The sequence below is a fragment of the Podarcis melisellensis genome (assembly GCF_964234715.1).
Source record: "Podarcis melisellensis genome assembly, chromosome: 1".
In the NCBI taxonomy this organism is placed as follows: domain Eukaryota; kingdom Metazoa; phylum Chordata; class Lepidosauria; order Squamata; family Lacertidae; genus Podarcis; species Podarcis melisellensis.
The window spans coordinates 21,621,199-21,871,069 of NC_138528.1; the positions used below are offsets into that span (position 1 = coordinate 21,621,199).

Genomic DNA, 249,871 nt, shown 5'->3' on the forward strand with positions numbered 1-249,871 from the left:
CAGATATCTATACTCACATTGAGCAAATAATGGAGATAAAACGGCTCTTGCTGAAACATTTACATTATAAAACTACTTTCTGTATTAGCAAATACTGAGAATTTTCTACTTGGTAAATTGGTGTTGGTTTCTGGGTTTATTACTGTGGTTTGGATGTTGGTTTTAATGTTTGATGGCTGTTTTATTGGATAGAGCAATGTACATAATAGAATGAACATTGAATTACTATGTTTTAATTGCTGAGCGCTGCTGGGAGGAAAATGCAGTGAGTGCCATAATTTCCTAACAGCAACTAATTGTCAGTTCACATGCATTTTAAAGCAAAACTGAGAGCGGCTCGCTCTGTCTCTTTCCCCTCTCACACACAGCCTTCATATTTGACATATAGCACATGTTGCATTTTTGTTCCCATATATGGAAAATTAGTTTCTGAAGAACTGGCATAACAACTTACACTGAACTGGAAGTAAAAAAAAAAATACATGAAAAAGGGCTCATTTTCTTTTAGTCATGTGTGTGAACGAAGCCCTGTTTTATTGAGTGCAACATTATTTAAGGAAAAAGCACAATATCTTAAATGCGAGTTTATGATCATTCCAAACTTTACACATTATAACAAAGGAAAAGTCTGTTTTCACTGATCCTCCTCCTGAGGGAAGCTTGAAGATAAAAGTGGGGTGCACAGTGAAATAAGGTTTCAAATAGGTTTTCTCCACAAAAACTTCAGGAGTGTAGAAATTCTGCATTATAAGGCAAATATGAAGAATGTCATCCTCGAGTCTCAAAGAAAGCTCAGTTATTCCACCAAATAGAATGCACCTATACTCAAAGTCAACTTATTCAAAAAATAGGTTGATGCTCTATTCAGTAGTTAACGTGGAGAAAAAGAATTTCACATTCCATTTGTATGCAGCCAAGATCCTTCAGGTTATCTAAAAGTGTTCATCGGGAAACGCAGATGGGTTTAAGTGTCAATCAGTTGCAATCTGCTAATTTGGTTGGAGGCCTTCGCAAATGTTTGGTGACGATTGCAAACGACAGCCAGGCAAATCGGAATAATACAGTAGCCCACCGTTTTGGGATCAGCTCTTGTACAGGAATAAAGGAACAGGAACATTTGCAAATAAGGGATCAAGAAGATAATAGTCCACAGCCAAAAGGGTACGGACAGCAGCCGTGTTTTTAAGGAGTGCATCCAGGTGGTTTCTTCTCTCAGTTTTTCAGGAGGTTGCTGGATGTGCTCCAGTGCTAGTCTGTTGTAAGTCTCATTGATTTCAAAGACATAGTAAAATGCTGCCGCACTTGCTATTAAGTATAATCCCACACCAATCCATCCCATCCTCTGACGGAAGTTCATCATTCTCCATGCTCTGAACCTTAAAAAAAGGAAAGAGATAATCAAAGCACTTAAAGAAATATCAGCTTGTCATGTTACAGGATATGATTTTCTAAGTGTAGCTGAAGTGTTACTGGCCAAATGCTGTTTCTCCTCCCCCCCCCCAAAAAAAATCTCCCAGTAGATGTCAGTAGGAAATGCAATGTGCAAAATGCTAAAGACAGGGTGTTAAATTTTCAGCAGAAGTGAAAGAGATGATGAGATGGTTGGTTTTGAAGACTGATCCCAAGTGGATGTAAGCTTCAATCTTCAAAGATTTATTCTACAGTGCAGCCAATTTAATTTTACTTATTAATCAGGTTTTTATCCCGCCATGTTAGGCTACATTATTCCCCAACATTCCAGTTTAATCAAGGGGGGTGGGTGTGCGAGATGGTAAGTGGGTGGTGTCCCCCTCCCTCAATAGATAAAGCCAGGGTTTAGAGGAGACAGGTTAGGGAGGGTAATGTGGCAGAGAAGCAAAGCAGCAAGCTGGAAAGCTAGAGAGGCAGAGCAATGGTTGGCTTCTGTTCAAAACCAGAGCTGCAGCTATGGGAGAAGAAAGACCCTTCTGGGGTGCTGATGCTGCATACACCTCCATTGTAGGCTCAGGCTGTGTATACGTGTACATAGACCACATATCATGAAGACAACACAGTCTCCACTGTGCCTCATTTCCAAAAGGAAACACAAACCCCAGGTAAGTGCCTGAAAACGATGGAATCTTGCACCACTCAGATTGGGGTGGCATGCAAAAATATGAAGCACTGTTGGCATTGGCCAGCAGTGGTTCTCCAGGATTTCAGGAAGAAACTTCTCCAAGCCCTACCTAGAAATGCTGGAACTGAACCTGGAACCGACTGCAGACAATTAACACAAGTGGGGAGGAGCTAGGAGAGATGTGAAAACCAAGGAGGAAAGCCATGCCCCCACCCCACTCCCATTTCCCCCCATTTTTCCTCTGGGAACTTGGAGCCTAAACTTATGCATCTTGTTCTGATGGAGCAGGGAGGATAATACCATGTACGAGAGTGTGTGCTCCCTTTTGAAGAGTACCATAGACACAGCAGCTGTATTCCTTAACTGTCACTTTATGAGAGTTGCATAAATCACAAAGTTGTATAAATATCACTTATGGGATTTAAAACGGGGTTACATGGCTTTCAGTAAACATCTGCAGTCAAGAGCATGTACCCCTCCAAAAAAGATCCATGTACATCAGGGATGGGGAACCACATGCCCCTTAGGGCCTTATTATCTGGCCCCTGGGTCACATATACCCTCTGTATTCCTAAGCCACACCCTCCTCAAGTGTTTGGCATGGTTGGAATGTGTCTTCCTACTGCTTCTTGTTTCTCTGGATAGAGGAGGGGCGTGTGTGCAAGGACAAAGGAACTGGCTTACCACTCAAGAGTTAAGATTTACATTTTTTTGTTCTGCTCACTTTTACTTTTGGCTTTGCCCACCACTGGCATGTGGCCCTTGAAAGGTTGCCCAGAAGGAAATGTGGTCCTTGGGCTGCAAGAGTTTCCCTGACACTGATGGACATGCTTACACGTGAATGAAGAAGATCTCCAGTTGTTTTTGGACTACAATTCCTGCCATCCCTGACCACTGGCCCTGCTGGCATTAATACACTAACAACGTCATCAACAGTTTTTTAAATTCAGGGCAATACTTGTTCCTATCCAGCCAACATGGCTCCATGGAGCTCCTCAGGGCAAATCTTTCATCACTTCATTGAATCATTGCAATCAAAAAAACCACAGCAACTCTATCTTTGTAGCATGTGGTTCTCACCAGTCTTTCCACACCCATGTGCCCGATCCCATATTGTGGCTGCTCGCATGTAGAAGAAACAGACTACTGGGTTAGTGCTTTGAACCTTAATGGTTTTAGGCTGGTAGTTACGCAGAAAAATCTGTTTTCTTGGCTAAGTACAGTACTGTTAAGAAGGAAGTTTAAAACTGTTCTCCATTCTGCTGTGTGCTTCCTCTTGCTTTCTGATTCTCAAAATACCACACTAGACTTCCAAGTTTATCCAGTCTTCTGCAAAAATGACAGACCAATGAAGTTTGATGCCTGTGATAAGAACAGTCTACCAATTACCTCCTTCCCCAAGAAGAACAAGTTGCAACTTTTCCTTTCTCATTTTTGACTCAAAGAGGAACAAGTAGCAGGGAGACATGCTGGCTGGTCCCCTAAGCCTGCAACAAAAGCAGGATTTATTGTAGCTAGAAGATATCCCTTGTGCAAGGTTATCTCATTTAATTTCATCTTCTGACCTATACACAAAGAACTGGACTGCATCGGACAAGAAAATCAAAATGCCCACTGTAACATGTGCTTGAAATAGTCACTGGTTGAGGGGGCAGAGAAGGAAAGAGGAAGAGGAAACCATCCATTATGATCAGTTGTTTGATGACTGGAAGTTTCTTCTGACCTTTCTTGGGCGCGAGGGGGGAATGACACGCCTGTCTGAGAAGCAGGGAAACTATTTGTGTAAAGTCCCAATTTGGACATGTGGTGGTATTCAACTTATTTTTACTCACTGAAATCAAATGACCCAACTTAGTGGTGTTCATTAATTCCAGTGAATCTACCTGGGGTAAAACTTAGTTGAAGACCCCTTGTGGTCTCTTCCAACTCTATGATTCTATTCTATGATTCTATAGGAGTGCTCTGATGGTGTTTCCTGCTTGGCAGGGGGTTGGACTCGATGGCCCTTGTGGTCTCTTCCAACTCTATGATTCTATTCTATTCTATTCTATTCTATTCTATTCTATTCTATTCTATTCTATGAATACCACCCAGAAAGAGCCATGAGCTTTGCTAAAACTGAAGCACATTTGGCATCCAGTCTGCTGAATTTTTATTACACTTAAAACTTCTATGCCTTTGAGGCCAACACCTTTCTCAAAGCAGTTTACATGAAGTGAAACCATGATCATAATAAAACACAATTAGAAAACACAAACATGGAAGATAACAGTCCACAACACAGAACCGCATCTAAGGAAATGCAGCAAAAAACCTGCAGGTATACAAAGGTATTCATCGACCAATGGAAGGGGACAAAAGGGGGGGCTGGCTGAACCTCCAGAGCAGGCAAGACATTCCATAATGTAGCTGGGGACACAAAAATATTAACACACACCCCACAGAAAATTATTAGAACTTAACTCCCTACCTGTCAAACACATTATAAGGGGGAAATATTTAATACATCATAAAATAACTTGTTGATTAAAACAAGAATAGCAAAACGATAATATTTGTCAACTAACATGAATAACAAAAACTCCCTAAGTCTCCATCCAAAATGAAACTACTGTAAATCCAAAATGAAACTACAGTGGTACCTCAGGTTAAGTACTTAATTCGTTCCGGAGGTCCGTTCTTAACCTGAAACTGTTCTTAACCTGAAGCACCACTTTAGCTAATGGGGCCTCCTGCTGCCGCCGCGCCGTCGGAGCATAATTTCTGTTCTCAATCTGAAGCAAAGTTCTTAACCCGAGGTACTATTTCTGGGTTAGCAGAGTCTGTAACCTGAAGCGTATGTAATCCGAGGTACCACTGTACTGTAAACTCTGTAGTGCAGCTCACTTCTTGCTCTTCAGTATAATGGCAATCCTGAAACAAGATTAGCAGCTTTGTTGCCAGTCCTGTTTACGAACGATTCAGTTTACGAACCCTGCAAAACCTGAAGTAGTGTCCCGGTTTGCAAACTTTACCTCAGTCTAATAATGGAATCCAAACAGTGGAAGGGCACTGGCGGCGGGAGGCCTCATTAGGGAAAGTGCGTCTCGGTTTAAGAATGGTTTCAGTTTAACTCCAGAACGGATTAAGTTCGTAAACTGAGGTACCACTGTATTTGTAAATGTGCATATCACAAAGGCCCCATAGATCTTCAGTGCTCCATCTTATCAAAGGTAAACTAAAGTCCAGGGGCAGAGTTATACAGTTATGACCACTCAGGAAAGTAGAGAACATTAAGTAACAGAGTTTTTCAACTTATCTGCACTTGAAATGAAGAAATATCTTTTAACATTTGTAAGCTGCAGAACTTGTTTTACCAATAATCTACACCACTTATTCCCTCTCACCACAAAAGTGACATACAACTGCCAGCTAATAATCATGTGACTGTCATTATCATTCACTGCTGCCTGATCGTGAGATCTACAAGCACATTTTAGTCAGAAAAATAATATGTAGAACCAACCTTCCCCTCAATCACTGGCCATCCCCAAATCTTTAGGAATAAGCAACAGGATTGAGCAACTACCAACACGCTAAAGGTTGCCTGTTGCCTACAGTATAAAGTCAATTCACATATTTGAGAATTCCCTGCCAGATTTTTGTAAATGTCAAAACCAAAAGTCTTTTTAGAACCTTGTTTTTCAAACCATGACCACGGATGGTTTTCAAACCATGGAGCCACGAATATGCAGCCAGCTTTTTGCAACTAAATGTTTTTGAACTCTTCCTTTTTAAAGAGTTAAAGATAGTGTGTGGGCAATAATCAAAGCAGGCCTGGTAGCATTTTGGAAGATATGTTTTAATTGTTTTAGTTCTGGATTTCTTGGGAGGGCAGATCTATCAACGGCTATTAGCAACAATAGCTGTGACGCCACTATAAGAGGCAGTATATGAATGCTAAATGGAATTGGCGGGGGAGGGGTGTGTGTGACCAAGACAGCAGATCCACCACCACCCCTTGTTTTGAGCTCCCAAAGACATCTAGCCAGCAACTTTTGGAAATGGAATGTTGGGCAAGATTAATCTTAGCATGACTAACAGCTCAATTCCTATCTTCCCATATGTCTATTTATTTAGACCTACAACAAGCTGCTGCGAAAGAATCTCATTACCAAAGTGGACACTGTTAACACAAGATGATCCAGTGAAAGTTCACTTTGGCCATCCTTGCTCTACAGTCACCACCCCAGGACACAACACATTATGAAACCTGCTCATCAGCCTCTTTCAGTTACCGGTATGCTTGCATAGCTGCAAAGACCATTTACAATTTTGCAAAAAATGTTGTTTCAAGGGCAATTCTGAAGCACAACTACTTAAAGAAATATACTGGGAACTCAGGCACTCTGATAAGTTGCAGTGCAGGTCATGCCAGTTTTATCTGCGTAGCAATTCTAGGCATACATCTTTCAGTTGCAAAGGTTGCTATAGGAATGAGAAACGCATTCAAAAGGCAGCATTTCAGATACAGTAGGTCACAATGAGAAATTCATTTATGTGCATGATGCTATTTAGTGCGACCTGTGGCAACTTGTTTATCACAGTGTGGAAATGGTATACTGCAGCAGCCGAATTTGGAAACTCAACTTAGCCACACTGACTAGAGCTGAAGTGAGCAGGATTCAGTCCTTGCATGGTACACTTTTCTTTCTCTACTAGAAACTTTGTCTTGCTAGTATTGTTATTATTAATCTCTTTCCATGCATGTCCCAAGATAATGTACAATAGGTAACAAAACAGTTACAGAACAGTTGCAAAAGTAACAGATGAGTTCTAAAAAATACATAAGGACACCTATGGCTGAGACCTATCCATTCAGCTGTGTTTCACTGAAGTGTTCCACTGTGTTCCACTGTAGTGAGTACATACTCAGGATCACTCATCAGTTAAGGTGTGACAAATGTATTAAGTGATCTGAACTATGCACTCATCCTTAAGATTGTAAGTACTTTGTTGGATCAGACCCAAGAACCCTAACAACCATGAGCAGCAGGAAGTTGACTGAAAATTGGCCAGCTGTCCACAAATGGAAAATTGTCTTCTCCCCACTTCTGTACTGGGGGAAAGGGTCAGTGTCAGGCCTGCAACTACTGGCACGTTTACAGTATCATAAATAGATAGCATAATCTTACAACTCGAGCTGTTTCGAATGGAAAGCAAATGCTTAGGAGGCAGCACACTGCTCATTTCACCAGCACAACACAACACAAAGCAAACATGTTAGGCCAGCACTGCAGGGACTTTACAGGATATCTGTCCCTTGAGCAGTTAGTCCCTGGGCAATACCATTGGGATGCTCACCTTTTTAACAAACCCCTGCCCCAATTGGGTTCACCTACAGATCATTTTGTCTCCAAAAGTGGGCTAATGAGAATATTGTTCAAGTTATAACACTGGTATCATCAACACCAGACGTCAAAGGAATTTTAGAATGCAGAAAAGAAAGGCAAGAAGAAACATCATGACATTCTTAATTATCCTGGTTTTACTTTCGTTGTTCTGCAGCTGACACTACCCTAACCAATACCATCTATTCATGAGAATCAGTTATGGGTCCTTGGCGGTCCTTTACTTTTATTACACGTGCACCTGCATTCTTTCAATAAAGCTTAAAGCCTCACGTAACAGGCAAAAGTAAGAGACTGAGCCGTCTATGCTAAAAAGTTTGATTTTCACCTTGTCCACTGACACTAGAACAATAAAACGTACCACTTTACCATATTATGTGCCCCCTCTGCCCATCAGGTCAACTGCATTCTGTAATAGTGCCATAGCAGCCACATTCTTCAACCTACCTATTTTGAAGTAGCCTTTCCATATGAATGCTCACTGAAGAAGACGAATACGTATCTAAAGAACTAGAGCTATATTTGATATAGTAGCATCTTTATCTTATCTGTCAGACAGCTTCTCAAGTCTGTCAAAGTTTTTTCAGTTTAACCCAAGCAAATGATTCCACTTCCTAAAGTGAGATAGTAATCTCCCCTCACTTTCCTCAATGTAACCTAACTGCCTAAAATTATTCATATCCCACACCCATTTCTACTGCATAGAAAGCTCATGGGTATCACTCATTCAATACCCGAATTACAATAGGTTTTTAAAAAAAATTTAAAAATCGCTAACCACAAACACAATGCAACCCAAGCATTAAGAGGAGGAACGGTCTGCACAGCACTATTCCTCCTCCAACCCTAGAGAGTTACTTCTCCCAATTTTCAGTTACAGATAGGTAGCCGTGTTGGTCTGCCATAGTCAAAACAAAAAAAATTCCTTCCAGTAGCACCTTAAAGACCAACTAAGTTAGTTCTTGGTATGAGCTTTCGTGTGCATGCACGGTAACTGAAGAAGTGTGCATGCACACGAAAGCTCATACCAAGAACTAACTTAGTTGGTCTTTAAGGTGCTACTGGAAGGAATTTTCTCCCAATTTTGCCTTCCTCAAAAGGCTGACAGTACCTCATCCCCATACTTCCTTCTAAACCTTTCCCAAGGGCTCCCTTCCTCTTCCCCATAACTCCTCAAAACTTAAATCTGACCTAAAACCCAGCACGGATATGGACTGAGATATAAATAAGAGTGCCTCTGGGCACGTACAATGCAACCTTTTGGATGTTTTTTATTGTTTAGCTGCTTGTGCGTTCACTACCCTGGGCTCCTATGGGAGAAAGTCAGGATGGGAATATAATTACTCAAGCAAAACTGCTTCTAAACAGAGGGAGGGTGTGCAAGTGTCGTCGTCCTCGGACCCCCCCCCCCCAATTTGCAATGGGGGTAAAGAGCTTCCAGGAGGGAACTTCAAAGCAAATGTAAGCAACGTGGCCTCTTTCTCTCTCAGGAATGGGATTTTTATTAGGAAGTGGGGGGCAGGCTTTTGTTGTGGAGGGAGGGGAACAGAACCTCAGACTTGTATTGATTTTTGTACAGGGGGGAGGAATGTGCCCCCTTGGCTACGCCCCTGCTCTCAGACTGAATTCGAGACAGGGCTGCGCTCCGTCTTCCTCGTCAGGCTGAACACAGAATCGTGGGATAGGAAGGGGTCATCTAGCTCAACCTCCTGGCAATGCCCTTTTGCCCGACGTGGGGCTCGAACTCGCGAGCCTGAGGTTCGGAGCCTCACGCTCTACGGACCGAGCTGCCCCGCCAGCGGCTGCGAGCGTGTCCCTGAGCCGGTGCAAAGCGCGCCGGGGAGGGACAGAGCAGCAGCCTAGAGCCCCGGCCCCTCTCCGGCGCTCCCCGCCTCAGCCTCCCTCGCCCTTACCTTCCTCCGCCGGAAAACACGGGAACGAACAGCCAGGAGGAGAGAGCGCGGGCGGCCCGACCCTCCTCACCCCGCCGCCTCTCCTGTCGAGCCGCTCTCAGAGCCCACCCCTTCCGCCGCCCTTCCAGGGCCCGCCTCCTCCGAGCTCTGCTTCCGGTGCCGCGCGACATGGCTGCAGTCACGTGAGGAGGGTCGAATTGCCTTAGCCGACGATTCCCGCTTTTACGGGCTGCGGAGGCGCCGCCAAAGGGGCGCGGCTCCTTTGGTCTGCGCACCGTGTCTTCCGGGATGTTTTCGACACCCTTGCCCCCCTCCCCCCTCAGGTGTGTTAGCTTCGTATTGCAGAGGCGGCAGCTGCTGGGAGGCAATGGAAAACAAATCCAGGCGCTTTGAAGATGCCGCCTCGGGGTCCCCCCCCCGCCCTTTTGTCAACCACCCAAGGGGAAAGTCTGGAAAGAGTGGGTGAGGGGAAATAATTTGTATTTTTGTTTTGTTCTTAGCATTCCCCCCTCCCATAGCAATTGAGGCTGCTGCAGGCAAAGAGCAGGACCGTTGCTCGCTAAGGCGTGCAGATAAATAAACAGAATAAAATGTCTTAAGTCCACCCCACCCCATTCTCCCATCCCAGGAATGGAAAAGGGGTAAAGAGTTAGTAATGCAGAGCTCCATTTCCGGGTTCTGTTTGAATGCTGCCATTTGCGGAGTAGGAGCGGAAGGCTGGAAGAGAAAGCAGCCGTAGCCTCACTTCACTGTAATGCATCAGTTTGAGAGAAGAAAAGTGTCGTTAGTGCTTCATTGAGGCAGACTCGCTCTTTATCCAAGCACACATACATACACATACGCGTTCCTGAGCAAGATCAGTAACCACGGGCTTAAGTCACTCTCTACCACCCCATCCCATAATGTAGAAGAAAAAGTACGGTAGCTTCGGTTTTTATACAATAGTGAATAGGAGGGTGGGAGACCATTCAGTTTTAAATACCTACCGAGCTGGTTCACAACAGCGCCAAGCCGCCAAGTTACGATCAGGCCACAAAGAAAAAATGCAAGAGAGAGACATTACACATAACTTATGTAAATCAAGAAAATCTTTAATAAAAATACAAGAACAAAAGTTTGCCTGCTTGCAACAACATGTGCTCGGCGCCTTGAATAGATTTTTTTAAAAAAATCCTGATTCAGCAACACTTACTCTCACAATGCAAAAACAGCAAGCAACACTTGACCCAAAACTCAGCACCTGAACCACATACCAAGCAAGCCCAGCCCAGCTCAGATATCACAATTTGAGCAACTGGCTTGAAAAATTACCAACCAAAGGACTGCAACATCACACACAATTTTATTGTTTTATCTTTTGTGCAAAGTGTTTGAGGTGGTTTTAAAAAAAGAAAAGAAAATCAAGCTGTGCATTAAACTTTATGAAATACATAAGCAACCAAAACTCCTTGCCAATTTCCCACTGCAGGGGAACTTCCAGCCTAATTAAGCTTACAGACCTCATTATGTCAGCCTAACTACACCTGCAGGTTTCCCCATTTGACGCACAATGCGGCTTAACCCAATCGCTCCCACCTGTCTGTCAACTGCTGTCAGGTGGCATGGCAACAGAAAAAGGTGCCAAATTTTAAAAGTGTTGAAGGCAAGCAGCAAAGGAAGAGATAGTGTGTGCTCTTGGGTCTTTCATTGCAGCCACAGGCTTAAATTTGAATTGTCTTATCTCATATAATACCACACCACCCACCCAAGGAGAGTGGGCCAGTTCTGAAACTGGCCCTCTTGACTGGATCTAGCTCCTTGTCTCTGCTTTCCCCACCCCCCAAGTACATAAGAAAAGCATTTCTTCTTATTGTTATAAGTTTGCGGGCACTTAATGCCTGGGTTTAGTAAACGTTAGGATTTAATTAGAGTTTGTGTGTTAAAACGGGATGCCAGACCTGTGTATTAGACCGTTTTAAACCCTCTGAAATTAGCATGTGTTAAGGGCTAATTAGGCCAAGATGGTGCTAATTAAATCAGTCTAATTACCTTGGAGGGACGCAGGTGGTGCTGTGAGTTAAACCACAGAGCCTAGGGCTTGCTGATCAGAAGGTTGGCGGTTCAAATCCCCGCAACAGGGTGAGCTCCCGTTGCTCAGTCCCTGCTCCTGCCAGCCTAGCAGTTCGAAAGCACATCAAAGTGCAAGTAGATAAATAGGTACCACTCAGGAGGGAAGGTAAACAGCGTTTCTGTGCGCTGCTGTGGTTCGCCAGAAGCGGCTTAGTCATGCTGTCTACATGACCCGGAAGCTGTACGCCTGCTCCCTCGGCCAATAAAGTGAGATGAGTGCCACAACCCCAGATTCGGCCACGACTGGACCTAATGGTCAGGTGTCCCTTTACCTTTAATTACCTTGGAGGGGTTAGCCTGTGGGGTAGGCCGCCCTGGGTGTCATCAATGGAGGGGGTGACAAAATGGCCAGCCAGCCATTTTGGGAGGCGGGTGCGCCGCTTCCCCGGTGCCGGCGCTTGGCTCTGAGCGCGCTGCACACCCGCCTCCCAACACTAGCATCCTGAACAGCGGCTGGGAGGCATGGGGAGGGGGGTGAAGCCTGACTCCATCCCACTGGTTTTGTGGGGTGGGGGCCAAGTGGAACTTGGAAGTGGAACTTTCCACAGGAAAACACAACACGCACAAACAGCAGCGAGTGTCTTTCAAAACACAAGCAAAGCTAAGTGACTTTCATTTACGCCGCGTCCCCACACCGAGCAGCCTTGCAAGGCTGGGATCTGGGGAGCGAGGTGCCAGAAGGGCGCAACAGCCTCCGCTCGGGGCTGGGGTCGCCCCAGTGGAAGTGGGGGTTGGCTGCGCAATGCCTTTGTTCTCTGCCCCTTGCGCCCAGAGTGTGTTGGAGTCATGTGTGGCTCCTGAGAGAGGAGTGAAAGGGAGGGAGGAGTGGGGGAAAGGAGCAAGGCTTGAGAATAATGCTTGGGTCTGCTTAAGCAATGGAAGAAGCCAGAACCTCTCAGGCTAAGAATGCTGTGGACCCCTCCATATTAGGCTCAGCTTGTAAATATATGTGTAAATAAACCATATAGGATAAAGAAAACGATAGCCTCCGCTGCGCCTCATTGCATCCTTAAATTTCCATGCTTAACAAAAACAACACCAGAGGCAATGCTGGAAAATAAAGTCCCTAGTATTTCAAAATCTGTTGAGGGGCCCTCACCCCCCCAACACACACCATAATAACAAAAAGGCCTTCTCCTATGAAACTGAGGTGACACGGTCTTTCTGCATGCCACATTATGTGAGAGCTAGAGAAATCTGCTGTGCTCACTGAAACCCATTCAGGCAGCAAAGGCACCAACCGCCTCCCTGAAGGTTTCTCCTCCTGTTCTCCCAGTTCCGCTGAAACTCCACTAGATGGCGCACATTACCTTTATGAGAGTCAAGGTTCATTAACGAGGCCTAAAGAGCTTGTGGCATCTTTAAAAGATTTGTGATACAACCTTAGAGTTGAGGCTTCTGGTCTGGCCTTTTCTCTAAGTTTAGTGGAATAATGTTCCAAATCCAGGGTCAAGACATTTTGACACCTGACGCCAACCATAAAACAAACCATATAAAGCGTCCCAGGCTCTGCATTCATCATTTGAGGCCCTTTTTGTGTGTTCTTCCTCCATATAACATCTGAAGGGTGATAACATGAGACCAGGAAATCTCTGTAGTGGCTCCTCATTTGTGGAATGACCCCCTAGGGTGGTTCGCCTGGCGCTTTTGTTATATATATTTTAGGCGCTTGGCAAAAATGTTCCTCTTCAAACAGACCTTTGGCTGATAAATATGATACAGCCTTTTAAATGTGACTGTGGCAAGGCGGTATTGTTTTGCTGTTTTGTTTTACTTATTTCCATTTTTTATCCTGTGTTTTTATTCTGCATTCTGTCATAATGTGCATTGTATTGTTTCTCGGTTTGAGTAGTTTATGCATATAGATACAGTCGTATCTTGGTTCTCAAATGGAATCCATTCCGGAAGTCCGTTCGGCTTCTGAAAACCTTCGGAAACTAAGGCGCAACTTCCGATTTGCTGCAGGAGCTTCCTGCACTCAATCAGAAGCCGTGCCAGACGTCTGGCTTCCGAAAAACTTTCACAAACTGGAACCCTGACTTCCGGGTTTGCGGCATCCGGGAGCCAAAACATTCAAGTCGCAAGGCATTCGAGAACCAAGGTATGGCTGTATTGCCTTTCCACCTAGCTGCAGATGCCTGCTTTAATTTTATTTCAGTGATTGATAAACCAGCATATGGAGTTAGGGACATGTGGGTGCAAACACAGCTACTTCCCATGCCTCATGGGTTTTGCTGATATGGGGAAAAGGCCCATACGGAGCTTGATGGAGATGTTGACCCAAGGTGCAGTTAAGCTGCGAAAGGGGCAAATTCCATGCTAGGAGTCATTAGGGAAGGAACTGAAAAGTAAAACTGCTGATATCATAAAGCGGTTATATACAAATCTATGGCGCAACCACACTTGGGACACTGTGTACAGCTCTGGTCGCCTCACCTAGGAAAGGATGCCGCAGAGCTGGAAGAGGTTCAGAAAAGGGCAACTGAAATGATCAGCGAGCAATTCTCCTATGAGGAAAGGCTGCAGTACTGGGAGCTTCTTAAAAGCAAGTAAGAGGAGACATGGTAGAGATGTATAAAATTCTGCATGGTGCAGGGAAAGTGGACTGAGATAGGTTTTTCTCCCTCTAATAATACTAGAAATTGTGGACATTCAATGATGCTGAATGTTGGAAGGTTCAGGAAATAAAGTACTTGTTCACACGGCGCATGGACTATGGAATTTGCTAGAAGAAGAAGAAGTTATAATGGCTTCAAAAGAGATTTTGACAGATTCATTGAGGATAAGGCTACCAAGAGCTAATAAATTTTAATTTAATTTAATTTAATTTATATACTGCCCTACACCCAGAGGTCTCAGGGTGGTTCACAGAAAGCATCCCAATATATAAAAATAAAAACAATAACCCAATAACACACCCACACACCCCAAAAAAGAGCCACATTTTTAAAGGGTGTCAATCAGGTCAAGAAAAGGCCTGGTTAAAAAGGGAAGAAGAAGGAGGAGGAGGAGGAGTTTGGATTTGATATCCCACTTTGTCACTACCCTAAGGAGTCTCAAAGCAGCTTACATTCTCCTTTCCCTTCCTCCCCCACAACAAACACTCTGTGAGGTGAGTGGGGCTGAGAGACTTCAGAGAAGTGTGACTGGCCCAAGGTCACCCAGCAGCTGCATGTGGAGGAGTGGAGACGCAAACCCAGTTACCCAGATTATGAATCTACCACTCTTTGCCTGCTGCCTGTCAGGAGGAAGTATGTCTCTGAATAGCAGTTGCTGGAAAGCACAGGTGGGCAGTGATGTTCTCAGGTCCATGGCATCTCGGTCACTCTGAGAACACACCCTCCAACATTTCTCCGATGAAAGTAGGAATGTCCTATTCTTCTATTATTATTATTATTATTATTATTATTATTATTATTATTATTATTATTATTATTATTATTATTACCTACCCTACCCATCTGACAGGGTTGCCCCAGCCACTCGGGGTGACTTCCAACATAGATGAACACATAATAAAACATTAATCAATTAAAAAAACAAATATACAGGGCTGCCTTCAGGTGTCTTCTAAAGGTTGTATAGTTACTTATCTCCTTGACTCGGGGGTTGCATAACTGTTGTGTGAAACCTTCGAGCAAGACCTGAGCACAACAGCACTCTCCCCTCCCAGTTTTTAGCAACCGAAGTCATAAGATTTCTCTGTTAAAAGTGTTGGTTTTTTAAAAAAGTTGGATGCAGGAAAAGGAATCTGGGAACCTCAAATAGGAAAACTATGCATCTCCCCCTGCCACACACACCTGCTTTTATTATCGCTACACATCACAGAAGGATGATATTGTTTATTTCAGATTGTTTCCCTCTGCTTAGTCCTGGCCCCAAACCTCTGATTTTTCTCAGAATTAATCCATAGTCATTAAACTGTACAATTTTCTTTCTGGGGTGGGGTGGGGAAGAGAGGTTTTGTTAGATGATCCTCAGGCATTATGCAATAGAAATCAGCCTGCTGCCATCTTAATAGGCCTCTTTTCATGTCCCAAAGTGGAAAATTACACGGAATTTCTTCAGCCACATCCTGCACCCTTACATCATATCAGTTACTCATGCACAGTTAAAGAAACCACAGTTAATCCAATATATTTGCTTTGGTGTTTCTTCTTTGCTTAGAATGAACTGATCTCTGTTGAACGAAGTCTGAGAGGAAAGCCAGGAACCCGCCATTCTTCTTCCCTCAGTCCTGAGAGCAATTTAGATGTCCAAGATTACCTTTAGTAATGTCCCTGCCCAGCCAGTAGTTCTAATGATTGTAGAAGGCCTGGGCTAACAAATATGTTTTTAACACAACTGGGGACTCCAATTTGTTCTGTGAGGCTATTTCCCCTCAATTATTTCCCCATTGTCAATCAGGTGAACAGGGAACAGCTGCCTGCTGGCAAAGCAGCAGGATTTAACCCCTCTATTCATCAGGTAGTCTCATTGCAGACAGGCCTAAACGAAAGAAGGCATTTGCCGGGTGTGATAGTTTAGGGTTGTATATATGGCTTTACAGACTAACAACAAAACGTTAAAGTTAGTTTGGTAGCAACCTAGCAGCCAGTACAGTTCCCCCTGTGGGAGAGCTATGTGCTTTAAAAGACCACGAACCATTAAGCCTTCTAACGTGTTCCTTTTTCAGAGACTATATTGGCATGCCATTTATTTGATAACATTGTTTTCCTTGTAAGGTTAGTGCAAACAACAGGTTCCAATACAGAGAGCTCCTGATAAACCAGCAGTACAGTTAGGGTGTGTCTAAACTGCCACTCTCTTTTATTTTTCAGTTCAGCTTTATTTTTCAGTTGTCCTGGGGCAACCTCTCCCTGTCTGGCTCCTCTGGGGATTAGGTGGAACAAAACTCGCGAGGGGTTAAGGTGAACGCATTTCCTTTAGCTGAAACCATAACTATACAAAACAATTCAGCCCCCCAAAGAGCTGAAGGCATAAGCCACATGAACGGCCTCTCTTGAGTCCACAGAGAAAATTAGACAATTCTTGCTTGCAGACTTTGCGGTCAGCCACTCCAAGCATTGCTCTAATTCAGCAAGGGGCCACTTCCTTGTTTGCAAACAGCTTGAGTCCCATTGCAGCAGATCAGGCGTAGCTAGTGGCAGGTTTAGGATCTGCAGCTTGAAGGCTGTAGCTGCTAGGCAATTCTCATAGCTGCTAGAGGAGAGGAAGAGGTTAGAGGAGGAACTGTGGGTAGATGGGTATCTCTTCCTCATCAAACCTGTACCTGTAATTTATTGTGGACAATGCAGCTGACTGCTGAATGGGACGCAGCTGTGTGTAGCTTGATGGTGCATTATCCACTTGCCTATAAAAAGCAAGCCTGGATTGAACAACTAGGGTGATGTCAGCAGTTTCCAGAAAGCCTCCTCTTTGTGCAATGTTTGTGGGAGAGCTGTGAGCTTGCTTGGGGCTCCGAGTTGAGTCCTGGTTGCAAGCTGAATAGGGAGGTGTGTCAGAAGGAGAAGGAGTTGATATTGGTTGATAGGTCCTCCCCCACAGCTGAGACAGCCCGGGTGCTCTTGCCACACATGTGCGGAGCATCGGGACTCCTTATCTGTTTGCTGCGGGGAATGGCAACTGCGCTCCCCTCAGCTGAGCAGTTTCACAGAGCCCCCACTACGCCACCGGCTTGTGGGAGCCAGTGTCAGGCTAAAGGTAAAGGTAAAGGTACCCCCTGACCATTAGGTCCAGTTGTGGATGACTCTGGGGTTGCGCGCTCATCTCGCTCTATAGGCTCTGCACATGTGGCTAGCATGACTAAGCCGCTTCTGGCGAACCAGAGCAGCACACAGAAACGCTGTTTATCTTCCCTCCGAAGCGGTACCTACTTATCTACTTGCACTTGACGTGCTTTTGAACTGCTAGGTGGGCAGGAGCTGGGACTGAGCAATAGGAGCTCACCCTGTCGTGGGGATTTGAACCGCCAACCTTCCTATCGGCAAGCCCTAGGCTCTGTGGTTTAGACCACAGCGCCACCCATGTCTCAGTGCCAGGCTAGGGGCTCCTTTAACTGCTCAACTGAGGTAAGGGCAACAACCGCACACTCCTCAGTCAAGCAGTTCAAAGATGGAGAGGGAGGAACAAGCTGTATTGGCACCTCACCAATACAGCTTGTTTCTCCCTCTCCTGAAACCACCACCGCTCCTGAGTCCCTCTGCTAGTAGCGCCCACTGGAGGAAGGAACTGAGTGAAACCAGCATCATAGTCTGCTCCTTCTATCGCCCAGGCCTAGTATTCATTTAATATTTTTCTGTGTAACTGTTTTTTCTAATATTGGGTGGATTGTTCTAGTTGTCTATTGTTGCTTTAGTTTTCCGTACACCACTTTTATCCATTAAGTGGCACTTTATAGAAATCTTCCAAATAAATAAAACAAGACATTTATACCAAATAAAACCAGACACACAAGAATGGTTCCCCGTTCCCTTTCCAGCTAACCATACACAGAGCTTTTCTTTCAGCCGGGACTCAGCTCTGACAACTCTCAGGTGGGTGCCATTGGCATTCTAAGAAAGCGAGGGAGGTGTTCAAGGTGAGTTCCAGCACCTCTTTTTCTAGAAAAATAGCACTGACATATACATGAATTTAATTTGTGTTATACAGGGTAACAAGAGCCCAGAAATACAGTAGCAGGCCGAAGAACAAACTCCATCTCCTTCCTCTAGGATCTCAATTGACTCTTCCCTACCGAGCACCTTCATGGCTGTTACACTGACACAGATCACTGGTGTCTTTCGCAGATTCAAGTATTTGTTCTTTGCAGAATTGCAAGTGTGGTTCCCTTAAACATTATGTTGTTTACCTGGTTTCACCTGCACCTCCATACATTATCTGATGCATTTAAGACAGCTCCATATAAAAGGGTGTGGGGAAAGGGACGGTTAAGTCACCGGGTTGAGATTTTTGCTAAAAGGGAATGGATGCAGAGGTCAAAGAGGTTGCATGGCATGTACACAATGGGACTTTGAGACAAGTTCCAGCAATGGAAAGAGAAGAATGGCTAGGAAGGTGGGGTGACTTCTGTCCGGACAAACTGCAAGGAGGTTTCTGTCTCATTACGTACAAGTTTTCACATGGGAGAGAGAAAATGTCTAGGAAATGGTGTACTGAAAAATGAGAATCGCGGTCACAGGATGTGGTGCAGACCTCATCATCACAATATCAGTAGCAGATCTTGTAGAAAAACTACTTGCCAGACTGGACGCATATGCCTGGACACATGCTGTTGTTGCTTTAGAATCATAGAATCCTAGAGTTGGAAGGGACCCGAGTCATCTAGTCCAGCTAAAGCAGCTAAAGCATCCATGACAGATGGCCATCCAGCTTCTGCTTAAAAACATCCAAGGAAGGAGAGTCCACCATCTCTCATGGGAGTCTGTTCCACTGCCAAACAGCTATGACGGTCAGACAGATTTTCCAAATGTTTAGTCGGAATCTCCTTTCTTGTAACTTGAAGCCATTGCCTTGAGTCCTACCCTCAAGAGCAGGAGAAAACAAGCATGCTCCTTCTTCCATGTGACAGCCCTTAAGATATTTGAAGATGCCTAGCATATCTCCTCTCAGTCTCCTCTTTTCCAGGCTAAACATACCCAGTTCCTTCAACCATTACTCATAAGGTTTGGTTTCCAGACTATTGGTCATCTTGGTCACCCTCCTCTGCACATGTTCCAGATTGTCAATGTCCTTCTTAAACTGCAGTGCTCAGAACTGGACACAGTATTTCAGTATTCTAACAGCCTTGCTACGAGGTAGTGTGTGGTGTCTGCCTCAAATGTCACAGTGTGCCCGTTGCCTCTTAAGCTAGCTTAGTGTAGTGGACAAGTTGTGGTGTCATCAGCATTGAAGTCAGCAACAGGGAACAGAGTTCTTGTCCTTCGCCTCAGGCAGAAAAAGATATTTAGCTGGCGCTGGTCATCAGCGGCAGCAGCCGTATACATTATGAGGTAGGCTGCATAAGTTCGCCAGCTCAGGAGCAGAATTTACTTATTTATTTCTTTTCACAAAATGTATGTACTGTTTGATTGTAACGGAAACCTCTAAAGCGGTTTGCAAGAAGAATGAAACAACGAAATCTTCAGTTAAGAAAGAAGTTAAAAACGACCATTCAAAACCTTAAAGAAAAAAAAATCAACGATAAACTGAAAACCAGATTAAAACACTTGTCGACCTTCAACATAGGCTTGCCTACACAGGTTTTTAGCAAGTGCCTTGAAGAGTACAGCAAAGGCACCTGCCTGACGTCAACAGTCGGGTGTACCAGATTGTGGGTGCTGCCCCAGTAACAGATCATTTTATTAAAAATGCTGAACAGGTATTATGAGGCGTCTGCAACAGTGCCAGTTTGGCAGATTAGAACAGTCAAGTGGGCATATATGGGTAAGATTTTGAGTGCTGTTAAAAGGCAGTGAATTGTCCATAAATTAGTGTTATATTTTTTAATGTTTTTAAAATATTGCAATATTTATGGGTAAGGGAGATGAACTTTGGATTTTATGCCTCAGGGTATCATTATCATTATCAACCACCACCACCACCACAACAACAACAACTTATATGCCTTCCATCTGACTGGGTTGTACCAGCCACTCTGGGCAGCTTTCAACAAATTATAAAACCACAGTAAAACATTAAAAACTTCCCTATACAGAGCTGCCTTCAGACATCTTCTAAAAGTCAGATGGTTGCTTCTTTCCTTGACATCTAATCAGATATTATAGACCTCTTCTGGAGAAGACTGTGTTCACTCAGAGGAGGATGGCTGATTTGGTGGTGTTTTCTAATGCAGCCTTCACCATGCTAATGCCCTCCACATGCGTTGGGACTACAACTCCCATCAGCTCTCTAGTTTGATGAAGGTTGTTCTAAGGACTCTCCAACTCCTCAATTCCCACCTTCCAATAAATCCAGCCTATTCATTCTACCAGAAAAAATGTAAGAGTACAAACTCTTGAAACCAGGCTCTTTAGTCTCCTTGGATGATATCCAAGTAATACTGTTTAAAGCGGTTGCTTTAAACAGCCATGACTTCCCCCAAAGAATTATGGGAGCAGTGGTTTGTTAAGGATGCTGAGCGGTGCCGGCTCACCCACAAGGCAAGGTGCAGCCAACGCTTCAGGCGACAGGAGGCACAGGGGCAGCAGATCCAGATGCAGATTTTTATTCCTGCCTTGTCCATGATGTAGATTTTCACTTGCCCCTTCTTCCCTGGCAGGGAGAGGAGCACCATTTTGTGGTTCACCTCAAGTGCCAAAATGTCTTGAGCCAGCCCTGGTGCTGAGAGTTACAGTGGTACTTCGGGTTAAGAACTTAATTCGTTCTGGAGGTCTGTTCTTAACCTGAAACTGTTCTTAACCTGAAGCACCACTTTAGCTAATGGGGCCTCCTGCTGCCGCCACTGCACGATTTCTTTTCTCATACTGAAGCAAAGTTCTTAACCCAAGGTAATATTTCTGGGTTAGCGGAGTCTGTAACCTGAAGCGTATGTAACCTGAAGCGTATGTAACTCGAGGTACCACTGTATTTGGAGAACCCCTTTCCAGAGTGGTTTAACAATCAATCTCTCTTCACAGGGAATTCTTGAGAAGTGTAGCTCTGCGAGGGGAACATGGCGGGAAGCCATGACCGTTCGAAGTGTTTTATTATAGTGCTTGAAAGGTATGGTGCGAACGTGGCCTAAATTGCATTGATTTCAATGTGTCTCCTCTTGAGGGGGACTTAGTTGGATGCAGCCTGGCCACCAAGCAGCAGGTGTAGAAAAAGCACAATGGCATTTTCACACTCCTGACTAGGGAAGCTCTGTGTGAACGGCTGCCACTCGTGTCCCGTATTCCATAGAAAAGTTGGGCCTTGACTTTCCCGTTAATGCACATCACCTCCAGGGCTTCTTCCACATGCATGAGGCTTATCGCAATGTTCCATCACCTGCCTCCCACCAACTTTCCCCATTCGTACCCTTTCATTCCTGGAAGAAATGGAGCCAGAGACTGTCAGCTTAGTACTGTTAGTGAGTCACACCCAGTTTTGTGACTCAGCAGCACCTAACTCAGCATCTTTGGATCTGTTTCCTGCTAGGGGACTGCGGGGCACCGGAAGTGTAATGGAAGGCTGCAGGAGGAAATGAGAGGAGCACATGCTCAGCTATGGAGAAATCTATCCATTTCAATTTCACTCTGTTTCTCCTTCTCCCAGTCTACGTCCGCCACATTCCTGCATCAGTTTGCACATCTTGTTTACAGAAGATCCTCATGAAAATTTGTTAGCATTTTAGCATTCTTTGTATTATACTGTACATGTTTTTTTGCTAATGTGTACATTTTTTGCAAACAATGTTCCCTAATTTTATGCATGTATGCCAGGGGTGGCTTGAATGATGCTCAAGGCTGCCACGGGCAACACTGGATCATTTCCTTCCCTCCCTCCTCTGATGCCTTCTCGCATCTCTGCCTCCAAAAGGCTTGCGTGGCTGTTTGTTGCAGCAGCCCTGGCTACAAGCTCCCCAGGCAAATGGTGCCTCTGGGGCTGGCCAGAGGAGAGGAGAGGGGGCTGAGCACACACTTTACAAGGGACGGTGTTTGAGAAGAGGCAAGGGGCTGCCAGCTTTGCATGCAAGGGGTGACATAACTGGGCTTCTGAGGCTTCCGGAACACATTTCCCCCCAAGGGAGCTGCAGAAAGAATGTACTTGGTCAAAGGAGCCACAAGACTCAAAAACCTCTGATATATGCTATTCTCACCAGTATTTGTATCTGCTGTTTGATAGAAAAGGAAATCTCCAAGGCGTTTACATGAAATACAAGGAGAAAAATTAATTCAAATTAAAAATAAAGCAAGAACATTCAGGTTGTTGTTTTTTTAAAAGCAAAATAAAAACAGAATATAGCATTTCCCTTTATTTCTCATCTTTATTTATTTAGCAAAATCTATATACCGCTTGACTATATAAAATAAAACCATGAAAATTATTGATAAAAAACCAAGTCAAAAATATGTGTTACAGCATTATTAAAATTAGCAGTAACTAAAATAAGATTAAAACATGCAAACGTCTACGTGTCTGCTTAGGCTTGCCTATCAGAGTGGCTGCGGAAACCCAGCCAGATGGCAGATGGGCGGGGTATAAAAAACATAATAATAATATAATAAAAAAACATTTAAAGCAGGCACTGAAAAGAGTACAGTGAAGGCACCTGTCTGATATCAATAGGCAGGGAGTTCCAAAGTGTAGGGTACTGCCACACAAACAGACTGTTTTCTATAAGTGTGGAAGGAGTATTACGTGGCACCTGTAAATAATCCTGTAAGTTAACTGATCTTAAGCTGTTGAGGGCTTTACATACTAATAGTTACACCTAGGCATTGGCTATAATTTTAAGACTGAATGGGGTAATAAAAGTAACTCTGCACCTGATCAAAGACATTTCCCCGCCTTACTTCACATCATGTTTCAGGAGGTGTTGAAAACCTCTCCCCCGCCCCTTTCCCCATCATTTCATTTATTAATTGCTTCCTATGAGGCATTTACAATATAATAAAATATTGTTACGGTTTGGCGGTGTTAAGCTTGGGGGCCATGATCCCTTCAAATCCTGGATCCAGTAAATGTTAAACTATAAGCCAGGCTAGCTTTCATGAAGAGGGTTAAAGGGGCTCGGTGCAATACAAAAAAATGAGCTTGGCCCCCTCCCTCAACAGACAATGCCAGAGTTTGGAGTAGAATTTTTGGGATGTGATGTGGAGAGAGAATTTTACAAAGGTGAAATTCGCATTCATTGCCCAAATTTGCCTCTGGCGTTATGGTGTCTGCAAAGAATGTGAACTGAAAAAAAGTTACCATACATGCCTGATTCGGATGCTACTTTTAAAGGGGGGTGTGTGTGTGTCCCCGTTGCCACACTCCTTCTGCATCTCAGCCCAATCCTTGGAGAAAGAGCAAATTATTATTATTATTTCTTTCTTTATTTATTTAATTTATATACCATCCTTTCTCTAAAGATCCCAGGACGGTGCCCAACATTGAGAACATAATTTACACAGCATAAGAATAAAACCACAATAATAAAATAATTAAAAAGAAGAACAGGTTCTGCCCCCTACACTGAACAGGTCATAGAATGGCTGAAGGCCTGGGTAAAGAGGAATGTTTTCTCCTGACGCCTACAGACACGTAATGATGGCAGCAGGCGAGCCTCTCGGGGAAGAGCATTCCATCGATGGGGAGCCACCAGAGAAAAGGCCTGTTCTCATGTTGCTACCCTCTGAACCTCTCGGGGAGAGGGGAAATAGAGAAGGGCCTCCGATGACAATTGCAGGCCCTAGGGCTGGGGCTGGACACATCAAAGAAGCGTTTCAGTTAAACGCGTTGCTAACTTTGTATGAGAAATTGGGTAAGCAAAACATGGAACTCCACAGCGCCACCTGGTGCCGCAGTGTTAGAATGCATAAACAATACATATAAAGCGTTTTTTCTTTGCCAATGTAGCTGAGTCCCAGGTCACTTTGTATGGGGAGAAGTGGTCCTTAAGGTATTGAGGTCCTGAGTTGTGTAAGGCTTGATAGTTCAGCACCAGCGTTTTGAACTGGGCCCGGAAACTGACAGCCAGTGCAATTAGTGGGTGGGAGCAGGTTGCCCTCATTCCACTGCACTCCCCCTCTAGATTAGGCAAGCAGGCAGCAGTGGTAAAAGGACTGGTGCGCCCCTCCAATTGCTGATGTGTAGGGCTTGGCACATGCTTGAGGATGCTGACGTCTGGCACTGACTCTGCACTCTGCACATGCTTAGAAGCAGCTGCTGTCAGTGTGGAACTGGTGTGTGTATGTGTGTGCTTGGACCTCTTAATGAACCTCCTCAGCATCAAATCCTAGGGGCCAAGTTCTCTTTGGACCCCAATAATAATAATATTTATATGCCACCCATCTGACTGGGTTTCCCCAGCCACTCTGGGCGGCTCCCAGCAAAATACTAAAAACGCAGTAAAACATCAAACATTAAAAACTTCCCTGAACAGGGCTGCCATCAGATGTCTTCTAAAAGCTAAATAGTTGTTTATCTGTTTGACATCTGATGGTGATACCTGGGTGTCATGACCTGGGACTCAGGTGAATGTCCTGGGCCAGGAAGTATGTCAGAATTTCCAGCACACACACAGCTATCTGTCCCAGATCATGTTTCCAAGACACAACTGACCTTAGCCTGCTCTTTCCACGACACTGCATTTATTTATTTGGCTAAAAAGGACCAGCATTATTTCCAGACCTCCTTTATAGGGTAACAATGGGAGGGAGTTCCACAGGGCGGGCGCCACCACCAAGAAGGCCCTCTGCCAGCTTCCCTGTAGCTTTTCCCTGTAAAATATTTGAGGCCGTTCCCTCCCCTCAAGTTGATCGACATTGCCATTCAAATGGGGTGTGTGTGAATATGTGGGGCAGGGTTTACCTGGGATCCCCAATATTTTTGTCAAGTTGGCACCCTGCCCCCCAGTTACTCTTTCCACGAGGCATGGTTTGTCTATAATTGGGGGGAGTCAATGGTACACATGTATTTTATTAAGAGGAGACACCTCAAAGAATCATAGAAGGGACCATGAGGATCATCTTGTCCAAGCTGCTACAATGCAGGAATCTTTTTGCCTACATGGGACTTGAATCCACGACCTTGGTCATAGCCAGAATTTTTGTTGGAGGGGGAGACTTTTGTTAGGGGGTGCAGTTGCCCCCCTGGCTATGCCCATGCCCCGAGATCAAGAGTCTCATGCTCCACACATGGTTTGTCTAAAATTGGGGTGAGTCAATGGTACTTCACGACCCTCAGGGCGAGTGTGTGTGTATGTAATCTATCTGGACTTGCTTCCTGTCACATGGGCACAGCGGGGTGGGGGTTGGGGAACAGCGGTCCCCCAAATCAAGTAAATTAATGAAAACACTTGATTACTGACCAATTGCATTGCAGATAACAGACCCTCCAAGTGTTCCTATTTTCCAGGGACAGCCCCTGATTTACAGAAGCCGTCCCAGTTTCTGATTTGATCCCAAAATGTCCCCCTAGTTTTATAGAAGAAATGTTGGAGGGTATGGAGCTATCCGACCCACAAGCTGTCTGAAGGCAGCCCTGTATAGGGAAGTGTTGTTGTTTTTTTAAAAAACAATTGTTTAATGTTTTGATATGTTTTGGACGCTGCCCAGAGTGGCTGGGCAAGCCAGTCAGATGGGTGGGGTATAAATAATAAAATTATGATTGAATGGGACGTCCCAATTTTCATCGGAGAAATGTGGGAGCGTATGAGATAACTCGCTTCGGCCCCCCAACATAAAGCCTGCCCCCACCCCATAAAATAAATCCTGGCCGTGCCCATGTGCTGCCACAGTGGGAGAAGAAGAGCCGCTCTGCACGAGCTCAGAGGCACCCTCGCCACCCGGGGGGGGGGGGAGCAAAGCAGAACACAGGAACCCTCCGCAGAGGCGGCGAGGGGAAGCACCAGGCTCTCTTTTAAAAGTCTCCCCGTGGCGGGCGAGCAGCCCCCGGTGACCTCCGCGGGGGTTTCATCCGAGGAAGCGGCACGCCGCTGTCCGCGCAGCGCTGCCCCCTGCCGGCGCCGCCGATTCCCGGGCCCCGTTTCCTTCCTTCCCCTTCTCCTTCCCTCTTTGGCTCCGGCGACGTCGATCCGAAGCGAGGCGCGCTGGTTTCCCCTTGCGGAGGCCGGCCGCGTCCCCGGGCTCTCCGGCCCCGCTGAGCCCCCGCTTGAGGGCGTGTCCTCCCGGCGCCCCCCAACCTTTCGCTGCTGGCCGGGGGCGGCGAGAGGAGGAGACCGGCGTCGCGGGAGGAAGTGGAAGCGGCGGCGGCGGCGGCGGCGAATAGCGGGCAGGCGGCGAAGGCTTTGCAAGCAGCCGCGCACCAAGGAGGATCCGGAGGCTCGCCAGCTTCGCCCGGGTCTTTCCCGTCCAGGCTCCGGGTTCCCGCCGCCTCGGGCCATCGCGGCTCCTGGGAGGCGGGAGGCGGCGGCAAGCAAGCAAGCGAGCAAGCAGCAGCTAGCCTCCGCCTCCGCCTCGGCGCCTGCTCCATTATAAAACGGGCAGGGGAGGAAGGAGAAGCCGGAGAGGCTCTTCCCGTCGCCTCGGAGCCTTCCGGGATTCGCCTCGCCGCCGAGGGGCCTGCAGAAAAGGGTTGCACCCAACTTGCTGCTGCTGCTGGAGGATCTGAGCCCTGCAAGAAGCCCTTTGGCGGGGCGAAGTTTCCGGATGGCTGCTGAGAGATTTCCCTCCCTGGCCATCCCCGCCTCCCTCTCCAGGGGTCCTGCTGCTTAAAAGGAGCGAAATCCCAAATAGATGTGAAGCAGGAAGCTTAGAGACCTGCCCTCCCCCTCCCCCTCCAGAGTGCCCAGGCACCCCTGAATGGGTGTCCTGTAGAGACAGACACGCGCGTGCATATAGAGAGATATATGCAGATTTCCAAGTGAGTGCCTGCATCTTTTTGCATACGGGGTGCCTTTCCCGACGCGCAGGCACCCTCCTGCTCCTCCTCTTCTTTTTTTTCAAAAGAATAACTTGCTCCAGGGTGCAAGTGGAAGGGAAGATGCAGACGTTTCTGAAAGGGAAAAGGGTTGGCTATTGGCTGAGCGAGAAGAAAATCAAGAAGCTGAATTTCCAGGCGTTCGCAGAGCTTTGCAGGTAAGGAGCGAGGATCGGCGGTTTATTATGCTGTGTGTGTGTGTTTGTGACAAAAGAGCCTTCCTTTCCCTTTTCTCTGGGACTCTTCTTTAACTTGGCACTTGAGCATCCCTCCCTTCTCCCGAGGATGTGGATGTGACGGGCCTCTTGCTCCTTAATCATCATAGTCTGGTGAGCAAATTGAAGGAGCAGTTGCACAGTGCAGCTTGGCTTAGAACCTCGGTAATTGCCAGTTGGGAAATCCAGCCTTACAAATCATAACAACACCCTGATCAAGGTGGGGGAAAAAGGAAAAGTGCCCAAAGCCATGATGATGATGTGAAAAGCTTATAATTTGTTTGGCTTCCTCTCCACCCCCCCCTCTCCTGATTCACCAAAAACAGATGGGTTATAATGTGCGGCTTTGGGGATTATGTAGACATGTGCAAGGTTCCCGAATAACATATTGAGGAAAGTTGCAGCCACGCTTGTTGTTGCTTGCGAATTTCCTGCGGCGTAAAGGCTCTCGTAGGCAAACTAGTCCACCGAGGCAGTTTCCTAAACACTGGAATAGGCAAAAATGACAGATTGTTGGTAAGCTCTCTAATAGAGCGAGCCTCTGAATACATCTGAATAACTAACACACTGCTGCCTCTCTCAGTTTTGCCTTCCTGGACCAAGCATCTTTTTGCAATGACAGCCTCATCCCCCTTCTCCCTTGGAAATTGACGCCCTGGAAAGGGTTCTCTCCCAAGCCAAGAGCAAGAGCCTTTTTGCAAGAGCCTTTTTGCAGAAACCTAAAGAATGTGAAAGGCACTCAAGGATCTTTCTTTGCTTTGCTGTTTGGGAGTTCGATTAAACCTACATTTGCATGCTCCTGTTCAAAGACTTCTAGGACTTATTAATGGGGAAAGCAAGACAGACTTTGCTTTGGGTTGAGAACCAAAATGGTAACATAATGGTTCGTGCTACTAAGAACTGAAGAAATGAATGAGCTTATTGTCTTGGTATATAACACAAGGTTGAGTTATATAGTGGTCTCGCTGAAGACAGTGGGGGGTTTCATACGGCTATTTGGGAGACTTCTTGAATGGTTAAACACTATTTTATTTTTTGCCAGCTGTAAGAAGTTGTTTTTCAAAGGTGGCCGTTTTCCATGACTTCTGTTATGTGTGGCTGCAGCTCTATTCAGCCACTGTTCTGTGCTGCTTATTACCCTTGTCTTGACCTGAATTCCCCAAATCAAATATTCCAGATAATATTTTAAGTTAAAAGCAAGCGAGAACAATCAAGTCTTTATTCTTAAACACCCAGACAACATTCTGACCGTGTTGCTAATCCAAGGGTACTTTCTTTGCTCCTTTAACAAAAAAGAAAGAAAAAGGGAGAGATTTCATCTGTTTGACTATACTGTCTAAGCAGTATCTCCAAGTCTTTTTGTCTCAAAATGCAATGCATGAACTTCCTCAGTGCTTTCTGCAAGGCCCTAGCAAAATTCTGGGGGTAGTCGCCGTTGTTCCCCCTCCTGCTGCATCGCAAGTTTATGGAGGGGAAGATATTCAACTAGATGTGAGCATCTGGGAACCTGAGCAGATCCTAGCTGTGTGAGCAGAGTGCCCTATGAGGATATGCCAAAGGAATTTTATGTCCTCCCAAGTCGAAGGAAAGCCTTTTGGGTTACTTACGCAACTCGATGTGTCCTAGAACATAGAAATACTTGCCTTGTGCTGAATGAGACCATTGGTCCATCTAGTTTGGTACTGTCTACGCTAGCCTGCACCAACCCAGTGTTCTGCATGTTTTGGATTGCAACCCTTGTCAGCCCCAACCAGAATGGGCAGTGTCAAGGATGTTTGCGATTTGTAGTTTAAGACAGCCGGAGGACACCAGATTGGGAAGGCTGTGGGCTCTCTGGGATTTCAGACAGAGCCCTTTCCTTTCTTTTTATTTGTTTTAAGTGTGAACATTTAATGATGTGGACTTAAAAACACCGGAAACTGCCTTATATCAAGGCAGACTCTTGGTCCACCTAGCATCTGGTTCTTTCATCTCTTTGAGGCTGGTGCTTGTATTAGTGCTTAGCCTTTTTAGCAAGTGCAACACGAGACAAGTTTGAATAGTATATACAGTATATATCCAGCCCCATTGGCCTGTAGCGATGGCGAGCAGACTGGGGAAAAGTCGTCCCTTTCCGGATATAGCAAAGCCCGTGGGTCCGGCTACTTTGCAAGGAGTGCTGCAAACTCCCATGTGTTTAGCCCCCGTAACATGGGAAAGCAATTAAAACCCAGTTGCATCTAATAAACAGTAGCAAGGGGCAGGCATGACAACAAGGCAGTGGTAGAGTGGAATTTAAAATTTGTACTCAAAGTAACAGGAATCCTGCACTTAATAAGATAGGCAGGGTGCGTATATTTTGTTACTGAGAAAATAATTTACTAGTTCAAACATTGCTGGAGCACCCCTGCACCCCTGGCTGCTAGTTAATGGTAGATTTGATGCAAAGTTGCATTGTTGCCTCCTGAATTCTTCCACGATTCCCATCTGATTTTTAGCTGGAGGAGATAGCAAACCTCCTCTAGTCCCATCCCCTTGCTGAATATATTATGAGTTGAGTTTGACCATTTATTAGAATTTGTCCAGTATGTTTCTATGTCCTGTATCAAAGCATACAATCTCCTCAAGGTGTAGGTAGGGTTTTCTCCAGTCTCTGAGCAGTTCTCATGTAACTTACATTGAGAGTGATTGCACGAGCCCCTTATTTTGTTCAGCTGAGATGTCACAGTCCCTAATTTCCAAACTATGGTTTGGTGATCAGGGAGCAGCACACTGTGGGTTCCTGTGCACCCTCTTATGAATGATTCCCCCCCCCCCTCTTCCATAGTTTACTGTAACAGTAGCTTAGTCTTACATATATATTATGGCTAAATATGGCTTGATTTAACCAGGATTGCCCCAAACCACGGTTTGGAGATCCATGTCAAAACCTTGGTTCCAAATCATGGTTTGAAAGCCCAGCCTAATGCCAATCAACACAGTTCTTTTAGGGTCACAAGTACAGTATGTTACTAGCTATAATGGCTGTGCTCTGTATCCACCTTCAGAGACAGCCATGTTTCTTACTGCAAGTTGACCAATGCACCCAACAGCTGCATCTTCAGCATGATGGCTGATTCCATTGCATCTTACTTCCCCAAAGCTGATTTCTTATGGTCCCTTATTCCCTGTAGCTTCCGCCACCACCAGCTCCTCTTCCCAGGCTGCTTTTGGTTCCAGCTTGTTATGGAGGAGAAGCAGGGCAGGTTAATAATAATAATAATAATAATAATAATAATAATATAATTTTTTATTTATACCCCGCCCATCTGGCTGGGTTTCCCCAGTCACTCTGGGTGGCTTCCAACCCAATACTAAAAACACAGTAAAACATCAACCATTAAAAGCTTCCCTAAACAGGACTGCCTTCAGATGTCATCGAAAAGTCTGGTAGTTGTTGTTCTCTTTGACATCTGGTGGGAGGGCATTCCACAGGGTGAGTGCCACTACCGAGAAGGCCCTCTGCCTGGTTCCCTGTAACTTGGCTTCTCGCAGTGAGGGAACCGCCAGAAGGCCTTCGGCGCTGGACCTCAGTGGTAGAACGATGGGGTGGAGACATTCCTTCATTGGGTTGTGAAGGAACGATCGATCTGCATCTGCAGAGCATTTTCAGGTATGATGTCACAAGTGCTTTTGAGCCTTGCTCGTTTCTGTAAACAGGTGCGATAGAAAATCTAAGAAAGGTATGTTAGCATTGGATATATACCTCCTCACTTGGTTGGAGGCCCAGCCTGAAATTCCTACTGAAGTCACGAAATTCTCAGGAACAAGCAGGCCGCTTTGTCAGTCTCTTTATCTCTTAAGTAGGGAAGATCAGAGATAAGAACTGTAAAGTCAAGTTCTTCATACCAGGAAGTGTTATGTAAGTAAAACATTACTGACAACTCTGGTGTTTCCCCCGCAAGCACCTGAAAATTTAGGGACAGAGAGAAAGCTCAACATGGAAATACGATAGCAGCCTCACTAGCTTAAACATACCGTGGAAAAGTTACCCGAGAAGGCTCTTTAAAAAATAATAATGGAGGCAATTTTGATACACAGTTGGGGAAACTTTTCAACGAGGTCATATGAACCTCTTTGATTAATACTCTACTCTTTGCAAATCTTTGCAGAAGTATAACATGCACATGTCTACACTGATTTTTTTATTTATTACAAATGTGTTTTGGTAGATAATCTCTGCAAAACTGCATCATAGCCAACTGTTGCATTCCCAAGTGCAAGCTCGCAGTGTCTTTGACATGCACAAATCATGACTTGTCGTCATGGCAATCAATCTGGGTGAACTGGATGAGAGGAGAAATCGAGGGGATTGGGGGAGCAGCCAACCATATGGAGGAGGATCATGTGTTTTGGCCCTCTTCTCGCAGAAAAGGAGGGACAGACAGTAGGAATATTTTTTGCAACCTGTCGATTGCAGCTTCCGGTCCTGAATCGTAGAGTTGGAAGGGATCCTGGGGGTCATCTAGTCCAGCCCCCTTGCAGTGCAGGAATCCTGCCCACAGCTGTCTCTGGTTGGGCTTGAACCAGCAGTCTTCTGGTAAACAGCCAGATGCACTGACTGATTGCTCCATGAGGATGATGGCTGTACTTTTGGAGTGTTGTTATGTTTTGTTATATAGAGAGATTCAGTTTTCTTTTGTCAATTGTGCATAAGGAACCGAAGCTGAACTTCTGGTCCCCCCCCCCCCCCAAGCATCCGTATCCCACTCTTCAGCTGGAAAAATTTCCACCGTGGCTTTTTAATAGGCTACCCTCTATTTTTATTTATTTCTTTGCCAAGCTTTTTTAGAGAATTGATCTGATTCAGTGTTGGTCATTTGTTCTGTATATTATTGATTACCCAGTAGGGATTCATCGGGCACCATTTGTTTTAACTTTTAAACCTTTGCTAAAAACTTTTCTATGCTGCCAGGTTTATGCAGACAATTAAGAGAGCATCTTCTGTAAAAAAAAAAAAAAATTGGCTGATGATTTTTTGATATTTTGTATGTGGCTTTTATTGTATGTTTGCATGGTTATAAACATGTTGGATTTTTTTTTTAATGTTGTGGTATACAAGTCTTCTTTATAAATAAACATTATAAGTTTAAGATTTTAAAGTTCTATGATTTCACTACATACCACCTTGACGTTGCATTTTATAAATAGTCTTATAAATAAATAAAAATAATTAGTAATTAAACATTGAATCTTGTATATGATATAAACTGGATTAGAAACTATTGTACATTGTGTGCCGAACACTAGGGACAAGATGCCAAGCATTAGAAATTAGACTAATTACAATCTGCAGCATTAATCAGCGTTTTTATAGCTATGAAGTATATTGCATATCCTCCCAGGAATTCTCATTAACTTTCCCTTTCCATCCTGAACTTGCAGAGACTAGATAGTTGTTTTTTTTCTCTGTCAGGTGCTTGCCACGTGCCAGTTAAGAGTTTATTTTTGATTCCAAAGTAAAAATTAAGCCCACTTAAGAACAGTTTAAGAACAGCGGCTCTTGTTCCCTAGGATGCTTTTTAATAATCGAGTATGAGCTGTAGATTGGATTAATGTATTTGCCTTAACCAGGTTTTAAGAACTGTGAGGTTTCTTGTGCTAGCTGTTAATTTGATTTTTGCAAGTTTTATATTAAAAGGTAGGGATGAAATGGTGCTACTAAATGTTTTGGTATGCTGCTGCGCTAAGATTTGCTGATAATGCCGACATCATAATACTAAGAGTTTAATGCTTGGTGTTAGTGCCTCCTGAGCTCAAATTATCCAGAAGGGAGAGCCAGTAGGTAGAGAATTGGAAATGGATTTTGGAGAGTTGGGTTCCAGGACGAGTGGTTAGCATGGAATTGTCATGCTTTGCTCATGTTTTACAGGGCAACCGTGTGACAACACCATCACCCTGTCATTATTCTCATCTCATCTGTGGTTCGTTGTTTTTCCCCACACTGCAGAAAATTATGACTTCCCCCCCCCCCCCGAAGAATGGAAGAGCATTACAAATATATCTCATTTTATCATATACCGCCATGTGAGGGCTGTGCAGCCTATATATAAGCCTATATATATTTTTTGGGGGGTATCCAATGAAGTAGTTCCGCTATCCCAACAACTTTTGGCTGTGTGAGCGAAACTTTCCCTTCCTCTCTTCTCCCTGCACCTCCCATCTATTCTGGGTCCTCCCCCCAAACTCTCGGGAAGAGATTTGGGGAGGGCATGAGGAGAGGGAGAAGTTATGTTGTGCAAGCAGAAACTCCTGTGCTAGCAGAAGCACTTTGTTAAACACTGCCCCTTTCAAAATAATGTTACTTTTTAAAAAATAATATCCTTTCTAATCGCCAGCCCTTAAACATATTACTGAAGTCTTTTATCTGCTGTATACAGAACAGGTCTATGCTTATGCAACAATTACATTTGCCACTGGTATGCTAGTGTTATATCAGTGTTTCCAGAAGCAAACAAGGAGAATATAAATAACAGACACTTAAATATGCAAATCTCTCTGAAACTTCATTTTTTGAGTTTAGTGCAGCCTGCCCCTAAGTTTGCTTTAAGAGATCAGTGAAAACCGTCTTTTATTGGCTTCATGTAATCTGTTGATTCGGTCCCTGCTCCTGCCAACCTAGCAGTTCGAAAGTGCGTCAAAGTGCAAGTAGATAAATAGGTACTGCTCTGGCGGGAAGGTAAATGGCGTTTCCGTACGCTGCTCTGGTTCACCAGAAGCGGCTTAGTCATGCTGGCAACATGACCCGGAAGCTGTGCACCGGCTCCCTTGGCCAATAAAGCGAGATGAGTGCTGCAACCCCAGAGTCGGCCACGACTGAACCTAATGGCCAGGGGTCCATTTACCTTTACCTTTAATCTGTCGATTGTATACAATTTTGAAATCATTAGCTTTTCACCTCAGCCTTACCGGTGTGACTTCAGATGTGAGCTATGCTGAAATCACTTTCTATCTCTTAGCCCAGTGATCTTCAACTCTGGGTGCACAGATGGTTTTTTTGGACTGCAACTCCCATCATTCCTTGCCAGCTTGGCCAATGGCCAGGGATGATGGGAGTTGTAGTCCAACAAACGTCTGGAGACCCAAGGTTGAAGAACGCTGCCTTAGCCTAATCTACTACACAGGGCTGTGTGGATAAAGTATCGTGCCACCTTTAGTTCCTTGTGTATAATTTTTTAATTTTATTTTTTTAAAGGCACTGTGGTGGCTGTTCTGAACACCCTCGCCTCTGCAAAATGGTTGGGACTTGTGTATTGTCTGCTAGGGAATTGATGTTGGGTGTGTATTGTTACCATGTGGTTAGTTAGGGATTAGTTATGCTGAGTCTAAGGGGGGACGACCCCCCAGAATACCCGTGGAGGCAATACTCTGTCCCAAACATTTCAAAGACATAACTTTTGATTTATTTATTTTTTAAAAAAGAGGGGGTAAGGGGGATCATTTTGAGGAAGAGCGCCGCAATATACTATACTCCGCATGGATTAATTTCCCTCTGTAGGGAGTTCTTTTGAATTGTGACAAAGCGAGATCTCTGCAGCAGAGATGATGACTCTTTGAAACCTATTACGTTACAGTCTAATTTGGGAGCTGAGGTACAATAGGTTTAATATGGAGACAGCTCTTTCCTCACCTCTCTAAGGAAAGCTTTCAAATGGGCAGGCCGAAGCCTTTCAACATTTGCTTCACAAGAGCGCTCACCCCTCCTGCAGTTTCCAACAGCTGATATTCAGAAGCATTGCTGCCTCCTCCTATGAGGCAGAGCATTGCCATCACGGCTTAGCAGCATGTTGATGGGAGGGAGGGCGGAACACCAGCAGTTAGGGCTGGGTGGTATCAAGTTTTCAACATGGTGATATATCACCAGCTAAACATCGTGATATACTGATACATCACGATGTCTGAAATAAGGATGGAACTACTGTAGAGGCATTGACTGGCTTCACGGTTTTTCCTGCATTGCGATTTTTTCATAGCACCCCCCCTCAATAATTCACAATATATTTCAAGATCAAAAATTATGAAACCAATACCACGATATGGACTTCAAACCCGCTTTAGACAACATATCACCCTGCCTTAACGCACACCATGACTCGTGGTGATGATGATAATTTATTATGTATACCCCGCCTATCTGGCTGGGTTTCCCCAGCCACTCTGGGCAGCTCCCAACAGAATATTAAAAATGTGATAAAACACCAGACATTAAAAACTTCCCTAAACAGGGCCACCTTCAGATGTCTTCTAAAAGTCAGATAGTTGTTTATTTCCTTGACATCTGATATATTGCCAGGACAAAAATTATGAAATCGATATCACAATAAGGATTTCAAACAGGTTTTGGATAGTATATTGATATATTGCCCAGCCCTACCAGTAGAATGGAATAAGTGGAGCATGCGTTTTCTCATCAAGTGCTATAAGGGTGTTTGAATTCCAGGCGGAAAAACGATCTACAGTTGTGATGTGGTTGAATGAGGAGGGTGGGCCACAGCTCAGCGGTAGAGTATCTGCTTTGTAAGTAGAAGGTCCTAGGTTCAGCCCCCAGGTAGGGTTGAGAGAGGCCCCTTGGTGAAATCCTGGAGGGCCGTTGCCAGTCAGTGTAGAATAGGCAATACTGGTATAAGCCAGCTTCCCATGGCTGGTATCTGAACTGAATGTGAAGCCAGTCCACTGCAGGGCACAGTCCATTTCTCTTCTTCCCCTCCTCTCTTGCCTAGGTTAGCCAGATCACCTCAGGTGGATGTGGGTGAAAGTTACAGACTGATGTCATGCTTGTGCCGAGAGTGAGAGGGAAACTGCAAGGAAAAAAACCCTTGAGTCTCTGTTCCTCTCTCCTCTTGAAATCAGCCATTATGTGCTTAGTCGGAACGGAACGTTTTCTCTGTAGTCTTTATGAGAGCATAGGGTCAGCTGGCCAGATTTGAGACACAGGACCTCAGTTGCTGACGGCTCCATTAGCATAAACATCTGCCATAGCTTGGTGGTAGGGCACATGCTTTGCACATGAAACCTAGGAACCGGTCTTGCACCAAATCAGACCACTGATCCCTCTAACTTGGTATTGTCAACACCGACTTGCACAATTTCTTCAAGGTCTTCCCTAGTCCTGCCTGAAGATGTCAGGGATTGAACCCAGATCCATTTGCATGCAAAGCTATACACTCTGCTGCTGAACGATAAGTACAGTGGTACCTCCGGTTACATACGCTTCAGGTTACAGACTCCCCTAACCCAGAAATAGTACCTCGGGTTAAGAACTTCGCTTCAGGATGAGAACAGAAATCGCGTGGTGGCGGTGTGGCAGCAGCGGGAGGCCCCATTAGCTAAAGTGGTTATTCAGGTTAAGATCAGTTTCAGGTTAAGAATGGACCTCCGGAACGAATTAAGTACGTAACCAGAGGTACCACTGTATATGCAGCCGTTTTATTCAAGTGTAAGATTCTAGGTTCAGTTCCCTGGCGTCTCAAATAGGACTGAGAAAGACCCCCCTCCTCTGAAATCTTGATGCTGTACTAAGGAAACTGTGCTAAGCTAGATGAACCTATGGTCTGATGCCTGAATAAGGTAGCTTCCGAGGTTCCTTTCTATATTGTTAAATATTGTCGTTGCTTCATATAAGACCACATTGTATAAATGAACTGGCTTAACTTGGCCACAGAACAGGTTTGTCCATAAAGTCAAAGAAATAGGTTGGAATATTTTAGATTTGCCCTTTTCTCCCCATAAAAGTCCGCAAATAGCTTTTATATGCCATGAGTATATAATGTTCCTCATCCCTTTTGTTTCTCTTTTGGAGGAAGGAGCATATTGCATTACACCCTGCAACAACCAGGCAGTGAGCTGTTGGCGTTATGCAATGCCAAGAACTAAGTGTGTGCTGTTGAATATGAAATTCTAAAAATTCTGTGACAAAGGATAGGTGAGAGAGCTAACAGTGTCTGCATTATTCTAGCTTCTTGCATCCAGTAGGAATATACACCATGGCTAGTAAACTTGCATTGCAGAGTATTTTTCCCAAATGCTGAATTTACCGTAATTGCTTTCTCGTAGTGTGTCATGGCCTGTGCCTTTGTGGAGAATCCCAGTTACCTTATGGAGCTGCCCATTTACATATTTACTTATTGCATTTTTACCCCACCTTTTCTTCAAGGAGCCCCAGGTTCTCCTCCTTTTTTAATTCCCACAACAACCCTTTGAGGTAGGTTAGGCTGAGAGGCAGTGACTGGCTTAAGATCACCCAATGAGCATCATGTCTAAGTGGGGATTTGAATCCTGGTGTCTCGGGTTCTTGTCTGATACAGGAATCTACAAATGCTGTCCCATCTTCATCTACTTTTGACCTGTAGTCCTACCTCTCTGAAATCTAAATCTTAACACCCATGTGGTTGGTGTAAGGTTGGTGTAAGGTTGGCGTGTTTGTTGTTGAAATCCAGGCCATCTGCCAGTTTAGCCTCATCTGCAGGAAATGACTCACAATAAAGAGTTCCTGCCTTCCTCCTAAAATTCAGGTTTGTCTAGTATGTAGGGGAAAGTGGTTCCATAGCTTTGGGGGAAAGGTAAGAGAAGTATAGAATTCTATACACTATGTACATCATGGTGCATTTTGCATGTAACATTACCTCAGACTATGGCTTGGCACATGTGAATAAGCGTTGGTGTGTACAGAGCGAAAATTGCAGCTGTTTCATTCTCCTCTTGGTCCTGCTGTTTCCATTCTCCTTGGAGCTAAGTGTTGCATGTGAGCCTGGGCTTATACAGTGGTACCTCGGGTTACATACCCTTCAGGTTACATACGCTTCAGGTTACAGACTCCACTAACCCAGAAATAGTACCTTGGGTTAAGAACTTTGCTTCAGGATGAGAACAGAACTCGTGGCGCGGCGGCAGCGGGAGGCCCCGTTAGCTAAAGTGGTGCTTCAGGTTAAGAACAGTTTCAGGTTAAGAATGGACCTCCGGAACGAATTAAGTACATAACCAGGGGTACCACTGTAGTTTGTTTCACTTGAAACAAACCATTAGCAATAAGTCAAGAACAAACCTTGGCTATACTCATGGCAAGTTTGGAGCAAGGCATATAATGAGTCTTGGTTTGCACATAATGGTAAGCCAAACCATGGCTTAGCTCTGGGTAGCAGGACTGGGGGAGGAGTCTAGCAGCTGTGATTTTTGCTCTGTGTACCCACTGGTTTACTCATTCACGCTAAGCCGCAGTTTGGCTTAGTGGTATGTGCAAACCAGGGCAATGTTTATGTGTTTGTAAGTTCCCTCCTTCTCTTTCCTGCATGGATTCCTCACCACTGTTCCATCAGTATTGCCCCTGCATCAAAGTTAATGTCAACCATGGTTAGCTTTAAGCAGAGTTTGAAATCCTGGGGTGAATCTGGCTTGCAGATTGGGTTTTCTTCTTTAGGTAACAGTTGTTAGGTTTTACTTGGCATGAATGCCATGCTACACCATGGTTAGCAGATGTCTATAAGAAATAGGAAGGGTGATTCCACCCCCAGATCCTTTGTCTATTGCATGGTTAAGGGATTGCGTGAAATATAGTAAGTCTCCATGAGGCTTTTGTTTCTTTGAAATCTGGCATTGTAGAAAAAGTCCCATGGAGATCAGAAGCAACCACCCTCTGGGACCTGTCCGTTGAGAATGAGCAAAATCACCCGAGTGATCCTGCAATCATTTAGCTGTTCCTGCAGCTGTAACACAGACATTCAGATCATTACTCAAACTGAAGGTTTGCAGTTCCTGAACACTTAAGGTTTTGAAATACAGTGTTTTGTACTTCATTCATATAGTGTGCAAAAAATGGTAACTGGTCCTTCCGTGTTAGGATAAAGTAACTGCAGGAATCCTCTTAAAATATATGAGTAGCTGCTACTTACTAGTTTAAAGATGCTAATCTTTTCCATGTATGTGGGTAAAAAAATTTCATTGCACAACCGGATAAGGCAGTGCAACTTTGGTTTCCTTAGAGTTCAGTATAGTTCATCAGGGTTAATGAAGTTCTTGTACTTGAATAGCATGTAATACAGGACTATATTTTATCTAATCTTGACATTATCACCATGCTGGGAATTAAGGACATGATAAGAGCCCTGATGAACCAAACTGGAGGCCAGCAGTCTCTTCTCACAGTGGCCAACCAGGGGAAGCTATTGGAAGCTTGCAAGCAAGATGGAACAATTCAGATTTGGTGGTGATTCCGCCAGTGAAAAAGGAACCCTCCGGACTAGGAACATAGGAAGAGCTCTGTTGGATCTTGTCCAAAATCCTGGTATTTCCATTAGGCAATCAGATGTCTCTAGGAAGCCTACAACCAGGACCTGAGTAAATCAGTCACATGGGGCTGTATCTAGTGGATCCCCTGAAATGAAAAGACACGACTGGTTTAGGCCTGTCAATTTCAGTGGGTCTACTTTGAGTATAACTTAGTTGGCATTTAGTTTTCTGGACTTTTTCTTAATGTAGGCAATGCAAGGGTGGGTTTGGAGTGGACAGGAACTGCCTTGTGTACCACAAGCTAATTCTGACTGCCTAGAAACTCCAAAATTGCCATGGTAGTAAAGAGAAGGAGCAACTCTGGAAGTTCCTGCTGGGTTTTTGTTTTCAGTCAAAGGCTCATGGCTCCCCTGGTCAGGTGAGAGCTCTGAACTTTTTGGTGAAACAGAGCACACTGGCTGCTGTATAAGTTACTCATTTCCCCCCACTGCCAGTCCATTAACCACTTCTGCCCCTAGTGGTGAGGAGGAATAGTAGCAGCCATTGCAGCTGCTCATCCCCCCTCTTCTTTTGGGTTATTGTTCTCCTAAAAGGGCTTGCATCTTCCACTTATGGATTTCAAAGGGGTTGAATGTGCCTAATATTGTGTAGGATCAGACTTTAAATGTGTTGAAGCTTATCAAGCAAGTTCCATTGGCAAGAATTGTGTTTTAGAAAAGCCTTTGTTGAGTGAGTGATTCTGTCTCAAACCATATATGTGTCTATCAACCTGCTGTAAGAGAGGCTTTGTTACAGTTTATTGGGTTAGCTTTAGGCATAGGCCTGGTTTGCATGTAACACTAACCCATGGTTCATAATTATGCTTTACTGATTAATCATCTGAATCTGGGCCAGTGGAATAACTGTGGTTTATTAACCATGAACAAACAGCTTTGCAAGTCATGGTTTGTTGTTGCTTTATAAACTGTAAATAATACTTAGCACTGTTTTGTGCAGTGTTAGAAATTAGCCAGGCACGATTCTCACATTGAGATTTGTTCTTTAAATATATAGTAGTATAGAAATGAAATAATAATAATGTAAATACAAATAATAGTGAAAAATAAATTCCACTAGGGAAAGAAACAGTGCCTCGACATTCCACTGTGGAGACCATATTCTAGGTTTAGAATACCTGAGCCGTTACCTGAGTTTCTAACATGGGTGTTGTTGTTTTTTGCTACCCTGAGGGTCACTTTACTGAGTCATTAAGCTAGAATCTTCCTTTAATAAAAAATGTTGGAACTTATAAATTTCAACTCTGCCCTGTCTTCAAATGAGGATAGTTGTGCCTCTTAACAAGTGAAGGAAAACACTATCAAAACCAAAATAGATAGTTGTATGCATTTAATTAATGGTATTAGATAAATAATAAAAAAGATAGTTGTATGCATTTAATAAATCGGTGTTAGGTAATACTTTGCTATTAGGCAAAGAAGTGCAGTTCTAATTTCTCTGTACCAGGAGTGGTCAACATGGCACCCCCCCAGAAGTTGTTGGACTCCAAATCCCATCAGCCCCAGCCAGCAAGGCCAAAGGTCAAGTGTGTTGAGAGTTGTCGCCCAGCACTATCTAGAGGGTACAACATTGGCAACATCTGCTCTTTTGAGCATCAACACAACAATCTTTTGAGCATTAACACAACAAGGAGTTGTGGGATAGAAGGCTCTAGTGGAATTGCACCAATTATTTTCATTGCTTTTTTCCTTACTCTGAAGCGCTTGTTTCCTTATTAGCCTGTCCCCTTGTATGTACACATTTGCACAATGGACATTGTTTAGTGGGAGAGAGTTGGCACAGGAACCTTTTCCTGTAATATATTTTTCTTTTCTACCTTGCAGTTGAAAAGTAACAGCCAACATTACTCCACGTTTGCTTGGCCAACTCCCACCATGATGTCTGTTGCTGACATGATAATTAAACATATTCTTCATTTTCATCACCCCTGGTTGGTATATTTGGCAGGATTCTGTTTCACTTGGTTCCAAGTTGAAATCCCTTCTGTGTGCACCTCTGGCATCTACAGGAGAGTGGTAAAGTAACATTTAAACAGGAAAATGTGCAGGGCAAGGAGGCAGGAATGTAAAGTTCAGATCTAGGCTGTTGGTTTATTTACATCTCTTTTCCAAGGATGCTCCTTAACTTTCATGTCTGCCGTCTCAAATGTGAAATAGGTGATGCAGCAGCAACAAGAACTACTGCTATTTTAGGCTGCATCAATGGAAGTATAGTGCCCAGATCAAGGGGGGTAATCATACTACTCTAGTCTGCCTTGGTCAGACCATACCTGGAATTGTTGTTGTTTAGTCGTTTAGTCATGTCCGACTCTTCGTGACCCCATGGACCAGAGCACCCCAGGCACTTCTGTCTTCCGCTGCCTCCCGCAGTTTGGTCAAACTCATGCTGGTAGCTTCAAGAACACTATCCAACCATCTCGTCCTCTGTCGTCCCCTTCTCTTTGTGCCCTCAATCTTTCCAAACATCAGGGTCTTTTCCAGGGAGTTTTCTCTTCTCATGAGGTGGCCAGAGTATTGGAGCCTCAGCTACACGATCTGTCCTTCCAGTGAGCACTCAGGGTTGATTTCCTTAAGAATGGAGAGGTTTGATCTTCTTGCAGTCCATGGGACTCTCAAGAGTCTCCTCCAGCACCAACACCTGGAATACTATCTTCAATTCTGGGTACCACAATTTAAGAAGCACATTTACAAACTGGAACGTGTGCAGAGGAGGGCGACCAAGATGATCAAGGGTCTGGAAACCAAGCCTTATGAGGAGCTGGTTTCAATGCTGGTGACACCACAACTTGTCCACTACACTACGGGCAGACTATGCCGTTTGAGGCAGACACCACACACTACCTCATAGTAAGGCTGTTAGAATACTGAAATACTGTGTCCAGTTCTGAGCACCGCAGTTTAAGAAGGATATTGACAAGCTGGAACATGTGCAGAGGATGGCGACCAAGATGATCAAGGGTCTGGAAACCAAGCCTTATGAGGAGCACTTGAAGGAGCTGGGTATGTTCAGCCTGGAAAAGAGGAGACTGAGAGGAGAGATGATAGCCATCTTCAAATATCTGAAGGGCTGTCACATGGGAGATGGAGCAAGCTTGTTTTCTCCTGCTCTGGAAGCTAGGACTCGAACCAGTGGCTTCAAGTTACAAGAAAGGAGATTTCGGCTAAACATCAGGAAGACCTTTCTGACAGTAATAGCCCAACAGCAAATAGTCAAAGGTCAGTTTGCTGCAGCCATGCAAGCAGAGACCTGTTGGGAGCTATCCAGTTATTTGTCTGATGTTCCCTTCTAACTTTTGATCAAAACCGAAGCCTGGTTTTCTTCCCAGAGCCAATAGACAGTTTCCTCCACAAGTATATAAATCTTTAAAACAAAATGCTTAAAACTCTCTTTTCTTTTTTCTCTCCTCCATACTCACTCCCTGCCTGTTGCAATTAAATGAAAAGTACGTTAAATAAAGTATATGCTGGATAATGTGTTTATGGAGGTTCTCTTTATTTAATCAAAGTTGCATTCTAGTTTTTGTTTGGTGCATCGAATATTGGGTAAAAGCACTTCAAATGTTTGATTTGCAAAAACAAACAGCTTTTGCACTCACTGCATTCTGTGATTTAATGCAAACACTTGCTTTCAGTTTAGAGGTCCCTAATCTGTTCCTAAGAATGCAACCAGTGCGTTTATAGAACCCATAAGAATAATTAAATTGCAGTCATGGGTGGAGGGATGCTTCGTCCCCCCCCCCAAACGAAACCAAAGAATGGTATTAATGTGTTGCACTGGGAGATATTTTCAGTTAACTGCATGTTATTCATTCCTGAAGAATCTGAAGCAATGTCTCTGTGTGGGTGTCTCTAGAGTCAGGGTGACAGCAGTATCCTGCAGGAGATAATTATTTGAGTATTTATGATGCAACAGTGATGATGGTGCTCTTGGGTTAGCCTGAGCTACATCTTTCCCATTGCTCCCCTCCCACCCTTTGAACTGAGCAAACTTATTGAGTTCAGTTGATTAAATCTGGTAACTGTGTTATAAACTTTTTTTAAAAAAAATAAATCAAATTTATTGCTGCTAACCTATGTTAGAAAAGTTCCAGAAAGGCATCTGGAAACTCGAATTGGCATTTTAAAAATTTGCGGTTTAGGTGTTTCATTTCAAGTTCCCCCATTTTCCTCACTAGGCAGTTAAAAAAAAAATGCTTGCCCTATGATGAGTTTATAAATAGATGATCAAACTGACTTAAATAACGCAAATTACTTGGGAGTGTCACCCATTTCATTTGAACAGAAGAGTTAGTAATTTAAATGCACAAAAATTGAACCTTTTTTTTTATACTGCTGCTGTTACTGTGTTGTCTTCTGTCCATCTCCCTGGCAGACAAAGGTTCAATGTCTTGGAGAAGCTAAAATATTTCTTCCTGACCCATCACCCAGAGAATTGTGATTGATATTTGAAGTAACTCTTCCCATGATGGAAACATTTTAAATAATAATAATAATAATAATAATAATAATAATAATAATAGGAGTTATTCAAGTTACTAGATAGGGTAGAAAGAATACAGATCTTGATTAAGGAAGCCATCGTAAAATGTATTCTAGCCCTCTGCAAAATATCTGGTAGTCCATACATACCAGATGTGTGTTAGTCACATTGGTGCTGAAGATGGAACAACAGAGCCAAGGCTGATGGTGCAATTACTGGTAGGTAGAGGAAGCAGTGGTGGCATTTGGCTTAAGTACTAGGGCACAGAGTCTCCCCCCACCCCTAGTCTTTCCATGCCATCTTCCCCTCTTTCGAACTCAGAGCAGCATTTTATTCCCACCAGAACCCTGTGAGCTTCACCCAGTTTGCGTCCCAGCTGATGAGGGCTTATGGTCATCCAAGTCCAAAATGAGGACATTGGCCTCATTCACACATGACAGTAAACCATAGTTAATGGTATACCGTGATTGCGTCCTTTTGGCCTGTTTCACTTCTTCCCACCAGCACATGGAGGATGCAAACAACAATTCCTGGCTTAGATATGTGTCCCTTAAGCCTAAGGCACTGCTTGAAATCTTATGTTCCAGCTCGATCACTGATATTATCTGCAGGAGCATTGCAGCAATTTCCTGAGTTGATGTTCCTCGTTTGACAACAGCAAGAAACTGAGTCTTTAGTGTCATCAGTCCAGTCCTGTGGAATACTCCGTCAACAGAGATTTGTGCAAGAATACATCTTTCCACGATAGTTACCTGATTTCCAATTTTAACTCTGCCCCCTCCTATGGTTTTTATTGTACAGTCGTAGCTTGGACCGTGCGCCTTGCGAGTCGAACGTTTTGGCTCCCGAATGCTGCAAACCTGGAAGTGAGTTTTCCAGTTTGCGAACATTCTTTGGAACCCAAACCTCTGACGCAGCTTCCAATTGGCTGCAGGAGCTTCCTGCGGCCAACTGGAAGCTGTGCCTTGGTTTCCAAACATTTTGGAAGTCGAAAATACTTCCGGAAAGGATTCTGTATTGTTTTTATATACAAATTTTGCAAATCTGTCTGATTTTTAAAAAATGGATTAGTGGTATATAAGTTCTTAAAATAAAATAAATGAATAAAATGAATGACATATCTGATTACCATTTGCTAGGGAACAAGAATAGAAGAGGGCTACGGTCTTGCTTTGTGGGCTTACCATATTCATTTAGTGGGCCACTGTGTGGATGCCCTTAGGTTCATCGTTTTGTGCTCCTCCTCCTCTCCTAACCTTAATTTCCACCAGACTTGAAACCAGCTTCAATTCTAGTTAAAAGCAAAAACCTGTTGATAAAAGCTGTTGGGGTGAATTCACACTTGAGAGGGGAAGGACCATATGATTCAAGGCTGACATTCTACTTTTCTAAACTTGTGTTTCTGAGGCAGAGCTCTTTTTTCACTGCAATCTTCCAGGAGGTTCCTGTTAGTCATAGAGTAACTATGACTAAGTTTCTCATTTACTGGCCACATCAATAATTTTTTCATATAGTTGCCACAGCACTGTAAATCACCACCAGTCTTCCCTTTATCTAGAAGCAAAGCGTCACTATACCGGAATGTCTCTGGCTGATTGTTCTGATAAGGTTCAAGAATGAGATTTTTGAATGACGGTGTCTTAAATGAAAGGAAGTTTAGTCAATCCCTCTCTGATATTCAGGTGAAATGAAAATGAATAAGATAAGGGTTTGTGCTACAATAACTTCCAGCAGTTCTGCTATTATTAGGAAGGCGCAATGGTTTTGTGCCAGCTAAGATTCTTCAGATGGAGTGAGTTTAGGACTGTTGACCACTAATACGTTATCTTTTGGATGCTTTTGAATCTGCTGTTTTCATGGGCCCTAGTGCCAATAGGCTAGATTATTGAGGCCTCCAACTGCACCTTCATTCATTCATTTCATTCACATTTGCTCTTGCACAGGGGAGCTACCTTCTGTTCACCTTGGTATAAATGGGTTGCCAGATACCCCTGGGAAATTAAAGGTGGTCAGACACCTTGTGGATCTTAAGCGTGTCTGCAGTTGCACACATCTTATGCTCCCGATGGTGTGTGAGGTCGATTTTGACCGTGACTGTTAGACTCTTGCTGAAGATTTAGTCACCACAAGTTAATGATCTTCTGGGGTCATAAAACAACAATGAACTTTGCATCTTCACTAACAGCTGAGGACCTAAGAGGCTTTTAGCTACTCAAAAGAAATGTGAGTAGTAACAGCAGTTTCTCCAGATACAGTGTTGAGCCAGGAATTCAGAAATTGATGGTGGTAGTGGGGGGGGGGACACTGCCCCCCATCCCGGCCCCAAGTGTGTTAAGTCAGTAAGAGGTGATCAAAGCAACTGCATTGAAAGTTTTGTTTTAGAGCTGGAAATTAATGAGCCTCCTCGCTATGTGTTGTATTGAATAGGTACAAAAACTGATCTCTCTCTCTCTCTCTCTCTCTCTCTCTCTCTCTCTCTCTCTCTCTCTCTCTCTGGCTTCTTCAATGCTTATAAAAGTGACCTGAAGCCATTTTTTGGTGGCACGGAGCTGCAATCCCCCCCCCCCTGACTTTATCTCGCTAGCTGTAAATGCAAAAGTCGAAAATTGCTGTGTGGTAGTGGAAAAAAATACATTTAATAGTGTTGAGTTTCAAGGTAGTGGCTGTGTCGAGATTTAAAGATAGCCCAAGTGAATGTGTACTTCATTCCCTATCAGATTCTTAATCCTCTCAAACTTAAGATATTTATAATACTTGATTGGGGTTGTTTACAGATCTAGTAAGGAATCCAGGGACAAGGTGGTCCTGGGTAAATAATCTGTTTTAGAGACCTCTAGTCCTACATCTGCTGTATTCGAAACCTCAACTGGGTCACTAACTCTCATTAATGTTTATGTTTCAAACAACATTGGTGCCAAAAGGGACAGTTTGTCTACACACAGAGATATCTCTTGATCAACCGTGGAACAGGTCCCGACAGAATTCCACAAGAATTGTTCTGGCCCAGTGCTGAATTATTTGCTGCAAGGCACTCTTTCAGAAGCATAAACAAGATTATTCTGAATAATTCAGTAACAGGAAGAAGTTCATAGAATTACATAAGACTCTTTGGGAGTTTTTCCCCCCTCCCAAAATATTGAAAGATCTGTAACTTGCAATTTACGCATGGAAACTTTGCAACCATCAAGGTATGTTCAAATATGGCTTTCCAAAACCCAACCCTGCACCAGCTTTTCATACATGCCACATCTCATGTGCTTTTGTCAAGTTTGGGAAGAGAAGCTATGCTTGAACTGGACAGCTCACAGCTGTGAGCTTATGAGTAATTCTGTTAAATTCATAGAATTACTTAAGAGTCTGTGGGAGATTCCACCGAGGGATTCTTCAGCTTGCAATTGGCATGTTGAAACTTCACAACCATCAAGATACTGAGACATGTTCAAATATGGCCTTCTACAATCTCCCCCACCCTATTCCTCAGCCCCCAGATCATCAGTTTCGGACATATGTCACATTTCTGGCCAGCTCACAACTATGGTCTTGTGACTAATTTGGCCACAATTTGCTATAAGTGTATCCTTTTCCCATAAGCCAAAGGCTGCATTTCGACATAACGAGAACGAGTGTTGGCCTTGTGTGCTTGGTATGGCTATGAGGAGTGTATGGCTACGAGGAGAATGGAAATGGCTACCTCTGTTTTGTCTAAAATGCAGCTTGTCGTTTTCATCCTGAATTGCAGTTAATTTTAACTATGGTTAGTCATGGGTGTAGCCAGGATTTTTGTTGGGGGGGCAGGCCTTTTGTGGGGGGGGGGCAGAACCTCAATTTGCTATTTATTTTAATTTTAATGGGGGGACAGCTGCCCCCCCGCCCTCCCTTGGCTAAGCCCATTTGGCTAAGCCCAGCTTCATAAACTCTGACTGGAAGTTGACTTGCTTCAACAAACCATAAGGTTAACCCTGTTTTGTTTGGGTTTGGATGACACAGCTAGAACTGGAAGGCCAGGGGGGGGCTATTGGGGGGGGAGCAGAAGTCCTCTCACACAAGTGGACATCCTTGTGCTGATGGTATGGTGGCTTAGTGCTACGCTGGAAACAAGGCATAATAATTTTCAGAATACATGACATTTTTCTTTACTCTAATGTTAGTGGCTTCTTCTGGTTTTTAAAATTGATCCTTATGAACTGGCAAAACCAGAGGCTACAGGTCCCTTGGTGTTCACTAGCTTGTATCTCTATTTGTAACAACAAAATTAAAATATATGATGATGATGATGATGATGAATACACCGCCCTACACCTGCAGGTCTCAGGGCAGTTCACAGGACGAAATCAGAGTATAAAACCACAAAGTACATAATCAAAATAAAAACAACAATCACCCAATAGCCCCCCCTCCAGCACATTTTAAAAGCACATAGGATGTCAATCAAATCATCCAAAGGCCTGATTAAAGAGGAACTTTTTGCCTGGCACCTAAAGGTGTATAACGAAGTGACTCGATCCATAAAGGGTGAGATTTTTATTTTTATTTTTTCTTTGAAGTATGACACATTTTTCAATTTCTCCTCAAATTTCTGCCCCCCCCCCGAAAACCTCTCAAGGGAAAAACCCCATCTTTTCCCATAGCTTCAGAATTTCTGGAATTTTTATATCTTTAGACACAGTAAGCTGTGACTGACCTAAAATGAAAGCAAAGGTTCCCAAACTCCGTGTGGCCGTGTCAGAAGCTTGTTATCGTAATGCTAACCTTAATCCTCTTTTGAAATATCTGCTGTTCCCTTTTTTTAAAAAAATAAATAAATCCCACAACAAATGGATGTTTAACACATTCTGTTTTGTCTTGAACATCGGATAAAGTATTATTTAATATAGCAAAACCTCTCTGGGTCGGACTGTTCCAACAAGTATCTCAGTTAATTATTTTCTGAAGAAAGGAAGTATCTAAGTATCTAAGTATTCTGGGACAGCACCACATCGCTTACCCCTGTCCTAGGGTCTAAGCACCATTAAGTGCTCTGTAATTTATATTTTTATTTTTTGGCTTTGATTTGGCAGCTCAACGTATGCCGGCACCAAATGCTCAGCAAAATGACGTTTGGATCGCAGGAAGTTCTGAATCCACGTTTCTGATACTTTTTAGGGGGCAGCAAAGATGTTTTATGACTTGTACAGTGGAATGCTGCACACAGTTTAAGGCCCTTGTTTTGGACAATCTGCGCTTCTTTGGCTGTCTTTATAGGGCACCGTGATTCATATTAAATTGGTTTGCCAATGCCTCTCCTTGTAATAATGGAAAATTTCAACTGAGGACACTCTGTCTTCACTGCAGCTGTGTCCGTGGTGGCCCTTCCAAGCTCTTTCACTTCTAACGCTTGGAACAAGAGTCGTTTGACCTGTTGGAGCTTGAGCATTTGGTGTTTGTAGTACACAGTGAATCATCCACCTTTTTGTTTCCCCTTGGGACTCTATGGGAAAGTTAGCCACAGACTGATTAGAGAACCAGTATATACCTTAAAAAAAAAAAAAAGATACCTAGGATTACGGTTAGTCTGGAATGTATTACTGATGTGTCTGCCCTCCCTGCTTTTAATCTTTGCTTCGATGTTTCATACCTGTTTTCTGTGATGATTTTGCTTTATGCTTGGTTTTGCGTTACAAACACCCATGGCTTCCACTCCTTCAGCCTCATATACTTCCACTCCTCAGCCTCATATACTGTATATGAAACAGAGGTTATCTTGATGCAAATGGGCTAGATGACCTTCAGGATCACTTCCAACTCTACAATTCTATGAAATCCCACAAGTTTTTGTGCTGACGAATGACAGAGATTAAGAGCCACTGGAGACAAAGTTCTGTTTAATCAAACATGATCAAGTTAATAGCTTGTTCTTGTTCAACTTAACATGTAATGTTGTTGTCAGAATTAGATTTTGGTTCACCCAGCTTTAGGGTGTGTTTTGACTTCTTTTAGCTTAGGATACCACGATTCACTTTCGTTTTTGTTTTAGGTGAGTGCTCAGGAGTCTTAAAGGCGCCTGTGGTTTGCAAACATGTCATTTTTCATTATGTTCCTTAAAACGGTCTGGACCCTGTACTTTGCTGTGCTAATGGCAGATCAGCATTTCTTTCGTCTTCCCCTTTCAAACATATGTGTACTATATATTAGCAGACTTCGTGGAAATTCAGCTTATTATACTGATATGTTTATACAGTCGTTAGTGTGCTAGATTAAGACCTGGGAGACCAGGGTTCAAACCCCTATGCAGCCATGAAATTCACTGAGTGACCTTGGAACTGTCACTCACTCTCAGCCTAACCTACCTCAAAGGCTTGTTGTGGGGATTAAGTGGGGAGGAGCAGAACTATGCATGCCACCTTGAGCTTCTTGGAGGGAAAGTGGGATATAAATGCAAAAATAAAATATAAAATCAACATGGGATGTGTCTTCTTCATTGGAGGTTTTTAAGCAGAGGTTGGATGGCCATCTATCATGGATGCTTTAGTTGAGATTCCTGCATTGCTGAGGGTTGGACTATATCAGGCATAGGCAAACTCGGCTCACCAAATGTTTTGGGACTACAACTCCCATCATCCCTGACCACTGGTCCTGTTAGCTAGGGGTGATTGGAGTTGTAGTCCCAAAACATCTGGAGGGCCGAGTTTGCCTATGCCTGGATTATATGGTCCCTTCCAGTTCTGCAATTCTATGATTCTATAATTTGTGGAATGGATAATAAAACAAGTGTGAATTGCGGCCAAATCACCTAACTGTGGGATGAATCTTAGCTGAATGAAGAAATTGCCTTAGGTGGTTTGGCTGCTTCAGCCTATGGAGGCTAATCCTATATCACAGGATCAGCAGGGTTGATTTGTGAATTAAAATTTGCGCATTCTGAGTATGAAGCCGAAACATGAAGGAAAAGACTCAGTGCTGGATTGAGAAGGTGTAGACCCCCTTGGCCACATCCATTTTGGTAGTTTGGGCAATCCTCAATTGATGCCCTTCCAAAAGGAGCTCAGCTTCCTCAACAACCACTGTGTAGCTCCTCACACAAGACTAGCTCCTTAGTCCTGCCCAAATTGATGAAGATTGGGTTTGTCTCTTTTATTCAGTAACAAGGGAGAGACCTTTCTCAGCAGTGGCACCCCAAATATGGAATGCCCTCCCTAAACCGTCTCATGTGATGCCTACAAAAACAACCCTGGGATGGCTCTGTTGACATGAGACTCTTGATCTGAGGGTCCGAGTTTGAGACCCACGTTGGGCAAAAGATTCCTGTATTGCAGGGGCTTGGACTAGATGACTCTTGTGGTCGCTTCCAACTCTATAATTCTATGATTCTGTAGCCTAGTGATCCTCCTGCAGTAGGAGAAAGAAGAACAAAGCTGGCAGATGGCAAGAGGCACAACTTGGAGCCTTCAATCTGCTCTTTTTATATAAGCACCTAAACTCCACTAAATAATCACAGGCTGTTGGACAGAACATTTTGTGGGTGGGGGGACAGGAACAGGGTCAGACCTTTAAGAAAATACACACATGGATAAGCCCTAAGGCACAGTAGGATTTTCTACATACTGTGTTTACTATATTTGGTTCACTTCAGGCAGTTGTACCTACAGTCCTCTGGGATGGAAGGTCAGGTTAGGTGGAAGTAAAAAAACATTGCATGGATGTCAAGAACCAGCCCTTAACACTGTTTATTGTTTGAGTAAGATTTGCAGTACATAGATGCTTGGGGAATTGCTATTCTTATTTGAAACTTTCTTGCAGACAAATTCATTTTGTTAAGACTTCTTGCAAGGTAAGTGTGTCTGGGTTGAGTCTCTAGAGACCTACGCAGGCACACATCAGCAGTTCCGGAAAGTGTCAAAGGGTATATAAAGAAGCTCGTTCCAATTTCCCACCAAGGAAATTCATTCAGTTGCATGGCGCTAATCTGACCCGGGATCTTCCTTTTGACCGCAATCTGCAACATGGGACCTAGTTTTAATTTAATTCTCTCTCTGTGTGTGTGTGTGTGTGTATGTGAGAGAGAGCCAGACAGACTCTGTTTAAAGTTGTTTGTTCTCCCTAGGAAACCCTGGGGAATTGCATTCCTGTGTGTTTGGAATGGAGGGAATAGAGAAAGCCAACAACATAAATCTTAGAGTCTGCGCCAAACTACAATTCCCAAGACTTCGAAGAAAAGCCGTAAAACTAGTGTAGAACCGGGATAAACCTGCTACCCCTAGTCTGTCTTCCCTTTTCTGTTTTTCAACATCTTCTTTTGAAAAGTCACATGTTTTGTGTCTTGGCTGCAACTTACTACAGTGGTACCTCGTGTTATGTACTTAATCCGTTCCAGAGGTTTGTTCATAACACGAAACTGCTCGTAACATGAGGCGTGCTTCCTCTAATGGCGCCTGCCGCGCCGCCAGAGCGCAACGTCCACTCGCATCCCGGGGCAAAGGTAGCAACAAGGGGCATCTACTTCCAGGTTAGCGGAGCACGTAACCTGCGCCATTCGTAAGGGGGACAGTACGTAACACGAGGTACCACTGTATAGGAACTGACTAAACCATTTGGAAACGAATAGTATATTTCCTGTTGTTGCTCTCCACCTAAAGAGAATTTTGTTGGACGAGTTGCATTGTGTAGCTAAAATGAGCTTAGTTTAATGTAGCCGTCCCATAGACATCCGGCTGGCAATTTTGGGGACAAAATGCTAGATTTAGATGGGCCTTTGGTCTGATCTGCTACTATTCTCCTCACGCTCTTGTGTGCGTAGCAGTTAGTGGGCATGTTTGGAGACTGCTGTGATGCCATTTAGAAGTCATTTCCTGTGTATAGATTTAAAAGCAGTCTGCTGCGTTGGTGGGATGAAAAGTTAAAACCTATAAAAGCAACTCCCCCCCCCCCAAAGTGCTTGACAGAGGCAATGTTTGAAGCAATGTTTTCAACTTATACCCTGGTTCTCCTGTCCTTATCCTTCCCTTTTTCTTTTAAAAAAATAGTTAATATTAGCATATGCAAATTTATTTATTTAGAAAATTAATATACAGTGCTGCTGAGCATTTTTGGCAAAAATGGCTATAAAATCAAAAAGCAATAAAATACAAATAAAGATCAGAATGCAATGAATATGCTTAAAACCTATCAATTAAAACGATGCCCTTGGGTAAAGAAGATTTTAGGAAATATTTGAGGCATCCAACAATTTCATTTACCTACATAGCAATCCCTCTGTGGCTTAATTTAGGTTTAGGTGACCCTACAGGTAGTTCACCTGTAATTTTCATGAAAAGTCTATTGGAATGAGATGAGCCAGAATCTATTTTTCTGAATCTAAAACAGTAATGCTTATTTAAGTTTGGTGGGTCTACCTACCCACCCCCAGAACTACATTGAGCAGCAGCAGACACAAGCTACTTCTACTCTAGAAGAGTTGATTTCTTTTATACTGTGTATTTTGGGATAGCTCCTTACAGAGCAGTTTACAAAATTTAAATGCAATCCACACAATACAAGATCAGTAAAACCAATACAATCACAAACTAATATTAAAATAGTATAGTTTTTAAAGTCTTATTGCCAGCACATCCAGATTAAAAATGAAGCTCCTGCTTCTTTTGTGTCCAGTGTAAACACAAAAGAAAAGCTTATGTTTCCTGTTCTATTGTCACCCAAGTTATAGAGGAACTGTTGATGTACAGTATTGCATTAACATGTCGGTTATATTACGTGCATCTTTATCTGTTTTAAGCAAGCCCTTCAACTGGCTGTTGAATGTGCAACTAATAAAAATATCCAGTGAAGTATTGGTCGAATATATTTTTAGCAATATCCATTGAGGTTCAGGCAGACTTCCACTCATGCATTGGGACTTTTCTTTCCTCCCCTCTGCTTCAGAAGTTCCCCCAACCATCCAGAGCAGTTTTTGGGGGCATGCAAGGGACTGTGGAAGCCAGGAGTAGAAGACAACACACCACTTAGATGTCACCCAGGCCTCTTGTTCCAACTGTTTGTTGCATTTCAATAATGTGCTTTTTGTTTTGTTTTCGGAATTACACTATGCCTTTGTCGATCCTTCAGCATGTAAGGATATTGGGTATGCCCACCAGTGCCATTGCAGTTGTATATTCAATACCTTCAAAAGCACATTGGCTGTGCTTGTGTGTGGCTATAGTTAGCTGGTATATCTGCAGCAATGCTGTTATCTTCCTGTCTGGCGATGACTATCATGACAAAAATGAGGTTCTGCATGGACAGTTTATTGCTCCAGTGTCCCAAGAATTCCAGCGCTGAAAAACATGGACAGTCATTCAGAGATTGTTTCTTTCTCCATCTCTGTGATTCACCTATAACAAGTTATTGTGGCGTTTCATTTTCAGGGAACAATCTCTGGTATGTAAGGAAGGGTGATAAATGCTTTCTCAACAGCTGATTCCTAGCCAGCTGGGGCAGTGGCCCAGGAGTCTTACAACGTTAATCCCCAGTGTCAAGAATGGTGACTCAGCTCTTCCCGGTATGAACATTACAGGTCTTTTCTACGATCCTGTCGCCTTGATTATAGTTGACTCCACCCCACCAGCCCCATGCATGTCAGAAACCTTTTAAAATTGAATGCTGAGGTTTTTGTAGCGGTTTTTTCTCTAAAAAAAAAACAAGGCCTTGTAACTTACGTAAGCGTTTCAAAGGGGCAGCCCTTGTGCTGCTGACTCTATACTGTCAAAGCCCTCTAATCTAATCCAAAACAGGAAGACTGCAAGTAACATAAGTTCAAGAGGAAAAGGATTATAATGCCTCTGTACGTGAGAGGCCTAGTGCTCTATTGTGGCTTAGGAAATTCTGACCAAGTCAGGGTCAAACCATCTATCAATATCTTCTGAGGGAGATGCCTAGGAGAACGCCTGGGGCCTCTTCTCGTGCTGCTTTTTATATGCACGTGTCTCTTAAAAGCACTACTCGGTGTTTTTGAATAAATCTAATGTGTTCTAAAGAAACTTTATTGATTTAAATCTTGCTGATAAAAAAAATATCTAGGAAAACACCAAAGGAGGCGGCATTGCACTGCACAAGACAACTTGGCCCATCTGGACCAGTATTTATTGACACTGGCTGGCAGCAGCTTTCGGAAGCTTGGGGAAAAGTTCATTTCCCCCACACCTAATTCTTTAGCCAGGGATGAAAACTGACGCCGCATGCAAGGGATGTTTGCTATCACCGAGTTATGGCTCCTGACACAGCGATCTGAAATTTCCCCTCCTCATAATTCCATTTCTCTCTCTGTATATTTTGATACACCTGTGACACAGTCCCCTCATAAGAAAGCAAGATCCATTCCTAGTTCCCTCCCTCCCTCCCTCAACTTTTTGTCCTCACTACTTCACAAATTATAGAGCCTTCTCCTCAAAAGAGAGCCATTTCCCTGCTTGTCACACCACCCCGGTTTTCTTCTCATGTGCCTTTTTATTCATGGGTGTCCAGAGGCATTTTTTCCAGGGTGTGTGTGGTGGGGGAGGGATGTGAAATAAAACAGTGTTGGGGAGAGTAAGCTAGTTACTCACAAAAATAAAAATAAAATAAGTGCCTGCACATTTTGACTTATACTTCAGGTTCTACAAATGTTAGAAACGTAACTCTTTTTTTTTAAAGGAAAGGTGGGAATCTGGGGGTTATGGTTCATGGGGGGGGGGAGGCAGCATTTGTTTCCATGTCCACCCATGCTTTCCTTGCATCTTTTGGGGCAGCCCTCCCAAATCCATTCCCAGAGTTCTTCCAAGTTCTCTCTTGCTTTATTTGTCCCTGTCTTGCTTAATTTATCTACATTCCCTCCCAATATTTTTCTAGAGGCATTGTTTTTCTCTCCCCTGTCGCCCCCTTTAATCTTTGCCTCATTTCTGTTTCATTGCACTTATAAGATACCCCCTGACCTTCCCTCAGCCACTTACACCCCATTTGGTTTGCATCTCAGTCTCTGAACAGCCCATAATATAAATAAAAGTGAATTTCCAAAAAATTTTAAGGAGGCAGTTTCCTGCTTACACACGTGTGCCCTTCACGCTTGATGAGGTGTGTATGTGTTTAGTATTCAGGATAGGCATATACAAGAACAAACTAGTAAAATGAGAATCTGCCTTTAGGCTTGGAATATCTTGAATTCCTTTCCAACCCCCATGACAGCATATCTGGTAGTCATACGACAACCGCAACTACTGTCGTTTTCTGCTTAAGTCATTTTGTAGCCATAACATGCAGCGTACGAAACCATGTTTGTTCTGTGTGTCACGTTTCCCTTTTTTTTGAGGAAAATATGATTCTCCTGTTGACATTTGCTCTTCCCCAGTCGCTTCTGCATCCAGTGCGATGGCAGGGCATGTTAACATTATGCACGGTTTTCTTTCTGAGAATGTGGAGTCAAAGCTTTCATATTCCCTTTTGAGTCACGAGGGGTAAGGAGGCAGGGTTAGGAACTCAGATATATAAGTTAATGGCTCCTTAAACCTAGATTAGGGCCGCCACAACGGTATGTCTAGATTCCATTCCCTGCCCAGTGGAGATGATGATGATGATGAATTTCATTTCTATAGCACTTTATATTTTAAAGAAAAAACCTCAGAACGGTTTGCAACACATTAAAACATCAAATAAAACAATTCAGAATAAAACAAATTCAAGCTTCAAGCAAAATATTTCAGATCCTCCTCTAAGTGACATTTTGCTTTCCCCATATTTATTCAGTGTTGGGCTAGGACCTGGGAGATCAGGGTTCAAATCCCCACTCAGTTATGAAGCTCACTGGGTGATCTTGGGCCTCTTAACCCACCTCACAGGGTTATTGTAGGAATTAGCTGAGGGTGGGTGAACCCTGTACTCATTGGAAGAAAAGGTGGGATTTAGATGCAATAAATAAGCTTTTCTATTTACTAGCTTAAGAAAGCTGGAGGGGCCAGCCAGATGGAGATATCAGTCACTAGCCTGGCATCCAGAAATCTCCACATCGTCGCAGTTGGACCCATGCCAGGAGCAAAACGCACCTGGCGCCTGGCTAATTTCTAACACTTGGAGGGAAGGAGATCATGCCTGAAAGACAAGGCAGAGATATCACTGCCCTAGAGCTATAAATCAGGGGTAGGGAACCTGCAGCCTTCCAGATATTGGATTCCAACTTACATTTCCCCTGACTGTTGCCCATGCAGACTGGAATTGGTGAGAGTTGGGGCCCAAGAACAGCTAGAGTCCCCATCCCTGCTAAAATTAATTCAACAGCAGATTTTTCTTTTAACAAAGAAAGCCGATTAGGGTTTTTTTTCCTCCTTTGGTTTTCAAAGGTGAAATTTGTGTATTTCAATTAGAAGAAGGTTACATCAGAATTATAAAGCATCTGTGAATAATTTAGAAACCAAATCAAAATAGTTGTCCTTCACAGTGATCACATTTTCTTACTGTTTGGTGTAAGAAATTAGTGGACGTAAGCAGCCAAGAATGCGCCTGCCTTTTTCATTTGAACTTTGATTTTTTATTTTGCACTGGAATATGCACTAGTAAATCAGTGATCACATTTTGTTCATTGGCACTATAAAGAACTTTCAAAAACACCTTAAGTGTATCGACCATCAGTTTGTTGCTATTTGCTCCATTTGAAAGCATAATAAAAATATGTGATGTGGGTGGTTAGGGACATGTGTCACTCTTCAAAAATGACTTCATGGTTGGTGATTTCTACCCTCATCTTGTTGCCAGCTTGCTTATTATAAACATCTAATAGCCTGACATGCTTCAGATAATATAGAAATAAGAATAATGTATACCACGGTTGCATGTTTATACTGATTGATTGATTTGATAGCAAATACTGGGTGATATTCAGCTATGTTTTAGTCAGAGTGGAACCCTTGAAATGAATGGACCTAACCCTGCTCATTAATTCCAGTGTGTTTGATAAAGCCTAGCAGAATACCTCTCGCTGTCTTTCAGTATTGAGATTTGCAGTTATTATTTTATAGATTTCTAGTATGTATTTTAATGATTAGTTGTCATCCTAAGAAGCCAATGTTAAGATTCCAATATTTAAAATAGCGGCAAAAACAATTAACAACAATAAAATAATCTAGAATAAAATGGTTCTTTAAAATGACAGTCATAAAACCATCTGAATGTAGACTAAAATAATAATAAAAAATATTTGGAGCTTTACGAAAGGACAGTCTGATGGGGGGATATGAATTTTCTTGGAGATTGCAGCAGACCTTTCAATGATGATGATGGTGATGATAAATAATTTATTATTTATACCCGGCCCATCTAGCTGGGTTTCCCCAGCCACTCTGGGCGGCTTCCAACAAAGATTAAAAATACATTATAACATCAGTTATTAAAAACTTCCCTAAAGAGAGCTGCCTTCAGATGTCTTCCAAATGTCAGATAGTTGTTTATCTCTTTGACATCTGATGTGAGGGCGTTCCACAGGGCGGGCGCCACTACCGAGAAGGCCCTCTGCCTGGTTCCCTGTAACTTGGCTTCTTACGGTGAGGGAACTGCCAGAAGGCCCTCAGAGCTGGATCTCAGTGTCCAGGCTGAACGATGGTGGTGGAGACGCTCCTTCAGGTATACTGGGCCAAGGCCATTTAGGGCTTTAAAGCTGACCATAGGATGTCCTCCTTTTTTTGAACTTGGAGTAGAAACATTCAAGTCTGCAAAAGTTCCATTCATTGGGTTGGCCATGCTCCTAAAAATCTGCCGTTCGTGTCTAGAAAGTTTAGAATGACATTATTCTCCTGCATCTGTGTGTAATATCAGGTCGTAGACAGTTCAGTTTCCCCCAGCCTGGAATATGCTGTTTCTTAAAAAAGAAACTAAGGCAATAGCTGAATTTAATTTTTTAATAAATAACTGTATTTTTCTACTTTTTCTTTTTCAGGAAAAGAGGAATAGAAGTTATACAGGTGAGTACAATTGTTTTCCCATCCCCCAATTCTTTAAAGGGGTTTTCTTTCTAAATCTCTTTATCTATATTTGGTATCACTGCTTTTCAAGTTTTCCTTGCTTTGCAGTGACAGACTTGTACTTCTAATGCTGGATTGCAGATAGGTTTCATTATGCCATAGTATTGCAATTATGGGGTGCAAGCAGGCATTGCAAAAAAAAACAAAAAACAACACATGGTTTCCAGAGCACACTGCATTGCTTTTGGCACTCAAATTATGAGAACAAACGTAGGGAGCTCATAGCGCAATTCTCAGTATCTCCTTCTGGCTCCACCTATTTGTAGTCAAATCATGCCCTCCATGAGGGTCTAAGAGGGCAGCCTCCCTCTGCCCCCCCCTGTAATCCAGGTACTATGGTTATTTCCCCTGTCCTGCCTTGCCTTTCCCTTGTAATGTGATGAAACACACAACGGGTTGTGTGTCTTATTACTACGTGTGATGGGGAGAAGAGGAGATATTAGGCAGAACATCGCAGGAGAAACCATCTGTTGTTGGCAGTGCCTTATCTACACCCAAAGGGTGATATTCATTGTTAGTCATACTCCGAGCATGTCAGCATCGCCCTTGAGCCAGTGCCACTAACTGGACTCATCCACTTCAACCCCGACTGGGCTAGGCGAGCTGGGTAGCACTTCCAGAGACCACCTTCTGCACAGGAACAGGTCAAAGTGCTGTGGACTCACAGCTTAGTGTTGTGAGCACCGGATTCACTCCCACAAGAAGACAGTCGTTACACAGCAGAGTATAGCAGAGTATAGCAGAGCATAAACGACTCGAAGAGCAGCTCTGTAGAATATCTTCTTTATTCTATCTACAACTATAATACAACTATATACAGAGCTAAATGAGGTCTAAGCATAAATGAATGCTGAACTGCACTGAGTGTCTGCAGCTGCTCTTAGCAGCAACCTTATCTAAACACACAATCTCTAACACTCAGTCTCTCTCTCTCCGACACACTGACTGACTGACACTTTGATGTGGTGTTGGAGCGGAATAAGTAGAGAGGAGAAAACCACCCCTCCTCTCTAGAGAATCACCAGACTCATCAGCAGATTCTTGGATATGGGAGGGGTGAAATCTCCTCAGAGCAAAGGCATCGAAATCAGTGGATTTAAGGTGTTGAAGTCCATTGACTTCCATGAATCTACTCTAAGTATGATTGATGTTGGAGATCACCCAAAGACTATAAGGGAAGGGGGAAAACTTCCTATTATGAATGAATGCACAAAATGTGCCAGTGGAAAGAACAGAAAACGAAACACTCAACAATACGCTGTTATAAATGTCTTCAAGCATCTGGACTTGGCTAATGTCAGAAGGTCTACAGTGCTTTATAACCCGTTGCCCTGACTCAGTAGGAGTCACCCGGTGAAGTTTGCTTTAATTAAAAATTGTAATCCTTGGCTCCAGTCATCCATCTAATTCTTGGAGCTCAAAAATAGGGCAGCAGTGTCTCACTGAATGAAGAATCCAGATCCATGACTAATATTGATCAGCTGGAGATGGTGTACAATGACTGGAGTCGGTTCTTTTTCTTCTGTGTTCCAGTGACATTAGTGCAAAGCAAAGGTTTTGCTGTAAAGGGATGGAGTATATTTTTTTCAGTGCCTCGTAGTAAAAAAAAACTTCAGTTATTGCTAGTGAATCCTGTTTGAAGATTATTATTCCGGAACAAAATTTTGTACTTCAGAATAAGTGTAATACAGTCGTACCTCAGGTTAAGAACTTAATTCGTTCTGGAGGTCCATTCTTAACCTGAAACTGTTCTTAACCTGAGGTACCACTTTAGCTAATGGGGCTTCCTGCTGCCGCTGCGCCACCAGAACACGATTTCTGTTCTCATCCTGAAGCAAAGTTCTTAACCCGAGGTACTACTTCCAGGTTAGCAGAGTCTGTAACCTGAAGCGTCTGTAACCTGAGGTACCACTGTAGTTACAAAAGCATAGGAAGGAGATGCTTACAGTTGCTTGCGGAACTGGAGATGCTACTTGGATAAAATCACCAGAAGAAATGGCTAAAGCTTTTCTTGCTTTCAATTCAGAGGGGCTAGTTTTATGAGAATCTACATACATTGTGTTTTCATGGAAGAACATCCTTCCCACTCTGCAAACGGGGCCCTATGCACCTTGCCAGCTTCTTGGTGCTCATTCACTCAAAAGACATCTCAGGGTTAGTCTCAGGTGTGTCATACTGGAGCTTGATTTTCCTCTCTTCCCAAAATGGATAGCAAAACCTCAGATTATTATTGCATAAGGATAAATGAATTGCTTTTGTCAAATTGCTCATAACCTGTTGCAACATTTCATGGCAGAACAATTTTATGTGTTCAGAGAGGCGGTACTGGTGCCTTATCACTGCAGATCACTGTTCCTCTTGAACAGGAATTTATGAAATCTCAAAACTAGGAGCAGAAGCGGCAAGTGCTTTTCCACCTTTCAGTTTGGATTGGCGTTTCTGTGTAAATTCACATACCAAGCATACATTTTGAGGAGCTTGCTGAAAATGCTGAGAAATCAAAATAGGACGGATTCAAATTGAAACTTGCAACTCAGCTTGAAGTTGTAACAGGAATATATTAATAGATACTCTTCTTAAAGATTTATCTGTTTTTACTTAACATGCTGTGCTTCCATCAGAAATATGGCCCATCGGAACATATAGGAGTCAGAGTATTTGTCTATCTAACCTCAAAATGCTCTGAACACAGATTGGCAGGTTCTCTGTAGAGTTTCAGATGGGTGTTTTCCAGTCCTAGTAGAGATGGCAGGGGTTAAAAAGGGGACCTTTTAAGCAGCCCTTTCCCAAGCTGATGCCCTCTAGATAATGTCCTACTGCAGCTCCCACCAGCCCTCACCCGCATGGCCAACAGCTGGGATTATGGGAGTTTTATTCCAACAATATCCAGAGGGCACCAGTTTGGGGAAGGCTTATGTAAAGCATGTGTTCTACCCCTGAGCTATGGCTTCTCCTCAAGGCAGCTTACAAAATTCATATATAACTCAGGCAAACTAAAAACATCACAGAGGCATGTAAAAGTGCAGAGGATCAGTCTAAATAGCCTTCTCTGCTAATAAAGAAAAATTAACTGGCCAGTCCAAAGAGGGAGATTCTTATCAAGCAGGTGCTGTTAAGACAGCTCTTGCACATAAAAATAGTCTTGCTTTTGGTGATGAATTGGAACAACTTTTTTTTTTTTTGGCCACAGTTGTAGTCTTAATTTGGGATTCCTGCCCTGCTAAATTAGCAGATGTGCCCTTTTAAATGGTGTTCCAGTTCTAGCTTGATCTAATAGTGTCCTCCACAATGTGTCAACTCTGTACTGCACGTCCTTCCGTCATAAGAACAGCCCTGCTCCGATCAGGCCAGAAGTCCATCTAAGTCCAACATCCTGTTCTCTCCATGGCCAACTGGATGCCTATGGGATTCCGAACCTGAGTACCAGAATGCTATCCCCAGTTGTTACTGGTATTCAAAGACACAAGGCCTCCAACAGTGGACACAAAACTTAGACATTGTGGCTAGTAGCCATTGATAGTCATTTCCTCCATTAAATTGGTCTCAACTTCTAAAACCATCCAAGTTGGAAGCAATGACTACTACTTGTAGAAACGAATTCCAGAGGTTAACTACGCGCTGGATGAAGAAGTGCATTCTTTTGTCTGTCCTGAGTCTTCCAACATTCAGCTTCATTGGATAACTTCTTTGTGAACAGCCCCCCACCCCACCCCGCCATTTTGTGCAGCATTGGCCAATGAAAGCTTTCTGTTATCTTTAAATGCAAAATAGGTTATAGTTCAGTAGCAGCCCATGAGACAGGAGAAAAAAACTTGGCCAACGCTCTGCAGTATTGAATATACTATGCCTGCTTGGGTTGTGCAAATATTTGTTCTCATGATACGGCACCACTTCATAAATCTCTACTAAGCTTGTGACACAAAATTGCTGGTCACAATTGGAAGACGTCGCTTCTCTGCTGCGGAACCGTTCTGCATGCTGTGGGTGGAAATGCTGGAGGTTGCTGTACAGCACACCGGAAGGATTTAATGGGGTATTTTCACACCAGTTACTTCTGAAAATGGTCAATTCTTTAACTGTGGTTCATGTACCCTGTCACGTACCCTGGCTCTAGATTACGATATCCCGGTCTTAGTGAAGTGGTAGGGGTGCGTTTGTGTTAAGCAGTAGGCTTGCATTTGTTCCAGGATTATATCCTCCTGATCTATGCTCAGGAGAAGCCGGCTGTGGTGGCTGCTGACTACAGTTCCGTATGTCTGCAGTCCTCTATTCTATGTAGCCTGCTAATACTGTATGCAGGTTTACTTAGAAAAACTCCCTGTTTAAAAAAACAAAACACTGAGGGTGTGATGTGCTTGTACTGGCATCATACCACCCATATACAGAAGCGGTGTTGGCACCCAGGTTGTGGAACACCCTCCTCGTAGATGCATGATTTGCACTGGCACTACAATCCTTTCAGTGCCAGATTAAAACTTCTATTTGTGTGTGTTTGCCTGGACGTTTTTAAGCATTGGTTATGCCGTCCAAGTGGCTGCTTCTGTTTCTTTATCTGTTTAGAAATGGTATAACTAGTTTAGTTATGCCCATTTCACATCGCTGTGCCATCCATGTAGGGGTGAATATCAGTTTATAAAAGTATTAGTTACAAATTTAAAATAAAAAGATTAAAATAATGCTACATAGAGCATTGTCCCCCCCCCCCAAAAAAACCTTTGCATACACATCACCATCACCTTCATTGAATTGATATCTGAATCACCCTCCACAAATATGTCCCAAGGCGATTTATGGACATACTCCTAAAAACAGTGCTCCCAATTTACTGTTGCTGGGTTGTTGGGGTGTTTTTTTTTAAAAAAAACACAGTTAAAATCTCCATCCTTTTAAAACAGCTGGATTCACCAGAAAGCTTCGAAGAAGCGAGTTTATCTTTAGCCAAAGTCAAGATACCGATGAAAACAGTTTGCACTAATTGTTGCCAGGCAACGGTTATTTTTGTGAAATGTTGAGGGCTTTACTTTTGTGTGAAACATTAGTAGAATAAGCAAAGAACAGCAGAATATATCCAAGGAAAGGGAGCTTATAAAATACATATCGTATACATAGAGACTCGTCTGGAAGCCCTCCAAGCCAAGCACAGTTTGAAGGATGTTGGTGAACTGTCTCCCTAGGATCAGGGAAATGGTATTTACTTTTCTTTGCCTGCGTGCCAGTGGCTTACGAGAAAAAAGCACTTTTTCCTAGGATCGTTGAACTCTGGCTTCAGTGCCTAATGATGATGATGATGATGTTAACAGCATTTATATTCTGCCCTTTATGCAAAAAGGCTCTTAGAGTGACTTACAAAACTCCATTCTAAGACAGTCCCTGCAGGGCATACAAGGAAATAAGACTGGGAGGGAAGAGGAGAAAGCAAGCTCAGACACACATTTTAAAGTTATAACCATTGCCAGTGGTCATTCTTGGTGGGTTGTCCTTGAATAGAGAGCAGCCTATCTCCAGAAACAACCCACCATCAGATCCGAGAGTGGAGCTGGTGACCACATCCAGGTCAGGAGAACAGATAAGCTCCTGCCAGAGTCCTTCTCTCAGAAAGCTGTCTCAATGGCAGTTAGAATCCTCACAGAAGGGGGTTGATGACATTAACTCTTCCTTTCATGCCATTGGCAAACATATTGGGGGTATCCAGGCGGCAACCATTTTGTGCTGGGGTTCCATTCCTGGCCCCCTTGCCCGACCCTGTTCTGCCCTCGGTGGCTGTGCATCGGTTGGACACACACAAAATGGTCGCCACCTGTAGACGGTATATGTGCCCCAGAAAGCTTGACTTTAACAAATGAATAGGCTTCTCAACTTTGTGTAAGGTTGCTGCAACCATTTTTCACTCTCTTGTGCCACCTCTCATCCATCTTCCCAAAGACAAAAGCCCACAGGGTTGTGTTATATCCCACAACCTTCAGCATGAATGCTGTAGTGGCAGTTAACAAGAAGATGAAAAAGAATGCAAGCATGCCATAAATTGGCAGAAGGCAACAAATAAACCAATAACTCCTCATTTGCTTATTTATCAGAATTTGAGAACAGTTGCTCTAGGGATACGTGGCAAATTACTGTGTGTGTGTGTTTGTGTGTGTGTGTGTTTTTAAAAGGGCTATCCAAGGAGCTTTGTGTGTTGTGGTTCTTTAGGAGTATAGAATGTGGTGGTGCCTCAGTCTGGATTCTTAACTTTGTTTTAAAGTTTCTTAAAATAGCATTTTAGGATTGTGTGGATATATTGGAAAGTGTGTGTGTTATCATCTTCAATCTAAGAAACAGAGTGGTAGCAAAACAAAATTTACTGTGGTTAGAAATTAAATTGCATAATAAAAATTAAGCAAAAGAGCCAAAATTTTGGGATGAAGTGTTCAAAATATACTCATGTATGCGGGTTGCAGAGTATCGTTTTCTTTGGTGCAGAATGAGTTGCCTGGGAGCAGAATTTTATTTTTTTAACACAGAATGCTTACAGCTCCTTCTCTCCCATAGTCTCTGTACAAGCAGAAGATGGTAAAATGGTCCTTGAATTTTTCAGATGTTGCTACAGCCACAAGGCATGGAGAGTGAAAAATGAAAATGGTGCACACCATTCTTTTCTTCATACAAGTTCTCAGAAGCTCCAAAGTGTGATCTGCCCTTCGCTATAAACAGCACTGAAACATCTGATCTGCAGTAGCTAAGGGGAACATTCAGATGGACCCAAAAGACCTCATGCTTAAAAACAGGAATGCTGTCATTGGAACAGATGCCTCTTTCTCCAATGTTTGACCCACCCTAAAAGTTCTCAGTAGCAAATAGATGAAGAAATAATAAAGGGTAAATGCCATTGTGGTTGTAAAATGGGAAATCACCTTGGTGACTGACTGATCCAGGGGGCAATGCTGCACAGTTAAACTATCAATATTTTTTCAAACAATCCATTAGTTTGCATGTATGTGCTGCAAATTGAATGGTTCCAAATTGGTTAGAACTTAGTGGTACTGCTTGTGCAACCTGCTCCTGCTTTCCTTATCTTCCTCATCCCCAAGGCGGAAGTTATCACGGAGTTAGGATAACTTTCAGTTCAAACACAACAGATTCATTCACCCCATAATGGAAATTCTTAGGCCATTCTTCCAGTATGCCAAAGAGTCATTACTTCAGTTGTTAGCAGAGACTCCCAATTCTTGCCCCTAGGATATAGGATCATATTATAAGGAAAACCAAAAAGAAGAACGTTGACTGGTTGTGCAAATAAAGGAAAGCTTTTAAGTCTTGTTGACAGAAGCATGGAGCCTTGTGGTTTAAATGCATGCAAAATAGTAAGCTGCTATAAAAACATTTTATAGAAAACTCTTAATGTACCCAGTAGGTGTTGCCTTGCAAGGGGAAGGGCCATCACGCTACTAGAACCCAAATCTAATGAAACTGAATGTTGGAAGAGTTAGGACAGACCCTGCAAGATGTAATGATGATCACCAACATGGATGGATTTGCATAAGACAGTGTGCTAGACATCTCCCCGGAGGCTGTATTGGTAGCAGCATCAAGATCAGTGTGACAATTTTGTCCTCAAAGTGCCTAGCAAACTTATCACAGCAGGCCTTTGATGGTTACAGTGCCCCACAAAGTAAGGCAGGTAGTACAGTGGTACCTCGGGTTAAGTACTTAATTCGTTCCGGAGGTCCATTCTTAACCTGAAACTGTTCTTAACCTGAAGCACCACTTTAGCTAATGGGGCCTCCTGCTGCTGCTGCGCCACCGGAGCACGATTTCTGTTCTCATCCTGAAGCAAAGTTCTTAACCCGAGGTAATATTTCTGGGTTAGCAGAGTCTGTAACCTGAAGCGTATGTAACCTGAAGTGTATGTAACCTGAGGTGCCACTGTACCAGGTTTCCTACCACCCAAAAGAGCTCCGCTGGGTGGCTTCTTGAGGACACAGTGGAAACAGCAACATGGACCTTTTTTGGTGCAAGCATCACTATCTGATAGTTTCGGCTGTGCTTTTTAATGACTGTTCGGTCAGCTTCACACTGAGTTTTGCGCCACTTCCTCTCTAACTGTAGCCTGTCCTGCTTCCTTGCTAAAACTTTGGGTTGTGCAGAAGGAATGGTGTTAATTGGCTAGAGCCTTCCGGACAATGCTGGTGCATAAGAAGTTTTAAAAAACTGTTTAGCATTTGAGTCAGTTTATCAAGCAGTGCGCCCTTGGTGTGCTCCATTTAAAGAACAGTGCTGTAAAAGTTACATAAGGATGATAGTCACGTGAACACTTCTGATCTCAGTATCTTCTGGATTGGTTCTCATTTGTGATCTCTGCAAACAGGAGGGCTATCAAGTCAAGTGCTATTTATGAGGGGTTATGCTAAGGCTTTTCATTTTGATTAAAACCAATATTGAACATAGTAGGTTGTAAATGTTAATTTCCCTTGTCTCCCAGTGGATTGAGGTTTCGGCGCCTTTCTTTATTGGAGCTCTCAAGGTTATGTAGGGCCTTGTGTGCATGCATTTCCAAATGGTGACATAGCAACCGGGTATGCTGCAATGATGGACAACCTGGCAAGAGCAAGGGTGGATGGTGAAAGCCTGACACTTAAAAAGAAACATCTCCATTTAGGTAACAGAAGTAAAAATTCACTTGAAGTAAAAGTAAAAAAATGCTTGACTTGGGTTTTAAAAGTTGTGCATTTGGTATTCCTCAAATGTCATTGAAACATAACTTCTTATAGTCTGCTTATTATTTTCCCTGTCTCTTCACTACAATTTTTCAAGTTTTTCGTCGCAGTGTGTAAACACTGGGCGATAGTAGCTGGAGCTTGTATACAACCTCAAGGAGGCCTTGCTTTGATCGTCAGGGTTTTAACTAAATCCAGCATGACATACTAGGCAGACATTGAGCCAAAGCAGATCATTCAACAAGCCAGCTCTTATAGGAACCCATGGGGTGGGTTGATGAGTGTGTGTGTGTGTGTGTGAAGGATCCTTTGTAAATTGGTGTTTGTATGTTTTGTTTTGTTTTTAGATGAGCCTTACTAATATTACTAAGGGACGCAGGTGGCGCTGTGGTTTAAACCACAGAGCCTAGGGCTTGCCGATCAGAAGGTCGGCGGTTCAAATCCCCGCAACGGGGTGAGCTCCCGTTGTTCGGTCCCTGCTCCTGCCAACCTAGCAGTTTGAAAGCACGTCAGAGTGCAAGTAGATAAATAGGTACCGCTCTGGCAGGAAGGTAAACGGTGTTTCTGTGCGCTGCTCTGGTTTGCCAGAAGTAGCTTAGTCATGCTGGCCACATGACCCGGAAGCTGTATGCCGACTCCCTCGGCCAATAAAGCGAGATGAGCACCGCAGCCCCAGAGTCGGTCATGACTGGACCTAATGCTCAGGGGTCCCTTTACCTTTACCTTACTAATATTACTAAGGCAAAATGTTTGGTCAAATGAAGGGTTGATCACCAGACATGTGGATAAGTAGGTTAGAAAAACCTGTTTCAAGCCATGATTTCCCTAATATTGAGTCCAGAAGGCTGCTCCAAGTGTTGCATGAGTTGAAGTTCCACATGCCTGACAGGACTTTCCCCTTTTTCTCCTAACCATTAGTTCGTTTGTATATGCACAGCATAGCATAGATGAACAAAAACACAATTCAGCCAAAATGAAACACTTTCTTTTGTTGGAAACCTATGGATTGCAAGTTTTAAGCAGTTCATTTAATCTCTCCTATTGAATGTGCTAAGCTTCGTTGGATTGCTCCCAAAGACTTTTGTTTACAATTAATAAAAAGTCTCCAAGGGCATGCTGATCTAGTTCTTCTCATTGCTCCAGCACAACAAGGTTTTCCAAAGAGGATCTAAAAATAAAATAAAATCCAATGGTAGATTTATTATAATAGATTTATTGTAAACAATACCCTTTGCTTTCTTGATCTTAATCCTGATTGTCCACCTGTGGGAGCCATTTGGGGGCTCTGGCTACCATTTTCAGATAGAGATTAGCTTTGTTATTTGTGATTGCCCTGGTTTTCTTGTTTTTTGTTTTGGATAGAACATTTTAAAGGAGCCTCTATTTTGGCAGCTGTTGCTATGTTTTTAAATATCTATCTATCATCTATCTATCTATCTATCTATCCCCATTCTAGTGTATATGTATCACTTGGGGCAGCTTACAACATATCGAAATTAAAAACAACATAGAATATTACAAAAGACAGAGGGCAACAGGTAGAAAATTATTAAAGTCTTATAAAATAGAAGCCTGTTGGAATACAAAGCTATTAAATTGCTGGCAAAGGACACCGAGAGAGGGTGCCAGCTGCATTTCACGTGGCAAGGTTTTCCATAATCTGGGTGCAGCCACTGAGAAGGTTCTTTCTCATTTTGTGTCGTAATAGTTGGGGGTCATTCCCCCCCAAAAAAAATTATGGGTGGAAACCATGGTAACAATTTTTTCTGTTACCTCATGATGACGAGCAGAAGTAGTGCCACCATCCTTCCTGTTCAGTATTTGTGCACTTTGCTATAATGGATTGCATTCTCACCCTGAGTGCTGTTTCTCATCCCTTGAAAATGCCAGAAGAACCAAAGCTAGGGAAATCTCTCTCTCTCTCTCTCTCTCTCTCTCTCTCTCTCTCTCTCTCTCTCTGTGTGTGTGTGTGTGTGTCTGCGTCTGAAGTTGGCTTGAAGCTGCTCCTTGGTGTAGAGGCCACCTGGGCGTCCTGTGACGAAGTTGGATCCAGGAGTTTCCCCAAGCTATGCACTTGCTCATTCCAGGGGAGTGCAGCTCCTTCCAAAACAGGCCATCCCCCTGTGATGAGAAGATGAGAATTTGGGAGTCATTGGGGGTGTGTGGAACCACTGAAGTACAGTGTCTTGAACCCACACCTCCCTTAACCACTCCAGAAAGATGTTGTGGTCAAGTGCATTGAAAGGTCAAGGAGAAAAAGCAGGGTTGCGTTCCTTTCATATCTCTCTCAACAAATCAGTCAGGCTGACCAAGGCAGTTTCAGTGCCATAGCTGAGCCTGAAGCTGGACTGAAATGGATCCAGACATACCTGAATCTGTGCCGCCACAACCCTCTCAAGGACCTTGCTCAGAAAGGGGGTATTTGCCACTGGGTGAGTTGTTTAATATTCTGGGTCCCCTTTTAAGGAAGGGATGCACAATTACCTCCTTTGAGGAGATGGTTTCTCCTCCTCTCTCCTCCAAGGAGCCAATTATGACATTTGCCATGTCCTTCAGACTTGGCCGTGTACTTCAGACTTCCTTTGTCTGCCTTCACTGTTGCAAGGTTTTGTATATAGCCAGTAGTGTACGTCTATCAATGGTAGCAATTTTTCTGTGACGGATGATTGCTGGAGCTTTCAGGGCTGAAACCTGGGAGCTACCAGCTCTTACATTTCTTTGCTTCCATTAATGCAAATGTGAGGGTGACAATCTTTCTTTCAGAATACCTTGCCTACCGGGTTAAATTCTTGCTCTGACACAAAACGAGAACTGGACCACCCTGATAGAATTGCTAACTGACTTTGAAAGTCACAGTGCTGTGAGATGGGCCTTTAGTCAAGGCTCTTTTCTGACTTCTATTTGGGAGCCGTTCAGATGTGATTTAATATAGTTACATTAATTGGGTTTAAAGACGTCAAAGGTCCTAAACTTTAGAGGAGTGTGGTTTTGTAATCCAATCTTTTAGAAATGGGAAGAAGAATGGCTACTAAAGAGGGTTGCTAGATTAATGAAGATAGCATTTTGTGTTAATGGAATTGCCTCAGGCAGATGAACAGAGGCCAACAGTGAAATAAGGCACTTGGCTGTTTTGGCTGCTTACAGTTTGGAGGCTCATATTTTGAGCTATGCAAATAAGTGCTTTGACATAAGTGCTATCTCAAACCATCAGATTATTCACCTTCTGCATATTCATTGCTCAGTGATTTTCTAAAACCATGGAATTTTAGATTTAGCAAGATAGCACCCTCAAAATTTTGCCATGACGCCCAATTAACTACACTAAAAGATTTTCCAAGTCGATGAATTCAGGGTGATCAAATGTAACTTGTTTAGTCCTACTTTGCAGAGTCCCACTTTTATTCTGTGTGTCTTTCCAAGGGGTCTGTACAGTACATCTTTCATGAAGCTGTGTGAGTGATTTTCGGTTGAAGTTTCATAGTCCTTAGTTGGACCTTCATCCTTTTTTGGATGATGCAGTGAGTTTTATTATAATTCTGACTTCAATGACCCCTATAAACATGATGCAGAAGCCCACTTTGACTTACTTTGTTCTGAGAAGGAAGATAGTGGGAGAAAATGACAGCTGCTCTACATGGGCTTAAGAGAAACACTGTCAGGCTTAAGAGCAATACTATATATAAAAAGGATTTTAGTCAAACTCCCATGGCTTTCTTGCTCCTTTTTTTTTTTTTTTTTTGTAAAGAGCAAGCTTCGAGTGAAGGTTGGTCCTTTCCCCCTCCTTTGTACCCACTGGGAAACTGAACGAACCTGGTGTACGAAGAGTATGAAGAGTGCAGCTGAATGGGACACAGCTGCGAGCAGCCTAAGGAAGTACCATCCACCTTGGGCCTGCCCATAAAAAACAGGTTTAGAGTGAGAGACCAGGATGATATCTGCTGTTTCCAGGAACTCTTCTTATTGTGTGATTTTTGCGGGTGAGCTGAGTTTGTTTGGGCCCTGGGTGAGAACATAGTGGCTGAGAGGGAGGGTGTGTCAGAAGGAAAATGAATTGATAACAATTTATATATATTAGTAACTTTATATTAATGTAGCATTTTTATATGCAACTGTATTTTTTGTAACATTTTGTTTTAAGTTTTCTGTTGTGGCTTCAGTTTCCTTAGAGAGTTTAAAATCTATCAAGTGGTACAGAAATTAATCAACGAATGAACAAAATGTCAAAAGTTTACAATTATTCAGTAAATGAGTTGCAAGAGGCTGAATGACCTAGCCTAGCTCCTAAATTGCTCCCTAATGTGCAGCCACTGTGTGTGCTGCAAGCAGAAAGATGGATTCCCCCCCCCCCCGAGAGAAACTAGCTCCAGATTACTCAAAAGTGAGCTGTGCCAAACATAAGCTCCATCAATCTAAGGACAGGTTACCAGTGTCATGCATCTTGAATTATCATTGAATGGACTCCAGTTACTTTGTCAGTAATTTTTCAGTGAATTCCTGTGCCCCAGTTATTGGTACCTCAGTTTTGTAAATCCTAGAAAGTGTTGGTAATGGGGAATGGGGAACATGTGTGTTTGTGTCCAGATGTTGTTAGACTCCACCACTTACTGGTTGGTGCTGATGGGAGGTGGAATCCAACAACAAATGGAGAGCCAAAGGTTCCCTGATATTATTATTCCATATTATGGAGTGACCTTAATATGGAAGATGCTGATGGATTACCCTTTTCTAGGCTTAACTCTTCTTCTTTAGACTAGAATAGTTGTGTGGAAAGCATGCATTATAGAACTGATGTTGAAGCTGTTGGTCCCTTGAGAATAAGCAGCAGTCATGGATACAGAGCAGGCTTTAAGCAGTCTTGATAAAAGGTTAATATAGAAACTTTTCCCAAGCTGGGGGGAATCAAGCAAGAGAGTGTGGGAAGACTGATGCCTCTTGATCTGAGTGGCTTGTAGAGATTGATCTCTTGCAGCTGGGCCTATAACCTGTAGCTGTGCAACAGAAATAGCAAACATAACAATAGAAAACTTGCTGTCTGATTAATTGATGAGATGAGGTAAGTTGAGTCAACCATGAGGGAATGCAGGGGGAGGGAAAGGCGGCTGCTTGGTCGTGGAATGTGCCCATCTGATTTCTGCTTAATTGGAGTCACTTGCAGGAAGCAGCATGGCAGCTGTAAGCTGTGAATATACTTAGCCAGCTGCAGTGATGATTTGATTGAAGGGTAAAGGTTTTTAATACATTGCATAAACCAGCCTCTCTTGCATAATGGAGTTTCAACAGTTTGCCTAAGTTAATCAACTTTAGACATGGATAATTTGCGGCTGTTTCTGGCCTTTATAAAAATAAGACAGTAACAGGTTACTAAAACTGTGTTCTGTTCTTATAGACACTTGAAGTTGCTTTATGCTATTGAGTATAAAACTATATACTGATTGGTAGAGGCCCTTGAAGGTCTCACAGTATTTCCCAACACTTTAAACCAAGATCCCTTTGGTGCAGAAGTGGTTGGTGGGTTCAAATGGTAGGAGGCACGAGTGGTTGTGGTCAGTACACCCCCCCTTGCAATTAGCACTGTGGAGATATTTCCTATTTACACCTTTGCAAATAGCAGTTTCTGGGGCTCCAATCCAAACTTCGGAGCCTTGCATCATAGCAGAAGGCCTTCAACCCTTCCCTACTTTGGTCCCTGTCTGGTTTGGACCTCTCACAATTTGCAGTACCAAGAAAAAAGAAATCTGTTTTAATGTTGTTGGTTTTGTTTTGTTTTGTTTTGTTTTGCAATACAATTTGCAGGTGCGGTGCCCCCAACTAGGACCACAACATTAAAGCCCCCTACCCTACAGTCTTGATTTAAATCTGAGCCATATTCTAGGTTGGGATCTGAGTTCCTTAAACACCACCTTTCTCTCTACATATTCCAGAAATCATCTTAGGCTTTTCTGTAGATAGCCACGACCTCGTGAGGCATGGTGAATGAGAACCAGGGCAAAAACTAAACGGCAACCCTGTTTGAATTGCAAACCTCCATTGGCTTTGTTTGAAGAAGAAAAAATGAATACAGTACAGTTATGCCCAAATTATGTCCAAAAGAACATTGTGTCCAAATAGTTTATTGAAATAGTTGCCTTGATCTAGGGCTGTAATGCTCCATTTTGTATGTTTATCTCTGTTTTTAATGGGCAGCGCATAAAGTTCTTGTTCATATTGCATTGCCACTCCTTACTCTTTGGACCGTCCCTTGCTAACGAGATTATGCCAGAACCCTTGTCCATCTCTCTTCATTGTTTTGCCTCTTCCTCAGATAATATGATTTCTCAGACCTTCATTACTTTGTCCTGGCTTTATCGATATACCCAATTTTCACAATTTATTTTGGAAGGGTGCGGGGATTGGGACAAAGATTTTTTATTTTTAAGATTGACTTAATGAGGACTGAATTATATCATATTGAGAAGCAAAGTTTACCAGGAGTCAGGTTTCGCAACGTTGATGAGTAAGTGTGAACTTGAAAGCTTGGTGGAAGCAGAGGATACAGTTCAGCAGTAAAACACCATTTGGAGCATGTGCTTCATATAAAGGCCAAGATTTAAATTCCAGTTCAGTGATCCAGCATAGCAGTGCTGGGGAAGATCTTTGCCCATGATTGGAGTGTTGATAGCAACAGAAGTGGCTCAGGGTGGGTAATATGGAATCCTGGTTTTATTGAGTATAAAGACAAGAATGCAAAGCCAGTAGTGCAGGGTTCATTTATTGTCAAAAATACTGTTGACGTCGTCTTTACTAAAAAGTCTAGCAAAACATTTTTTAAGACCCATAGTTTTAAAAATCTGGCATTTTCCATAAATATCTGAGAACCAATAATATAGATATGGAGCTGACAATATTTATTACAGCTTTCAGAAACTGCAAAGCAACAGTGACTATATATAACCATGTATTTGTGGCTCTGTATCCAGAGACTAGGGCTTGCCGATCAGAAGGTTGGTGGTTCGAATCCCCATGACGGGGTGAGCTCCTGTTGCTTGGTCCCTGCTTCTGCCAATCTAGCAGTTCAAAAGCACGTAAAAGTGCAAGTAGATAAATAGGTACCACTCCAGCGGGAAGGTAAATGGTGTTTCTGTGCACTGCTCTGGTTCGCCAGAAGCGGCTTAGTCATGCTGGCCACATGACCCGGAAGCTGTATGCTGGCTTCCTCAGCCAATAAAACGAGATGAGCACCGCAACCCCAGAGTAGTTTGCGACTGAACCTAATCTATAAGGTAAAAGGTAAAGGACCCCTGGGTGGTTAAGTCCAATCAAAGAGGACTATGGGGTTGCGGTGCTCATCTCACTTTCAGGCCGAGGGAGCTGGCGTTTGTCCACAGACAGCTTTCCGGGTCATGTAGCCAGCATGACTAAACCACTTCTGGAGCAAAGGAACACCGTGACAGAAACCAGAGCGTATGGAAACACTGTTTACCTTCCCGCCACAGCGGTACCTATTTATCTACTTGGACTGGTGTGCTTTTGAACTGCTAGGTTGGTAGGAGCAGGGACAGAGCAACGGGAGCTCACCCCATTGCAGGGATTCGAACCGCCAACCATCTGATTGGCAAGCCCAAGAGACTCAGTGGTTTAACCCACAGTTTAACCCACAGTTTTGAACTGTAGTTTGTTGTTGGCTTCTGTAACCTGGCTTGCTTTAACCATGATTCGTCAACAAATCTGAAGCCAGGGTCCTAATTTAGTCCTGGTTCGTTTCAGTGTCCTGCTGCAGATGGCTCACTAAGCAAAAGAAGCATAAGACAAGAGCAACTAGAAATATTTGTTTGTTTATTTAGGTATTTAATTTTTGAAACACTTCCCATGAAACATCTGAAAGTGATTAAAAATTGAAACACACACACCCACACACACACACACTCAATTCTGATATAACTACTCCCTAGGTTAGGCAACTTTATCTGGCACTTTTCCAGAAGTAGCTGTTCCTTGCATCAGGCTCCTTTCTGCATTCATTCTTCCCCCTACAAACCTTCAGTCTCAAGCCAACCTGCATGGTTTTGATCAGGCTTCCTCAGCCTTGGCCCTCCAGATGTTTTTTGGCCTACAACTCCCATGATCCCAAGCTAGCAGGACCAGTGGTCAGGGATGCTGGGAATTGTAGTCTCAAAACATCTGGAGGGCCGAGGTTGAGGAAGCCTTGTTTTGATGATTCTTTGTGAGGAGAGGGAAACTCAAAGGGGCATCTGCCTAATTTATTGACTTATATCCAGGGCTGTTATGTTGAAAGCACAACTTAACTCTTAGGCTAGCATGATTGTTACACCTGTGGAGGGTAAAACAATTCCAAAAAGGATTCAAAGAATACTGATCATTTCTTTTTCTGTACTTTAGGGTTTGTCCCCCCCCCCCCCGGCAATTGGTGAGAAACCCATACTTACGACTTTAAAGTACTTAACATCTGATAATCTGGATGGACTTTGGGATCTAGTTTGATAAAACCTGCCTTAAAAGTACTGATCACTGATGGGTAATGGGTGAATTTTGGACGGGCCTGTAAAGGGTGTGTGAGCATCTGCTGGAAAAGTATGATGATATCCCTTTGCCTCCCAATATTCATTGTTTCAGTTAGCAGTTTAAAGAAAACCCAGCAGGGACGAAGACAGGAGTCCCACTGAGATAAATTATTTTATTCTACTGGGTGGTAGGAATGGGTTAACATATCCTCATATTTGGGAGTGTCTGAGATGGAAAGGAGGACTGTCTGCTTTGGGACATGTCAGGTGGGAAGTGAAGGGGAAACAAACCACAGTTTCTTCGGTCATCTGCAATACTCATCCTGGCTTGTTCAACAAAATGTGGTGTTAACCCCCCCCCCCCCCGCAAATTCGCTTAGTGTTACTTATGAGCACAATCAGTGTCTTGATCTAGGATAAAGTTAGTGTTTCCCACAATGAAAGAAAGTCATTTTGTGTATTTTGTGACAGTAGCTGCTCTGTTGTCTGGCTAAATAGTCAGTGTGCCTTTCACAATTATTCCCCTGGTCCCAATAGCAGATTTCTGTGTACCATCCTGAGTATATTGTTCTCTGCTCACTTTTCATTAGTATGCTTCAAGTCAATAGGAGAAGGTTAGGTTAGACAGTGTATGAATGGCTGTTAAAAGCTCCTATTTATTAGTTTAGCAAACCAAAGGCACGCTGTGGAAACAACCCAGTTCAATGATCCACATTCATTTTGAAGCGAAAGGGGATGCTGTTAGGAACATTAATTGACAAAGAAGGTTAAGTTTCTCTAACTGCAATTGTGATGTGATGCAAGAAAGGTCCCCTGCCTCGTCCCCAGTAGGAAAAGAGATTCATCTGTAATGAACCCTATGTTCTAGCAGCTTGTTGCTGTTTAGTCGTTTAGCCGTGTCCGACTCTTCGTGACCCCATGGGCCAGAGCACGCCAGGCACTCCTGTCTTCCACTGCCTCCCGCAGTTTGGTCAAACTCATGCTGGTAGCTTCGAGAACACTGTCCACCATCTCGTCCTCTGTTGTCCCCTTCTCCTTGTGCCCTCAATCTTTCCCAACATCAGGGTCTTTTCCAGGGAGTCTTCTCTTCTCATGAGGTGGCCAAAGTATTGGAGCCTCAGCTTCAGGACCTGTCCTTCCAATGAGCACTCAGGGCTGATTTCCTTCAGGATGGATAGGTTTGATCTTCTTGCAGTCCATGGGACTCTCTAGCAAACTCCAAATGACCACACTCAGTGGCTTCATATAGATGTTCACAGCATTGAGGACAAAACTGTATACCCTGTGGTGCACCATGGGGACAAAGCATGGCATTTCCAGTGCTACTGGCTGGACGTGGCCCCATGGGGGGGAGGAATAGAACCACTGTAGAAGAGTGCCCCAATACGCACAGGTCATCCATCAGGGTGATATGGGCTGAGTCAGTCTCAAAACTGCACCTGAACCCAGACTGAAACAGATCTACACAATCAGTATCCTCCAGGAACTATTCAATCTGCATTTGTAATTGTGTGCCAGTTGTTTTAAGCCATAGGATCCTTAGGAAGCCAGCACCAAGTAAATACTTATTCAATTGCCAAGCAGGGCATTTTTAGCTGGTGGCCCAGGAAGCCTGAGCCTCAGACCTTTTGTGCTGGTCCCCAGATTTCCTGTCCCTTCCCCCTTAAAAAAAATACTTAAATTTATTTATTTTTACTTTGCTTTTATAGCAGCTGTCCACACTGCAAAGCACAGTAGTGGCAAGATAACTCTCCCCTCCCCCTTAATTCATTCAGTGGGAAATTAAGGTCTGACAGTGAGAGTGTAAGCCTCAACACCAAGTCCAAGTTAACTATAGAATCACAGAATCAAAGAAATTTAGAGTTGGCAGGGACACCAGGGGTCATCTAGTCCAACCCCCTGCAATGCAGGAATCTCAGCAAAAGCATCCATGACAGATAGCAATCCAACCCCTGCTTAAAAACCTCCAATAAAGGAGGGTCCACAACCTTCCGAGGGAGGTTTTTCATCTGAAAATTGATTTAAATTGCATCTTTACATATAAATTAGTATAGGCCTATTTTATAAATATTTGTGTCCTCAGGCTCTGTCCCAAGTCTTTTAAGAATCCTAGCAACACCACTGTTGCCTATAGTGTTTTAGGGTAGTACATAGTTGTTTGTAACCTTTATGGTTTAAGCTGTTCAAGCTGTTCCTATGGGTTTTTCTATTTTTTGTGAGTTCATGTATTTTGTAACAGATCCCGGGATGCACTGAGATAAAGGGATTGGGCTATAAATGACTTTAATAAAAATTAAACAAGCAGGTTAGCCTTTATGACATATTATGATAAGATTCTTTGTTGGTTTTATCACCATGGGCAGTAAGAGGCTTCGTTATAAAGATGAAAGGTTCAAAACTGAAGAAACATTTGGCAGGTTGGGTAAAGCTATAAGGAAGCTGTAGAATTTGGGTTGGTGTTTTGTAATAACGAGGGCAGGGGATAAACACCTGGGGGAAATCTTTAGTTATAAAAATTCTGACATTGCAGAAAACTGTGAACTAAATGCTCTTTGAGGTTTCACTCAATTTTGCCATTCTATTCTGAGCAACCCTGTGCCAAATACATGCCGAATGCAGTGGCCCCGGGAGCATAATCTGAAAACAAATGTGGAGCAACCTGACTGAAGCAGAGATCTGTGTCTGGCCAGTGCAGGGATGGAAAACCATTGCCTTATTATTATGCCATGATAAACAATGGTTAAAGTTACAAGAGTGTGTTGTGGCAAACCTTGTGCTTGTGTTCTCTCCCTGTTTCCCGCCTTCCTCAGTGCAACTGTGAAGTGTCTGGAAACTGTGATTTAGCATTATATGTGGGTTCCATCCTTCTACGCGGGCTACCTTGAATAGGAGCTTGCTTCAGTTGATCCTTGTAACATTAAACCATGGCTTAGTATTACATGTGCTGGCAACCTATGTGTGCTACCTTGAATTCTATAGATGAAAGGCAGAATACAAATAAAACTGCCTTGGGTAGTGATTTCTTCTTAGTTTGGAGAGATTATTCTAGGGGTTTTATTCAACAGCCCTCTGGAATTATGAGTAACCGAATGAGTGAACATTTTAAAAGCAACTAATCTGCTTTTAAGTAGGGGAATATATATATATATATATATATATATATATATATATATATATATATATATGCAGGTTTTGGTGTCCTCGGGTGTCTTCCCGTGTAAAAGTTGGGGTGTCTAGGCGACGTTTCGACGAGGTCTCACTCGTCATCTTCAGGCTGGTGCTTTCGGCTTCTTGTTACTGGAACAGAGCAGGATCTCAGTGTTTGAGTTCCTATAAATGCTGTTGAGGGGGTGTGGTGTATAGCCTCCAATGTTCTGGGCAGAGAGGAAGTTCCCAGGCTAGTGTGCCTTTTCTTCTTTTGTTCCTTAATTACTTGAGGGATATCCTGAGTGATTTCTTGAGTGATATCCTGAGTACCACTTAGGTGGGTCATTAGGTGTGGATTAGTTGCTAAAGTCTTTGTGTCTTGACCTCTTGAACTTTGTGAAGAGTTTTTCTGAGAAGATGGCTGTACTGCACTTAGTTGTGCTCTGGCTTGGCTTCGTGTATAGGGGCGAGCTGTGGTTTTGTGGCTTGTGTCAGCTAGATCTGTGTAGGGATTGCAGGGGGGTGCAGCATCCGGAGGTGCCACCATGGTTTGGCTACTGGATGGTGTCTGTAATTTATCTGTGGAGAGGGTCTGGGTTTGGGTCTGGTGTGGTTGATTGGTGATGGCGTTCTGTGTGCCTCTGGATCTGGTGTCAGTTTTTGTGGGGAGGGCTAATTTCCAGATGTCTGGCAAGCGGGATGTGTCGTCACGCTTGTTCATGTTGTGAGGGTGTTTCTCTATCTCGATGGCTTCCATGATTATTCTCTTGTGGTGATGTTCCATGTTAAAGAGCAATTTGGAATCTGCAAAATTAATTTCGTGTCCTGTTTCTTTCATGTGTTGGAAAAGAGAGGAAGTTTTTTCTTCTTTTTTGACGGCATTCTTGTGTTCTGCGATACGTGCATTTATTCGTCTGTTTGTTTGTCCAATGTACGTGGCTGGGCAGACTTTGCAGGGTATTTCATAGACCCCTTGGTTTTCCAACTGGATTTTATCCTTGGGGTTTCTGAGGATATTGGCTATTTTTTGGTTGGTGCAAAAGGCTGTTTTGATATTGTGTTTATGGAGGATTTTGCTAATTTTATCTGTAGTGCCCTTGATATAAGGAAGGAGGGCCATGCCATTGTTTTCTTCTGTGTCTTGGTTTTTTGGGGGTGTTTCTTTTTGGATTAGCTTCGTAACCCTGTTTTGCTGGTATCCATTGGCAATTAACACATTTGAGAGATTCTGTAACTCAGTTGTCAAGTGGTCTTTGTCAGCCAGGCGTTTGGTTCTGGAGATGAGAGTCTTGGCTACGGAGTTTATTTGTGCAGGGTGGTGGTGTGATTGTGCATGTAAGTAGCGGTTGGTGTGTGTTTTTTTCCGGTAGATAGTGTGTCCTAGGGAGCCATCAGGTTTTTTGTAGATTAGGACGTCAAGGAAGGGAAGTTGGTTGTTGGCTTCTATTTCCATAGTGAATTGTATTTTGGGGTGTAGGCTGTTGAGATGTGTGAGGAAGCTATCCAGTTTTTCCTTCCCGTGTGGCCAAATTACAAAGGTGTCGTCAACATATCTGAGCCAAAGTTTGGGTTTGTGTTCTGACTTGTCTAAAGCATTGGTTTCAAAGTGTTCCATGTACAGGTTTGCGATGACCGGTGAGAGGGGTGATCCCATAGGTGCTCCTTCTATCTGTTTGTATCTTTGTCCATTGTGGATGAAGTACGTGTTGGTTAGGCAGTGGTTGGTCAGGTCCAAGATGTATTCGGGGGGATTGTATTTGTTTTGAATGGCTGTCAAGGCTTCATTAATGGGCACTTGTGTGAAGAGAGATACAACATCGAAGCTCACAAGTAGGTCATTAGGATGTAGGTTTTGCTTCTTTATTGTTTCTATGAACTGGAAGGAGTTTGGAACGTGTGAAGAGATGGATTCTGCATAGGGCTGAAGTTGCTTGGCGAGAAATTTAGCGAGATTTTGTAGAGGTGAGCCTATGGAGCTGACTATTGGTCTGAGTGGTGTTCCTTCTTTGTGTATCTTGGGGAGGCCGTAGAGTCAAGGGCACTACAGATAAAATTATATCAAGGGCACTACAGATAAAATTAGCAAAATCCTCCATAAACACAATATCAAAACAGCCTTTTGCACCAACCAAAAAATAGCCAATATCCTCAGAAACCCCAAGGATAAAATCCAGTTGGAAAACCAAGGGGTCTATGAAATACCCTGCAAAGTCTGCCCAGCCACGTACATTGGACAAACAAACAGACGAATAAATGCACGTATCGCAGAACACAAGAATGCCGTCAAAAAAGAAGAAAAAACTTCCTCTCTTTTCCAACACATGAAAGAAACAGGACACGAAATTAATTTTGCAGATTCCAAATTGCTCTTTAACATGGAACATCACCACAAGAGAATAATCATGGAAGCCATCGAGATAGAGAAACACCCTCACAACATGAACAAGCGTGACGACACATCCCGCTTGCCAGACATCTGGAAATTAGCCCTCCCCACAAAAACTGACACCAGATCCAGAGGCACACAGAACGCCATCACCAATCAACCACACCAGACCCAAACCCAGACCCTCTCCACAGATAAATTACAGACACCATCCAGTAGCCAAACCATGGTGGCACCTCCGGATGCTGCACCCCCCTGCAATCCCTACACAGATCTGGCTGACACAAGCCACAAAACCACAGCTCGCCCCTATACACGAAGCCAAGCCAGAGCACAACTAAGTGCAGTACAGCCATCTTCTCAGAAAAACTCTTCACAAAGTTCAAGAGGTCAAGACACAAAGACTTTAGCAACTAATCCACACCTAATGACCCACCTAAGTGGTACTCAGGATATCACTCAAGAAATCACTCAGGATATCCCTCAAGTAATTAAGGAACAAAAGAAGAAAAGGCACACTAGCCTGGGAACTTCCTCTCTGCCCAGAACATTGGAGGCTATACACCACACCCCCTCAACAGCATTTATAGGAACTCAAACACTGAGATCCTGCTCTGTTCCAGTAACAAGAAGCCGAAAGCACCAGCCTGAAGATGACGAGTGAGACCTCGTCGAAACGTCGCCTAGACACCCCAACTTTTACACGGGAAGACACCCGAGGACACCAAAACCTGCATATATATATATATATATATATTTCTTGTATCTCGTGAACGAACCATAAACAATGAACAGAGAAGTGTGTGAGCAGATTGGCTACTAAATGGTTTTATAGGACAGTAATTATTGTGGGTTTATTTGCTTAGTTGTACTGATCCCAAACCTTCACCTGAAGACTTGTACAAGGTAGGAAACTAAAGACATTTAACTTCCCAGACGCATAGTAGGACCCATTGCAACAAATATTTTTTCATGGAAAAATGCACGTCTGCCTGGATAGCTCAGTTAGTTAGAACATGGTGCTGATAATGCCAAGGTTGCAAGTTCAATCCCTGTATTGGACAGCTGCGTTGTCCTGTATTGCAGAGGGTTGGACAAGATGATCCTCAGGATCCCTTCCCACTCTACAATTCTATGATTCTTTGCATTTATAGGCAACAGGCTCAAGAGTCCAGTCTTGTGGCAGTGACAGAGCTGTATCATGCCTCAACTATCCAGTCTTCCTCTAGTTTTCTATAGAATCTGTACCAGTTTGCTTACAGCAAACACTCCAGCTGGCTTGTTGTTTGTATCACTAGTGCTGTCAGCTTCCACACGAACATTGTTTAGGGAAAATATTGTTGTGTGTCGTGGCAATTTCAAGAGTTTCCGACAACTTGCCATCTCCAGATCTAGCAAAGCACCCGTCTGATAGGTTGTGTTGTCTATGCATAGATTTCTGCTTTGATGTGTAGCATTGCTAAACTTTACAGTAGGCTAGTCGCAACCAGCTGGGCAGCAGCTTGAGTTGTTTCTTCTCAAGTTTGTCTCCATAGTTGAAGATGCCCTTCAAACTTATTGCATCGGTGAAGTTACTGTACTTTTTGGGTCATTTGTTGCCAAATAGGCCAGGGTTCTTCCTGAAGGCACATTTTGTGAACTGCCCCTGAGATCTTTGGATGAAGGGCATGTTGGGATTTGCAGGATACTGGATAAGCCTGCAGGCTTCAGGATGATGCAATACTCTGCTGGGTCAGAGTGACTCAGCAGGAGTGTAATTAGTATCACCTGCTTTAAAAGGAAAGCCTGTGTAACAGTGGGAGTGGTTGGTGTGGTGGTTGTCCTGTATGGTGGTTGTGCTGTAGAGCTGTGGTGGAGGAGAGTATTCGTTTGTAAGTACTCTGTATGGACTGTTTCTTTTGTACATGCCTGTGTAAATAGCTCACATTAAAAAAGACAGAACTGGACAAACCTGGAACTCTTAGCGTCTCTGCTGAAAGCTTCGCGTAGAATACGCGACAGGGTTATGGGCCCAGCACGCTTCCGCTGCGCAAGAGTACAGGTGGCAGTTATCTAGCCGTGGGTGCTGGAGGTGAGCTGCAGGGATGGAGCAGTCCAGAACTGGCGTGTTGCTGGAGAAGCTGACGGCCACTAACTACAGCATCTGGTCGGTCCGCATGCAACACTTCCTCAAGCGTGAGGGACTGTGGAAGGTGGTGGAAACTCCACCGCAGCCCCCTGAGGAAGATGAGGACGACGACGAAAAGCTGGCACTAGCAGAGGCCCAGCTAGAAAAGGATGAGAAAGCTTTGGCTACGATCATCCTTGGAGTGGACGACAGCCAGCTAGTCTACGTAGCTGATAAGGTGACGGCAAGTGAGGCGTGGAATGCGCTCAAGGCTGTCCATGTGCGAGAGACAGCTGGCTCACTGATAACACTGACCAGGAGACTGTACCGGTGTCGGAAGAAACCGGGGGACTCCCTGGTAAACCACCTAAAGTTCCTAACAGGCTGTTTCCAGGAGCTAGCCTTAAGAGGGAGGCCTGTGGGGGAAGAGGACAAAGTCTTTATAGTCCTGAGTTCCCTTGATGACAGCTATGATATGCTGGTCAGCTCCCTCGAGTCTGTAGAGACTGATAAGCTGACTCTGGAATACGTTACCGGACGGTTGTATGCAGAGGAGGACAGGCGTGCAGAGCGAAAGATGACCTCAGCCCAGCTGTTGGAGCATCCCAGAGGGAACAACAGCCGGGAAGAGCAGAGGTGTCGGGAGCCGGAGAAACAGCCAGGAGGAGCTGCTGCAGACCAGCCGGTGGTCAACAGAGTAAAAAGGTGTTTTTGCTGCAAGTCCAGTGGACATCTGCTGCGGGACTGCCCGAGAAAACAACAAAAACAGCAGAAGCACAAGAGGCAGCAGAGAGAGTCTACCGCTTGGGTGTCTGCAGATGGTCAAGAAAATGAAGAGCTGTGGGTTCTGGACAGTGGAGCTTCTCAAACCTTTTGTAAAAGAAAAGGACTGCTAACTGATGCTAGGGCTTCAAACAAAAAACATGTAAGTCTTGCTACGGGCCAGAAAGCTAATGTGGTTTGTGAGGGGGAGGTTGTGTTCCCACAACTGGGACACACATTCAGGAATGTGTTGTGTGTGCCTAGTTTGCAAAACAATCTCCTAAGCATTCCTGACTTGGCAAAAGCAGGCTTTGAAGTAAACTTTGTGGGAGACAAGTGCCAGATAAAGCAAAATGGGGCAGTGTTGGCAAATGCTAACCTTAGAGCTAATATGTATGTACTGCAGTGTGAGTCTAAGGTTGCTAATGTGCAAAATGTCCCAACCCATGATATGTGTATTCATCTCCTGCACAGGCGTCTGGCTCATGCTAGCTATAAGGTGCTAAACAAAACATTGGAGTTGTGTGGGGGGATGAAAAACATAAAAAGTTGTGATAATTACTTAGACTGTAATATCTGCAAGGAGGTTAAAAGCAGGGCTTGCCCAGTAGCAAGAGCAAGCCAGAGAGAAACCAAAAAACCACTGGAGTTGATTCATGCTGATGTAACTGGTCCTTTTCCACCAAGTGTCTCCCATAACAAGTACTGCTTGATCCTAGTGGATGACTATTCTAGATTTGGCTGGGTCTATCCATTGAAGCAAAAGTCTGACGTTGCCCAAACTTTGAAGTTCTGGGTAAGAAGGGTAGAACGGCAACTTGGCGAAAAGGTGTGCTCTATTCAGTCAGACAGGGGAGGAGAGTTTATGGCAAGCTCCCTAAGAAACTGGTTGCGTTCCCAAGGGATCAAACATAGGCTTACCAATGTGGCGACGCCTCAGGAGAACGGAGTAGCAGAACGTAGGGGAGGTGTCTTGCAGACACAAATGAAAGCATTGCTAGCAGATGCAAATCTCCCAATTAAGTACTGGGCTGAGAGTATTAAGACCGCAAATTATATTGGGAATCGCTTGTGGTCAAGGGTACTAGATGACATACCCTATAAAATTCTCTATAACAAAAGTCCCAGTTTGCAACATTTGAGAATCTTTGGGACAAAGGCATGGGTTGACATACCTGTAAAGAACCGAAGAAAAGGTGGGAAAAGGGCACAGCAGTTGCTATTTCTTGGGTATGAAAGTGGTACGAAAGCTTACAGGTTTGAAGATGATAAAAATCTTTTGAGTTATAGTCGATCAGCCAGCTTTAATGAGCAAAGAAATTGGCCCAAGATACATGCAAACCTGCTGCCAGAAAAAGTTTTACTGCCGAGCATACCTGATAAGGCAGTTGAAACAAAGCTGAGAATTGGCAACTCTCCCAGAGAAACTGAAAGGGAGGAGGTAAAGGTTGAGCATTTTTCTCCAGCTGCTAGTATGGAGCAGGGGAGAAAAGAAAGTGCAACAGGGACAGGAGGAGGTAGATCTACAGAGTCAATCCACCCCAAAAGCAGTCCTGAAAGTAGCCCAAGGGATGAGATTAATGAACCAAGGAGGTCTGCAAGAAGTAATAAAGGTCAGCCTCCAGACCGTTATGGGTTCCCAGCCACCATAAACCAGGTTTGTGTAACTGAGCCAGAAAACTTTGAAGAAGTGCAAGAGTTACCTACTCTAGAGAAAGAGGCGTGGTTAAAGGCAATGCAGGCAGAGTATAACTCTCTGCTAAACAACAATGTGTTTGTCCCTACAGAATTGCCTGAAGGTAAAAAGCCCATAAGCTGTAAGTGGGTTTTCAAAGTGAAAAAGCTGGCTGATGGTAGTTGTCAGAGGAAAGCCAGGTTGGTGGCAAGGGGCTTTACACAAAGGAAAATGATACATTATGATGAAGTGTTTGCCCCAACAGCAAAGGCTGAAACAGTAAAATCAGTTTTAGCAATGGCAAGTCTGAGAGGGTTAAAAGTTAATCATTTTGATGTTGCCTCAGTATATTTAAATGCTCCTATAGACGCCGAGGTGTATTTACAGCAAATACCAGGTTATGAGCTGGAAAAAGACAGCATGGTGTTAAAGCTGCAAAGGGCACTATACGGGTTGCACCAAAGTGCACGTCTATGGCATGAATGCATAGACACAACTTTGAAAAAGATGGGATTCAAACAAAGCCTGGCTGATTCCTGTTTATATTCAGCAGTGGTGCAAGGAAGTGTTTGTTATTTACTTTTGTATGTTGACGATATCTGTCTGATAACAACTGCACAAAAGCAAGTGTCTTGGTTTATGAACAGCCTAGGTAACAAATACAAACTGAAGTATTTGGGAGAGATTCAGAATTACTTAGGAGTAGAGGTTCAGAGAAATGAAGAGGGCATCTACTCTCTGAGTCAGAAGGAAAAAATTGAAAAATTATTAAAGACATATGGAATGGAGAGGGCAAATGAGGTTGATACTCCCATAACTACCCAGTACAAAAATGAACCAGAAGGGCAAAAATGTGAGAATGCAACAGCGTTTCATTCTCTGTTGGGTTCTCTGTTATATTTAAGTTGTTGGACAAGACCTGACATAACATTGGCAGTGCACATGTTAAGCCAAAGAAGTGCAGACCCGGCTCAGAGAGATTGGCTAGCACTTAAAAGAATCCTAAGGTATCTGAAAGGCACAAAAGATTACAAACTGGTGCTGGATACAGGATGTGATCAGCAAGTGTATGCATACGCTGATGCCAGCTGGGGGGACAGAGAAAATGGAAAGTCTACCACTGGCTATGCCATATATATTGGAAATGCCCTGGTTCAGTGGAAATCCCAGAAACAAACATTTGTTGCCACAAGTACTTGTGAAGCAGAGTACTCAGCCATAAGTGAATGTGTATCACAAATAGAATGGTTTGCTTGCCTAACAAAAGAGCTTGGAATACCTTCTGAAATGCCAATCACTGTGCTAAGTGACAACATGGCTGCACAACAGCTTGCTAACCAACAGAACTTTAAAAGCAAGAGCAAACATATAGCTATAAGATACGGAAATGTGAAAAATGCTTTGGAAAGAAATGTGTTAAAGGTACAGCACTGTAACACAAAATGTAATGTGGCAGATTTGTATACAAAATGTTTGGATGCTCCTAAATTTCGAGACTTAAGAGAATTATTAGGTCTGAAGCCTTTGACTTAAGGAGGAGTGTTGGGATTTGCAGGATACTGGATAAGCCTGCAGGCTTCAGGATGATGCAATACTCTGCTGGGTCAGAGTGACTCAGCAGGAGTGTAATTAGTATCACCTGCTTTAAAAGGAAAGCCTGTGTAACAGTGGGTGTGGTTGGTGTGGTGGTTGTCCTGTATGGTGGTTGTGCTGTAGAGCTGTGGTGGAGGAGAGTATTCGTTTGTAAGTACTCTGTATGGTCTGTTTCTTTTGTACATGCCTGTGTAAATAGCTCACATTAAAAAAGACAGAACTGGACAAACCTGGAACTCTTAGCGTCTCTGCTGAAAGCTTCGCGTAGAATACGCGACAGGGCAGTATATAAATGTAATAAATAAATAAAATAACAGTCACTGGCAAATTTTGCGGACATCCAGATTTCCGTAGGAGATCTGATGCTGGGCCAGCGCAGAAAACCTGTTGCATAGCTCTGTATGAATCTGGCTCAGGCTGGATAGTGGCCACTGAGAGGTCTTTAGGCCCGCCAGGGTACAGATCAGGCCTGGGGCCTTCTCTGATGGTGTACATGTCTGTTCACACCTTTGATCCCATCCACGGTCTGGAGGTCTCTGGGAAGTCTTAATTTGGCCCAGTGTGAGGTGACAGCTCAATAATTCTTGAAAAGGTCACACTTTGGCTCTTTCTAATTCTTCTCATTGATTTCCATACCAGAATTCTAGTAGAGTAGATTGCTCAGTGGAGTTCTCTTGAGTAGATTCTGCCAGCATTAATGACTTGGTGGAACTTCAATGCATCAGAGCTAGTAGACCAATAACACTTGGTTATCTCTATCAGAGCGCCATGTCCTACAGTGGGTGAGGCAAAGGAATTCCTAGCTCTGCATTGCCTAGATTCCTGCAACTTCCCATTGAGCAACTGGTATCATAGACACTACAGATGTCACAGATATTCCACATGGTTAACTTCTAGGTGTATTTATCCTTCACCTAGTGAAGGTTGCATCAGCTGCTGCTGCCGCCTCTCTCTCCCTTTGTTCCAAGTTTAAAAAGGATGCCAAGCATATGCTCAGGTAGGAATTGTGTGGCACTATTGTGTACTTCACAATGGTCCTCCCAAGTAACCATAGTAAAAAGAGGTGGAGGGGAATGTGGACTTGGGTTGAACATCTGCAGTGACCCTTGAATTAAACAAGTTTCCCAGTGGCATAGAAAATACAAAGCTGCTTGCCTAACAGGAATTGCTTACTCTAGTAGTTTTGTTTTTTTGCTTGCTGCTCGTTCTGAAAGGCCTGAAATGTGAATATCATCTTGCCTTTCTTGGGGCAGGGGACATGGAAGTGCTGTTGGTTCATTTGTTTGCATAATAACACTGATGTATGTGGTGCGTTTCCAATAATGTAGGAAAACAAACAAAAAGAGGCTCTTGCCCAAGGAACTTGCATTCTCTAATTTAGACAACAAAGGGGATAACAAAATAAGGGAAGGGCAGTCTGTGTATATTTGTTCTCAAAACACTCAGGTGACCACTAGTTATACATTCCTTTATTCAGTCTTTGCTTAGAATACTTGTAAGACCTGAAGCTTGAAGCATGAAGAATTGGCCCAATAAAATAAATAATTGTGGTAAGGTTAGGAAATTGGGAGCACTGCATAGGTTCTCATACTCATTCCCCTCCACACATTAATTATTCCTCCTCCTCCTCCTCCTCCATTTTTTTTAAAATGAGCTACCAGTTGTAAAGCCATGCTATTTTTGCTAGCTATGGTTCAGCTCCAAATCCTAGCTTGCAACCATGGTTATAAGTGGACTTGCAAACTTTGGTTTCAGTTAACAATGGCAGAAATGCTGTAACAAAAACATTATGCTAGCTGAGCTTGGCTCAGAAAATGAAAGGTAGAGGGAATCCGCAAAGGTAAGGAGGGAAAACCCTGCAAGCCTGAGAAGAGAAGGGGTAGGAGTCTACCAGCTTTGGTGCATTGAAGTTCCACCAAGTTATTAGGGCTGGCAGAATCTGCTCAAGAGAACTCCACTGAATAATCTCATGAGATGCTCCCAGCCTGCAAGTAGTGGCTATGAGATTGGGCAGTATTGTATCACCAGCAATCTTCTACGTTTGCAGGGCCAATATGACTGCAGAGATCTTGACTGTTTAGATAACCTGTTTGTGTATTGGAGCCCTGATTTGGGTGTACCACTGACTGCTGTTCCAATAACCCCAGGCTGCGGTCGTGGTTCACTGTAAATAGCCTGCCAAAGTGCTGAGGCAGCAGGGCCATAGTGCACTGTGCAGGTGCAACTTCCACAATCTGAGCTGCTTAGTTCATACAATGTCTCAGTCACCACCTCAAATATCTTATCGGGCACTAAATAAGATCAATGACATTTGTACAGGGTGTTACCTTTATGCATTGCACTTTGTCCTCTTTCACATAAAAAGTTGCACCATGTGCAAAAAGCTTGTTACTTCCTTGTTGCTTTTTTGCAATGTGCAGGAAAGGCTTGCTTTTTTTATTTTGCAAAGCCAGGAGTGAAATAATTTGTGTGTGTTTCAGTGCCAGTTACTGCTGTGGCTGTGGCAGAATAATAAAAGGCAGGTCAAAGGATGGGTGGTGGTAGTGAAGGAAAATGTACAGCATTTCTCCACTGAAAATGGTACCAGAGTTGGATAGTACTTTGTTAATAGACTGGCCTAATGGCCAGGAACTAATATAGGGAGGCCACACTGGTGAAAAAGAGGAAGCACATCCTCTAAAAAGAGAGCCCTTATTTGTATAAAATGCACATATGCATAAATGCAAGTTTTAAAATAGTTACCATAATTTAAATAGAAATGCAATACATCTCACTATAGAGGGGAATGTTGTGACCAGGTGACTTGTGTGCCACTCAATGTGCTGTCCAGTGCTATTGATGGGGCAACTTCAAGGATTTCACTTCTTACTTGAACCTTAACTTAGACTTTCAAATCTGTAAAATAGGACATCTGCCCACCCTGAACTTGTAGTTAAATGTAATCCCCTGAGGTTTCCATTTGGTTCTTGGGTTACCAATTCAGAAGAGAATGCATATGAAGGAATTATTGGTTTCTCATGTGCGAAGTTGCCCACTATTAGTCAAAGTAGCTTCTGGCCAGACCCATCCGTTGCTGACAATTGCATAAAGAAGTGGTGTGCTTCTGCTTTCTAAATCAAAACTTCTAAATAAACCTAAAGCTGTGCTTTATGCATGCACACATGTTCCTCTGTAGCTCTAATGCTTCCTGTTTTTCTGCCACAGAGTTTTCACTGCGACTGTCTAGGACTTAACACGTTGCCCTTTGCTGTGGTTGAGAGCTGCATTTCTTTTTTTCTACAGCTCTGTAGCTTGTTACATGCAAAGTTTGTACACTAGTAAAACATTGTCACTCCTCATTTGAATGGGTAGGAAGTCCAGCTAGAGTTTATTAACAACAGAATTAAAGTGATTTCTCTGACCCTGCCTCAGATAACCTAATGAAAGCCACATAAACAATGGATAACATTATCTTGCATCAGAAGTTGGAGAGGAGGAGACTATAGCCCTTTAATGGTTTTCTTCTTTGCAAACATTAATCGGTGGTCAGAAAGACTTGACCAGAACTGGTCCCATGCCCAGATGGCTTCATTTCTGGGGACCAATTGAACTGCCCCAGCCTTTCTTCACTAGTCCTAGTTGGTTCATTTGGCTGGCAGGGAGCTGTTCCGGACATGCAGTTGGTGCAACAGACCTTGCATGTGCCTGTTTTGTTACCAGTTGGTAGGAAACGGACAACATGGCATGCATCATGGAAACACAACTCTCTGTACTGCCATTCTTTCCATCTTCCATGCCGTAATGAAAGAATGCCATTGGAAATGGCTCTCTGTTCACATGTAATGTCAATTCAACTGACAGTAGGCCTGTCCCAGATGTTTCATAAAAACAAAAGCAATTACAACTAAATCCCCCTCTAAATGTTCTGCTTCAGAGGTCAGCAACTTCTTTGGCCTTGAGAGGCCACATGAGATGGTGGGGCACTGGCATCCTCATCCTCATCCGCATCCACACATGCACAAAGGAAGAGGGAGGGAACTTGGCTGCAGGTCTGGGGCAGGGAATGAATTAGGCAGAGGTTGACCGGACAATTCACGTTGGACTGCAGGGAAAAGGTTATCCACTGGGATCTTGGAGTGAACTCTCCTTAGGGGTTTTTGAGCAGAGGTGGGATAGCCATCTGTCGTAGGTGCTTTAGTTGAGATTTCTTGCATTGTAGGGGGTTTGGACTAGATAACTCTTGGGCTCCCTTCCAACTCTACAGTTCTATGATTCTATGATCTACTTAGACCGAATCCCCACATAATGGAAAGGACATTTAGTTTTACTGTGTATTGGGGTAGGAATAGGTGTTTGTGAAACAAAATAATAATAATAATAATAATAATAATAATAATAATAATAATAATTAAAAAAAATAAATAATTTATTATTTGTACCCCACCCATCTGGCTGGGTTTCCCCAGCCACTCTGGGCGCCTTCCAACAAAGATGAAAAATACACTAAATGTATTCTTCAGATGCATGCACACGAAAGCTCATACCAATAACTAACTTAGTTGGTCTCTAAGTGCTACTGGAAGGAATTTTTTTATTTTGTTTTGACTATGGCAGACCAACACGGCTACCTACCTGTAACTGACTCTGTGAACTTTGAGTTCTGTGATTCTCTGAATGCTCCACCAGGTGCTCTTCACAGTTGGGCACAAATCCCACGTTTATATTTGCTGGAAATTACATGGTTTTGTCGCATGTGAAAAAATGAACATAAAAATAAAACACATTCATACTACAGGGAGGTTCTGCTGTCCGTCCAGTTGTTATCCACAGATTCACAACGTATTGTGACCAAACGCCACAGCATGCACAGGTGATTTATATAGCCAAACATCCATACTTCTTGCAGTTTGCTGGTCGGCAGCAGTCATTTTCAGTCAGAAACCATGGAGAGAGGGAGGGGAGAGCGAAATCAGAGATCGGACAAAGCAGTTTCCCCTTTGTCTCACTTTTGCTAGTTGACTGCAGCCATTTTAGGAAGAAACCATGGCGGCAGGAGGAGAGAAAAATAATGGATTAGAAATGTTCCCAAAGGAATCTGTGGAAAATGTGGGCTCGTTATGCAAACACTCAGCTAACAAACCATTTCCAGGAAACACTTTCTGTTCAGTAAGCAGGACTTGCATGTATGAAACTGTCTTAGTTTAGTTGTCGAAGGACAAAAAGTCATGATGAATTACTTTTAATGAGCTCATATACTCATATAAACACTATAACTTCAGATGCATGGAGTCGTTTATTACTAAAACCATTTTTATTTCAACCTCTGGCTGAAAAAAGGCTCCCGCAGCACCTTACGAATAATAATAGGACAATCCCTGAGCTCATACTTAAAAGCTGAAAGACGTGGCACAAAAGGAAAACTGATTTGGAGAGAGGAGAGAAAATGGAAGCTCATGCACTTGGACTTGTGCCGCTAGTTTAAAACTTACTTTAACTTAAGAAATAAACCTCTCACACACTTCAACAAAATGAAAAGATAGCCTTCCTGAAATGCCTGCCAGAAGACCTCTTGACTGTTATGTCCTCTTGCAGTTCTTTCAGCGTTCATGGGAGTCAGGGTAGCACTGTAGACTGGCGAGCAGATGTGAATAAAAGCGAGAGCAAGAATGCAAACCACTCGGCTGCCTTGTAATTTTTTTTTTTTTAATAAATATTTATTAAGATTTTTAAAGAAAAAAGAAAAAAGTACATTAATAATAAACAGTATTATTTTGCTTTAACAAAGTTTCCTGTCATCTTTGAACTTCCTCCCGCCTCCCGCTCCCATTTACGTCATTAATAAATTTTTGTCAAGCAAATTATCATCTTATTTCCAACTTGTATACCAATAAAATACATTAAAATAATTGTCCTTCAACTTTGTTTCTCTTAATCTCTCTTGTCATCATTTCCTGATCTATTTTAGTGATGGCCAATTGTTTATAACCAAGCATCTTTCTTAACATTCCATTAAATCACAATATTTTTGTAAATAAGTCTTAAATTTCTTCCAGTCCTCTTCCATCCTTTCTTCTCCCAGGTCTCGGATTCTGCCGGTCATCTCCGCCAGCTGCATATAGTCCATCAGTTGCATCTGCCATTCTTCCAGTGTGGGTAGATCTTGAGTTTTCCAGTTCTTGGCAAGTAATATCCTTGCTGCTGTTGTCGCATACATGAAAAATGTTCTATCTTTCTTTAACACCTTCTGGTCGACAATGCCCAGGAGGAAAGCCTCTGGTTTCTTAGTGAAGGTATACTTAAATACCTTTTTCAGCTCATTATATATCATTTCCCAGAAGGCCTTCACCTTAGGGCAGGTCCACCAGAGGTGGTAAAATGTTCCTTCATTTTCCTTACATTTCCAGCATTTGTTATCTGACGAATGGTATATTTTGGCAAGTTTAACTGGGGTCATGTACCATCTGTATATCATTTTCATTACATTTTCTTTCAAAGCATTACATGCAGTAAAATTCAACCCAGTGGTCCACAACCTTTCCCAGTCCTCAAACATAATGTTATGCCCAATGTCCTGTGCCCATTTTATCATAGCCGACTTAACCATTTCGTCTTGTGTATTCCATTTCAACAGCAAGTTATACATTCTTGAAAGTACCTTAGTCTTAGGTTCTAACAGCTCTGTTTCCAACTTCGATTTCTCCACCTGGAATCCTAACTTTTTGTCACTTTTAAAAACTTCCTTGATCTGAGCGTAGTGTAACCAGTCTCGCACTTTATCCTTCATTTTCTCCATACTCTGCAATTTCCAGTTGTCTCCGTCCTTTTCTAGCAATTCCCAATATTTTGGCCAATAGGCTTCCATATTGGTTCCTTTTCGGGCCTTAGCTTCCAAAGGTGAAAGCCACCTTGGTGTTTTATTTTCCAATAAGTCTTTATATTTTGTCCAGACATTAAACACTGCTTTCCTGACAATATGGTTCTTAAAGGCCTTGTTGATCTTAACTTTATCATACCATAAATATGCATGCCAACCAAACGCATTGTTATAACCTTCCAGGTCTAAAACATCAGTGTCCTCAAGAAGTAGCCAATCTTTTAGCCAGCAGAAAGCTGCGGCTTCATAGTACAACCTTAAGTCTGGCAGGGCAAAGCCCCCTCTTTCCTTTGCATCTGTTAATATCTTAAACTTGATTCTGGGCTTTTTGCCCTGCCAGACAAATTTGGAAATATCTCTCTGCCACTTCCGGAAACACTCCGTTTTGTCCACAATTTGCAATGTTTGAAACAAAAACAACATCTTTGGCAGCACATTCATCTTAATTGCAGCAATTCGGCCTAACAAAGAAAGCTTCAGCTTTGCCCAGCTTTCCAAGTCTCTCTTAATTTCAGACCAACATTTTTCATAATTATCTTTGAATAGACTCAGATTTTTGGTTGTTATATTAACCCCTAGGTATTTTACCCTTTTCACCAGTGATAATTCTGTTTCTCTCTGAAACCGTTCTGACTCTATTTCTGTCATATTTTTTCCTAACACCTTCGTTTTTTGTTTATTTAGCTTAAATCCTGCAACCTGACCAAAGTCATGTATCAGTTGTAAAACTCTTTTCGTGCTAGATTCTGGCTCCTGCAATGTCAAAACTAGTGCCTTGTAATGTTTTAAAAGGTAAAATAGACACACCCTGATGTCCTGTACATGTTTCATAGAACTTCTGACATCTGGCTTCTTCTTTCCATGGGCAAGGTCTCCCCTGCCCACAGTAAGAAATGGTTGAATCGTGAAATGGCCAAAATAGAGGTACAGCTCTCAAGTAATTGTAGCTTCCCAGAAATGTAAGCATGAGAGGCTACGTAAGCTACTTCTCGTGTGCTAAGTTTCTGAACTACTTCCTGGCTCCTTGATAACTGTGTGTGAACAAATCTAAGCAAGTATTGATCTGGCACTGGTTTGTACCAAGGCCTAATCCCGTATCCAGTTCATTAAAAGTTCTCATTAGTCCTGACAATCTTTTTCTAGTAACAAGCTTGGCCTTCCGAGAGTCTGCAGTGAATTTAAAGTAGAAGTGGCTTTCTCTCTTTCTGATGTTTGTCAAAAGAAAAGCACATTATTTAGAAGGTTTTTTTTGGGGGGGGGGATTCCAAATTGGAACCTGTCTTTCGTGTTGGATTGTGTTGGGACACAAAAGCTTTCAGTAGATTTTTGTTTCCGAAATCTTCGGCTGGTAGCAAATATAGGCAGCCAATTAGGGAGCTGACTGAATGGGGTTTTGTTGCAAAACAAGCTCCTTCTTTAAGGCTTTTAAATTTCAAGTAAAATTTTCTGTGCAATGTGTTGGCAGCTAGGAAGTCAAAGCTGTTGGGAGTTTATGCAGTACAGTGGTACCTCTGATTAAGAACTTAATTCGTTCCGGAGCCCGTTCTTAACCTGAAACTGTTCTTAACCTGAAGTACCACTTTAGCTAATGGGGACTCCTGCTGCCACTGTGCAATTTCTGTTATCATCCTGAAGCAAAGTTCTTAACCCGAGGTACTGTTTCTGGGTTAGCGGAGTCTGTAACCTGAAGCGTCTGTAACCCGAGGTACCTCTGTATAGAGAAAAGCATCCATGCTGAGCTGGATTGCATGGTATGGTCAGAATTTAACATTGGATTTGGGAATAATCTTGACTGTATTTATATCCTGCTTCTCAGTTTTAAAAAGCTGAACTGGGAAGATCTGGGGTTTTTAAAAATCTGGCCAGTCATTAATTGATTTGGGCCAGCAAGAGTTTGGTCTTTCTCACAGGTTCTTTTGAGGATAAAATGAGAAAATGAACACTCAAGTTTTCCACCTTGAGCTCCTTGCATAAATAATGAGTTACAAGTAGCTCAGTGGTAAGGGAAGAGCCATAGCTCAGTGGCAGAGCACTTGACTTGCATGCGGAAGGTCACAGGTTCAGTCCCCGGCATCTCCAGCTGGGCTGGGAGAGAGAGACTCCTGCCTCAAACCCTGAAAAATCATTGTGAATCAGTGTAGACCATCCTTTCTCAACACTGGTTCCCCAGGTGTTGTTGGACTACAACTTTCATCATCCCTAGCTAGCAGGACCAGCAGTTAAGGATGATGGGAGTTGTAGTCCAACAACATCTGAGGAATCAAGATTGAGAAAGGCGGGTGTAGACAATACTGAGCAAGATGGACCAGTGAGCTGACTGTGTACAAGGAAACTTCCTTTGTAATAACCCATCGTTAAATTTTTAAACATTTATTCCCTAGCTATCACATTATACATCAACAGTGCCATAAATTATGTGCTTTAAAACAGAAAAAAGTGCAAAAATGTCCTTTCGTTATGTAAATACAATTTGATGAATATCATAAAAATCAGGATCATAAATGTAATTGAAACATCACGACGAGAATGCTCATTCTAAACCGTTGAAACAGCCTAGCGACTATCTAAAGCAAATGCACTTTGTCTAGCTACTTCTCTTGGGTGGAAAATATATAACAAATAAAATATGCTGTGTGTTAAAATTGCACCTGGGTAAAGGCTATGCTTGGAATAAATACACCTTCAGGGGTTGCTATATTTGACTGCATTAAATGCTCACATCTTTAACCCTACTGTGTACAGTAAGCCCACAATTTATGCACATTTAACTTGTGCGCATTCAGGTTTACATGTGTAGCAAAAAATCGGGCTGAGTTTGAACAAAGCACGCATTAGCTAAACAAACTACGGCTCAGCATTTTCTGTGAGCCAGGCTAATGACAGTGATCTAAATGAAAGTAACTGACAGGGATAAGTGATTTCATAAAGTGTTAAAAGTGTTATATTTGCTTGCTGTCTTAGATAATATTTATGTTTGTGTTGTTTTCTCTTCTTCCTCGGTCACATTGAGTCAGTGACCCAGCCGCGCGCACACTACAAAGCAGGACTTGCAGTCAGTGCTCCCTGCTGTGTCCGGTTGCAAATCCTTCCCCATCCCCCAAGTTATGTATTTTTGTGTTTTTATACTGTAAATTGCCCTGTGATTGTCAGATGAAGGGTGGTATGCAGTGCTATTTTTCTAGAAAAAGACGTGCTGTAACTCACCATGAACACTTCCCTTGTTCTCTCAGAATGGCAATGGCGCCCACCTGAGAGGTTCTGGAAATGAGCTCTGGCTGAAAAAAGCCCCTGCGGTATATAAATTTAATAAATAAATCCTTGCTTTCCAACAAGGATTTGAAGTGGGCTTAAGTGGGCTTTAAATGGGCGAACATTTAAAGTGGCCCACATCCATGCCAATGCAAAGAAATAAATCCCAAAGCCAATGGAAGGCCAAGGAGGGATTTGTTTATTTGTACTCGCATCATTAGGGACGCAGGTGGCTCTGTGGGTTAAACCATAGAGCCTAGGGCTTGCTGATCAGAAGGTTGGCGGTTCGAATCCCCACGAAGGGGTGAGCTCCCTGCTCCTGCCAACCTAGCAGTTCGAAAGCACGAAGTTGTTGTTGTTGTTGTTTAGTCGTTTAGTCGTGTCCGACTCTTCGTGACCCCATGGACCAGAGAACGCCAGGCACCTCTGTCCTCTACTGCCTCCCGCAGTTTGGTCAAACTCATGCTGGTAGCCTCGAAAACACTATCCAACCATCTTGTCCTCTGTCGCCCCCTTCTCCTTGTGCCCTCCATCTTTCCCAACATCAGGGTCTTCTCCAGGGAGTCTTCTCTTCTCATGAGGTGGCCAAAGTACTGGAGCCTCAGCTTCACAATCTGTCCTTCCAGTGAGCACTCAGGGTTGATTTCCTTCAGTATGGAGAGGTTTGATCTTCTTGCAGTCCATGGGGCTCTCAAGAGTCTCCTCCAGCACCATAATTCAAAAGCATCAATTCTTCGGCGATCAGCCTTCTTTATGGTCCAGCTCTCACTTCCATACATCACTACTGGGAAAACCATAGCTTTAACTATACGAACCTTTGTTGGCAAGGTGATGTCTCTACTTCTCAAGATGCTGTCTAGGCCTGTCATTGCCCTTCTCCCAAGAAGCAGGCGTCTTTTACTTTCGTGGCTGCTGTCACCATCTGCAGTGATCATTGAGCCCAAGAAAGTAAAATCTCTCACTACCTCCATTTCTTCCCCTTCTATTTGCCAGGAGGTGATGGGACCAGTGGCCATGATCTTCGTTTTTTTGATGTTGAGCTTCAGACCATATTTTGCGCTCTCCTCTTTCACCCTCATTAAAAGGTTCTTTAATTCCTCCTCACTTTCTGCCATCAAGGTTGTGTCATCTGCATATCTGAGGTTGTTGATATAAGCACGAAGTGCAAGTAGATAAATAGGTACCGCTCCAGCAGGAAGGTAAACGGCGTTTCCGCGCGCTGCTCTGGTTCGCCAGAAGTGGCTTAGTCAAGCTGGCCACATGACCCAGAAGCTGTACGCCGGCTCCCTCAGCCAATAAAGCGAGATGAGCGCCGCAACCCCAGAGTCCGCGACTGGACCTAACGGTCAGGGGTCCCTTTACCTTTACTCGCATCATTGTAGGTGCAGTGCTAAACCATTGTGTGTTTTTTCCTGATTGATTGTATTGAAAGATTTTCATAGATAACAAAGGTATATACAATGTTCATAGAGTCCTAGCTACAGGTCAGTGAGACACTGATATCATTAAAATAAACAAAGGAAAGGAGAAGTGGGGATAGGATCAGCTCCTGATTTTCATGGATGTGGTTTGCAGGCAGTCACCATTAAGTTTTTACTAGGCCAGTGCTATCTTTTTGTTTGAGTAGTTCTCATACACAAAAGGATTGAAGGAGAAATGTTGGGGGCAAATAATATACAACAAAAGATTGTTGTATATTGTTATCATTGGAAGAGGATACCCATAGGCAGAATGTGGTGGTGCTACTTTTTATTTTTTTCTGTTTGTATTGACAACTTTTTAAGATAACAAAGCCAAGTCAACTTCTTTAGAGGGAAATGCTTTAGAATGAGAGCAGCTGAATTTGCTTTTGGTTAATTCATACCCTTGGCATTGAAACAAAGATAAATTTTGATGTTGTGGGGGGAAACTACAGATACTTACTCACGTATCTGTGGATGGTAGCTCACATGACATCAGATGTACCCTGAACTATTGAACCTGGAATCTCCTGGAGCTGTAAATATAAAGTTGATAATGCCAGGCAACTGGGGCGGACCCTAGACTTTGTTCTGCCTGAGGCGAAGGGCAAGATGGCACCGCCTCTATTCAGTGTACAAAAGGTGGCCGCTGGCATTGAGACAGAGTCTTTTATCTCACCAGAGGGCAGTACTCTCTGTTGGGACTGTTTTATTTTAAAACATTTATATGCCACCTTCCCGAGTAGTATTCTTCCAAGGGTGGCTTACATATTTAAAATTAGAAATACAGACACTATCCAAAATTTATCGCCTGATGTTGTAATGTGACTGAGAACCAGAACAAGTTAAAAGAATGCCCGATAAAACAGCAACGAGAGATTGGATATTATATTCTGATGGAAACTTGGGGAACGCTTTGGACAAAGGCCCATAAATTCTCATTAAATGCAAACATAAGAGAAAAGTGTTTTGAAGTTATGTGTAGATGGTTTCCAACTCTAGTCGTAAGTAAGGACTGGTCTAAACTTTTCTGAAAGGTGTAAGAGAGAGTCTGGAACATATTTTCATATGTAGTGGTGGTGCTGGCATAGTCAAAGATACTGGAAAATGATTGTTGAACAAATTTTAAGAACATTACAATATAATATACTATTAAATCCCTTTTTGTTATTATTTATTTTAAGTAAAAAAAAGAAACATGTAAAACTTCTCATTTTATATGATCATAGCAGCAAGGATGTTGTTACCTCTAAAGTGGAAAGCTTTAGTATTACCATATGGTAAAAAATGACTAAGCTCTAGGAATTTAAGAGCAAGAATAAGAGGAATGAACAACAATGAATTTACAGAAATATAGTCTCTAGCTATTTATTCAATTTTGCAAAATAAAATAAAATATTGTCTTCCAAAAGTACAATATGATTTCAGTCTGTTTAAAGTGTTTACCCTTGCACTTCTAGTTGAAGAATATTGGGAGTAAGAGGTGGTATGCAATTAAATTTTGAATACCACTCATTGAAATTAATGAACATGAAATTAATTTCAGTGGGTCTACTCTGCATAAAACTTAGCTGAAGACCATCAAAGGACTGGGAAAGGTTTCTGCCTTAATGTGGTAAATGTGAGCATGGTGCCCTCCAGATGTTATGGACTACAAATCCCATCATCCCTGACCAATCACCATGCTGACTGGACCTGAACTCCAATATCATCTAGAACGTCACAGATTCCCCACCATATTCACATATGGTCATACTTCCCTTAGTTGCCCCTATCCACAATAGAAATCAATAGAAATTTTGTAGAAATCAGGGAAAAGTTGAATATTGGTATATTCTTATACAACTTTTATTGAACATGCTCCTCCCTGGTGGGGAGAGAGAGGGCAGGGGAATGTACTTTGTAGTATTCACACAAATTAGGCTGCCTATTTATGCATTGCTAAAGAGAGAGGAAACGCATTAACCTCACTCAAAAGGGGTCATAAAATCTGCATATGCTAATTTATATGCATAGATGAAAATTTAGAAATTGCTATAATTTAGTTTAAATAGGAATACATCTCGTGATGGAGAGAGAGACTGGCCGAGGCAGTTGTTGTATTAGCTTAGACTGCTGCTTAGTGCTATTTTGATGGGTGACCTCTGTCAACAGTGTTCCAAACAGAGAATGCCTTCAAACAGAGGACTGTGCTCTGTGAAGCAGGACACTTGCCCACTGCAATGCAAATACTTTATATGCAGAATAGTACAAAAGTATCGCCCATCCTCCTCATGAATGTCTCCACCTGGTGCAGGCTTATGTAAAAATAGCAACTAGAAGTTATTTTAACATCCAGATGTTCATAATCAGATTGTACTGGATTGGACAGATATTCTCCATCTTGGGGTTTTCCAGTTCTGTGAAGAATAGGAAACTTAGTGCTTTGACATCTTTCCTTCACGGTGAAAGTTGCTCCCTGCTTCAGTGCAAAGATGTTTGTCCGGGCAGACACTGAAGGGGGAGAAAAAACTGAGAAAATTCCACATGGAAGTATATTTCCTTTCTCGACCCTCTGCTGTTTCAGCAGAACCGGAATGGATAATTAGATGACTTAACTGCAGCATGTAAGAACAGGGCGGGAGGGATAAATGGAAATCCCATTTGTTGAACTTTTCAACTCTTTGATTAGCTTCTGCAATGGTTTGTTCTGAGTTTGCCCTTTGCAACGGGATCAGGATAGTTCTTCTGTCACAAAGGGAGGTTTTCATGCCACCAGTTCTGCCTCGGTGCCCTTTGGCTCCATGCTAACTGCTGCAAGTATTAACATAGCTGAGCTGATTTTGGCAACTGGACAGGGGAGGGGGGAGCGGCGGCGGCAAGGGGAGGGGGAAGATCCCTTCCAAGTGGGTAGAAATGATATGGGAACACATTAAAGTTGATTAAACGACTTAACAAGCGGCACGCACAGCATGGCTCTAAAGTCTGCCTGGTTGCTGTCAGATAGGCTAGTTGCTGTAGATCTTTACCTTTTGCTAATACATCCATTATCGTCATTTCCCAGTCATACATGTGTGGCTTTCTAACTGCTGGTGCAGCTTTCAGTCTGTGTCTGCCATGCAGCTGTCAGTTAGGCACACCTGCTTTAAGCCTGAGGTTCACACCCATGCACTTCCAGGCAAAGGCTTTCAGGCCTGACTTAGCTGAGAAATTGTTTTACATGACATCTGCAGCTATATAGATCTCTAATCCCACTTTATGGAAGCTTCTTCGTGACTGAGCAGTTGGGATTCAGCAGGGTTTTCAAAGCTTGAGAAGGTGCACTAATGTTTAAATGCAAACATGGCTGCCCAACTCTAAAATCACATTTCACTCACTCACTCACTCACTCACTCACTCTTCAACATTCTTTGCTTGCTTGCTTGCTTGCTTGCTTGCTTGCTTACACTCCACTTTTTCAGACAAGCATTTCCTCCCAAAATGGCTTACCGTATTTTTTGCTCTATAAGACTCACTTTTTCCCTCCTAAAAAGTTAGGGGAAATGTGTGTGCGTCTTATGGAGTGAATGCAGGCTGCGCAGCTATCCCAGAAGCCAGAACAGCAGGAGGGATTGCTGCTTTCACTGCACAGCGATCCCTCTTGCTGTTCTGGCTTCTGAGATTCAGATTTTTTTTCCTTCTTGTTTTCCTCCTCCAAAAAGTAGGTGCGTCTTGTGGTCTGGTGTGTCTTGTAGAGTGAAAAATACGGGTATATCAATCATAACCTGTCTTCAGGCTTACAAGCTAAAAAAACAAAAGCAAAAAACCCATAAATATATATAGAAAAGGATGTGGCATGAAAATATAGCAAAATGGTGAGCTAAGAAGCATTTATTCTTGTTTCAGACCAGGCTGATCTTCTCTTGCTGGTTGCTCTTGCTTGGAGAGCAGCTGGTGCCCCCTTTGTCTTTTGACCCATGGATGGGGCCAGAGTTTTGTTTTTCTGCTTTCTTCTGCAATCCCAGGGCGACCGGAACAGAGTGCTCTTCTTGGCTGGGGGTGGATTGAGGGTTGCAAACTCCCTTCAACTGTTCCTTCATTGGGCGATGGATGGGGCTGGGTTCTTCTGCACCTTGCCATATTGTTGTTTCTGGATGTCAGAAGGAGAAGCTTCCCATGGCTCTTGTTTCCCTGGCCGATTGCAGAGACCAACATATGGTCCCCTTCAGCTCTGCAGTTCCAGGGCAATTTTCTTTGATGGAGTTGTTCCTGTTAAAGAGGCATGGATTTCTCTTGCTTACAACAGAGGACTCTTCGTCTTCAGATAGGGATGAATAATATTACTAGATTTTGGGGTGGCAATTTGCTTCTCCTTAGGCTGATGTCTACTGAAGCATTTATTCTTTAAAGCCCTAAACGGCCTTGGTCCAGTATATCTGAAGGAGCGTCTCCTCCCCCATCGTTCTGAGGTCCAGCTCCGAGGGCCTTCTGGCGGTTCCCTCACTGCGAGAGGCCAAGTTACAGGGAACCAGGCAGAGGGCCTTCTCGGTAGTGATGCCCGCCCTGTGGAACGCCCTCCCATCAGATGTCAAAGCGATAAACATCTACCTGACATTCAGAAGACATCTGAAGGCAGCCCTGTTCAGGGAAGTTTTTAATATGTGACATTTTAGTGTATCTTTCATCTTTGTTGGAAGCCGCCCAGAGTGGCTGGGGAGACCCAGCCAGATGGGCGGGGTACAAATAATAAATTATTATTATTATTATTATTATTATTATTATTATTATTATTATTATTATTTCTAAAGGCCTGGCTGCATGATGGAAGCTCATGTATCGGTAGTGAGTTCAAGACTTAGTCACGACAGCTATGTAGGCAGGCATCTCCATGATCGATTTCCAGGCAGGCATCACCCAAACTCACCTATCTCACAGGGTGGTTGCGAGGATAACACAGGTGGGATGTGGGAGAACAGTGTACACTACCCTGAGCAGTTTGAAAAAATGGCAGGATAAAAATGTAATACAGTGGTACCTCGGGTTAAGAACTTAATTCGTCCTAGAGGTCCGTTCTTAACCTGAAACTGTTCTTAACCTGAGGTACCACTTTAGCTAATAGGGCCTCCTGCTGCCACCGCACAATTTCTGTTCTCATCCTGAAGCAAAGTTCTTAACCCGAGGTACTATTTCTGGGTTAGCGGAGTCTGTAACCTGAAGCGTCTGTAACCAGAGGTACCACTGTAATAAGAATATATTGGTAAGAAATTATATGGCAAGAATGAATTGAAACTTTTTTTTTTTTTTAATTGCCCAGGAAGCTGCATGCTAAATTGCTTGGTCTTGATGGACTGTGATAAACTGAAATCTCAAATGTTGAAGCAAGGGAAGAAGAAAAACAAGCTATTCTGGCTCAGTAACCCTAAGTGAGCAATCATACTTATTACAAACCGCCTTAGGAATACCATATACAGAATTTGGCCAAGGTCAATGTAGACGGGCGCTGTACATTCTGTTCAGAAGAAGGCTCACCCAGTGCCAGAGAACACTGAAATTACCAGCATTGAATTGTACAATTTATGGAAATATGTTAGAGTGCCATAAATCTGATGCTGGAGCAAAGTACAAACAACATAGAAATGCTTTTGCCTTTATAGGTGTTACAGCATGAGGTGCAGTCATGAACTCTAGATTCTGACACCCTCCAAACATTAAACTTTAATTCCAATCAGTACAATGCAAGTTAGATGTTAACCACATTGGGTTTAGAAATCAAAAGAGTTCTTGAGTTGCACTCCCTAAAACTGCTGTAAGAGCAAAAAAAAAAACACCTTCATATTTTTATAGTCCTCTATATAGGGCTTCATAGATACATTATCTTAGTAATCCCTAGAAATAACTTCAGAAATGCAGGTCATTATTATAACCAAAATAAAAAAGAAAGTGGGGAGCATTCTCTACAACAGGAACACACAAAGTGGAAAAGAATTCTAGGCACAGACAGGAATAAAAAGTTTCATTTATAAAGTTTGTGGCCAAGGTGCAATTGCAGGAGAAAAATGGTGGATGTCCATAGAGAAATGGCAGCTGGGGTTTCAATGCATGAAGTGGCCAATTACGAATTGTTACAGCCTTTAAGGCATTCTTTCCTTTCTAAGATTTTTATTTCCTTTCACTGAATAACCACCCATCTCTTCTTGCCATGTTACACCTCCCTCGCTGTATCCCGCATTGAAAAGTCCCTTGCCCTGGAGTCCTTTCTTTTATTTTGGCAGCTTTTGTCTCCTAGTTGCAGGGTCCAGAGTCTGAGAGTGAGAGCAATGCGCTGAATTCTCTGGAATAAACCTTAACATTTTGGGGGGTGAACATGTCAGATGTGAGGGAAAACTTGGAGAGATGCTGCAAAGACCAGGAAGCAGGAGGGGCTGGAATTCCAGCCAAGGAGAAACACTGGCTCCTTGTTTTGCTCAGCAGAGGGCCATCAGAAATGTGCACTAGACTTTGTCAGACTTGTGACAGGAGCTGATATTTCTGCTGAAAAGGCTTCATGTAAGGACTTTTCATGCCAGTATACAAAGGAAAGGTGGAAAAGCTCCAAACCTTGCGCAGTTTAGAAGTGTTTACTTTCTACAGCTATGAATTGTTCTGAGAACATGGAGAACTTCTAGGCAAACAGCTTAATCTTTGCAATATTGGTCAAAGCTGTTGGTTCTCGCTGTTTGGGGTCACGATCTAGAGAACCTGTTCTGCATTTAGAAATCTGCTTACACCACACAGAGCAGCTCTTTCTCTTATTCAAGCACTTTGGGCAAAAGAATCTTCCCCATGCATTTAGAGGAAAACTCGAGCAACATACTGAGCATTTGTTCCTTGTGTTCAAGTGGTTTCAGGTGGCTATATATTTCTCTTAACCTTGTGTTGTGCAGGAACTTTACATATTATGTGGATATGGTAAATATGAGCACTGTGATGCTTTGCACGCTTGACCCTCACATCTCTTAGGGTAAAGATTTCTGAATTGAATAATCCTTGTAGTAAACAGGTTAATATGAGGATTTTAAAGTTGTGATGGCCAAATAGCTGATTCATCTGTAATGTACATCCCATAACAAGGAATACAGTACATAGAAGGCATACCTCTAGACCAGGGAGGTGAACCCCACTCCCCTTTAAAAAACAAAACCTCAAATGTTTGCCTTCCAATTTTTTTCATGAGTTTTTGCCTGCAGACTAGACCAGGTGAGGGGAACCTTAATCCTCCAGATGTTGTTGAACTTCAGCTCCCATCAGCCTCAGCAAGCATAACAATGGATGGTGGGATTTGTAGTTCAGCAACATCTGAAGGGTCAAAGGTTCCTCACAATTGATCTAGACCAGTGTTTCCCAAACTTGGGTCTCCAGCTGCTGTTGGACTACAACTCCCATAATCCCTAGCTAGTGGGACCAGTGGTCAGGAATTATGGGAATTGTAGTCCAACAACAGCTGGAGACCCAAGTTTGCGAAACACTGGTCTCGGCTATGACTGAGGAACCTTTGACCCTTCAGTTGTTGCTGAACTACAACTCCCATCATCCATCCAGTTACAGATAGGTAGCCGTGTTGGTCTGCCATAGTCAAAACAAAAAAAATTCCTTCCAGTAGCACCTTAAAGACCAACTAAGTTAGTTCTTGGTATGAGCTTTCGTGTGCATGCACACTTCTTCAGATATACACTTACAGTGTATCTGAAGAAGTGTGCATGCACACGAAAGCTCATACCAAGAACTAACTTAGTTGGTCTTTAAGGTGCTACTGGAAGGAATTTTCCCATCATCCATCGTTATGCCTGTAGATGATGTGGACCTCCAGATGTCATTCCACAATTCCTGACCATTGGCCATGCTGGCTGAGACTGATAGGATTTGTAGTCCGACAACATCTGGAGGGCCACAGGTTCTTCCTCTCTTCATTAGATGCTCCCCAGATTTTAGTACACATTGGAATTTGTAGCAGGGGAAATAATTGCATCCTGTTTGCATTAATACAAACCAAGCAACTGCATGGTTAAAAAACAACAGCTTCTTTTATCTCATCCTTATTTGGATTGTGTACATTCACGCTATTTTGGGTGAGGGAATAATGCCTCTTGCACTGCTACTGCTGGATTCCTTCTTCCCCTTCCTCCTCGCCTCCCTGCTGTGACGTTGAACTATGGTCACTCTTCCTACAGCTGCTTGGAAAGGGAGGACAGGAGAGCCCTTGAGTCTCAAGTTCCTCCTTTATAACAGCTTAAAGTTCTTTGTGACTCTGCAATACCAAAGTGCTCTTTCCGTCTCTTCCTCTGCATGTGCAGTTGTTGCCTTATGCTCAGCTGCATGATTCAGTACGTGTTTTGTGGTGGTGAAACTTTTGTTTGCCTTTCTGTCTCCTACGTTGCATGCAAACGACATTAGAACTTAATTGTCTCTGTTACATCCTGCTTGACTTCCGAGGAACTTGGGGGCCGTGGAGGGAAAGTTGAGTTCAAACGGAAGCAAACACAGTTCTTTCTTTTTTAAGTGCTGTGAGCAACCTGCCTGCAGGCCTACCTGATCACCTGATATAAGTGAACTTAAAAGGATGCTTCTGCGCATGCCAAATTTTGCTATTTCAGGGTTGCTTGCCAATGCCTCACTAGGGTCTTGTGTTCTTCTGCCGAGCCTCATGCACTTCCTGTAGATTTAAGGTCGTTGTGCTATTGGGACACATAGACAAAGGCAGGTTCCGCCCATGCACTTCCCCCCAGTGGTGATTTGGCATTGGCAAATGCACCAGTTTCTACTACTTAGCTTTTCTGGATTTCCTCTTTCTTTTAAAAAACACTTATCTTTGCTTGGCCACATTAAATAACAGTGCACTCAATTAATTCCAAATCAATATGGAGCCCAAACTGCAAGTGACGATGACAGACCTCACCTGCGTGTTCAAAAGTAGATCTGTCCTACTGAGGTTAGATGCAAAAGAGGACCTTCAGTAGATGTATAAAAAGAGAGGATTTCAGCTGGTATAGTTTGTCATGCAATGTCCATTTCCTGAAATTTGCTCTTCTACATAATAATTAAATTTAATAATTTGAATAAGTTAAATTATTTATACAGTGGTACCTCAGGTTACATACGCTTCAGGTTACATACGCTTCAGGATACAGAGTCCGCTAACCCAGAAATACTACCTCGGGTTAAGAACTTTGCTTCAGGATGAGAACATAAATCGCACGGCGGCAGCGCAACAGCAGCAGGAGGCCCCATTAGCTAAAATGGTGCTTCAGGCTAAAAACAGTTACAGGTTAAGAACAGACCCCCAGAACGAATTAAGTTCTTAACCCGAGGTACCACTGTATTATTAAATGAAGAAGCAATAAAAATACAATTAAAAATCAGTATGAATATTCAGTGCAATGGGTGTGCCATCTCCCATTTTCAGCCACAAATTCACAGACATACCATGGACCATCTGAATAAAGCTTTCAGATCACTGATAGTCCACAAGCCACATATTTGGGAACCCCTGGGCTAGATGCTACAGAAGTGGCCTTGGCATAGTTCCTCCTTCTCTGTCCCTGTGGCACAACATGGTCTAGCTTTATTCATTTGCTGGTGAGAAGTGGGGAGGGAGGCCTATTTAAGCATTTGATTGGATGTCTTCCTACATAATCCTTCCCAACTCACAATTGGATATGTAAGATCAATTGTTCCTTGGCGCAAACATTGAGTGCTTGACAGTGGACAAGAGTGCCTTAAGATTCACCTAGGTGCTCAGGGGGGATACAGACACAAGAGGGAAGACAGGTCAAGGTGGCATTGCATATATTTTATTCTACAAAAGCTGTAGCTTTGGTTGGAAACTTAACCATATTGTGAGCCTTTGTACCATTCTGAAGAAAACAGGAATGCAGGTATCTTGTAGGGCTGCAGAAGACAGGTCTGCTTGGTGATATTGCAGAGCTACTGTCTTGAGTAGATAGAACCGAGCTAGATAGATCAATAAGCTGAACTGGTGTAAAACATCTTCATATTCTGACTGCAGTGGTTCTGGGAAATGGTAATTCATGGCTACTAGTTGAGCACCCTTTAGAATGCCACTGCGAACGTGACGCAGGTGTATAGATGCCCCAGCTCAGTAGGTCAGGTTGGCATGTTCAACTATGCAGCATGATATTCTAATATTCTCCGTATCTTTATATCTGGAGCTGAGTTTCCATCTGAACACCCAGATTTGATCTCACACAGAATAAACCCACTTCCTGCTTTTTGTGACTTTTCCAGCTTGACCTTACCAAACCGATAGAAGATCAGGGTCCATTAGATGTGATCATACACAAACTGACGGACGTCATCATTGAAGCTGACCAAAACGACAGCCAGTCGCTGGAGCTGGTTCACAGGTTTCAGGTGAGTAACATAGTTGGTACCTTCTTGTGATTTATGGCGGATGCAAAGGGCAAGAAGAAGAGTCTGGTTAAGCTACCCCTCCACCTGCAAATGGCAGTCCTATGGCCTTCTGCCTGTATTGCAGAACAGCATTCAGATGTGCAAAGCAGCAGAATTGCATGTAGCGTGCTGTCGCCCTTCCCTCTGTGCCCATTGCACTTCCCCAAGGCGAATTTTCCTTTCCCCTCTAGCACATTGGTAAACTTGGGTCTGCTTGAATGTGTGAAGAGATGCAAATCGCATAGGTGAGCACTGTTCCCTTGCCAGGGTATACATCTGCAGCCCTGTGATTCTGCCAGCAAAAATGTTCAAAAGAGGAAATGCCCTGAGTTGTCTTGTGTTCAGGGTGGGGGTTGAGTGGGAATTTGATATCTTGGGACAGAACTACATGTTATGTACAACTCTGGGAAGCTGCTACAAACAGAACCCCTATAGCTTGTAGATGTTCTGACCTTGCTCAACGTTACCGGCTGGCAGCTGTGGGAATGTGCTCAATTTGATTATTGTCTCAGCATGGGAGGAAGTGAGCTTAAAAGTTACATGGGAGAGGGATTTATTTGTGTTTTTCCTGTGCCATATGTTCCTTGTAGTTGCACCTTTAGACCTAGCAGCAGTGTTGTATTGCCTAAAGTTAGGTTCTTCTAGGGCTCCCCTTGTGGCCAAATCACACCCACCTGGTGTCATATGTGATGTCAGGTGTTGCGTAGGTAAGGGCAGGGCTTGGCTTAAAGGCTGTTTCTGCAGGCTCAGCCGGTTGGCAGAGTAGCACTTTGAACAGGGTTTCAGAAGACCTGGGAGGGCGGGAAAGGGGGGGGGAGTCACCTGAAGTCATTGTGATGTCAAAGTTAGCCTGTGAGAGGTGGGGATTGGGGCAGAAAGATTTCTCACCATGGTCTGCAGCAGAAGGAAGAGTGAATGCAGTTAAGGAGCTAAACACAGGCATCTTTCAGAACATGTCATGTGACCTGTTCCCTTGGCTATTCCTTGCATTTCCTTTTGGATGTGCAGGTGGTACAAAAAACACCTGACATGGATATTGAGAATTACTGCTTCTGCAAGTCCTGAATTCAGCATTTTATGTTGCTGACATTGTCTTTCTTTCTTTCTTTCTTTCTTTCTTTCTTTCTTTCTTTCTTTCTTTCTTTCTTTCTTTCTTTCTTTCTTTCTTTCCCTCTTTCTTTCTTTCTTTCTTTCTTTCTTTCTTTCTTTCTTTCTTTCTTTCTTTCCCTCTTTCTTTCTCTCTCTCTCTCTCTCTCTCTCTCTCTCTCTCTCTCTCTCTCTCTCTCTCTCTCTCTTTCTTTCTATCTTGGGTACAAAAACTTCAAGGTGATACCTTCTTAAATTAAGAGGAGCTGTTCCAGTTAATTGGCCAGCCTTTGCATTCAAAGCAGAAGTTTTCAACCCTTAGCTCTTGCAGCTTTAAGACGTTTGCTGTCGGCTGGGTGAGCTCAGCGTATTAAATAGCTTAGCTGGAAACAAGCTTTCAGTTGTTCGGTATTGAGAGGCAAGCACCATTTTAAACAAAATAAATACAGGAGGACCTTTGCACAATGGTTGCAGCCAAGTAGCATATTTCAAATAAACAAAGCAAGAGAATTATTGTTCACAGAAACTATTCTACGCTGTACTTTAAAAGTGGATTTCTTAAGAAATACACTTTAAACTATATATAGTTTAAGTACCTTCTTGCAGGACTACTTAAACCAAGTACAAAAGTGAAGGTATTTCTGTTCTCCATAGCCCAGGACAGAGGACTTAGAGGATGTACTGTTCGTCTGCCCTGGGACTTTTGTGTTGTCTTCATTTGGGCTAATCCTCTCCTCCCTACTGAAAACATAAGAAAACCTCTGCTGGATCTGGATAGAGGTGCATCTTGTCCATCATCCTGTTGTCACAGTGGCCAGCCAAATGTGTCTGGGAAGCCCACAATTAGGACCCAAGTAGAACAGTGTTCTCCCTACTTGTGATCCCCAGGATTTGATATTCAGAGTAAACACTACACAAATCTGGAGTGGAGTCCCTAAAATGGTTGGATGGCAATTCATACGCCTCCTTCCGGCAACTCCTGCAGCCAAGCTGGTGCCTAATGTATTGCTCTGCTTTCCTCTGGACCACATCAGTGAGGTCGAGAAGATGGGTCTTGTCATCTGGGCATGCTGCTCACCCTGGAGGCACACTCCATTGTCTCTCGAGACAGATAGATGCCACAACAACATTCTTAGTGCATGTGGACACCCTTACACACCTGACTTCTGCCTAAACAGCTCTGCAGGCTTCCTGTTGGAATGGTTGGTGCAGAAGAATGGTTGACTCTGGACCATGTATAACTGGCAATTCCCCTACCCCTTGTGTGCTCTGTGATGAAAAGCCTCTGCCAAGCGCTGCAAACTTCTGTGATAACTAAACAGGAACAAGAAATCCTCATCAGTGCTTGGCAATGTAAAAATACCACTCATCTGACCTTGGAGTTACTTGACGCAACTGGGTATCCCTTGGGCTCATTACTGGATATTAAATTAAGCTGTGTACTAATTAGCAGCTACATGAATAAAACATTGCCCCTCCCTCCTGCAGTGGAAGGGTCATCACCAACAATCTCCTGAGGGGGTTTCTACCCCTTGAAGTGTAATTGCCGCGACTCCACATTTTAACCCTTTAAGAACTCACAGCTGTCCATGGAGTCACTGGTTAATTCTGTGTCCAAGGCGGCTGTCTACCAGCTCCATCTGGTATGCCTGCTAAGACCCTACCTGCCTGCGCATTGTCTCATCAGAGTGGTACATGCACTGGTTATCTACCGCTTGGACTACTGCAATGTGCTCTACATGGGGCTACCTTTGAAGGTGACTCTGAAACTAGAATTAATCCAGAATGCGGTGGCTAGACTGGTGACTGGGAGCAGCTGCTGAGACCATATAACACCGGTCCTGGAAGACCTACATTGCTCCCAATACGTTTCTGAGCACAATTCAAAGTGTTGGTGCTGACCTTTAAAGCCCTATACAGCCTTGGCCTTGTATACCTGAAGGAGTGTCTCCACCCCCATCGTTCAGCCCAGACACTGAGATCCAGCTTTGAGGGCCTTCTGGCGGTTCACACACTGCGAGAGGTGAAGCTACAGGGAACCAGGCAGAGGGCCTTCTCGGTAGTGGCACCCATCCTGTGGAATGCCCTCCCATCAGATGTCAAGGAAATAAACAACTATCTGACTTTTAGAAGAAATCTGAAGGCATCCCTGTTTAGGGAAGCTTTTTAAGGTTTAATGTTTTACTGTGTTTTTTATATATGCTGGAAGCTGCCCAAAGCTGCTGGGGCAACTCAGCCAGATGGGCAGGGTACAAATAATTCATTATTATTATTATTATTATTATTATTATTATTATTATTATTATTATTAAAAGCCAGTTCCCAACATTCTGTCACTTTCTTATGTGATCTGGGGGGAAGAGCCCACAATGTAGCTATTCATATCTGGTCACAATTGGCTATCGGTAGCTAGGTCAGGGATGGAGAACCTATCTGACCCTCAGACTTGTCCCCTGGCTACACACCTTCCTCAGCCTCCCAACATCTTCCCAGGCCATCCCCCTCACCAGCCCTGTTTTCTACCTCCTTGATAGTTTTTATTTTATTTTGTCTAGCTAAAATGTGTCCCTCCCAGTGCTTCTTCTTTGCTTGGATGGAGGACAGAGCCCCTCTTCCCACTGTTTCGGAGAGTCATCACCCGCCAGCATTTGAAATTTGCCAGGTGCATTTTGCACCTGAATATTGGCCATTTGCCAATCCAATGAAGATGCCCAGTTGCCAGGATGGCACCTGATGTCTCCACTACCTGGAGATGCATGCCTGGGGATCCTTGGATCCTGACTGTTTCCACACATCGTGCAGAATTCTATCCATTATATTTTATCTGCACAATCAGAATGAATTTCAGGAACCAAAAAGTCATATTGAAAAAGCTGACTCCAAAATGGCAACTAGGCATTCCATTTTGGTGTCTGTAACCCTGGTTTAAGGTGCCATTTGACACCTAGCTTATATATCTGAGTTTTTAACACTGTCACCTGCCTCCACCTGGGAACTCAGTTGCAAAAGCTGTAAGGTGCTTTAGGGGGATAGAAGATTCAGAAGAAGTCTCCTGCCTTCTCCCTTTCCAGTATCAGGAGCATCCTCTGAGGAGGGGATGTTCCTTCCTTCTGGATGCATGCAACCCAACAGCAATATACAAGTGATTGAATTCACAATTATAATTTATGAAGCACCTTAGAATCTAGGTAGTGTGCAATAGTTATATTAAGAAGAGCAAACGCTGCCCGTAACGTTTCTTTAGAAGAGCCTTTGTGGGGAGAGGGGAAGACCGTGGTTCAGTGGTACAGCACCTGCTTTGCATGGGATAGCTCAGTTGCATAGTACTCTCAGGCTCATGGGTTTGAGCCCCACGTTGGGCAAAAAGATTCCTGCATAGCAAGGGGTTGGACTAGAATGAACCTTGCGGTCCCTTCCAACTATACAATTCTATGCTTCTATGAAGGGCTCTGCTTCAATTCCTGGTGTCTCCAGGTAGAGCTGGGGAAAGCTCCTGCTCGATCCCTGCAGAGATGCTTTGAGCAGTACAGATCTAGGTGGACCAGTGGGTAACTCAAGGCAACTTTCTATGTTCCTTTGAGTACAAGGAAGATGGAGAGGCAGAGTTCAGGTGTCAAAGGCTTGGTAGCAAAGGTAAGTTTTCAGAGGCTGCTGAAACGTGTGCAAGGAGGAAGAAGCACAGACTGTGCAAGTTCCAGAGAAAAGGGGGCAGGAACAGAGAAGGGGTGAAATAGAGGAAGCAACCTGAGGTTTAACCAAGAGGAATGTTATCAGTAGACTCAACCAAAACAAGAAGGCAAATGAAGAGAAAGAAGCAGAGATAGATAAAAGGAAGTGAAGAGATTTTTAAAAACGAACAAAAAGAAGCAGCAGCAACTTAAATTGGATCAGCTAAGGAAATGGAAGCAAATGAATAGAATTCTCTAACGAAGGGGAAACGTGGGAGAAAGGAGATCCAGGGTGAAGGTGAGAGAGATGCCAATCAGAAGGAACAGAGAGAGTAATCAAGCCATGAAAGAATAAAATAACAAGGCAGTGTTAGGAGTAGAAGACAAAAGACATTTCAGGCTGATACCAGTATGGTTTTCTTTGCTGGGGCTTGAATGAAAGGAGTGGGGGGGGGTAGAGTTGGAGAACTCACAGTTCAGCATTTGGAGGAAAAGGAAGAATGCAAGTATTATTCAGAGTGAGAGAGAAAAGAAGGCTCAGGTGTAGAAATAGGAAGGTGGGTGCTCAGTTTGGAATAAATTAAGCTTGAGGTAATAATACATAAGGGGCGCGGGTGGCGCTGTGGGTTAAATCACAGAGCCTAGGGCTTGCCGATCAGAAGGTCGGCGGTTCGGATCCCCATGACGGCGTGAGATCCCGTTGCTTGGTCCCTGCTCCTGCCAACCTAGCAGTTCGAAAGCACGTCAAAGTGCAAGTAGATAAATAGGTACCGCTCCAGCGGGAAGGTAAACGGCGTTTCCGTGCACTGCTCTGGTTCGCCAGAAGCGGCTTAGTTATGTTGGCCACATGGCCACATGAGCTGTACGCCAGCTCCCTTGGCCAGTAAAGCGAGATGAGCGCCGCAACCCCAGAGTTGGGTTAATACAGTGGTGCCTCGCAAGACGAAATTAATTCGTTCCGCAAGTCTCTTCGTCTTGCGGTTTTTTCGTCTTGCGATGCACGGTTTCCCATAGGAATGCATTGAAAATCAATTAATGCGTTCCTAGGGAAACCGCCTTCAGACCAGGTCCGGGGACAGTCTGTCCCCCGACCTCTTCTGAAGGCTGGGGGGGGGGGGGACAAGGGCTTTTCTTCCCACTGCCAGCCTTCAGAAGGCTGTTCTGAAGGCTGGCGGTGGGAAGAAAAGCCCTTCTTCCCACCTCCCGCCCTGCAAGCTCCGGGGACAGGAGGGCTTTGCTGCCGACCGCCAGCATTTTAAAAGCCCCTGCTGTCCCGGGGCAATTTTAAAATGCTGGCGGGCGGGAGCGAAGTCTCCGCTGCCCCGAGGAGATTTTAAAATGCTGGGGGTCGGCAGCGAACGCTTCGCTCCCGCCCGCCAGCATTTTAAGATCGCCCGGGGCAGCAGAGAAGTCTCCGCTGTCCCGGGAAGGCAGGCGGGGGGAGCAAAGACTTTTGCCCCCGCCTGCCTTCAGAAGAGGTCCAGGACCTCGTTCCGATGCCCGGCGGCGGGGTGAGAGGTTCCCGCCCCACCGCCCGGCATCGGGGCATCGTTCCGATGCCCGGCGGCGGGGTGCGAGGTTCCCGCCCCCCCGCCCCGCTTCGGAGCAGCGTTCCGAAGCGGGGCGGCTGGGGCAGGTGTTCCCGCCCCCCCGCCCCGCTTCGGAGCAGCGTTCCGAAGCCGGGCAGCTGGGGCAGGTGTTCCCGCCCCGCTTCGGAACGCTGCTCCGAAGCCGGGCGGTGGGGGCAGGTGTTCCCTCCCCCCCGCCCGGCTTCGGAGCACCGGGAGAAGCGATCTCCCCGCAGCCCCTTGCTTCAAAAGAGGTCCGGGGGCAGCGGGGAAGAAGCGCTGCGCTTCCTGCTGCCCCCGGACCTCTTTTGAAGCAAGGGGCTGCGGGGAGATCGCTTTTCCCCGCAAACCCTTGCTTCAAAAGAGGTCCGGGGGCAGCGCGAAGCGCTTCCCGCTGTCCCCGGACCTCTTTTGAAGCAAGGGGCGGTGGGGAGAAGCGATCTCCCCGCAGCCCCTTGCTTCAAAAGAGGTCCGGGGGCAGCGGGGAAGAAGCGCTGCGCTTCCCGCTGCCCCCGGACCTCTTTTGAAGCAAGGGGCTGCGGGGAGATCGCTTTTCCCCGCAAACCCTTGCTTCAAAAGAGGTCCGGGGGCAGCGCGAAGCGCTTCCCGCTGTCCCCGGACCTCTTTTGAAGCAAGGGGCGGTGGGGAGAAGCGATCTCCCCGCAGCCCCTTGCTTCAAAAGAGGTCCGGGGGCAGCGGGGAAGAAGCGCTGCGCTTCCCGCTGCCCCCAGACCTCTTTTGAAGCAAGGGGCTGCGGGGAGATCGCTTTTCCCCGCAAACCCTTGCTTCAAAAGAGGTCCGGGGGCAGCGCGAAGCGCTTCCCGCTGTCCCCGGACCTCTTTTGAAGCAAGGGGCGGTGGGGAGAAGCGATCTCCCCACAGCCCCTTGCTTCAAAAGAGGTCCGAGGGCAGCGGGAAGCGCTTCCCGCTGTCCCCGGACCTGGGGCTGCGGGGAGAAGATCGCTTCTCCCCGCTGCCCCTTGCTTCAAAAGAGAAGACCCGCTGTCCCCTGGGCAAGCTTCGTTTTGCGAAGCAAGCCCATAGGGAAATTCGTCTTGCGAGGCAACTCGAAAACGAAAAAACCTTTCGTTTTGCGAGTTTTTCGTCTCGCGAGGCGTTCGTCTTGCGGGGTACCACTGTAATACGTAACTTAATAATACGTAACTCTGCTGGAATGGACCAAAGGACCATATAGCTGAGCATCTTGTTCTCTAATTGTGGATAACCAGATGTCCATGGGAATCCAACAAATTTTCCAGGGCCCCAGGTTATGATTACATCAGGCCACCACCTTGCTGAAGCTAAGCTTGGCTGGCTCTGGTTAGCGTCTGGATGATTGACTGCTTGGGTACTACACGTATTCTGCCCTAGGTTTCATGATGGCAAAAGTGGGATATAAATGTAAATAAATAAATAAATAAATAAATAAAATAAAGAGCATAACCTGAGTGCAATAGCACTCTTCCACTCGTATCCCTTAACAACTGGTATTATTGGAAATATTACAGCCTCAGTTTTATTTGTTTTATTGAACAGAATTTGTATGTCGCTTAATTGTAAACAACAACAATCCTCTAAGCGGTTTTGACTAGTAGCCATTCATAGCCTTATTCCCCATGAATTTGTCTAAGCCCCTTTAAAGCCATCCAAGTTGGTGGTCATCACTAAATCTTGTGGTAGCTAATATAATGAAAAGACAACTCAGTCAAAAAGTAAACAATATAAGCCAGGGGCAAGGAAGCTTTTCTGGTCAGTAGGCCAGATTCTTATCTCCCCACTTCTGCTGGGCCAGATTTGATTGGTGGTCGATGAGGTAAGCAGAGAAATTACAAAAAGTTCCCTCCCTCATCTTCTGCTCCTGCAGTGGTACCCAATATTTTGCCAGAGCCATGGCAGTGAAGCATCCCACATATTCTGTGGCCCTTCTCATTTCTGGCTGCTGTCCTTCAGTCGCTGCCATTGAGAAACAGCACGGCGACAATCTAGTGCAAATTTAATAGAGAAAGAAATGCAATGGGAACCCAGAGAGATAAGAATGAAATGAGAAAGCATCAAAATCCAGGGGATGCTGTGATAGGATTCACATAGGAAGATCAACTGGATATATGAAATTAATAATAAAACTTCCATTTTATTCAATAGAGTATGAAAATTAGAGGCATACTACTACTACTACTACTCCTACTCCTACTCCTACTCCTACTCCTACTAGAACCCCCACCCAACCAAAGTAATACAAATGGTCTGTGAAGCTGTTGAATGGCTTTCATTCAGAAAAAAAGAAAACACTTTCCAAAATCCACTTCATACACCCGTAGCCTGACTATTCTCTGGCTTGCTTTTCTTCACATAAGCCCTAGTAGATCTTTGCTCCTTTTAAATTAGATTCCGAGGATGGCATATTTCGTTTCCAGATATAATTGCACACTTGTGTGACACCCAGGCCGTTGGACAGCTTGTATGCAATTCTTATTGTACTCTTGGGCATGTTCAAGAAGGTGCTCTGCATGCACTATCATTACAAAAATGCTTTTAGCTCCATGAGCAGTTCTTTAGAGGCTATTGATTTTATCTTTGCTTAAAATGCACATTACGGAGAGCAGCTTCAGCTGCGTTAGTTCACTTGCTATTCATGCCCTAGTATTGTGCTCCATGCCACTTTCACTCAGATGCTCAGGCATAATGGCCTTTCGTTTAACTTTGTCATGATTAATTTATTTACATTTTGCTGTGGCTTTAGCAACATAACATGGCCTTCTGTTGTAGCTATCAAACTTGACTGCATATGTAAGAATATATATATATGTGTGTGTGTGTGTGTAAAAAATTTTGTCCAGCTTAATGAACAGCTCACTGCTCTTTCTTAGAAGCGGTTTTGAACAATGTATTTATCCATTGTAAAAGTACAGATAAATACACTAGCCTTTGCACGTTACCCTAAGTGGAAATGCATGCTGGGTTATATTGCATCTGGTTGACCTCACTTTGGCTGTAGGTTAACCAAGAATAAAGTTCCACAGAAACCATGTCTACTAGTGGGCCTTGTTCACCCGCTCTCCTGCTTTTACGGAGTTGAAGTTATCAGCCTGCTGTGAAGAATCCACATGATCCTTTTTTATATGAAAAAGGGGGAGGGAATGAAGTCACATAGGAATTTAATTTAGAAGGCATATTCCTTGCAGTATTTCTAGGCAAGCCAAAGATCATGAGAGGGAGGCTTGGAGACAGAAGTTCATACATACCAGCTTTGTTAGCGAGACATTTTATTGCCAGGCTGGGTAGCTATCTCATCTATAAAAATTTCAAGATGACAATTTTGCACAGATTTTGCATGTAATGCAAGGAGTTACAGATTTCATTTATTATTTTCCCCATGCCGGTGCCAGATGAACATTATAATGCCCACCCCCTTTGCCCTTCTTGCACCCCTATTTTAATCATTATTGCACTACTTCTGAAAAATGTGCTCCTGCTGAGACTCTGGTCTTTCTGCAGAATGGCAATATAAGAAGGCATTGATTGTAAGGCAATGGGAACTAGCCAGATTCTTAGGCTGGATAGTGAGAGAGAGCCTGCTACCCTTCACATAACAGACTTTGGGAACTCTTTTAAAAGTGTAACAACTTGAACAACCCAATTCTGTGTTTGCACAATCCAATTCTGACTTAATTGCCTAGGATATGCGTGACCTTCGGGCACCTGCACCCAGGCCCTTTGCTTCCACATCACACCTCCCTTTTTGAGACACACCAGGAAATTGCACTTAGCATGCCTCTCGTGGTACAAAACCTCTTGTGGAAGCAGTGGCAATAGGCCCTCCAAGATGCTGGGCATTTGGCAATGGCACTGATCTCTAAGGCCAGCTTTGCCGATGCTTCTTTTGAAGCAGCACATTTCCTATTGCGCTCATAGAGGGGAAGAAGGGAGAAAAACCTTCTTCTTTTTTTAAGTTCAGTCATCTGATATTTTTATTATAGCCGATTTCTGTTTCCCTTTCTCTCCCGTCTTTGTAGCACGCTCTCAGAAAACACGTTGCTGTGGGCACCGAAGATTTTGTACAATTTCTTTACTGGTTTGCAGGAAATTAGATCTCCCCCCTTCTAATTAAGAAGACTTTCCAAGATGGCAGAGTGGAGTATGTTGTTGTTGTTATATTTCCCTTTCCTTTCCTCCCAAAGGAGTCCAGGACAGCAAACAACAAAGCAGAAAAACAGTACACTTAAAAATAAAATAAAAAAACATTTAAAAACACAAAGGCAAGTTGATTACAGCTTGGGGAGGAGTTACACACTAGGCAATCTGGAGTTTTGTGCAACATGTAGCCTGGTGTGCACTGTGTCCTTGTTATAAGGCTTAAAAAGTGACTAATTCCTATTGTGTGCTGTCCAGCGCCGTGAGCTGTCTCGCATGTGGTGCGTGTGAGCTCCTGCTGTCTATCAGAGGGCAAGAACAAATTGCATACCTATTGTTAGGCTTGTGCATAATGAACTTAGGACTTTGATCGTACACAGGCTTTCTGCTGCCTAGGAACAACCCATGTTGCATTTGTGCTGCGTGAAAGCACTTGTCTCAAGTGGGCATTTCCATTGAAGGGCAGTAAGCAAGACAAATGGTTTTGTATTGACACGGCCACTCCTTCCTGTCGTTTTTGCCTGGACCGCTCTTCCAGAACACCTGCAGACTGTTGCCGTTTGGCCCTGCCACCTTTTCAATGAAGTTTTTAAGTTTTAGCGGCTTAGTCTGCACCCACACCCACACACAAAGCCTGAGTGTGGGCAACTGCATTTGCTTGTTAGTTACTCCTCTCTCTTTCTCAATCACCCTCTCTCACTCGCCCCCCTCCCCCAAATTGTAAATTGAGGTTGTAAGTCCTGTGGAACATGTCTTCTGCTAATGTTGCTGTGTAAGGTGTCATGCAACTGGATAGCCCAGTATTATAAAATGCTGCATTCGCCCCTCTGAGCGTAGGTGAAGGAGCAATGGATTTTGTATTAATTCTGCCTTTCTCTTAGTTTGTTCGAAGAAAGCCCACAAAAGAAGCCCAGTCCTTAAAATAACAAAATTCTATTTGCAAATCTAAAACAAAACAATCTGGTGTTTTTAATTCAAAGTCTTTGAGCCCACTGCTCAGGGAAGGCCTGAACTCACCTTGAGCTTCTTACGGCCCACCTGCTGATGTAAGCCAGATGGCTGCTTTTTCACAAATGGATAGATGCGTGGAGCCGATGGAATGTCTCCTTTAATTTTGCACAAGATTTTTGCTGTATTGCTGCTGCTGCTGGGAAATGTTGTTATAGCACAACTATATATTGTTTTCTCTTGCAGCAAATGGATTATAAGCTTTTACGGGATTAACTTCTATTCGCAAAGGCATACAAATGCCTGGTGGTTTGTGTGTGTGTCTAAAACTTTCACATGCCAAGAACAGAGGCAAAAATAACGTAAAGATAACATACAGTACAGTGGAACCTCGTGTTATGTACCGTCCTCCTTATGAACGCTTCGGGTTATGAGCTCCGCTAACCCGGAAGTAGGTGCTCCTGGTAGTGAACTTTCCTCCGGGATGTGAGCGGAAGTCGCGCGACGGCAGCGGGGGGCACCAGTGGCATAGCGTGGGGGGTGCAGGGGAGCTGGCCGCAACATCTGGGGGTTAGGGTTAGGGGGCGCAAATCCACGGGTTAGGGGGTGCAAATTACTTGCCTTGCCCCGGGTGCTGACAACCCACGCTACGCCACTGGGGGGCACCATTAGTGAAAGCGCGACCAGGTTAAGAACGGTTTTGGGTTGAGAATGGACCTCTGGAACCGAATTAAGTTCGTAACTGGAGGTACCACTGTATTTAAATCTTTATGACCACCCCCACCTCTAAAGGCAATAACAGCCTTTGCAGGTCAGAGAAAATGGTGAGGCCCATTTGGATTGCTTAGCACAGCAGTCAGCAAACCTTTTCAGCAGGGGGCTAGTCCACTGTCCCTCAGACCTTGTGGGGGGCTGGACTATATTTTTTTTGGGGGGGACGACGAATTCCTATGCCCCACAAATAACCCAGAGATGCATTTTAAATAAAAGCACACATTCTACTCATGTAAAAACACACTGATTCCCAGACCATCCGTGGGCCAGATTTAGAAGGCGATTGGGCCGGATCCGGCCCCCGGGCCTTAGTTTGCCTACCCATGGCTTAGCACCTCCCCCCCCCCATTGAGTGTGTTCCCCATAATTTTATCCAAAATGCAGGGGGTCCTTGGCAGAAAAGTGGTTACAGAAAGGGTTCCCTGAAGAATACATTTTTTCAAAAAACAGTGGTGTGCAACTAAGTCATACTCAGAATAAACACTTTAAAATCAGTAAGCTCAGGCTAGCCATGCCCACTGATTTCAGTTGATTTAGTGTATGACTTAGATTCAGCTTCCCTTTCAACCTTGTGTGAGCAATCAAGGAAGTGCCTATGCTAGGCCAAGTGTGATCGATTTCCTTTTTTCCCCTTCAGTGTACAGTCACCCCTTTAAAGTATAACTAAATCGAAAGTTGACAGGACATGAATTCGCAGTATGCCACCCTCCGGTAACTGATTCTCTAAACAGACACTCCCATTAGCCTTTGGCCTTGGCACCAGAAAGCAGGGCATGGTTAATGAAAACAGTGCAGGACAGGAATGGGGAAATAGACACAGGACCAGCAACTGGTTTCTGAAAGAGAGAGAAAGAGGGAAAGGGAAAAAAATGCTGCTGGTAAGGCTCCCTAAGTAAAAGGCTTGGGAACAGTGGCGCCATGGAATCAAGTCCATTTTATGCTGTTTTCAAGAGACAATCCAGAGTCCTTGCCACTCACAGAAGGGCTCCCTCTGTTTGTGGAAGGGACTGAGACCCAGCAGAGGCTTCCACTGTGGGAAGGGAGGGGGTACTTTTGTCATTCCCCCTCTTCCTCCTTGGACTATTTCCTACATCTTTCCAGAGAGCATCCCAGTTCTCTGAAGCAGCTTTTCAAAGGATGTTCAAGAGGAAGGAGGAACTGGAAAAAATATTCGCCATCACCCTTTCTTCTGGCAGCAGCATCCCATGAGTGGAGTTCGTCGTTAAATCCATGCCTATATTTTTATTTCACTACCAGATCACTGGTAGATCAGAAACGGGCACCCATTTTAACATTTTTCACCAAATGAGATGTCTCAGGTTTGGAGAGTGTATAGCCTTTGCTCTAAAATGAGCCGAAATGCCCTCTGTTTGTGCCAGCCAGCCCATAAGTGAACTCCCATTCGCAGTAGGATTACCGTTGCTCTATATAATCTTCATTCCCCATGCGAAAATAACTTGAGCCACTCTCCCAAGAGACGTAGCATTTAGCTAGCTGCATAAGGTGGTGCGTATTCTGAACCAGCCTTTACTCTGTAGGCCTAAGAGAAGGAGAGATATAGAGTTGGAGGAATTCAAGGTCAAGCTAAAAATAAGTAATGCCTTAATATAGCCATTTTATTTTGCTGTTGCTCAAAGGGGCATTTTCTTGCTGCTTTTTTAATTTTTTTAAAAAAGAAAAGCTACATATTTCTCTCAGTGACATGGTCACACAGCTCCTCATTTATAGCAAAATTGCCAGAATCCCGAGACGGCTGTATATCTTGTGCCTTTCTCCCCATATGTAAAAAGAAGGTTAAAGAAAGCTTGTTCCTAGTAGCACAACAGGTCCTTTCCTCTTATTTTTTAATAGCTGAAATTGGAATTGTACAATCTTCTTTGGAACTATCTCTGTTGCAGGTCATTGTCCGTAAGGAATCGAAGGCTAAAGGCTAGTTTCTGCCTAGCTGGTTTCTTGAAATTATCTTTCATCCTGTTGAAAAGCTAGTTTCATTAGCTTTAGTGTACATCTAGAAGTTGGTTTGTTTACAACTGAACATTTTAAGCCAACTATTTTGGGATTTGGAAGGAGAGGTGATGCTGAGAGTGTCGTCCTTTTGTTTGACTCTCACCTACTGCTTTTGCCAGGAGCAGTTGGTTTTCCTCTCTCCTTGCGTTTCTGTGGTATGAGCCCCATCTAGGGATCTGATGAATTAAGTCTGTTTTCCAGGCTTCAATTCCTGTTGGAGTACTTGCTCTTGTTAGAACTCCTCCACTTAGGCAATTAGGGGGTTACTCTGAAGATGGAGAGTTTTTTATCGGCCCTTTATGGGTAGTAAAGGAAAGCTAGGACTTAAATTAAGACTAAGCAACCTTTCGGAAAATCGCAAGATGTCGTCACTACATCTCAGGCTGTGATTCTGTAAAGTCTAGTTACCATGGGTTGTTTTGTGGCTCTTTGATATCTCAGCAAAAGAATTAAATGCAAAAATAATTCATACAAGATTCACATGGATAGCTGGTTTTGTGCCCAGGGCCAGTGCATCACAAATAATAATTCTTGAAAAGTTTTTTGGGGTTTTTTAAAATACTTTGTTTAAATGATAAATCAATACCAATAATATGTATTTTTTAAAGGGGTTTAAACAAAAGCCAAATAGAATATCTTATGAGGTGTTGCTTGCAAATTGGGGAAACTGTTGTGGGTATCACACACATGCACACCCACACCACAACCAAGTGCACATAGCATCCCATTTGGTACACTACAATAGAATGCTTCTTTCAAGCTGGATTGCAGGAGGAGGAGGAGGAGACCCTGTGGGAAAGCCATTATGGGTATTGTTTCTAGAAAAAGAGGTGCTGGAACTCGCCATGAGCACCTACCTCTTTCTCTTAGAATGGCAATACTTTGTTGTTGTTGTTTTTTGGCATGCCGATAGGCTCGCTCATATGTCTTATATGTCTTACTAAACAACGGTCTTGAAATCCAAACAAAGGGCAATCTAGGTCTGTGTTCCTTTTGGTTTGGCTTGTGTGTAGAAGATAAAGGCAGAGGGACACACCTACAGCATCTGGGTCAGGCTGATCTTAACCCAAGAACACAGCCCTTTCATAAGTTTTATAAGGAGGTGCATGTAATATGATTGGTATGTTTGATAAAACAGGCAGATGAAGTGGTGAAAATGTTTGTTAAGGCAGGCAGAACAAGTGAAAAGTTGAAGTTTTAGGATCATCGGACAGGACTGGCTTAATTTCGAGATCAAGAGACCATTAGCCTGACACCTTAATCAATGAGAGATGATTGGGATGCATAGTTGTCTGCGCAGCGGAATCTAGTGTTTTTAAGCATTTTCATAGACTTTATTTTTGTTTCCCTAGTATACACAGGAAAATAAGTGTGTTTCCTTTTTTAATTTCTTAGTGTGGGTTGTGACTTTGCTGAACACTGTGGTTCTGGATTAATGATTATCGTAGGATGTAATATACTGGAAACCCTGTTGAGCCTAACTTCCTGTATCCTATAAAGCTTCAGGTAGAACAGGGATGGAGAAGATGTGGCTGTACTAACTCCCACCCTCCCTTGCCATTGGTTGTTTTGGTTAGAGCTTATGGGGGTTTGAGTGCAGCAACATCCAAAAGCCCACAGGCATCCATCGCTGAAGTGTGGGCTCAGCAGGACTCGCTGTATGCCTTTAAGCTCAGACATCAGACTGATTTTAGCAGATGTGGTGTGGTCCCTCACAATTTGGATGAGCCTTCTAAACCCATGCCAACAGTAATAAATCTCTTAAGTGCCATAGCAATTCTATTCAGCTATACAGATGACATTGACTTAAGAGCTATGCTAGGTCATACCAAAAGTCCATCTAGTCCACATTCTTGCTTCCCATAGTGACCAGCCAGACACTTCTGTGAAATCTATTAGCCATTGATAGGCGGCTGCTGCTTCTTCTTCTTCTTCTTCTTCTTCTTCTTCTTCTTCTTCTTCTTCTCTGCAAATTTATTGATTAATTTATTTATTGATTTATCCGTTGATAGGCTGCTCAAGCACTTTGCAGTACAGTGGAACTTCAGTTTTCGAGCATCTTGGAAGCCGAATGATTCAGAACCCAAATGCCGAAAACCCAGAAGTGAATGCTTCCATTTCGAACGTGCCTCAGAAGTTGAACGGCTTCCGAGGCGTGTTTCTCCATTTTTCTCAATGGAATTGAGAAATCCAAAACATCCATGACAAATGACCGACCAACCTCTGCTTTAAAACCTCCAATGAAGGAGAGTCCATCACCTCCCGAGGGAGTCTGTTCCACTGTATCCCCTGGCCAGGAGTGCCCTTCATAAAATACTGGCGGTTCTTCTCCCAAGTATGTAGGCTGCACCCCACCCTCATTTGACTCCTCAGCCAGACCCTACAAGGCAATGGGTCATTACGGTGCCTTGAATGCCCCTTGATAATGGCCATATGTGGTTTGCGTGTTTGTATTTCTGATCACTCTGATCTGCTGGTGTTCAGTACATGGGACAATTTGGCCAGTGTTTCAAGGAAAATTTTTTTTTACAATTAATGTATATTTTTAAATACATAAAGTAAGAGGTGCAAGAGATGCTATAGACCTCGACCCTCCAATTTTGGTTTGTGGGTGGCAGTCCTAGCTTCTCTTACCTAAACAATTGCTGTTATCAGAACAGCAAGGTAAATTGGTGTGAAACATGAAATTCAGGAATTGTCAGTGTTTGGTAAGCTGAACTTTTAGTGTCCTCTGTTGTGGCACTGTTATTCCCATCATTCATCTAGATTCCAGCAAATCATTTACCTTCATATGTAATATTTTGTGCCATATTTCTTCATTCCCATAGGAGTATATTGATGCTCACCCTGAAACCATAATTCTGGACCCCCTTCCTGCTATCAGGACCCTGCTGGACAGATCGAAGTCTTATGAGCTTATTAGGCAAATAGAGACCTACATGCAAGGTAAGTCCCTAGTATTTTTCACTGGGTATTTGAGTGTGGAGGTGGAGGCTGGGATTGATACCTGGTTGGAAACGTAGTCTGCATTCATTGATGGCTAAGTTCAATACTGACAAATCTAACTGCTCATCATTCATATCTGGATCTATCAAGTCACACTGAACTTTTTTTTGTCTATTTACAACTTAAGACAGTGATTGTCTTCACATGTCACCAGTAAAAAAATATTGCTATATTATTTGCTTTATTCTGTCTGTTTCCTACACAGCTTCAACCCTTATTTATACTAGCTATCTTAATACAGGTGTTGTACCTGTGTATAGGCCTTTGCCCTGAAGAAGCCCCAGAAAGCTCCTGTTACTACCGCATTTGGTATGACATGGCACCAGAGACCTCTATCCTGAAGTAAACCATGCAGAGCAAGTCTGAGGAGGAAGGGTAGAAGTAGGGCTTTTTTTCAGCCGGAACTCATCAGAACTCAGTTCCAGCACCTCTTAGGTGGGCGCCATTGCCATTCTTAGAGAGCAAGGGAGGTGTTCATGGTGAGTTCCGGAACCTCTTTTTCTAGAAAAATAGCACTGGGTAGAAGGATGACAGCAGTACATCTCTGCCAATCAGATTGCTCAGTTACAAAGTGAACTCCACTGGCCACTGGATGGCCACTATGAGAACAGCAGGCACTTCTTATTTGGGGCAGATGAAGAGATTTCGGTAGCAAATAATTAGGACCTTGAGTAATATTGCAGAAGCATCTTATCTAGCTTTGTGGAGTTGCTCATTGAACCTTCAGTGCTGGAAAATATTGTATCTTTAAGGGGCTATTCTCAATTTTTATAGATGATGTTTACACACACACATGCTCACAGTGTGTCAACCTTTACACTTTTTAAATTTTTTTAAGGAAAGCATTTCACATTTTAATAGATGAATTGCTGTTCCATGATTTTGAGCTGCTACCTACATATTTATTGCATGGTTTTGCAAAATGGGGTGAAGTTTACCTGTTTGGCTACAGAAGTGTGGAGGGGATCTTTACAGTGGCCATTTTTCAAGTATGCTGGTGGTGTTAATTGTTTGAATTACTATGTATGTTTTTCTCAAGACGAAAGTTATTAGAAAGGGTTGAATGATTGGTTAGAGGTGAATGAAGCATGAAGTGATGAATCTGCTGAGGTTAGTGCTGCTTGAGTTGACATATTTCATTTCATTTTTATTTTTTGTCTTCTACATGTAGCTGATTTAGGAATATGAGCTTTTTCGTGCTCAGTGCAGTAGCAGTTTTCTTTGAAGTATGTCATCTTGTCCCATTACACTAATTTTATCTTTGCTCTTCAATGAGGCTGTGTTGCTAACTATGCAAATGAGCTTATTGAACTTCCTAAATAAAGTGCATGCCTTTGGGGCAGGAAATTGAATACATATTAAGGTATTTTCATAAAGGTACTGTAAGAAAGTGTGCAGCTTGCAGGCAGGCAGGATTCTGTTCCAGTATCTCTACTAAAGGAAGGTTTTATGATCTGTGTTTACCTGAAAATCTGTTCAAGGTTGACTATGCTTATAAAAAGAATTTGTAAGTAGATTTTATTCTAGAGATTAACAAATTGCAATCCTCCTGAAAGGTTCTTTTTAATGGAAGTAGGACAGTGTGTTGTATCTTAAAGACTAACATGTGTATTGTGCCATAAGCTTTCATGGGCCAAAGCCCATTTATAATGTGTCTGATGAAGCAGGATCTAGCCTGCCAGTAAGTTCCATGTGGTTGATGAGCCCAAGAGACAGGTCCCTTTCATGGAACATATATGTGACTCCCTTTCTGGTTGTGTTCAGACAGACCATAAATTTCAAACTGCGTTTAACTGAATGGGGCTGTTGATCTACAGTGTTTTAACTCTTGCTGTTTTCATCTATGTCAGGCACGTCCAACTGGTAGATCACTGGATGCCTGGGTAGATCACTGGTAGATCACTGGTTCCCCTCAAAGAAGCTCAACAAGTTTGGCTCCCCTAAAAAAAGCTGAACATTTTAGCCCTGTACCTTCAAAGAATGTGACTTCCTAAAAAAAGCTTAACAACTTTGACCTGAACCCCAGTTTTGTACTCTGTGAGTGGATCGCAGTTCCTTGGGAGTTGGCCACCCCTGATCTATGTTATATTGGGTGGTTTAAATGTATTATATATTTTTATTTAAATAGTTGTTTTTTATTGTTTTAACTGTGAACTGCTCTGACAGCTCCTTTGGCCCTGAAAAAGATGATGTATAAGATTACTTAAATTGAAAATGTGTGTGTTGCATTATAATGAACGTTGGACAAGTATGGCCTCCAAGGCCAGTCCAAGACATCTTGCTGCCTGAGGCAAGGGACAAGCTGGCGTCTCCCTCCATTACATTTACAAAAGCCAACCATACTAACAGTTGAATCTGAGGGCAGCAGGGTAGCTTATGGGGTCAGGTCTTGTGACACACAGAGCTATGTCTGCTTGCTGCCCCTCAGTATCTGCTCCTTGAGGTGACTGACCAATCATGATCTCACCTCTTCCTCTTACAAATTTTTTAACAGCAACAAAAAAAATGAGGAGGAAAAATACCCTTTATGGTAAACATTTCTTGTATAATGATCTTACGAAAGTGTGGTAGGGTTCAGTCCACTCTACGGCCAAAATTGATCAAGTGGGAGATTATACTTAAGCTTTGGAATGCTGCTACTTTAGGGACATGCTGCCACAAGAATTCTTTTTCTCCTGCCAAAACACGATCTAAAGAATTGTGCTGCCTGATTAAAGAGCTAAACCCTCGTAACTCCAGGGGTATTACTCAGTTCTTTTACATAATAGTATCGGGTACAATTTAAGATTCTTGCCTGACATCTCTTGAAAAACAACACGACCTTCTACCAAACAGATATTAAACTAATACACCCCAGGTTTTTCACACCCACAACTAACATGCAACAAGGGACTAACTTTTTAATTATTTGCAATGGAGGCCTGCTTTTGTTTCCCTCCTTCTTATTTAAAAAAGCCATTGAAGTTCTGTGGAACTTCAGAGTTCTCTAGAACACAGTCTTAAAACAATTGCTCTTGTTCAGACATTTAGTTACAGTAAAGTGCCGGCTGTTTCTGTTTTATTTATTGCACTGTAGACACAAGAGGATTGTGAGGTCTGCGTTAAGTTGTGCCCTGTTATCCAAAAGAGGATTGCTTGCTTTATTACAGTTATGAATTGAGTATTTTCTTAGATAATCCTGTCACTGCCGTGGGCTATCAATAACTAGCACTCCTGTGCTAGGATTGTGTCATGAAAAGCAAGTACAAGATGAATGGAATTACCCAGAGTGCCATGTTCTACCTGTAGCTATTTTCACCCTGTTGATTAAATCCAAAGCTACATTTTGGGGCTACATCTAAGAAAGAAAGAGCTGCTTCGTGATGCAAAGGGAAAACAGATTAAAGAATTCTTGCCTCCTGAACTGACCTCTTGTTCTCTCTTACATGCTTCCCTTTCCCACTCATCATTTGAGTGATTCGGGAAAGCACGATAAGAGCAACATTTTTTTTAATGATAATATTTCACGGCTGACTGAGAAATATCTAGCTACTTCTCTTTTTAAATTAATTGCAATGCCTTTCCTTCAACAAAGATCAGCACATTGTTGACTTTGTGTCTGGGGCAACCCAGCCTGATGGGCAGAGTATAATTATTATTATTATTATTATTATTATTATTATTATTATTATTATTATTTGTGTGGATTTGGTTAAGCTTCATTTTTGATAACGGCTGTTCTTTCTCTCTCTCTCTCTCTTTCTCTCTCTCATCGGGTTTCTTGACTGTTCTAAAGGCTCCTTTTATTTCTGATAGCTAGGGCTGGTTCACCTGAATAAAGGCCGCTGGAACAGTTTCTCCAAAATAATGGAACTACCAACCAAGTGTGCCTGTGATCCGAAGAGATCCTGACCCTTTGACAAATCCCTCACCCAATTTCCCCATCTGGCTGCAAGCTCTCTGAACTATATTGAATACCAAATGCTGCCTTGGAGGTTTCCCCAACGTTCAGAATTTTATCCAGGGGGGTGGTGGTGGTTGTCAGCAGTGTAATGGGGGGGGGGGTCCTATAAGGCTCTCCGGTATGCATGTGGAGCACTTCATATTTCCAATTGGATCTTGGCATATGTTTCGGAACAGGGTATCAATTATACTACATCATCTAGCCCAAGTACACTTGACTGAGGCTGCAAGCAGTTCTGCAAGGTCTTAAGCAGGTAGCAGAGCTAGTAAAGGGCTCTATCAGATATCCTTCTCCCCAGATGAAGTTAGGGGGCGAGGGGGTTCCTATAGGCAAAGTGGTGCGCCCTATTGCTGAGTTGCACTAGTGGCTCAATCCTTGGGGTTTTGCCACATCTACTGGCCACACCCCTAACACCCACATGTTAGGCATGGACATCTGCAGAGGGAAATCCTGCATGTGTAGGCTTCCCTGGGAGCTGGATGTGTGTGTAATTGTCTATACCTGTAGGCATGGATGTCAGCACAGCCCTGTTGTCCCTTGACTGCATAACTCCCTCTTTGTATGAAGGGGTCCAAAGAGAAAGCAGTAAAATAGCACCCCTACAGAATACTTTGTCTGAAGTAGCTACTCCATGGTAAAGCTGATCCTGCAAACTCAGTTTGGGAAATGCTATTATATTTGGGTTTGGTTGTTGTTTTTTAACCTCTTACTACCTGTAACTGTATTTGCTGCAAGGGAAAACTTGACTTTTGCAACACTGCAGGTAAACTGATTTCATAACGTTTCTAAACTGAGAACGCTCTCAACTTTTCAAGCTTTATGGGACGAAGTCTTTACTGGCTTGAGTGACCAAGAAAGGTCATGTTTGTTTCCAAAACAAAGCTGGTTTGTTTTTAGATTTGCTACTTATTCTGATTTATTTTCCAACTCCAAAAGTTTCCATAGGCACAACTCTAAAAGATGGCTGACTAGATAGTGTCAAGGCAGTTGTTTTCTGTAAATGTATGCCTCTTTATTTTTACCCCTTTCTCCTTTCTCCTTCTTCCCCCTCTTGTTTCTTGTGATCCAGAAATAATACAGTAGAGGAGAAAGGAAAAATAGGCGTTGAAGTAAGGCTGTGATGTTGCGAAAAGTTCAGATTTCTTAAATGGTCAATTTTGTTATATTACAGGGATGCCTTTTAGTAGATGTGTAGGCTTCTTAGAACTACATGCATTTCATTTCTGAGCTCCTTCCCAAGGTAAAAGAAAAGGTGAAGACATACCTTCCCGCTGTCACTAAGTGCACACACTTTCATAGCGGCAGGCTTTGATTGAAACCAATTTTCACTATCTGAGCCATTTCCAACCATTTTCAGTCCTCCTCATTTTGATCTTGCAGGAAGCCAAAAGCATATGAGCTGGGTTTTCAAAGCACTCCATTGTGATTCATAATTAAGTGCCATTTTTGGAAGGAAAAAAAATCAATTATGGTGGTTTGCAGCAGGTTTTGACCTACCGAGTAACATATAGCTTGAGCCTTTTCCAATATAGCAAAGGCAAATTCTCTTTACTCACTTTCCCCTCAAGAATAGGGATTGTGGCCCTCCAGATGATAGACTGCAGCTCTCATGAACCCCGGCTAGCATGGCACTGACGATGATAGAAATTATTGTCCGAACAACTTTTGGAGGACTAACAGTTGCCCATCCATTATGAAAAGGATGATCTAATATTCCTGTCCTGCTTCACATCTCCTGGGGTTATGTTCTGGTGTTGAAAACCAGTTGTGATAAGTGGCCCAAATCTAGACCTTCTTCACCACCTTCTTCTTCTTCTTCTTCTTCTTCTTCTTCTTCTTCTTCTTCTTCTTCTTCTTCTTCCTCTTCTTCTTCTTCTTCTTCTTCTTCTTCTTCTTCTTCTTCTTCTTCTTCTTCTTCTTCTTCTTCTTCTTCTTCTTCTTCTTCCTCCTCCTCCTCCTCCTTTGAACAGAAAGAAACCCAGATGGCTGAATCAGATGATCTTGTGCCACATACTTGATCAGATGGCTAAAAAGCCAGAGGTGTGTCTGTGTGTGGTGTTGTTGTTGTTTTAAAGTCTGTCACATTCAGAGGTACTCCACTTGAAAAGACTTGCCCATCAAAAGAAGCCTTGGCAGCTTTGCACATTCAGTGGAATAAACACAGCCATGTTGTGGGGGAGACAGAAACAAACATTTGAGCCTTCGATTTTTTGGGAATGTAAGCAGAAGGCAAGTTCCTTGTTCAGTGAGTATTGGCTGAAAAGGATGTCTTTCTCTCGCCTACTGGTTGGCGGTGGGGGAGAAAGGGTAGCCCTCCCATTTTCTGTATAGAAAGTGCTTATTCTTGTGAAGCAGAGCAAGAAAGAAAGATCATCTCCTTCTAAAACTACTTTGGTACATTAAAGAAAATAGTAAGCAGTCTTGACCAGCAGACAAACACATTTGCAGCAAATTCATTATTCATGGGGACTGAAGAAACAGGTGCTGGGGACAGGATGTTCTTTCAACAATGACAAAATAACTGCCTGGGAATAAATGCATCCTATTACATAGGATTGGGAGCAGCAGGGAGGGGAGAGCTGATCTCTCTTTTTCATTCCGAAACAAGCTTTCAGCAGAGACATGGCTTGGGGCTCTCACCTGATTAAAACACAACTGATAAATAAACTTAAGGATTTTCTAGTCATTTAAAGCTGAGCATATTTGCACATGAATAAACAATTCCTAGGGTAAAAAACAAACAAACTGCTTTTGTCTTGGGAGTAGGTCTACACATGTGAAGGGACCGTAGCTCTGTGACAGATCACAGACCAGGTTCAATTTCTCTCATCTCCAGTTAGAAGTACCAGGGAACAGATAATGGGAAGAACCTCTGCCTGGTTTTAGGCATGTTTGAAGACCTAGTGCATTGGGATGGTCAGTTCTCTGTTGACATTTTGTTGGTGACTTTTTAAATGTAATTTCTCCCAGCTGCATTCTGAATATAGGTAAAGGACCCCTGGGCGGTTAAGTCCAGTCAAAGGTGACTGTGGGGTTGAGGCACTCATCTTGCTTTCAGGCCAAGTGAGCTGGCGTTTGTCCACAGACAGCTTTCTGGGTCATGTGGCCAGCATGACTAAACCGCTTCTGGCGCAGCAGGACACTGTGACGGAAACCAGAGTACACGGAAATGGATTTCCACAAGACATCAAACAACCAGAAGTGCCCCCTTTGATGATCAGGTGGGGGTTGGGGAGTCGGTGTGGGGCTTTCTCTGAGATACTCCTATTCCAAGCTGTTTACACCTTTTTAAGTCAATAACAATACCTTAAACATTTTCAGAACTATCCCGTAGTTCAGAATGCATGGGACGTGGGTGGTGCTGTGGTCCAAACCACTGAGCCTCTTGGGCTTGCTCATCAGAAGGTCGGCGATTTGAATCCCCGTGACAGGGTGAACTCCCATTGCTCTGTCCCTGCTCCTGCCAACCTAGCAATACAAAAGCACGCCAGTGCAGGTAGATAAATAGGTTCCACTGCAGTGGGAAGGTAAACAGCATTTCTTAACTACTAGGAGTAGGATTTTTATCTGCAGTGTCACCTGCTTTGTATAACGATCTCCCTTTGGAGGCACCAACTATATTTTGGTGTTCCGCGCTAAAAACTCACCTATTTGCCCAGGTACTTGTTGTTGTTTTTTTTAATTAATGCTTGGATGTTATAGGATGTAATTCAAAACTTGGGAAACGCGTTCCCTTTGTTCCACTGCAGTATTACTGCACAGCAGCTGTTCAGTGTTTTCTTCTTTTCTTGGCAAGAAATAAGGTGCTGGTACTCATATGTTGATAAAAGTGCTGAAGGTGCCAGCACAAAATGGCTGCCACAAAAAGCAGAAAAAGTGGTGGCGGCGCTTCACACCAGTGAGTTCTGTCACAGAAGAAACACTGCAGCTTTTACATGCTAATAACATAATTTTGGTCTCCTTCTCCCCCCCCCCGGGGGGGAGGGAGGAAAGGATAACACAAAAACAATTATGCAAATGTTCTAGATATATTTATATAGAAAAGGACCCCATTCTGGTAATTTGGGGTGATGCGTTAAGTTCTGTCTAGCCAAACTTTCTGCAAGCTAAATTTGAGCTTGTAAACAGCTGAAAAGAAAAACAAACTGAAGTCTAGAAAGGGATACTAAATAACTCAGACAGAAAGGAAATAGATTGTCTAATAAATCAAAGCCTATTTTATACAAGCCATACTGGACTATGGTGAGAAGTGTCCAGATTGTTGAATTTAGCTGTGTTTCTTCTCTGAAAAGCAGCCAGAATGTCAGCTCTCTATTTGATTTACCTTATATTGCAATTCAGAGTCTCTTGTTAGGACAACATAAATTCAGATGAATTAAGCTGTCATGAAGCAAATTCCAGGTTTGCTACTCTGCAATTTGAAGGAGGGGGTTAGGCCTGTTCCTGCCCATTGAGGGTCCCCCCCCCCAATATCTGAGGTGACTTCCTAACACACAAGTATCAAACTAAAATTCCGTACATAAAGTTCCTTATAGCTGTGCAGCTGGAGACTGGCATTTATGGATTAGTTTTACACTGGTCTCTATTATTTTTCTCTGAGCCTATCATTTACATCAAGACATCAAGTTACTAAAAAACACACACACACACACACACAGGGTAGGAGAGCAGAAAATAATGACAATATATTTCACATCTGGCAACCAATGTGCCATTTTGGTTTCGGATAGTACAGTGGTGCCTCGCAAGACGAAAAGAATCCGTTCCACGAGTCTCTTCGTCTTGCGAAGCAAGCCCATGAGCAGCTTAGCGGATTAGCGCTATTAGCGGCTTAGCGGTTTACCGGATCAGCTGTTAAGCGGCCTAGCGGATCAGCTGATAAGCGGCTTAGCAGATGAGCTGTTAAGCGGCTTAGCGGATCAGCTGATAAGCAGCTTAGCGGCTTGGAAAAAAGGGGGGAGGAAAAAAACCTCGCAGGAACTCGCAAGACATTTTCGTCTTGCGAAGCAAGCCCATAGGAAATTCGTTTTGCGAAGCACCTCCAAAACGGAAAACCCTTTCGTCTAGCGAAGCATTCGTCTTGCGGGGCACCACTGTACATGGGTAAAAGAGTCTGAAAATCCTGGGACACAAATTTTCATAGCCCTCTGGCAACTACTGTGCCTCATTTACCAGAAGTAATGTATTTAGTATTAATTCTGAAAGTGTATACTCAATTCTGACCAAACTAAGCCTTCTGGTAAATAGCTGCTAGTGGGCCATGAAAATTTGTGTCCCAGGCTTTTTTGACGCTTCTGCCCATGTACTGTTGGAAACCAAAGGGGCACATTGGTTGCCAGAAGTGAATTCTTTTTCCAGCTCTCCTACCCCACTAATAGAATCAAGGCTTGGACTAGAGGTTGGTGATCTTAAAGTACTTCTACCAACGTCACGCCAACAAGGGAGAGAGGCTTATCCGTTACAGCACCCTAACTGTGGTACATCCTCCCCAACGAAGTACAACTGGTGCCACTGAACCTGTTAGCATTTCAGTTCCATATCAAAGCTTTTTTTTCTGATTCCCTGGGCATTTTAGTTGTTTAGTCTGCCTTATTTATTTATACAAGTATTTCTATACCACTATCTCACATAAATTACCAAGGCAGTGTACAACAATATCTGCAATGCCAATAAAATATAAAAGGCCCTTAAAACAATATAAAATAATTGTTTAAATGGCTAGCTAATCTTGAGAAGCAATGACAAACCTAGATAGCATCTTAAAAAGCAGAGACATCTTGCCAACAAAGGTTTTTATAGTTAACGCTATGGTTTTCCCAGTAGTGATGTATGGAAGTGAGAGCTGGAAGGTTGATCGCCAAAGAATTGATGCTTTTGAATTATGGTGCTGGAGGAGACTCTTGAGAGTCCCATGGACTGCAAGAAGATCAAACCGATCCATTCTGAAGGAAATCAGCCCTGAGTGCTCACTGGAAGGACAGATCGTGAAGCTGAGGCTCCAATACTTTGGCCACCTCATGAGAAGAGAAGACTCCCTGGAAAAGACCCTGATGTTGGGAAAGATGGAGGGCACAAAGAGAAGGAGACGACAGAGGACGAGATGGTTGGATAGTGTTCTCAAAGCTACCAGCATGAGTTTGACCAAACTGCGGGAGGCAGTAGAAGACAGGAGTGCCTGGCGTGCTCTGGTCCATGGGGTCACGAAGAGTCGGACACGACTAAACGACCAAACAACAATCTTGAGAAATTTGAACTGAACAGACCTGTCAGCATAAAGACACCTTCAAAGGACACCTGAAAGTCAAAGGCAAGGATGCCTACCAAATCTCTGATGGAAGAGTGTTCCATACATAGCATACAACTGGCAACACTAAATACCTGACTTCTGGTTGAGGCCAGTTGGGTATCTGTAATATGGGAGACTACTAATGGAGCTCCCCTGGATGATTTCATAGCCATTAAGAGATGTTTCAGCAAAGGTCTCACCTGCTGTAGGCCACCTGTAGAATCCCATTCACCATAGGTATTACTCCTAAAAGACCAGTGACTTCATTACTCAGAAAAAGTGTTGAGAAATTTTCTTCTGGGAAGCATTCCGAGTGCAAACTGCTATTTGTGGCAGCAACAGTCTGTCTTGAGCAGATTGTGAATAATGTCAGGACTCTGCATATGTGTATGTGTGGTGTGTGTTGCCTTTAAAGGAAGTCTCTCCTCAGCTTGTAGCAGGTATTGTACTGTCCCTTGAGTTCATTGTTGGACTGAGGGCAGTGGTTGAAAGGGGCTTGTTGTTAACATCCTTTCATGAAAGGGGTTGCTTGTTTCCCTTCAGTGGAATTCAAGCTGCTGCTCTTCCAGTCTGACCTCTTCCCAGTGTGCTGCTCTGTTGGGAAATGCTGCCCTCCAAAGGTGCAAAGACTGTGCAAATTAGGTTTATATATATATATATTAAAAAACCTCTCCAAGATGGGCACCAATGTAACCACCACCAGCAGAACCGAAAAGGAATTGGCTTCATGAAATTACCATATGTTTGATAGCAGCTGAAGCAATTCCAAGCTGTTCCACATAGACATCACCTACTGGGTTTGTGATGGTGTTGAGTGTGTGGTCTTTAATGTGTGTTTTTTTTAATTGATGTTAACATAGATGCCAACTGCAGTGCATAGCTGGTAGTTCAAAGCTGCCAAGAAAACGCTTCGCATTTTGGCTGTTGCTATGCAGTAGTGACGCAACGTTTTGTTGCGATGGCGGCTTAGAAAGAAACCGTTTCCCACCTTAGTTAAGTATTGTCACCCACAGAGACTTTCATGGTATAGATAACTATGCCTGGGATATCTTCATTCTCTCTAGAGGGGCAGCCCCTGTTTCTGAGGTTGGGGGGCAGGGATTGGCCTGGTTAGTGCTCCTGGCCCCAGTGAAAGAAGCATGTTCCTTACAGCAGGGCTGCGGAAATTTGTGAATCTAGCTGTGGCATAGATGGACCTGCCATAGAGACAGTGGAGATAGAAAATAAAGCAGCACTAGCATTTGTTTGCTGCTCTTTACAGAAAGGCCAACCACACCAGTCCCTTTCAGGCACTTACAAAATCGCTCTTTGGGTCATAGCTTCTCTTTCATCCTTCCACAAGAAGCAGTTTAACAGCGGTGTGCTGGAATACCTCTAGAAGCATAGTGTTCGGTGTGACTTTTGTTGCCACGTTGATTTGACTTCTCAAAATGTTAACACAACAGGGCACGTTCCACAGCGTGATAACACTAGCTTTAATATGTCTTGCCAGCAGTAGAAAGGCAGGTAACTGCATTGCCACCATAACATACAAACATTATGCACCACTGATTCTTTGTTTTTTAAAAAATCTTGCTTATACAGTACTGTCAACTGAAAAAACTCAACTTAAAAACTACCGTCCTATCTCACTCCTAAATGTGGATTACAAAATTTTTGCAGACATTTTGGCAAGTAGGTTTAAGAAAGTTTTAAATGAAGTGATTCATAAGGACCAAGCAGGCTTTCTCCCTGGTAGGCATTTATTTGACAACACAAGAAACATCATTGACATTTTGGAGTTTTTACAGATTAATTCAAACACAAGAGCGGTGTTGATTTTTATTGATGCGGAGAAGGCCTTTGACAACATTTCTTGGCTGTTTATGAAGAAAAATTTGGAAAGGATGGGAGTAGGGCGGGGGTTTGAAAATGGAATAGAAGCAATTTATTCAGAACAAAAAGCTAAATTGATAGTAAACAACGTGGTGACAGAGGAGTTCAAAATTGAAAAAGGGACACGACAGGGGTGCCCTCTATCTCCTCTGTTGTTTATTTCAGTCCTGGAGGTGCTATTGAACATGATTAGAAATGACCGGTTGACACAGGGAATTGTGGTCGGAGAGAAACAATATAAACTGAAAGCTTTTGCAGATGACTTGGTATTAACATTACAGGAGCCAGCCTCTAGTACTAAAAGAGCGTTAGAATTAATTTCTGACTTTGGTCGGGTGGCGGGATTCAAGCTGAATAAACAAAAAACTAAAGTTTTAGCAAAAAACTTGACAACTACTGAAATAGAGGAGTTCAGAAAAGAAACAGAACTAAATGTGGTCAAAAAAGTAAAGTACTTAGGGGTCCATTTGACCTCCAAAAATTTGAATTTATTTAAGGACAACTATGAGAAATGTTGGTCAGAGATCAAAAGAGATCTGGAAATATGGTCAAGATTAAAACTTTCCTTGCTGGGCAGAATAGCTGCTATAAAGATGAATGTATTGCCGAAAATGCTATTTTTGTTTCAGGCCCTCCAGATCGTGGATAAGGTGGAATGTTTTGGAAAATGGCAGAGGGATTTATCTAAATTTGTCTGGCAGGGCAAAAAGCCCCGAATAAAGTTTAAAATACTAACAGATGCGAAAGAAAGAGGGGGGTTTGCCCTGCCGGACTTGAGGTTATATTATGAAGCTGCAGCCCTCTGCTGGTTGAAGGATTGGATTTTATTGGAGAACACCGATGTCCTTGACCTGGAGGGATTTGATAATGCTTTTGGGTGGCATGCATATTTGTGGTATGACAAGGTTAAAGTTCATAAATTGTTCAAAAACCATATTGTCAGAAGGGCAATTTTCATGGTCTGGTCAAAATATAAAGACTTATTGGAGAGTAAAACTCCGAGGTGGCTCTCACCGATGGAGGCCAAAGCACGTAAAAGACTCAATATGGAGGCCCACTGGCCTAAATATTGGGAAATAATTGAAAAAATTGGAGATAAATGGAGGTTACAGAGTATGGAAAAGTTAAAAAACAAGGTGCGAGATTGGTTGCATTATGCTCAAATCCAGGAAGTTTTTAAAGCAGACAAAAAAGTGGGTTTTCAGGAGGAAAAATCGAAACTAGAAACAGAGTTGCTTGAGCCAAAATCTAAGCTAATTTCGAGAATGTATAACTTGCTGCTTAAATGGAACACACAGGATGAGATTGTCAAATCCTCTATGATAAAGTGGGCACAGGACTTGGGGCATAACATTATGTTTGAAGACTGGGAAAGGTTATGGAACACCGGAATGAAATTCACGGCATGTACTGCCTTGAAGGAAAACATTATGAAAATGATATACCGGTGGTACATGACCCCAGTCAAGCTTGCAAAGATATATCACCTGTCCGATAATAAATGTTGGAAATGTAAGGAAGAGGAAGGGACATTTTTACACCTCTGGTGGACCTGCCCGAAAGTGAAGGCCTTCTGGGAAATGATACATAATGAACTAAAAAAGGTGCTGAGATTCACCTTACCTAAGAAACCGGAGGCCTTCCTTCTGGGCATGGTAGACCAGAGGATGGTTAAGAAAGATAGAACTTTCTTTATGTACGCTACTACAGCAGCGAGGATTTTGTTGGCAAAGCACTGGAAGACACAAAATCTACCCACATTGGAAGAATGGCAGACGCAGCTGATGGACTATATGGAGTTGGCTGAAATGACTGGCAGAATTCGAGACTCGGGAGAAGAAGAAACGGAGGAAGTTTGGGAAAATTTTAAGGACTATTTGAAAAAGCATTATAAGTTGTATGAATGTTAAAAAATGCTCCTTTCTAGGAAGGTATAGCTTCAGTATCGGCAAATTTCTGAATTGATAAATAAGACACTATAAGACAGAAGTGAGATAATGAAATATTTTTATTGTGTGGAAATTAAAAATTAATGCAATTGTACTGAAATGTTTACATCAGATAACACGATAAAATGGAAGATATATTGTTATGTATAAAATAAGTTAACAAATTGCTGAGGTTTTGGTTACACAGGGAATGCAGTGCTCGGGAGATGGGGGGAGTCCATTGGATCTATGGAAGTATGTATTTGAAAGTGGAAATTTGTTTATTAAAAACCTAATAAAATATTTATAAAAAAAAAAAGAACTGTGGCATGTTGGAGAATTGGATATATTTGTTGTTTTCCACAAGAGAGAGATGTAAGCACACAGAGTTTCCATTAACGGGACCTACCCACTACTCAGCAAAATAAAACAACAAACCTTATTTTTGCATTTGCAACGGTAAACTGATATAACAAAGGGTATCCTCTTAATCTTCTAGTTCTGATTTTGGAGGTAAAATGTTCTGCCACTGAAACAAGAATTGACCTGTACATTGTGGGCGCTTCTCACAGCTGTTTATTGTGGACTCAGTACTTGTGCATGCAATGCACGCAGGTCTTTTGCAATGTCCACACAAAGACACACAAATAAATGGGGTTTGTGCAGGGGTGAACATGGGGTAGCATTTTTTCCGAGGACAACTTGTGTGGATGCTGTGAAAAGACATGAATGGATAAGCAGCAGCAAGTCCACAATGCACTGTGCAGAGCTGCCCTGAATAAGTCAGGATGTTTTTTCACCCTCCTCTCTTTAAAAGAAAATTCCCTCTTATTTAGTTCTGCTGTGGAAATAGAATCTGCCTTCCAATGGTGCAAGCTTAGATGTGTACACTCAGAAGTAAGTACCAGCACTAGACTGAATACTAGGTCTCCAAGAGATTGGGGCATACAATTTGTCTCCTCCTTTCCTAATTGAGGACCACAGTGAAGTTTGTGTGGCCACAAGTTTACATGGGCGAAAGATGTTTACACTTCATAAATTAACCTACAGGCTTCACTGCCAGTGGAGATGGGTGACTTCCTCTCAACTCATGTCAGATTCGATTGGAAAATAAAAAAATGACTTGGCTTCTTTTCCGAAACCAATCCAGAAGTCATTCCTTCCTCCCATTCACACACCGACTCCCTCCCTGTTTCCCTTTTAAATGAGACCCACACAGCTGGCACTTTGGTCACAGAAAGAGGGGGAACAAACTTCTACCTGCCTCTCCCCTTCAGTGTGCTGATTGCATGCCGGAAAGAACAACCCCAGTGGCCCTTGGGAGATATAGTTTCTCCAACAGATATTGCAATCCAAGTAGCCCTTTGAGGAGCAAGCTTACATTTGCCAAATATCTGCTTATAAGCTTCATGAGGCATTTGGCTGGCCAACTGTTGGAGATAAATGCTGTGACCAGATGGATTTTTGCCTGATATAGCTGTGTCTTTATGTTATTAGAGTCCTTACATTGCCCTTAGATTCCACCCCACCCACCCACTACTATTTCATTACATTTATATTCCCCAATTATCTTCTAAGGATCTCAAGGTGGTGTATATGGTTCTCCTCCTCCTCCCTGTTTCATCCTCTCAATCAACCCTGTGAGGTAGGTTAGGCTAAGAGATGGTGACTGGCCCAAGGTCACCCAGTGAGCTTCATGGCTGAGTGAGGAGTCAAACCCTGTTCTATAAGGTCCTAGTCCAACACTACAACCATTACACCACACTGACTCTCTATTCTTGGTAGATGTTTGTTCTTAATCTGTTCTTTGTCATAGAGTCCCTTGTAACTTGATTTTTTTCTTACAGCAGTGAATATTTTGTTGGCGTTGCATGTAATCTTGGGCATGTAGACTCTCTCAAATTTAGAAAATGATCTTAAGTTTCCTTATACCTTCCAAGGGAATTGTGTGTTGAAACAGTTGTAAACAGGCTGGTTTTATTCTTGCTATAAAAACAAAGAAGGGAACTGAGTTTTCTTCCACACACCGAAGTTCTGCCCACCTCTGCGTCAGGCGGTCTACCAACGCTGAATCAAGCACTGTTAACAGAGCAGTTGTTTCATTGCAGCACAGAAATAATGGCCTGTTCTTATGCAGTGGTCTGTTCTTATGCTGGCCACTCCGTGCTGCCCAGTCCTAACCTGCCAATGAACATTAGTTACTGTTTTTATTCTTCTGTTGGTTATCACCCATGGAAACCATTTGCTTTGCTGAGAAACCACAGCAGCTACCTAACGCTGGTATGCAGCTAAGATTTCTCGATATAGCCTTCATGGAGAGGAGGGGGTTGGACCAGTAGTTGTTTACTCGAGCCTTGGATTAGTATGACATAACTGGGTCTCAAATCTATTTTGTTCGTGGGAGATGAGATGAAACAGTGAAATCTGCTATTAAATGCTTCTTGCTCTATACTGACTCTCTCGTTTCCCCAAAGCCAGTAGCTTTCTCTGTATGATAAAAGGGCCTAGGCAGAGGAGGTGAGATGCTTTCACTGGCAAGCTGCAGATAAAGGTGGCACTGATAGAGAGCTGCAGACAAGCGTATTTCTTCCTTTAGGTTAGCTGCCACCATCTCAAAACTTATTAAATGCTCTAAGGAATGGGGGGAATTCCATCATGTACTGAGTAATTAAGGCAAACTTCTGCCTTCACATACCAGGAAACTATGAAATCTCTAATTATTTCAGTTTGGAAGGAGATGTACTTTGTTCATGCTTTACGTTATCTGTTCTATACCTTAGACTTGGCTTTAAATGTGTGCAGGTTGTGGGTCACAGTCTTATCAATTCACTGAAATGCATACCTGGCTAGTTCCCTTGGAGGCTGTGAGGCCAGATGTCCTTAAACACAGTTACTCAAGTTTCATAGGGATGTTTTCGGGCTTGTTCGTTTACTAATTCTCTCTTGATGTTGAACGTAATTGACTAGTGTCATGGCAGGCTTTCACTTTGATTCAAAACAGCATTTGAGAAGGAAGAGCCTGTTCACTGGAAGAGGGTGGCGTCTGCTGGGTTCCCCATATACAGTATCAGCTGCCTTTTTAAGGTCAAAAGTGAACCAGTTTTGGGGAATTCAGAATGCCTCCTGTTTATTCCCCCTTTTCTCTCTCCTGTGCCTCTGATCTCATTTACCCTCTTCCTTGAGTCACAGGTTGGTAACCTGTAGCCATTGGGCCTCGTGCAGCTCCAACCTTATTTTATGTAGTTCCCAGTGCCTGAAGCTGCCATTATCTTCCATCCCATTAGTGTTCCTTCCTACCTACTCATTCACTTCCCTTTCTTGCTACTCATTTGTGTGTGTGTCTGTGTCTGTCTGTGTGTCTGTAGCACACTAAAGCCAGATGCGCTTTCGAAAGCAGTAGGTGTGTTGTACACACACACAATCCTCTACATACTTATACAATAACAACACCATTAAATGCAGCAGGTTTGTTTCTGTGTAGGACTAGGAATTCTAATCTGAAGTAGCTGTGATTATCTTGAACCCAGAACACTTTTGTTTACCAAACTTCAACAAGATTTGTCCCTACAGGAATGTGGACCTTGACCGGGACAAAAGTTTGTGTTACCCCCATGTGCCCTTACGTCTTCCACTATGTTCCGGTCATATTTCATTTCAGCTTCAAGGTTCACTTTTGAATCTTTTGTGATTGCCCTGAGCATTGTGCAAAAGATGGTGGCATGCTTTGAAACAGCACCATGTCTGGGAGTTAATGTGACGGGTATGTAAGTATACATGTATTGCCCTCCTCCCCCCATCCTTTTTGTGAGTAGGCTGTGTCCTCCAAGGAGAAGTTTCCCTGACCCTCAGTGCACCTGTGCTTGAGATCATTGGAGAGTAGGACACTCTTGGCAGCAGCACAGAATGAATGCTGAAAATAGGTGATGGTGTCGTACATACAAAACAAATCTTCTGTAGGGTTTTTTTTTCCATTTGAGTTTCCATGGAAGACAAGCTGAGGGAGCAAAGGTGGAACTAGACTTCTCTTTGAATTTACATGGCTGGCGCCAAGAGATATTTGTGAGCTTTAGACATGTGGATGGGGACTCAATCAAGGCCAGAAAGAATCCCTTGTATCTTGGTTAAATCAGGCGCAAATCCTTAATTGAAGTTAAGGAACTTTCTTCTGCCCAGGAACTTAAAAGTATTGCAGTCCTGTCACTTACAAATGCTGGTGCCTGTTTCATCATGGCAAGGAGAAGGAAGCTTTGAAGCCGGGAGAACTTAATTTTGTTTGGAAGGTGTTACTTTTAGATCCAAGGCGACCTCAAAACATCAGTTTGTCTGTCATCCTCCCTTTCTTACAAGTTGTTTGCCTGCTGCAGTGCATTGCAATAAAATAATGGCTTAACGGCAGGGATGGTGAACCTGTGAGACTACAGATGTTGTCCTATTAGCACCCAGCCAGCATGGGCAATGGGCCAATTGCATATGCTTATGCAAGTTAGACTAGCATATACAACTAGATTCATGCACTTGAATCTGAATTGAAACTTAGTTCACAGGTTAAGAACAAGAGTTGGTAGCGTTACTTTATGCTTCTGCAAACTTCAATAAATCATGTACAGCCCCTAATTTAATTTATTCTTGCTTCACAAAGAATGGATATGGATGTTAAGAAGCAGGGCAGCCTCAGAGTCAAGAGGTGAATAGGAAGGCAGGGAAGCAGTCACTCATTCCCCACCTCCAAGCAGGAGAGAAGTTGCTTCCACACCGTCTTCCCCTGGCTACACCACTAAAAATTAGGTGTACAGCCTGGTCTAGGTGGGACTGCTCCCCCTAGAAGAAGCAGATGCCTTCTTAGGGTGGTACTCCTAGATCCATGTCTGTCACTTAATGCCTTGGTGGCCCAGAATGCCTTTTACCAACTTTGGCTGGTTTGTCTTTCCTGAACAGGGGTAGCCCAGCCACTGACCCATGTTCTAGTAACCATCACTGTAATGACATGGCAGTGGCTGTCTCACTAGCTGCTTCTGGGCCCGATGCAAAGGGGCAATGCTTATCTTTAAAGCCATAAACAGCCTGGAACCTAAACAAATGAAAGGAGCACCTGCCCCAGTCTTATTCTGCCCATGCACGAGGAACTGTCTCTGTTCTCTGTGCCTCCATGGCAATAGATAGCCTGCTTTGTATTTTTAGTTGCTCTTTCTGTTTTGATGTATTGAATGAGTTTGTATATTATGGTGTGCTTTGTGATTGTGTGTATCTTTATTATGTATCTGTACCCTGCTTCGGGATGAAGGGTAGGCAAAAAGTAGCCATAAGTTAATAGGATAAATAAATAGAACTGCACTTTCCCTTTTCTGGAAGGGAGTGTCAGTCTGAAGGACTGAAGGATGTGCCAGTCCCATATCTGAAAATAAACTTCAAATAAATTTCAAATACCTTGTAGAAGACTGCTTTCAGCTGGTTGTATGGGCCATAATTTTCTCTATCCACATTTCAGACATCATAATGATGCGCAAGGATGCCCTCCCATATTTCAAAGGGAAAGCCAAAAATAGACCTCCTCTGAATAACTAAAAGAAGCAAAACTTCCGGAGGAGTAACAGTGTTAGTCTATTGCAGCAAAAACAATGGCCGTGTTTGTATATCATGTTAAACCCAAGGGTAGGGAACATTTCTGGCCAACTTTGGCAGGTGTGGTGGTCAACGCAAGCGTCAAATCACTTTGCATAATTGCGATGTCAGATGAGCAATAGGTGGGTTGTCCTGCTCACCTGTCAGCTTGCCACAGTTCTTCCCAATTGCCCAATAGGCAGTTGCCACGCAGTGCCAGGTTTATATATGGGCTGAGTGGGCTGCAGCCCAGAGACTCAGACTCTAGAGGGGCCTTGGCCTCTTGCCTGGTTTTTTTGCTTGTTTTTTTTAAAAGGCAGATTTTACTCTCTAGGCCCAGTTGCTAAGTAACATTAAGCACATGATGTATGAGTCTGTTTAGTAAAGTTCATGGAGGCTTCAAAGCCACTTGGATTCAAATGATAAAGTCAGCTATTAAGCAATGCAAGTGTTCAGATCACTGGACAAAGACCCATTGGAATATTAGCACTGCGATGGACCTTTTGCCATTTTGAAGCAAGCATTCAAAAACCCAGCCTGGTTCTGCTCAAATAATTTCTCCATCAAAGCCAATGGAGAAACCTACGTAGTCTACTGTTCTGTAGACTTTTCTCTAACCAAACTACCTCAACTATAGCTCTATCTTTTTCTGGATTTGATGATTGGCACCACACTTATCTTGTTCAAACCCATGCAAATTCTAAAAATCATATGGACTCCATGTTAACAAACTTGACAAGAAAGCTTGTGATGAAACTGAAAAAGGAGATACTTAGATGACAGGGTGAAAATCTTCTGCAGAAAATGGAAGAATTTGAATTCATTTTCATGCTTCACCTTTGGAGGCATTTGCTAGACCAATCTCATAGGGTTAGCAAGTCACTCCAAAGTTTGCAAAATGAGCACATGTGCAGATATTTACACCTCACTATTGCAGTCTGTTTCAAAAATTCAGGCTAATTTTGATGAAACCGAACAGCAAGCAAAATTTACTCTGAGACAGCACCTGAAGTCTTAGGCCAGTGATGGCCAAACTTGGCCCTCCAGCTGTTTTGGGACTACAGTTCCCATCATCCCTGACCACTGGTCCTGTTAGCTAGGGACGATGGGAGTTGTAGTCCAAAAAACAGCTGGAGGGCCAAGTTTGGCCATCACTGCCTTAGACAAACTTTCTCTAAGAGACAAGTTTAGGGTAAATTCATTTATCCCTGTCATGGATGGCCTTGAAGTCAACCTAGACAGAACAGCAACTGTGTATAGGAATGCAGCTGGCAATTTTCCATTTTTGTTGAACCTGCAAATAGCCAAGGAACAGATTCACAAAGGTGTTGAGATGCTGATGCAAGAGTATCCAAAGGATGCTGAGGTTAGTCTAGTCCATGATCTCTTGCACTTCCACCTGTGCGTTAAACAAGCTCACCACCAAGATATGTATCAAATAATATTCCTGGAGAAAATTTGGACAGCTTTTCCCAATGTGGAAACAATTTTCAGATTGTTCCTCTGTTTAATGGTCACAAACTGTACTGGCAAAAGATCATTTTCTAGACTAAGAAGGATAAAGAATGATTTACTGTCAACAATGTCCTGAGATTAGTTGTCTGATCTAAGCATGCTCTGCATAGAAAATGATGAACTGAGACTTACTGATTTTAATGATATAATTGATATGTTTGCATCCAAAATAACTTGAAAGAAACTGTTCCGACTTTGTATGTAGTGTAATGTTACGGCATAGCTATGATTCCCCTATGAATATTCTGTGTGGATGTTTTCATTACTTCCATACTTTTGTAAACTTATTAAAGATTATAAATTTATTTTTAAAAATAGGCTTTTAATCAATGCTAAAATTTCAGCAATGTTCTAGTTTCATTGCATAGATAAAGAAGAGAACAAGATTTTGTTTCTCATGATCATATGCTATTAAGTTTGAGCCTCACAAGGTATCCTAGCTTAGGACCTCTACATTAAATCATAGTCAGTGTGGTTAGCAATGGTTAAATGTGAATGAGAAGCATATTGGTGCTCACTGCTCAAATGTCCCCACCTTGCTCTTCTGCATTTTTGCTGAGCTGGGAGCAACAAGCAGCTAGCTTTTGGCTTGTTGTGTCGTCCAAACTTGTGCTCGTGGTTTGATTCCTCAAAACAAACCACAAATGGTAAGCCAAGAACAAATGTTGTGCATTTGTGTTGCCCATAGTTAAACTTTATAGTCTGACATGATGTGCATGGCAGGCCACTTTGTTCTGCAGTACCTTAAAGACTAACAAATCTATTGCGTCATAAGGTTTTACGGACTAGATGCATGAAGTGAGCTCCTCCAGATTTCAGGCATAGGGGGAAAGGGAAGAGAATGTTGTAAATATTGGGTTCAAAACTGTTCCTTAGAAAGCTAGTACTGGCACAAATTGAACAATGCAGACAGACTGCTTCAATCTACTCTCTCTGTTCCTTCCCCACTTGTTTTTCAGATGAAAGGATCTGTTCTCCACCATTTATGGAGTTGACAAGTGCTTGTGGAGGTGACACGTTGCAGCAAATAGAGAAGAATGGAATTGCATTCCCATTCAGTACGTCAACAGACTTTGCATTTCACCTAATAATAGGCAACTAGAGTATTATCCCCTGAAATGTATTCTGATAATGAGCACATCTCAGAAAAGAAGGTTGGAAACAGTACTTGGCTGTGGCCCTCGGAACGTTGCCCAGCCTAGGGGCTGTGGCCCCTAGGCTGGAAAACGTTCCCCCACCCCTAGACTAATGTGTGTGTCTTTGATTTACTGTGTGTGCTGTACACTTCATATTATGCAGGAAGCTCTCACCAAGCATCACAGTGTGATGCAACAGATTTCCCCATGGTTTGATTCTTTCCGGATTGTATGGAATGATTTTCCAGGGTCACTGTGAAAGACTCGGGTCCCTTATTATATTGGTGGCATTGAGAGAACGGTATTCCAAAACTGTGGCAGCCACCATAGAGAAAGTCCCTTTTCCCATGGCCACTCATCTTACGAACCATGTGGGTGGACACACCAGGAGGGCCCACAAAGCTGATCTTAACATGCGGTCAGGTTGGGGCAGGCTGCAGGCAGACCAACAAAAAATTTGGGCCCAGTCCACGTAGTGCTTTAAAGGTTACAACCATCCCTTTGCATTAGGCCCCAAAATGTACTAGCACAGCCTGTTACCAGTGCTGACCCTTGCCCCCAGCCGGGCTCTGGTAGTCACAGTGAAGAGTGTTTTGGTTATGTTGTACCCTATTTAGATGACAGGGTGAAAAGCTTCTGCAGAAAATGGAAGAATTTGAATTCATTTTAGCATTTCTCCTTTTTCATTCATGTAGTCTGTAAGACAAGAGTGGCCCATGGAACCAACTCGCATGAGGTGAGTATTTATCTCCCATCTTCTGCCTGATGAAAAATTAAAAAGTGCCTTTGTTGGGAGTCCTAGTAGAAAAGGAGGAGAGAAACTGCCCCCGTTGGTAGTTTTGTTTATATATCTGAAGGAGAAGTAGGGAAGGCTCTTCTCTTTTTAAAAAAAAAATTCAGAAGTCATTGCTAATTGTCTCATAACTCATACTGGGCATCACAGTTAACTGTTTTCTCATTCCACAAGCCAAATTAATAAACACTTAATACCCAGTTAATGAAATACTATTATTGAAGTGTTCTTCTTCAAATTAACATTAGAGAGTTCCTAATTCTATTTAGTACAGAGACATTTTTAAAAATTCCAGCCACTAAATGCCAGCCCTTTACCTTTAGCTACCTGGAAGGTATTCAGCCTCTGCATTGACAGGCAGGCATTGTAAAAAGAGAGCTTCATACCTGTGCAGCAACTGATAGGAATGCCTCTTTAGGTCCCCATGTTATCCACATGCAGCACACACTGATAAAAGGATCCTTTTTGTTGCCCTTGGGTTACCTGACGGAAAAGTATGGAATAAAGCTTAAGAAGACATTAATTAAATTCTGAACCCAAATCTTCAGCAAAGCAGTGGCACCGACTTCAGAGATGCAGTGGGCTGGCTGTTGGTTTGCTTTTAAAGAGTTTTCATGTTAAATTATACTTTGTACTTTTAAAGTACAGATCTTCAGGGTCCCTTGCAACTCTGCGATTCTATGATTCCATGATTCTAAAGTTAGCGCAGCAGGTGAGAAGCTAGCTGTCAGCTTGAATAGGCAGGGGCACCAAAGTGTCCCCAACTGCTCAGTACAAAAGAAACCATAACAGCAGCTCAACAGAAGTTGCACAGTCCCTGCCCAGAAAGCTGTATACGGACCATTGGTTCATTGCTGTGTCATGCAAAACTGCTAAAATAAAAGGTTCTATTGTCAGTCCATACTTGTTCATTCAAAGTTTAAAATGGTATTTTTGCTTGTATGAGATCTCCGATAAGGAACTTTGGTTTCTTTCAGTCTCCTTCCCACCCCCCACCCCAAAACCAAACATTGCATAAAATAATTCAGAAAGCTTTTTTCTGCATTGACTCATCTGGATACTAAATGTAAAGGCAGCCAAAGTGGGCTCTTCATCCACTTGGCAATTTGCATGACGAACACACCCAAGGTGCAAGGTGGAAGCCACACCTTCTCCAGACTTATTATAATAATAATAATAATTTATTATTTATACCCCACACATCTGGCTGGGCTTCCCCAGTCACTCTGGGTGGCTTCCAAAAAAATATTAAGATACTGTAATACATCAAACATTAAAAACTTTCCTAAACAGGGCTGCCTTCAGATGTCTTCTAAAAGTCTGGTAGTTGTTGTTCTCTTTGACATCTGGTGGGAGGGCGTTCCACAGGGAGGGCGCCACTACCAAGGAGGCCCTCTGCCTGGTTCCCTGTAACTTGGCTTCTCGCAGTGAGGGAACTGCCAGAAGGCCCTACCTCAGTGTCCGGGTAGAACGATTGGGGTGGAGATGCTTCTTCAGATATTCTTCAGATGCTTCTTCAGATATTCTTCAGATATTCTTCAGAGGCCATTTAGGGCTTTAAAATGGTTAGGACTTAAAAATGATTATGTGCGCATCTGTGTTACTGCTGCAGGGAGCTACTGGTACGGCAGTGATCCTGTACGCCACGTAATGTGCGTTAATTACACTTAATTGCAAATCCTTGTAAGAATATGTGGTTTCCCCTATCCATTTTTCAGATGGCCATAATATTCAACCAGGAAGGCCTGAAAGCTATCCAGCCTCCGTGTGTGATCCAAAGCTTCATCAACCACAACGCCGTCCTATACAAAGTCTTTGTGGTTGGAGAGTCATACACTGTGGTGAAGAGACCATCGGTGAAGAACTTCTCAGCAGGCATTTCAGGTAAACCTCTGAGAATGGCACTTTTGGTGCAAGCCTGAACGGGAAAGAAATCTTGGTGACCAAAGGGGAGGACTCCTCTGAACCTGCCTTCTCAAGAATTGGGCTTTAGGTCATGATGGATAATCATGTTTGTCGTTGTTGTGTTGCTTTTTCTCACATCTGCACAGAATCCAGATGTCTTTGTTTGAGGGGAAGCCTTTGGTTGGAAATGTATCACATTTTTCCAGCACACAGCCCATCATATTGTGTGTGTGTGTGCACGCATTGCTTTTGCAAGTGTTGTGAGGAGCCACGTGCACCTGCTTGTGAGATCACTAGTGCCTCCTCCCAATATTTTTCTTTTCAAAAATGCAACAGCAATTTAATTGAAAACTCCTGTCCCCTCCCTTTTGCAGCAAATGTACCACCTCCCTGTCCATTATGTTGTGATGAAGTATTGCAGTGCTCGTTCTGGATTGGTGCAAATGAAGGGATGATGTAAAATCGTCCCAGGACTTCTAAACAAGTTGCAAATATCGCAAAGACACATAGACTTCCTGGCTTACACTGCCCCCTGGTGTTGCATTTATCTATTCAAATCCCTTAAGGAGCCAAGAATAATGATTTGAATGCTGAAGGGAGGGTTTTCTTCTACCTGTACAGCACAGTAAAAAGGTAAAGGGACCCCTGACCATTAGGTCCAGTCGTGACCGACTCGGGTTGCAGCGCTCATCTCGCTTTATTGGCCGAGGGAGCCGGCGTACAGCTTCCGGGTCATGTGGCCAGCATGACTAAGCCGCTTCTGACAAACCAGAGCAGCGCACGGAAACGCCGTTTACCTTCCCGCCGGAGCGGTACCTATTTATCTACTTGCACTTCGATGTGCTTTCGAACTGCTAGGTGGGCAGGAGCAGGGACCGAGCAACGGGAGCTCACCCTGTCGCGGGGATTCGAACCGCCACCCTTCTGATTGGCAAGTGCTAGGCTCTGTGGTTTAACACACAGCGCCACCCGTGTCCCATACAGCACAGTAATCACCTGTAAATCCCCAGCACCAGAGTTCTGTTTTAACATTTATTCTTTTCTTACTATTACACGCTGCAGATAGAGAATCGATATTTTTCAACAGCCACAACGTATCAAAGCCAGAATCCTCTTCAGTCCTAACAGCAGTAAGTATAACAAGGCCTATTTCTGAATACAGTGACTCAAGCAACAAAACAGATCTCAAGGCCCCTTTTTGCAACAATCTCTCCATTCCAAAGCCATTCTTTCCTGGTTCATTCTAGGAACGGTTTCTGCTACAGCAAAGCTGCAAATCAAAATCATCCAAGAAAGCCTCTTGAAATGTTTTAATTGCACCTTTTATGTCACAGAAATGTAGGAAACTTACTTTATACCAAGTCAGACGGTTGTTTGCTGTAACTGGCAGTGGCCGCCAGAGTCTTGGGTGAAGGCCTTTCAGCACCTGATAGTTATTCTTCTTCCTTTTTATAACTAAATGGAAATGCCTTGGATTGGGGTTTTCTGCATGTGATGCATGCACTGTGGTTGGCCTCCCCCCCCCCCATCAGTGTGCTGAACACGTAGTAATTCCCCACAGCACTCCTGAGAAGTGGACTGAATGGGTTACAGTGCAACAAAGTGTTTTCCTGACACTTGATGTAATAATGCAGTCCTTTTGAATTAATAAAAAGGAAACAGTAAACAGTGGAGCAATTTGAGCAGTGCACCTCAGCTCTGAGAAGTTTAAGGTCCACTCCCTCTGCAGTCACTTATGGGAGGATAAATGTGCAGTGGAACCTCGGTTGTCGAACGTAATCCGTTCTGGAAGACCATTTGACTTCCGAAACCTTCGACAACTGAGGCGCAATGGGCGGTCAGCCAATTCCATTGAGAAAATGGAGAAATGCGCCTTAGAAGCCATTCGACTTCCAAGGCACGTTTGAAAACAGAAGCATTCACTTCTGGGTTTTTGGTGTTCAGGTTCTGAATCATTCAGCTTCTGAGATGCTCGAAAACTGAGTGTGATGGGATAATGAGCTGCTTGTGCGTAAAAGCTTGATCCCTCTGGTGTTTGGCAGTTCAGCCAAACCGAGGCACTAATGGAGCCTCCCCAGGCATGACTCCGTTAGTCGCTGGTAGAATCTGACAGTGGGCGTCTACGAAATTTACGCCAACATAAAAGTTGTTTCACGGACATGCGCCTTCGTGACTGTCTACGTGACAGCTTCCGGCGAAGGGTGGGAGTTGCCAACGGGGGTCTAGTTACCTCTGCACTATTCTCACTAGAAGTATCCCAGAGCCCTCCCTCCTCCGACTCCCCTTCTGCCGGAGCTTCTGCTCTCCCCCTGCTGGTTCCCTCCTCCGCTGCAGAATCTCTCCGAGTCTGCTGGAGCCTCTGCACCAACTCTCTTTCCGATGACAGTTCCCTGACATCCACCTCCCCCTCAGGGCCCCCTTCACCCCCCGCGTCCTCTCCCACTGGCGGTGAGGGCGGAAAGCCCCTAAAGGAACTCTCCTCGTCGTCCGAGGATTCAAACACTTCTAACCATGGCGTACCGTCTCTCTCCCCGTTTTCCTCTTCTTCGTCGGAGTCGGCTTCCTCACCCACCCCTGACTCTGGGAACCCTCCAAACTCTCCTTCCTCATCAGTGGTCCCAAAGTGTTCCCTTCTAAATCGTGCCACGGGTTGCGGATTTTTTGGGAAACGCCGATGAAATGTTTCTATTAAAACCTCGTCATTGACTACCTCAGCGGGTACCCAAGTGTTTTCCGACTCTACTTCCCCCTCCCATTCTACCAGATATTCCACCTGATCCCCCTTCCACCTGGAATCAATGATTCCTGCCACGTTCATGTCGCGTTCTCTCTCTTCTATCACGGGCGTTCGGGAGACCTCTCTCTCACGCTCCCCCCCCCATTCACGTCCCTCTCGGTACGGCGACAGTAATGACCTGTGAAATACTGGGTGCAATTTCATGTGACTGGGCAGTCTGAGTTTGAATGCTACTGGGTTCACCTGCTGTATGACCTCAAAGGGTCCCAATCTTTTGGGTTTCAGTTTCTTACAACCCCCCTTGAAAGGTAGTCCCTGGGTGGATAGCCACACCCGGTCTCCCACCCTTATAGTTTCACCTTCCCTCCTATTTTTGTCTGCTTGCTTTTTATATTCTTCCTTGGCTCTCTCTAAGTTAAGTTGTAGCTGACGGTGGATGGCTTCCATCTCTTCAACAAAATGTTCCGCCGCCGGCACACTCCACCTCTCCCCTCCTTCCCCTGGAAATGCCCTGGGATGACACCCATAATTTGCCAGAAAGGGACTCAGCCCTGTGGACACGTTCTCAGCGTTGTTGTAGGCAAATTCTGCCAGAGGTAACTTATCTACCCAATCATTTTCTCGGTCCTTTACATAACACCTCAGGTATTGTTGTAAAATCCCGTTTGCCCTTTCCGCTTGCCCATTTGTTTCCGGGTGCCGGGCAGTGGAGAAATTGATTTCCACGTGCAGTAAGCTCATAAGTTTCCTCCAGAACCTGGAAGTAAACTGTTTCCCTCTATCGCTGACCACCCTCAAGGGGGCGCCATGCAACCGGAAAATATGCTCTACGAACAACTTGGCGGTTTCCTCCGCTGTGACCGCATGAGAACAGGCTATAAAATGACACATCTTAGTTAATAGATCTACCACTACCATGACCGCCGTTTTGCCCTTGGATTTTGGCAGGTCCGTCATAAAATCTATGGAGACTGCCTCCCATGGCCTTTCTGGTGTGGGTAAGGGTTGTAAGAGCCCCGCTGGCGCCACCCTCTCCCCTTTCGCTCGCTGGCACCTGTCGCAACCCCTGACATATTCCCGTACATCCTCCCTCACCTTGGGCCACCAAAATTCCCTGGTAACCAACCACATGGTTTTGTGCTGTCCAAAATGCCCCGCTGTGGGGCTATCATGCAACTGCTTGAGTACTCTGCCCCTCAGTTCCCCATCGGGTATGTACAGTGCCCCTTTGTAATACAACGCCCCACTCTTTTCTTCAAACCCCCCTGTGTTCTCCGCTGTCCTCCTGAGTTCTCTGAGTTTCTCTTGGGCGTATTCGTCGTTCTCCGTACCCTCTAACAGTTCTTTCTGCCCCACCAAAGCCGCCCCACACACCCAGCGGTCTTCAGGGATTACGTGCCTTGCTTCCGGCGCCCCCTCCCCCTCTAAGTACTCAGGCTTTCTGGAAAGAGCGTCCGCCCTTACGTTCTCGGACCCTGGCACGTAACGAATCTCAAAATTGAATTTGGAGAACTCCTGGGCCCATCTCACTTGTCTCTGGTTCAGCACTCGGGCTGTTCTCCAGTACTCCAGATTTTTGTGGTCAGTCCGGACTTGAACCTTGTGCTGCGCCCCAATCAGCAAGTGCCGCCATCTCCGGAATGCTTCATGAATGGCGAGCAGTTCTCGGTCGTATACTGTGTAGTTCCTCTCGGATTTGTTCAACTTCCGCGAGAAGAATGCACACGGTCTCCATTCAGACGCATCTTTCCCCGGCTGGAGAAGCACGGCCCCTACCGCTCGGTCTGACGCGTCCGTCTCCACTCGCATTGGTTGCCGTAGATCCACGTGCAAAAGTTGCTCCTCCGACGCAAACGCTGCCTTTAAGCGTTCGAATGCCCCTTGCGCTTCTTCCGTCCAAGCAAATTTTTTCTTGCTGCTAAGACAATCCGTGATGGGCGCTGTTAAATGGGCAAAGTTCTTGATGAACTTCCTATAGAAGTTTCCGAAGCCCAGGAACCTTTGCACGTCCTTCTTGGTCTTTGGTGTTTTCCATTCCAGTACCGCTTGAACCTTGCCGGGATCCATAGCCAACCCCTTGTCAGACAACCGGTACCCCAGGAATTCCACCTCCCTGCTATGAAACTGGCATTTCTCCAGTTTCACCCACAGCGATTTTCTCGCAGTTTGCTCAGTACTTCTCTAACATCTCGCACATGCTGCTCCTCATTCTCTGAGTACACCAGGACGTCATCTAAGAACGCCACGCAGTTCTTGTAGAGCAATGGCCCCAGGACGTGATTCATAAATGATTGAAAGCAGGCGGAGCCCGCTTGTAATCCAAAAGGCATAACTAAGTACTCAAACGCCCCCAAGGGGGTGAACATAGTGGTTTTCCACTCATCCCCCTTCCTCACACGTATCAAGTTATATGCCCCCCTAAGGTCCAGCTTGGTAAAAATCTTCCCTTTTCTCACCCGTGTCAGAATGTCATCAATTCTGGGCATAGGGAAAGTCACTGGTTCTGACACAGCATTTAGGGCCCTGAAATCACACACAAGCCTGGGTTTGCCCGTGTTTTTTTTGTCCACAAAGAACACTGGGCTGCCCCCCACCGCTCGTGACTCTCTGATGAAACCTCGCTTGAGGTTCTTGTCAATGAACTCCCTTAACTCCTGCATCTCACGGTCTGACATGGCATACAGCTTGCCCACTGGCAATTGTGCTCCTGGGAGTAAGGTGATTTGACAGTCAAAGGGTCTGTGCGGGGGCAGTTTATCTGCTTCCTTTTCACTGAAGACGTCAACCAAATCAGCGTATTGTGGTGGCACCTTCCCCTTGTCAGTCACTTCCATCCCTGCTAGAGTGGCTCTGGCCCCTGCCTGACCCTCTCCCTCCTTGCAGTGTTCTAGGCAATGTGCTGAACCAAAGGAAACAACCCTCTGATGCCAGCCTACTAGCGGATCGTGTAGTGCCAGCCAGCTCATTCCCAGAATGATGGGAGCTCCTCCCAAGGTGGCTACATTAAACGCTATCAGTTCTGTGTGTCTTGCCACCCTCATAATCATTGGTACAGTCTGTTGGCTCACTTCTCCCCCCAACAGTTCCCTTCCATCAATCGTGGTTACTTGCAAAGGCTTACTTAATGGGAGAGTTTGTATCTGGTGTTCAGCAGCAAACTCCTTACTCATGAAATTACAGGAGCTGCCTGAATCCAATAGCGCTTTTATCTTTAGTGGGTGTCCGTTTGGCAGTTCCAGCAACACCTCTATCACAAGCGCTGGTCTTGGAGGTTCCGGCGTGGGCACATTCACTACTCCCTGGCCTGGCTGCTGTGCCCTGATGTTGGCAACCAGGCGTTGGCTTTTACTTGCTCCTCTATTTCTCCTTCCTCCTTTCCCCCAACAGTTCCCGCCATGCCCTGCCATTCCTTCCTTTGCGGACAAACTCTGGCAAAGTGCCCTGGCTGTTGGCAGAGATAACATCTCTTGGCACTCTTTCCCTCCTTCTTCCGCCCTTCACTGGTGTTTGAAACTGCGCGCGCGCTGTTCCCAGTTCCATCGGCTCTGCGGGCAGGAAAGACTGCTCCGGAATCTCTGGAATGCGGAAGTCCTTCCAACGTTCCCCCTTTCCTTCCCGCTTTTCCAAAGCTCTTGCTTCTAGGCGCGCTCCTATGGACAGTGCAGATTTAGTCAGCTGATCCATAGACTCCGCCCTGGGCGCCCGGGAAAGTTCATCTTTCACGGTCGGAGAGAGCCCTTCTTCAAATAACATTTGAATAGGTTCACTTGCTAGATCCCACCCCAGTCTATGAATAAGCATAGTGAACTCAGTCCAGTACTCACGTACAGATCGGCTCCCCTGTTTGCACCCCATCAACTGCCTCCGCACCACCCCCTGCTCAATCTCGCTGGAAAACATCAAGTCCATGGCGCGAAAAAACTTCCTCGTGTCCTTTAAGATATCATTATTGGCTGCCATCAGGGGTCGAACCCAGTCCCTCGCCCCTCCCTCTAGATGGCTAATTACGTACGCCACTCTAGAGTTCTCATCGGTGAAGTCATCAAACAGTAGATTGAGAGCATATTGCATCTCCGTTCTAAAAGCTTGATAGTTCCTGGGATCCCCCCCAAATCTCTGCACCAATCCAGGCACCTTTCTGGCAAGTGGGGCGGTTTTCCCCTTATCCGCATCTTGAGCCCTCCTCTCCTCAAGCCTCGCCGTTTGCAGCGCGAGCTGGACCTCCATCGCTCTGTACCTTTCCTCCAGGCTTGGACCTGCGCCCGCTCCAGCTCCTGCGGTTCCGGCTGGTTCGCTCATGATGCCCTCTGCTTGCACAAGCAGCTTACAAAGACTGTCAGATTGCTGTGATGGGATAATGAGCTGCTTGTGCGTAAAAGCTTGATCCCTCTGGTGTTTGGCAGTTCAGCCAAACCGAGGCACTAATGGAGCCTCCCCAGGCATGACTCCGTTAGTCGCTGGTAGAATCTGACAGTGGGCGTCTACGAAATTTACGCCAACATAAAAGTTGTTTCACGGACATGCGCCTTCGTGACTCTCTACGTGACAGCTTCCGGCGAAGGGTGGGAGTTGCCAACGGGGGTCTAGTTACCTCTGCACTATTCTCACTAGAAGTATCCCAGAGCCCTCCCTCCTCCGACTCCCCTTCTGCCGGAGCTTCTGCTCTCCCCCTGCTGGTTCCCTCCTCCGCTGCAGAATCTCTCCGAGTCTGCTGGAGCCTCTGCACCAACTCTCTTTCCGATGACAGTTCCCTGACACTGAGGTTCCTCTGTATTTGTGTTTTTCTCCTAGTCCGTAAGACCCTTTCTTGATTAGTCAATTTTGTGTCCTAAATGTGGCTTGCTCTGGCTGCGCAGTAGGAAATGGGACAAAAGAGTGAATTAGTTGGTCCCACTGCCCTAAACTCCAGTTGTAAGTCTAGCCAGTGTGGTTTCACTTGGCTACGACTCCCAGCCTCCCTGACCATTGCTGTCCTGGCTGAGCCTGCTGAGAGTTGGAGGCCAACAACATCTGGAGTGCAACTTGGTGTCATATCATTACTCTATTCAGCAGCCATGTGGCATGTTCCATTTAGCCACTAGCGGTGAAGTGAGATGTGCCGCCTGATTTGCCGCCACTGTGCCGCTTTCTTCCGTCCTAGCACCCTGCTGCCATGGTGCAAAAAGACAGACATTGCTTGCTCAGTGGTACTTTACCTTCCTCTCCTTGCCCCAGCAGCTCCTCAAAATCTTCTTCAGGGATTTTGGGGCAGACTTTTAGGGCATACAATAATTTGTAGGAGAGAAGAAATCTGTTGCATACAGCTTGTTGGTTGATCTAGTACTCAGAAGTACTAAATAAGTACTAAAATAAGGGTGTATTAGTAGTTGTTGCTTTCCCTTGAAGTGCTAACGGCCCAGGTGGATGTTTACCACTTAAAGCACTACACCTGAACCTTTAGAAAAGTTACATGAGTAACTAAGTCCATCATAACTTTTCCATGAGTGCGTGGCTTTGAGCTCATCCTGTGAGCATCAGATAACCTCCCTCTTCTAAAGTCTCATAACTGAGAGCAATATATAATGCAATTGCCATAGAGTATTTAAAAAAACACAAGACACTCTTCCATGGCTGTCACTAATCAGTGATTAAAAAATAAAAAAAATCTGCCAGTAGTAAAATAGGAAACTGTCTTGGAGACAAAACACACACTCCAGTTTTTAAACTTTCTCTCTCTTTCTCTCTCCTTTATAGCTAGATAAAATAGAAGGTGTGTTTGAGAGGCCAAATGATGATGTCATTCGGGCAATCTCGAAGACATTGAGGCAAGCCCTGGGTGTTTCTCTCTTTGGGATTGACATCATCATTAACAACCAGACTGGTCAGCATGCTGTCATCGATATAAATGCATTCCCAGGTAAGAGCAGGCTGCTACATCGCATATGAGAGCATCCGCAAACGTTACGATGGATGTGGAAAATACTGGTGATTTCACTACCACCTTCTGCAGCAAATATATAATGGGTTGTACCCATTGCAGGGGTCTCATTCGCCCAAGGACTTCCGCTGCACAAGGGCACTTGCCTTTCCTCTCCTCTCTCCACCCGAAATCTGCTGTGACGTGTTGGGGGGGGGGGAACGACACCCAGAACAGATTTGGAGGATGCACGAGAGGAGAGGGAGGGGAAGTTTTGTTGCGCAACAGAAGTCCTTTTGTGAACAGGACGACTTTGTTGGACAGATACTTCTTTAACACCAGCGTATACGTTTCTGGAAAGTGACCCAATCAGCTTCCACAGTCATGCTTATACTTGCGTGTAATGTCCATGCATTTTGTGATTTTGCAGGAAACAGTGGAGCAGCACTCACCTTCCCTGCAATGTTCCTACTGTGATGGCGGGAGGTTGAGAGGGAAAACTTGGACAGCAGTAAACTAGAAACCGGAGTTTCATTGATAATGAGAAATTGGTGTTATGAATTGAAATCTCTTAACCACAACAAAAACCAATTTCAGGATATGTTTCCTGTATTTAGATTAACATTTCTTGCTAAGTATAGCACCTAAAAATATCCAGGTTTCCCCTACTTTATCCCATGTTTGCTTTATTCTGTCATGAGGATTTATCATTCTCTGGAAAAGAATTTCACTTTAAAATATTGCAGCTAGGAACATGGTGGGTTTGCTTTGCTTTATGGCACTCGATGTCATCACCTCTAGAGAGGAAATGTGCTTTTTGCCCTTCCTTCCACAATCAGACACTTGGGGGCTGTTCCAGCTAAGATGTTTTAGTGCTTAAAGTGCTCTAAAGACACTTTACTGCTCTCCCCTCCTCCAGTCACGTTGTAATCTGTATGAAAATCCATATTGCATGCTATTTATCTCCTTGTACTCGTTTTCAAATGTATTCTATCCTTAAAAGTGCCTCTTAGGATGTTTTATAAGCTGAGAACCATATACAAATTTCAGAAAACTGCGAGATCCAAAGAATAATTATATATTTGCTCTGAAAGGTAGGAAATAGTTCAGATTGCTTAAAATTGCAGACCTAGTGAAATGCTCCTCCATCACTTGGTAGGAGGTCTGAATTATACTAGAAAGAAAGAAAGAAAGAAAGAAAGAAAGAAAGAAAGAAAGAAAGAAAGAAAGAAAGAAAGAAAGAAAGAAAGATTTGATTTGTGAATTAGAATCCCCATTTCATCAGGAATTTCATTGAGAGAATGGAAAAGGATGTAGGAATACTTCGGTTCAGTTCCCTGTGTGAATGTATCAGGAATGGGTTAAGGGACAACTAACCTAGGTAACTGATTTCTCCTCCCATGCTTCTGGAGGGAAGTTCTAGAGAACTAAACCCTTGAGCCATGTAAGAGAAGCACCTATGCGCCTCAAACTCAGAAAACACAAAGCCATCTTGGTAGGAAGGGGGAGATGGTAGTCAATGTTCAAATGTACCGATTGGACTTCTCACAAACAACATAACACTTCCTCTTACTAATTAGTCCCCTGCTTCATCTTCTCTCACAACACAGAAAGGGAAAGGGACAAGATCTGGCCCAGGAAAATAGTTGCAAATGCCAGTTCCTAGTAAATGAGTGGATTACCTTTCCTCACACTGGCAGGGAAAATAATCATAGTCCCACCATGGACCTTTTGGCTTGGGTTGTTCTGGGTGCATCATGGTTAGGAATGGATCTTGAGCACTGTCTGCCCTCCTCAATATTCCTAACAATGGCCTGTATAGTATGGTTTCACCAAAGGGGGTAAAAAACTGGTCCAAGAGCGTTAGGTTAACTCTCTTGCCCTCTCTTGCAGTGACCTCTTTGGCGAGTAAAGGAATCACGAGGTGAATTAAGGGTTGTAATTTAAGGACAGCACTATTGAGAACAAAACCACCTGAGCGTGCAAACCCAAGTGATAGTCCTCCGCTGTATGTTTTTAGGAGTATAGCTTAGAATTCGACTGTTACATTCCCACAAAAAAGGATCCCCTTTTTTAAAGGGGGGGATTTTATTAGTTTTCAATTGCAGTCCAATAATAGCCTCATTATAACAGTACCAATTTATTATACAGTTATTAATACCAATCATTCAAGTACCAAATTATATATAATTTAGTTAAAGTGGCCCCCCGCATACTAGATTTGATGATTTTCTTTATTTCTGTGTTCCAAAATTCTGTGTTCCATGCCAGAACAAGAGCCAGGTACCAAGACAAACTGCGAGTGAAGTCCTCCCCCCCAGTCCAGGGGGGGGGGATTTACAAGGATCATTTTGCCCTCAGTCATCCTTGTTTTTCCTTCGCCTATGATCTCCCACTGCCTTGGGGACTGCCTCCATTAAGGCAGAGCAGAACCGGAAGCCTCCCCCATAAATAATCACTTCTTAAGCTGTTGTCCCTGTGTGTTGCAGGGTGTCAGGCATCAGGGAATCCGACAACACCCCCCCCCCCCGGTAGGCTGCCAGGAATAGAAAGACACGGAAGCCCTTACCAAGAACTTTTATTCAGTATTCACAGAGAGAGGCTTAGAAATGTAGCCTCTTGTAGTAATGGCGTTGCTCCGAGTAAACTCCCCCCCCAATTGTGAACAGCACCACCCAACTTATGGTGACCGCTTAAAGCCACTTTTGCTCACCTACTTTCAATGTTCGCCAGGTTCTGGGAGAAGGGGGGTCTAGAATGCTTTCTAGTGATAATGTGTCAGCCAGCTGTTCCGCGTCTGCTTCCCCCTCCTCCTCCTCCTCCTCCTCCTCCTCTCCCATTATTGCCCTTCTCTGCTCTTCATCTACCTCTGAGCCTTGACCTTCATCAAACCACTGTTGTGAATCTATACTGTCTTCCTCTTCTCTGGAAGGTTCAGGGGGAGGAGGGAGGTGGTCTCCATTCCTCCTCTTTCCAGTCCCTGACACAGGGTGAGAAGAGGAATGGGGAGAACTTACAGAAAGAGCTAGTCTAATAGGAAGACATCCATGCCTGACTGTTCCTCTTTCACATTCCCTTTTCAGGTTATGAGGGTGTCTCGGAGTTCTTCACAGACCTCCTGAATCACATAGCTGCCGTCCTGCAAGGGCAGTCTCCAGAGGTGTCGCAGCTAAGTCGCAGCAAGCACCTGACGGAGCAGAGCAACAGCCTAGCGGGAGAGCGGACATGCTGCGCTAGCATGGGCTGCCGGAGCCTGGCGGGCAAAGACTCCTGGATTGTGGAGAGCGAGACCAACAGCTCCGTGAAGCTTCAGCACCAGAGACTAGGCTGCAACTCTGCAGTGTCTCCTAGCTTCCAGCAACACTGTGTTGCTACGTTGGCAACAAAAGCTTCCTCTCAATAACCCAATCAGTGCCATGGACTAAGAAAAAACTCTATAGGCCCCAGGATCAGAGCAGGATGGTTGGTAATACAACTACGAAACGAAACAAATCTCTCTCGGTTCAGCGTGATTTTGGAAATGAAAAACAAAATTAGTGATCTGGGTCCACTTCATCAGATTCCTATTGTAGATTTGTAGTGAGTTTACACATACGTACGTGTGTGTGTGTGTGTGTGTGTGTGTGTGTGTGTGTGTGTGTGTCTTAAACACTAGATCTTAATGTTGGAGGGTGGAGTCTCTGTCCCCCCCACTCCTTTCCTCTTTGTGATTATTAATGACCAGAATTTCAAGGATGAACTTCACAGAATCGATAAGGATTGTATTTGAAAATTTGCACATGCCAGTTCTTCTTCGTGACTCTTTCCCAGACCAGTCCAAAGAGTTAAGCACGAATGTCTATGGGTGCTTTTAAAGGATTCGGGACTAGGGCACAACCTACATGCCCAGAATTAGTTTTGGTTTGATGGACGCTAATGTTAGGGCCAGTTGCAAAATGTTCCCCCTTCTCTCATAAGAAAATTATGTACTTGGCAAGCGTGAACAGTCTGTTTCCCAGTACATTTCTTATTGGCGTAGGTCGACGCAACACTGCCATTTGTTCCTTTGGCGTATATGAATGTTGCTGTATTTGGCACAGGAGTAATCCGGGACAATCCTTTTCAACCAGGCCTTTTTACATTTTCTTGCTGCTTTGCTGATCCTGAGACTGCAAAGGGTCAACTAGTTTTGTGACCACTACTCCCCATCATTGGTTTTACTCAACAGGCAGAACTTTGTACAAAAAAACCCAATGGGTGGCAACTTTCATTACACTACCCACCCATCCCAATCACTCTTTGTGTTTGGCTGTCTCTCTCGTTCTCTCCCCACCTCCTCTCGTTGTCACCGGAATAGTGTCATTAGGGCAATGTTATAGAATCTATAACTTATTTCACAGCCTGCTTATACCTTAGGACCTGGTGCACCTTAAACTCTTTCAGCACACAATTCCTTTCAACGCACCGTCTCCTGCCAGGAATTTTGTCCACCTTTGTCCAGTTCCGAATCTTAAACCAAAATTAATGGAGCTGGCCAGGATGTTGAGATGGCATTGTTGGTGAGATTGTGGGCTTCTTCCTTTTTGAAACAATCACTAAGTCGTTTCATTAAGGAAACGCTAGTAAGGTCTTATATCGGGCTTAGATACCAATGGAACGAGTGAGCATTTACATGGATTGTAGCTCCGTAGGCCAGTTCACACATGGTGAGTGCATGGTAAGAGGATATGTGAGCATGCAAGCTAGCCTGTGGCCCAGGCTGTACATGTGTTTTCTCTCCCAGCACACGTGGTTTTCAGGGGAACGGAGCATGTCCATCATGCATGTCTGCCAGCCACTTCACATGTCACACGTTGCTTTGATGTACTGTTAATGCTAAAAGAATATAAACTGGCCTTAAGGACCCTCACCCATCGGTCCCAAGAATGTTTGGATATGCAATAAAGAAAGTGAAACGGGGAGCAATTGATGAATTTTGGGGCATGGGAAGAGCCAGAGTGGGAGAATGACCACACACATTTTGGAGACTTGACAAGTGTTTACTCTGCCCAACCTTAGGAGTGTGTTTTTTGGAGAAAGGTTTATAAGTGTTGGTATTAGAGGGTAGCAGGGGGTGGGTTGGGGAGAGAATGCTAACTTTACTTATATGTTTGCGTTTCATTTATAAACTCCATTATAGAACGCCACAAGAAAGTAATTAACTTAATTAGCCACCCCACACCCTCTGAAAGAGGCTAACCTTTGTAAACTATTTTCCACGAGAGACTGCTAGCGCTTTCCGTATGAAATTTAGGCCACAGCAATCCTAAATAATTATCTTCCTCCCATGTCAGCCGTTGTGGAGGCATCAAAACAAGTTGTACGGATTTGCCTGTGCATTTTTTAAAAACATGCATTTGGGGCGGGAGTGAAAAGTAGGTCAAACGTGGATTTTCTTCCTGTTGCAGGAAGCCTTTTCAAAGTTTGTGATGTAAAAAGAAATAAATGAATGCAAACAGAACGTATTTCTCTAAAACCCTTTTAATCTTGGTGAGAAGCATCACTGAAAGCAACTGATTCTCCCCCTCCTTCTCTGCCTGTAATGTTCAGTAATACGAGGTTTGTGATGTTATCATGTTGAGTGTTGCAAACCCTGTCCCACCTCATTGGCTGCCGTTGACATGAGTCAGGAAACCAGCAATGTGATGTACTGTCACAAACTTTGCTTTACTTACCATTATGGGCTGTGAGCAGCAGGAAGGGTCATGGGTTCATGCCACAGATGTCCTCAGGGAGCAAGCAGTCTGCCATGATATATATCGTGGTACTGTAGCATCACTGGCTTATGGAGTGTTTTTAATTATTACTCCCCCCCACCTTAAAAAAAAAATTGAAGTGGCAATATTAAATTTGAGTTAAGGGATGAGCAAGCTAGAAGAAGAGTCTGTTCGGTCTGGTTTAGTAATGGGGAAACATTTCAAAACTAACAATGTTTACATGAATCTGAGTATTGGATCCAATTACAGTGTATTTATGCTGTTTGCTAGATTTAATAATAAGCAAGGAATTATTTTCGCGGCTGCCTTCTAAATTGTGGTTGGCCTATTTTGCACTGCTTCATTTCTCCAAAATAAACTACTGAAATATAATTGTGCATTTTAATATTTGTTTAAAAATGATTATTTAATAAATTTTGTAATTTCTTTGAAGTTTTAACACAAAAATGCAGTCCAAATCTTGACTACCAAGAGAACCTAACTTAGGTTTCATAGCCAAATAGGTTACCAGCCTCTTTCCTCCCATGGCTATAACTGAAGTTTATTGAAGTTTCATATCCTACAAATAGTCTGTAACAAGATGGTATTAACAACTGGCTTGATCAGCAAGTAAATTGTAGTTCTGTTAGTATATTTGCCTGTCAGTATCTTGGGTCAAACTAAGGATGGTGGATCAGTCCAACTCTGGTCTGTGTCAATTTCACACATGTTCATTCATAAGCCTGTTCCCATGTCCATGAATCAATGATTTTATTTTTTTAACCACACAAGAATTATTTTTAAATATGTATTTTTATCACAAAATACATATTTGAACATGTATTTTACATCAGTGTGTGTGTGCATTTCTAAACTTACATAATACTAAAATACACTTTTTAAAAAAGCATTTCCATATGTTTTGTTTTTTTGAGCTGAGATCTCTTATCTCAAAATCTGGAGAAATGCAAACTCCAAAGGATAACCAGTTTGCAGTGGATTCCGCAGAAAATGAATTCCTCAGGCTTCTCTGCATCAGTCTTTCCATATGGCATGAGTAAGGAATGCAACTAATTCACACAAGTGCTGGGGAAGTAAGGGTGTGCTGTTTCAAATTGCAGAGCAATTAGCAAATGTTATTAAAAAATAAAGCTACATCAGTATAAAATGAACTTTTCATCTATGGGCCACAGGAGCATCAAAACTCTTGAACCCGTATTTGAGGTGCTTCCAGATTTTAGTTTCCAGTGCCAGTTTTGTGTGTGTGCTTAACAGTCTGAAAGTATGTGTGATATTCCTTGTCATACATAGGATGAAAACAGCTGTACATTTTTCTGTCTTCTGGAAAACACACACACCTTATTGGGGCACCATTTTTACTGAATGCATAAACAAATGTGAGTGGGAGCTTGCTGTCATGTGCCGTCCCACTCCAGCATATAACCAGGGATCTAAATGCTGAAAATGATTGGTAGAGGAGGCTCCCCACTGCAGATTTTGCTTGTGGAGTGTTCTAAACGGTAATTGTGATGCTTAGAAAGGGGTACAGTTTGGCAGCATGCACTGAGTCACTTGTTTCTTTATGCACGGAGAGAACTAATGCCTGGATAGGGCTATCATCCTGCAGGTTTTCCTTGTTCAGTTGGAACAAGGAAAGGCCAGTGTTGGTTACCTATTGGCTAGCACCAGAGCTGTCACGGATACACCCAAGCTCTGGAACAGTCTTGCTACTGAGTAAGGGGGGAATTGTTTTTGTTTTGCTACTGTTCTTCAAACATTTGTAAATTTGGGGAAGGGGGAACTTACGCATTTATGCATAAATGTTGCTTTAATTTAAAATGAAAGGCAATCGCAGCCACCAGTGGGACAGGACCAAGGGTTAACACATATACCTTTGGCAAGGAGAACAGCTAACTGAACTGCTTGCTGCTGCTGTTCAGTAGATACATCTTTAACAGAAGTTGCAAAGAATTCTTGGACTGCCTGAGAACATTAATGTTTGTGTGCACTTAGCAATGTCACGCTTAAAATAAGGCCCTGTCAGAAGGCAGCCACCGGGTTTTTTTTTTTTTTGTATTACAGAAACAGGTGCTTTGCCCATCCTTGTATGAACAGAAAGAAGCCATTCACGCTAGTGTTTTGTGTACATATGGATTGAAAGATTTCAGAGTGCACTTGGGCATAAATCCACAGCTCATTCAACTTCGCCCCCCAGTTCTGAAAAGCCCGCCCTTCTAGAAATAAACGTATATAAAACCTAGCTCTTTCAGTGTGAATGTAATGCCATTGCCATGAGCACTGCCATGCTCTCCCAGTAGTGTGCAAAATAAGTCAAGAGTAAAGAATTTCTCAGAATCTGCTGTAATGTTATAGCCTAATTTATGTAAATTATTCATGGCACTGAACTGTACTTTAAAGAAATCAGCCACTGGAGTTACATGGGGCTACGTTATCCATATACCTGATTTATTATTGTTGTTGTGGCTGACTTAAAACTACAAGAGTTTACCCCTCTGTTATTCCCCCCACGCACCCATCACACCCTGGTTGACACTTGATTTCAAAAGCATTCTTGTGTGATTGGAAAATGTTGTCAAGTGGTGGTGGATGCTGGCCATTTAATCAATAAAAACTACGTCTGTCATCCGTCTTGGTTGGTTTAATCATGAGTTTTAGTTCATTGGTTCTTAATTAAATCAGTCAATTTGCAGATTTAAAAAAAGTGTGTTGCTGATAATGCCAAGGTAATGGTTTTGATACCTATATGAGTGCATTTTCCTGCATTTCAGGGGGTTGGGCTAGATGATCTGTAGGGTCCTTTCCATGATTCTAGCTATCAAAAAAGCTTTATTTTTAATTAATCATGCATGTGTGCATCAGGCATCGGTTTAGACAAGACATTCCTAATTTCTTAAGAGAAGGAATTCTTCTGTTATTACTATACTTTCAATCTGCAATTTTAACTACTTGTATTGAAAATATTGGGGGTATCTTCTTAGTCAAGCAAAACATTATTTCACTGAGCAGGTAAATAATTTAACCTTGCAGCTCTAATATTAAAACTCAGCTTTTATGAGGAGCCCTCCCTTTTTAACGAAACATAATTTCTACATAACAACCTGTAGCACGACTTGAGTGCTGCTATTTCAAAGCAACTGAGCCTTTTCTTGCTGCTTTTTTAGCCCCTGTGATCAAAAGAACACGTTTGACCAACAATTCTTGTTCTTAGTAACATCCATATGAACCTCTTTCACCCAGGGCTTGTGTCCCATACCTAGAGAGCATGGATCTAAGATGTTTCCCACTCCCACTTTCTAGTCATGGGTCTGAACAGTTTCCCCCCTTGCCCTGCTCCTTTCCCAGGGAAAACCCGATGCTAAATCGGAGCAAACATCAATCTGGAGAAGACCAAAATTGCCATTTGCTCCGACTGAGCTCTAAAGAGCAGTTTTCCCTGGGGGACAGCAGCAAACAGGTCATGTGCTAAATCTCTTCTGGACTGGACTGCTTCAGGCAGCAGGTTTGTAGGTACATAGAAAGCTGGAATATTAGGGAGCTGCCTAGGTGAAAATCCCGTTCGCTGCCACCTCCCTGCCTGCCTGGAAGCATTCTGCTTTTTATATGGCAGAGCACTCAGTGAAGCAAACTCACCTGCCACCTAAATTGGAACAGTCCAGGAACAGTAACATTGTTTCGTGGCACCTCAAACACTACTAAATATATAGGGGTGCAAGTTTTCTTAGGCTAGAGCCTGTGTTTGCCAGATACATCAGAGAGTCCCGTCCCTTGGATCTGCTGTTTTTTGTACACTGGGCTTAACAGCATAATTGACTTATGGATGACTTGAAAATCAAATTCTTGAGTGTTTATTAACTCAGTTTAATTCCTGCCTAAAAAAAAAAAAGGCGGCAAAAAGACTTGTCTTAATTTCTAATGAGCAAAGCTAGTGAAATTTCTGTGTTTTGGTGTGTGTGGTGGGGAGAGGAATCACGTCTTCCCTTTTAGCATTTCACGTTTCTCTTCCCCTGCTTGCACAGTAACTTCCTGATACAACATTTCAGGGTGTGAAGAGATTTGTGTTGTATCTGAACCTTGCAAATATGTAAGTATAAAATAGTGACTTCTATATTTGAGGCTGTATATGAATGATAAGAGGTCTTCATCTCTTTTGTAAAGAAAAGAAAAGCCTGCTGTAAAAATGAAAATCTATACTAGATGTATTTTTAAAATTATTTATTTCTTTAGATCCCTGCCTTCCTCAGTGTTTATAAATGTAGCTCAAGTGACCCTTTCAAGTGAGATCCCCAATAAAGACCCCATTAAACTGGACTAATCTTTGCCAGTAATTGGGATTTCACTTCTTTTGTTTGATGAATCAGGAATTGTTGTGGGTTTTGGTTTTTCAAGGCATGCTTGACATTCAGTGTTCCCAGTTCAAAGCTCGCCTCATTCGGGACCATCTTCCTCCTCCTTCCCAGGTTGCAAAAGAACATTCATAATTCTCTGCCACTTTCTGTAGTCTTAGCAAGTGTGAGTGTTGTGATTGTTATGTTCCCATTCACAAAATTACTTTCATTAAAAACTAAATGGTTTTGTATTTAATTTGAATATGTATATATTATATATACATACATACATGTTGATAGATAGATAGATAGATAGATAGATAGATAGATAGATGATAGATTAGATATAAGAAAAACATCTGGGCTTCTATAAAAACCAAAAATATTAGCTCCATGGCTTTTTTACATGTACTGCATGTCTGACATTCTTCTCAATAATAATATGGTGCTTCTCAACTCTTGCTTATGTTGTTGATTTCAATAGCAGTTTATCCCATTTTTGTCTTTATTTGCCAAACACCTGTGACAGATTATTTTTTTTTAATGAGAGTAAAATGCACTTAAGTATCACCTGTTGTTTCTGTGTCTGCTTTGGGTACAACACTGTCCTTTTCCAAACACGTGATTAAAATAAATGCCTTATTAAACCACCTTCTCCTGCACTCTTTTTAATGGTTCAAGATAGCTGGGTTGGGGTTCAGGACCTGGGTGAGATTTTATTCCATAAGACTGGTCTTTTTTAAAAAAGCACACAACAACTTTCATATCCAGATTTACAATCCCAGTGCAGTTTAAATTGCACATATTCTAACCTGCTGCTTTGTAGAGTTCCAGGTCCTGACTGGCCTGATATCCCATCCCAAAGAGCATTTCCTAGTAGGAGGACAAATCTTTCTTCCACTTGGGTAGCCCTTTCCTTTTGCCTGCTTCTCAGAGTCAGTTCATCACAAAGAGCTGGGCCTGCGTGGTGGAAGCGAAGCCTCTCCTGACTCGCTCTCCAGGAACTGTGAACTGCCCTGAGACCGCTGGGTATAGGGCGGTATATAAATTCAGTAAATAATAATAATATGAGGAGGCCATGGAGAGGCAACAAGATGCTCCCTTGCCGCCGCCTCAGGACGAGCTGGGACATCCTTCTCCCCAAGCTCAGCTGCAACACTTGCAGGGGAAATAGGGTCATTCTGGGATAAAATCAGAAGCCGGAATGGCAAGTCTAGTTTTCTCCCCATTTCTCCAACTGCACTTGGTGTGTGTGTGCATTTGGGCGCTAAAATAAACCTGCCTTGAACTGAGGATGAATGGCAATAGCACGAAGTACATTCGACATCAAATTTGATGGAAATGAACAGCACCCTTAACCACACCATGTACTGTCCCCGTGTCTTGTGTGCCCCACTCTTCATGAGATAATGCTAAACAACTGTGCCCCCACGATGATGTGCAGATCATGCACAGGATCTTGCCTTCTGAACACAGCATACTTTTGTATTTTCATATTGTATTTCTTTTACTTATATTGTAAAAGAAATACAAGTACAATATATTTCACTCAGGTTGCCCCCGCCCCAGGGATCTACATACTTGAGAAGCGCTGCTCTGGGGGTTCTTAGAATGCAGCTGTGAGAGACGAACGAAGGAGCCCAATGTTGTGTGTTTATTTTCGTCCTTAATTTTTATATAGAATATATTACAGTCAGAATTCTCATCTTTGAATCAAAAGATTAACAAGTTATTGCAAGTTCTTTTATCCAGTAAAACCTAATGGTACAAGTTAAACATTCTAGAAAGCTGTCATGGCTTTTTCTTTTTTAAAAAAAGAAATGGACAAAAAGGAAAAGGAAAAAAGTAAGGTGGGAAATGACAAAACAATCCCTTTTAATCAACAGAAAATACATGAGTAAGCCATACTGCTTGTGATCCTGTAATCCAAAAGTTACAGTAAAGCAAGCATGAAATCAAACAACAAGCACATGTGAATGGAAAGCATGACTACCATAGAGAGAGAAATCGATGTTGTTGTTTTTTTCTAGTGATAATTGGCTTCCTATGTAAAATGCACTTTCTCCATTATTATTACTTTCATCTTTTTAAAAAACAAAAACCACACACAGAGACATTAAATTGCAGTGTTTAAAGGGTGAGTTAAAATTTCTGGCTTCTTGCTTACGGCGTGTGTTATAAAAGTGTCAACCCCTTCGCAGGGCATGCAGCTTGTGGGCCACTTTCTCCAGCTCCGCTTCTATTGCTGCCAAACTCTCCAGTTCTTGGTCCTATAAAAGAAAAGAGGGGAAAGACACCACATGAAGGGTTATTTCAGGGCTGGAAGAAATTGCTCCACAGCTGTGAAACTCTGCAGACAGAAGTATCTGCTTTTAGAGTGGCTCTAAAGACTTTGAAAAAAATATATAAGAATGTATTTTGCAATGGACTGCCCCTTTTTTTGCTGGATTATTGGGTTTTACATGCACTTATTGCACAAGTAGTTTGCTTGTTTTTACTAAGTCTGTATCCTTTTTATAAGCCACTTTGTAACTATTTTAATTTTAATTTAATTAAACATTTTAACTTAATTATTAAAAATATTTGATTTAATATAATTTATTATAACAAATTAATACATTAATTTAAATACTTAAAATTAAAAAAATAAATAAATGAGGGGGATGAACTGAAAGGCCTGTTGTTTGATATATTCTGCATTAAATTAAATCTGGAGTCAGCCATCAGCAGAACCAATAGTGCATGTCATTCTCGCCCATGTCAGATCTTTATCCTGCCTGATCCTATGAGCTACTGTGCCTGCACTTGATATAACAAGAATGGGGAACTTGCAACCTTCCAGGTGTTATTGGACTCCGCCTCCCAATATTCCCAATCAGCATGGCCAATAGTCAAGGATGATAGGAATTGTTATCCAGCAGCACTGGAGGATCGCACATTCCCCATCCCTGAACAACAGCAATGGTATTATTTAAAAAACAACCCTAAAGGCTGTCATACGTCTCTGGATAATATCAGTGAGTTGGCTAGAAATATATGTTAGCTGCTGAGGAACTCAACCCTGCCCATTTAATCAAAGTGCTTAGAATCTCCTGGAGAGCAGCCAGTTAATGTAACCGAAAGGAAGACTTTGTAGCATCACAGGAGACACTTTGTTTGTGGAACAAAATGGCCATTTTCTGTTCTTTTGCAAGAACATTCGAGGAAGTGTGAATTTCAAAAAGTTAGCTGTGTAAGGTGAACTGCGCCAAATTTCTCCATCTCTACTAAGTCTCTCTTCCAAATGTCCTGCGGTCCTGGTGAAAATCCAAACGCCTAGAGAGAAAACAGCCGCTGCCGCATGCCGTGCATTAAGCACAATGAGTATTTTGACACCAAGGTCGCTCGCAGCATCTCACGACACCACTTGCACCCCTAAGGTGGCTGAGAAGTTTACCTTGACAAAGAGATGTGTGCCATGTGGTCTCAGATGATTGTAAAACAGGAGAGAGCGCTGAAAACAATCAAGGGTTGCAAAAGTGAGTTGCAAGCCAGGTAACTGGTGTTAATGTATTTGTGTGTGTGTGTGTACACACGCTTCTCTTATGTGTTTGAACAATCTCGCTGGTATCACATTTCTTTCTCCTCCTAGCGAACATGGGCAGGTGTGCTGTTCTCCCCCCCCCCCCTTACTTTTTGCTGAGCTGGCGATGAGGGCTTTTGCTCTTCTACTGGCACCTGAGCAACCATCGTCATGGTTTTCTGGTGGCCTCCCTGGTGTCTCATCAGTGTCTTGGCAATTCCCTGGAAACACAGTGATTTGTGTGTGTGTGTGTGTGTGTGCATGCACTTGAAAGGAACAAACTGAAATCTTGAACAACAAGGCAGTGTGGAGCTGCGGATCAGTCACGGGGAACTTTGAACCTTCCAGATGTTGATGAACAACAACTCACATCAGCCACAACAAGCATGGAGTGATGGGTGTTGCCATTTGGCAACATCTGGGGAGAGGCCAAAGATTCCCCACATCTGCTGTAGATGGAAGAAAGGGAATAGCCTCTCAGTTTGGTGGCCAAGTAAGTTGACCTGTTTCTGCTGGCTATTAGGGATCCCAGTTATCAGATGCAAAGCAATACAAAGGGAGCTCAGGTACCTTCTTTGCAGAAGAGATTTTAGGGATACAGTTTGCCATGTAAGGATGAGATACACCAGTTGAGGCTCCTTCCTGCCACTCAATCAGGCTACAGTAGAGGCGGAAAGGGGCTTTTGAGTCCTTCTCTCCTCAATCTCTTTTCAAAGATTTGGTCATTGAAAGCCAGTCATTGCAAGAATTCTCTAACAAGTGTTCCCATCCTCCCTTTCCTTTGGTAAAGGCGAAGGTAGAGGGACCCCTGACCATTAGGTCCAGTTGCAGATGACTCTAGGGTTGCGGCGCTCATCTCGCTTTATTGGCCGAGGGAGCCGCCGTACAGCTTCTGGTTCATGTGGCCAGCATGACTAAGCCACTTCTGGCGAACCAGAGCAGTGCACGGAAACACTGTTTACCTTCCCGCTGTTTATCTACTTTCAGTTTGACATGCTTTCGAACTGCTAGCTTGGCAGGAGCAGGGACCGAGCAACGGGAGCTCACCCCGTCGCAGGGATTCGAACCGCCAACCTTCTGATCGGCAAGTCCTAGGCTCTGTGGTTTAACCCACAGCGCCACCCACGTTTCCTTTGGAGTCATGCCTTTTGGGTTGTAAACCTGAGTGCAGGGACTGTCTTATTGTTGGCATTTGTAAGCTACTCTGGCTGAAAAGCAGGGTAAAGATGCTTAAAATCAATTGATCAGTGTTGCACTTTCAGAAACCTCAATTCTGTACTGCTGAAGGTACAGGAGAACAGGCTCACCACTTCTACTAGGGATGCAGCTCTGACCAAAGGGAGACGGTTTGGGAAATAGGGAGTTTGAGGAAGGCACCTCCAGAGTCAGGGGCAATGTGCCTCTCAGTACCAGTTGCTGGGCATCACATGTGCTTCAGGTCCTTTTTGTTGGTTTCCCATGGCAGTTGCCATTTTCCCATAGGTTGGCCACTTTGGTTGGTTTCCCATAGGTTGGCCACTTTGAGAACTAAATAAGCCTTTGGCCTAATCCAGCAGGCCCTTGTGTTCTTGCTCTGGCAGGCTTTTTTGCCTGCTACTGCAAAGGTGAAGTATTGCTTCTGTTGCGATTTTTTATGTTTCATATATCTTTAAAGATAAATATATCTTTAACTGTACTTTATGACACAACGATTTTAAATGGCGAGGTCCGCCTTCCAGGGTAGCTCATGGGCACTAAAAGCCCTAGATAGAAATGCTTATGAATATTTGTAAATAAAGTAAGAGCTGCCGTGAATCTCCCAGAAAGTGTCTTCTCCAAAGGAAGCCCAGGCCCAAGTAGCCCTGCCCCTGGAGTATGAGACAAAATAGCTATTGCAAGAAGCAAAATAGCTATTGCAAGAAGCAATTTCCTCTGCCAGAAAGGACTCCATCCTCTTCTAGAACTCAACACACCCAGGCGGCATATACACAAAAATTATGGGAACTGTAGTTTACTCCCCCCCCCACAGAGCTATAATTCCCAGCACCCTTCAACGACACTTCCCAGGATTCTTAGGGGCAAGCCACGTACTTCAGTCGCATGGTGTCTTTGCAGCCCCATTCTCAGACTGGTCATTGCAGATAGGGGAGTCTTACCTCTGTTCTCCTGTTAGCGCTTCCTTCTTCATCCTTCTTTTCCTCAGGCAGAGCAGCAAGTGGGAAGGCTCCTTCGCTGCTCTCCTCTTTGGAATGATGCTTCTGCGCTCTCCTCTTGTCCTCTTCAGAGGTACGGAAGTCCTGCTTGCGGGATCTGAGAGCCAGTTTCATGGACCTGTCTGGGTCTTCGTTGCTTTCGCTTTCCTCCGCCCTCTTCGTAGTGCTCAGTTGTTTAGCCAGCTCGTCCATTTTGTTCCATCTCTTGGCATCTTCTAAACCTTTGGAGGGGTCCTCTTCCACTTCCTCACTTTCAGTATCCCTGGCGCGGGAGGTGTCCTCATCCCGCATTGTTTCATCTCGAGACGTGTGATGCCTTCCTCCCTTTGTACTACGGAATTTCTCTTGTTCTTCTGAAGGCTGTCCATCCCGATCAAACTCTTTAGCATCTTGGTTATCTAAAAGGAAATTGAACAAAATGAACATAGTTTAATGGTTTGCTTTGGCTAAATAAAAGGCAGGTCATACGTAGGATTATAAAGCAATAGACGCCTACTGGCCATGGTGACTATACTGATCATGGAGCCTCCCTAAACACCTTTCTGAAGGTTGGCTGTTGTCCTTCATCTCCTTCATCTCCATGTCTAGCAACCAACACACCTTAGGGTAGGAAAAGGAAGGAGCTCTGCCCCATTTCACACGCCTGAAAGGAATGGGTCAAGAGCGGATATAGACCTAGAGCAGAGAGCACAAACAGCCCAGCTCTTCCATTCAAATCCCCTCCATTGCTTGAGTGTTTGGGTGATTTACTTGAAAGATTTAATGGTGTTTCCTTCCAGTTAAGTGCACTTAGGATTGAAGAACAGGGGAACAGTCTTCCCTGCCACTGCTAGAAGCATCCAAACATATAGGGCATTATCCAACCAACTCATTCCGTCAGTGCAAGGATTTCAGCTCATGCAATGGAACTTTCCCCCCTTCCTCTCTCCACACTCTCCCCCAATCTACTCTGGGGGGTTGGGGAAAGGGAGATGGGGGAGGTCCCATGGCACGAGTAGAAATCCTTGCCCTAATGAAACAAGTTAACTTGGATACAGCCCATCAGTAAAATAGATCATCCAAGTATTGAAGCTCAAAGTGGTGATGACTGCAACATCAGACAGTAAGTCAAATGAGGGGACATGGGTTTAAGCTGATAAACATACCATCTTCCCTTTGATCATCCTTGTCCTCTGAGCTGGTAGGACGTTCCTCTTCAGAGGCCTCTCTTTCTTCTTCCTCATCCTCTTCTTCCCCATCCTTCTCTTCCTCCTCTTCCTCCTCCTCTTCCTCCTCAGCCTGGTCTCTGACACTGTCCTCTCCTTCCTCTTCGCTTTCCTCCTGGCTGTTTTTGGAAATGTGCCCCTTTTCCTCCCCCTCCACCTCATCGTCTTCCTTTCTCTCTTCATCTTCTTCACCCTCTTGGCGTCTCTGCTGAGGGGCCTCATCGTCTTGGGCCTCATCGTGGATGTGATTGTCTACTGTGTTGTCCCAGGGCAGTCCTTCATTCTCACCAACCTCGTTGCCGTCAAATCCCGCCGCATTCTCCTTTTGCTCTTCAGAGTCAACATCTCTAGCCCTCGCCTCCCTTTCTTCTACACTGTTCCTCTCCTCTTCTTTTGAAACATCGCTTTCGCTGTTCTTCTGACTTCTCTCTGCCTCCAGCTCGGCAAAGGAGGCTGTGGGCTCCTCGTCAGGGCTCCCCTCTGACAGATCTGAGAGGCGAAATGGTAGAGTTAAGGGGGAATTGGGCTGTGCTACAAAATGCACAGTAGAAATCGGCCCCAGTTCATAACCAAACCCTTGAATGTTTCATGTGAGTCAAGCAGTTGCACTTACTTTACTGGGGCAAAGGGTCTTTCCCCAAAATGTGGAACAGTGTTGTTGGTTTTGCCAATTAATTTTAATTGATTTTCAAAAAAAAAACCCAACAAATTAATAACAAATGAATTCAAATTTAAAAGTTGACTTCCCACCCCTTTCCATATGTTTATTTTCTCTCCTTTGCTGCTCACAACAAAATACTTTTTCCTAATTTCTATTGCTTTTCCATCCTTTTTCAATTTCCATTGGTTGTGCATGCAGTTCCTGCTTAGACTTTTGTTTAACTATAACATTTTCCAAGTTGTTCAAGTAGAGTTATTCTTCCTTTATCTATCCATATAAATCATTGATCATAATTTTAAATCATATTTCCTCCGACACAACTCATTCATTTTGCCTTTTTGCATTAACAAGAACAATTATACAATATTCTTTAACTCTAGCATTCTATTCAGACTTCATAAACCTCACCAACTCCCGGGAAGTCTCCTGATCTACCTTGTTATGCAATTTCCTTTGAACAAAACAAAGCTTGACGATATTCAGTTTCCCAGGCTCGAATGGTTTTTGTTAGGGACTCTGAAAGAGTCTGCTAAATTCTTCCAAGAAACATTGCTGGGCAGCAGGTGTGTAGGGGTGGGGAACCTCAAACGCAGGGGCCAAATGTGGACATCCAAGTCTCTCTAACTGGCCCTTTGAGTTCTCTGCAGGCCACACCCCTCACTGCATCACACCCTGAGTATTTTTGCCTGGCTGGAATCTGTCATCGGACTCTGATAATGACTCTCGCTTGCATGGATGGAGGATAGAGAGGAGAGTGTGAGTGGGTGTGTGTAGAAAATAGCCAACTGCAAAGGTAGAATTAACTGATTGCCACATCATGAGTACAGGGCCCAGATTTATTTTTTATTAATTATTATTATTATTTTGACAAAGTAATAATATAAATAAATAGGAATAAATATGTGCACCTCACCACCGAGACCATTCCATTGTAACTATCCAACCTCCCAAAATTTCAATACCTCTTGCAATGGTCTGACCCCTTTCCCTTTTAACAGTACAAATTCTACAAACACCCTCCATATCTCCTCAAAATCATTTCTCCTGCATATTCCCTGTCTTACCTTAATGGTACATGTTAATTCATCATTAATATCTATTTATGTGGTTTGCACTGACTTATGTGTGGGTTAAGCTGGTAAAGTAAAAGGTAAAGGACCCCTGGACAGTTAAGTCCAGTCAAAGCCGACTATGGGGTTTCAATGCTCATCTCACTTTCAGGCTGAGGGAGCTGGCGTTTGTCCACAGACAGCTTTCCGGGTCATGTGGCCAGCATGACTAAACCGCTTCTGACGCAGCAGGACACCGTGATGGAAACCAGAGTCATGGAAACGCTGTTTACCTTCCTGCCACAGCGGTACCTATTTATCTACTTGCACTGCCATGCTTTTGAACTGCTAGGTTGGCAGGAGCTGGGACAGAGCAACAGGAGCTCACTCCATCGCACAGATTTGAACCATCGACCTTCTGATCAGCAAGCCCAAGAGGCTCAGTGGTTTAGACCACAGCGCCACCCGCGTCCCTGACCTCTTTCCATGTTTCTGTTGCTTTGGCTTTCAAGGACCTCAGAAAGCTCATCTTCAAAGCCGCTGCTTTTCTTCTGCTGCTCTGTCCTTTCGCTTGCTCCTGTTTTTTTGCACACACAGAAGTTTTGATGAAGGGGAGATGGGGACAGGAGAGAGAGAGAGAAGGAAATCAACACTTGGCATCTCTCCTCTTTAAAAAATTCAAACTATTTCAAGTGCATTCATTCTCGCAACACAGGAAAAACCTGTTGTCTAAAAGCATCCCCCCCACTAAGAAGAAAATGCATGTTACGTTAATCATAGAACTGTAGCATTGGAAGGGATTCCGAGGGTCATCTAGTCCAACCCCCTGACATAGAAATCTTTTGGTTAGCCAGTGGGCATCTTTTTCCCCCTTTCAAAATAGCAGCCATGGTGGGCGAGGTGGATTGGGAGGGAGATTTAACCATTCCCCTCCTTGCAGTCACACACACAGCACGGCTCTGAAGCTGCTATTTGCACCAGGAGGCAAATAGCAATAGCAGCTTCAAATAGCAGTGGGATGGGGAACAGACTTCCATTGGGGCTGCGATGCTCCCACCCATGGCAGCTAGTGTGTGTGTGTGTGCTTGTGTGTGTGTGTGTAAAGGTAAAAAGGTAAAGGACCCCTAGACAGTAAAGTCTAGACAAAGGCAACTATGGGGTTGCAGTGCTAATCTCGCTTTCAGGCCGAGGGAGCCGGCATTTGTCCACAGACAGCTTTCTGGGTCATGTGACCAGGATGACAAAACTGCTTCTGGTGCAATGGAACACTGTGTCGTAAGCCAGAGCACACGGAAACGCCATTTACCTTCCTCCCACAGCGGTAACTAATTATCTACTTGCACTGGCGTGCTTTCGAACTGCTAGATTGGCAGAAGTTGGGACAGAGCAATGGGAGCTCACTCCATTGCAGGGATTCAAACCGCCGACCTTCTGATAGGCAAGTCCAAGAGGCTCAGTGGTTTAGACCACAGCACCACCCGCTTTGCATATTTTATAACATAAGAAGAGCCTGCTGACTCATGGTCTATCTAGTCCAGCATCCCAGGTCTCAGCTACATTGGCAAAGAAAAAGGGCTTTCTATGTGTTGTTTATGCATTCTAACACTGTGACACCAGATGGCGCTGTGGGGTTCCATTTTTGCTAACCCGTTTCTCATACAACGCTTGTAAGGTGGACATGAGCACAACACAAATGCAACAGGCTTTCACTGAATCTCTAGGGTAGCCTTTGCAACATGCTAAGGGCTACAAATCAGGAAGCCCTGGGCTGAAATGTGCCTTCTGCAGAACGGCTAGCTGAGAAAGTTTTTTTTTATGCCATTGGGAGAATAGCCATTTTTGCAAAGGCTGCCTGTAGACAGAACTGTGTGTACTCCTCACACATAACTGACCAATAGCCCTAACTCCAGGGCAAGCTAAGCCCTGTGTCAAATAACAGGAAATGATGTGATATGAATAGATAATGCAACTCCCTTATTCTGCACAATTTACTCTCTCTCGCTTTTTCTTAATTATTTCCATTTGGGTAAAATACAAGAAGCTGTGCATGCCTCTTAAGTGAAAGACTGGGCACTCCCCATGATTCCAGCTAAACTGTACCTTGGACTGCAATCTCCTGAAGCTCCTTTAGTAAGTTTTGATGGCGAAGAATGGAAAGGATTCTTTCATCTGCAAAGAAGAAGAAGAAGAAGAAGAAGAAGAAGAAGAAGAAGAAGAAGAAGAAGAAGAAGAAGAAGAAGAAGAAGAAGCAGCAGCAGCTTGTCAGGGAAGCCTGCCAAAGCCAAGGTGAGCTGGCATACTCACCATAGCTCCATTAGCACATGGGCTGGTTGAGGTTATCTTTTTGGTTTTTGTTTAAAAAATAATCCATTATGGCAGCCCATTAAAAAAGAACACACAATTTAATTTTATAATATTAACACATTAGACTTTTCATTAGTAAGGGAGAAAAATGACTCTGTACCTCCTTGAAGAGTTTCTAGGCATTCCTGGCTGATTGGGAGTGGATTTGGCTTTGACACTATGTCAGAAATGACCTCGACGATGCAGTTCATCACCTGGGGAAACAAAAATATATTGGTTTACATCCCATCCTTCTGCCAAGGAACTCAGAACGCTCTGGACGTGGTTCTCCTTGTTGGGATACTGCCAGGGAGATATGGCCCATCATGGCCCCCACGTTGTCTCCGGACGTCCATCGATCTCCCGTTGATACAGTATCAGCAATTAGCGACACGAGCTCCAGAAAATAGCTTGCCACATTCCAGAACTGATGCATGCTCTATCAGCAGAATTCGCACAGCGAAAGTTGCACGCAGGAGAGTATCATTTAGAAGTTTATTCAGCGTTGGACAGAACAAAGAAAAACATGACTGCCTGCTTTGGTATGCTCAGGCACAGAGAGTGAAACGAAAGCAACAGAAAACATAAACACCCTGTGAACAGGAAATACGCAGACTCTGTGACTCACAAAGCCTGCTCCCTTTTAAGGTGGAACGGAAATATCCTAACACTCCTTCCCTCCCCCCCCCCCATTTCATCCTCACAGAGAGGTTCATGGCTGAGTGGGGATATGAACCCAGGTCTCCTCAGCACTAATATAACACTCCAACTATGCATAGGGACCTTGTGATGTCCCTCTGGATTTTGTTGGACTCCAACTCCCATCAGCCCCATGCAGCATGGCCAATGGTCAGGGATGATGGGAACTGTAGTTCAACAACATCTAGAGGGCTGCAGGTATATGGAACAGGGAAACTTGTATGGTTCCACATGTAGTCCAGCTGCATACACATGACATTATATTCTACAGTCAACACATGCTGGGATCTTGTTTCTTTTCTTTTTTTCTATTATTTTGATAAAATTTTCTGTTTTACAATTTAAAATACTCATTTTGACATCCTTAAGATATCATTGACTTCCCTTCTTCTCTTTCATTCTACATATCACAAATCCCTGCATATTTTACACAAACGATACCATTCCCTATTCCATTATTACTCCCATCGTAACTTATTTACGCTGTTGAATTTATCTTAATGCTGCCAGCGTTTTCAGCTGTACACAGTTACTTCCCATATATTCAATAAACGTTTTCAAATCTTCTCTAAACGCATGTTCTTCTTTTTCTCCTATTCTATATGTTAAGTCTGCAAGCTGCGCATATTCTGTCAACTTAAGTTGCCACTCTTCTCTGAGATCTTGTTTCTTTTACCCAGTCCACACACAATCTGGGCCTAAAGCACATTTTGTGTCCCTGAAAAGCATTTCCCCCACAAACTAGCTTCAGTCGGAAAATCAAAGCTTGGTGCCTATTGGCTCTGCATGACACACAGACATAGACACAGACATAGACACACACACACACACACCCGCCAGTGTGTCCATTTGAAACCAGATGGGACTAGTCTCAGCAATGGTGTGGGTGGGTGCACCCATGCCTGCACAATGATGTTGTGGATGGCTGTGCACCAAGATCTAGTCCCAGACTTATGTACAGGCTGAGCAGGCTGCAGCCCAGGGCCTGATAAATGAGCAGGCCCTTAACCTCTTGCCAAAAAATAAAAATTAAACAGGCAGATTTTACTATCTAGACCAGGGGTCGGCAAGGTTTACCTCGCCTGGGCTGGTTCACTCCAGCAGAGATCCCTCTGTGGACCAGATCGTGCGTGTGCCTGAGCGCATGCGCTCACGATTTCCGGCATCTGTGTCTGTCCAGGCGCAATTTCCGGTGCTGTGGAAGCGAGTCCCTGCACTGCGCCAGTTTAGCGCAGCGCACGGGGACTCGCCAAACGGGCGGCATGGTTCAGGGACAGCTTGTGGGCTGGTTAAATGACCCCCTTGGGCTGCTTGTGGCCCATGGGCCTTAGGTTGCAGACCCGTGATCTAGACCCAGTTGCTTAGTAAAGAAGAGAAGTTTTGTTTTTTTGTGGTCAGATGCTATTAGGCCCCCCAAGTCTGCATAGCCTCAGGGACTCCAGTTGCTTAATCCGGGCCTGCCAACATTGTAATTTCCATTTCCTTCTTCATTCGCCATGGGCACATGCAGGGCGAGAAAGGCAGGAATAACCTAATGAAGGGGAAATCCTTGAGCTGACAGAATGCTTACATACCACTGCTTTGGACCCAACCCCCTAGTAGCAGCCTAAGCTGCTGCTAGCATCACTTAGCAAGATAATCAAGCCTTAATAATAATAAAGCAATAAATGTCAACATTGTACTCTGCCTTTCAATGCAAAAGAGTCACACTGATGGGAGTCCAAAACTGCCCACGGGCACCACGTTCGGGAAGATGGGCTAAAAGCCCTGAACACTTTATCCTGTCCTTGCTGAGCACCACATATCACAATTTATCAATCATGCACAAGAGGGATTAATAGCACTGCAGTATTTACACCCTGTTTTTTAAGTCTATGCAGAGGAGCATTTCTCAATTTAGGCTGCCAGCCTATACAGATTTACTTGAGAATAGGACCCATTGAGCTCAATGGCACTACTCCCAAGTATATTGGCATAGGATTGCATTCCTAATCATATACGATAAGCAATAATTCACACTGACTCTCATATAAATGGCAGGGTGTGTTTGTGATATTGGTGTTAGTTTAAAGTTATTGCAAAGCAACCTTCTTTTCTAGAAGCAGAACACTTTTAAAAACTCATCAACAGCAGGGTGTTCCAAATTTAAACCTCCCACAAGCTGCTGCAACATAAAACTAGACAATCACAGCTGCCCTTTAAATTTAAATGTGTGGGCAATTGAGTCCCAGTTGCCAATAACTTCCCTTCATCAAATGTTTGCGGTTTGTAAGTGACTAACCCTTAACATCCCAGTAGAAAATTGCTTTCCCCATAATGACATTTCAGATGAAAAGGAATTTGGAAATATAACCACATGGGAAGGAACCCTTTTGCTCTCATGGTCTTCCAGCTTTTGAACCTAGTGCTCACTTAAAACACACACACACACACACACACACACACACACACACAAATACCCATCTTTCGCAACAACCTGCACCTCTTTTAAAACAACCCATAAATAAAAGAAATTGTTGTTTGACTTCAACATTGGTGAGCCCCAGGCAGCATAGTCAATGGTCAGGGACAATGAGAGTTGCAGCCCAAAAACATCTGGAGGACCACAAGTTCCCCATCCCTGTTTTATTGGATCTTACTGGCATTTGCCTTTATTGTGTTTGGTGCTGTTTTAGTTCTTGATATTGTTTTGTGTATCCTTCTGCAGAACAGCTGCTGACCTGATGTCAGGGACTGGCAGGACACTGAGGGGTAGTGGCTGGATTCTGAGGAGTGGGCCCTGGGAGAAGGGGGGTTGGAGACCAACTTGAAGAAGGGATCAATGATCTGGGGAAGCCTGTAGCAGCCAGGAGTTAAAAGTCAGAGGCAGGAGAAGCGAAGAACAGGTGGAGGGAGGGAGAGGTCAAGCTAGGGTAGAGCCCAGGGCTTTCATACTTCCTCCTTCTGCTTCTACCTCTCCTGCTCCACTGTCACCCAGAACCAGAAGAGAGAGGTGCAGAAGGTTCCCTGCAGGCAGTCTTCACTTGCTTGCGTGGAGCTCAGATCAGGGGCCTCTCTGTTGTGGCAACTGCCTCATCGGGTGCATACCTACGAGTGGCTGAGAGACTGGCTGAGAGACGAAGGACTGATGGACCTGCCTTTCCCTAACTTGTAAGTGTGCTTTTGACAATGAAGAGTTAATTCCACACTCTGGGCCTGCTAGCGCTGTGACACTTTGCAATCCTATGGCTCCCTGGGAAGTTACTTGAGGATGCATCTCATGGTGGGAAGGGCCAGGGGAAGATGTGGATCCAAATGATCCATAGCCATCTCTGACCCCTGAGCTGCTCCCAAACCAGGGAGAAAAACACATCAGCCCAGGAGCATGGGATAAGGAGAAAGAGACCACTTTGGTTCTCATCCTCTTCCAAACCTTAGAACTGCCTCCTCCTCCCAGTTGCAGCACTGCCACCAGCCTCCTTGCAGTGTGGATGTTTTACTCATTGATAAATAATGTGCAATTCATTACATCATTTGCTCAAGGTTGCTTTTACAGCCATTAAAATAGATTTGTAAAAAATAAAAATAAATTCACAGTTCATTAAAAAAAACCAACGTGCCACTTAAGCAATTTCAAGCAGCAGCAGATAGATTAATGACAACACCATTGTTCTCCAAAGCCATTAGCAAAGAAAAAGAAAAGGTGTGTGCTTTATACTTCTTCCTGAAGCCAAATGGGAAGTTTCACTGATCTGTTGGGTACTAATTCTGTAGTCTTACTGCACAACAGGCCGTGCTCCAACCCATGTGCTGATCTTATCTCCCTGATAAAGGTAACCCAGAGCATGATCATAGAAACTGTAGAAATTGTATATTTGGAAGGGACCACTAGGATCATCTAGTCCAGCCCCCTTAAACACAAGAATCTTTTGCCCAACATGGTCCTGAATCCACAACCCTAAGATTAAGAGCTTCATGCTCTACCCACTGAGCTTTCCCAGTATCAACAAAGGGGGACACATAACAAATATGTTCTTCATTCTTGTTTTGCACATTCCACATGGCACCGCATATCATATTATTCTACTAGTTATTCCTAAAGACCAATGCTTTGATTTTACATTCTTCAGAGTTTTTAAAGACTAACTAATTTATTGATGCATTAGCTTTCATAGGCATCACATCCCACAGGCAAACAATGAACCCCCTTCTTCCAGGTTAAAGAGCACAACGAATGTTGGAGAAAACATAGTCTCAGGGCCAAGAGCGACTTGCCTGCTGGAAGACTTGCTCTAGTTGAGGGGAATAATGTCAATCCTGCATGCAAATATTCTAATTTGGGGCACCATTTTGGAATTCTGCTATGTGACAAATTGCTGTGCACTTTGGGTTAGCAACTGTTGGTCCTTGAGTCAATTCCAGCTCTCAAGGCTCCCCCTCCCACAGTGATGAGGGAATCTGTGGTCCTTCAGATGTTGTTAGACTACAAGTCCCATCATCTCTGACCATTGGTCATGCTGGCTAAGGCTGATGGGAGTCCAGCAACATCTGGAGAACCAGAGGTTGCCCTACCGCTGCTCAATCAGTTGCTAAAGGCAAGACAGCTGTGCAGAGGGACTCCCATAATTGGATCTAGACCAAATTAGTCCCACTGAAATCAATTGGGCTTATGTGAATAATGACTTACTCAAATCACATTGATTTCAGTGGGATTCAAGTGTGACTTCGTCTGGATCCAATGCACTGTGGAGAGAGGATTTCTGACACATTAGTCCCACTCCTGCTAGATGCGGGGAATATCTGGATCATTTGCAGCAGCTTGGGGGTGAGGTGTCCAACAAGAACAGGAAAGGGACAGGTATGATGAGCTACATCTGCAATATCTTTTGTCACTCTGAGAAGACCAGAGGTCCTTGACTGCTCTGGCTGGGAATGTGACATGCCTTTATTTGCTAACGACACATTAGGATGACACATGGCACAACTGCACATAAAACCATGGATGTGTGTGTGTGTGTGTACTGATCTACTGATTTGTGACATATTTTATGCTTGACATTTTATTGTTGGTTTTATGCTGTTCACTACCCTGCAATTTCCCCCTTAATGTTGGTGCTATAAAATGTTCACAGACACACAAAAGATAATGCATTTGTGTTCCTATATGGGCAGGTATGTGAGCATTATGCACATGTTTGAAGAAGTGGGTGTTTGAAAGATGTGTTCTCATAGCCGTGCTTTAGTTATTCACATTTATCACTGGCCTTTCTGCAAGCGCCTGAGGTTTTACATGAGGAACAAAACAATAATAGAACTAATTAAAAATATTAAAATGGCATACACCCCTCAGCACTTAGTCATAGCAAGCATAAGCAAGCAAAAGAAGAAAAATGAGCAGCGTTAACTGTTAAAAGAATGGGAAAACAGAAAGGTTTCAGCCTTTGCATAAAGGAAAACCATCCTTGAGCCTGCTAAGCCTAATTGGGGATTTTATTTCACAGTCGAGGGGCCACCACTGAGAAAGCCCAGCCTAACTGTGGGCTGGGAGGAAATAGCATCTGGAGAATGGACTCCTCAGGGGACCTTTAAACACAAGAAATGTTGCCTGTACTTAAACCCTATAGGACTGAGATAGGGGAACCTCTATTCTCCCAAGTGCTGTTGGACTTCCAACTATTATCAGCCAGCAGCCAGCCTGGTCAATAGTCAAGGATGATGGAGGCAACATATGGAAGGCCAAAGGTCTTAATGGGCAACAACGCAGCAGTTAGTGTGTTGGTGACTCTACAAGGGGCACTGAATAAAGGAATGGGTAGTTTCAGTTGAAGTGAGGCTGAATATTTTTTTTTTAAGGCTGTGTTTTCTTCACTCTGACTGAATTGCCTTTCAGCTATGCAGGAGATTTGAGGGTCAGGGAATAATGGATTTTACGGGAGACCTGCTTCATAGTTCACCCATTGGATGTATGGTGGGAAGGATATGCTTACTGTGGGCATCCCGGGGGCATCTGGTTGGCCCCTGTGGGAGAGGATGCTGGCCTAGATAGTCCTATGGTTTGACCCTGCAGGATCCTTTTTATGGCCCTATGGGGCTCGGCCTAGAAACATGTTGTGGATGCTAGAGCTCAACCCTGAAATAGATAAAAGCCATAAAACGATGCCTCTCTGATCATGAGCTGTCTGCTTTGTGGGATGTTGCGGTATGCCTTTCTGAAAGCACCTAAGGGTCTGGTGCAGCCAGCTGGAGGGTGTTAGGCACTTAAGAACCAGGTCATAGGCTCCGATACAAATTTGTACGTGCTAATGGAAGTGTACAGATGCAAGGTTGGGCTTCTGAGCAAAACAAGATGATGGATCGCTGGGATCCCACCAGCATTTCATTGGCAGCAAGCTGAGCCACACTCTGCAAGCTGCAACAGCAGCACTTTTTCTTTTTTAAAAAGAGAGGGAAGATCCAGGGCATCTGGGGCCAGTGCAAGAGACCTAGGATTTGGGTCACCTGGGCCACAGCTCATACTCACGCGGTTGGGGTTAGATGAAGGGGCATAGCTCAGTGGTAGAGCATCTGCTTCCTAGGTTCCCAGGTTCAGTCCTCAGCATCTCTCTATGCAGGTCTGGGTACACCAGTGGTGGCATAGCTAGACTAGGTCCTGGGTTCAAATCCCCATTAAGCCACTAAGCCTATTGGGTGACCTTGGGCCGGTCACTGCCTCTTAGTCTAACCTACCTCACAGGGTTGTTGTGGGGATTAAATGAGGAGGAGAAAGACCCTTGAGCTCCTTGGGAAAAGGTGGGCTGTAAATGCAAACAACAACAACAACAACATCTCAGGCAGTTCCTCACCTGAGACTCTTGGAGAGTCGCTGCCGTACAATTTGGAGCTGGGTTATATTCCTGGATTAGTCTCAGGAATATAAGCAGGCAAGAAGACAATGAGAATACCATGTCGTTTTGTGGGCAGGGGACAAGTGGAGGCAATTGGAAGGCTGTCAAGCATGATATTTCTCTATAGCAAGTATTTCATTAGAGTGATTTCCCCTAATTTTACCCAAGCCAGGTATACAGGAGAAAGAAGCAGACTCATAGGAGGTTTAGAATAACATATAAAGATGTTGGGTGGGGTCCTTTTGAAGTACAGTGGTACCTCGAGTTACATACGCTTCAGGTTACATATGCTTCAGGTTCAGACTCCGCTAACCCAGAAATAGTACCTCGGGTTAAGAACTGTGCTTCAGGATGAGAACAGAAAATTGTGCTCCGGCGGCAGCAGGAGGCCCCATTAGCTAAAGTGGTGCTTCAGGTTAAGAACAGTTTCAGGTTAAGAACAGACCTCTGGAACGAATTAAGTACTTAACCCGAGGTACTACTGTATAGTCAACAACAGTAAAGTAGAGATTTTTTGAGGGGAGATGATGGACATTGGCAGGACCAGTTTAAGCCACTGGCACAGCTAAAAGGAAGAGCTAAGTTGCACCCTTTCCTGTTTTATTTGAAGGATACATACAGAATAAGGCTAGAGTAAGACTAATGACCCTTCCTTCTGAGATGTGCTGCCCAAAGCAGCTGCTTCATGTTCCTCTGTGTTATGCCTGGCACTGCAGATTGGTGAATTATATGATGGGTACCTGGGGGGGGGATCAATGTGTGTGATGCTGGCAGTTTTTGTAATGGAAGTAGGCTAACTTCATAGCTCACAGCATTGACCTTCTCACATTGTCAGCAATGCTGGATGGCCGAAGTCAGCAGGAGGTGCTGTGGTTGGGGTGGGTGCGGGGGTGGGGCGGAATTGGGTTCTGACTTGGTGGCTTGCAGAGGGAAGCAAACTGTTCTGCAAAGGCTTAATGGGAAACAGTGCTGTTAGTAATTCTTTTATCTTATTTTATAGCATGCTCATTGTGCAGAGAGCTTTGCAAGGCTTACAGCTTATGGATGGAGGGGGGTTATTACTTTGCTTTGCTTTTGTTTTAACTTTTTAAATTGAGCTTTTATCCTGTATTTTTATCTTTGGATTTGAGATTTTTATCTTTGGATTTGAGATCTTTGGGTGAAGGGCAGTATATAAATTTAATAAGGAAGACAAAGAAGAAGAAGAAGAGGAGGAGGAGGAGACTCAAAAGTAAATCCGTAAATGGGGCTTACTTCTATGTAACAATGTGTGGAATTGTAGCCTTAATGGCTGCAGTTCCCCAGCATCTTTAAATTGTGGATTGCTGTTATTCCCGTTTGACACATGGGCATTGGTAATCTTGAAATGAGCATTGACTTATTATAGGCTGAATCAATGCAAAGCAAGATGTACAGTGCTTAGTATCCCCTGAAATCAATGGGACAAGTTTGTCATGGCTTAACCTGAGTCCAAATCAATGGGAACTAAATTCAGCTAACTTAATCTGGATTATACCCTATATTTATATGATGCTCTTCCTTCATGGGGCTGAGATTTCTTTGCATATGGTCCTCAATCCAGCATGCATATGCTGAAGCCTGGTCATATCAACACAGACAGCACTGGGCATAATTCTGACTGGACTGCAAGCTTGGAAGTTTCTCATACAAACACAGCTCAAGGCCCAAACTTCCTTATATTCAGCAACAGAACCATCTTCTTGGCCTTTAGATTATTCTCTTCGCCATTCCAGTCTTTGCACCCAGTTCTACAGTTCTAGCATTTTAATTCCAAGCCACTGACTACTGCTCAGGGGTGCTGCGGTGCAAATGGTACCACCAAACATTTAAGGAAGGCTTTTCAACAGAGATTCATATAATTGCAGATATAAAAGCACTTGTGGATGGTGGTAGGGAGAAGGAATTTGTGGTCTTATTAGAGTTTTCTCAAACAGCCGCAGCCTGTACGGTGCCTCAAAAAGTGCTGATGTGCTCTCTTCTAATGAAAATGTTGCAAAATTGCAGTGATTTGAGCCAGCATGGGGGCCCCAGACAAAAGTGAAATTACATCGACCCCCTACCCCAAGATATTTGGAAGCCTCCAAAACTGCTGCTGGGCATAAAGAGAGTTCCAAACAAAATCTCCCAGCTGGCAGAGAGCGGGGACAGTGCAGCATTTCTTAAAGCACATGGGCTGAAAGGTAATTGTGTTTTTTTGGAGAGATTATGGATAATTAGCAAAGCTGGCAAAAAGCTTTTTTTTCCCCATCCATGCAAAAATGGAAAGGTCTATTGCAGCAGATTTCAGTAAAAGATGGAGGTAAGGCATGTAAGCTCAACTCCATTCGCACCTACAAGGGAAGCCAATTTAGGTAAATTTAAAGTGGGCAGCATTTTTTTTTTAAAAAAAGGTTGCATAAAGAAACATTGTAGTAGGGAATTTTGACTGCAGATTTCCAGGTGATATACAAGTGCACACAAACACACAAAGCCCTGAACAGCCAGGAACCCAAAAACCTGAGAGAATCCCTTTCCTCATACCAACCTCTCTAGTCTTTAGGATCAGCTAGTGCAACCCTCCTAGGGTGTCCCTGTGAGCAGCGTTCAAAACTCCCATTGTTCTAGTCGCATTTTGCAACAGGGAATTTCATTAGCGTGAGCAGTTTCTGAGCTGTGGGTGCAGTACTGCGCCCAAGATTTCAGGTTAAAACTGCAGAGTGGAAGAAAAGGAGGACCTTTTTTTGCCTCCCCACTTCCAGCTACTCTCTGAAGACTGGAGAAGAGACCCTCTTAAGAATATTAGAGGGGTAGGCAGGAGAAGGACTAGACTATGTGAAAAATGAACATAAGATTTTAGCTGCAGTTCATCCATTTTCAGGTTTGTATTCTTGCTATTAAAAAAGCATGCCTAGGCACTCCATTGTGGCACCCATAACGTAGCTCCTAGCTTTGATATCTCAGTTTCTAACACTGCCTGTGAGGGCTCAGCAGTGCAGGGGTTTGTAGGAAGACTTTTTCAATGACAGCTCCAAAACTTTGGATTTTGCCACTGTGGCGTGTCTTGCCTTAGAGCTGTGCTCTTTTAGAAGGAAGGTGAAGCTGTACCGTATTTTTTGCTCTATAAGACTCACTTTTTTCCTCCTAAAAAGTAAGGGGAAATGTGTGTGCGTCTTATGGAGTGAATGCAGGCTGTGCAACTATCCCAGAAGCCAGAACAGCAGGAGGGATTGCTGCTTTCACTGTGCAGTGATCCCTCTCGCTGTTCTGGTTTCTGGGATTCAGATTTTTTTTTTCCTCCTCCAAAAACTAGGTGCGTCTTATGGTCTGGTGGTGTCTTATAGAGCGAAAAATACGGTACCTCTTCTGCCAAGCTTTTGGAGGCAAAGAGGTGTGATTTGTTGAGGTCAGTTTGTATTTTACCTGTTGCTCTCCCCCCCCCCTCTTATTTATTAGTTTATGCTGTGCTTAATTTGCTTTGAATCTTTTAATTGATTTTAGAAATATGAGTTGCTGCATTTTTAAAAATAACTTGTGCACCACCTTTTGGCCATGTGATGAAGGACCGTAGAAGTATATAAATAAATATAAATACAGGGATAGTAGGCAGCAGATACAGCAATGCCTGCTGTGTTAGTCCCAAGATGTACAAAGTCAGTCTTAGGCTTAACCACTTGCCCCTTTACCCATGACAAACTACAATGTGTCAGGGGCTGAGGCAGAGCACTAATCAATGGTTTGTAAAATACCACTGTGCAAAATAGACAAATACTCTGTCCCAGCACAGATTTATATACGGAAATGCACCATGCATCCACACTGTGGGAGGCCACCAGATGTGAACTGCCAATTCCTTTCCCCACCTGCACTGTTGTGGATGTGCTTCCACTCCCTCAGCACTCTGCCTGTGCACACACACACCCCATGCATGCATTTGACTTTGAAAATAAAGGCATGAAAAGGGCATCAAGTCTATCCCCAAGGTCCAAATGACGCCTCCCCAGTCCCAACCAGTCCTGTAGATACATAAACCAGACCACAGTAGGCCATAAAGGAAGGTACATATTATACAAGGTTAAGTGGCCTCAGTATGGTACTTTTTTCATTTCCTGTAACATATTTCTCCCAATCAAATTTGTATCTTACCACTTTTACAGCTCAATGTGTCTACATGGATAGGTGATAGAATGGATTGATGGAATTAATGAATTCCCAGTCTGTCTGTTTTCCCATAATCATATTGCCACACAAGTACTGGGTAGAATTCACAGGGATCTTAATAATTTCCATGCTACCCATTGGCAGTCCTGTAGCAAAACCTTCATCCAACCATTTCTTCAAATGTGGATTTACAATATTTCAATTGCAACCCACTTCGTACAGCATATACGCTTACTCACTGATTATCTGAGCCTTGATATTGATCTCTTAAGCTCTTGGCATAATAATACACTTGTGTAATGTTCGTTTTGGTTTGGTTTTGCCTCACTTTAGACAGCCCATCAGTCTTAATGACAACTTTCAAGTATGTTACCCAGTAACACTTAAGCCCTTTAACAGCAGGGAGTTAAGTATAGTCCACAATGGGCTTATGCAGGATATAATTGGAAAGCTAATTCACTAACCTTTCAGATACTCAAGAGGGGCACCTACAGCTGCTATTAAACAGTGATGAAATTACGCACGTCTTTGTTGTCTTGCTTTTAATCACATGCAAAAAGTGGGAAAGAGCAGAAACTAGGGCAAGGAAATGACTTTTTAGAAGGACTGTTTCCTACATTTCCCAGCAACATGCCTGGGTTTACCCCCAGAGGGGATTTGCAGCCAATATTTGCTCCATATTTTTTAGGTACAAAAAAAGCACACATGAATCTTGGATATATACCTAAAAATGTAACATGTTAAGTGGCCTCCACAAGAGACAATTGATTGCTTCATCTTATTCATTTCAAGCTACTATATATTGCGGAATCTTTTAAACAGACAAGACAGGACACTGCCCCATAGTTCTGCTTAAACAATATTCTTGATTTATTTATTTTTACCATTCTGTTTTTGCAACTCACCTTTGTGTCATCTTTAGTCGCTGGGTTTGTTACTGGAAGTGAAAGTACTGCAAGAGAGAAAGGGAGAGAAAGGCAAGATATTACATGTTCTCTGGAATAGTTCCAGCCAGCTGGCCCATGGCATGCAAAACTCAGCCAATGCAAGCCAGATGGGGAAGAGAGAGCGATTGGCACAAATATATTCTGCTAGGATAATAAGTCACAAAAACAGTGCATGAAATCCAGCATCGCAAGATTGCTTCACTTTGGGGTTTAAAAACAGAGAGAAGTGGTTGATTCCTGAGGACAATTGCTCAAATAGACATCCAAAGTGAAGGCTAAGTGGACTGCAGCAATGATTGCGTGCTGGGGGGGGGGTAGATCTGCAACAAATCATTCAGAAGTACTGTAGGTTGCAGAATCTTTCTTTTCACCATCCTGAGTCTGAGTAAGCTGGTTGGTGGTTTGTTTAGGTTGTTCATGGGTACAAACAGATAAGAGGAAGCGTATGGGTAGGAAGCTCAGGAGTGAAAGGAGGAGGAAGGAACGGGGTTTTTTTTTGTTAAAAACACAAAGAAATTGCAGGACGAAATTTTTATTTTTAGAAGGGGAAGAAACCAAACAGACTCAAAATGGGTCGACTGGGCTTCAAAAAGTTTGCTAGCGTAAAATGACCTTGTGGATCAAGTCAGATTCGCGAGGCTCTCGCAGGAGTTCACTGAAGTCTCTTGACTCAGAGAACTGCGTGGTACCCCCAAGCCAAGTCTCCCCTCTTCCAAAAACAAGGCAACTCCCCGTCCTCCTGGAGCAGCTCCTCCATCTTGTGTCCAGGGTAGCCGGACGGGGCCAGCAAGCCAAAGACCGCGCCTCACCGCGCCTCTGTCCTTGGTGCTGAAATGAACAGCCGCTGCGGACAACGGTCCCCGGGCAAGTTCCATACGGCAAAGGAACTGCGGGCAGCAGACGGAGCCAGCCCTCCCGCCGCTGCCTCGGAGGCTTACCTTGCGCTGCGAGGAGGAGAACAGCAAGCAATACTGTGCGGGTCATGACGCTGGCGAAACGGGCTGCAGCGCCGAAGGATGGCTAGAGGAGCTCTCTCCTGCCTTTATTGCTGACGGCCGGGCTTTAGAGGTAGCAGCTGGCGGAGGGGGACTCTGGCATCGGGCGAGAGCTGAGCCGGGAGGCAGATTAATCAGCCCGTCCTCTTCCCTTCCCTAGATCCTCTTCCTTCTCTAATGCTGATGATCCCCGACGGGGCACTGCAGCAGCAACCTCATTTATATAGGGCCCCCATCTCATCCCCTCCCTTCTGTCTCTTCCCCCTCCCCTCCGGAAACGGCGTCAGGAGGAAGCCATCTCTCCCTCCCAGGAAGGGTACGTCCCAGATCTCCTTGGCTAGGGATTGCAGAGCCGACGCGCGGCTAAGCTACTCTTTCTGAGCTTGCCCGCTTAGAGCGGGAACCTGGCTAGCCTAGTAAAAGCCCTGCTGCTGCTCCTGTCGGACAGCGCTCGGCTCCAGTAAGAGAGGCGTATGCCAGCTCCTCCTTTTTCACACTCTGCAAGCTGTGGTAGAGAAGGCACAAATGCGCCCAGTCGAAATGCTCACTGCTGGCAGGTAACCTATGGCGCAGCGTCGGCTCCAAAGAAAGGGAGGGAGGGAGCGAACGAGCGGTGCAAGGGCGCCAATTATGGTGGGCTGTCATGTCCTTCAGAGCAGTTAGAGATCTAGTGATTGAAAGGTGTCAAAAGAAGATGAGAAAAGAGATGACCACAGCAGATAAACCCTTAAAAGTTCAAGGGAGTACTTTTCGGTAATCTAATGTTGACTCTGCCCTAAGGCTCGCCTCTGAAGCTGGCTGTGGATCTTGAGTCCTCCTAAAATCTTTCCTCCCTCCCCCACATCTGAAACGGCACTCCTGTTAGATTAGGGACACATAACTGCAACCACTAAATTGTGTTTTCACAGACATTTAGGACCCAACTACATGTTGCACACAAGCACAAAAATCCTAATTTCCATCTTCACACTCACTTCTGGAACATTACAGATGTAGAAGCTCATTTGGATGCGGGGGATGGGGTGGGGGTTTGAAGAGGAGAAGTAGCAGGTGGAAGGATGGTTAAGTGCTTTCATCTCCCGCCCCTGTAATTTATCCATTTCAAATTGCCCCCTAAAGGCTGGACGCGTGAAACCAACCACCTGTCCCCTGGATCCTTGCCCATCCTGGCTAATAAAAGCAAGCCGGGAAGGGCTGGGCGATGGGCTCTGCGGGGTGGTGAATGCTTCCCTCTGTGAGGGAGCATTCCCAGATCCGCTGAAAGAGGCGGTCATCAAACCGCTTCTTAAAAAACCATCTTTAGACCCGGCCAGTATGGCCAACTATCGCCCAGTCTCAAATCTTCCATTCTTGGGCAAGGTGATTGAGCGCGTGGTTGCTGAACAACTCCAGGCACGCCTGGAGGATGCGGACCATTTGGATCCCTTCCAATCGGGATTCAGGCCTCATCATGGGACTGAAACTGCCTTGGTCGCGCTGGTTGATGATCTCCGGCGAGCTAGGGACAAAGGTGAGAGTTGTTTCCTAGTTCTGCTGGATCTCTCAGCGGCCTTTGATACAATCGACCATAACATCCTTCTGGACCGTCTAGGAGGGCTGGGAGCTGGGGGCACTGTTATACAGTGGTTTCGCTCCTTCCTCCTGGGCCGTGTTCAGAAAGTGGTGGTGGGGGATGAGTGTTCAGACCCCTGGGCCCTCACTTGTGGGGTGCCTCAGGGTTCCGTCCTCTCCCCCATGCTTTTTAACATCTATATGAAGCCGCTGGGAGAGATCATCAGGGGGTTTGGACTGGGTGTCCATCAATATGCAGATGATACCCAGCTCTACCTCTCTTTCAAATCAGAACCAGTGAAGGCGGTGAAGGTCCTGTGTGAGTGCCTGGAGGCGGTTGGAGGATGGATGGCGGCTAATGGATTGAGGTTGAATCCTGACAAGACAGAAGTACTGTTTTTGGGGGACAGGGGGCGGGCTGGTGTGGGGGACTCCCTGGTCCTGAATGGGGTAACTGTGCCCCTGAAGGACCAGGTGCGCAGCCTGGGAGTCATTTTGGACTCACAGCTGTCCATGGAGGCGCAGGTCAATTCTGTATCCAGGGCAGCTGTCTACCAACTCCACCTGGTACGCAGGCTGAGACCCTACCTGCCCGCGGACTGTCTCGCCAGAGTGGTGCATGCTCTAGTTATCTCCCGCTTGGACTACTGCAATGCGCTCTACGTGGGGCTACCTTTGAAGGTGACTCGGAAACTACAACTAATCCAGAATGCGGCAGCTAGACTGGTGACTGGGGGCAGCCGCCGAGACCACATAACACCGGTCTTGAAAGACCTACATTGGCTCCCAGTACGTTTCCGAGCACAATTCAAAGTGCTGGTGTTGACCTTTAAAGCCCTAAACGGCCTCGGCCCGGTATACCTGAAGGAGCGTCTCCACCCCCATCGTTCTGCCCGGACGCTGAGGTCCAGCGCCGAGGGCCTTCTGGCGGTTCCCTCATTACGAGAAGCAAAGCTACAGGGAACCAGGCAGAGGGCCTTCTCGGTAGTGGCACCCGCCTTGTGGAACGCCCTCCAATCAGATGTCAAAGTGATAAATAACTACCTTGCTTTCAGAAGACATCTTAAGGCAGCCCTGTTCAGGGAAGTTTTTAATCTGTGATATTTTAGTGTATTTCTGGTTTTTGTGGAAGCCGCCCAGAGTGGCTGGGGAAACCCAGCCAGATGGGCGGGGTACAAATAATAAATTATTATTATTATTATTAAAGCTTTCTTTTTTTTTTTCTCCCAAGAAAAAGGAGGCAGAAAGCTTCTGTACTTTTAGGGCCACTTTACAGGAAAAACAGGGCTCCTCAAATGTCAACCAGTGTCTTTTCTTACTGTGGAAGGAGGGGTGAAGGTATGCAAACACACTAGAAAACTTCTATGGAGCTGAAATTGGACAAGAGCTAATTCAGACATGCATGTTTGCTTATTCCTTTACTTATTTTCAACAGCTGTCTCCTTCCTTCCTATAAAAGAAAAATAAATCAAGGTAGCAAACAATATGATAGGAAATTAGAACAATACCAAACAATAAAATGCATGCAATTAGGCTAAAACTACAATAAACTCCAAGTCAATATGCTGGAGGGGGAACCTGGTCATCCATAAGGAGTGTTGTGATGATGCTGAACTTCCTTTCTTGCCGTCAACCATCAGAACATCAGAAAGCCCCCATCCTGTGGGGCTACTTATGATGGAGGGGAAACAGGGCCCTAGAGGATTCTCTTAATAATTAGGTCAAGAGCCAACATGATACAGTGGTTAGAGTGCTGGATTAGGACTGGGGAGGCCCAGGTCCAAACCCTCATTTAGTAATGAAACTCACTGGGTGACCTTGGACCAGGCATTGTCTCTAAGCATTGCTTACCCAAGGAGACTGTTGTGGGAATAAGGGGTGAGCCATTTTACACAACAGGCTTCCAACCTCTTGTGCTACATTTAGCACTGGAAGTTAAGCCATTGTGGTTAAATATGGATCTACGAAAGCTTGCAGTGGGAAATCTGTGACCCTCTAGATGTTGCTGATGGTGTTACGGGTCAACAACATCTGGAGGGCGCTAGGTTCCATGGCCCTGTATGCAAGGTACATGCATGCTTCCTCTAATGTAAAGTGAAGAGGTAAAAGGCAATGCTACAGTGGACACCTGCCAGACAACTGTAGCACATTATGGGTCTGCCACAGGTACACCTCCCTTACACACTTCACATGTTTACTATGCTAAATATCCATGGAACTCTGGATATGAATAGGTAGCATCCTGACCCTATAAGCCACAGAAAAGATCAGCATACTAATGTTTGTGTTTAACTAGCCAAACATAACTGTTACCCTTTTGCAAGTAGGAACATTTGTAATGGACACGTAAGTGGATTTAGACATACACCTTGCAATCAGGTGTGATTACATTGAAGATCAGGAATGGAATGGGAAAGGGCCCTATTTTGATTAGGGAGGCCAATGAAAGTGGCACAGCTTCACCAGTGATAAGAAAGTCTGTCATTTCAGGTGAAGATGCGCATAACATTTCAAACATGGTGAAGGTGATTTGAAGGCTGCCCTGAAAATACACTTAGTTTATTCTTTCCTTGAGTGTGCTCTGAAGAGGAAGAAAGTTTTCTGCAAGTTTTCAGCCTGTGGAGGAGAAAAGCTGTATGTGTTGGGTGCTTATTGGCTAGCACCCATGCCATTGGCAACATATCTCTTTCTCCAATTCCTGGAGCACTTCTGCAATTGTTTAAAGTGTTGTGATTCTTATTTGCAGTGTGAAAGATGCATTGATGAGTGCTCTTTAAAAAATGATGTGGGTGTTCTTCACCCACAGATATCCTGGCTATAGATGCACATCAGTATGTAGCCAATGAGCAATGAAATTACCAAGGTGAGTTTGTTTTAGGTGGGATGAGAAGCAGCATGCAACCAATATTGCACCAACCCACATATTAATGTGGTGGCAGACACTGCCTAAGAGGTTTACTGGGGAACTATCTGTTACTTCTTTATCTATGGACACAGATTTCATTCTCATCTAGCTGATGTGTCACCACTATCCATGGTTGCAAGGAACATCCTCAGGGAAAAAGCAGCGGGTGGGAAGAGATCTGCAAGGAAGTTTCATCTGTGAAGCTTGTGTGAAGCTCTGGAATTGTGCCTGTGGACTTGTAGCTGGAAATTCTATCAGTCTCTATGGGAAGCTTGTTGAGAATCTCGAGGAGTTGCTGCTAGTAGCAGTCACCACGTGAAATTAGCTTAAGGTCCAAATACTTTACTGTTGCAGAAGATAAGACTCAGTAAAACAGTTTTGGACGTAGATATACTGTATACAGCTTGTAGGCTCTTGCAGGTACAGATATAGACAGAGACATACAAGTACAAAGTATCTCCATTAAATAAGTTCAGCAATTCAAGACGTAACACCGGACAAGCAACAGACTCTACTACTGAGCTGACATTAATCACATATATTGGGGCACTGGGCCATTACCATAGCAACTGGATTGGCTCACCTTGCACCTGCGATTAGCTCATCCATGAGGTGATTTACAGTCATGAAGGAAATTAACCCCTTCCCGTGTCCTGTTACGCCAACAAAGCTTACTAATTTGTTAGAAGTCCATCTAACAGCACTGAATATGCTGTACATTTATAAGTAGTGGGCATTTCAGTGTGAATTACGGAAGAGATCTCGTATAGCCCCTTGTAAAAGATTCCAGTTTCCAATCATGGGGAAGCTGACTTTGAGTTACTAATGGAAACAACTGAAACTCTTCATGTGTTGAGACAGAACTGTGTTGTACCAGAGCTGTCTACTCTGACTGGTTGCATCTCCAAGGACTCAAAGGGTTCTTCCCACTCATGATACCTGAGACACTTCAACCGCAGGTGTGAGCGCTAAACTTGCATGCAAACAATGTGTTCTACCATTGACCTCTGGTCTCTTCCTGCCCATAAACTCCAGCTCAGCTGCTTCAAGAGAGTGGAACAGATAACGTTCCCATATTTCCTCAGCCTCGTGTTTCCCGGAGAATGGGGCTGCTTTCATAGTGCAAGTGAAATATGTCTCACATGTCAAAACAGAATAATATATCCCCCCCCCCAAATATAACAGCTTCAAAGAGCAGGCTGTCGCCCGTCTGCAAAAGGGTATTCATCTTTTATCGTCATTTTTTTAGGTCAGCAGCAAAGTGATGTGAATCCCTTTGATTTTCCTTTGCCTCGACTGCACTTACAGCAGCCTGGAATTAATTGCATGAATTGCCAAGCATCTCGCTTACACACTGCCAAAAAATACACAGAGAGGGAGACATAAATAGTGTCGTATTCTGACAGTAAATTTCTTTCATTTTCACTCTCATCGGATTTGCCCTCTCTAAGTGTTCTTGGGCCTAGTTCCATGAGATAAAAAATCAATAGACACAAGGCATGTTTAAGAACACAAGAACGTAAGAATCTTATTGCATCATATCAAAGCTTCTTCTAGTCCATATGGAGTAGAATGAAACTTTCGTTATTGGTTAGGGTGTCAACCATTAAAATGAATATATTACCAAGGCTACACAATCAATACTGGTGATCAGCAAGACAGATTGTTTCAACAAATGGCAAAAATATATTTCTAAATATATCTGGCAAGGGGGGGAAAATGAGAATAAAATATAAAATATTGATATATGTCAAAGAGAGAGGAGGTTTTTCCCTGCAGGTTATGAGATTATATTATGAAGCATCCTGTCTGTGCTGGTTGTTATTGAAGAATTCACATATTTTAGATCTGGAAGGTCATGATAATATTTTTGGTTGGCACATTTACTTGTAGTATAAAAAGGTGAAAGTACAGAAAAGTTTTACAAACCATATAATTAGGAAAGAATTGTATAGAGTATGGGATAAATATAAAAACTTGTTGGAGACCAAAACACCACTATGGCTTTCACCTTTGGAAGCCATAGTGGTGAAAAAGAAAAATATGATGGGAATTTGGGCAACTTATAGAAATTTATTAAGAGAAGAAGGTGGAGAGTTAAAATTAAAAGGATTTAAGGATTTATCAGAGATGTTAACAACATGGTTACAATATCATCATCTGACTAAAAAGGATATGAAGTGGGGTTTTGGGGAACAAACATAACAACTAGAAAGAGACCTGTTAAACTGTAAAGTTAAAGTGATATCTAAAATGTATAAGATGTTATTGGAATGGGAGACAAAGGACAAACAAGTGAGATCTTCAGTTGATACACTGGGCAATATATATTGGTCATATATAAATGGATGCATGGGAACATTTATGGAATGTGTAAAATTTACAGCATGTTACATTTTAAGAGAAAACTATATGAAGATGTTAAACAGAGGCTACCTAACACCTAGTAGATTGGCAAAAAGGTATAAATCCAAATCGAATATGTGCTGGAAATATAAAGAGAAATAAGGTGCCTTTTCCATATGTGGTGGTCTTGTAACAAGGTTAAAGCGTACTGGGAAATGATATGTAATGAACTGAAAAAGATGTTTAAGATAATATTTATTTTTTAAAAAACCAGAAGCTTTTCTTTCGGAAATTATGGGACCAAAACTACCTAAACTGTCTAGAAATTTATTTATGTATCCAAGAATTGGATGCAAGAATTTTATTTGCCCAAAAATGGAAGGAAGAAGAGATCCTGACAAAAGAAGAATGGAAACAGAAGATGATGGACTGTGCAAAAATGGCGAAACTTACAGGGAGAATAAGATAACTATAACTAAGAAATCAAGATAATTATTTTTTAAAGAAAGGAATGGAAATGATTTATTGAGTATTTACCAACAAACAGATTACGACATTGGCAGGATTAATGTAAAAACCTGTGGTTTCAATATATATATGGGATATATATGTGAACAGATATATAAAATAATATCTTGAGATAATTTGGAGTATGCAGGAAGATGAAAAGAAATGTAAAAACCACAGAAAGACGGGGAAGGGAGTAGGAATTTGAAATGTTAAAATTTTAATTTAATAATTGTTGTAATATCTATCAATGAAAATCATAATTTATTTTTTTTTAAAAAGCTCCTTCTAGTCCAGCATCCTGTTTCACTTGGAGACCAATCAGAAGCCCACAAGCAGAGGAGGAGGGCAATAGCCCCAGGGCTGGCCCAGAACAACCTCTCCCTTGCCCCAGTCCATGTACAGAAGCCAACCATGCTTCCTTCAAAAGAATGCATCATGTAAAGAAGCATTTTCTTTCGACTGTCCAGAATCTACCGCACATCGACTTCATTGGATGACACCAGGTTTTAGCAAGCGATTGCAGGTGCATGATCTACTTCCCCCTAAACAAGACCCCAAGAAGGGGACTGGAGCTTGGCACTGGCTTCACAGTTAGCAAAAATGGATTGATGCCAAGGCTGAAGAGCCTCTGATTCACTAATTCTCTCAGCTGAACAATGTGTAATAACACTTCAAGCAAACAACTGATTTTCCCAGCGAACCTTGGAGGGGAAGCTGATTACTCGTGTTCTGTGTGTATCTTTTGCCAGGTTGGAGTCCATTAGATATAATGGATTCTTTGTTGGGTGAATGATGACCTGGAATATCTTGTTCCCACATATATTTAACATGCTGGCCTTTCCCACAATGCATATTCACCTTCTAAGACCTGTGCATGGGAAGTCTTGTTTTGCTACAGCAGCTGGCTTGGTTTTGTGTTCTTGCAAACAAAACCTGCAGTTTTTAATTGACCTTAGTTTTCAATAAAAGCAGATAGATAGCTTGTCAACATCACTTTAATCTAGGTTTGGAAAATTGTATTTAAAAACCATCTTATCTATCTATCTATCTACCTTCCTACCTACCTACCTACCTCTCTGCACATTTCCTTTTTAATATATTAATTTTTATTACATTTTCTGTTTTATAATTTCAAATAAACATTTTACAAACCTTAAAATATCTAATGACTTCCTTTCTTCTCTTTCCATGGTTCATTTTACATATCTTACATCCCTGCATATTTTACAATAACCATTCAAATAAATTTTCCACTATTACATCCATCAAGAATTATTTACTCTGTTGGATTTATCTTAATGCTGCCAGTATTTTCAGCTGCACAGTTATTTTCCATATACTCAATAAACGTTTTCCAATCTTCTTTAAACGTATGTTCTTCTTGTCCTCTTATTATATACGTTAAATCTGCAAGTTGTGCATATTCTGTCAACTTGAGTAGCCAGTCTTCTTTAGTTGGGACCTCACTCACTTTCCATTTGGGGGCTAACAAAACATGGGCTGCAGTTGTTGCGTACATGAATAACCTTTTCTGACACCTGGTGGTTTCAATCTGGGTTATCCCCAGCAGAAAGGACTCTGGGTTTTTGGGAAAGTAATTTTAAACATTTTTTTCAGTTCATTATAAATCATTTCCCAATACTCTTTTTGCACGTCCACCACATGTGAAAGAATGTTCCCTCCACATCTTTACACGTCCAACACTTATCTGATTCTGTCTTGTAAATCATAGCCAACCTACTCAGAGTTAAAAACCATCTAACCCAGGGGTCAGCAAACTTTTTCAGCAGAGGCCAGTCCACTGTCCCTCAGACCTTGTGGGAGGCTGGACTATATTTTGAAGGGAAAAAATGAACGAATTCCTATTCCCCACAAATAACCCAGAGATGCATTTGAAATAAAAGCACACATTCTACTCATGTAAAAACACGCTGATTCCCAGACCGTCCGCAGGCCGCATTTAGAAGGCGATTGGGTTGGATATGGCCCCCAAGCCTTAGTTTACCTACCCATGATCTAACCTCTCTGCACATTTCCTAACCAGAACTACAAACCTTCTCCTGCCCCTAGGCCCTGTGTAAGGTTTTCCCCCAACCAAACTTCCCTTCCCAATGCTCTGCTGCATTGTCAACAATTTGTGATTGGCTAAAAGCTCCCTGGCAATTAGAAAATTCATGAGCATCCTGTTACATCACAGCAGTTTAGCCAATGACTAAGAAGCTCATAAACTGGGGGAAGCAATATTTTAATTTTATTACATAACATCCCATTTGGTTCTGAGCGAACATTTTGCTTTTCAATAATGTGCAAGAACCTAGAGGCTGGGGATACACATCTCTCCTATCATCACATCCCCTTATGAAAATGACATTGTTTTAATGATCTGCGAGAGGAAGGAAGTCCAGGTAGTTATGCAACTCATTACATATTATGCTTTCCCAACTAATAAGGGGGACATTTTCTACCATAATAAATCTTGCAAATAGATGTCAAGTATTCTTAAGCGTCTTAATATTGATCTAGATGTTGAGAAGGTTGCACAAATTTGCATTGTTTGGGAGATGATTGTCACAATCTAAGTAAAAAAAGAAGAAGAAGAAGAACTTCATGGACAATCTAGGGGACCTGGAAGAACCAATGTCAGAAGCCACAGCTACACAAAGACCAGCCAGGGATCATTAGGAGAGCAGGTTGCTTTGGATGAGAAGCTTGGCATTCCCTTAGGTCACACATTAAAATATCAAACATGACTTTTGCCAGCAAAGAACTTATTAAAACTGTCATTTGCAGGAATAACTTTCAAAGTTATTCCAGCTTGCGGGGACTTATTCAGCATTCACTTCAATTACATTGCAGGGCTGCGTCCAACAACTGGGTGCCCAACAGCTGATAGGAGTTGTAGCCCAAAGCAGCTGGAAAGCAGCAGGCTAGGGAATGCTACTGTAGATAATCTCCCACAAGGGGGGGGGGGAAGCAGCATCCCACATTATCCCTACATGCACTTTAATTGTCCCCCTCTGAGCCATTGCCTGGCAGGTGTGCACAGCTGAAGTTTATTCCAGAACATGCAAGAGAAAACATGCATTTTGTGTTTTATGAAACTGCCTATGTGCGGTTGTGTCTACATGTGCTTATGCAATCAGAAACCAATATGGCACAGAGCTGGAATAGTTTTGAGCCATCTTTTGCAGCAGAGGCAAATGGTCTCAATGGCAGATATTGACTAAGCATATAAACACGTTAAATAACACCCAGACAATTTTATTGAAAGGTGGGATCCATTCATATCATTTTTTAGTGATAAAAACTTGGCATCTGCCTACTATAGATCCATCTCTGGAGAAATGTTGAAAAACATCTAAGAAAAGAATCAAGGCTATTTTCAACTTACATAAGACAGACCACAGACCCATGGAGTGGGCCTGCTGATGTCGTGAAGCGGCTCTGGGTCTACTGCAAAGAGGGCTTTCTTCCTACACAGAAAGGAAAACAGCAGGTCCACAGACAACTGGCATATGAATATCATATCATGAGACTGGAGGGGCAGTACATGTGGGTGGTTGTTATGCACTGATTTGAATAGGATCCAAAATGCAGCAGTCTGATTGGTCCTAGAACAATAGGATTCAGAATGCAGCAGTCTGATTGGTCCTAGAACAATAGGATTCAGAATGCAGCAGTCTGATTGGTCCACAGGAGCCACCCAATCCAGCCCCAGGTGGAAGTGAATCCGCAACCTGATTGACCTACAGGAGAATCCCGGAATTAGCCAATCACGTGGGGCCCATTGTGTAAATAATGTATATAAAGCAAACATTCTGGGGGAACTTCCATTCCTCCTCACCACTATGAGCTGAATAAAGAGCATGAAATCCACTCTCAACTCTGAGTATATTTCAGTGGTCTTGCTCACCTGGCTTCCCAATGCCAGGCATCGCTGCCGGTAACCGAGGAAGGGAGGTGCAAGCGCAGTAGTGGATCCAAGCCAAGGCTCCCACACCACAGCAGGCATATTGTGTGAACAGCCCTCGAAGCAGAAGCAGAACAGCCTCGCTTGCCGCAAGGAAATTGCATCCTCTAGCATTTATGCAGCCTATTTATGGAGTTGCCCCTCCGTGACTGGAGTTTTCAGGCTGCGCTTGGCTTTAAGTTCTGTTGCCTTTCCTAATGCTTTCACTGCTGTATTAATTAAATGCTGGACAGCATCCCAGATCCTGGTCTCTACCAGCCACTCCGGGGGGACAGAAGCCAGCCTGATAGACGGTGTGCGCGCATTTGCCTGTCTTTCAGAAAGTCTGATCTCTTATTTGGAACGGTTGAAAACAGGTACAGCTGCTGCTGTTGCTGTTGGATCCATTTTGGTGATCACAATGGCTGAAATAGGGGTGCTGACAGATGGCAGAAGATGCACCAACCGGGAAATATTCTATAAAACCAAATGGATTCTTCCCCCAATTGCTGCACCATGTCATTTGACAGCATCCTCATTTGCCAGCCTTGACAGCACACATAACAAGAGCAAAATATCCAATGAGGTTTTAAGACAGACAACTCGGCTCCAAACTGTGGGCTTCTGGAAGTTACATAATCAAAGCATCTAGGAGACAATACCAAATTAAATGACCGGTTTCTGGGGCCCTGCTCTTGGTAAGCATTGTTTTCACTTGCAGCGCATGGATAACAGATGTGGTTACATCCAGATGTTTGGAACCACATCTCCCATCATCCCTGGCTATGGGCCTTGCTGGCTGGGGCTGATGTAGTCCACAATATCTGGAGGACACCACATTGGCTACCCCTGGATCAGAGTTTAATACAAATGCACTTTGCACAAACTCACCAATAGTCACAAGACACATCCCTCTCCCATGCACGTAATTCAGAAAAAAAGAACAGCACTTCCCTCTCTATCATGTCCTCACCTTCCCAAGTGCTAGGAAGATCCAGGGTCTCTTTTTGCAGGGTCGGTTTCCTTATGAGAAGGGAATATTGAAGTTTGATGCTGTTTTTGTAAGATCTCTATAATATCTGGAAAAGCACGTCCCAGTTTTATAGTTTAATCAGATTCCTGAGTATTTGGATCCCCAAATAACATAGAGCCTGCAGGCAAATCTATATCTCCAGGGTCAGAGTATATCCAACTGGACTCAAGGGCTAATGCTCCAAAAACCAGAGAGGAATTCAGATTTATTATAATTAATACAAAACCCCGATTCTGTGCCAAATGTATCAGTGGTCTTTTAAAAAATAAAAAATAAAATAAACACCTTTATTGAAAGTTCAAAATGTACATAACTATATGTGCACCATACATGGTGAGACGCAAGCAAAAAAGAGAAAAAGAGAAAGAGAAACAGAACCCGTGCAGAAGGGAAAACAAAGGGGGGAGGGGGAAAAACTCCAAAACTGTATATTTTACAAGGTTGTTATTGTACTTCACCAGATCTTATCCTATTACAGTATTTGTAAGAATGGATTTGTCCATGGCAAGTCTGCGATTATATGCAAGTTGTTCATATGTTGCAAGTTTGTATAAGTCTTTAATCCAATTGTAGAAGGGAGCCACATTTTTATTTTCCCACTTCATCAGTATCAGTCTTTTTGCTGTGGTCAGGGCACGGATAGTCCACTCATATTGTCCTTTTGTAAGGTTCCATGTGCTGGGTATATAATTCAAGATGATATTTTGCTCTGTAAATGAAAGGTTGTTCTGTACAGTTCTGTTGATGGTTTCAGTTACCTTCTGCCAAAAATCTTTCAATACAGGACAACAACAAAAAACAAATATTTTAGAGAAGCATTATCCCTATGGCATCTCCAACAGTTAGATACCTTAGATAACCATGTATCAGTGGTCTTAATTACTTCAGGGAGGGCAGTCCTTACGTCTTGGAGCATGGTGGTGACATCATAGGGCAGGGGGATAGAATATAGGGCCCCTCAAGAAAACCAAATGCCTCGAAGGCATCAAAAATGATGAGAACTAAGGGATTATGGGAAGCAAGTAGCAGATAGAATCCATAACTTTTCTGCCTGCTACAAATCCCACCTGGTCCAGATGGATATAGGTGGATATATATCTATTAAACTGTGCTGCTAGGAAGGCTGTAGAAAGTTTCTGGTCCTGGCTGAGGAGCGAAACAGGGTGATAGGAGTCCACATATCCAGGGTCCTTTCCTGACTTTGGGATGACCACATATCTGGTCCACAACCATGAAGGGACGCAGGTGGCGCTGTGGTCTAAACCACTGAGAGTGATGGGGTGAGCTCCTGTTGCTCTGTCCCAGCTTCTGCCAACCTAGCAGTTCGAAAGCATGCCAGTGCAAGTAGATAAATAGGTATCACTGCGGTGGGAAGATAACTGGGGTTTCCGTGCGTTCTGGCACTCATCATGGCAACCCGTTGCACCAGAAGTGGTTTAGTCAAGCGGGCCACATGACCCAGAAAGTCCAGTCACCTTTGACTGGACTGACCCTAAGGTTACCAGACGTCCTCATTTCCTGGGGACAGTCCCTAGATTTACAAATCAGTCCCATGACAAAATCCATCTATTTACTGTAGCAGGAAGTTGAAAAGTGTCCCTGGATTCATTGAAAAAAATCTGGTAACCTTAACTTAACCGTCCAGAGGTCCTTTACCTTCCTTAGCTTACATCTACCCCAACCAGGGCTCAGGAACATCGTCACCCTCAAGACATGCCAGAGTTTTTTGGGGGTGGAATGAGGAGATCTGTAATAAGCCAGGCAAAAGGGAAACAAAATGGAAGAGGGAAGTCTGTGCCAATTCAATTAGAGCTGCAATGTGTGCTGATTGAGCGCAGTGGCCCTTTAAAACAGCAGGGATAGCTAATAAAACAATTAACACAGTTAATTATTTGCAATCTGGTCTTGCTAAGTAACCTGCTATTATTAATGTAGGGTCTGAGGGCTTTTTCACATGATGCAGATTGTGCCCTGGATCGTGGCCACCGTCTATTAATAATACACCTGTGCTACTCAATGGAAGCAGATGTCTGTGATGCCAAAAACATGACTCACTAAAAGGCCTCTCTCTGTCGGCAGTAACCCTTGTAAGATTTCCGCATTCGCTAGAGAGGGGTTTTCGAACCCTCAAGCTGAGCCAGATTTTTCTGATTTGTTGGCCGTGAGCATGGAATCTATATCTCTGATCTCATAGGAAAGTGGCTTGTTTTGCAAAATCGGAGAGCAGCTTCACTAATGAGATCAAGGAGCTAAGTAACACCGCAGATGCCTTAAATCTTACAGTGTAAAATTGTGCCCGGAATACAGTAACCTTGATTCACAGTTGGAATATTGAGATAAACAGCAGCCTTGATTGTCCTTGGAGTGGGGTGGGGTGAGCTCACTTTAATTACCACAAATGCTATGTGTGTTGGTTAAAGGACCTCCAGAAGGGATATGGTATCGAGTCCTTGGGAGAAACAACGCTCAACAGTATATCTGATGAGGCTATTATCTTTCACCCCGCTAAGGAAGAAAAATCTTTGAATATCTCTCTTTAGAAAAACCAATGGGTTCCAGTCCCTTGATGCAAGATAGCATTGCCATTAAATCTGCCATATGCGTTACAGTTTAATTTAACTAAGTGGCATAGGGGATCTGTTTGGATGAGCAAAGTGCGCTTCCTTGACAGGGTATGGCTGTGTACGTGTTCTGCAACAAATTTTGCACGCTGCACCTCCTGTCTTTTTCGTCTTTCTTCTTTTTTCCTGCACATTTCCCCCTAATATATGAATTTTTGCAAACATTTTTGGTTAGAGAACTGCATTATAAAATTTGGATAAGTGTGGGTTTTGAAGGACAGCTGTGTTTCTTTCTTTTATAAATTTTATAAATATAAATTTATTTGTTTTTTCAGATAAAAGTTTTACAATCACATATCCAACATACAAGATAAAAACAAGATTCCAAAGAATCTCCTGGACTTCGCTCCTCCCCTTTCGTGGGTCCTATTGTGAATCATTTCCTCCTGCATCTTTTATGATAATCCAAATCTTTTACATCTCCATTATGTCCAAAATTCATCATTAGACTACAAGTGTTATTCCAATCCTACTAACAATTCTAGTTATTTACGATGGTGTCAGGGGTTCAGGAGCAGAGGCACAGGGGAAAGAGGAAGCGGAGAGCGAAGGAGAACAATCCGAGGGCAGCGTAGGTGAGGATGACAGTGGGGGAAGAGATTCCATGAGCCTGTCCAGTGATTCGGAAGATTCCCAGAAGGGAGCACCGATAGCCAGAGCAAGGGGGGTCCCGGGAGGGACGCACCAGAAGCAAGGGACCAGCGGTGACTCCCAAAGCAGCAGCTGGAGATCGGGACCAGTTTCCCCACCAGAGCGTAGCGGGGGGGAAGAGTCCCATGTGTCAGGACCGGCTTCCCCTCCAGGGGAAAGAGAGGATGAGTCAGGGCTGACCACGCCCCTATCGCTGAGTGAGGGAACAGAGGTGAAGTCAGATCCAGCGAGCCCCCTCCCCCGAAGGGGGAAGCAGTGACAGAAGCAGCGTAACGGTCAGGAGGAAGGTTGCCGGCTGGGCGCGCGCGCCAAGTTCAAATGCACAGGCGCGCGGGACAGCTGGGAGCGAGGATTGGGAGCCAGATCCTAAAGCACGCCGGAGGCAGGGGGAAGAATCCGGGGACTCTTCAGCATCAGAAGAGTCCAGAAAGGGCAACACCCCGGCGGGCAGACGGACCCAGAGGAGAAAGGAGCAAAGGAGGAGGTGGAGCAACGCTAGGGTCTTGAACTGGTGTCTGGGGGGAGGAGATTCAGACGGAGCTTCAGCGGTCTAGGGTTGAGACGTAGAGCTGCGCGCCGCGGCTTTGGAATCGAAACTGAACCTTAATAAAGACTTTTGTATATAACAAGAACTGGCGTTGGTCCTCTGTGAGCTGGGACCTTGGGCAGCTCTGACAGGTGGGTTTTTTTAATTAAAATTTTGGTCTTCCTGATTCTTCTGGTCATTTTAGCCATTTCGGCATAATCCATCAACTTAATCTGCCATTCTTCTAGGGACTTTATCTTCTTTCCATCTCTGGGCCAATAACATTTGTGCCGCTGTGGTCGCATACATAAATCATCTCTTCTTCTCTATTTGGGATTTCGGTACCTAGAATTCCTAAAAGAAAGGCTTCAGGGTTGTTGTTGTTTAAAAAAAAGTTATATATATATATTTTAAATCAACTCATTATTGAATTTCTTATTTCCTATACAGTGGTACCTCGGGTTACATACGCTTCAGGTTACATACGCTTCAGGTTACAGACTCCGCTAACCCAGAAATAGTGCTTCAGGTTAAGAACTTTGCTTCAGGATGAGAACAGAAATCGTGCTCCGGCGGCACAGCAGCAGCAGGAGGCCCCATTAGCTAAAGTGGTGCTTCAGGTTAAGAACAGCTTCAGGTTAAGAACGAATTAAGTACTTAACCCGAGGTACCACTGTACATCAGCTACAGTAACACAATTGTCTCCTGCTTGTCCCATTATTCTGTCTATTCTGGTAAAAAATTGCAGTCACTATATTTTCCGCAGCAGCTGTTGCTTAATTAGGTCTCCTCTGGCTGCAGTACATTTTGAGTGCAGTTTTGCTTTTAGGCACATCAATATATGCACAAATTAAATGTAAACCCCAAAAGACACAGAAGATGACAATTCCCCAGTTTGTACAAATATTTCAGATGGGCTGACCAAATCTCGTGAGTAGAATTCTGGGCACCTCAAAGCTACAGTCACATTTGATGTACCAGTTCCAATCCTACTCACAATTAGGTCTGCAACAGCCTCTGGCAACGTTATCTGTTCTACATATGGCAAACCAATCCCAAATCAACCCTGCCAGCAACATTCCCTCAATCCCAGCAGCAGCAATGGCCTGATCTCATCGATAAAAATGCTGCATGGCTAAAGATCAGTATTCATAATTAGAAGAAAAGGGCAATGAAGCTGTTGTTAATCTGTGTACTGCGATTTGATGTATTTGAAATATTTCTAAGTTGCCTTTCTGGATCATGCCCATGCAGTATAAATGATAGACACCAATAAAGCAGTGTCCAGGCAGACATATGGCAACCCATGTCAGTAGTGTCATTTTTGTTGTTTTTCCTTTAAAATAGCATATATATATATATATATATATATATATATATATATATATATATATGCAGGTTTTGGTGTCCTCGGGTGTCTTCCCGTGTAAAAGTTGGGGTGTCTAGGCGACGTTTCGACGAGGTCTCACTCGTCATCTTCAGGCTGGTGCTTTCGGCTTCTTGTTACTGGAACAGAGCAGGATCTCAGTGTTTGAGTTCCTATAAATACTGTTGAGGGGGTGTGGTGTATAGCCTCCAATGTTCTGGGCAGAGAGGAAGTTCCCAGGCTAGTGTGCCTTTTCTTCTTTTGTTCCTTAATTACTTGAGGGATATCTTGAGTGATTTCTTGAGTGATATCCTGAGTACCACTTAGGTGGGTCATTAGGTGTGGATTAGTTGCTAAAGTCTTTGTGTCTTGACCTCTTGAACTTTGTGAAGAGTTTTTCTGAGAAGATGGCTGTACTGCACTTAGTTGTGCTCTGGCTTGGCTTCACTCAAGAAATCACTCAAGATATCCCTCAAGTAATTAAGGAACAAAAGAAGAAAAGGCACACTAGCCTGGGAACTTCCTCTCTGCCCAGAACATTGGAGGCTATACACCACACCCCCTCAACAGTATTTATAGGAACTCAAACACTGAGATCCTGCTCTGTTCCAGTAACAAGAAGCCGAAAGCACCAGCCTGAAGATGACGAGTGAGACCTCGTCGAAACGTCGCCTAGACACCCCAACTTTTACACGGGAAGACACCCGAGGACACCAAAACCTGCATTCCTGTACCCGTGAAAATCTACGAAAGCAAATATATATATATATATATATATATATATATATATATATATATATATATATTCTTTTTTTGTGAATTTGCCAAAGAAGCTCAACAACTTTGGACAAAACTTACAAAAGCTCAACAACTTTGGACAAAAAAAAAGCACAACAACCATAGCATAGATACAATCAAACCTCGGTTGATGAATGTAGTCAGTTCTGGAAGCCAATTCGGCTTCCGAAATGTTCAACAACTGAGGCAGGGCTTCCAATTGGTTGCAGGAGCTTCCTCAACTCAAGTCACGTCATACGTTCGGCTTCCGAAAAATGATCGAAAACCGGAGCATTTCCTTCTGGGTTTTCGGCGTTCGGGAGCCAAAACGTTCCAAAATGGAGGTGTTTGACTGTATTGTATATTTTGACCTGGTTTAGCATAACGCCAAGCTGATCCATCGTTTAGCACTGATGTGTGAGCAGCTCTCAGAGAGGAGATTGCGGTCACTTTGCTTCTCCTCTGATCCTTCTGCTATGCACTAAACCATGGTTTGACTATGTGTGTTGGTGGTCACACCCATAGTTTGTCTCCTCCAGGCAAACCATGAGCTGTAAACCCAAGAAGAAACCTTGGTTAAAGCATATGGTTTGCCTGGAGGAAGCCAAACCATGAACCTGCATTCAGATGACACGGTAAGCCAAACTGTGGCTTAGCTCACCACAGAGGAGCAAAGCAGTTGCAAAATTCTCTCTGGGAGCTGCTCACATATCTGTGCTAAACGATGGATTGGTTTAGCGTTAGGGATAAACCAGATCGATAGATACAATACTGAATGCTACGCTATGGTACTGTACTTGTAATTGTTACATCGTTCATCAATTATACTGCATGGGCATGATCCGAAAAGGCAGCTTATAAATATTTTAAATAAATAAATGCAAAACTAAAGGAAGGATTCATACAAAGCGTCCGTAGTAGTTCAAATGAGGGAATGGAAAATCAGCAGCTCTTTGCCTGCGTATTGCTTTAGTAAAACGCGGCTCTAGCAAGCAAGGGGAGACTTGCCGCTGGGGCAAAGCTGAGTGCTGGTGGTGTACTGAATCTTGGGAACCAGACTGGGCAACCAATTGCCTGTTCCTGTATCAGATAACAATCTGGCAATAGGTGTTTTAGGATAGAAAATAATGTTAAGGAAGGAGAGGAGAGGAAGGCAGAGAAATATGGGGAGGCATCATATCTGCCTCCACTGTAGCAAGCCATCTGCTCTGCATTTATTATAACCAATGTGTTCCGTTGGGAGGGTGATCAGATAACACATCTACAGTATACTTAAATCCACTTAGCAATCTCATCATCTTCTTCTTTTAATTAATCAAAACCACTTTCTTGCAAGGCCACACAGATAAATGCTTCCTCTGCGCTACTATTAAGCCATGGTTATTAAACACCAGTGTTTTTGTGTGTGTTGTGGAGGGGGGGAAACGTTTCACACTATTACAGCCCTGGGTTTTGTTTTGCTTTATTTGAGATTGCTACTCTGAGCATAGAGCATTTTTAGCAGGTTACTACTTATGGCTTTTTAAACTACACAATTTTTAGAAGACATCTGAAGGCAGCCCTGTATCAGGAAGTTTTTAACATTTGATGTTTTATTATATTAGTATACTCTGATGGATCTCCAGCCTATGGTGCACTTATACTCTTTGCGGGAGCAAATAATAATAATAATAATAATGTTTTATTTATACCCCACCCATCTGGCTGGGTTGCCCCAGCCACTCTGGGAAACTTCCAGCATATATTAAAAACATAACAAAACATCAAACATTAAGAACTTCCCAATACAGGGCTGCCTTCAGATGCCTTCTAAAACTTGTGTAGTTACTTATCTCCTTGGCGTCTGATGGGAGGGTGTTTCACAGGGTTGGTGCCACTACTGAGAAGATCCCCTGCCTGGTTCCCTGTCACTTCTGGCAGTGAGGGAACCATCAGGAGGCATCAAAACTGGAGCTCAGTGCCCCAGCTGAATGATGTGGGTGGAAATACTCCTTCAGATATACAGAACCAAGACCATTTAGGACTTTAAAAGTCAGCAGGTGAATAGGCTGCTGAATAATAAGCCTAGGTGAGTGTGGGGAGCTGGAGTGGAGATAATGGGCCTCCCATAAAAGCCTATATGGATCCTCTTTGTCCACATGGGAAAGGGGGGGTCATGTGGCTATTCTCCAGCTGTGATGTTTGGGCACTGTCTGAGCATCTAATGCTGTTGGCTAACCTGCTGCCTGCCAGATGTGGCTAGACTCCAACTCCCATCATCCCCAGCAAGCAAACCACATGGTCAGGGATGATGGGAACTGTAGCCACAGCAGCTACCCTGATGTAATGGCTCCCTGTTGCAGCAGAGTTATATGCTGCACAATATTTGTTATAAAGGAGCAAATGGTTCCTTCTAGTTTAACGACAAATGGGACCGTGCAGCGATGTCATTAGGCTGACCGGCCAGCTTTCCTGGAGCTAAACAGAATGAGCTGCATAAAGTCAATCAATATTGCCAATTGAGGCCATTTGTGCAAATGCAAACTAACAAGCAAAAGTGCCTTTTTAAAGCCACCTTTTTTCATACTGGCCTTAAAACACTGGAAATTGAGTTATGTGTGTTGTGGGGAGGGGAGGCATGGGGGAGGCATAATCTCAGGGTTGTGGGTTCAAGTCCCATGTTGGGCAAAAAAGATTTCTGCACTATAAGGGGTTGGAGTAAATGACTCTTGCTGTCCCTTCCAGCTCTACAATTCTATTATTTTGGGGAAAATGGAACTCAACAATGCAAACTGCCTCAGCTTAGCTCAACTCTCTCTTGGAAAAATGGGACAAGGGATGAAATAAATGGGCAGTAAAGAGATTTGACATCTTATCAAGGGCAGTATAAGGGCAGTCAAACAAATATGATAACTTGTGACATACTGAAGATGGATTATGTGAAAATTTAATAAAAATATAAACATTTTTTTTTAAAAAAAAAACTTAATGCTGCAGCTCTATGTCACTCCTAAGAAGAGTCCTGCTGGATCAGGCCCATCTAGTCCTGTCTCCTCTTCTCAGAGTAGCCAACCAGATGCCCATGGGAAGTCTGTAAGGAGGACATGAGTGCAACAGCACTCTCCTCTCCTGTGGCTTCCAGCAAGTGCTATTCAGATTGTGGAGGCAGAGTATAGCCATCTTGGCTAGTAGCCACTGGTAATCTCCTCCTCCTCCTCTAAATCCATTTAAGTGAGTGGCCTTCACCTGCACATCTTGTGGCAGTGAATGCCACAATCCTGCACCCATAGGGATTTATTCATTTTTATTTATTGGAACCATTGATATACCACTTGACTACAATTGGATCATGGGACACGGGTGGTGCTGTGGGTTAAACCACAGAGCCTAGGACTTGCTGATCAGAAGGTCAGCGGTTCGAATCCCCATGACGGGGTGAGCTCCCATTGCTCGGTCCCTGCTCCTGCCAACCTAGCAGTTCAAAAGCACATCAAAGTGCAAGTAGATAAATAGGTACCGCTCCGGCAGGAAGGTAAACGGCGCTGCTCTGGTTCACCAGAAGCGGCTTAGTCATGCTGGCCACATGACCCGGAAGCTGTCTGCGGACAAACGCCAACTCCCTTGGCCTATAGAGCCAGATGAGAGCACAACCCCAGAGTCATCCACGACTGGACCTAACGGTCAGGGATCCCTTTACCTTTACCTTTACCTTTACCTTTACCTTTACCTTTACCTTTACCTTTACCTTTACCGTACAATTGGATCAAAGTGGTGTGCAGAAAATATAATGAAGAAAATGTAAAAATCGGTTAAAACTTTAAAATCAGACCAGTTTAGATGCCTGCTGGAAGAAAAAAATGTCTTCTGTAAGAGGGAGGGGACCTGTCTGGCTTCAGCCAGAAGGAAGAAGGCTAGTTTCCATACACACTCATGCATCCATCTCTTTCTTCTAGCCAGACAAGCAAGAAACAACAACAGAAAACCCCAACAAAACCCCAGTCCAAAGGCGGATCAGTGAGGGTTGTGGCCTGAGGAGAGTTCTCAGGCTCAGAAACAGGGGTCTGGTGGGCTGTATTTGGCCTGAGGCTCTCAACCCTTGTCTTATATCATATACCACCATAGAAAAAACAAACCAAGTCCACTCTTGGGCCTATCAGGGCTCCTTAACCTTCTTGAGAAAGCCAAGACTGCAGAGCTGGGAGGAAAAGTTCATGGCCTCTATCCCTTTGCAATCAAATGAGGAAAATGGTTCTTGGGCCAGGCCAGCCTAATCAGGATTCCTTGGGGAGCTTTGATGCAACAATTTGACAGAACGAATTGCAGCAAGCAACACCCTTGTATATACTCGGAGTCGAGAGTGGATTTCATGCTCTTTATTCAGCTCATAGTGGTGAGGAGGAATGGAAGTTCCCCCAGATTGTCCCCCAGATATGTACATTATTTACACAATGGGCCCCACGTGATTGGCTAATTCCGCGATTCACCTGTAGGCCAAACAGGTTGCGGATTCACTTCCACCTGGAGCTGGATTGGGTGGCTCCTGTGGACCAGTCAGACTGCTGCATTCTGGATCCTATTGTTCTAGAACCAATCAGACTGCTGCATTCTGGATCCTATTCAACTCAGTACATAACATTTGTTTTTATTAATACTCTGCAGAACAATACGTTGGCATCAGTTGTTTCTTTCTGCCAATGCGTGGGGCTTTACAGAGCAACATAAGCAAAACATACAGAACTCTGGCTGCCACTCTGTATCATGGAAAAGGTGACCTGGCATGCAGCCAGGAGCTGCTGAGAGATGCTACAGTGCCAGGGCTGTTGCAAAGCATACCTGCTGCTTCCTGCTTGTTTGCTGTATTAATTGCTTCCTTCGCTCTTGCGTCCATCACATTAATTAAGTTTACAGGAAGTGCTGGGCAGGCGTATAAAGTAGCCATTGGCATTGTCTCAGGCAGCCACAAAAGCTCCCTTCCAGCATCTTGTCCTAAGGACACGTCAGGAAGCAGTGCTGTTTTCCTGGACCAGTTTCAATTTCTATTCGCAGCTGCCTGTGGGATGTCAGGTGGCATTGCAGCATGAAGCCACTGCTGTACGCAACAAGAGAGGCAGGCATCAGTCTGACAAGAACACCAGTATGGGCTTGTTGGGTCAGGCAAAGGGTCCAACGTGGCCAGCCGTACGCTTTGGGAAGTCCACAACCAGGGCATGATCTATACATGAAGGCCTGGTTCACACAAACAGCAGGCAATATGATAATTGTTGACTCTATGATCTGTTAGGTGTAATTGATTTAATTGACACTGGAATGAAAATGCCTGTATATTAATAAATAGCTGAAGGGTTGCTAATATTGGGGGTTTTCCAATGTTGTTTTCTAAAGGACTCTGAGCTCCTTGGTGGGTTAATGAACAACTGTTGGTTGTTTTCTACTCTGTGCTGAGAGTGAACCTTTTATCATGTGATGAAGGTATTGAGTTGCAAATCCCCATTTTGAAAGGGAGTTGCTTTTAGTCTTTTCTCTCCCAAACTCCATGGAGTGAGGAACTAAATGAAGCTCTCCTGAATGGAGAGTAAACAGTCTAAGTAAGGCCAGCGGAGGATGGAAAGCAGGTTGTAGGAAGAGACAGACCTCTGCTTCAGTGGCGTAGCGTGGGGGGTGCAGGGGGGGCCGGCCGCAACATCTGGGGGTTAGGGTTAGGGTTAGGGGGCGCAAATCCACGGGTTAGGGGGCGCAAATCCACGGGTTAGGGGGTGCAAATTACTTGCCTTGCCCCTGGTGCTGACAACCCACGCTACGCCACTGCTCTGCTTCTAGGTCTGTTGTGATTATTTCATATTTTCTAAGATGCTGAGCCTATGCTTGACAGCACAAGACACTGTATGGCTATTTTTGATGTATCTTTGATGCTTATGCTCTGTTTTTAAAAGAGTTCTGCAAGTAAAAGTTTGAATAATATTTTTATGGGCATGGACAATGATTACTTCCAAAAGGAGTCAGTTCTTATGCTTCCAGTCACTTCAAACTGTGCAATTTGAAAATCTGCAACATGATCTATATCTCAGAATTCTTCACCTTTCTGTATGCTAGGAACACTTGCACTCATAAACACTTATTAACCAGCACCTTGACTAAGACAGGAAGCTGCCTTATACTAAGTCAGGCCAGTGGACAATCTGATTCAGTACTGTCTACACCAGAGATGGCTAAAGCATGACCTGTGTGCAATGTTCAAATCTAAAAACCTTCTTTTTTGGGTGCTCTCCAACACCCCACGCCAATGTGTTGGTTCTCCCACTCTGATGCCAGTTCTCAGAGTGTTCTGTCAGTTCTCCTTCCCTGGGAAGTGTAGTTCTGTGAAGGGAATAGGGGTCTCCTAGGGCCATGGCTAAGTGGTGGAGCATCTGCTTTGCCTGCAGAAGGTCACAGGTTCAATCCCTGGCTTCTTCAGGTAAGGCTGGGAATATTTTTTGTTTGGAAACTTGTAGAGCCACTGCCAGTCAGTGTAGACTGTATTGAGCTAGGTGGACCAAAGTTCCGACCTTGTTCCTATGTTCCTGGAGGATTAACATGTAGCACATTTATATCCTTGGCTTCCTTCTTCCGTGGAACTCAACATGGAGTACATTGGATTCTCAGGTTGTATCTCCTCCAAGCATTGGCCCAATGCCCTTAGCTCCAGCAAGGTGGATGTGTCTTAAGACCATAATGATTCCTCCTAGTTCCTTGTCATTCAGAGCTGATTATCAGGCTCCTCTTTCTTTCTTTCTTTCTTTCTTTCTTTCTTTCTTTCTTTCTTTCTTTCTTTCTTTCTTTCTTTCTTTCTTTCTGCTTTATTAACCGTAGTTAGATCCAAAGACATTTTATAGTCTGTAAATCAAACTCATCAAAATAAAAATTCCAACAAAGAAGTATGTATTTTCATAAATTTGACTTCCCGTCCTTCTCAACATCTTTTCACTCTAATAAACCTATTACATAAATTTATCAGCAAAATCATAATAAAATATTAATATGCATCTATGTAAATATATATATCTATTATAACCCATTTAACCTTTATTTACAGAGCTTATTCAAAAGCTGCTACCGAATTCAGACTGCAACACTTATTTTTTAAGTAACTCTTTAGAGTTTCCAGTTATCAATGAACTCCTGTTTTTGCTTATCTTTAATATTTCCCGAAAGACTATCTAGTTCAGCATATTCTACCAATTTTAATAAGCATTCTGATCTGATGGGTATTTGGTCACTCTTCCAATGTTTTGCCGTAAGTACTCTCACGGCTGTGGTGGCATACAGAAAGATTTTCCTTATCCTCCTGGCTATATCTGGTCCTGTAATACCCAATAAAAATGATTCTGGGTTTTTTGGGAAGGATGCATTTAACATTATTTGAAGCTGAGTATGTATGTCATTCCAGAAGGTTTTGATCATTTTACAAACCCACCACATATGGAGCATGGCTCTTCTTTCTAATGATAAGGACTCAGACAACTCATTTGAAATAAACACGGATATTCCTTTTGAACATATGATCCATGATAATGATGAGTGTCAGGGAACTGACATCAGAGCGAGAGGCGGAGGCAGGGCTCCAGAGCGATGCCGGAGAGGGGACCAGCAGGGGGGAAGGAATTCAGCGCAACACCAGTAGAGAAGGGAGGGAGATGGAGGAATTGGAGACTGGTCTCCAAGACCCTGCATCAGAGACTAGTGGAGAGAGCACTGGCACACCCCTGCCTTCCCCTTACTTGCGCAGACGAGTTCCACGCAGGGAAAATAGGAGGAGACTTGGGGTCAAACAGCTCTTATGCTGGAAAAGGTTCAAGAAACGCCCACTGACAGATTCTGCAAGCGACTGACTGGCCACGGAGTGTGGGCTGTCAGCCAAGGCATGGTGAACCAGGCAATTGGACACAACTAGCAGGCAACTTACGCACAAGTAACGCCTTACAATCATTACAATGAGCCTCATACTTATTTAGTTTGAATCCATTTTTATTATTTGCTAATGCAGTACCTTAATTCCCTCCTGGCTATAATTTAAGGGAGTTGCACAACAGTGACTATCTCCCAGCGGGTTGCTTTTGTTTCCCTCCCCAGAAATATTAAGCTAGACCTTTGTCAGCCACACATCTGCTTTCAATATCCTGCTGTTGCATATAAACAAGATAGGATGACTCTAAACAAACAGGGCCACCCAATTAAAGCTGGCTTTATGAACATGCATGGAACTAATTGACTTATGTGTGCAAAGTTGCATAGGGACGGCAGGGTTTTAATAAGCTGGCAAAGTAACCAGAGCTGTTTGAACTGGGGTTTAAATCAAGAAATGTTTACTTAACAAGCACCGACAATGTGGTAGAGATTGCACTGGCTTGACCAAAAAGATCTATCAAGTTTTGATTTATGGCAAGTGACATGAAGCGGAGGGATGATGAGGAACCACACGCACAGGCTCCAGACTATGGAGCACCAGTTAAAGTTCAGTGTATAGATGGTAGTCTACACATCAGTAACATCACAATTAGACGAAGGTAAAGGTACCAGAGTGCACAGAAACGCCGTTGACCTTTCCGTCACAGTGGTACCTATTTATTTACTTGCACTGGTGTGCTTTCGAACTGCTAGGTTGGCAGAAGCTGTGACAGAGCAATTGGGAGCTCACCCTTCCACTAAAAGGATCCACAGATAATTAAAAACCAATGGCCTGGTGAAAAAGAGATTTTTCTATTGGCTCTAATAGGAGGCTTATTTTCAATAAGCTCCCAGTATATTTCCGAAAACAATTCGGAAATTGGTCCAGTATACCTGAAAGAGTATCTCCACCCCCATTATTCAGCCTGGACACTGAGGCCCAGTGCCGAGGATCTTCAGGCGGTTCCCTCACTGCAAGAAGCAAAGCTACAGGGAACCAGGCAGAGGGCCTTTTCGGTAGTGGCACCCGCCCTGTGGAACACCCTCCCACCAGATGTCAAAGAGAAAAACAACTACTAGAATTTTAGAAGATATCTGAAGGCAGCCTTGTTTAGGGAAGCTTTTAATGTTTAATAGACTATTGTATTTTAATATTCTGTTGGAAGCCGCCCAGAGTGGCTGGGAAAACCCAGCCAGATGGGTGGGGTATAAATAATTGATGATGATGATTAGCCTAATTGTTGGGCAATTTCCCTGGAGGGAAAGTTAACTCTTGTCTCTCTGATAATACGCTTCAAGAAGATCACACATCAAGGAGGAGCGAAACTAACTGCTGTCTGGTGATGATGAGAATGAATGAGTCTGTGTGCGTTGGTGTGTGGTTGAGGTCGATGCCTGGTTCCTCCTCGCAACAGTTCCTCCACTTTGCAAGCATGCTCAAAGGCCCCCAAAAGTAGACAATGCCTGCAGATGGAATGGTGTCGAGACTAACAGAGGAATAAAGCAAGAGAAACCAACTACAGAAATACAGCACCTCCTGGTTGCAGCTCTTTGGAAGGAGTACATAAAGTGTAAAGGGGAGGCAGATATTTCCAAATAGTTTTTGGGGCGTGCAGTGGGAGTCATTCTCCTGCACGCCAATATGTTGCATTTGCAGCAGAACACCCCTTTGTAAATACAGCAAGCATCTCTGTCACCATACAAGGTGAGGTGGCTCTGAGAGAAGCAGGAGGGCCGTAGCTCAATAGCAAGAGCACTTGCTTTGCATTTAGAAGATCCTGGCTTCAGTCCCTGGCATCTTCCTTCTCTGAAACACTGCAGTGCCCCTGTCAGTAAGTACATAAGTCTGTGCTAAATGGACCAGTAGGTTTGACAGCTTTCTATGTCGGGGTCACTACCTGCTCCTTGCTATACTTAAGCTGGTCAAGTCTGTCTTCTATTACGTGGCAGCAAGAGAATCTGTCAGCATAAGTTGATCATCTCACATATAAAGACTCAGCCAGAAGCAATTTTTCAGCACTCTTTTTGACACAATGCAACCGCCGTATTGATCCTGTTCACAGTTTTACTCTAAAGCAGATGTACTGTGACTGTTTATGTCCTCATCTCTCTATACAACGCCTACTTTGTTTGGGGTGGCACACCAGTGAAGATATATTTCAAGAAACGTACCATATTTACTTTTCTCTTTTTTTCGCTTGTGATTTTTCCTTGGCACGAGCCCTGTCAGGTTTCCTTGTGAGAGATTTCATTAAATCAGGCTACAGGCACCATATTTCTAATCATCAAGGCTGGCTGGTTGCCTAGATACTTCACTCCTCCTGCTACAGTGACATGGCTGCCAAGGCAGACTTAAAAACAAATCGTGGCATATTGTTGCAGCTTTATCCTCCTCTATGCTGTATTTTGAGAGGAACGTGAATCAGCTTCTCACACACAGCAGGATATTTGCACAAAAAAAGTAGATGGATTATCAGAAGGAGTTCACATCTCTCTGGTATTTTATTTTAATCACTCTTTTAAAAGTTGTTATAGCACGTTCCTCTGCTTCTCTCTCATTCCCTCCCTCCCTCCCTCTTTGTGGAACAAGACTTAAATAGAACAATCAGTTTTATGCCTCAGATAAAAGTGTTTGGAACTTTCCACTGATTTCTCTTGAAACTGATGGATGGTCCAACTGTCTCAAACAGAGGAGATCCGCAGTAGCTCCATCTGCAATAGAGATTACCTCCATGTGATCAGAGACTCACCCAGAACATTTTCCCTCTCTATAGAAGACATTTCCTCCAGCCCCCTCATAAAAACCTGCTGGACCAAGGCCCATCGTTGCGTGCCCTCCAACATTTCTCTGATGAAAATAGGGGTGTCCTATTCCATAATTATTATAAATAATAATTATATATTATTATAAATAATAATTTTATTATTTATAACCCACCCATTTGACTGGGTTGTCCCCACCGCTCTGGGTGTCTTTCAACAGATGTATAAAGATAATTAAACATTAAACAAACAAAAAACCCTTTCCTATAGAGGGCTGCCTTCAGATGTCTTCTAAAGGTTGTATAGTTACTTATCTCCTTGGCTTGGGGGTCGCATAACTCCATACCTTCCAACATTTCTGCAATGAAAACAGGGACATCCTAAAGAAAAGAGGGACATTCCGGGATCGAATCAGAAACTGGGACGGCTTCTGTAAATCTGGGACTGTCCCTGGAAAATAGGGGCACTTGAAGGGCCCTGTCATTGTCTCTTCACCCCCCCCCTCACTTACACAAAGATGGGACTGCTTGAAGTGGTGTAAGAAGTATTTAAATGTAGTGCAGATGGAGCCTAAATCTGCTGCTCTCAGGTGAGCTGGAGATGAAGGACACTCCTTGTCAAACTGTGAACTGACAACCTAGTTAACTTCTGTGCATAGAATTGGCGGGGGCTGGGCCCCATCTTGTTCTTCACCTCAGGCAGGAAAGTCTTGGGCCGACCCTGATAATAATCCAGAGAACCTTTCTGATGAAACCCGGCCTCATATTGAATTATAGCTGGTTCAGGAACAGGATTCAGGCTGTCACAGAAACGGGAGTGCATTTAATTAAAGCTGACAGCCATAATGACACTGCTTGTAATAGTGTCAGGGGATTGTCAGCTGCTGCATAGAACCAGAAGCTCTGCAAAATATGCACCGAGGATGCTGGCTTTGTTTAGGTCTGTGTGGATAAGGCGCTTTTGCCTTTTGAAGTGAAAGGAAACCTACATCTATAGTGAATGGATACTAACAACCAGTTTCCAGTGATTAGAAGGTCTACAACTGCAGTCTGGCTGCAGACAGAGTCATTTCTTAAAGAAAACTGGAAGTGGTTTATATTGTTTCCTGTGTTGTATGCATCTGGACAGTCAGGTTTTTGAAACAATGCAAAAACCTGTGTGTAATGGTTCTAGGGGTTGCTTGTGCGTAAGTTGTCGCCACACCTGGCTGGGTTACCTGGGTGAACCCTTTCTGTCTGGACAGCCTCTCACCTGTGGCTGTCTCAATCGCTGGCAGAATCCGTCAGTGGGCATTTCTTGAACTTCTTCCAACAAAGAAGTTCTTTGACACCGACAGTGGCGTAGCGTGGGTTGTCAGCACCCGGGGCAAGGCAAGTAATTTGCGCCCCCTAACCCGTGGATTTGCGCCCCCTAACCCGTGGATTTGCGCCCCCTAACCCTAACCCCCAGATGTTGCGGCCGGCCCCCCTGCACCCCCCACGCTACGCCACTGGTTGCATTCATGCCACCTTGAGATTTGTTTGATTATTGTTCTCATTTGACACCATTTATAACTTATTTTTGGCCCGTCTTACTGATATTTGGGTAGAATAATAAACTGTTTCATGTTTATGTCCCTGTGCATCTGATTAAGAATGAACACAAATGGCCTTGCAAAATGCAGGCTATAAGAACCAGAAGACAAGCTTTATTTCAGACAGCAAATATGACTCAGGCACCCAACAGACCCCTCCAGATCAGGAAAGCTGCATTTCGTGGAGTGGTGGTGATGTCGGGAGCAGAGGCATGGGGGGGGGGGAGCAGAATCCTTTATTTGCTCACTATTTCCTTGCTGGGACACAGGTGGTGCTGTGGCTTAAACCACAGGGCCTAGGACTTGCCGATCAGAGGGTCAGTGGTTCGAATCCCCGCGACAGGGTGAGCTCCCGTTGGTCGGTCCCTGCTCCTGCCAACCTAGCAGTTTGAAAGCTCTGCACATGCTCGCGGAGCCTCTTTCTCAGCTGCGCGGGGCTTCCTTCCCTGGATCTGGTTTTCGTTGGAGGAGTGAGGCCGCGGCGCCCTCAAGCATGTGCAGAGGGCCGCGGAGATGGCGGGCGGCCTTTCCCCTGCGCGACTCCGCCTCCGCCCGGGGTGGCTCCCCGTCCTGGGTCCCTCCCCCGATGGCCGGGAGGAGGCGGGCAGGCGCGCTCGGCCGTGCCTGGCTCGGAGGACCAGCCTCCCTCGACGGGGCGCTCGTGGGGAGGAAGGAGCGCGGTGTCGGCGCTGTCGCTGACTGGACTGCCGGCCGGGATCGCCCAGGTGGAATCGGCGCTCTGCACGTGCTCCGGGGCCGGCTGGCTGCTGCGGGGAAACTTCACGCACCGCTTTCTGAAGTACGGGCGACGCAGCCTCCGCGAAGGGCTCGGCGCCGTCAGAAGAGCCCTGCGTGGCCCGAAGCTTGCTGCACTGTCCCTCCCCCAGATAGTCCCTCCCTCGCTCTCTCTCCGCACAGTGGGCGGCGACCTGGCAGCTCGGATTCGCACAGCCAGCACTGTGAGAGAGAGTGTGTGAACCAGGTAGGGGCAGAGAGCTGCGAGTGCGCCCCCCAAAATGTTGCGCCCGGTGCGGCTGGCACCCCCTGCACCCCCCACGCTACGCCACTGGACACCGAGTCTCCTCCTACTCTCCCTGCGCGGAAGTCTTCTGCGCAGGGAGGGTGTGGGCAGCGGAGGACCCGTGCTCTCCCCACTGGTCTCCAGCGAGGAGTCCTGGAGCCCCCTCGCCGATTCCCCCATCTGCCCCCCTTCTCCACTGGGGCTACGCTGATTTCCTTCCCCAGCAGATGGGCTGCCTCTCTCCCTACTGGGACCCTCTCCGGCATCCCTCTGGAGCCTTCCCCACCACCTCTGGCTCCGATGGCAGTTCCCTGACACTGTGCAACCTGTTTACCAGAATGAAATTGAAATGAGTGCAGACAACCTGGCCACCTTCCCCTCTTTTCACACTGCCCTTATGGGGGAGGGGGGGACCCACGTATAAATAGCTCAGTTGGTGAGATTGTGGTGCAGATAATGCCAAGGTTGCAGGTTCGATCCCTGTATTGGACAGCTGCATATTCCTGCATTGCAAGGGGTTGGACTAGAGATGATCCTCAGGGTTCCTTCTAACTCTATGATTCTATGAAATGTATGAAATCTAATCATCTCCTTCTAACCCAGCCTTTCTCAACCTGTGGGTCCCTAGATGTTGTTGAACCACAACTCCCATCAGCCCTAGCTTGCAAGGCCAGAGCTCAGGGATAATGGGAGTTGTAGTCCAACAACATCTGGGGATCCACAGCTTGAGAACCGCTGTGACCTAACCCAATACACCTTTCTGCCTATGAAATAAGCATCATGTGGCAACTGTCCTTTCTTAGGCTCTGACTGCCACTGACCTGGAACATAACCTGCTTCTTGTTGCCCCTTCTGGTGTTGTTAAACTACAGATCCCATCAGCCTCAGCCAGCAGGGCTACTGGCCAAGAATGATGTTAATTGCAGTCCAGCAACTCCTGGAGGCAGGGCCATCTTTAGCCGGGGGTGCAAGGGGTGCGGGGCACCTGGGCCCCGAATTCTGGGGGCTCCAAATGTATACCTACTGTATATCCGTCCCTCTCGATCGGTGGCAGTGAAAAGCAATGGAGCAAAAGCCCCTGCCCCCCCCCCGTTGTCTGTTACTCCATAGCGTCAAATATTCCCAACGAGTCAGGAAACAAAAGCAGTTTCTTCCACTGCATCATTGCTACAGGTGAGTGATTCCCCCCCCCCAAAAAAAAACCTCAAAAACTTTGGCTTTCCCCCTCCCAAAAATAGCTCAATAAAATTAAATTTGGGGCAGCTAAACTAAATTTGGGGGTGCTGGGTGGATCTTTGCACCCCAGCGGCACATATGCTAAAGACGGCCCTGATTGGAGGTAACAGAAAAAAACTTGGCTGGTTTTTGAACTGACCCCCTGCAGATCCCGCTCAAGCAGACTCGCCTTACGCTTAACAAAACCTCTGGCTGCTCCTCATTCTTACAGATTCTCCTGCCGCTAATAATCTAAGAGGATCCCTTTTGCTATAAACTCTGTCTCACTTGATCCACAGCCCATTTTTCATTGCCTAACAAATCCCATCGCAAAGTGTAGCATGCTTAATTACAGCTGTGCTTTACAACGAAACGACAGAAGACTCCACTGACTTGCCTAATGAAGAGGGTGTATTAGCAACAGCACCACTGTGCCTGCATCAGTGTATTGGCCGATGAAGTACGGTAACTCATTTGGATCTCTGACTGAAATGGCAGAAGAAAGTGTTGCCTGTCTGGACAGCTAGAAAAGCCATGCAGGGCTGCATCAGAAATCATAAGCAAAGCATTGGAGGAGCCTGAGGAAAGAGGAAAGAAGGGCCTTAGGGTGAACTAAGCAAAAGATTAAGTAAGAAAAATACTATGCCCTGAAATATCCTGATCCCCAGGATTGGTGCCCGGGTTGTATGGTCCCAGAACTGCTGAGGCCGACACCTCTGCAGGAAGCCTGTCATCAGGAGCTCCTGGCCCCTGGTTGCTACTCAACCATGGTCATCTTCTCACTTGTGAGCAAGTACTGACACTGAAGAGGTCTGATTGAATCCAATGATAACAAACTTGCTTGCAGACGGAACTCCTGATTGGATTGTGCACTTCTCTAGTTTTGCATCATAGCTAACATCAGTGGTTTTCAACCAGTGTGCCGTGGCACCCTGGGGTGCCTTGAATGATGGTCAGGGGTGCCACGGGGAACACTGGCCTCTGTTCTTCTTTCCTTCCCTTCCTCCTCTGATGCCCTCTTGTGTCTCTGCCTCCCAAAGGCTTGTACAACTGTTTGTTGCAGCAACCTTGGCTACGAGCTCTGCAGGCAAATGGTGCCTCTGGGTGTGCTGGTTGCCAGGAGCTGAGGCAGCCTGAGAGTATGCAAGTAAGCAGGCGAGGGAGCCCAGCCAGCCAGCCCTTGCTGTTGAGAATGGACAGACAAGTTCCAGGCCTCTGTGGGGCAGTGTGAGGAGGCAGCTCTCTGTGGTGCTGGAGGGGGCAGCTCAGAGACTGGGGTTGCAGCAGCGGCTGCCTGGAAGACTCCCAAGGAGAGGGGAAATGAGGCTGATGGAACACTCCACAAGGGAAGGTATTTGACAAAGGATGAGAGGCTGCCATAACAGGGCTCCTGAGCATAGCTTTTTTTAAGGAAAATTCCTATTCGGAATAAGGAGCTATGCTCCTGAGCCCCACAGGGGTGCCGCAGAAAGTTTGTAGTTGGTCAAGGGAACCATGGGCTCATAAAGGTTGAAAACCTCTGGCTTACATGCACAAACATACATTTTCCCCCCATGCAAGGTGCATATAAAATGTGTATTTTATGGGAAAGCACATGAGAAAATAGCTATTTTGGCAAAATGCATTCAAAAACACATATAATAATGCATACAATTTAAATGCAAAATTCTCACACATTCTTAAAACAAAAATCCACACGAAGAGGAACAGAATGGGACCTATGACTGAGCACCAGCATAAATTAAACAGATCAGATTCTGTCCATCTTTAATGAGGAGCCCCTTCAACCATCTCATTCACCTGCTAATCAGCCCTTCCTGGGGAAAGAACAGCAGCAACTGTTCCTGGCCACAAATGCCACCTGCACCTAAAAATGCAGAAGTATCGCCCTAGCTGTGAGCCTTTTCTGTGTGTATGTGGGGGCAATTCCCTCCAAAACAGGCAACTCAGCAACTCTAAAGCCAATTGGGACAGCTTCCATCAATAACTGACTTAAGCTTGTTCATCCTCATTCAGCCCATTGCTAACCCCAGTTCATGGACTCCAGCCTCATACTTGGCTCTAAAGAAAAGGAGAAATAAAAGTTGGGTGCTATTCTACTCATACCTTACCCCCAAATCCTCAGACAATCTCACACAGTGCCTTCTTATATATGTTGAAAAACATGGGGGGTGGGGTGGGAGAGATCACTGTGGCATCTTGCAGAGTATTTCCCATGGGGAAAGAATCTGTCATTTTTTCTATCTTCAAAGCCACTGTTAAAATACAGATTTTAAGTTTCTTTGGGGGCAGCACAGGATATAATAGTAGCAGCAGTAAAATATTCTAAGAGGTTAGCGAGACAGGACTAATCCTTGCAGAAGCCATGCTGATTCTGCTTCAACAAGACTTATTCTTCTATAGGCTTGGTGATTTTATCTTTAACAATACTTTCAACCAATTTTCCTGGGAGAGACGTTAAGCTAACTGACTGGAATTTGCTGTAAAGGGACCCCTGACAATTAGGTCCAGTTGTGGCGAACTCTGGGGTTGCGGCGCTCATCTCGCTTTATTGGCCGAGGGAGTCGGCATACAGTCATGTGGCCAGCATGACTAAGCCGCTTCTGGCAAATCAGAGCAGCGCACAGAAACGCCGTTTACCTTCCCGCCGGTGCGGTACCTATTTATCTACTTTTGACATGCTTTCAAACTGCTAGGTTGGCGGGAGCAGGGACTGAGCAATGGGAGCTCACCCCGTCACAGGGATTCAAACCGCCGACCTTCTGAGTCCTAGTCCTAGGCAAGTCCTAGGCTCTGTGGTTTAACCCACTCGCATCCCTCCACCACCTGCGTCCCTTGTTAAAAATGGTGTCACCTTGGGCACTTTCTAGTCTTCAGGTATGAAGGATGACCTTGGGGAGGAACTACATATTTCTGTTAGAAGAGCAGCAGTTTCACATTTGAGCTATTTGAGTGGATGCCTGGTGATTAATTTTTTGGGGGAGGGGGGTCTACGAGTCCTAGAACGTTGTTTCTCATCACCACTATGTGCCTCAGTTCCTCAGACTTATTCCTCATCTACTCTCTCTAGCTATCCGAACAAATTAGCAGTAAGCTGCTAACGAGCTCAGGCTTATGTTAATGAGCTGCCCTCTCTACCTTCATGCTGTGCTCCCAAGGTTCAAAACCCTGCTTGGGGGAAAAGAAGAAGATACTTTCCTAAAGAAACCACCTTTCATTACAAAACTTTGCCCCTGTCCTGTCATGTATCTTGGTCATTTAATATTCTTCCATGATCCTCTGCTTCTTGGAAAACAAGAAGACCAGGGAGCTCTGTCAACAAATAAATAAAAATGTTTTGCATCCCTGCTTAGGTTTCAGCTTGCAAGAGGTCACGTCTCATTTGCACCCTGCTAGAGGGGATGCATGTTACTGTCGCTGAACAGGCTACAAACCCAGCAAGGTTCAATCAAGGATCCAAAAGACTTAAAAGCCTGCAGCAAGCAGCTTGCAAAGGCTGAATGGTAAATGAAACACACAACACGATGGCAATCTGCCAAACAAGTGTGCTGATGAATTTCTTCTGAAGCAGAAGCAAAGCCAAGAATTGGACGTGCGGGAAATGCAGCTGGTTTCATGGTACTCAGATGGATGACGTTATCAGGAGAGGGCTTTCAATACTATTGGCCATGGCATCACTGACTTAGTGGCCTGGGAGGAGAGGCACTGCAGATCTCTTTTAGCTATGGGGCCAGTTTTAGGGAAGGACATTCAGTGATGATGGTGATGATGATTTATTAAATTTGTACACCGTCCTATACAAGCAGGTCTCAGGGCGGTTACAACATAAAATCACAATATCACACACACATTATTTATTACGGTCCAATTGTCTCAATATGAAAACACAAAATACATAATAAAAACAAAAACAACCCAATTACCCCACCTCCCCAACACATTTTAAAAGGGCATTGGATGTCACCTTGGCCCCCTGGCAGTTGCGCTATAGGGTGCTGCTGTGAACCATATCCGCTCAAATAGAGTGCTAGGATAGCTCAGTCGGTAGACTCTTCATTGCAGGGTAATAGGTTCGAGACCCCCTTGGGCAAAAAGATTCCTGCATTGCAGGGGGTTGAACTAGATGACCCTCTTGGTCCCTTCCAACTTTATGATTTTTGTTGTTGTTTAGTTGTTTAGTCGTGTCCGACTCTTCGTGACCCCATGGACCAGAGCACGCCAGGCACTCCTGTCTTCCACTGCCTCCTGCAGTTTGGTCAGACTCATGTTTGTAGTTTTGAGAACACTATCCAACCATCTCATCCTCGGTCGTCCCCTTCTCCTTGTGCCCTCCATCTTTCCCAACATCAGGGTCTTTTCCAGGGAGCCTTATGAGGAAGTGGAGGAGGAGTTTGGACTCCCCTTAAGGAGTCTCAAAGCAGCTAACAATCTCCTTTCCCTTCCTCCCCCACAACAAACACTCTGTGAGGTGAGTGAGGCTGAGAGACTTCAGAGAAGTGTGACTAGCCCAAGGTCACCCAGCAGCTGCATGTGGAGGAGCGGAGACGCGAACCCGGTTCACCAGATTACGAGTCCACCGCTCTTAACCACTACACCACGCTGGCTCTCTAAACCACTTCTGGCGCAATGGGACACCGTGATGAGTGCCAGAGCTCACGGAAACGCCGTTTACTTTCCCACCACAGCAATACCTATTTATCTGCTTGCACTGGTGTGCTTTCGAACTGCTAGGTTGGCAGAAGCTGAGACAGAGCAACGGGAGCTCACCACCGTCTAGCAGATTTAAACTGCGACCTTCCAATCAGCAAGTCCAAGAGGCTCCGTGGTTTAGACCACCCGCTCTACCAGGCTGCATTCCCAATTTCTTTGAGGGGGCTGCATCCCAGTGGTAAGTGGGGCCAGGTGCAAAAGTGAGACAACCAATGGATGTGACGTTTAAGGTTACATTTCAGCCATGCAAAACTCAAGCGTTTCTATACATACATCTAGACATTTTTAGCCATCTCACCCCTTGCTTTTTCCTGTAAGACCAATTGCAGTCATTAACAGTCATCAACAGGTTTACCACACCTATCTGCCAATCACCCATTCCCACCACCCTTCTGAGTAATACCCCTCCCCACCCTCTCACTATATGTAAGGGTCTGGTGACTTCTATTTCAGTGTATCTGAAGAACTGTGCATGTACATGAAAGTTCATACCAATAACAAACTTAGTTAGTCTCTACGGTGCTACTGGAAGGAATTTTGTTATTCTATACATAGACATAGGTTTCTCCAGCCTCCTCCCCAAACTGGGCTAATCCATTCTGTATGGGGCTGCTTTTAAGGTTGGTCAAGTAGGGGCACCTAGAGCAGAACAATAGTGGTGAGTTTGCTGAGTTGGGGGCTTCCTACTACAAGCATGCAAGACAAAAACCGGCTACATCTCAGGATCTCACTGATCCAGTCTAGCAAAATGTGACAGTGTGGTGCTGTTTGTATTTAGAACAGCTAACATTTCAACTGACATGCAGTAGTTTCTTGGCTGGAGCCCAAAGGCTGACAGCTAAATATTGGAAAGATCTAAAGATGGCTACTGCTTGATTAATGGGGTAGGAAAATCTGATACATTATAATCATGCTAAGCTGCTGGCAATTTTGAAAGAACTGACTGGCTGTGACCATGTTTTGCTATTGTACAAAAAAGCACTGGGAGCAATTCATTTTTTGATATTTTGGAACAATAGATTGCCTAAGGAAATCTTGTCTATTCTAAAATAATAAGAGGGAGATGAGCAAATTCAGTCAATTTCAGTTTCTCTCAATTCCTCTTTCTTCCCCCTAGTCTTCAGTTCTCCATATTTTCACATCAGCTTTCGAATGAAAATTAATCAGCACCTTAGTGCAAATTTGTCCTAATGTACACATTTCTCCTAATGTACTTTCCCTCATAATTCTGTGTTCCCTAATATAATGTACAGTATTTCTGTATGTTTTCACCCATATACACATTTTTATTTTCACTTAATACTTTTGCATGACATTACTGGGTCAGAGAACCGCATGTGTTGGCAGGCTGGCTGCTAGTTTATGTGCCTAGTTTATTCTACTGTTGCACCTTTCACAGACTACAGCCCCAAGGATTCTTTGGTACTTCTGGTACGATACCGCTTTAAATGCAGATGGGGCCTGAATACTTAATACAAGCAAAGGGCAATCTTTTTCAGCCTGAAGGCTGCTTTCCTTTGAAGGAAGATTTTAAAAGATTTTCGTGCCCCCATATATATCTAATTCAAAACCTAAACACTTAATAAACCACAAATTATTATTTTTTGAAACAAAGCAAAGCCGACAGCAAATGGAAAAATAATGCTCATTTTAAAATATTTCCACTTTGTTTATATTTCTCCAGCTTTTTCTAACTGCGAAGTCTTTGATCAGATCCTCAAAACTAATCTTGCGCAACACATCTGCTTCTATACTTAATAGAGATAAGGCATCCAGCCTGCCTTCTTGCATAGTTGTTCTCTTCGGGGTTTTTTCCAACTGAGAAAATGAGTGCTCAGCTGAGCAATTGGTGACCATTAAGCACCTGCTTAATTTTGCTTCATGGTTTTTGTTTTATACATTTTTACTGGTTTTTTTAACATATAATTTCCAACAATCATTTAACATAACTTCTTATCTTATACAATATTTTAGACTTCCGTCAACAACCTTCTTAATTTCTCTATTACTCTTAATTATCATTAACTAATAATTCTCTTCATAATCTTTCTTGTAATATTTCAAATAGTCCTCCTTACAAAACGTCTTGCAGTCCTACAAGCGTAATCTGTTCATTACAATTGCTTTTCAAATAATTCATATATTTACTCCTGTCTTCTAAGAATCTCCGATCCCACAGGTTTCAAATCCTTCCTGTTAATTTATCTAATTCTGCATAGTCCATTAATTTCATCCTCCATTCTTCTTTCATCGGTAATTCTTCTTGCTTCCATTTTTTGTGCCAATAATATTCTTGCTGCAGTCATTGCATATAAAAACAGCTTACAATCCTGTCTATTAATATCCTCTCCTACAATGCCAGGCAAAAATGCTTCTGGTTTCTTAATAAATGTATATTTCAGCATCTTTTTCATCTCATTATATATCATTTCCCAGAAGTTTTTCACTTTTTTACATTCCCACCACATGTGATAAAAAGTTCCTTCCTTTTCTTTACATTTCCAACATTTATTACTTACTTTATACATTTTAGCTAATTTCACAGGGCTGATATACTCTTCATGGTTAATCCAGTCCTGTTTGCAGGCAACCTTCCTGCTATCACATGGCGGTGTGGGCTTGAGGCAAAAAGTGGATGTATGGCAATACATGAGACTCTTACCTCTGTATAGGGTTGCCATACATCCGGATTTTCCCATTTTGCAAAATGTCCAGCTTTTAATTTTTTTGTACCATTATTACCAGGGCCGTGCTAGGACTTGTGCTGCTTCCGTCTGGAGACGCAGCGTCCCGTGAGCAGGAGGTTGAAGCAGCGGCATAGCTAGCTGGTTGGGTGCCTGGTGTGGGGGCATGTCCTGCAGCCAGGGGCGGGGTGATCTGTCCATGGGGGCGGGGCAAGCCTCTCCGGTGCTTGGAGCCTCTCTGTGGTGTAGTGTAGAGAGCCAGTGTGGTGTAGTGGTTAAGAGTGGTAGACTCATAATCTGGTGAACCGGGTTGGCGTCTTCTCTCCTCCACATGCAGTTGCTGGGTTACCTTGGGCTAGTCACACTTCTCTGAAGTCTCTCAGCCCCACTCACCTCACAGAGTGTTTGTTGTGGGGGAGGAAGGGAAAGGAGAATGTTAGCTGCTTTGAGACTCCTTCGGGTGGTGATAAAGCAGGATATCAAATCCAAACTCCTCCTCCTCCTCCTCCTCCTCCTCCTCTTCCTCCTCCTCCTCCAGTAGGCAGATACAAGTCCCACGCTGCCATTTCAGGCAGCGCGGAACCTACAGGGGCCTAAACCACCACATCACTCCTTAAAAGTTTCGTGAGCCCTTTTAAAAAAACTCATTTTGTCCGTCCTGCCCCCCCAGTTATGACACCCGGGCCGCAACTTCCCCTTCCTCCACCACTGGGTTGAAGCCAGCAAAGGGAAGAGAGGGAGGGAAGGAGGGGATGAGCAGGCAGGCAAGCAGGGGCAGGGAGGGGGCAAGCGACAGAGATTGGGGGTGGGGTTGCCTGAATTTTTCTCACAAAATGTTAGAGGGCATGTCATGTCCATTTTTAATACCATTATTAAATATTTCAATCCACCTGCACACATATTATTATTACTACTATTTTTCTTCTTCTCCCTTCCCCATCCCACCTACAAATGTGTCCTCTTTTTTGCTCTTTGGAATATGGCAACCCTACCTCTGTACAACCTGTCTTTTCCCAGCACACAAAGGCAAGAGGTTTCTATGCACACATGTGTACCCTCCATTCAGGCCTCACATGAACAAACCTGGGTAAAAGGCCATGTTTAAATGTCGTATGGGATGAAGTTTTTGGAAAATCTGGTTTCTAAAGCTCCCTGATAATCAAAGTCCTTCAAGACCTCGACAGGATAATGCTAAAATAGAACTGGACTGGATTCTTAACCCTGAAACGTACCTCTAAAGTAATCTCTCCTTTTAATCTCCTAGTTAGCTTTCTAATGGGAGACAGTAAATAGGATTGGAGGCCGAGAGCAAAGAGACCACTTCTGCAAGAGAGAACAAAGCAGAAAAGATTTCTTGCTATTCATTATTGCTTGTCACTAAAGTGTCCTAGACAATTGAATTGTGCTCATTTACCTGAAATGTCAACTGCACAGAGGTACCGACATACCCTCCAACATTTCTCCGATGAAAATAGGGACATCCCATTCCATAGTGAGAATTTTACTATTTATACCCCACACATCTTACTGGGTTGCCCCAGCCACTCTGGGCAGATTTCAACATTTATATAAACATAATAAAACATTAAACATTAAAAAAAAAACCCTTCTCTATACAGGATTGCCTTCTGAAGGCTCAGGAGTTGGGTAACTCCATACCGTCCAACATTTCTCCAATGAAAATAGGGACATCCTAAGGAAAAGTGAGGCATTCTGGGATCAAATCAGAAACCAGGACGGCTTCTCTAAATCAGAGACATCTGGAAAATAGGGACACTTGGAGGGTTTGTGAACAGCATAAGCAACTTCTGCTTGACAGGACCAGGCCAAAGGTCCATTTAGTCCAGGGGTCGGCAACCTAAGGCCCAAGGGTCACAAGTGGCCCACGGGGGTTGTTTTACTGGCCCACGAGCTGCCCCCAAACCAAGCCGTCTGCTCAGTGAGTCCCTGGATGCTGCACTAAACCGGTGCAGCACGGCGGGGGGGGGGGGCTCACTTTCGCGGTGCTGGAAATCGCATCTTTGCATGCACAGACACTGGAAATCGCCTCTGCGCAGATGCCAGAAATAGTGAGTGCACACGGTCATGCGCACCCACAATCCAGCCCACGGAGGGGGCTCCGCGGCAGTGAACTGGCCCAGGCAAGGTAAGCCTTGCCAACCCCTGATTTAGTCCAACCTTCTGTTTCCCACAGTGGCCAGCCAGATACAGTGGTACCTCGGGTTACATACGCTTCAGGTTACATATGCTTCAGGTTACACACTCCGCTAACCCAGAAATAGTGCTTCAGGTTAAGAACTTTGCTTCAGGATAAGAACAGAAATCGGGCTCCAGTGACGCAGCAGCAGCAGGAGGCCCCATTAGCTAAAGTGGTGCTTCAGGTTAAGAACAGTTTCAGGTTAAGAACAGACCTCCGGAACGAATGAAGTACTTAACCCGAGGTACCACTGTAACTGGAAGCAGCAGCAGTTGTGCAAACTCTATTGTGCTAACTCTGTTGTGCTTACCTGTGAAATGGCAAAGCCTGTACATGCGCACGCACACACACACAATGTTTGTCACACAGGATCTTCACGCACTTTCAAACTGACATAAAATTATCCCTGCTGTAACATGTTCCTTTATAAAACAATATTCTTCCAGCACAGAGATAAAATTAAAAGATTAGATTGTTTTCTTATTTAAAAATCACCCTGGGAATTATTCAGTATTTTCCCAAAGCAATTGAGCCCCAAATGTAAACTGATGAACCAACAGTGGAAGTTAGCAACTCAAATGCGTTGCCTTTGCCTTCACAGGGATGTGGTCTGAGTCATCTTTTCTGACTAGTAAAAGAAGTGGACAAAGCTTTGGTGTGAAAGGGCCGGGCTGTGTTTGCCCACGCGATGAATGAAAAATACAAACGTTGCCTGAGTCTATAGAATTTTCCAACCACCTTTCCTCTGTGATTATGTTGCAGTCTCTCGAATGAAAGTTTACACAGAAAGCCAGTCAATAACAGGCCATGTCAGCTGCCAGCTCGTTAGCAGCGATAATTAAAAAAGATAAAGGTATTAGTCGGAAAAGATGAACATCCATTTCCTCATAATAATCCCCGACTTGACTGCTAGCAAATAGATGGCTTTAATAAAGACTTGTTTGTTTTGCCACATGGCCTTGTTGACAGGGTACAAAGCAAAGGGGAACACAGTAACCAAATTACCTCCAGCGCCAGGAAAAATATAGTTGATAAAATGGGCACGTACCTTACTCTAGGGAGAAAAGCAACGCTTACCTAGTGGCCAGTTAAAGCATAACATAATTAATTATCAAGGGCAGGGGCCCATCTGCAGGCCTAAAATAATCTTAAAGCTTCAACAGCTGCAAAATGGCTGGTAGTTTTGCCAGTGGCCTAATAAACGTTCTCTGTCGACCATTAGCTGTGGGCTTATTTATGCTTCATAATTACTATAGCAAGGCTGAGGGAAAGGGCTTTAGCTCAGTGGAACAGCATCTGTTTTGCATGCAGAAGGTCCCAGTTTAATCCTCAGCATCTCCAGGTAGGGCTGGAGAGGTGCTGCCAGTCAGTGTAGTAGACAGTGCTGGGCTAGATGGACCAATGGTTGGACTAAGTACAAGAAAGGTTAAATAGGAACATAGGAAGCTAAGTTAAAAACACACACTTTTTAAAAGCAAAGCTATTTGGGTCTCTAGGGATGCAGGTGGGTTAAACCACAGAGCCTAGGACTTGCTGATCAGAAGGTCGGCGGTTTGAATCCCCGCAATGGGGTGAGCTCCCGTTGCTCAGTCCCTGCTCCTGCCAACCTAGCAGTTCAAAAGCACCTCAAAGTGCAAGTAGATAAATAGGTACCGCTCCCGCGGGAAGGTAAATGGTGTTTCCATGCGCTGCTCTGGTTTGCCAGAAGTGGCTTTGTCATTCTGGCCACATGACCCGGAAGCTGTAAGCCGGCTTCCACGGCCAATAAAGCGAGATGAGCGCCGCAACCCCAGAGTCGGCCACGACTGGACCTAATGGTCAGGGGTCCCTTTACCTTTACCTTATTTGGGTCTTTAGCACACACAGTTCATAGCTAGAGTTTGTTTAATTGTTTATTTTTCATTTAAAGCGGGGGGATTTTGTTCTGCTTTTCCAAACGTTGCACCCTGCTTTTCGGCACAGTTCTGCAAAATCATTTAATTGCAGTGCTTTTGCATTTTGGTGTTTCAAGTGGATTGGATGTATTGTTTATAAGCCAATAAAGATTGAATTGATAATAATAATAATAATAATAATAATAATAATAATAATAATAATTAATTAAAGCATTTCTAACCTCCTCTTTAGCTAAACAGACTCCCCAGGTGGGGAGAAACTGGGCAGTCTCTGCCTGCAAGTTTACAATTTAAAAGGCAACACAAACGGAAAAGAGGGGGTGAGAAGGGGGAGGGAAGCAAAGTTGAGCTCTGAATCTTAAACAGGACTTCTCACGATGGCTTGTCGGAATGGAAAAGTTCAGGGAGAGGAAGAGCAGCAATAGAGCTGTTCTCTCAGCAGTGCCAGTGAAGAGGCCCTGCTCATCTTTTGTCTTGCTGCAGCTGGGTGGAGAGGTCACTGCCGGGTTAAGACAGGAAGGAGCCACATGTCCCGCCTCTTCCTTTTTCCTTTTCGCCTGGTTGCATTCATATTTAGTGGGTGATGCTGATGAAGCATTTTTAAACCATAAAGACAGGGGCAGGGGTCTGTCAGCTACTGTGTTTCAGTGAGGTAAGCCTTACCCCTCAACCCTACCAAAGAATTCTAAGCAAACTTCCTCTCAACCTCCCGCCAAGCTCTGGAAAATGTCTCAGGCGTCTTGGTTTTAATGAATTGATGGGGGGTGTTGTTTGTCTGCTTGGTTGGTTGTAAGTCACTTTGGGTTACCCTGGGCAAGACAAACAAGTTCAATAAAATAAATAAAATAAAATAAAATATAAAATAATAAATAAAATAAAATAAAATAATAAAATAGCCATCCAATTGATGAAGGTCATCCATGGTTATTAGCTCTGCCACCATGGTCAGAGGCAATATGCTTCTCAATACCGGTTGTTAGAAACTGCAGGAGGGAAGAATACTCTTGTGCTCGGATCCTGCATTTGGGTTTCCCGCAGGTAGGCCACTGTGAGAGCAGGTTGCTGGACTAGATGAGCTCCATTGATGTGATTGTGCAGGCTCTTCTTCTTATGTTCTTATGATCCCCTGCAAATGCGGAACACTATGAGGGACTTGTCTAAGTGCCATTTCCTCAGATTGAAGCCGTTGAGTAGGTAGATGGTTTGATCATGCACAGCTTCCCCTGATTGGTGCTGGCACTAAACTTTGGTAGGCTCGGGATTACAGTTCATGGGTGGAGTAGAAAAGGAAGTGATGTCATAGAAATCAACCGGAAGTTCTAGAACAGTGTGGTAGAGCCAGTGAAAACATGAAGATACCATAGAAATCCACCTGCAGCATAACCAGAGCTGTTGCTTTAATATATATAATACACCATGATTTGAACTTGCTCTCAAAAGAAACAGGAAACTTACCACCCGTCTGGACCATTATGGGATTACACAACATTCTTTCAAACTGGAGCTGAGATGGGAAGAACAGGGAGGAGACACCTGTTATCAGAATAAAATAAGAGAAGAAGCACTTCCCAAGTATTCTTGATTTATAGTTTTCAAAGAGAAGGAAGGAGGACATTTGGGGAAGGCTTCCCAAGTGTTTCTCTGGTGGCTAGTAGAAAACGGGAAACTTTGCCGCATATTTTCCAAGGGAACTGACTGGCGTTAGTAGTCTGGAGACGAAAGGGGAGCATGGATCCCAAACGCCGGCTTGATCAGAACAGCGGAACAAATGAACAGATTTCTGGTGTCAAGGGCGAAATTCCCGAGGAAAGGAACAACGAAATGAGCAAACACCAGGAAGCACCAGGTCTGCCTGGCAGCAAAGCAGGTAATGCTTCGGTCAGGAAGCACTCCTGCCAGCAGCCAGTAAGTCAAGGGTTCCCTAGAAGCCACCCATCCATTGGCCACCATTGCTTGCAGAGCTCTAAAACTCTCCAAGTGCCTCCTACGAACGAAGCTAGCGCCAAGGATACCAAACCTTTGTTAAGTCCAAGAACAGGCAAAGAATTGCATAGCAACTTTAACCAGACAAGTCCCCACTGGGACAAGAAACCTCTTGCAGAAGTCCTGAGCCCTTCTAGTAACAAACGGCAGGTAAACAAAGATGCTGAGAGAGATGGGAGAGGTGCAAAAGAAGGTACAGCTCCACCTGGGGGCTCGGAGCCTGAAGAGTCTTCCTTGTATAAACTGGTGCCGAGCTTCCAATTTTTAGTGGGGCAGGATTGCGAGAGTGGCAGTCAACCACCGGCCGGTGCGGAATACAAGTACAGGAACGAGTCTCCGGAAAGAAACAAAGCTTACCCACCCCAGCAATCAAAGAAAGCTAAAACTGAAGAAGGTGCCATTTGGATTTGCCCACGAACAGGCAAAGAGCTTAGATGCAGTGCTACTCAAACAACTTTCTTTTGGGATGGAAAAACCCTTTCAGAGTACCTGCATTCTACAGGCAGAAAGGCAAGTGGCCCAGAAATCAAGCAGTTGCTGCAAGCATTTCCTAGCAGCCACCAACAGCCAGCGGATCAGGAATCTCAGCAGTCCAGTCAACAATCAATCGAGCAAAGATACCTCCAGAGCAAAACAACTAAGCAGCTGCAGCAAAGGAAGTAAATTAACGTTGAGGAGGGTGCCATTTGGCTAAACTGACATGTAGGCAAAGAAGTTAAATGCAGTACTATGCAGACAAGTTTCTTTTGGGGTGAAGAACGCTGGCAGAGTATCTGTGCTGTCCTCCAAGTTACTACGTCTTTCTTCCACTGGACGAAATGCTAATTCCTCTTACGAGAGCAGAAACTAGCGAACGTAATTCCACAGGTCATCCCAGAGTCCGATGATTATGCACGATCTTCTTCTTTCAAACACCATGAATCATGTGATCAGCAACTGCATGATTGGCTCTTTAAAAGTAAATTGCAGACATGAGTCAATCCTACCTTGGAAAAGGGGATGTTTAACCCTTCTGTGGTTCTGATTTGGACCTTGGGCCCCTCACCTTCATTTCACATCTCGGGGTGCTTCTCATCAACTTTGCCCACCGGTCAATTTTAAAACTGGCAATAGTGATCAATAAATTCAATGCTCCTAGTTAACGTTGCAGATTTCTTTATCATTAAATTTACATCCCACCCCCCTTCCAAGGAGTCCAGGTTGGCAACACAACTGTAATAAAATAATTAAAACATCAAGAATATCTGGAACCCAGATGCTGGGGAAGATCTCCACCTCAAAGGTTTGTTGAAAGTGGAAGGTCTCTAGCAGGTGTTGGAAATGCAACAGAGATGGCACCTGTCTGTTATTTCCAAGCACAATTCAAAATTTTGGCGTTGAGCTTTAAAAAGCCCTCAACAGCCTTGGTCCTGTATACCTGAAGGAGTGTCTCTACCTGCATCATTCAGACCGGACACTAAGGTCCAGCTCTGAGGGCCTTTTGGCAGTTCCTTTACTGTGAGGAGTGAAATCACAGGGAGCCAGGCAGAGGGCCTGCCCTGTGAAATGGCCTCCCATCAGTAGTCAAAAAGATAAACATTTATACTACTTTCTGTAGACACCTGAAGGTAGCCTTCTATCAGGAAGCTGTTAAAGTCTGATGTTTCATTATGTTGTTTTCTATCCTGTTGGAAGCCGCTCAGAGTGACTGAGCAGGGTACAAGTTAATAATAATAATAATAATAATAATAATAATAATAATAATAATAATAATAATACAATTCCTACCCACACATATAATTTACAATCCTGTCTAGAAAATGGGTGGCTAATATACTCCCCACCCCAGCAAGTAGGCAACACCCAAATGGTGCCCCGTCCCCCACTAGAGAAAGAGGGGTGAAGGTCTACAACAAGAACAAGCGGGGAAAGAAAGATCAACACTGGGATCCGCCACCACAGTGGATCCTGCCACCTGAGGGAGTCACTGCCTCACCTTGCCTCTTGATTGGGCTGGTCCTGCCTGCAGGCCATTTCGACAGGTGAGACCCTCCACCTGTCAATCATCTGTCACCACGATGCACCCGGTGACTGAACTTCATATAATTATAGAGTTGCAAGGGACTGCAAGGGTCATCTAGTCCAGCCCCTACAATGCAGGAAACTCAACTAAATCATCCATGACAGATGTCCATCCAATCTATGCTTAAAAACCTCCAGTGAAGGAGAGTCCACCATCTCCTGAGGAAGTCTTACAATCCGAAAGTTTTCCCTAATATTTGGTTGTAACCTCCTGTCTTCTACAGTGGTACATAGGGTTAAGAACTTAATTCGTTCTGGAGGTCCGTTCTTAACCTGAAACTGTTCTTAACCTGAGGTACCACTTTAGCTAATGGGGCCTCCCATTGCCACCACGCGATTTCTGTTCTCATCCTGAGGTAAAGTTCTTAACCCGAGGTACTATTTCCGGGTTAGCAGAGTCTGTAACCTGAAGTGTCTGTAACCTGAAGCGCCTGTAACCCGAGGTACCACTGTAACTTGATGCCATTGGTTCGAGTTCTACCCTCCAGAGCAGGAGAAAACAAGTATGTTCCCGCCTTCATGTGACAGCCCTTGAGATATTTGATGATGGCTATCATATCTCCTCTCGGTTTCCTCTTTTCAAGCTAAACATACCCAGCTAATGAAAGAATTGGGGAGAGCACTCCCCATTCTTTCTTTCAATGCTTTCCATGCATGGTTTGGATTTAAACCGTTCCTGCAAAGGAAGGCCTTATGCTCAACATATTTCAATGCGTTGCTTTTTTCGGGGCAATGACATTTCTATTTGGCTTTGAACTAAAATCAGTACTGTGTGTTTTTCATGAATACTGAGTGAATCCAAACTGGAAGTTGCCAAAGCATGGGAAACTGAAGCAAGGTAGCGTCATAGCTAGTGTACCAGCCTAAGCTATACTGCCAAGAAACTGTGGTTCTTTTTTTCCCTTTTGATAACATTTTATTAATTTTCCAAAAGTAACAAAAATAAAAACAACAACACAAAATTAAAACAAAACAAATTGACTTCCTCCTAGTCCCTTCCTTGGTTCCATTTTTTATCAACACTGTGATTCTTGATCACATCCAACATGCCATTTTTGTTATGAAGCAAGAGCATAGATCACTAAACATAAATCAATTTTGCCTTAATATATTCCAGCTATGTGCTCTTGCTCTGTAAACTTAAAACAAATCGGTGGACCACAGACTTTCTAGTGGAAAAAAACAAAAGGAGACCGTGTAATCTAGAAGCCTGCCTATCCCTGAACGCATAGATGTAGAACAGACAGTGATGTCATAGAAATCAGTCAGAGGTTCTAGAACAGTGTAGCAGCCACAGTAAAAACAGAAAGACTCCACCTAAGTCTTTCCCAACCTATCAATGGCTTTTATATCAATGCCATGATGTGAACTCACTCTCAGGAAAAAGAGGAAAGAGGACATCTGCAGCCCATCTGGATCCATTATGCAACAGCCATACAAGCTTGAACTCAGATGAGACTTCATGAAGGTGGGGCCATACCGAAATAAGAGGGAAAACACCTCCCAATTATTCTTGATGTATTGTTTTCAGAGAGAAGGAAGAAGAAAATAGGGAAGGACGTGCTAACTTTGCAGGTAGCTAATAGGAAAAGGAAATGTTGAGCATCTGTTCCAAGCGGACTGACTGACAATAGTAGTTTGGAGACAAATAGGAAGGATGGGGGATTCTGAAGGCCTGGTTGATCAGGAAGCTCTTGAGAGCAGCATCACAAACGAAGAAGTCTCTGATGTCCAGGAGGAAAAACCTAACAGTGAAATTAATGAGGAGGGTAACAATGAAAGTAATGAACCTCAGGAAAGTGGAGTTGCTGGTGAAGAAGAAATGGGAGAAGCCCCAGAGGAAACAACTGCAGATAATGAGGTTGAGGAACAGCCTCAGAACCCAAACCAGGGTGTCAGCTCACAGTCCCTTGTCAAAAGGCAGCAGTCTGTAAGCCAAAGAAGTCCCTCATCCACTGACCAGCGCACACCCCCGCAGGTAAAATCTCACATGGCACATACAAATGTAGTTAGCGTCAGTGATGGCAGAACTATGATAAACCCAAGAACAGGCAAAGAAGTGCAGAGCAACTTAGTCCAGACAAGTTCCGTTTGGGAAAGAATACCTCTTGCAAAAATCCTATGTCCTACTTGGACAACAGCTCAGGGAAACGAAGTCATTGACTGGGAGACGATGGAGGCAAATGAAGTTGTCATGCACACTGAGGGCTGCCAACCTATAGCAGAAGAATCTCAGAACGGTGATCAACCACCAGCAGGGTCCCAACATGATCAGCCGCCACAGGAGGAGGAGGAATCAGGACAAAAAGATCACCCAACAGAGCAAGAGCCAGTGGAACAGCAGAACACAACTGCAGCTAACGCTGAGGAGGACGCAGTTCGGGTTAGCCAAAAGACAGGCAAGAAAATTAGAGACAGTACGATTCAGACAAGTCTCATCTGGGAAAAAAAGCCACTTGCACAAATTCTTCCCCATTCAGGGAAGCAAGCGCCATGTCCTGACAGTACACAAAAACCAGAAGATCAGTACTCCTTCTTTAATTGGCCAGATCCTTTTGAGTTCTAATTGCTATACCGTTTCCAACTTTTTTGTGTTTTCAAATGCCACTTCTGCTCCTGTTAGTCGGACAATTTAAATACTTGGGAGTGTTATCCAGATTAAATGCTGTGAGATGTCTGTTAGAGCAAATAGCCATTTGTTCCATTGAAGACTTACTGTAGTTGAAAAGCCACACAGTTCACAGTTCAAATGAAAACATTGTTCAGTAAAAGCTTCTCTCTTTCACATTATTTTGACCAAACATTTGCTAAAGTTCCTTTAACTTTGCTAAACTTTAGCTAAGAAGTCTTCCGCAAGAAGGCTTTCTGCTTATATTTGTCTTGTTAGTCAACTATAAATGGCTCAAGGTATCATTTATACGGTCAGATTTTCTGACTATGGTGAGGACAACTTGACGCAGCTCCCAAATCACAGCAAAGATCTCTCATTTTCACCCAGCTTGTTAGCATATTGTATGTAGATATCTTCAATGTGTATTATCAAAACCAGGACATAACATAACATGATTGCCTTCATGCTGATCTAGCACAGAGAAGTTTGTCTGAGGCTTTTTTACAACAGCTCTAGCACTCAGAATTGTGTTATTAATTTGTCTCTCGTTGCATCTCAGGACTAAACTAGATGTTACTTTTATCTCATGATGAGCAACCACACCAGGACTTAAGAAATAAATGTGAATGTGCTGGGGAGGTGGGAAATTCTCATAGGGACCCCAGTGTACAGGAAGGTTAACTCTTTACTCCCCAGCTGTGATCCCAATGAAGATCTGCTTCCACCCATTGCTGCAATCAGTGCTCCCATTAATGGCGACAATAATTTATTTCCCCCACAGCTGGGGAGACAACTATTAAGTCTAGTGAGGGAAAGACTGATAGGCAGCTAAGTGTGTGGTACACCAACACAATCCAGACCCAGCTTCAGTACTAACAGTCAAAACTAAAAGACTTAGGTCATAGGGAAACCCAGCCAGATGGGCGGGGTACAAATAATAAATTATTATTATTATACTCTCCAACATTTCTCAGGGACACCCTATTTAATAACAATAACCCGCCCATCTGACTGTCCCTGAAAAATAAGAACAATTGGAGGGTCTGTGTTGGGTTGCCAGACAGGAAACTTGAAAAAGGAAATTAAAATGTGAAACTTTCAACAAGCACTCCCATGGCCACCTTCCTCACCGTGATTTTTTCTGAGGAAGGTTGGTCAAGAGAGTCCTGCAATGCAGGGGTTTGGACTAGATGGCCGTTGCCGTCCCAACTCTACTATGATTCTACTTTGGTTCCCTCCAGGCAGGTGTTTTGTTTCATTTTTGCATTCTGCAGCATGTCATTGACACGAGAAGTGTGCCAGTGGTGGGTTTTTATACTGGAGCTTAGGGATGTGGGTGGCGCTGTGGGTTAAACCACAGAACCTAGGACTTGCTGATCAGGTCAGCGGTTCGAATCCCCATGACGGGGTGAGCTCCCATTGCTCGGTCCCTGCTCCTGCCAACCTAGCAGTTCGAAAGCACGTCAAAGTGCAAGTAGATGAATAGGTACCGCTCCCGCGGGAAGGTAAATGGCGTTTCCGTGCGCTGCTCTGGTTCGCCAGAAGCGGCTTAGTCATGCTGGCCACATGACCCGGAAGCTGTACGCTGGCTCCCTCAGCCAATAAAGCGAGATGAGCGCTGTAACCTCAGAGTCGGTCAGGGGTCCCTTTACCTTTACGTATCTGCGCATCATCCCACTTTATTCATTGTTCTGTGATGGTTCGTCAGTGTTAGCATATCACTGTCTTCTGGAAGGGCACCCTTTCATTTTAACACCACAAAAGCAAGACAACGCCCATCCTACCCCGCATTTGCGGTGTATGAAGTTAGAGGGTTTTAACAGGAAGCTGCGGGACACACATCAATTGCAGGAGTGTGCACTCTCCCCAGAACTTTTGCAGGTACAAGCAGGACCGCGTAAAATCACCCCAATGCCATCATGAGCACAAATCATCACAAATGCTTAATAAAGAGGACATTTGGAGGGGCCATTCCTCTCATCTGTCACCAAGATAAGCTGTGATTTAATGTAAGGCACAGCCCTTGGAATGGCAGAGTAAGGAGTTCAAAAACATCGCCGTGCTGCATGGCAAACTGTAATATCAGAGCTGTGCTGCATCAGCAAAGCTCTGTTCATGAAACAGCTGACCAAGATAGAGCAAAAGGCAGATTTAATGGAAAGACAAGAGTAATATAAAAAGAATGCTTAAAAGGTTATTAGGAGATCACACAATGAACTCCACATGATAATCAGCTAAGTATGAGAAGGTCTTTTTATTAGAGGCTTTACTGGAAAAGGTTCAGAGTTAATAAATGAGGAGCCCATGTCGTTTGGTACTGCTGATCAACTTCTAGTGAAATGTGGACATTAGATTGGATTAATTGGTTAAAAATCTCCAGCTGACTGCTTAATTAAGCCAATTCTATTTCCATGAGAAATTCAGTAGGTGATCTCTAGTTACGTTGCAGGAAGAAACAAGGATGTAAAAATAGCCTGCTGCTGAATAATAATAATAATAATAATAATAATAATAATAATAATAATAATAAATTATTATTTATACCCCGCCCATCTGGCTGGGCTTCCCCAGCCACTCTGGGCAGCTTTCAACAAAATATTAAAATACAGTAATGCATCAAACATTAAAAGCTTCCCTAAACAGGGCTGCCTTCAGATGTCTTCTAAAAGTCTGGTAGTTGTTGTTTTCTTTTGACATCTGGTGGGAGAGCGTTCCACAGGGCGGGTGCCACTACCAAAAAGGCCCTCTGCCTGGTTCCCTGTAACTTGGCTTCTCGCAGTGAGGGAACTGCCAGAAGGCCCTCAGCGCTGGACCTGTGTCCGCGTAGAGACGCTCAGGCCAATGGCCCATTTTGTCCAGCATCTTGTTCTCCCAGTGGCCAATCAGATGCTTGTGGGATGCCCACAAGAGCACTTGGCCCACCTGCAAAGGTTGAGGGGAAGGGAGAGCACTCTTGCTTGCAGCTTTTGGAGGACCCTTGGGCATGATGCCCTCAGGAAGAACCCCTCCCTGAGTGGGCTCAACTCCTCCTATTGTCGCTGCTCCCAATTGGTTCAACCACAATTGCATTTTGCACCAGATGCCTACTGCCTGGAAAAACGCCAATGGGTATTTGGGGAAACTGGGCTTGAGTGTGAACCCACTTAAGGCTAGGGTCACCCTCCCTCTGGTTGGTTCCAGGTCCAACTGTTCTTGTTGGCACCAGTCTGTCTTAAGAGACAATGGAGTTTGCCTCCAGGGGTGAAACAAAACAGCTGTGTTAGCAAGCACCAATGTGACCTCCTCAAGTTGCAAGCCTGGGCGGTTTGTATGGAGGTTCTGGTCTGTCCAGATGACAAGATCCCTCTCTCAGCCTCGCTGGTGTGGCCCAAAGGAAAGCTTGGCACCAGCCTGGCTACAGGAGTTGCAGCCTAGGACCACTGCTTTAGGGCACAGTCATTTAGGGTATCTAGAAACTTTAACAGGAACATATATGTAGCCAGTCTGTGTGAAACCATCCATTGCTACATCATTTCTTGCTTCCAATGCTCCTTTGATTTTATCATCAGAACAGGCTGGGAATAAATTCCAGTGGAAGCCAAAGGGGCCTGGTGGCTTGCCCCATACCCCTTCCTCACACCCAAAAGG

General features: G+C 43.9%; 3 protein-coding genes across 4 annotated transcripts; 1 reads left to right on the top strand and 2 right to left on the bottom strand.

Moving 5' to 3' along the window:
• Nucleotides 1–515: 515 nt before the first annotated feature.
• LYSET (lysosomal enzyme trafficking factor) lies at nt 516–9,709 on the bottom strand. The gene is made up of 2 exons (XM_081916435.1): nt 9,399–9,709; nt 516–1,376 (listed from the first exon to the last, which is right to left on the bottom strand). The coding sequence occupies exons 1-2, from the start codon at nt 9,566–9,568 to the stop codon at nt 965–967; spliced, it is 582 nt and encodes a 193-aa protein (XP_081772561.1). The 5' UTR covers nt 9,569–9,709; the 3' UTR covers nt 516–964.
• Nucleotides 9,710–26,293: 16,584 nt separating this feature from the next.
• ITPK1 (inositol-tetrakisphosphate 1-kinase) lies at nt 26,294–169,021 on the top strand. The gene is made up of 10 exons (XM_081914022.1): nt 26,294–27,214; nt 58,953–58,977; nt 109,700–109,825; nt 126,874–126,991; nt 149,156–149,254; nt 150,028–150,068; nt 151,844–152,009; nt 153,093–153,160; nt 160,501–160,663; nt 163,747–169,021. The coding sequence occupies exons 1-10, from the start codon at nt 27,120–27,122 to the stop codon at nt 164,064–164,066; spliced, it is 1,221 nt and encodes a 406-aa protein (XP_081770148.1). The 5' UTR covers nt 26,294–27,119; the 3' UTR covers nt 164,067–169,021.
• A 3,548-nt stretch (nt 169,022–172,569) lies between these two features.
• Nucleotides 172,570–195,586, bottom strand: CHGA (chromogranin A). 2 transcript variants are annotated; one of them, XM_081912526.1, is made up of 9 exons: nt 195,341–195,586; nt 194,361–194,407; nt 181,857–181,950; nt 181,493–181,561; nt 179,871–179,969; nt 177,623–178,171; nt 176,421–176,875; nt 174,396–174,506; nt 172,570–172,993 (listed from the first exon to the last, which is right to left on the bottom strand). In XM_081912526.1, the coding sequence occupies exons 1-9, from the start codon at nt 195,384–195,386 to the stop codon at nt 172,910–172,912; spliced, it is 1,554 nt and encodes a 517-aa protein (XP_081768652.1). In that variant the 5' UTR covers nt 195,387–195,586; the 3' UTR covers nt 172,570–172,909. The 2 variants fall into 2 exon arrangements, with proteins under 2 accessions (XP_081768652.1, XP_081768653.1); XM_081912527.1 differs by lacking the exon at nt 174,396–174,506 and having other exon boundaries at nt 195,341–195,583.
• Nucleotides 195,587–249,871: the final 54,285 nt, after the last annotated feature.

Coding starts and splice junctions, on each gene's coding strand:
- LYSET (XM_081916435.1), bottom strand. CDS start 9,568: ATGTCGCGCGGCACCGGAAGCAGAGCTCGGAGGAGGCGGGCCCTGGAA. Junction 1,377..9,398: donor GTGTTTTCCGGCGGAGGAAG/GTAAGGGCGAGG, acceptor CCTTTTTTTAAG/GTTCAGAGCATGGAGAATGA.
- CHGA (XM_081912526.1), bottom strand. CDS start 195,386: ATGACCCGCACAGTATTGCTTGCTGTTCTCCTCCTCGCAGCGCAAG. Junction 178,172..179,870: donor CAACAGAAACATGGAAAGAG/GTCAGGGACGCG, acceptor TTCGCCTCTCAG/ATCTGTCAGAGGGGAGCCCT. Junction 172,994..174,395: donor CATCGCCAGCTCAGCAAAAA/GTAAGGGGGGGG, acceptor TTTCTTTTATAG/GACCAAGAACTGGAGAGTTT.
- ITPK1 (XM_081914022.1), top strand. CDS start 27,120: ATGCAGACGTTTCTGAAAGGGAAAAGGGTTGGCTATTGGCTGAGCGAG. Junction 109,826..126,873: donor AGCTGGTTCACAGGTTTCAG/GTGAGTAACATA, acceptor TCATTCCCATAG/GAGTATATTGATGCTCACCC. Junction 150,069..151,843: donor ATGGAACCAACTCGCATGAG/GTGAGTATTTAT, acceptor TCCATTTTTCAG/ATGGCCATAATATTCAACCA.